This window comes from Rhinichthys klamathensis, unplaced genomic scaffold (genome assembly GCF_029890125.1).
Source record: "Rhinichthys klamathensis goyatoka isolate OS25496 unplaced genomic scaffold, OSU_Roscu_1.1 h1tg000440l_1, whole genome shotgun sequence".
Lineage (NCBI taxonomy): Eukaryota > Metazoa > Chordata > Actinopteri > Cypriniformes > Leuciscidae > Rhinichthys > Rhinichthys klamathensis.
Genome location: NW_026606936.1, coordinates 252,078 through 540,435, shown reverse-complemented (window position 1 = coordinate 540,435; position 288,358 = coordinate 252,078). Strand labels below are relative to the sequence as shown.

General features: G+C 37.7%; 11 protein-coding genes across 42 annotated transcripts in view; 5 read left to right on the top strand and 6 right to left on the bottom strand.

The window, feature by feature from the left end:
• crmp1 (collapsin response mediator protein 1) overlaps nt 1–12,207 on the bottom strand; it is a 15,401-nt gene extending 3,194 nt beyond the window's left edge. The window contains exons 1-9 of one of the 2 annotated variants that reach the window (XM_056236188.1): nt 11,634–12,207; nt 9,434–9,522; nt 7,253–7,437; nt 6,580–6,744; nt 3,135–3,196; nt 2,959–3,039; nt 2,794–2,862; nt 2,559–2,679; nt 1,973–2,129 (exon numbers count right to left, since the gene is read on the bottom strand). In XM_056236188.1, coding sequence (XP_056092163.1) covers nt 1,973–2,129; nt 2,559–2,679; nt 2,794–2,862; nt 2,959–3,039; nt 3,135–3,196; nt 6,580–6,744; nt 7,253–7,437; nt 9,434–9,522; nt 11,634–11,987 — 1,283 coding nt within the window. In that variant the 5' untranslated portion in view covers nt 11,988–12,207. Of the gene's footprint in view, nt 1–1,972; nt 2,130–2,558; nt 2,680–2,793; nt 2,863–2,958; nt 3,040–3,134; nt 3,197–6,579; nt 6,745–7,252; nt 7,438–9,433; nt 9,523–10,366; nt 10,549–11,633 lie in introns of those variants that run through there. The other variant, XM_056236189.1, reaches the window with a different exon arrangement.
• A 5,911-nt stretch (nt 12,208–18,118) lies between these two features.
• Nucleotides 18,119–27,199, top strand: wfs1a (Wolfram syndrome 1a (wolframin)). Its single transcript, XM_056236197.1, has 10 exons — nt 18,119–18,217; nt 18,523–19,092; nt 19,957–20,033; nt 21,206–21,350; nt 21,490–21,663; nt 22,517–22,594; nt 22,759–22,910; nt 24,140–24,277; nt 24,408–25,096; nt 25,994–27,199. The coding sequence occupies exons 1-10, from the start codon at nt 18,214–18,216 to the stop codon at nt 27,171–27,173; spliced, it is 3,207 nt and encodes a 1,068-aa protein (XP_056092172.1). The 5' UTR covers nt 18,119–18,213; the 3' UTR covers nt 27,174–27,199.
• Nucleotides 27,200–33,028: 5,829 nt separating this feature from the next.
• ppp2r2ca (protein phosphatase 2, regulatory subunit B, gamma a) lies at nt 33,029–41,536 on the bottom strand. Its single transcript, XM_056236167.1, has 9 exons — nt 40,845–41,536; nt 39,635–39,732; nt 38,754–38,928; nt 38,273–38,385; nt 37,398–37,575; nt 35,655–35,819; nt 34,410–34,579; nt 33,714–33,805; nt 33,029–33,484 (listed from the first exon to the last, which is right to left on the bottom strand). The coding sequence occupies exons 1-9, from the start codon at nt 40,906–40,908 to the stop codon at nt 33,193–33,195; spliced, it is 1,347 nt and encodes a 448-aa protein (XP_056092142.1). The 5' UTR covers nt 40,909–41,536; the 3' UTR covers nt 33,029–33,192.
• Nucleotides 41,537–45,532: 3,996 nt separating this feature from the next.
• pde5aa (phosphodiesterase 5A, cGMP-specific, a) lies at nt 45,533–60,721 on the top strand. Its single transcript, XM_056236170.1, has 21 exons — nt 45,533–46,146; nt 47,009–47,558; nt 51,721–51,810; nt 51,981–52,061; nt 53,808–53,897; nt 54,205–54,342; nt 54,560–54,621; nt 54,862–54,946; nt 55,197–55,263; nt 55,772–55,947; nt 56,186–56,236; nt 56,513–56,659; nt 56,777–56,902; nt 57,712–57,806; nt 58,060–58,147; nt 59,233–59,333; nt 59,447–59,524; nt 59,842–59,905; nt 60,040–60,114; nt 60,288–60,371; nt 60,528–60,721. The coding sequence occupies exons 1-21, from the start codon at nt 45,818–45,820 to the stop codon at nt 60,633–60,635; spliced, it is 2,685 nt and encodes an 894-aa protein (XP_056092145.1). The 5' UTR covers nt 45,533–45,817; the 3' UTR covers nt 60,636–60,721.
• Nucleotides 60,722–65,294: 4,573 nt separating this feature from the next.
• cxcl8a (chemokine (C-X-C motif) ligand 8a) lies at nt 65,295–66,245 on the bottom strand. 2 transcript variants are annotated; one of them, XM_056236168.1, is made up of 4 exons: nt 66,049–66,245; nt 65,767–65,899; nt 65,575–65,661; nt 65,295–65,422 (listed from the first exon to the last, which is right to left on the bottom strand). In XM_056236168.1, exons 1-4 carry the CDS (start codon nt 66,110–66,112, stop codon nt 65,410–65,412), a joined length of 297 nt encoding a protein of 98 aa, XP_056092143.1. In that variant the 5' UTR covers nt 66,113–66,245; the 3' UTR covers nt 65,295–65,409. The 2 variants fall into 2 exon arrangements, with proteins under 2 accessions (XP_056092143.1, XP_056092144.1); XM_056236169.1 differs by having other exon boundaries at nt 65,325–65,419; nt 65,571–65,661; nt 66,049–66,244.
• A 31,862-nt stretch (nt 66,246–98,107) lies between these two features.
• On the top strand, nt 98,108–136,488 carry camk2d2 (calcium/calmodulin-dependent protein kinase (CaM kinase) II delta 2). 13 transcript variants are annotated; one of them, XM_056236157.1, is made up of 22 exons: nt 98,108–98,455; nt 100,547–100,641; nt 112,595–112,654; nt 112,754–112,808; nt 116,168–116,233; nt 116,739–116,811; nt 117,236–117,338; nt 118,842–118,925; nt 119,528–119,622; nt 119,848–119,970; nt 120,085–120,168; nt 120,681–120,723; nt 122,364–122,404; nt 125,916–125,975; nt 128,461–128,505; nt 128,602–128,650; nt 128,955–129,053; nt 130,880–130,900; nt 131,744–131,819; nt 132,127–132,221; nt 132,318–132,534; nt 134,958–136,488. In XM_056236157.1, exons 1-22 carry the CDS (start codon nt 98,394–98,396, stop codon nt 134,965–134,967), a joined length of 1,656 nt encoding a protein of 551 aa, XP_056092132.1. In that variant the 5' UTR covers nt 98,108–98,393; the 3' UTR covers nt 134,968–136,488. The 13 variants fall into 13 exon arrangements, with proteins under 13 accessions (XP_056092132.1, XP_056092129.1, XP_056092130.1 ...); XM_056236154.1 differs by having other exon boundaries at nt 98,109–98,455; nt 122,367–122,404; nt 132,306–132,534; XM_056236155.1 differs by having other exon boundaries at nt 98,109–98,455; nt 132,306–132,534; nt 134,997–136,488.
• Nucleotides 136,489–136,973: 485 nt separating this feature from the next.
• Nucleotides 136,974–217,824, bottom strand: ank2a (ankyrin 2a, neuronal). 10 transcript variants are annotated; one of them, XM_056236152.1, is made up of 51 exons: nt 195,672–195,870; nt 186,602–186,703; nt 183,615–183,713; nt 182,835–182,933; nt 182,609–182,707; nt 181,343–181,528; nt 179,835–179,858; nt 178,814–178,912; nt 178,215–178,313; nt 177,696–177,794; nt 177,099–177,296; nt 176,014–176,112; nt 175,516–175,614; nt 174,076–174,174; nt 173,754–173,951; nt 173,055–173,153; nt 172,245–172,343; nt 171,941–172,138; nt 169,200–169,298; nt 168,969–169,067; nt 166,397–166,495; nt 166,213–166,311; nt 166,044–166,116; nt 164,638–164,761; nt 164,326–164,410; nt 163,587–163,690; nt 163,290–163,325; nt 162,034–162,258; nt 161,064–161,162; nt 160,472–160,626; nt 159,513–159,724; nt 158,876–159,068; nt 158,239–158,335; nt 157,932–158,160; nt 157,720–157,845; nt 157,378–157,500; nt 157,203–157,235; nt 157,052–157,073; nt 149,350–155,256; nt 147,617–147,694; nt 147,393–147,524; nt 147,132–147,272; nt 146,791–146,992; nt 146,596–146,668; nt 141,963–146,189; nt 141,119–141,208; nt 140,553–140,636; nt 140,088–140,252; nt 139,747–139,917; nt 139,088–139,179; nt 136,974–138,400 (listed from the first exon to the last, which is right to left on the bottom strand). In XM_056236152.1, the coding sequence occupies exons 1-51, from the start codon at nt 195,795–195,797 to the stop codon at nt 138,235–138,237; spliced, it is 15,981 nt and encodes a 5,326-aa protein (XP_056092127.1). In that variant the 5' UTR covers nt 195,798–195,870; the 3' UTR covers nt 136,974–138,234. The 10 variants fall into 10 exon arrangements, with proteins under 10 accessions (XP_056092127.1, XP_056092119.1, XP_056092117.1 ...); XM_056236144.1 differs by lacking the exons at nt 141,119–141,208; nt 141,963–146,189; nt 195,672–195,870 and adding an exon at nt 217,314–217,824; XM_056236142.1 differs by lacking the exons at nt 141,119–141,208; nt 141,963–146,189 and having other exon boundaries at nt 195,672–195,862.
• A 1,463-nt stretch (nt 217,825–219,287) lies between these two features.
• On the bottom strand, nt 219,288–227,736 carry LOC130071400 (histone PARylation factor 1). Its single transcript, XM_056236195.1, has 8 exons — nt 227,625–227,736; nt 226,892–227,066; nt 226,400–226,586; nt 222,607–222,705; nt 222,192–222,342; nt 221,394–221,481; nt 220,969–221,141; nt 219,288–219,881 (listed from the first exon to the last, which is right to left on the bottom strand). The coding sequence occupies exons 1-8, from the start codon at nt 227,664–227,666 to the stop codon at nt 219,747–219,749; spliced, it is 1,050 nt and encodes a 349-aa protein (XP_056092170.1). The 5' UTR covers nt 227,667–227,736; the 3' UTR covers nt 219,288–219,746.
• A 789-nt stretch (nt 227,737–228,525) lies between these two features.
• mgarpb (mitochondria localized glutamic acid rich protein b) lies at nt 228,526–238,601 on the top strand. Of its 2 annotated transcripts, none has more exons than XM_056236207.1 (6): nt 228,526–228,681; nt 231,479–231,582; nt 231,710–231,782; nt 233,952–234,248; nt 237,664–238,353; nt 238,505–238,601. In XM_056236207.1, the coding sequence occupies exons 1-6, from the start codon at nt 228,540–228,542 to the stop codon at nt 238,546–238,548; spliced, it is 1,350 nt and encodes a 449-aa protein (XP_056092182.1). In that variant the 5' UTR covers nt 228,526–228,539; the 3' UTR covers nt 238,549–238,601. The 2 variants fall into 2 exon arrangements, with proteins under 2 accessions (XP_056092182.1, XP_056092181.1); XM_056236206.1 differs by having other exon boundaries at nt 228,527–228,681; nt 233,949–234,248.
• A 3,261-nt stretch (nt 238,602–241,862) lies between these two features.
• Nucleotides 241,863–271,022, top strand: elf2b (E74-like factor 2b (ets domain transcription factor)). Of its 6 annotated transcripts, XM_056236138.1 has the most exons (10): nt 254,577–254,660; nt 254,844–254,983; nt 255,146–255,266; nt 257,836–258,040; nt 265,397–265,510; nt 265,621–265,797; nt 265,933–266,013; nt 267,986–268,175; nt 268,310–268,663; nt 269,291–271,022. In XM_056236138.1, exons 3-10 carry the CDS (start codon nt 255,192–255,194, stop codon nt 269,961–269,963), a joined length of 1,869 nt encoding a protein of 622 aa, XP_056092113.1. In that variant the 5' UTR covers nt 254,577–254,660; nt 254,844–254,983; nt 255,146–255,191; the 3' UTR covers nt 269,964–271,022. The 6 variants fall into 6 exon arrangements, with proteins under 6 accessions (XP_056092111.1, XP_056092115.1, XP_056092114.1 ...); XM_056236136.1 differs by lacking the exons at nt 254,577–254,660; nt 254,844–254,983 and adding an exon at nt 241,863–242,065; XM_056236140.1 differs by lacking the exons at nt 254,577–254,660; nt 254,844–254,983 and adding an exon at nt 252,715–253,198.
• A 3,889-nt stretch (nt 271,023–274,911) lies between these two features.
• noctb (nocturnin b) lies at nt 274,912–288,105 on the bottom strand. 3 transcript variants are annotated; one of them, XM_056236193.1, is made up of 3 exons: nt 287,936–288,105; nt 277,655–277,915; nt 274,912–275,930 (listed from the first exon to the last, which is right to left on the bottom strand). In XM_056236193.1, exons 2-3 carry the CDS (start codon nt 277,905–277,907, stop codon nt 275,071–275,073), a joined length of 1,113 nt encoding a protein of 370 aa, XP_056092168.1. In that variant the 5' UTR covers nt 277,908–277,915; nt 287,936–288,105; the 3' UTR covers nt 274,912–275,070. The 3 variants fall into 3 exon arrangements, with proteins under 3 accessions (XP_056092168.1, XP_056092167.1, XP_056092169.1); XM_056236192.1 differs by lacking the exon at nt 287,936–288,105 and adding an exon at nt 279,329–279,610; XM_056236194.1 differs by lacking the exon at nt 287,936–288,105 and adding an exon at nt 278,048–278,542.
• Between the last annotated feature and the right edge of the window lie 253 nt (nt 288,106–288,358).

Below are 288,358 nucleotides of genomic sequence, written 5' to 3'. Positions count from 1 at the left end.
CTGATTTTTTTCAGCATCATTACGCCAATAATAATAAATAATATGTATTATGCCTGTAATAAAAATGGATGTTGCTGCAATCTGGGAAGCCACTGGGGCTCTTTGCGTACATCATAAATGACTTGCCATAAACGAAACGCAATAAACGCAAGACACTTCTGAGAGGTCATAATACAAAATCATTCTGTTGACAGACTCAGGCATTTCAGAATGTAGTAGTACAGCTTTTTATTGCCATGTCCATTTCAGAATGATCCAAACGACATTTGAGATGCCAATGAAATTGGTCCGCTGGTTAGTCCAGTTATTCAATCACATTCACTGTAAGGGTAAAGTCACGTGAGGTTTTTGTTGCACATCGACGAATTTATTCAGTATTTGTTTCCATCATAGTTTATACACGTCGTCTTATCGAATAAAAAGGATTCAATTGAGCACATAGGTTTTTAGACACATTTTTTAAAAGTATGTGCATCTTGTTGTTTCCATAAGGTTTTTTTTTATGCGATATCCCAAAATGCACATAAAAATAGACGGACGGAAACATAGCTAGTGTCACATGATCCTTCAGGAATAATTTTAATAAGATTTGGTGCTCTAGAAACATTTCTTATTATCATCAATGTTTAAAACAGTTGTGCTGCTTAATATTTTTGTGGAAAATGACACATTTTTCTTTAAGATTCTTTGATGAATACAAAATAGAAATCTTTTGTAACATTATAAAGGTATTTCACTTTTGAGTAATTTAATGCATCCTTGCTGAATAGAAGTATTAATTTCTTTTAAAAATGAAAAGAAGTCAGTAGACCAAATTCATTGACAGCTTCATAGATATTACACTCCAAAGACCTGAGGGATCAAATATCAACTCTTTGCCATTTTAATAGATCAAGTCCTCAAATATATTATATCCTTTGACTTACCAGCTTAGCTACTATCATGGAGACTGAGCATTAAGTTAAAAATACATTTACACAAAATGGACACTAGATTTTTTAATTGAGCAATCAGCATCAGGTGAATTACATTTCTGTGAAGCTAAAAGGGTTGCTCTATGTGGACTAACCATAAAACTAGGCCCAACTGCATTTGTTAAATATTTGCAATCCAACTAGTATAGTATAAGTAACTAGTATAAGCTAGAATATGCAATAGAATTAGGCTTCTACTTGTAATTTATACATCCATTATGCGTAAGAATATATGTGGCCAAAAAATGCACACAATGAAATTATGAGAAAAGTATCTAGACGGAGGCAATATGCTTTGAAATTCACAAAATGCAACACCACACATCTACACAAAGGATGTCTTCACAGCATACATATAATGTTGAATACTTTAAAATAATCTTTGATCTTTTTCTAGAACATTCTCTCATCCTTTGGACTCTAGTCTATCAATGCTAAAAATAAATGTCCTCTCTCCAGCTGTGTTTTCTGCCTCTTTGTGGCAGTGTGTGTGTGTGTGTGTGTGTGTATCTGTGTGCCTATGAGGGTGTGTGCGGATGTCAAAGTATGTGTGGCTGTGGATGTCAACATAATGACATCTCTCCCATAGTCTAGCAGCCTGAAAAGTCTACAAGGTGTAAGTGTGTGTGTGTGTGTGTGTGTGTGTGTGTGTGTGTGTGTGTGTGTGTGTGTGTGTGTGTGTGTGTGTGTGTGTGTGTGTGTGTGTGTGTGTGTGTGTGTGTGTGTGAGAGAGTGAGAGTGTGGTTGGGAGGGAGGAGGAGGGTGCTCTGTAACCATGGCAACAGGAGATGAAAGCCTGATCTATTTTTAGAAATGGGGCCAGGAAAAGGTGTGCCTGCGGTTTGGGCGTAGCACAGAGCCAAAAGTAACTGGGAGTAGATAAAAAATTGATAGATGGTGCCAGGTACAGCACTTGCCCAAAGAATCCAGTGCATCTACACTAATGATGCAAATGTCACAGATGTCTAAAAATGTACAAATAACTCAACATTTCTTACCAGGACAGCAGAGAGTTAAGGTGGTCAGGTGTAGTCTGGTCAGGGCTGAGGGGAGGAGAGGTCACATAGGCTGCCGCTTTTGCCCAGTTTTTGCTCCAATAGTGTGATCCGTCAGTTGCCAAGCTGGCTGTGATTGGCTCACCAAAAACAACAGAGCCTAAAGCAAGTGCAATGAAGAGAATACGTCCAAACATTTTAGGACTGACATATTCAAATTAGTTTAAAATAGCCAGTTGTGCTAGACATCAGAATAAGTAACTTTCTAATATATATATATATAATGTTTTCAACATTGATAAAATTAAGAAATGTTTCTTGAGCAGCAAATCAGCATATTAGAATCATTTCTGAAGGATCATGTGACACTGAAGACTGGCGTAATGATGCTGAAAATGCAGTTGTGCCATCACAGGAAAAAATTACATTTTAAAATATATTAAAATAGAAGACAGTTGTTTTTAATTGTAATACATCAAATTAAATTAAATCAAATAAATGCAACCTTGGGCGAGAGCAATAAGAGGCTTCATTCAAAAATATAAAAAAAGAACTCAGCATGCAACAATATTTCACAATATGCTGTCACCTTTCTTCCGTGCATTGGCCACAGTCTCAGCTGCACTCTTACTCATCACTTTGGTGATGTAGACAGGGCAGTTCACTCGGTTGCCAAGGGTGATGGCGCGGAAAACAGCCTCCGCCTCCAGCTGTGAAACAGAGAACCAATTAAATCAGGACACTTCACTCCGCTGAAACTGACTGGATAAACGGATAGTAAGTTAAACTTCTAATTAGCTCATCAATTTGTTTATTGATCCCACCTCCTCTGGACGGCTCAGTGGGTGGCCCTCTGGACCAGTGATGCCCATTCCCAAGATTTTGCTTTGTTCCTTGAATACAAATGTTGTCAACATGAAAAAACAGTAAAGGGCACCAAATTGTGTCGGCATGTGTGCATGACGGCTCTTTCATTAGTAAACAGATACCTGTGCTATCAGGTCTCCATTCTCTGCGTGCACCAGCACCACTGCCCCCAGCTCCTTAAGGAATGAGAAGGATTCATACAACTAGAGGAGAGAAAGAGAGATCCTATTCATTATTTTACTGTATTAGACTACAGAACGTTCTATGGTTGGAGGCATAGATGGCAACATAAACTAACCTGGGAGTCAGACATTTGGAAAAACCCTTTGTAAGCCATGTACACTTGGAAAGAGTTGATTCCTGCCAGAAGAGAACATTAACATTTATATTTCCAAAGACATACACTTCTGCTCAAAAGTTTAGGGTCGGTGAGATTTTGAAAGAAGTCTCTCATGCTCACCAAGGCTGCATTTAAGCATTTATTGGAATTGTTTGCAAAGTACATTGAAACTGAGGAATCTGGTCTCGTTGGACACTTTTAAAATAGTTTTAAATGATTTGGAGAATGAAACATCGGGCTGTAGATGTTTTAGCTAGTTATGTATTTGATATTGAAATTTTATTGTTGCTTGCCTTGTGTGTGTATATGTGTATGTATTGTTGGACGTTATTTGTTACACTCAAACGTGCTGTGTCTGTCAGTTTTGGCCAGGACGCTCTTGTAAAAGAGATTCTTAATCTCAATGTGCTTCTTTCCTGGTAAAATAAAGGTTATAATTTAATTTATTTAATCAAAAATACAGTAAAACTGTTATGATGCGGCTGAAGCAGAGGCAAAAAGCAGGATCCAAGTGCAGCAGGGGGTTTTAATTAAATAATCTAGAAACTAACAAATACAGACAAGATAACCAGATTCTGGACAGCCAACATACAACACTACAACATTAAGAACTCACAAAGACTGAACAAGACACAGGGCTTAAATACATACTGGACTAACAACGAGACAAGGGACACCTGTGAACATTTAAACAATCAACCAATGACACAACAGACAGGGGAACACAAGGCAAGATCACATGACTAGAACAGGGGATCACATGACAGACAAGAACCAGGAACAAGAAACAAGAAACAAAACCCAAACCGTGACATAGCCCCCCCTCTATGGGCGGCTCCCGACGCCCAAAAAACATAAATTCAGGAGGGTGGTGAGTGGAGGCGGTCTTGGGGGAGGGACGGAGGGCCAGGCTCGCACTGGGACCAGGAACCAGGACACAGGAATGGCGAGCCTGGGCCACGGAGCATGGGTGGACCTGGCTCGTGAGCGACCAGGGCGGAGCAGGATGCGCAGGCGGCGGCCACGGTGGTGAAGACCCCTCGGGCGGCCACGGCGGAGAAGACCCCTCGGGCGGCCACGGCGGAGAAGACCTTTCGGGCGGCCACGGCGGTGAAGACCCTTCGGGCGGCCACGGCGGTGAAGACCCTTCGGGCGGCCACGGCGGTGAAGACCCTTCGGGCGGCCACGGCGGTGAAGACCCCTCGGGCGGCCACGGCGGTGAAGACCCCTCGGGCGGCCACGGCGGTGAAGACCCCTCGGGCGGCCACGGCGGTGAAGACCCCTCGGGCGGCCACGGCGGTGAAGACCCCTCGGGCGGCCACGGCGGAGAAGACCCCTCGGGCGGCCACGGCGGAGAAGACCCCTCGGGCGGCCACGGCGGAGAAGACCCCTCGGGCGGCCACGGCGGTGAAGACCCCTCGGGCGGCCACGGCGGTGAAGACCCCTCGGGCGGCCATGTGGGTGAAGACCCCTCGGGCGGCCATGGCGGTGAAGACCCCTCGGGCGGCCATGGCGGTGCGGCCTTCATAGTCCCATCCAGGGTCCTACTGCCCCCCCCCAAAATTTTCTTAGGGGCAGCCATGGGGTCATCAGCAGGAACAGACACCGGCTCAGGATCAGCGGGCTCTGGCGCAGGATCAGCGGGCTCTGGCGCAGGATCGGACGGGACCAGCACATCATGGGACTCGGAATTGGGCTCATGGGCCATCATTGATGTGTGTATAGCCCACGCACACAGAATCGCCACAGACATCACAATCAGCGCTGTATCTTGAGTGGACTCACGTGCGGTGTGCTCAGGCTCTGGCGGGCAGGCGACGGGCTCGGGCTCTGGCGGGCAGGCGACGGGCTCGGGCTCTGGCGGGCAGGCGACGGGCTCGGGCTCTGGCGGGCAGGCGACGGGCTCGGGCTCTGGCTGGACGTGGCTGACGTGAAGCTCTGGCTGGACGTGGCTGACGTGAAGCTCTGGCTGGACGTGGCTGACGTGAAGCTCTGGCTGGACGTGGCTGACGTGAAGCTCTGGCTGGACGTGGCTGACGTGAACTCTGGCTGGACGGTCTCTGGCTGGACGGTCTCTGGCTGGAGGGGCATGGGAGCGATGGTTCTCTTGGTAGGCACGAGCTGACATCAGCGGGGGGTCAGCCACGCTGGAAACAAGTCCTGGATGGCCATAGACCGATCCGATGGCTGGGTTGATGGTAGGCGCGACGTGGGGAAACTCAGGCTCTGCAAGTGCCGAACTGCCCAAGGAAAGGGCCAGATCAACAAACCCTTTCAGGGTCCAGCCAGTATGATCCTCCGGCATCACTTGAGCGATGTGCCAATCCAGCCCGCTACAAAACAGGTCCACGAGCTGAGCGTCATTTAGCGCTCCCAGATGACAACACGCCAAAAAGTCCCTCACATACCTCTCCAAGGGCTGGGCATCTTGAGACAGAGATGATAGGAATCTCCCTAAGGCCTGGTTGCTAACAACTGCTGGATCCATTGGCGGTGAGTTCTTCTGTTATGATGCGGCTGAAGCAGAGGCAAAAAGCAGGATCCAAGTGCAGCAGGGGGTTTTAATTAAATAATCTAGAAACTAACAAATACAGACAAGATAACCAGATTCTGGACAGCCAACATACAACACTACAACATTAAGAACTCACAAAGACTGAACAAGACACAGGGCTTAAATACATACTGGACTAACAACGAGACAAGGGACACCTGTGAACATTTAAACAATCAACCAATGACACAACAGACAGGGGAACACAAGGCAAGATCACATGACTAGAACAGGGGATCACATGACAGACAAGAACCAGGAACAAGAAACAAGAAACAAAACCCAAACCGTGACAAAAACAGTAATATTGTGAAATATTATAACAATTTAAAATAACAGTTTCCTATTTTAATGTTTTTGCGAGGACAAAGCTGAATTTTCAGCACCATTACTCCAGTCTTCAGTGTCACATGATCCTTCAGAAATCATTCGTATGTGCTGATTCGCTGCTCAAGAAACATTTCATATTATTTGAAAACAGTTGTACGGTTTAATATTTTTGTGCAAACCATGATTCATTTTTTTTTCAGGATTCTCTGATGAGAAGTTTAAAAAGCAGAATTTTTCTCAAATAGAATCCTTTGTAACATTATAAATGTATTTATTACTGTCACTTTTTTAATTTGATGTGTCTTTTCTAAATAAAGGTATTAATTTCTTTTTTTTTTAAATCGTACTGACCCCAAACTTTTGAACGATAGTGAATTAACAATCATTAGCATTTGGCGAATTTGGCAAAGTGCCTCTGAAACATCAGTATGATCAAGTTATAGAACTTAAAAACACAAAATACTTTCAGCTTTGCAAATGTGATACGCTTAGATATTAGATCTTTGAATACGGTTTCACCTTTGTCCTGTACCAGCTGTTCCAGCTCCTCCTTCACACCTTCATGCCAATGTGGGATATCCACATGAAGTGAATAATCACAGCAGGACTTCTTATCAGCCGCTTCCTGCCACTTCTCAAAGGCCTCCAGTAGACTGTCGCCGGGCTGTGGAGTCACATGGTCAACTGAAACAGAAGATGATGGCTTCTGCTCAAAATGTTTTTTCTATATCCTATTATTATTATAAAGGATTTGAGTGATTTTTGAAAATTCTATTGAATATTTCTAAAGATTCCTTTCTATTGAAAATGCTATTAAATTGCAGCTTTAGTCTGTGATTACTCTATTAAACTCTGTATGTTCCTCTAAGACACAAAGGTATTTTCACTCATTGTGAATCCCAACAGCTAATAGTTCTAATTCATTGTTTAAAGAAAATTAGCTATTGTAACAGCAACAAACTTTTGGCTCATACTCCTGGATGAAACAAAATCTGATTGGACGTGCAGGACAGATATTTGGGACACTGCAGTGCTTTGCTCTCGCAGGGTCCTAGTCCAGCCAATTTGTACTCATTGCTAGGGAAGTTGCTCCAAATTAGAACATTTGGAACTGCATCCTAAGTATTCAACATACTTGTTCCTTTTGCCAAATGATACAGTTTTCATTGTTTAACAATTCATCCAGACTTACTGATCATGGTGGTGCCACCTGCCAGAGCTGCTTTGGTGCCCTGATAGAAGTCATCCACAGGTGGAGAGCCCAGGTAAGGCTTATGCAGGCAGGTGTTCACATCAATACCTCCAGGGATCACCAAACACCCATTAGCCTCGATCACCTTCACACCCCCCGGCACAATCAGGTTCTCCCCAACCTGTCTGAAGGAGAGTTTGAGGGTTTGATAAAGAGCAGAGAGGGCCAGAGAGTCATGGGACCAAGTACATTGCATATTATATAGGTATATCATTTAAAATTATTACACAGCTCTTTGAAAAGCTTGATTCTGATTGATCAGTCGCGACATTCTGAGGTCAGTTATTCCACGACAATGACCGTCATTAGTAGCAATGCTGTATTGTGGCTAGTCACTTTGGCTTTCATGTCTCTCGTATCACACCATGGATGTGCTTTCTCTTGTTTCATTGGAATGCAACTGGTGCCATCTTGTGCCTCATCTATTGACTGCATTTACTATCAAATGAACCCGGAGGATTTCAGTATTAAAAGTATGCCTAAGTAGCCTGGGAAAACCCAGACAACTTCCGGCAAATTTAGATTTGCTCTGAAAGTTAGTCTGGCAAAGAGCTCATTCAAACCCATTTCCAATCCGCCGAAATGGCGGCACCAATCAGAAACGTTGGGGCGGGCTTTACACGATGACGACAGCGCTGGGATTTTGAAGCAGATTTTGTAGCCTACATTACAAAGATGGATGCCGCCGTCGAACATTACTCGTTCGAATCAGCTATCGCGTCTTAAGCGATTTGAACGTTTCCTTTTTGTTAAAAACCGAGCAAAGAACAACACTCGGAGATTCTCCGCCGCTCTGCATGTCATCTCCTTCATCGCTCTGATTGGGTTTAGGTCTATCCGCGACGTCCGTTGGTGACGCCCCTCTGGAAATGATTTGTCTATGACGCTTTGCCAGACCATAACTCAGTTACAACTGAGAATGGTCTGGTTTTAACCTGGCTAATGCCTAAGGTAATATTGTTGGAAGTGTTCGTTTTTTTTGCTAAAATTATTGTTTTGTACATTATTAGAAGATAATAAACAGGTAAGATTTTAAAATGGTTTCTTCTCAAATCAATATTTCATGTCCCCTTCATTATTAATGTGGTGAAAAGCCATGTAAGAAGTGATAGAAACTGGATAGGAACTGTTCTTCTATGCAGAAGCTTTGCATTTAATGAACTAATAAAATGTTTAATCTCAAATTAATATTTCGTTTCCAATTATTTACTTATGTGGCAAGCAGCCATGTAATAAACCCCTTCAGGGTGATACAAGAAAATAGATGTACATTATCCCTTACATGAAGGTTCTAAAAAGAGTGGCATACTTCATATGAAGCCATAGGACATGGCTGTCAAATTTAATGTTAGCTTATTAAATATGTTAATATCTAGTTCAGTCATGAAGCTCTAGATGGCAGAGGCTGAGTCCTTTACATGAAATCTGCAAGCATTCACATCATTAACACATGGCACAAGCTGATTGCTCTGCTGATCCTGCAGCCAATGAGATTGCTTGCTCAACATTTATATAGTAAGGTTGATTGTTTACTGTAAGCTAGTCCTGCAGCGCACTATCAGAGTTCCTGTGAAATCCTCCACCTCCCCAGCTCCACCTGCCTAGATCTGCCACAGGATTTATGTATGTCTATTTATGCAGCAACAGCAGTGTGTCTGTGTATCTACAGTATTAGCTAGGTATGCCCGATATATCGACCACCAAATCGGTATTGTCCGATGTTCATTTTTATTGTTATCGTTATCAGCACGATAAGAAAATTTGGCCGATATATTAAAGCAGTTAAATTATGATTTATTTCCCTCAGCTGAGACACTTCAGATTCACCATGATGGTTTTAATTTGCTTAAAATATGATTAGAATCACTTCAAAAAAGGAAAATAAATGTGCAGCACACGTCTGTCAGTCTACATAAAATGATACTGAGAACATTATAATTGTGTGCTTAACATGGCTTTTAATGGTAAGACTTTTGTTTCGGTCTATCTATGCTAAGATGCTCTAAGGCATAATTGATGACTGATTGATGAGGTTTAATTCATAATTCATATTAATGGTATACAACTGCCATTGAAAATTTGCATTATGCTTTGGAAAAACGAGTGTGCATGGTGTCTTACTTAATAAGTCCATCTTCAACATAAATGTCAGCATATAGGGACTGATCATCATTAACCACTCTTCCACCTTTAACCAGCAGCCGCTCGCTCTGAAGAAGAGAGGAAGAGAGAGAAAGAGATAGCAAGAGAGTGAGTGATTCCAACACCATGTTTAAACCTTATATGTTTACCTGCTATATTTGCAATTCAGTGAAGTGCTCTTACAACCACTGATAAAAGAGCCTTCTGCACAGTTTCAGCCTCACACTCTGTGAATGGGTGGGGTTCTACGAACAGAGAAGAGCAAATGTGGTAATGTGGAAAGATGTTAGGTTGCCAAGGTAACCTCACATCATCCAGTTGTCAGGAAGGCACAGCTTTCCATAGCTGATTTAGGCTTCATGTTCAGAGAAAACTGGTATTAATCTAACCTAAATATATGCACTGTTCCTATATGTAAACCAGGCACAGATCGCAAAGATTGCGTTAGTCAAGGATTAGGATCGCTGTAATCCATTACTCATCATCATAACTATAGACAAAAATACAGCACAGATCCCTCTTGTTCTTTGTCGTGATGTGTGCAATGGCATTTAAAAAAAGTGTCCCCTCTATTCCAGATTTCTGCTCTTGGCGACAGACCCTGTTGCGTCTCGTCCGCTGCTATTGCACTCGCCATGATTTATCCAATGAAATGCGCTCAACACTGTATTCACTATTTATTCCTGCATCTAGCCTACTGTAAACGCAATCGCAGCGTTCCTCGCTTCGTGCACGGCAGCGATGTGGACACATTGTAGCAGTAATGGTCACCTTCCCGTCGGCTGATTTCAGTGCTCTATAAGCGGCCTCTGCTTTGTTGGCTCGCTAAGAATTTAATCCCTTCTCGTTTCCCCCATGCGCAGGATTCGCCGGGTGACAGCAGGCAGGGTCGCCTCGCAGCCGGTGTCTTACCGTCAAATGCGGGATGTTCTTCTTTCCCTGGTAGCCCGTTCCAGACATCTCTCCTTTATTATTTGAGGAGATCAACAATAAGTAGTCACCCGCTTCTTTGTGCCACCAACCCACTTAACCCAGCGCTCCGCACAAGCGAGCGCCTCTCCTGAGGGGTGTGTGTGTGTGTGTGTGTGTGTGTGTGTGTGTATCTGTTCGCCTGTTCGAAGACGTGTTTTCTATTGGAGTATATGTTGGAGCGCCCCCCTCACATGAAACAAAGAGAGAGAGAGAGAGAGAGAACTGGGCATTGTGGACAAGGATCGTTAAATAATACCGGTCCAGTGTTTCAGGTCGACGGTCTACCAATAATTTTATCAAATTTGTTTTTGATGTAGGCTATAGTAGCCTAGACTACACAAAGGATTAACAGGTTAACGCATAAATTGTCAAATAGCATACATTTTGAATGTCTAAATTCTAATTAATTATTTTTTAAATAACGTTCTTAACAAACCAACGTTCCTAGAATGTTAGGGATACTACAAATTTAAGTTCAAAGAACGTTGCAGAAACATTATGCTAACCTTAAAATAATGTTTCACTAGCATTAATAAAGCCTAATAGCCTACATTATTGCGTTTTTAGAACATTTCAAATAACCTTTTCTGCAATAAATAAATGAACCAATAATAATAGACTGATATAAGGTCGCATGATAAGCTAACTTACAATAAATTAAATGTAAAACAAAAAAAAAATCAAAATACACGTGACAATAAACATCAAAATGCGACTTATCACAAAACCAAGAAACTTCTCAATACAAAAATAAAAATAAATTGTCCGATAAATTAAAATAAAACTTTTTATTTATAATATAAATGTGACAATATAACAATATCATTTATTTTCTCCATAGCCTACTTTATAAACTAATTCACATTTGTTATATTGCTCTAAAACTTCAAGTTGGCTATAGCCTAGCCCTAGGCCTATTTTAATTTTTTTTCATTCAGTAAAATTACAGTATAGGCCTATTTAAAATGTTATAGACTTTTGTTTTTTAAACATTATTATGGTAAGATAACTTAATGTTAACCAACTATAGCCTAAGGTTTTTAGCCTCGCATTTTATTTAAAATTAACATTTGCAGTGTTTTCATATGCTTAACATTAAGAGATGCTGTCAATCTTTTACGAGCAAATTTGAATCTGCCTATGGTTTATGGTTCAAAATACTCCGCAAAATGATTGGTGCATTGTCACGCATACAATTTCTGCCCACCTTCCCGTTGTTTTGCTCATCATTATGACATTCCTTTCCAGCCTGATCCGTGATTTCGGCACCCGGACGCCCGTCGTCCCTCTCGCCCCGGGAACCGAGGATAGACCCCCCGCTGATCTCATAGGCTTCAAAATCCCCATCCACGATGCGTTCCCTGCTACTGCTCCGCGAGCTCCTGTTCCCCTTCCTCCCGACGGCGTACTGGTCGAAATCGATAGTCTTGCTATCATACGCGCCCTCGACGGAGCTGAACATCCCGTGAGACTTGCGATGCTTGTTGTGTCCAGTCGAGGGTTTAGCCAGGTACACAGGGAGCTCATCCTCCCGGTTCCACTGTCGCCTACAGTCCGACATCACTCGCGGAAGGGAGATGATGCTCTGATACGTTGATGAAGCGAGACGCCAGAGCAGAAAACCAGGTCAGCCTTTAGTTTGCCGGGGGATGCGGAGCGGAGGTCGCAGCTTGCAGACTGATAATGCGAATGATGCTGCGATGCACTTTCCAGACAGACAGGCAGTGCTATAATGACACGCTTTATTATGAGCTAGTCCGGACAATATTGGATCCTCGAAACAAGTCCCCTCTGAACAAAATACGATCAAAGCTATTTCCTACTTGTTTTATTTGAGATGTTTTTCTTTTCTTTTTCTTTGTCGGGTTGAATTTGGACTGCAGTTACTGCCATCCGAAAGAGCGTGTAAGATGCGCAAAAAGACTGCAGTGTTTGAACAAAACTTTTGAAGGCAGGAATCGGTAGGCCTATACACTGACTTGGCTCCGGTTTTAACTCACTCTCTCTGGTTGAGCACGTGACTGCTTTGGAATAAAAGTTTATTATAATTGGTTGGACCGGACGAATATAGCTAATGAATCATCTCGTTCGTAGTGAATGGACCGCACCACCAGACAGACATAAGGACGTTATTCAAAGTCGTAAGCTGTATGCCTGTTATTGTCTTTTTCTAGCCTACCAAATAGACCTGGATATTGTCTTACAGTTTTCTTAATAAATAAATGTCCTATTTGGTGTAATGTTTGGGAATCGGGATGGTTGTTAAACACTTTCTGAAACCTCTTACAAAGACTTGCTTCGATCATGAACTCGAACAATGAATCAATGACTCGTCAATTGTCGCCACCTACTGGTGAAAAGGCCAATTCACACTAAGGTTATACCAACATCCCACGGCGTCATAAACTGACGTTTCTGACATTTCGTCTAATCCAAAGCACATGGCACCCTTTAGCGGCAATATAGTTATGGGTAGGTTTAGGTCTGGGGTAGGGTAGGGTTAGGGTTAGACCACTAGGAGGCGCCTTCTGGCCCATATCTGCGTCTCATATTGACGCTAAAGGGTGCCGTGTGCGTTGGATTTAGACGAAATGTCAAAAGCGTCCGTTTATGACGCCTTGGGATGAGAACGGGCTGGTGGTTATACAGGTTTAAACTTTTTTCTTTTTTTTTTACAATTGCTAGGACACATTTCTCAATACTTTTCAAAACTCTTCACAGTTCTCCTAACCCACTTTCAGCTTGACAGCAGTTATCACATTCAAAATGCACTAAAACTATAGGCTACCTAAACCCTTCATATAGCCTACATGTCTCAAATCAACGCATTCTTCCATAACACTGGCATAGGTTGTCAACTCACTTTGTCAACCATAAAACACAGACCTAAAAAGCACTAACATTATTTGATACAATGTTTTTTTGTAAAACTTCTTTACAAAACAAGAATGACACTCTCTGCTAATGTTACATGGTCAATATTGGCATTACAGGCTACAAGTTTCCTAAATGAAATTGAAAAACTTGTGTAGGTGTTAAGTTACATCTAATTGCTTTATATTATTTTAATAGTTTGATTTTTTAGATTCAGAATATATTAGTGTAGAAATGGTGCAAATTTCTGCTTTTTCATTTTGGCATATCAAAATGGTGCTTATTCATTTTTGTGTTGTGCTAGGCAGGGGGGCGCTAAGGGGGTGCAAGTTAGTACGATTCTATGGAGCCACGCACTTTTGGGGGCCCCAGAGATCGATTTTAATCGATGGAATGGGTGCGGTAGGGGGCCCAACCTCATATTCTTTCATAGGGGACAAAATTGAAACTTAAGTTTATCAGTTTTCAAAAGAGTATGAAAACATGCAAATTGGCCCATATATAATTTTTCGTGGTGTTTGTGTCTGTGACAAAATAATGAATGTAAATTGAAAGATGTCATTATTGAACACATTTTGTGCCAAAGCAATGATATATGATCCACAGTTTAGCCACATAGACTGATGTTGTGATCAGTGTGTGAACCGAAGATCGAGTTAATGAATCATCTCGTTCGTAGCGAATGGACCGAACCAGATAGACATAAGGACGTTATTCAAAGTCGTAAGCTATAGGCTATTATATGCCTGTTATTGTCTTTTTCTAGCCTACCAAATAGACCTGGATATTGTCTTACAGTTTTCTTAATAAATAAATGTCTTATTTGTTGTAATGTGTGGGAATCGGGATGGTTGTTAAACACTTTCTGAAACCTCTTACAAAGACTTGCTTCGATCATGAACTGAACAATGAATCAATGACTCGTCAATTGTCGCCACCTACTGGTGAAAAGGCCAATTCACACTAAGGCCTTTTCACCAATATGAGGCCCAACCTCATATTCTTTCATAGGGGACAAAATTGAAACTTAAGTTTATCAGTTTTCAAAAGAGTATGAAAACATGCAAATTGGCCCGTATATAATTTTTCGTGGTGTTTGTGTCTGTGACAAAATAATGAATGTAAATTGAAAGATGTCATTGTTGAACACATTTTGTGCCAAAGCAATGATATATGATCCACAGTTTAGCCACATAGACTGATTTTGTGATCAGTGTGTGAACCGAAGATCGAGTTTTGAAAAAGTGACCTATTGAGAAATGTGTCCAAGCGATTGTAAAAAATAAAAATAAATAAAATAATAATAATACCACATTACAGCGTGATATAACTGCAGAAACTGCCAAGCAGTGAACAAATCTTCTGTAAACAGACCAGATTCAAAAGATTCGAGTCACTGAGATTAATCAAAATCCCTGTTCAGTCTAGCTTTGGTGCCTATGGTGTCTCCTCTTTTCAGTTTTGTTTCTCAAACAGCATGGACTGATATCACTTCGTTGACATCTAGTGGCTGCCCATCATGTCTTACCAAGTTTACTTCACTGGACCGCTTTCATTGATTAAGAAAGTAGCCTACCGAAATAATTATTTGACTGTATTCTAATCTTACCCTATAGTCTTGTAAATCCGTCTAATTCGATCCAATGGCGGCGGCATTCAAATTAGCGGTGAAGCCTTAGGTCTCTCGCGTGTTCCGTCTTTTCTCAAGGCAAAGTATTTTGGGTTAAATGCAATACATTTTATCTTATGTATTAACTCGTTATTTCATCTGACTCCATAAATGAAAAGGTTTTTCAATTATATCTGTGCATCATTAAATCTATGTTTGACTTCCTTTTAAGTCGAGACACGGCAGGAAAAACATCGTTTTTTTTTTTTTTTCACTGGTCAATTTTGAGATTTTGGGCTATTTGTCTTCAATAACATGTCTTCTTTCAGACTTGTGGTGAAAAAATTTCCAAAATACACATTTAGGTCTTTATTTTACTACACTTTGTCTGTTTGTGTCTGTAGATTTCTCCTAAATTCAACAAAAAGTTGTCGTTCTAAATCAACATGCTGCTCTGCGATGATCGCGATCTGCACCCTGTCATCATACACCGTTGGAAAGCTCTCTCTCTCTTGCACATTGTTGTCGGATCCAAATATGGTCATTTCCTTTTTATCAAAAAAAGGATAAAGATTTATCGTGAAAGTACAATGGGCAGGCTCTGACAATGGGCATTTAACTCTAAAACCGAAATCTCATTGGCTGATGTCAATTTCTGACAACGTGATTCGTTCACGTGACATTTAGATGTGTGTTTTTGACACTTTTTCTGTTCAGTTGAAGGCCATAAATGCTGTGTTATAAGTTGTAATGTGATTTAGGTGGTTTGTATTGTTGTTGCTAATGATTTGATAAGATATTGTGTCTGTAAATAGTTGTTTCCACAAAAAAAGTATGAATTTTTACATTACAAATCTTTAAATGCTGTTTTCTCAAAATGAGTTTTTTGTCATTCTCCAGTAGAAACATCTCAGCCTGTGTAGCACCTATGTACACCAAACTTTCTGTTATACTCTTAGCAGTATTCTGAAGATATTTTCAGAGGGATTTGTTTATAAATCATTCCTGGCCTGATTTATGTGACATTTTAATAAAAAAATATGGCGAGAATTGATTTTTTAAAGGCACACTGTGGAATTTTTGGCCACTAGGGTGCGCTCGACCTGCAATTTTCACGTCTAGTGCCCCGAGAGGCCACAAGCGCCACAGCATTGTCGCAAAAGTCAACAGTCACCGGTCAACCTCCCGTGTCTTTATGTGTGTGCAGACGGCATTTGATTTGTATGTTGGAGAAAGTTAATCAATTCACTACTGACCAAAATAATAATATAAATATAAGATTAATACTATAAATCCTATAAAGAAAACAAATTGAATAAAAGTAGCATACGCAGAAAACAATGTCTGATCAGGTAAGTCGCATTGACAAGGGTTGCCCAATCCTGCTCCTGCCGATCGTCTGTCCTGCACAGTTCATCTCCAACCCTAATCAAACACACCTGAAGCAAACAATTAACGTCTTCAGGATCTCTTTGCAATTGGTTGGAGATGAAATCGAGTAGTCGGGAAATCGTGTAACAAAACTGATATAACTCACTACATATTTCCGTTATTTGTAGTCTTCAGTTTGTTTTTCCTTTTACACAAATACAAACATATATGAGCTGAAAGGAAAAAAAACATTTACATTTACATTTGTATACGGCAGTATGTTGTGACTTATATCAGTTTTGTTACACAAATTCGCAGTAAATATTACATTATATATACACTTTTATGCCGATGTTTATTTTAAACTCTCCCTTTTTCTTTTTTTTGTCTCCTCTGACAAAATCTTTGCTTTCTTTGCTTTCTTCCGAGTAGCTGTTGATTCAGCCATGACGACAACATACAGACGCCGGCAATCAAACGCGAGTTGAGCTCTCACGTTAGAAGTTGAGGAAGTTGGGGTGGTGGGGGAAGTGACGTATGCCGTAAAGCGGTCGAATTTTGTAGTTCTTTTTGTGCTCGGGTTCCTACCCGAAACCCGAAGTTACATAGTGCTAGTAAAAGCGATACAGACACCTTCAGGCTTCGGCAGACGTGTCATTCAACCTATTGTAAGTCGATGTACCATCTCAATGGGTTTTGGTAATATATTATAAAGGTTGAAAAGTTCCACAGTGTGCCTTTAAGGCTATGGACAGTATATTTTGATTTCCTAGGTAATGAAAGCATATATCCTGAAATCTCTCTGAAATTATTTTTTCATCTTGTGTGTAAACAAAATGAAAAAATAATTTTGCACCTGGCTCTATCATATGTTCAGATCTATCTACCGAAAATATATGCAAAATTATGCATATTTAATGAGATAATGCCTAATTTGCATAATTAAACATACAAATTTCAAAAACTTGTAATACATTTTTTTTATATACTTGTGTAAATAATCAACTGAGAAAGTTTCATGGTGATATCTATTATTTAAAAATTGTACCCTATTCACCTGTAGTGTCTCGCCTTAACTCTATGAAAATAAAGTCAAAGTCTGTTAGAATAATCAAATATAACAATTTATTATGTCAGGTAAATGTATTATTACAATTTCATAATCAATTGAAAGATAATCAATCATCAAATGTTCTAGAACAAAGAGGAAAATCTTTTACCCGACATTATGAAATAGCCTACATGAATGCAGAGTCTCGGCGACTCAGCATTCACGGGCTGATCTGAGATACAGAAAAGGCCCTGATCCTTCCGCTACATTTCATTATATAGCCAGACCTCATTTCATATGTAAACATGAGTTCACAGTGGAAATTTACTGTGATCACCCACAGTAAATTGTGATTTACTGTGATTACTGTATTATTTCAAATAATACTAAGCACATGTATAGAACTGTATGATAGTTGTTAAAACCATATAGATCCTTATGTGAGTTTAGGTGATCTCTGCAGGGGGATGCGGGGAAGAAGTGTTTGTGTGAGATGTTCAAATGTTAATTTGCAGCAAGGTCCTTCCTCTCATAGACCAGTGGTGAGGTCTTACAGTCTTTCTCCACAGCAAGAAAGACCGATGTGTTTTGTCATCCGAATCCAAATGAGACCAATTTAATCCTTTGGGCAATGCAATGCGCTGCTCGATTTGCATCCAATCAGAGAGCAGAACTTTTTGATTGGCACTTGAATTATCCAATTGAAGCTTCGCTCTCTTGAGGTATGATGGATCTCAACAACTGTGATTCCTTAGTGGGGCTCTGGTGGTTTCACAGAGTGGTTATGTGTGTACAGGAACGGACACTTTAAAAAATTATTTATTTTTTACTGTGCTATGCCATACAATGTTTGTCTGAAGATCATCCGTTCAAGCAGCTTAAATGAGTAAGTTGTTTTAATTCTACTTTCTTTTATTTTGAGTTATAAAACTACTTTTAATTTTAGCCCAGTAATTATCAGGTTTATCAAAACGAATTGAATTATATATGTATATATATATATTTATGTAATATGTATAACTCTAGAGAGAGAGAGAGAGAGAGAGAGAGAGAGAGAGAGAGAGAGAGATTAAATATACAGTTTAAGTTGTGCATACACACATTTGTTTTGTAGAAATGAGTGTAAGTGAGTAAAACCCGGTGTTCTCTGTAAACGGTACATTTATTCACAGTATGTTTGTTGTTCTTTAGGTGAGATGGACATTAATGCCTGTCCACCACCATCTCCTGAGACTCTCGTGGAGAATAGTGCAACCCACAAACGTCTCAACCCTCCATCCACCAAATCCATTCCTGGCACTGAGACGGCTGGCCCCCCGTTCTCCATATCTGGGAGCCCAGACCGACACTCTGAATCCCCTTCTTTAACTCAAGATACTACATTAAAACACCCTAATGTTAAAACCTGTAACGTTCCAGCCAAACCAACACCTGAGAAACCAACAACAGTAAAACCAACCCCTGCATCATCATCCCATATCTCTAAAACTACTCCAACAATGCCAGCTTCATCATCATCATCATCATCATCATCAAAATCAACACCATTAATATTATCTTCTCCTAATGACCCATCTACACCCAGCATGACCATTTCTGCTGATCCTACTCCTCCTGAGGGTTCATCGTCCACCAGCAAAACACCTGCAGCGGGCTCCGGTAAAATCCCCCGTCAACGGAGCTTTTTGGCTGCAGCCCAAAAGGTGATTATGCAGGAGAAATTAAGAAAGGATGAGGAGCAGGACAAAGCTGAGGAATTTGGTAAGTGAAGCTTTGCATTATAACTAATACCTTTAAAAAGCCAAAAGACAATGTGATGACTTGCTTATTTCTTTGTATGATACATTTTCAGTGTATGATTTCCAGATTTCTTTGTTGCATTTGACTTTTTGAAACTATTTCTTCTTAACATGTTGAAACTCAAAAAGACTTATCTTGCATGATATTTTTAATGGTGCCACTTTAATTGTCGTTTCTTGATATACATTCAGTATGCATTACACTAAAGGAATGCATCTGACCTAGGGTCACCAGTGGGTCATGCTTGTGTGTGTGTGCTAACTTTATCTTCACCAAGAACATAAATCCTATTTTTATCACGAACCAATGTTCTTCTGAGGAGACTAAAATCAGAGGAATATACATTTATTTACTCAAAGTCTGGTTTTGCTTTTCTGGTTTGTTTTTTGCCAGTAATGTCAAAAAGTAATGGATATGTCAACATTGAAGCACGATGAGTTATGTAACTTGCGATTTTAATTCACATGCAATTAATATCTTTGGGATTATACTGGGGCAATAAATTAAATAGTGACAAAGAATCAAGTAATACAATTGGCAGGAAACTATTGATAAACTATATGTACAGTAAAATGTCGTTATCTTTTCAGAAATACTTAAGTCCTTGTTTCCACTCATTCCATTTGGATTGCTCGGTAACTTTAATCAACGTTAAAGCATGATCAGACTATTACGGTAGGACCACATTATTCTACATGGATCTGTAGCACAGATGAGCATAGTTCATTGATTTAGAGCGAAATAGGAGGATTGTTGATTCATTAAGACTTAAATCAGTTTAAAATTGATGTTAACCTAATTTTAAGTCACTCTCATCTCTCCCAGATGATATGGATGAAGAGCTAACTTTTGAGGAGCTCTTGGAGAAAGCTGAAGCTGGAGACCCTCGAGCACAGAGTAGAGTGAGTACTTGAAAACTCATACGTAATAATTGAAATGATATTAAAATAGTCATGAAATATCATGACTATGTGAAATTGAATTTATTATAACTTCTAAAATGTAAAAGCGGACTGAATCCTGTTCGGCAACTGGATTTCTTTCTTTGAAGAGCTCGAAATTGGGTTAAGCACAAACACAACTATCATACTAATAAAGTGACTGTGATCAGTGATTCAGTGAACATTGTGTCATGGTTTTGGAACTGATTGTGATGGTATTGTTGGCTTTGTGCGAAGCTGTTCTTCACTGGCCTATACAATGCGATGTGTTTGTAATATTATAACTATACGACTTTAAACAATCTACAGTGTATTTTGAGGTACAGATTAAATTCTGTAGTGATTTTGTCTCCCCCCGTAGTTGACAGCATGTCCTTTCTGGCGTTGTCATTAGTGTGTCTATTTTCAGCTTTCTGGAAGATGAGCCCAGTCTCAATATAACTCAAATGCTCCTGCATGCATGTAGGCTACACATTCTCACACAGTCAGAGCAAATGTGTCTGCAAATACAGACTCTGCTGACATACATACTGTATACATTGACAGATGAGCCCTGACTTTTCTTTGAGTAGCCTACTCTACTTCCCCTTTCCTCTAAAATGAATTCCACACATATACATTTTCTCATTCATATTTGATTCAGATTAGTATCAAGATATCAGGGCATAGAGCATTATAGGAGATGGAGATAAGTCTAATAGATGGGCCAAACATTTGACAGCATAGTTCAGTTTCTGTTAATGATTTTGCACTAATCTGTCATGGTGTTGGTAAAGGCACACTGTAAAGCTCTTACTATGGTTTAATCATACCGTGGTTTAGCATTTAGGCTAAGATTAGATATGGTTATGTGATACTCTGTCTAGCTTTGAGCCTCTGGGAAATTAGCCCACTTATATTATTGTTCATCAAAAAATGGTACAGGGACTGATGGGTAATGCAGTCAGTTCTGCATAATGTTGTAATCTAAGCAAACTGCACTCCAAACAAAAGATATTATAATGCTCAAAAGCTCTTGAGGTGTTTCTAGAGGTAAGCAGTGACATTTCACTCTCACAAAAAGGATTGAATTAATAAAAAATGAAATTTTATATTGCGTTTATAATGTGTATTATTTAATGTGTTTGCTGTAGCTTGGTAAACACTACCTTAAACTGGCAGAAGAAAAAGACACAGAGACAAATAACCATAAAGCTGTTGAATGGTTGGTGAAGGCAACAAAACAAGGTCGGAGAGATTCTGCCAAACTCCTTCAGAAATGCTGGATCAAAAATAAAGGTGAGGGGAAGGACCTCTGAGAACTTCCTTTCAATTGCTTCAATTATATCAATGCAATCTGAAGATTTGTTGAAACGTTCAGCGATACATTTTTTTATAATAATCACATATGGATTCTTTTTAAATGTTCTACTGGCAGGCATCACACCAGAGAACACACAAGAGGTGAGAAAGCTGTCCTCAGAGAGTAAGTTTGAACAGGCAGTAAGGAGAGCAGCCATGACCATGTATTGGAAACTCAATCCTGACAGAAAGAAGAAAGTAGCCATGTCTGAGATGCTGGAGAATGTCAGCCAGGTCAATACTGTACCAGGTAATTCATTTCTTTCTTTTATTAATTTTATGCAACAGCAGTATTTTTCATTCTCGTTTACCTTAAAAACTGAAACAAGTGGCATTTTGACCAAATGTCGATTTCTAGGAGGCTTATATTTTTATATAAACATAAACGGTAACACTTCCATTAGTTAGTTATTTTAATAATAGTAAATGTTGAAGTTAACATTAACCAAGTATTTTTTTATTGTTAGTTCGTGTTAAAGGTATAGTTCACCCAAAAATCAAAACCGATTTAATTTAGGCTTTTATAATATTGATCAGCGAACATAAACAGAAGCTCAACCGAACCTGCTTGACGAGCAAGAACAAACCTCATTGGTTCTTGAGGAAGCTCAAACGTGCTGCGTAACACGAGAATGAACCTCATTGGTTCTCGCACGTCAGGCGAGCATGCTTGAGCTTCTGTTTACCACAACTGATGTGTGAGTTGATGAATGTTTGTGAATAAAAGCCTAAATTCAATCTGTTCATCATTTTAAGCGATAGTGTCTCTTCAGAAAATTTTGGTCTAAACCGCTCAATTCATATGGGTTAGTTTTACGATCTCTTTATGAACTTTTTGAAGCGTCAAAGTTTCAGTTGCGTAGCTGTCAATGGAGAGACAGAAAGCTCTCAGATTTCATCAAAAATATCTTCATTTGTGTTCTGAAGACAAATGAAAGTCTTACGAATTTGGAATGACATGAGGGTGAGTAATTAATGACAGAATTGTCATTTTTGGGTGAACTATCCCTTTAACTAATGTTAACAACTGAAACCTTATTATGTTACTGAAATAAATGTAACATGTCTACTTGTAGTAACTCTCAATGACTTCTATGTTACAGGTGAAGCATCTGTATGTGGTGTAACACCCAGCATTTTTTCTCAGAGGAAAATTCTTGAGACAATGGTGTCTAATGAATGTAAGTGTACATACTGTATATGTGTATATGCAAATACAATACATTGGATATTGTTCTGAAGGATGGTGAAAACAGAAAAAAGGTATATTTTTGTTTAACCTGAGGTCTAATTTTTCTGCTTAAAATTTTAGACAGATCAACTTTGCATTTTCTTCCTTCTACAGCTGGCTCTAAGTATGTGGATGCGGAAGATTTTGTGGAGATGACAAAAAAGTTCACAGAAGGCATTGCGTGCACTCCCACACAGAGCACCTCAAGCGTAGATGCAAAGGGAGAGGAGACTTTAAGGAAAAGTAATGCAGCCTCATTTGATACGGTGAGTTTTTTTTCTTTTCTTCAAAGTTGTAAATTAAACAAAAATTATTGGAGATTGTTTTACAACAGTGGTTCCCAACTCTGCGTACCCTTAATACTGCACATTTGATGTCTCTCTTACACACATCTAACACACATATTTGAGATCTTGGGCTGCATCCGAAATCACATGCTTTCTTGAGTAGGTACTTATTTAGAAAAAGTCCTTACTTTGTGAGAGCTAAAAAAAAGTATGTTCTATATATTATGAATCTGTGTAGTATGAATGTAACCCGGACGTATACTACATTCGCCATGTTGGCACTGTCATGTGACCTGCTACCACCAGCTTCAGTTGTGTCGCTTCACTGCCATTCACAAATCCTCTCCCGTGGCATCATGGGATAGTAAAGTGTCCATCGTATGCACACTTCAGAATCTCGCCAGAAGAAGTATGGTCATACCGGTACTTTTTGCCCACTCTCTTATGAGTACTGTGAATTCAGACATACTTTTGTCGCACAACTAAATAGTAGGGAAGTTACTAATGAGCCAATGAGTTGAATCAGGTGTTTGATTAGGGAGACATCTAAAATGTGCACTGCAGACAGTACTCCAGGACCGGGATTGAATTTTTTTATCATACATCTAATGTTTAATTATGTGTTACTTTGCTGTTTCTTTGTATTGTATTTATATACTTGCAAATTCCTTCACCAAATCTTTTTCAATGTATGGAAGAAGATAAGTATAAGTGCAGACTAATTCTAGGCTTTTCATATAACAGCAATTTTTTAAAGCATTGATTAAAATAGGTGTCTTATAAATAAATAAATAAGCTATAACCATTTATATGTCCTCGAGAAAGGCATTTAAAAGATATCATTTCTTCACCTTGATGTTGTTCCAAACCGGTATGACTTTCTGTCTTCTGTGGAAAACAGTTTTTGACCATATAATGAAACTCAATGGGGTTCAAAACGACACTGGATCCCATTGATTTGTATGGATGAAAAACAGATATTTTTTTCGAAATATATATTCTTTTGAGTTTTTCCATGAGCGTGAGTAAATGATGACAGAATTTTTAATTTTGTGTGAGCTTAAAGTTCCACCAACAGGAGTTTAATGCACATTGCTAAAATCAGCTGCTAAATGACAGCTTGCTACTTGTTTATACATCAAAATAAAATCTTTGCAATGGTTCCAAAAGAGCTTGAAGAGTAAAAAAGTGCTACTATTTTCATGCAGAAAAAAACTGAATTGGCCTCCGTTGCTCATAAGCGTCATCGAAAGTCAAGTTGGGGAATGACGAGCAGTGGGATGATGCTGGCTTCCAGACGCACCGGTGCAATGAAGAGAGCCCTGGACATAAAAGCCCACTTCTTGGTGAAAAACAAATAAACACAATTTATATACAAATGTTTGCTTGACAGCCACCATTGATGTAGCTATTTATCAAACTTCAGTTTGACACAAATACAATTTTACTCTTGTATTGTCCTTCCTTTCCCTGCAGGGTCTGCAGTACCCCCTCCATGCCATTATTGAGATGAAGGAACATTTTATTGACTGGGCATCTCGTGCTGGCGTCCAGTGGCTGAGCACCATCATCCCAACACAACACGTCAATGCTCTCATCTTCTTCTTCATCATCTCCAATCTCACCATTGATCTGTTTGCCTTCATCATCCCGCTCCTCATCTTCTACCTCTCCTTTATCTCCATGGCCATCTGCACACTGAGAGTCTTCCAGAGCAGCAAAGGCTGGGAGAACTTCCGTGCCTTCACCGCCCTCCTCACACGCTTCGAGCCTAGCTTAGACGTGGAGCAAGCGGAGACCAACTTTGGCTGGAACAACCTGGAGCAGTACCTCTACTTCATGATATCCGTGTTCTTTTTGATCTTCACTTTTCCAGTTGCAGATAAAGGCTGGATCCCATGTTCAGAGCTTTCCACAGTAGCCATCTTCTTCACAGTACTGAGCTACAGGAGCCTGGGCCCGTCTACAGCAGCGTACGCTCGAAGGGCGCTCATCATCGAGGTGGCTTCATCTTTGTGTGCCTTGACCAACAGGTTGCCTAAGGAAATGGTGATGGCCAGGATGCTGGGACATATTTTCACAACCATCCCTCTAGGAGAATCAGTGGTGGTGGAGCTCAGTGTACCCTGTGTGCTCTACATCTATCTTTTCTACTTGTTCTTCAGGTGAGGGGACTGGTTTCACATAAACCTAGTTAAGGCAATGTATATACTGTACATTCCATTGGATTGGACCGGGGTTATTATCATTAACTACATCTAAAACCAAACAAAATTATTATAAACATTTTTTAATTAAAAATAAATGGTGGGAAAAAATTTATATATATAAATATTGGATGAAAAACTTAAACTAAACAGAAAATTTGAAATGTTGCTTTGGCAACTGGATTTGAAATGTTTACTAACTGGAAATAAACTGAAATAAAAATAAATTATAACGTAATAGTAATAAAGTATTAAAAACAAAAGCACATAGCAAAATGCCTAAACAACAAACAAAAATTTAAATGAACATTGAAAATAAAATATAAAAATGTTATACTAATTGAAAATATGAATAAACACTATAATAGTAGATAAATAATAATAAAGAACACTGGATTGGATGCAGGGGAACCATTTGCACTGTCTATAACAAAGAAAGTTATTTAGACATTTACTTTTTTTATCAATTTAAATGTATAGATTTATACTTAAAATTTGTAATGTCTAATTATTCAATATTTATATGAAAAATCAAACATGCATTTATTTTTCATCGAATGTTACTGTTTTAAAAGAAAACAAAAAAAAATATCTATGAATATGCATTTTTTTCAGCAAATATTACGTTTTCTGTACAAAGAAAGAAATTACAATAATTACTGGAATTACTATAATTATACAAGAAATTAATAGAAAGTTTTGCCGGAAAAGGAAGGAAACAAAATGTATGTACATTATTTAAAAAAAATGTAGTATAGCACTGACCCAAACATGATTTTAATATTATATATTATTATATTGGTGCTTGAATATGATGACCATACCTAACTGTATCTCTTTTTTTGGCCTTTATAGTATGGCACGCATGAGGGGATTCAGAGGGACGTACTGCTTCCTGGTGCCGTATCTAGTCTGCTTCGTGTGGTGCGAGTTCTCTGTGGTTCTGCTGCGGAATTCCACCATCATCGGCCTTATCCGCACCTGTGTTGCCTACTTCCTCTTCCTGTTCGCATTACCTGTCTTGGCTATGGGTCTGATGGCGATGCTGCTGATTCAGGTGGTCAAGTGGTTCCTGGAGCTGGAGTTGACTAAAATGCTGGTGACGCTGGCAGTGTGCGCCGTCCCAGTGATGCTGCGGCTTTGGACTCGATTCAGCCTCTCCATTCTAAACGTCTTCCGTTCCATCACCGACAGAGGCCCTGTGAAACTGATCCTCCTGTGCATCACCACTGTGATTTTTCTCTGCGGCGTCTATGTCTATAACGCTGAAGGTCTGAAGGTTTATAACTCCACACTCACCTGGCAGAAATATGGTACACTGTGTGGCCCACATGCCTGGCAGGATCATGGGATGGCTCAAACACAGCTCCTCTGCAGCCATCTGGAAGGCCATCGGGTCACATGGACAGGAGTGTTCCGTCGTGTTCGCGTAGCTGAGAAGGAAAACGGAGCACAGTCTGTTATAAACATTCTCCCGGTGTTCATGGGCGACTGGTTGCAGTGTCTCTACGGTGAGGTGTATCCTAAGTGTGAACCACAGAATAATACGTCTCCGGTTGTGAATGTCACGGACGTCGTCCCAGAGCCTGTCAACACCACAATGCTGTTCCTCCAGCAGGAAGAGGACGAGCTCTGTCGAATAAAGGCCTTTGCTAAACACAAATGCCACGTTAAACGCTTCGACAGTTACCGCTTTGAGGTGACGGTCGGCATGCCGGTGGATGGGGTCACAAAACTCGACGATCCGGCAGCTGACATTCTCCTAATGGCAAGCCACGAGTTTAGACAGGTGTTGCTGAACCTCGACCCAGGCAGCATGGTAGAGTTCAGCACAAAGCTGGAAGGGAAGTTGGGTAATAAACTACCTGTATTTGAACTGAAAGCCATACACTGTCTGGACTGCAGCTCCTCATTGGTGCCTGAGGGACGACAGGTCAAGATTGAGCGAAACTGGAGGAAAACCATGCTAAAAGCCATTAAATTTGCATTTGACTTTTTCTTTGCTCCGATTCTTTGTGCTAGGATCAATGTGTAAAAGAACAAGTGGAAGGAAAGATGAGAGATATGTAAATCTGAATCGCAGTCAAAGTGTTTGGTGATTTTTCCTATTCAAAGTGGGTTGAATTGGACGATTAGAACTCCAAACAGTTTGCACATTTTATTGGTAACATTTTTTTTTTTAAATATATAAATTATACATTCTTATATTGAATTAGAGATCTTGTATTATTGTTGTGGCATTGAGAAAATGCTTTTTTTTATATTAGGCCGATACCCCTTTTCTGTTGCTGTTATAAAATTGTGCATGCTTTGATATTCAATCGGTTAACACCTCAACTTTCATTAATAAGTCACAAACATTTTATGATGCATCCATAATATCCATGTAAAATACACTAAAATATGAATATTATTAAGTTTCATGACAGTTCTATTTTTAAGTACATTATAAAATGCTTTGCATATCAGTAGTTATAGCAAACGTTCACGCAAAATTAAAATTCTGTCATTTACAAATGTTACAAATTAATGTTTAATCCAATGAGTTTAAAGGTTTTCATTCCATTATTTTATTCACCATTTTTTTTAGTAAGCTTTGCTCAAATTAAAATCCAACATGTGCAAGATGCTGAAAAACTGAGAAGTTTATATAGAAAAACAATTAGAAATCAGTGCAGCAGAAAAACAAGCCTGTGTGAAGGGCGTTGTTTGATATTTCAAGGCATTTAGCTTTTTTTAATACCTTAAACCACCAGATTTAATCTAAGAACCACCATTTCTGACCTTTAATTTTTTTTTCAAAGCTTCAGAAATTCAGTCTGACCTTTTTGCAACCCAAATGATTAAAGCATATTTATGATTACGATCCATGTGCAATGGATCTTTATTCACATTTTTTTTATGTTTTTGTTTCAAATTTATTTTTGTCATGAATAAGAATGCATGGAATACGTATTTAGAATATTTATCAAATGAAAACAAAGTGTGTTTCTGTAAACATGAGCCTTTTAAATGTTTTTTAAAACAAATTGTCTACATTATTCATAAAAATCTACATACACTCACACAGCATGTTCAAACTTCTTTGTTGTTACTTTGTTGAATGGAAAAGCCATCTTCACAGAGATTTTTTCCTTAAAGGTCCTATGACAAGTAGATGTAAAACCTGTTTACAGTATCTCTGGGATTATGCTTTTATTTTTGTGAAAATGTAAAAATGAATAAAAGAATATCAATATCACTATAAGCATGTCATGTTTTTCTATCCCGGTGGCGACTTCAACCTGAATGCACACAGGTCCCCATGGGTACACAAGCTTATAAATCATACAGAATGAAATGTAAAAATGCAGAAAGTTTTCTGTGATGGGTAGGTTTAGGGGTCGGGTTAGTGTAAGGAGATAGAATATACAGTTTGTACAGTATAAAAACCATTAAGTCTATGGAGAGTCCCCACAAAGATAGTGAACCAGACCAGCGCAGTCTCATCCCAAGACGTCATATAACTGACGTCTTGGGACGTCTTTTGACCATACGTCAATATCCGCCTTTTTAGGGTACCCTTAAACGTCGGTTAGATGACGTTATCGGATCCTAACTCTACCCCAGACCTAAACCTACCCCTAAACCTACCCCGTCACCTAACTGACGTTAAAGGTAAAGCGTCAGTTGTATGACGTCCCAGGATCGTCATAAACCGACGTTTAAGGGTACCCTAAAAAGGCGGATATTGACGTATGGTCAAAAGACGTCCCAAGACGTCAGTTATATGACTTCTTGGGATGAGACTGTGTTAACCAGACGTGTGTGTGTGTGTTAAATACACAGAAGCAGACAAGAGAGACAAAAACAGTGTAATCTAAGTGGGTATACTGAGATCATATTAATTTAATCACATTCTTCCATTTGCCTCTTTTATTTTTCCATTAAGTGTAAATAGAATATGTTTAGGCATCATAGATATACACATTAGTAACACTGGATAATGATAAACATGCGTTTTTGTGTATGCTTGCATGTATAGGCCTATTTCTGTAAGTGTCTGTGTGTGTGAGAGAGAGAGCGTGTGTGTGTGTGCCCTGAAAAACTCAAGCCATTATTCCCTGGTTGCATTGTGAATGTGAGTGTGTGTTTCACTGCATGTCTGAGGAAAGCATGAGAGAATTCATAATGGCGGAAGGCCTATCGCCATAGTAACAGGATGTAAGAGAATGAAAGAGTGAGAGAGAGAGAGGAACAGAGTGAAAAAGCAGAGAAGCATTGTCTCAGGGTACAAAAATGATGTGAATGAACTACAAATGTAAAAAAAAAAAGAGTAAAGAGACTGATTGTAAGAGGCACAGCCTCTTGACACATAGAGCAAAGAGTACTAGAAAAATGGGACAAGGAAACGCGTGAACACCGGAAAAGACAGAAAAGGGGTGAAGTTAAGGAAAATGAGAAAGCAAGCAAGCAAGCTCGCTCGTCCGTTTGAGAGCACCCCGTTAACATTGTAACACTTTAAAAAGGGATTCATTAAAAGCACGTGTTTGACAGTTACATTCATTCAGCCTTTTTCATATAGCAAAAACAATCACTGACCTCCGTGTCATAGTCTACAAAGACAACCCCAACAATTCATTACCACATCTACACCAAACAAACCTTAAATGGCACCTTAAATGAAAGAGAACTCGTGTTCTTCCTACAGTGGATAGAGACTTACATCTACACCTGTGTGGTCACTGAAAACAGTGCTGAGATTAAAATTTATAAATGGTTTACTAGCTGGTATACATATTGGAATGGTCCAGATTCAAAAAAAGTTAAGCTATTTGGCATGTTGTTAATGACCAAAAAAAAAAAGAAAAGAATTTTGACGCATCCTCAACTATTTTGATGCACTGACAATGGAAGTCTAGGGAATGTGAAGGCATTGAAATTTGAAAATTGAAATTCAAAGTTTTGAAAGTATAGCCATAAAACAGCTCTCTAAAAAGTATTGCATTACTTATTACTGATTACTTTCTAAATCCCATATCATCCTCAACCAGTTGAACAATACAAGGATAGACAGGAAACTGCACTATTAATTGTATCAAGTAAATAATACACAATTGCATAAATTCTTCTTGAACTGACCAAAGTGTGTAAAAGGAGGTTACATTAAAAACATATATATTAACATTAGATGTTGAATTTTGATGTGAAATCCACTATTGTTTTATATAGAATTGAATCTAGAATCTATACAGTATGTAATGCAATTACATCTGAAGTAACTGTAATTAAATTACAGAAAAATTAAGAGTAATCAGTTATTAGATTGCTTAGTAATTAATTACACCCAACACTGTACGTTGGTAGCGCATAACCAAAAGTTCATTCTTAAAAATAAAGGTTTCATAAGGTTTTCACAGCAATGCCATTGAAGATTTGGGTTCCCCAAAGAAAATTTCTGTGAACAGTTCTTAAAAGATTTTTTTTTTTTCTCTAAATGTGAAAAACATTTTAATAAAGAACCATTTTCCACAAGTGTAGGTATACCTGTAGGTCAGAGTCTTTACAATTGGTTGTCCATTACGACCTGCAGCTATACCTTTCTCTTTTCCTATTATAAAGAACCTTTTGTGCAATGTAAAGGTTCCATGAATGTTAAAGGTTCCTCATGGAACCATCAATGCAAACAAAGAACCTTTATTTTTAAGAGTGTTCATTCATTTAGAAGAGTGTCCCACATCTAAAAGGAGGATTTAGACTTTATAGCTGAAATAAGCACACTTTGTTGTACACAAGAATTAATGTAAGCTAGTGGTTCTCAACCAGGAGGCCTCATGATGACTATTAATAAAAATCTAAATAATTCTTATTTTAATTAAATTCTTTTTTATATTTTAGTTTTTTTCTTTAAAGAGCCAGTATTATCACAATCTTGGGAAATCTGGATATATGAGGACAACTAATTTTAAAAGTGTGACATCTTGACCTGAAAAAGTCATGTAAATGTAAAAAATCTTAAAATTCATTATAATGCACATACAGACTCAAATATCTTTTTCGGGTATATATTGTAAGTAACAATATTTTTTTAAATTCTTATCCTGTTAATTTACTGGAAAAATTCATGGGTTCTTCGAATATTGTGGACAATGAGTTAACTTGCAGTCACAAAGGTTGAGAACCACCTATATAAGCACTTTAACAATATAGATTTAACTGCAGACTTCCATTGCAAGTACATTACTTTAGTTTTTATTAAACAAACTGAGGAATATCAGAATTATTGTTTGTTGTAAAGCTTTAGTTTACATTTTGATGCCGGAATATTCCATTAAATTAACCAACTGATTTCCCATGCAGTCAGTACTGTTCAAAAGTTTTTCAGATCGGTAAGATTCCTTTAATGTTTTTAAAAGAAGTCTCTTCTGCTCACCAAGGCTACATTTATTTGATAAAAAATACAGCAAAAGCAGTAATATTGTGAAATATGTTTAGAATTTAAAATAATGGTTTTCTATTTAAATATATTTAAAAATGCAATTTATTCCTGTGATGGCGAAGCTGAATTTTTAGAATTATTATAGAATATAAAGTTCAAAAGAACAGCATTTATCTGAAATGGAAAGCTTTTGTAACATTACCGTTCAAAGGTTTGGGGTCAGAGAGATTTTTGTTGATGTTGAAAGAAGTTAAATAAATGAATACAAGGATGCATTAAACTGATCAAATGTGACAATTAAGACATTTAAAAGCTTTGAACTTCCTATTCATCAAAGAATCCAGATTTCTTTTTTTTTACACAACCGTTTTCAGCATTGATAATAATAAGAAATGCTTCTTGAGCAGCAAATCAGCATATTAGAATGATTTCTGAAGGATTGTGTGACACTGAAGACTGGAGTAATAATGCTGAAAATTCAGCTTTGAATTGCATTTAAAATTGCATTTTAAAATATATTCAAATAGAAAACAGTTTTTTAAATTGTAAAAATATTTCACAATAATACTGTTATAGCAGTATTTTGTATCAAATAAGAGACTTCTTTTCAAAACATTACAAAAATCTCACCGACCTGAAACACGTTTGATTGGTAGTATATGTCTGCATTGTTTTATGGCCTGTGGCACTAAATTTGTCATTTATTTTTCCTACATGATAGTTTAATTTCCTTTTTGAGGGATCCATAGCTACAATCATAAATAAAAAGGCAGTGCTTTACTGTGAGAGACCAGAGCTGACTAGATCGGAGTTAACTGACCCTAACACATGTCAGTTACCATGCACAGCGCTGCAGGAGGCCTTTTTGAAAGCGTGCAAACAGTGTTATGAGATTGACCAATACCTTTCACTTTCTTGCCATACAGGTGTAAATGTAACCCATCATGAGGTGTAAACCGGTTAAAGACAGTGAAGTAATGGAGCAATCCTTTTGTTCGGGTACATTTGAGACAAGTATTAGAATTCAAATCTCCTCCAGGTGTGAGATATAGTGATTCGGTCATAGGCATCCATGTTTCCACAAATGGTCAATTCGATTGCGAAGTAAAATGAGGGCTCTTAAAGCAGATGCATTGTGGGATAGGTTTTTTTTTGGGAAGCACGTGATAGGAAGACTGCTCAGAGCACTCTTGTTACCATGACAACTGGTGTCCATGGCAACCTGGCACAGAGGAGTGGAGCAGTCTCATTCCTAGTCTTCAGCTCAAAGGCACAACCCCTTATCCAAAATCAGCCGTCAATCACAGATCAGCGAAGTCCGGGATTGGCCATCAACAAGATCCATCACATATCAAAGGAGTTCGGGATTGGCTGACCATAATGTCAATCGTGAAATTCCACGTACCGCGGCTCATTGGCAACATTCCTGGCGGTGTAATTAACCAAATAGTTATCAGATAAAGTCATCGGCTTAGCTGCAAAGTCCATCTGTGTAATTTCAGAGTCTGGCAACTACGTCCACCTCCACAGGACCAATGATGTGTGTGTTTTAAAGGATAAATTTGATACGTGTGCATGGTTTAAATGTGTGTGGCCCTGTGAAGAGCATTACTGCAACCCCTCTACACATCTCTTGTCACTGGTTTTCTGCGTTGACCCTGTCTTGAAAGATATAGAGGTTGTTAGTGGCAGCTATGGCGATGATGTTTTCGGCCGGGTGCCAAGCCATGTGCAGAATCTTTTTAGAGAAGTCCAGACTGTCCACGCCCACATCACCCCTTCGACGGCGGCCCCCGGTGTAAACGCGGCGAGTCCGCAGCACAGCACGCGGTTTACTGCTCTCACGCCATGCCTCGAGGGTTACACCGCGACCGGTCTCGCGATCAAACATCCGGAAAAAACTGTTATACGCTCCTGTCATGATTACACTTGGAGGGGGTACGGTGAGAGACAGCAAAGCATGATGGGTTAAAAACAGAATGGGTATGTGGAGTTAAGAAGAAAAAAAGAGAAACAAATGAGCAAATCAATAGGATAAGACAGTAATGGAAATGCGAGAGAGAAAGTGGAAGGAAGAGAAAGAGGATATGAGTACAAAACAGGAAATATACCTATATTGCGTAGAATATGATCTTTCAAAGCCTGAGAAATGTTTACCTGTCGTTGCTGTTCCAGACGCACTCAAACTTGTCAAAGATGCAGTCATTTTCATACAAAGAGCAGAGTTTACTTCTTAGGTACTCATGAACCTGACACAGAAGGAAAAGTTTAAATATATAATATTTATAATTATTTTAAAATTATAAAATGTATTCTAAATTTTGAACACATACATTTATACAAAATGCAACTCTAACAGAGATAAAAACATACTGATGAACAGCAGAATTTGACTAGATATTTCACTATAAATAAAGGGACTCAAATCTGTGGATTGTTTATTGAATCTGTTCATTTACATGAACTGTCTGAGGGAATATATTTAATCAGTGTTATTAAAACTAAAACTTTAAAATAAAATAAAAATATTACATTAAAAACCTAAACAACAATTACTAAAACTTAAACTGAAATAAAAATATAGCTAGAAACATAACAATAGCAAAAAAAAATTACAATCAAACAAATTATACTTATAAATACTGAAATAGTATATAAATAAAACTAACATAACACCTCATAGGAACGGACCCTTAAGGATTTACTTGGACGAATTTAAGTATCCAAGTGTAAAAAGTTCTTATTTTCACATGAAAAAAAAAATCCTCATCAGCTAGAAATAGTTTAGCCTAGCATATGTATTGGAAATATCACGTGTTCATGCTGTTGTGTAAAGACCTGTATGATACCCACTTGGTAGGTCTCCACTGGGCCCTTCTCCATGTTAAGGTCCCATACTTTGACAGTCAAGTAGTCTCTGGTGAGCAGATAACGTCCACTATGGCTGAACTTAACATCAGAAACTGAAGAGATGATCTCAGAGAAGAAAGATCGATTGCCTGGATCTTCTGGTTCCTCAAAGACTGAGGTAGATAAAAGATACAGATTCAAACTGAGTTCAGATTCACTTTATATAATTAGGGTGGAGCAGTTTTTATCAGCATGATGAGCCTCCGTAATGTTTAACTTCACCTTTTACACTCTAGCTGTCAATCATCAGATATTTTCAGTTAATCAAAGTCTGCTGGGGAACGGTTTCAATGGTTTCAGTTAATGATGGTAATGATGAAACATTTTCTGCTTGTGTTTTAAAGCAGCTATAAGTGTAATTCTCACTACATCTGCTAGTGCTAATTCCCCCACCAGCAAGCACAGCTTCTCTTCTTAATTGTTTTCACTGTGTCCCGTTGTCTCTCCCACTGCAGCGTTACTTCTAGCTAAGTAAAGAATTCCTCAAATTGAAGATTTAATATAGGCATAAAGAATATCAATAGATTAAATGCAAGATTCGGGGATAGTTATAAGACATTTATCTTTCACAATAAGAGGCATTGTATATATCATTATAATTTCTATTTTAATATATTTTAAAATGCAATTTAATCCTGCTATGGCAAAGCTGAATTTTTAGCATCATTACTCCAGTCTTCAGTGTCACATGATCCTTCAGAAATCCTTTGAATATGCTGATTTGCTGCTACAGAAACCTTTCTTATTATTATTATTATCAAATTTGAAAACGGCTGCTTAATATTTTTGTGGAAAAAATGATAAATCTTTTTATTCAAGATTCTAGAATAAAAAGTAAAAAAAGAGCATTTATTTTTGTATCTTATATGTCTTCATTGTAACTGTTTTATGATATTTTTATGGTGCTTTAATTCCTCTTTGGCTCGAAAGCTCTTGTCTCCATTCATTGTATTCATTTAGTGAAAAACTTGATACATTTTTTATTCAAGATTCTAGAATAAAAGGTTAAAAAGAACAGCATTTATCTTTTGTATCTTATACATGTCTTTATTATAACTTTTCATAAATTTACCGTGTCCTTGCTGAATAAAATAATTTCTTTAAAATCATTTTTCTATTACTATCCCCTAAACTTTTGAACGGTACTGTAAGTAATGCAGTCATTGTGCTTATGAAGTGTATACTTACTTTTGGAGTGCTTGTCACAGAGGGCCGACTCTCTCATGTCACAGAGGCGCAGTGTGCCTTTACTGCTGCTGTATACAAACAGGTGGCAGTGATGTGGGTGGAACTCTGCAGCTGTTATCACCTCCGTCAGGTCCTCCATATTGGCAGGCTTAATGTCCACAATGTCTGAGAAGGGGGAAGAGGTCAAGGAGAGTATCTGATATACAGTTCTAAAAGCTATGTTTGAGACTCCTAATTCTCTCATGAACACAGATGTAAGAATGTCCAGTGAATAATGATTTAAAGAGGACATATTGTTCCCTTTTACAGTCTTGATTTTGTTTTTGGGGTTTACTAAAATATTTTTCAAATATTTTACTTTGTTGCAGCACTTCTCTTCCCAATCTGTCAGTAACGCTCTGTTTAGTTCCAGTTTCTATGAAGCCCCTCCTTCTGATAAGCGCAATGTGCTCTGATTGGTCGGCTGGACCAGTGTGTTGTGATTGGTGCCATGGCCCTTGAAATAACCGTAAAATTCAACACAAGATTAACATACTAAGTCAACCAGGCCTCACCTATTTTTTTGCATATGCCTTGGGTGGGAATTATTCAAATGAGGGATATAGTGTCATACATTAACAGAAGAAAATTCAAAACTACAATCGAGGCATTTCAGGTAGTTCAGAAACAGTGCTTCCTTACACTGAGAATATCTCCCTTTGGAGTGGATTTTGTACTTTGTAGCTTTGCAGACCTTTTTTCAAGCTCAAACAGTCACATTACACACAAAAGAAAGTTGAAAATGTAAAAAAGCATAATAGGTCCTCTTAAAATATTTTGCTTTGTTTCTCACACAAAGCTATTGCATGACTTCAGAAGATTTGGAATATAGTGTTTGAGTCAAATTCACAATTTTTATGGTGCTTTAACTCCAGTCTCCATTCATTGTAACTACACAAATAAACAAATACATACATACATACATACAAAATAACTCCCTTTGGGTTCCATGGAAAAAGAAAGACTTTTGGGTTTGGAATAAATGTTGATTGAATATTCACTTTTAGGGATCACACCTTGCAAGGTTTGAACCTACATCTTCTTTCACACTAGGCTTCACAAGGCGAAATTAACTGTCAATGTATTGTCAATATATTCCAGTTTTACATTGCTAAACGCTCAATGAGTGGTTCACACAGCTTCATGCGGAAATAGAGATCACATAAGGTCTACAACTGAAAGCACACTGACAGGGGTAGCTTATAAACTATGCATCATCAGCTCCCTTGATGGTGTAAAGCTCTACGGTTGTATGATTATTATTCTGAGCACTCACACGCACACATACATGTTCATCCGCACATCTACTCAGTAAGCACTACGCATCACATGCAAGCACAAACACACAACCTACAATTTTCCTGAAGGCAGCTATTATGTGTTTTAGAAGAGAGTGTTTCCTTGGTGAATTATTTAAATGTTTCCATAGATATTTTATTTCTAGGTCAGAGCCCTGCTCAAAAGAAGAACAGCTACGCAATCTGGAACACAAAACCCCTGGATTCAGTCCAGTCACAAGAACACAGAAACAAAAGCAATCCAGTTCAGAAATAATTTTAGCACCATATTCACCCAACTGATGCAACCTTTATGCCTCTGTCCCAATTATTTGGTTTAGTTAGTATAGCCAGTGTAAAGTGTAACAAAGACTGCATTTGATCTTTTTTCTGTGAATATAGATAGGAGGATAGACATGAAGGATACTGAAGCTTCGGTCGGTGATGTCCAGGTGCCACATGTTGATCCTGAGATCATCAGCAGACAGGTATGTCTCGCCATCGCTATTGACTGAGATGGAGTTGACGTGGTAGGTGTGGCCGTTAGCAAAGATTCTCCGTGGCCGCACTTCAACCATCAGGTCAGTGGGCTTCAGGACCGGCACCTGAAGGAAATTGATTTTAGCATCAGAGGGCATCACTATGTAACTTAAATAACAACAAAAACCGGTAATTACAAGTCATTAACAAACATTATTTACTTAGGATCCAAATTTCATGTACTTTCAAATATGATTATCATTTTACATATTCATTTGTTTCAATTAAAATGAATATGCAAAATTTGATCTATCTGTTTGAATGTATTATATTAACTAGTGATCTATAGTGATATAGTGAATGCTATACGGTTGTTATTTGGCTAATATACAGTATACAGTCAGTCCGTCTGTCATTATCGCAGGGTGATTTGCGATAATAACCGCTGGCTGAAACTTATCTGGCTTATTACACCAATACTTACCAAAAAAAAACAAAAAAACTGGACACTATTGATTTGAGTTATCATTATCATCATGCGAGAAGAAAAAGAAAACAGAGTAATATGAGAAACTAGCACAGTTACTGTTTGGAGGAAAATTGTTGATAATGACAACGGTCAATTATACAATTTAGGAGTCAATAAACAGAAGAATTTCATCACAGAATAGCTCGATCGACCAATCAGAAACATATTCCAGAGAGCTGTGTATAATAAGTTGTTATAGAGAATGACAAAAATCAGTGACTAAAACTAATGCTAAATCAAACCAGTTATATTCTCTGCAGTGGATTGATCTAATATGCCAGCTGTGAAAATACCCGTAATGAGGTCACTGTGGAGACGTCCTTTATTCGCCCTTCTTCGTCCTTCAGATTGTAGCCCTCTGGCCGCTTGTCTCTCTCGCTCACCTTCCATAGCTTTATCGTTTTATCTGTTGGAACATACAGTACCTGAGAAATTACCAGCCATTCATTTTTATAACAGAGACTTTCTATACCAAAACATCAATATATATTCCAGTGGTTTTGCCAGGCATTTTCATGCAAAAGGCCTTGAGAGTGCTTGAGAGTTCATGCTTATGATACTATAAATAATGGCTTTGTCTTACTTTCATAGAAATGTGTAATGCAACCCAGCTATTTCAGTCTAATATCTGGTATTGATTTCTTGCACAGAATAATCACAATGCCTTTTAATATTAGGCCTAAAATTATTTCCCTCTTATAATGAATGGTTCATTTTCTAATTAGGTGGATTAGACAAGTTTAAACCATGATAGACAAGAAGAGGTGTGATTACCGTTGGTAGAGAGGAGAAAGTGGGCAGCGTTTTGATGTGGCAGCCAGCGGATCTTATTGATCTTCTCCTCAATTTCCAAACTCTTCAGATAGTCAAAGTCCGGTTCGTGACTCTGGAACGTACTGTAGACATTATACTCACCCGATTCTCCCAGCTCCTCACATTCACCTTTAGACTGCATTAAGAAAAAAGACCCAAATATATAAACAAGATATATGCTTATGTACATAAATAAATACAGTCAAAATGTTTGAATTCTCAAATGTATAATTCACGAATGCACATTACTTAAACAGTTTGTGCGATGTATATGATATATAAACATGCAATCTCCCAGTTTAAAGATGTATTAGATAAAAAATTAGACCTAGAAATGTGGGAAATTCTTCTTACAGTTTTGCTTTTTGTAAATGTCCTCCAAAAGAACAAATAAACAGATGTCTGATCTTTAAATGGGTGAAACTCCATATAAGATGTCTCATAATAACAATGTGTTTTGTTTAGTATCTAGTTTAAAATGAGGGTAATACATGGAAAATGCACTGATTCAATGTTTCTAACTGTGATCTGTGAACCAGACGGCTCAATATCACAGTCGATATCTGATACGTTGTCTTAAACCTGAAAAAGTATTTTAAACCTGATCTATTTTAATTATGTCATAAGGCTCTTTGGGAAATGGAAATTAAAATCACCACAAGCATATTTAGTGTCCCATGCTATAGCGCTACAAAACGTGTGTAAAAACTAACATATCTAGTATTTTTACGACCTTTGATCTTCCCCTCCCCCATCTAATTCACTCTGCTGCTTAAAAAACACTACTTTAATCCCCAATTATCAATCACCCACTGTAGTGCTTAGCTCACAGTTTGACCTACCTCTGTTTCTCTCTGGAAGATGACCACTCTCCCCCCCTTATCCCCTGTGGCCAGCAGATCCCCCGTCTGGTTAAACTCCACTGTAGAAATGACATCAGCTACAAAGAAAGAAAGTGGATTGTGTTAATTCATCAGTGAAAATAGTAATAAAAAAATAAAAATATATAAATATATATATTAGTATTATAAAATAATATTTTCATAATATTATTGTCATATATATAAATATAATATTTGTATTTAGTTTGAATTATTGTTATTATTATTAAATACTTGTAATAAAAATGCATTTATAACTATTCTTGTCATTTTCTGAAAATAAAATCAAAATATATATTAAAAAACATTTTACTTTCTGTAAAAGAATATTTGTAGATTTTAGTGATTTGAACAACTGCAGGTGGCAGCACAGTATTTCTATCTTCATAGAAAATATATACAAATTTACACAAAATTGAAATAGATGGGTAGAGAATAACTGCACACCTGGAGCTAAATGCTAATACATTTACAGTCTTGCATGAAAATCCCAGCAAACAATATTTTACGGTAAATTACCTAAAGTAATATAAGTTTCATGAGTATGTGCTAGCACAGCACAACTGTTGTTTTGTCGACGCAAACACTTTTAGTCAAGAGCCTCATCTGGGCATATGGCTTCGCATTGTACACCCTAATAGTTGATAAACGGCATGCTCTTGCTCCTGCCAGTACAATGATGATGACACTCAATAAAAACAGCCTGGCTTGCTCCTGATGAAGCATTCAGTAACATGATTAGGGTAAGGCTTGCAAAAGACACAAATGTTTCCTAAGTCCAATTTAAAGACTAATGTGCAAGTGCTTGTATGGGAAAGTTAAAATACTCACTGATTCTCTTCAAAATCAAAAGAATATGATTTAAAATGAAATGCATGAAATGCAAGGCTATCTTGGTTCTGTTTGCAAATGCATTATTCTGGATGGCTTACAGCACCCAATAAAAATAATTGAATGAAAACAGTCTCACTAATGCATGCTGTAACCAAATAACAAATGTGATATGGGACCAGGTGACCAAAGTCTGATGAGTCAGCTGAATACTTAGTAGACCTTACCGCACAGCTGCTGAGATCAAGGTTATATTCAGGACTTCAGAAAGGTGAACAGGATCAAATAACAGTTTAGGTGTGTGTGAAGATGGAGTGTTCATGCAGGTGTGTGCACATACCTTCTGTGACATAGTCTCGGAGGAAGCTGTGATTGATTTTGGGGCTCTCACTGTCCTCACCCATCGGAAGCAGCGGAGTGCGTAAGCGCGCCCGTCCGGAGCAGAGCCGTCCAATCCGTGCTGTCCCACCCCCCCGGTGCTTTGCCCATGCTGCTGCGGCCTAGCAGAGTAGCCTGCCGCACAGCATCCTGGGATACAGTCTGCCTTTGCGAGGAGGAAGATGAGCGGCAAACGATGAAGGTGTGAAGGATGCCACGTCCAGACAGGGAACAGGGTGTGAAAACGGGATGAAAAAACGTTCAGTCAGCTGGAGAAAAGCACCTTGTCATATGCACACGTGCTTGAGCGGACGTCCTGACGCTCAGTCAACACTGCCTGGCAACAAGAAATGCAGAGGGAAAAAAGAGGATGTAGGTGTGTGAGTGATCCGTAGATCCGTCGTGCTGCGGTAAGACCTTTTCCAGGCACTCCCTGGGTGCGGTAGTCCTTGAAGAAGAGCAGAGGATAGCGGAGGAGAGAGAGACAGGTTGTCTATCACAGGAAGGATGAGGAAGAAGATGAGAGGCCTGGTCCTACCTCACAGCTTCACGGTGTGTCCTCTCCTTTCTGCTGCAGTGTGACGGAGTGCGCGTGTGTGTATGCGTGCTTGTGCGTGAAGGGAAAGGAAAGATGAAAAAGAGGGGGGAGGGAGAGAAAGAGGGAGAGAGAGAGAGAGAGAGAGAGAGAGAGAGAGAGAGAGAGGATACCGCCAGCCTGTCTTTCTCGACTACCACTGCTGCTGAGCATCTGCACAGCATCACGATGTCACAGAAGCCTCCTACCTGCTTGACCAATCAGAGCTCAGCTATCCTCCGTTGCCCCTCCCACTGCAGGTGACAAGAGGAATGAGCTCAGAGAGGAGAGTAGATGAGGAATCAGGGAGAAGCAAAAGAAGAGAGGCAAGATAATCTAGGATGCGGTGGAGCCAGAGATATTCTTTGGAGTGAGACGTGTGCCACAATGAGACTGATGGGAAATGTGGCAAGATGACATCCAAAATGGGAAGGATGGAAGAGGAAATGCAGATAAAAGAAAGCAGATAATGGAAGGACAAATATACACATTTGAGGTAAGAGAAAAGGGTACATGAATGTGAAAAGAGGTTTGACAGATTGTAAGGAAATACTGTAATGTGATAAAATTGGGAAGACATGAAGATCCTCTGAAAACTTGTTGAGTTGCTCCCCCTAGTGTGTGTAGATAGTAATAAACAGATGGGAAGGTTAGGATTGAACAAATGTCAAAACTAAGAAAGTAAACATTTGGGTAATAATTGTAAGGTTATATGCATAAACATTTCTGGTAATCTAAACTACTTGTTTAATTTTTCCATTTAGGGAAACAATAAAATAAAAAAACTGAGGTAAACAAAGCAATGCCAAATAAGCATATGTTTAATGCGTAAAAGGTCTGTAGTTAAAAATTACTAGATGATACTTTCTTTTTGTACTACAACATAAATTAACAACAGCCATAATTTAAACATAAATTTTTGTAGCCAACACTGTTATTTTATAATACTTAATTTTTTTTAACGGAAGTTGCCACTACAACCACAAACTGATGTAACGTTAGTTTGGTCACATGCAAAAACGTTACCTGAGAACTTTTGACTTCAGCTTGGAGTGAGAATTCGATTAATTCGAGCGCCAAAACGGTTGTTTGAATTTCTTAAAAAACGAAGATTATAGGCTGATGAATCGATACAAAATTCATCCGTTGGAAGTTAGGCAGTCAGTTGACAGAAAGTTCGTCACGTCGCTCAGGTAAATAAGGCAAGCCTCTAGTTTCTATTTTTTCTTCTTCTTGGGAGAATGCTACCAGTAGAGGACGCTATTGGCATGGCGTGTTACTTGAAATGCAATGAAATGAAATAGTAAATACATTTTTGTACTTGGAAGTATATACTTTACATATATTATACTTTATATATTATACTTTAGAAATATTGTACTTACTTGATGTAGCCTACTTTTGTGGACTATAAATATTAACGTTACATCACAATATCACTTTAACATAAGGAATCACTTTAACATAAGGAGCTTTGTCATTCTCATTAAAAACGCGTTATTTCATAACTCGTTGCACTGTTCTACTTTTTTCTGCAGTGAAGCTTTCGTAGGGGAAGAGGAAGTGCTTTCTAGAAAAAGGAATGTGGTTAAAGATGTTCTGCTCATGACTGAACCACATACTTGGGAAGTCCTGATGATGACATTCTTCTGACATACATTCTTTTGGAATGTCATTATCTGTAATATCATAAAAACTTATTTAAATGTGTTACTTAAATGTTTTTTTATTAATTAAACTCCATGTTCACTGTCCTCGTGCTCTGTTCTAGTCTTTAATCAGTTTGCTTCTTTATCTGGGTTTGGATCATGTGGGATTTGTCTATGTATGTCCACTTGACATTTTCTAATAGCTCCTTGGCAGGTAGAGTGAGTTAAAGAAAAGAGTGCAAAGTCATTAATAGCTCTCTGGGACACTAATCCAGTTCCCTGAATGGGCAAAACAGAACCTAACTGTGTTATTTCAGGGATTTGTTTTATGTAACAGATTAGTCTCCAAATCCACTGTGAAGAGTTGAGTTGTTAGTGTAGCTGGTGACAGCAAAGCTTAATCCTCTGACCTGCCCGGGACAGCGACCGTGCAGATCTGTGCTTTTCATCTCTCTTTTGTCACTCCTTCAGTAAGGTCCAGCAACTTGCCTATCAGCATCTGCATTTGGAGAGAAGAGAAAAGAGAGAAAGCATGCCATGTCTGCACACGGAGTCCCTGTCCTCTTTGCCTGCTGAAGGCAGGTATGGAGTCACCTCAACCCGCATGGGGTCTCAAGGATCCAGGTCCAAATCTGGTAAAAAAGGGAAGAATGGAGAGAAGGGCCAGCCTGTCTTTCTCGACTACCACTGCTGCTGAGCATCTGCACAGCATCACGATGTCACAGAAGCCTCCTACCTGCTTGACCAATCAGAGCTCAGCTATCCTCCGTTGCCCCTCCCACTGCAGGTGACAAGAGGAATGAGCTCAGAGAGGAGAGTAGATGAGGAATCAGGGAGAAGCAAGAGAAGAGAGGCAAGATAATCTAGGATGCGGTGGAGCCAGAGATGTTCATTGGAGTGAAGACGTGTGCCACAATGAGACTGATGGGAAATGTGGCAAGATGACATCCAAAATGGGAAGGATGGAAGAGGAAATGCAGATAAAAGAAAGCAGATAATGGAAGGACAAATATACACATTTGAGGTAAGAGAAAAGGGTACATGAATGTGAAAAGAGGTTTGACAGATTGTAAGGAAATACTGTAATGTGATAAAATTGGGAAGACATGAAGATCCTCTGAAAACTTGTTGAGTTGCTCCCCCTAGTGTGTGTAGATAGTAATAAACAGATGGGAAGGTTAGGATTGAACAAATGTCAAAACTAAGAAAGTAAACATTTGGGTAATAATTGTAAGGTTATATGCATAAACATTTCTGGTAATCTAAACTACTTGTTTAATTTTTCCATTTAGGGAAACAATAAAATAAAAAAACTGAGGTAAACAAAGCAATGCCAAATAAGCATATGTTTAATGCGTAAAAGGTCTGTAGTTAAAAATTACTAGATGATACTTTCTTTTTGTACTACAACATAAATTAACAACAGCCATAATTTAAACATAAATTTTTGTAGCCAACACTGTTATTTTATAATACTTAATTTTTTTTAACGGAAGTTGCCACTACTACAACCACAAACTGATGTAACGTTAGTTTGGTCACATGCAAAAACGTTACCTGAGAACTTTTGACTTCAGCTTGGAGTGAGAATTCGATTAATTCGAGCGCCAAAACGGTTGTTTGAATTTCTTAAAAAACGAAGATTATAGGCTGATGAATCGATACAAAATTCATTCGTTGGAAGTTAGGCAGTCAGTTGACAGAAAGTTCGTCACGTCGCTCAGGTAAATAAGGCAAGCCTCTAGTTTCTATTTTTTCTTCTTCTTGGGAGAATGCTACCAGTAGAGGACGCTATTGGCATGGCGTGTTACTTGAAATGCAATGAAATGAAATAGTAAATACATTTTTGTACTTGGAAGTATATACTTTACATATATTATACTTTATATATTATACTTTAGAAATATTGTACTTACTTGATGTAGCCTACTTTTGTGGACTATAAATATTAACGTTACATCACAATATCACTTTAACATAAGGAATCACTTTAACATAAGGAGCTTTGTCATTCTCATTAAAAACGCGTTATTTCATAACTCGTTGCACTGTTCTACTTTTTTCTGCAGTGAAGCTTTCGTAGGGGAAGAGGAAGTGCTTTCTAGAAAAAGGAATGTGGTTAAAGATGTTCTGCTCATGACTGAACCACATACTTGGGAAGTCCTGATGATGACATTCTTCTGACATACATTCTTTTGGAATGTCATTATCGGTAATATCATAAAAACTTATTTAAATGTGTTACTTAAATGTTTTTTTATTAATTAAACTCCATGTTCACTGTCCTCGTGCTCTGTTCTAGTCTTTAATCAGTTTGCTTCTTTATCTGGGTTTGGATCATGTGGGATTTGTCTATGTATGTCCACTTGACATTTTCTAATAGCTCCTTGGCAGGTAGAGTGAGTTAAAGAAAAGAGTGCAAAGTCATTAATAGCTCTCTGGGACACTAATCCAGTTCCCTGAATGGGCAAAACAGAACCTAACTGTGTTATTTCAGGGATTTGTTTTATGTAACAGATTAGTCTCCAAATCCACTGTGAAGAGTTGAGTTGTTAGTGTAGCTGGTGACAGCAAAGCTTAATCCTCTGACCTGCCCGGGACAGCGACCGTGCAGATCTGTGCTTTTCATCTCTCTTTTGTCACTCCTTCAGTAAGGTCCAGCAACTTGCCTATCAGCATCTGCATTTGGAGAGAAGAGAAAAGAGAGAAAGCATGCCATGTCTGCACACGGAGTCCCTGTCCTCTTTGCCTGCTGAAGGCAGGTATGGAGTCACCTCAACCCGCATGGGGTCTCAAGGATCCAGGTCCAAATCTGGTAAAAAAGGGAAGAATGGAGAGAAGGGTGCTCATGTGGAGAGGAATGACAGTGAGAAAGAACAGAGTGTCATAACCAGTGCTGGATGGTTCTTCTCCCCGCTCTGGAACCCTGGTGCCAAAACCCAGAGACTGGGATTCAGGATGGGACAGGAAAGCGAGAGAGTGAAGGCATGGCTGGATGATCATTCAGATTCTGCCAGGTCTTACTTTAGCAGATCTTCAAGGTGAGCAGTGTAGTGGTATCTGTGAATCTGCGAGTGTGTGAAACAAATCTTGTTATTAAATGATGTGATGTGAAGCATTTGTAATCATGCATATTCATTGTTCAAGTCTTAAAGTTTGAAAATTGCATAGTCAGAAAAATGGTTCTAAATAGCACCAGATTAGGTTTCTACGAGGTATACCCCCAGTTTTACAGACAAGACTTACATGTTTGAGCTGGTTTAACTGAAAGCAACTTGCCCTAACATATCTTAAAATATGTCAGTGCCACTGTTTAGTCTCAAAATGCACACCAGTAATGTTTTTTTCTAAGGCACATTTATTAAAGCTAATTAAATGTCCTAATTGATTCAACTAATGCATAATCCTAGCTTAATCTATTCTAAGTACTGTCTGTAGAACCAGGCCATAATGTTTTTGCCAAACTTTTAAATGGTAGTGTATATACATTGGTTATTTATTTAATATGGCACACTCAAACTTTTACTTTTATAGTTCCATTAGGAACAGGAGCCTAAACACCAACACTAAGTAGTAAAGTAGCTATTTCAGCATATCAGAGTTTGTTCCTTATAAATGATTTTAAATTGAAAAATAATACATTAACCAGTAAGGAAATATTTTTGAGACATCATAAATGATCTCACAGACAGTGTTTGATGAAAAGAAAGACCACTATAGTTCAGTATGATTTTTAATTTGGTCTTGTGACAAACAGACCTACCGGTATGTTCTAAGCTGGGAAACATCATCCAAAACACAAGATACACTGGTGACCACCCACGATTGTCTTTGTTGACAGGGATGGCTTTGCCCAAATTGCTAGCAGTGCCATTTAATCTGCTGTGTCCCTTCTCTTCTTAGACATTGGGTGAATGGCTGTGTAGAAAGAGCCCAAGCTGCCCAAACCCTCATAACTGAGCCAAGGTCTAGGATGACCATTCTTGGCAGACGCAGGGTGTCCCACCCTATGTCTGGGCCCTCTCGAGGGATTCTGCACCCTGCCACAATGAAAAGACCACACTCCTTTTCCGTCCATCAGATTGATAATCCTGAGAGTTTGGAACAAACAACATGTTTGCCACATTCTCTGAGCTCCTCAAGACCAGCGGGACAGTGTAGAAGAGGCAAGTCCTGTAACTTCATGATGCGGCTCGTTGGTGGTCCGAATAGACCTCTACAGAACAAAAATATCTGTCTTCAGGTCCTACAACATCTTTGTGAAATCACTCAGGCTCAGAGCTGCTGTTTCTCAATGACCACCGTGGACAAAACAGGTGTAAAGTGTTTGGGTCCTGTCTTCCAATCAAATGAGGAGTCTGTCTACGACTACACACAGTCAGAGTGGGACAAGTGCATTATGGGATATGTGGTCAGCACTGGGAGGCCTCTTAACATCAGGGATGCCCGTGAGGTAATAAATTCAGGTTGTTCCATGTCAAGTCTAATCTGGATTTTACACACCCTCTCACAGTCAATTCAGGTCTGGTCCAGGATTCCCCCTATGGCCCCGTCCACACTCCTGCGTTTTCGTTTAAAAACGGAGACCTTTTGCTACGTTTGCACCTCCCGTCCACACTAAAACGGCAAAAACGGAGACCCAAAACGGAGAAGTTTAGAAACGCTGCCGATCCGTTTTTCGTTTTGAAACTCCGGAGGGCGTTTTAGTGTAGACGGGTCAAGACGGAGGACTTTAGAAACGATGACGTAGTAGAGGCTCACGCTCGGCTCTATGATTGGGTGTCATCAGTCATGGCGTATATCTTTGCTAGCAGCTGTTGTACAAGTAAATTCTGCATTTTACAACGCTATAACTGCCTACATGCGCCGGAGTCAAGCTATTATTCCAGCGATCTGTGACAATTCCCGTGTGCAGCGGCGGCGTTGACCGTACATGGAGCGTCGGTTTGGGGTTAACCCAGAGCATGGTGGGATAATTTTATCAATGAAGTTGTGTTTACACCGGCACGCGCATGCCCAGTGTTGGTGAATGGTCACGTGATCCGCGTTTTCAGTCGTTTTAATGTGGACGGAGATCAATTCTAATACGCAGCTAAAACGCTGGTGTGGACGGAGATCGTATTCGTTTTAATTCTCCGTTTCTAAACTAAAACGCAGTAGTGTGGATGGGGCCTATAACAGTAACACTAGATTACTCAGGCACTGAGTACGGACCTGAACTCATTCTTTGTACTCAAAACAGACTGGCCGTTAAAGGGGTAATCGGATGCAAAATTCACTTTTATATGGTGTTTGCATATAAATGTGTCTTTGCAGTGTGTGGACACAACCACCATACAATGAACAATGTTTAACCCCTTAAGTGTCACCCATAGCCATTACATATTTAAAACAGTAATATCCTATACTAAACCCAGGGTTCTCAAGTTTTATCAAAAGCTTGGAGTGAGATCACATGCGGTTAGGGGAGGAGCCTAAACGGAGCCCCCGCCCCCGCCTATCCCCGCCCCCAATTTTACCCATTGTTCATAATTAACCAGCAAAAATTTAAATTATAACAATTGGTAAATTTGATAAATGACAGAGCAATTCATCACATCAAATATAGGCCTACTCTTTAACGTTATATTTCAAAATTAGGCTACAAATATATAACAAATTGCTCCAAAATGTTTGGAAAAACAAATATTTTTACATTTTTCCCTGACATCTTTGAAAAATACAAATGTAATGGCAATGATTAGGCTAATGTATGTTTTGACAGGATATACAATATTACCAAGAGCACTCTGCTTTACCCTTAATGTAACTAAATACTATTAATACAGTATAATATAGAATTTAAAATAAACTTAAGAAATACATCTTCATTCCTTCCCATACCCATTAACATTTCCTTAGCCAAACTGAGACAAAGCTTTTGGCCTGGTTGCAAAGCAGTTGTAGAGTTTTTGACTGCATCAATAATGTATACAATGGGCTATATATTAACTCTAGTTTGACGCTTGACCACTTTGTGTTAATTCGCGTGTCAATGGCGAGATTGACGCGCGTAACAACAATAGTTTGAAGCGAAATTTACGCGCGTCAGAGGCGAAATCCGGAGGCGAAAGTTTCGAAACCCGTTGGCGGCCATCTTTTTAGATGTTTATCGAGCATTAGCATTAGCATTATTCGAGAGAGTCACCGCTCGTATATGCTCTGGAGAGCAGAAACAGCTGCGTAGGGGACATCGTCGCTGTACTCGGGTCCACCAGAACCTCCGGAGGGTTTCAGGAGTTTCACAATTTGCTCCAGGAGCTAGGTTGCGTGAAATGCAATACACCGATCGCGCAGCAGGGGGTAGTAGAGTCTAGAGTCGAGTCACGTAATATTCAGATCAAAATGGCAACTGAAGAGGAGTGCATATTGCTGATTTTACATCGGCGGCAACAAAGGATGTATACGAACAAGCTCGCATAACTTTTCCTCTTCGCCCGCCATTGTATTCAAATCTTCTTCTCCTGTAAACATAATAATATACCTTTTTATGTACATTACTTGCAATGTCGCCCCCACCGACAACGCATAGTATTGCGTGCATCGGCGCGTCGCGTATCAAAAACTAGGATGACACATTTGGCTACGCATCGACGCATAATGGCGGCCGAAGCGTAGCGATGTGTAGCCTTGCGCACGCGTATGCGTGCCGATGCGTTGACTATGTAAGGGCCCTAAATCATTCGCGCTTAACGCGCCAGACGCTCAATTCGCGCCATTCGCGCGTACTTGACGCGCGAATGAGGCGTATTCGCGTCTACCGCGCCGCGCTCTACGCCTCATTCGGGCCGCAGGAATTTTTTACGCGCGTAACGCGTCTTTGCATTGACTTAACATTGAAATCACTCGCGCCTGACGCGCTATTCGCGTCCGGTGTGAACGCACCATAAGGCGTGTTAAGACCCTTATTTTGAAATAGTGATGAACATGAAAATCATGAAAGAATGGTAGAAACCTCAGTTGGTTTTCTTGCCAACAGTTCAAAAGATAACATCCATTACATTTTTTAGGAAAAAAGGTCTGAAAATGTTTTATATATAAAGAAAATATTATAGATTCACCATTTGTGATGCGGCGGCGAGCTATAACAGTTTTAGATAATAAAAAAATCAAAGCGTTTTGGCTTTGATTTTCATGCAGTTTTAGAGTCCACCAGGTTTTGAAAAAATATATTTTATATAAAATATGAATAATTAAATTTTTACATTTTCATAAACTCTAAATTCTATAACTTTTTTTCTGTTTCACTTTCTTAAATGATTTAACTTCTACACAAATCTGCCAAATGTCTTCTTTAAAACAAGAACAATCATGTTTACATTTTAGATTTTACATCTATATTCCAAAACATTCTTGAATTATTTACAACCATTTAAGTTTGGATTGTGCATTTTCATGTTTATTCAAAAAAGGGGGCGTGACACTAAAAAGTATGATCACTCTCAATAATCAAGCCGTTTGGATTTTATTAGCATATTATCTGCCCTCAGCCATTTATATACTGTCCGCCAAGGCAGCACTTCAGTTGCTCATTATCATTTAAAGAGACATGCACCGAAACGGGTTGCTGTGAACAGAGCTGTTTTTTGAGGTAAAAAGGGTGTTGTTTTACACAACCATTGAGGAATTTTATCCAAAGTATGTTACGGACTTTACATAAAGACCCTAAAGAATCACACCAACTTGTGGAAAATGGAAAATTAAAATAAAACATTAAAATTGAAAACAACTCATTTTATATCTACAAGTTGCTTTAGGCATCACAACATAATTCTGTGAAATAAGCTATGAGCAGATGAACCGATATACAATGAATGTATAATTTTTTTCGCTAAATAAATTCAAATTAAAACACTAGAAACTAAAATTAAAATAAATTAAATGCTACAATTGATTTTAGGGCGCAAAACCTATTATAGTACAACATGAATAATGGTTATTCATTTTGAGGTTTAGGCTAATAAAGATTACATTTAACAGTGTTATTAAATTATAAGTGTTTTTAAAGATTAAATTTAAGTGAGCATTATATGATGGCGAAGGTAATCTCAAAGTAAAAATAGGGGAAATAAGCATGCACAATTAATTTAATATTTAATGTTGACAGATGGATACATTAAAAAATATGAACTTATATATACTTATGTTATACAAATATATCATCCTCATCTTTAGATTTATTGGAACTGAATATGCGTGGGAACGAGAGACGAGATTGCATGTACTTGTGAGCCTTTATACGCTCTGAGGCATATCTGTGGGAATGGAAATATTCCATGGAATGGAAAAAGTTTAAACCCAGTTTTTTTACTGTGACAGCTGGCAGAATGTGAGAAGAGAGAGAGACAGAATGAATAGCACAGAAACTTAAATGGTATCTCTCTCAGAAACATTTCACAACTCTCATCTTTGGCCCTCTTTAAGGGTTCAACCCCGTTATGCCTCTGAAATTTCTCATGTTTGACTGCAGACAGTTATAAAACAACATACACTGTCATCACAGAGATAACATAGTGATGCAAGGTTTTAAACTGATGTGTTGTACTGAATAACTGATTTGAACTGTCCTTTTATAGGATCCAAGATTTCAGACTGAACTGTATGAGACAGGAGAAGACAGACCCAAGAGTATTCTCAGTGTGCCCATCCTCAACCACAAAAAGGAGGTTGGACAGTTATAAATATATTGTCACTATGCTATATGTCCAGTATTGTATTACCACTAACAAGATTGGTTGTACGACATTTTTTATAATGTATTATTTGTATCTGCTGTCAGTCTTTTTAGTAATGAACATTCATTTGTTTTTAACTGACTATGGACTGATTTTGACAGGTTATAGGTGTCATCATGGCTGTGAACAAAAGCAGGCGAGGCACATGCGTAGACAGCTATTTCTCCGAGCAAGATGAGAAAGCAAGTATTGACCAATATTAAACATGGCATACATTTTGCCTTTCAAAAATCTAAATTTAATAATACAGAGTACATGTCCATTTTTGTACATGAAATTTGAATTTGAACTTTGTGACATAGACCTGGGGCCTCATTTAAAAAACTGTGCGTAGGATCCTTACTAAAAGTGTACATGCGCCCGAAAGCCAAAAATGGCGTACGCAAAAAAATATTCAGATTAATAAAACCGTGCGTACGCCAGAACCTGCGCAGAATTCACTTTATAAATCCCGATAAATCTCAGTCAGCGGAAGATTGTGCGCACACGCGTCTCCTCCCCGAAATAACCATATATGGAGCTTACAACGCCTAGTTTTACTATGCATATCCTCATCTGCATATCATTTGCATATGATTATTCATCCACGTGATAACATGTTTAACGGTATAGACATTAGGAAAATATGAAATAGCCTAATACGGATGTGCCGTCACATTAGCCTACATTAATAAAAATAATTTAGTAGCCTATCCTTGCCTTGTTTTTGAATAAATAAATCAAATAGTGTAAAATACATTTCAGAGAAAGTTTTCACAATCTTTTCCACTGATCAAATAGTATTTTTTATTGATTTATATTTTTAATGGAAACAGATAGACTGTTGTTGTGCATTATTTGCACGAAACTATTTTCTCAGACAATCTGCTATAAGCAATTATCTCTTTAGTTAAAATATTAAAACACAGCATGCCAGAGGAAAAGTGTTCAAAAGCATTGCATCCATAAGAAATATTTATATTTATTAAATATAAAAAATGTAACTTCTCAGTAATGATTTCATGTTTAAGTGTTTAACTCCATCAATGACAATGGCATATTTAATCTAAATGTTTATATCAGAAGTAAAACAGTTTAAATCATTCTTTTATTTATTTAAACTGTTATTGTGAACATGCACTGTTTTTATGATTAGGACTCTGTCGTTAGATAGGCGTTAGTTTCACTAAACGGCACAACGCGCTCGCTGGCGCGGACATTTAAGAAGGGATGAATATTTGCCTCAAGTACATGCTTGGTGAGTGAAATTATATTTGTATTATCTTTCTGTATAGCCTATGTATAATTTTCTTTAGATGTTCTGTCTAAAAGTGACCAAAAAGACATTTAACTCCAGCTCACCATCGGTGTCGCCAAACTGCTCCGTCTCCAAAACGTTCGTACGCATGGGTCAGAGTTTGCGTGCAGGTGCGCACATTTTTCCGTCAAGTTTGTTTTTATAAATCACAACTTATGCGTCGGAAGTGGCGTACGCCTCTTTCAGGGCCTGTTTTGTGCGTACGCAACGGTTATAAATGAGGCCCCAGGTATCTCTAATAAATAATTAAAGCTAACTACTGTTGTCACGAAATACTCCGAGACATGAAGGTTGAGACACAGGCAGATAACAAAAACCAGGAACATGGAAAACAGTGGAAACGCTCAGAAATACAGTGTCACACGTACAAGACTTTGCAGGGAATGAATGTGAAAACCAGGCTATTATAGGGTGAGTTAAACAAGGTAACTAATGAGACACAGGTGGATGCAATCAGGGATGATGAGTCAAGTCAGAGAGTTACGGGAAATGTAGTTTCATTAGGGAATGGCAATAGTCTGGGGTGGAGTGCCCTCTGGTGGTAATGATGGGCACTCTCACTGGTAATCATGACAACTGTCATGTGACTTGACTGGATGAGTCAAAGAATGAGACAGTGTTTTGCCACTAGATGCTGTCGTCACATATGGTGTTGTTCGGACTGATCCTGGAAAACAGCCAGCTGTGTGAGAGTTCTGAACAAGAGAGCAAACGCAACCAGGTAAATCACTCAGACTTTATTCATTTAGACACCTTTATCTAAAGTGACTTATGAGGAATGCGTCAACATAAGTGATTCCTCTGAAGGAGACATATCTGACAGAACTAACTAAAAATAAGATATATTTACAATATACAGTATAATTAGCAATTAACTTAAAAAGTACTGAAAAGTGCTATGAAGTAATACCATGGTGCTATGATGTATAAATCACAATGATTTATTAATCCTACATTGTGCAGTTACGTTACTTTAGGATTAATCTTAAATTCACTGTGGTTATAATCGTGGTGGATTTGATTGACAGGTTCTGCTGGAGTTGGCCCAGCTGGTGTCACATGACTACCCCTCTGTGGATGACATGCTCAGCAAACTGGCTGCTGTCATCCTGCCAGTGACAAAAGCACAATTCTGTACTGTTTTCATCTCAGATGACAGCTCCACGGTAGTACAAAAATGAATAAGTTCATGGAGAATGATTCATTTGTATATTAGCATCTGTTAAGTGTTGGTTTTGCTCTTGCTTAAGTCGTTCACTTTCATTTAATTTCTTGTAAAGGTTTAAAAACAACACAAAGCTCATGAAATGCTTATGATACTGAACTACTAAAAACGGCTTGATAAGTTGACTGATAGATCCGGGGGGTTTTTATGTCTTGAAGGAGCCTTTCTCAAGGATGGTCCATATAGAAGAAACCAATTGCTCCGTCCAATGTTCCACAAGGTAAATAAATGTACATTTATAATTTGTTTACGACACACAATAACATTTACTTTGGTTTGTTTAAGCACATAATGTTGAAAGCCATATAATAATAGTCTTCAGAATTTCTCCCTAAAACTTTAGCAAACAACAAATTAATAAAACATTTGTATATGTATATATGAGCATTTGTATATATATATATATGAGCAACTTAATGTCAGTTAAATATCAAATGGCAGATTTGAATGTAATCTTCAGGGATTGTGACACCAGTGACATCAGCTACATGTGTGCTGTTCATGTGCGAAACTCTGTGGAGACGCTGAACTTTGTCAACAGGCCTGTAAGTTGATCTGATTGATTTAATAATTTTCACTCTGCTATTTATATAATCTTACCAATAACATCTATTTATACCTGCTGGTATAAATACTTTTGCTACTGTAATGATTGAGATCATATTTCTACTTGGAAACCAGCAATGACCTATTTGCAAAGTCTTTCTTCCTTTTTTATATAGGGAAAAACATATCATGTGACCAAAAAGTACAGATTTTTTTTTTCTGACATACAGTTTTTGTCTGTTCTCCAAGGCCCAGATTTCCAAGGTCCCTCAGATCAGAAGTTTGATCGGCACACCTCTGAGAGGCAAACAGAGAGGTAATGTCATTCAGTAGTTAAATGTTTCACAGTCTTGTATTGTTCCATTGAACGAAAACTCTGTCTTCATGTTTTCCCAGATGATTTTTTGGTTGTTCAGATTTGTTTCATTTATAGCTCAAGAGATCATATTATATTACATGCAATAAGAGTATACAGCTCTAAATGTAACATGGAATACATCATTCAGATCATTTGGTTTGGGAAGGATTTGGGAAGACATTTTTGAGTTCATGCGGAAACCCCAGACTTAGAAAATCTGAGCACAGTCTGTGATGTTGTTAAGATCAGTTTTTAATCCTGTTTGAAGAGGAGACATGATATAACTGGGGTCTTTTAACTATAGGGTCAAAAAGTCTCCATTTGCTCCCTTTTTAATGTCATTAAAAAGATCTTATTTGTGATTGGCCTCAGTTCAAATATATTACATCCCATTCTGTTCATTGACAATGATACTGGTATGCAAATAGTCTGTTTAGTCAGTATACATATTGCTTTCTTCGTATAGGTGTGTGCCAGCTAGTCAATAAAAGAAACGTGGCCCTTGCTGAGACAGAAGTTTTTAGCCGAGCTGATGAGCTCCTCCTGGAGGACTTTGCGGTGTACTGTGCTCTAGGATTGCAGAACTTCAACATGCAGCAGAAGGCAGATAAAACCAGAGCCAGGCTGGCTGTAACTAAAGAGGTAAGACATGCCATCACATCCCTTTTGAGTCACTGGAAATCACTTCATATTGTAAGAATAATGAGTAAGTGATTTTGAATGCTGACTCAACAATCACACAAGACACTTGATTTACACAGGAAAATCTAATATTTTAAAAAAGTACTACAGAATTGAGCAATGAAAATACTGTACATTGTTTTTCTTTCTTTTTTCATGATGTGTATGTATATGGGTGTGTATGTGTTTGCACCTATAGGTCTTATCTTATCAAATCTCTGTTTCACAAGAGGAGATTCATGACTTGGAGGTAACATTCTTTTTAATACTTCCTCTTATTTTTCTTGATAAGTACCTCCAATCCAAGAACCGCACGTATGACTAAATTAACTTATTTATAACTTACTTATAATTTAAGTGTTAAAGCCTTTAATTGTTGATGTGATAAAGGAACTTGCAACTTCCTGTGGTTAGGGTAGTTTATTCTTGTGTGTGTTTGTGGTTTTGTCAGTTGCACCACTCAACCCAGGACATTGTGAAAGATTTAATCAATAATCTTCCCATTTCCCCTCGCTTTCCTCTCCAGGAGTCCGTCATCCCGTCAGCAGATGCACTCTGTCTACTGGATTTTGGCTTCAGTGATTTTAATATGTCCCAGACTGCCATGGCTCAGGCCGTTGTGCGCATGTTCCTGGATCTTAATTTGCCCCAGGATTTCAGCATTGACTACAAGGTTTCTGGTTTAATCCTGCTTGGCTCTTCTAAATAACTAAAATCACAATCAAGCTTTGAGTAATATACTTGCATGTAAGCTATGGATCTAGAGTTGGTATTTCACTTTCTTTTTCAGACCCTGTGTCAATGGGTTTTGAGCATAAGGAAGTGTTACAGGAACAATGTGGTCTATCATAACTGGAGTCATGCATTACATACTGCTCAGTGTATGTTTGCCATGCTGCAGACAAAGGAGCTAAAGGTCAGAATCATAGTCTGTCGATAAACAATTTGTCCTAATCCTTTTTTTTTTTTTTATGTAATGGATTCGAGGAGTTTTGTGATTTAAAAAAAGTAACAAATCCTTTCCTCGCGGGGCAATTTGACCTCCATAGGAATGAATGGAATGCGAGGAATGCTTCAGTACACATAGAAAAAACAAGAAATGCTCAGAATTCTAACTAAAACTGCTAAAACTTTACCCAAAAAAATATTTTATAATGTCTACATGTGTATCTGAATGCATACTGAAGAGAAATGACTTTAGGACCCAGCGGAACAGCTCATTTGCTTTAAACAGAGCTATAAGGCCATCTAATAGCAAGAGTCATGAAATATCATGTCATATTTTTTTTTTCCACAAGAGATCAGCAAAGACACCCAATGTAAGATATTTTGAGCTGAATCAAAAGGGTTACGCATGAAATTGTGAGTTATTTTGAATTTAAAAGTTGAAAGAATGTGAGGAATGTGCTTAAATTACTATTTATTATTTATTGATCAGATCTGGTCATTTAAAGGTAATAATAATAAAATAAAATAACAAAAAATAGACAGAATATTATAAAAATTAAATAAAATAAGCTTTCTGGACCAAAAAAAAATAGTATAATTTTAGGGCTTCGGGTAATTTTGACCCATGAGTGAAAGACGTGTTACAAAGTGAGAAGAATGAGGGTTAAGCAAATTATTAGTTAATTAATCCATGTCTTCCCAAATCTCTGATATTTCATTGCCCTCACATTTGGTGTTATTCCAAGTTTACTTAATCTCTCATGTTCTTTAATCCAGAGTAATTTTAGCAGTCTGGAGGTTCTTGCTCTCATGATTGCCAGTCTGAGCCATGATCTGGACCATAGAGGCGTGAATAACTCTTACATAGAGAGGTAAACTAGTACACACTACTCCAACCCCCACTTTGATAAAGAACATCTCTAACTATGGTGGTATTCTAAACATTATTCTAAACTTCAGTAATGATATGCAGCTACATTGGCCTAATAAGTATTTGGACACACATTTAAACACTGTAAATTGCCTTAATATGTTGTCCTGGCAAATAATGCATTCTTACAGTCTGTAGTGCATTTTGGTATTCTCTTTTTCTCTTTCCCCTATCTTTCTCTCTCTGTGTTTTAGGAGTAACCAGCCTCTGGCACAGCTGTATGGTCACTCATCCCTAGAGCACCATCATTATGACATGTGCCTTCTCATTCTCAACAACCCCGTAAGATCCCATAACATCTATCCATCCATCCATCCATCAATTCATACCATTGTTTATCCATCCATCCATCCATCCATCAATTCATAACATTGTTTATCCATCCATTCATCCATCCATCCATCCATTCATAACATTGTTTATCCATCTCTCCATCCATCCTTCATCCATTACATTATTTATCCATCCATCCATAACATAATTTATCCATCCGTCCATCCATTCCTAACATCTTCCATCCATACATACATTAATCCATCCATCTATTTATCCATCCATCCATCCATCCATCCATCCATCCATCCATTTATACAATAATGTATCCATCCATTCATAAAATAATCCATCCATCCATTTATAAAATAATCTATCCATCCATTCATAAAATAATCTATCCATCCATCCATCCATCCATCCATCCATTCATAACATAATTATCCATACATCTATTCATAACATCCATCCATTCCATCCATAACATAATTTATCCATCCATCTATCCATCCATTCATAAAATAATTTATCCATCCATCTATTCATAAAATAATTTGTTCATCCATCCAATCATAACACAATTATCCGTCCATCCATCCGTCCATTCATAATATCATCCATCCATAATATCATTTATCCATTCATAACATCATTTATCCATCCATCCATCCATCCACCCATCCATCACATCACATCATATATTTCATGTGAACTATTCATCCATCCAGCTATCTGTCCATCCATAACATCCATAACATAATTTATCCATCCATCCATCCAGTTGTCCATCCATTCATTCATAATATAAATTATCCATCCTTCCATCCTGTTATCATCTATCCTGTTGTCTATCCATCCGTCCATCCATCCATCCATCCGTCCAGTTGTTCAATTGTCCATCCATCCATCTAGTTGTTCATTTGTCCATCCATCCATCCATCCATCCAGTTGTTCATTTGTCCATCCATCCATCCAGTTGTTCATTTGTCCATCCACCCATCCAGTTGTTCATTTGTCCATCTATCTATTCATAAATGAATGAATTAATGTCCATGCACAACTATTTCATACTTCCCACCCCGCTTCTCTCTCAGGGCAGTCAGATTCTGAGCTCGCTCTCATTGAAGGAATACAGGGCCTGTGTGCAGATGATTGAGAAGAACATTCTGGCAACAGACCTTGCTATTTATATAGAGTAAGCTATACCGGTAATCCTTTTCCAATTCAAGCTATAAACATACATGTTCACACAAAATATGTTAAAACACAACAAGCTAAATGTGGCTGTATGGGTTTATTTAACTATAGGAAGAGAACAAAGTTCTTTAAACTTGCTCAGAATAACAGCTGTCTTTGGAAGGATGAAGGACATAGAGAACTGCTGAGGTAAAAAAATATACAAAATATATTTTGAAGAATATGAACATTAATGCACAACATTCACTCATTTATGACTAAAAAAAATAATAATAAAAATACATTTCATCTGATGCACATTCTCACTTACAGTGTAACCCACAAAAACCTACACATTTCTTGTACTTCAAACAACACATACACATATAATTATTCTGTTTCACTTTTTTCTGCTGCCATTTTATGACTGCAGAACAGTTGCACAAGAACAGGAAACACTCACCTCATTTTGTTTGCTTGTAACCACTTCCTGTCTCTATATTAACTGATGTTCCTGATCTAAATAGGTCAATGCTAATGACAGCAAGTGACATATGTGCAATAACCAAACCATGGCCAGTTCAGAAGCGGGTGAGCATCTCCCACACACACATTTGTATGCATGCATGCAGATACACCACAACCACACATGCATTCAAGTGTAGAAACACACACTTGTATACGCACATACACACATTTCTCTTTCTTTCTCGTCATCTCAACAGATTGCTGAACTCGTAGCAACAGAATTTTATGCACAAGGAGACAGAGAAAAGTGTGAATTCAACATTCAGCCAATTGTAAGTTTAAAGTTATGTGTTTACTTTCTCTACTTCATTACTTTTGTACAGGAAGATATTATATTTAAGAGGAAGAGGGGGCATATTATATTATGGTTTCCAAAATAATTCTCTTTTTTACAAATAGTTAGTTATTATGTTGTTCAATTAGAAGTTGAATCTCTTTCTCACAGGATGTGATGGACCGTGAAAACTCCTCTCGGTTACCTCACATGCAGGTTGACTATATCGACGGGATTTGCTCTCCACTTTATGAGGTGAGGGCCTGCCTGCACACATCCTGTTAGAAATGTGTGTCAGTATGTGTGTTTAGTGAATAAGAGGCATTTCTGCTGCAATGCTGTGCCTCCGTCTTGCAAAAGAAGAATATAGTCTATACCTACTCTTTCTCTCTCTTTGCTCTTCTTTTCCAGGCCCTGGCCAGCATTTGTGAGTCCTGTTCTCCTCTGAAGGAAGGTTGTAGAAGCAACAAAAAACACTGGCAACAGCTGGTGGACAGCCGAAAGGAAGAAAATTCTTAAAAATTAAAAGACAAAATGGAGAAAGGGAAGAAGCAACTTTAACTCTTTTGGGGGGCCATTCATAGAGTAGACCAGCAAGAGAGAAAAAAAGACTCAAGGTCGTATCTGATATTCAGATTATTACTATATATCGAGGGCTTGGAGCCAGAGGGGCGTAAGTGGCTTTTGACAAACTTTACAGGAGAGACAAAACAAAATTTTGACCACACTTCAATCACCTGTATCATTAACCTTAAACCACAAAAATTGCAACCACAGGCATACTTACATGAATGAGTATTTAAGTAAAAAATGTATGGCATATTAACACAATGAACATGTTCTAAAACATTTTAAAATAAAAAAATATGTCAAAAACGTCAGATACGCCTTTTTGGCACCAAACATTTCTAAGTCTTCTATGGACATATTGGGCGTATCTGCTGAACAATGCAGAAAATAATTGATCAAAAGGGGAATTGATTGAATAATTAACACTTGAATCACACTTGAACAAGTAATTATTTTTCATTTAACTCATTCATTATTATTATTATTATTATTTTTTTTTTTTCACCTTTCCATTCTTGGCATCTGCTGAACACTACAGACTGTAATTAAAGTCACTGAACTTGCTAAACACACTTCTGATTGGCAATTCATGAGTTGTTCAATTGATTTCATTACAATTCTTTTTTTTTCAATACTCTATTTAATTGACAGTTCTCTCGTGTTCTTTTTGCTTTTTAGTTCTTTTCCCTCACCATCCTTCCTGGAACATGAATGCCATGTGAATTAATGTAGCCTTGGCCAGAATTTCTTAACCTTTTACGTTGGTTTCTTTTCCAATTTTCAACATCTCTCTGTCTTTTTCTTCCTTTTTGTGGTGTGTTGGCATCCTCTTCCTGGCCACTTTCAACCCCTCCCTCCTAAACAGGCTCAATGTCTACTGTCTCAGTCCCTCGATCTTCTTCTGTCTCCATGTGTCCCTCATCAATTGCATGATCTGTGTCCCTGCCTGTCTCTCTTTCCCCATCTTCTGCTGTCTCCATGTGTCCCTCATCTCTCTCCCTCATCTCATGCTGTGTCCCTAAATTATATAATTAATATTTATTAATATCCTACATGAATGCCCTGATACTAATAATTCGGGGTAAGGATTAGATAAGGTAATGTTCTAACTTATTTTCTATGCAAGTCAGAACTCACTTCCTCCATCCATCTCCATGTGTCCCTCAAGTTGATCTCTCTTCCTCACCTCATGTGGCTGTGTCCCTTAATGATTAACACATTAATATTTATTAATATAATATCCTACATGAGTGCCCTGAATCTATTAGTTTAAGGCTAGGGTAAAGTAGATTATGAGAAAGTTCAAAAGAATATTCTCTGTCAGAACACAGGCACAGTTAGCCAGATCAGACCAAACCAATGGGATTAACGTTAGCCATGCTAGGCTAGGCTAACAAGGTAAGGCTCTCAAGGCATGATTATGTCTTACTGTCATCACTCTTGTGAGGAAATGCATTCAAACAACTCTGACTCATCTTCAACTTCTTCAATATACACTCACCTAAAGGATTATTAGGAACACCATCCTAATACTGTGTTTGACCCCCTTTCGCCTTCAGAACTGCCTTAATTCTACGTGGCATTGATTCAACATGGTGCTGAAAGCATTCTTTAGAAATGTTGGCCCATATTGATAGGATAGCATCTTGCAGTTGATGGAGATTTGTGGGATGCACATCCAGGGCACGAAGCTCCCGTTCCACCACATCCCAAAGATGCTCTATTGGGTTGAGATCTGGTGACTGTGGGGGCCATTTTAGTACAGTGAACTCATTGCCATGTTCAAGAAACCAATTTAAAATGATTCGAGCTTTGTGACATGGTGCATTATCCTGCTGGAAGTAGCCATCAGAGGATGGGTACATGGTGGCCATAAAGGGATGGACATGGTCAGAAAAAATGCTCAGGAAGGCCGTGGCATTTAAACGATGCCCAATTGGCACTAAGGGGCCTAAAGTGTGCCAAGAAAACATCCCCCACACCATTACACCACCACCACCAGCCTGCACAGTGGTAACAAGGCATGATGGATCCATGTTCTCATTCTGTTTACGCCAAATTCTGACTCTACAATCTGAATGTCTCAACAGAAATCGAGACTCATCAGACCAGGCAACATTTTTCCAGTCTTCAACTGTCCAATTTTGGTGAGATCTTGCAAATTGTAGCCTCTTTTTCCTATTTGTAGTGGAGATGAGTGGTACCCGGTGGGGTCTTCTGCTGTTGTAGCCCATCCGCCTCAAGGTTGTGCGTGTTGTGGCTTCACAAATGCTTTGCTGCATACCTCGGTTGTAACGAGTGGTTATTTCAGTCAAAGTTGCTCTTCTATCAGCTTGAATCAGTCGGCCCATTCTCCTCTGACCTCTAGCATCAACAAGGCATTTTCGCCCACAGGACTGCCGCATACTGGATGTTTTTCCCTTTTCACACCATTCTTTGTAAACCCTAGAAATGGTTGTGCGTGAAAATCCCAGTAACTGAGCAGATTGTGAACTACTCAGACCGGCCCGTCTGGCACCAACAACCATGCCACGCTCAAAATTGCTTAAATCACCTTTCTTTCCCATTCTGACATTCAGTTTGGAGTTCAGGAGATTGTCTTGACCAGGACCACACCCCTAAATGCATTGAAGCAACTGCCATGTAATTGGTTGATTAGATAATTGCATTAATGAGAAATTGAACAGGTGTTCCTAATAATCCTTTAGGTGAGTGTAGGATTCATCAGTTTGTTTCATAATATTCATCAAAATCGTTTCTGCCTCAGACAGTTCCATGTCTGCAGTTGTGTCAGCCATTTTGAATGCAGTTTTAGGGCACCAACTACACTTACGCCCTTCTGGCTCTGAACAAAAATGTGGGTCCTACATGTATTTTTCAGAGCCAGAAGGGCGTAAGTGGACTTACGCCCTTCTGGCTCCAAACATTACTCACACTTTTGTGTTAGGTCTGTATTGTTTTGTTGCTTTATTCAATACAGTTTGATCTCAGATAGGTCTTTTTGGCACAACTAGATAGAGCTCATCAAGACCTTTAATTTGATATATAGAACTCATTTTCGCCCAAAATGCCACTTACGCCCCTCTGGTTCCAAGCCCTCGATATGATGACATTAAAAACATTAACCATTTCTTATGTACTAAGATTATTAACACTCTCCATCTGGTTTATAGTCAACACTAAAACAAAGCGAAAAGGAAAAGAAAAAAAAAACTAGTGTAATAAAGTGAAAGAGATGGACTGAAAGAGATTGACGCAGGTATAAGTTGTCACAACCAGTTATGCCATCTATACCTGTCATTCTTGATCTTCAAATAAACCGCAGACTTTGTGAAATATCATGTACGCAAGACAAGTTCCTGGTTGGCTTTGTCATACTAATGAATCATTACTAAATCATTTTATATGTACATGTCATATGTGTTTAAATATGTGTTGTTGAGTTGTTTTAGACAAGAAAGCACAACTTGATTCTTGATTCTACTTAATAATGTTTCTGTTCATTCCTCAAAAAAAAAAGGATTCATTTTAATTAAATTCATATGCTTGTAAAACTGAAAAGATAAAAACATTGTTTATGAAGTGATTTCTGATAATACAATTATTTTGCATAGAAAACATGAAAAACAAGAGTCTGTTATGTTTTTTTTTTCAGAACACACTAATATTGTTGCATTTAATTGATTTATTACTCCCACATTGATTATTACAGGTTGACCTGATAATCTAACATCACAGCCATGCATATTTCCTGTCATAAAACTGAAATACTTGTCCAAAGTGCAATGAAATTAGCGGCAGAAAATGGGGGAGTGCCTGACGGTGCAACAGAATGGTGTTTTCTCTTGATGTGGTCACAAGTCTTCACGTGACCTGTGGCAACATGTGCAGTCTTGTATAGAAACAAGTTTGCCAGATGTGCCTTTCTGACCTACTCAGTATACAGGGCAATGCTCTGAGAGACTGACAGTAGAGCTAGTTGCTCAAACACAGACAAAAAACATACTTTCAGATTTTATTCAACCTTTAAATCCACTTCATTAGGGGAGTCTAACTAATTTCTAAACATCATATGCATTAGTAATAATTTTCATAATTATATTTTATTGAATTATAAAGTGATTATTTTATTTCTAAAGAACATCCAAGAGTCAGAGTAAATCCTCTGTTTACAATGATTTAAAAAAAAATTGGCGATAAAAAGTAGTGAAGCGATCTTCAAGCCTCATGTTTCATTTTCTTTTTTATAAATAACTGGGGTTTTTTTCAGCGAAAGAAACACTCAAAACAATTGGACCTTGTATAAGCAATAACCACAAAAAGCTAAAAATGAACCATGATTTTTTGATCGTTAAAAGAGCCGTTTCATTTTTCTTAAAGAGTCAGGAGAAAATGCATTGCAGCCATCTAATCATTAAAAATATATTAATTAAACTGGTTGTCATTGAGTTTAGTGCACCTTTTTAGCATGTACATAAATAAAACAGGCTAAATAATCAAATAAATATGTCTTTAAATATGTAAATGGACAAAAAACAAATGTCATGAAATTTAGTACAAAATAATTTTTATTAAAAAAAAATATATAATAAATAAATATAAATACAGCACAAAACTCCACATTGAAAAAGCTGTTTTAAACATAAACCAGCAGAATGTCAGGTTAAAATATCAGATGTGCACAGCATATCGTCAAACTCAACATTGCAGATGATCCAGATATTCATGGTTTTCTGCTGCAAAACAAAAAGACACTTATTTAGAGGCATTATTATTTCCTTGAGAAGACCTGATCATTTGTAGGCTACTTTTTCATTGGTTGTAGTTTTTTTTTTTCAGCATTTGTGTCACTATCCCAAACAAATGATGAGAATTTATAGACACTTACTTGGCAAGGATCTTCTCAATGACCTTCTTAACCCAGGGAGCAGTGGGGTCCAGACAGATCTCTTTCCTGGATCCCTTTAGGGTGGCACTAAAAAGTAAGAGGAAAAAAACAGTAAGAACCATTTTTCTGATTGTATTCATCTGGATCTATGTAATCTGTAAGTATTATGCCATTGTTAAGGTGAAAACTCACATGATCTCTGTGTCTTTACAGTGTGGGCTGGGAGGGAAGAGCTCCACACTCTCTATGTGTTTACCAATGCGTCGACTCTCTGTTTCAATGCAGTGACAGCGTAGATCTACACCCACACCTTTAAGACTCATTCCTGAAAGCAAAATCACAAGAATAAGTTAATATTGTCTTATCACATACATGCATGACTTACTAAAGTGCCTACTATGTACAAACTATGGTAACTGATTAACCTGAAAAAAAAACGTTTTATAGCAGAATTTGGTTTTGCAATTGACTTACCTTCACCAATGGTCAGGAATGCCAAGGCAACAATAACAAAGACTGAAAAGATTTTGCAGTTCATTCTGCCAAAGCGAAGCTTAGATTTACTAATGAAAACAACAAAATGAAAAGTATTCTTGATGCTAGTTGCTTTAGGTGTTCAGTTCTGTTGGTGAATGCTCCACATTGTGGAATTGCAGCTCTTTTAAAGCTTTCTCCTGGAAGTGAGTCAGAGGGAATTGCGCAACATAACCGTTTGGGAAAGTTTGTGCTGAGGTCACGAGGATATGAAGCTCATCGTGTCACCCTCAGTTATCCACGTGAAAAGAGAGGAATTTTTGAAGTGATCAATATTGACTTAGCATTGCTGTATATGACTTAGCATTTAGTGTTTTTCAGTAATAGAAAAAAAATAAAACAATCATTCAAATCACATTTATCAAATCTGATTAAAACATAGAATTTTGCAAGACATTAATGCAATACATAAATGAATGCTGATTATGCAGATACAAATTACACTCACTCTTAAGTACTACACCAAATAAATAAACAAACTGAGCCACAAGCTAGTTATAACTCAAAGTGAAACTGGTCCTTTTAGAAAATGTAATAAGCTAAATTAGGGGTTTTCAAACTGGGGACCAACAAACTACAAGCAGGTGAGATTCCGCAAAATGTCTTTTACCAGGAGACTCAATATATACACACAGATACATATTTATTTATTTACATTATTTATCTGGCAAAAACACAGGATCTCTTTTAGCCACCAATAAAAATAGTAAATATGAATATAAATAGAAGCCTATATAACTGCATAAAAATAGCAACCAACGGCAGAAAGTAATTAAATAATAGCCTATATTATTTTGTAAAATTATTGTAATAAACATACTTAAATGATGCGGACATAAATGAATCGATTAATCGTTTTATTCAAATAGTGCATTTAGAAGTGCACTAGTGCATTTAGAAGTGCACTAGTGCAATAGTGCATTCAGGAGTCGTCTGAGCGATCCGGATCACAGAGATTATTTGGACTTTCCAGAGGAAGTGAATGTATAGACCAATCTTTTTTTACAGTCTATCTATGGCCAATGCGGAGATGTGGCATTTTGTCACGATGGCCTAACACTCTTCTCTCGGAAAACAGCATATTTACTGGAAAGATACTGTTATACCTCTGAAATTGAAATCAATATTGTCGCTACTTTCAGTAACTCCACAAAACTGTCATGAACGCCAAACAAGTATAGGCCTATTCATTTATTGTTCAGCCTTAGCTGAAAATTGGTCTTTCGTCTCGCCACACATTCACAAAACAATTAACAATATTCAATACACGTCAAGATTAAAATATTCACATTTCCTACCTCTTATTCAAAAGACTTATTGCATTTGGTACAAAAGTTTGTTTATATATTGCTTTAATCGCTTTTGGTGTTCTGTAGCGACGACGTGATGGTAATAATTCAAAAACATGATTCAAGGGGTGTGTGTTGTGTCTCTTGTTACAGTCAAAGCTTTTCTCTGAAGAGCAATTTGATATAACTGTGTGACTGATTTTTGCTTAGATCTTATTATTTTTCCTACTACTCTTGTAATTCTGTCTAATTTTACTTTATTCACAGATATAACTCATCCAAACCACAGTTATATTATACCCTAAAACACTCTCAATTAAACTTATATAAACTCTTTGCAGAACAACCCGACTTAAAGAAAATTCTCTTAGCAAGAATAGCCTTTGATATGCTTTCTTATATACAAATAAGATTCATTATCAGAGAAATTCAATTTACAGTCATGGTTCCCAAATACTTAAAAGGCTTCACAATTTCAACTGTTTGATCACATAACATTATTTCTGTTAGAGGCTCTGAATAATTTAAAATCAACTCTTTTGTTTTACTTAAATTTATCAATAAAGAACTTGCTCCATACCATTTTTCTAGTTTCAAAACCTGCTCCTCGTACTCAAAATGTACACAGTCTTTCCATAAAAGTGCCACAAGTGCCATATCATCTGCATATTTGTATAATTAATAATTCTCATGCTGCACTCTTATACCACTTGTATAAACAGAAAATAAAAGAGGTGGCAGGACACATCCTTGGGGTGACCCCGTGTTTAAAGACATAATATGTGATTTAAACCCCCGAACACAAACTCTCATGGTCTATTTGTTAAAAAAACCTTTATCCAATGTACTATTCCTCCATTTACACCATAGAGCCAGGAGACGTTCCAAGAGTGAATGTATCTGCAGTATTAAAGGCCTTTGCTTGTTGTAAATGGCTAGCAATTGTATCAACCACAGTAAGCGTGGCATCCTCTGTCCCTCTTTGCGATTTGTATGCAAATTGCAGTACATCTAGTTGGTCTGATATTGTATGGTTTAAGGTGATAACTAACTACTCTTTCCATGCATTTAGCGAGTATTGATGTTAGAGCCACAGGACCAAAGTCCTCTAGATTTTTTGCTCTCACTTTTTTAGGAAGGGGTCGTATAAATGATAACTTCCATGTATTTGGTATACGATCTGTAAGTCTAATAAAAACTGAAATAATTTTGTTGAGGGGTTAGTTAGTTCCTTCTGCACATATCTTTAAAACTCTGCCCTTAAGGCCATCTGGTCCCGGTGCTTTATAGGGCCTAATACATTTAAGGGACCTTCTGATCTGGTCAACTGTTAACCAAATCGACGGCCCCGCTGGAATCCTATCACTGATTTCTTCAATCTTATTCCAATTATCAGCTGCATCATATCTTCCATAAAACAGATTAAAATCATTAAACCATTTAAAACCATCTGTCCCTATTATTTACATCTCTCGAGTCACGCTCCATCATCTTATTCAAGCCTTGCGATGCACTCATTGCATCTTGATTCGCTAACTGATCCACCTTACATTTAAAGTCAGTTTCTGCTTTTTGTATCATGGCTCTCAGTTCCTTCCTTTTCATTTTAAATTCTCAAGACTAATTTTAAACTCTAAAGACTCCAAGGTGACAACAATCCATTTACATAGCCTATAATGTTTTTACGGATTTCTATCATGCTTCCACCAATATTCTTTCTCTTTTCTCTCACCTTTTGTCATATCCTCGAATTTAAACAAATAATTAACTCACCAGTAGCCTATTTTTTATACAGCACATCCTTGTGACCAGTTGTTATCAGTTTTGCTTATATGTGAACAGTCACAGTGTGATAATTGTTGGTATCGTAACCGAGAACATTGATTATGACTGCTTGTGTGAACACTGCACAAATGATGTTGAAAATAAACATATTTGAAAATGGATGACATGGTAAAATATAAACTAAAATGTTGGATTTTCTGTAGACAGTAGAGTAGTGTGAGTGTTAGGCAATGTAAGTCGCTAGCCGCCTTATTTTTCACGCAAGAGCGGGCGCCATTTTTTAAATATAATGTGTTAGATTTCCGGTAAACCACTTCCGCTAATTCCGCTAAACCAGGGCTGCCAACTCTCACGCATTCACCGTGAGACTCACGCAATAGGCTATATGCACGCATAAGTTCCGCATTTGACACAAGGATGCTCGTCAGTTTCCGGTTGGGGAGATTAAAGCGGAGGAAAACCGAGGAAAACGGGATTATGGCAGAGTCTTCAAAATTTACTGTCCTCCCGTCTTTGAAACGAAACTTTCATACGTTTAGATGTAATTTTATATATAGTTATGTTTATTTAATATAATTTTAAAAAGAAGCATAAACACAACGGGGTGTGTCTGTTTTGTCAGTTTTTGTGACTAACGCTTCTTTAGTATAACCATGGAGTATACAATTCAATATAAATTCTCGGTATTGCATTGGACTCTATGATCGGCGGAAGTTATCGAGCATCCTTGACCTTCACCGGAAATACCGCCGTGCATAGAGCCCATTGAGCCAATTCTCACGCTCTCACGCCACACCCCCGATTTCTCACGCTGAAGTGTCAACCCAGTCGGTCAAATGCCTGAAAGATAAGTTTATCTATAGATCTACCAGTTGAGCCATTCGTGATCGACTAGTTTTACGAGATGGTCCTCACTGCAGAACATGAAATCCACGGGGAGGAGTCGGATCTAGATCCAACTCCTCCCACCTTACATATACCTAAACCTACCCATCTCCGCCCCCTGATCCCTAAACACACCCCTAATCCCTAAACCCACCCCTAATCCTACCCATCTCCACCCCTCGGATCTTGATCCGACTCCTCCCCGTGGATCTTATGTACTGCATTGAGGTGCTACTGAGTTTTACCGCAAATTAGTTAAAATATCCTGTAATCTATAGCGAGCGAGCGTTTATGCGAGACAGATGTGTTGAGCTCCTAACGGCGCGCTCCTAATCGCGCACGCGCACACGACGGCAGAGAGGTAAACGAGCTTGCGTGTCTTTCGCAACACAACCCAGTGGACAGTTCACTGTATTGAGACAGTTGAGAAATAATAATATTTTTACAGTTTTCAACAATAATTGTCATTGTTGAACCCTTGCTCTTATTATATTTCTGATTTCTCAGTTTTGTCATTATTTTAGCAAATAATTTATTTTATGTTTTGAGACAGTTTGTTTGAAGAAGTTTTAAAGAGTTAGTAAAAGAGTAAAGTAAAAGTTAAAACTTTTTTATTTAAGTAGGCATCTATTTTTTATTAAGTAGGCCTATTTATTTTGTATTAATACATAACTGTATTCATTCATAATGTATCATTATTGCGTGACATTTGTGTCAATAATCGTCAAGCACAGGGGACTTCGCGTAGTGGGAGGGGGCCCCCAAATCAAATTCTGCTTAGGGCCCCCAAAAGGCTCGGACAGGCTCTGGAGACCAGACAGACAGTGTGAGTTTTTTGTGACAATTGTGAGGGAAATACACAATTTATTCCCATAAACTGTGTAGTCAGCCGTTCTCCCTCCCATCTGCACTGTGTGAATTGTGAACGCAGGCAGGTCAGTGAGTTACCTTGAGTTACAGTGAGCTCCTTGTCTCCATCCAGTTTAGGCTGGTAATTAATAGGCCTGTTATATAGTTTATATAGAATTAAGTTAGCAATAGCAGAGTTGTTTGTTTTGCAGCACTGAGCAGTTATTTTACATAACTTTATCATAAAAACAGTACAAAAGCATTTCCAGATGACAAATATCTGGACATGCCTAGTAGTTAATGTTAATTATTGTTTTCTAAGAACAGAATGTCAATTAAAATGTTAAAATTAAATGTAATGTAAATCTCCCAAGAAATTCTGTACAGATACCTACTTTGACAATCATTGACAAGGATTTTGTGTTTGTATTTTTCCCCACACCAAGCCACGCCCCTCAATAAGCCCCGCCCCCCACAATCTCACTCTAAGCTGAACTCAAAAGTTGGCAGCCCTGGCTAAACGGAAAGGAGTTAATTCATCGTATTTACTTCCGCGTTGTAAAATAAGGTGGATATGGTGCTGTAAGGCGTGGGGTTTAGCTGCTCGTGGATGGGTTTCAATAAAGACGATGGACTGGAAATATTGACGACTAATAACTTTTTATTGAGAGCAGAGTCTAAGGAGAGCACTGAGCAACACAACACTCCTCGCTCGCACTCTCTCTAGTCTACTCCTCCCCCTTTTTGCACTCCCGCTTCTCATTACATCATCCTCTCTCTGAGGATTCAACACCAAAATAAAAGTCCTTAACAAAAATATGTACAAATAAAATACAATGATTATTACTTCACAGTGCTATAGGTACAGTGGGCTGCTATACGGTTGTTGTGGGTACAAGTTTTGTTTTCAAGTTTCACATAAATTTGCCACGCTGACCAAGAGGCTGCTTGTATTTAAAGTGACTTGTGCGTTAGTGGTGCTCTACACTACACTATTGATAATTAACCTTTTTTGACCATGTCCTTGACAGTGTGAATACCATAATTCAGTAAAAAATGTGCACTAAATACATGCGGTGTAAATCTTTATCTTCACTGCTTGCACAGTTCAATGAGCTGTCCTCAAGGGAGAGATATGTGTGGTTTGGCACCAGTTTTTTTTTCTGCATTTCTTTTCCTGCTGGAAAAGAAATGCAGAAAAAAAAACTGGTGCCAAACCACACATATCTCTCCCTTGAGGAAGAGTTTCCAGTGTTGCAAAATGTTTGCTAAAGAACCTCATTGAAGTACTTATTTAAAATACATTGGAAAAAAATACAATGCATCAAATGATTCCAGCAGTCAAAAAAATTTATTACAGCTTGGCTTTCAGGAAGCCTTTGCTGTGCTGGCTTTTACTGTTATCGGAAACAGACAATCTCAAATAATCTCCACGTTTATTGTAACATAGTGTTCTAATGATGCAATGCCAAGTCTCAATGGCACCTTGGCACAATTGAACAAAGAAGCAATTATCTACCTGTGAAACTAAGAAAACTTTTAGTCTGTGTGAACCAGTGTCAGTTAACAAATTAATTAAAACATGAACCTTTTTTTCACACTTTTGTTAGTTACCAAGGGGAGGTTGGGACAAGTTGAAGCAGTGAACATTTCTCATGCAAGTCAGTTTTTTGTAGACTCATTAAAAGAGACCATATATGGTATGGTGTTCCCAACTAAAAAAAAATAAGTTTCCACCTTAATCAGACACACCTTTCAAAACTGTTTTATGGGTTTTTTGTCCACTGAAAGTCTTTTGGAAATCTGAACAAGTTGTTTAACAACATGTAACAGCATTCATTACTGTCAAAATTTCAATATGGCTCTACTATGACTAAGCAAGAATTTGCAGTTAATTTTACATTAACTTTTTTGGGTCCATTGGGATAAGTTGTCACTTTGGAAACCTGCAGTTTTTTGACAATGATTTATGAAAGCATATATTCAAAGAAGGCATAAGAACATATGTAAGAATGAATGACATGTTTTTCAGTGTGCGGACTTCACACTTCTTTTTTTCATTTGTATTACACAGTTGTCCTGCACCTGCGCCTAACTCTGGGTGTTTGGGATGTGCACACCAGTTGTGTAATTTGATTCTAGAATGAATGACATTTCCATAGCAAGGCTATTTGAAGAGGGCTTGGTTATTGCAAAAACACAGAAATCAGATAATTTGCTAACACTAATGATTCATAATAAATGAAATAATCAGTAATAATTTAAAAACATCATTGACCTGAAAGGTCAAGTTTAGGTTAAAATCTTCCGTATTATAGTTTGATATTTCTGTAGTGTTTGACTGTGTTTTTTTTGCCTATACCCAATATCTTTTGCAAAAATAAGTGTATTACTTTTTTTTTCACTGGGCGATTGAATTCACTAAAATATGCCTAATTTAATGTCATTTTAAAAAGTGTAGAAAACAAGCATTTATGGACATTAGACAATGTTATAGCAAGCTACTACTTTAATATTCCAGTGCTGGTACATTTGTGTAGCGTCTGGACCAATCAGAGACACAAATTATTCATTATATTTAATGAATAATCCAACAAACTCACTCTCCCAACAAAGTTCTATGAATCTTCCCCCACAAATGAAGTTGTTACATGACAGACTGATACGAGTTTTACGACCCAAAAGAATGTGCAGGGAATTGTCTCCTAATTCTTGGTGAGAAGATTTGTCTCCTAATTCTCTCTGACTCTCTTGGTCCTTCTTGAGAAGTCCTAATGTGAAGATGATGCTGAACTAGAAGTCCCCCAAGGACTCCCAAGCTTGTGCCAGGCTGCAGCCTTGTCTTTCCATCCACCAAAGATCCTCTGACTCCCACTGGTTCTCTCTCATCAAGACCACATCAGCAAAGATCAACTGGAGCCACAACAAATTGCATCAGGACAGTTTAATTCAAATGGGCGAGACATGCAAGTATCAAACTTAGTCTCATTATTAAAGCTTTTTATGGAACCATAGATGTCATGTTTTCTCTGTTACAACTATTATGAACTTTTTTTAACCTTAGGTATCTCATGAATGTGATCCAGCCTGTAATCAATATATTATTGTCTGGGTAGAAAAATGTATGTGAAATCCCATACATCTTGTTCTATATCAGATAACAATTTATGACAGATTCACACTACATTCCCTCATCGGTATAGTATAACATCAAACAATGCTATAACTTCTTGCTTTCCTGTATTCTGCTTCAGCTCTCTTTCCCTTGGTAAACTATATGCATGTATAAATGTGTATGTTAGAGTAGTTTAAATGTTTAGTCTAGTTAATAAGGTATTTTTCATAACACACGTAAAGTTGTCCGTGTCTCAAGCTCATATCTGGAGTCTCTAATCATAGATCTTGACTACTTGCTCAAGAAAGACATTTCCCATGCCCCAGAAATGTACATTTCTATTAATTAATTAATAACCAATATTGAGTGTTCACGGGATGAACCGAGTAATTGGTTGTAATGTTAATGTAGCTACATCAAGTTAACCCGATTAACTGATCCAAATATTCATAATCAATTATAACAAGTTATTAATATTTCATAGAGTTTGCTACATTTGATAATGATTTTTTTTTTCTATTTACAGACTGTAACATTTCCACACATTTGAATTGCTCCCAACAAAGGAGCTTTGTTTTAAATGTTTACCTTCTTAAACAGAAAACTGTGGATTGTTTCTGTCAAGGGCTTCAAGATATCTTTCAGGAAGAGTTCCTGCTTGATGATTTGACCGTCACACCTAAATCCTGTGATTAGTGTTTTTTTATCTCTCTCTTTCAGATAAGTTTGGCATGACTGCCAGACAGGAAATAATGGGATTAACTATACCGATGAGGGAATGTAGTGTGAATCTGTCATAAATTATGTTATCTGATATAGAACAAGATGTATGGGATTTCACATACATTTTTCTACCCAATAATATATTGATTACAGGCTGGATCACATTTATGAGATACCTAAGGTTAAAAAAAGTTCATAATATAGTTGTAACAGAGAAAACATGACATCTATGGTTCCATAAAAAGCTTTAACATCCATATAGAAGAAAAAAAAAACAGTTCTTTATAGTAAAAAAAAGGTTATTTGGATTAATAAAATATTCTTTACACTTAGAAAAAAATGGTGCATTGAAAGGTTCTTTGGGGAACCCACATTTTTTTTCCTAAATAGCATTGCAGTGAAAACCCCCTTTTGGAACCTTTTCTTTTATCTACCCTAACTAAGGACAAAGACTATAGATCTATACCCATGATGCAATACTCATGTTCAGTCAGACTTATAGAGATCAATAGAACAACAGCTATGTTAGCTGGTTATTCCTGCAGGCTGAAAACTGGAAGTAAACCAAACAGAAAGACTATTCCTGTAAACTCTTATCCCAGTGTTTATTTTTAAGATTGAGAAAGTACAAGAAATGCCTGTGGTCTTGTTTTATTCCAGTGTAAAACAAACTCATTCAAAAAAGCACATTTATTGTAATGTATACATTCTAGTTGTAGGCCAATATTTCCTTTTTTTCTTTTTTAAAAAGAACTTTATTTCCATCCATATACATTCATCCTCAAGCTTGCCATACATTTCTATCACTAAAACAAACTGTTGAGTTTATAGAGTTTGGGATAGCACAAATATTTGAAAGCTGCCTTTGATATTTTATCTTTGATTTAATGTTGTTGAGATGTTAAATAATATAGGAAACAATGTCAGTTCTATTTAGGGTCATACAGGCACCGATGAGGGGTAAAGCAGTTTACTTAAAGTCGGCATGAAACTGAAGTTGAAATAGTCTTTTCTTCCCTATTGTGACATATGAGTGAAACGGCTTCTCGAACAAGAAAAATATAGGGCTTTAATTTGATCGATGTTGTTTGTGATCTCATCTGACGTGAGCGACAGGTTGTTTGTTTTACCCTTGCGCCAGTAAACACCTCATCAGAGAAGAGATGTCGCTGCAAGTGGAAGCCCAGATAGCATAATCATTGAAACAATGTTGACTCAGTGTTGATGCGTCAACGCTAATTGCATTGAATTAACGTTACAAAGTAATGTTGCTTTAGTAACACTCTTGCACCCTCAGTTAATGTTGAAATAATGTTGGGAATTCAACCAAAAATCAATGGTAATAGTATTGATTCAATATTACAAAGTGATATTTTATCAACATCACTTTTGCACCCTCAGTTAATGTTGAAACTATGTTGAACAAAAAATCAATGGTAATGCTATTGAATCAACGTTACACTATGATTGATTATACATCACTGCTGTTGAATCAATATTGAAATTAACAAAAATAATCAATGGTAATATTGTTGAATCAACGTTACACTATGATGTTGAATATACATCACTGCTGTTGAATCAGCTCTGAAATTAACAAAAATAACCAATGGTAATATTGTTGAATCAACGTTGCACTATGATTGATTCTATATCACTGATGCTGAATCAATATTGCAATTAACAAAAATAATCAATGGTAATATTGTTCAATCAACGTTACACTATGATGTTGAATCTAAATCACTGCTGTTGAATTAACATTAAAATAACAAAAAATAATCTTTGGTAATATGGTTTGATCAATGTTACAATGTGATGTTGATTCTAAATACATTTTGTTGAAAGACTGAAAAGGAATGTCAAACAATGTTGCCATCTGATGTACCAATTAATGTTGAAACAACATTAATATTTCAATCACACTTCAATGGTGCGTCAACAAATTCCTGACCATTTCAAAATTTGTCGAAAACCTTTTCAAATATAAATGACACCTTTCCAGCAGTTGAGTCAATTTATTTTATTCAATCAATCAATGACAACAAATATATTAAAATATCTTTTTTTTTTTTAAAGAAAGGGGGAGAAATAGGACAAAAGCATTTCAACCTTTAAAAATAAAATTGGCTTCAGAAGTCTGATGTCATCATAACTAAAGGTCCAGCGGTTCAGGTTTTTAAAAATCTGTCTTGCGTCATAAGATTCTGCCTCTTTTCCTTTGAGTTCTCTGGAATCTGAAAAAGAAAGCATGATGTTTCTCAAGAACGAATCAATTCAGTTGATTCCCACCTGGTCCCTCTCCAGCTCTTCCCTCCCGAGCTCGTCCCTCCCCAGCTGGTCCTTCCCCAGGCAAAAGGTGCAGATGCAAAAGGTGCTTGCCACAGGAATTGAAAACGGGCACCATTTGCTCAAGGTGTCACATTCCTATTTGCAAGAGACACTCTGTTGTTATATGTGAAAACTGTAATCTGTAATTAGTTAGTATGTAAATAATATGTAAATATAGTAAGGATACTTTTTTTTATTTCTATGTTTGACAATTATTATACTTTTGCTGTTATTTTAGTTTTTTTATTATTTATAATTGCCATTGCCAATTTTGAGCTACTGTTCATAGAATAGCCTATGTAAATAGTATGCACATAATAATATGTAAATATATAGTTCTGATATTTAAAACATTTTTTTTATTTTTCTATTTTCCATTGTTTGATAATAATTATTATACTTTTACTGTTATTTTTGTTCATTATTTGATGTTGCCAATTTTGAGTTACTGTTAATTGAATTTGTTTATTGAATTGCAAAAAATAATTTTAATGAAAATGTTTATTATGAAAGATTAATAAAAATATATGTTAGAAAGACTGAAGAATTGCATTTTTATTAAGTTAGAATTGGCAACAGAATGCGTTCCATTTGTTCTCTTTCTAATGCAATGTTCAGGTTTGACTGTATTATAAAGTAAAACTGGCACTTCAAATTACCATTTAAACCAACCAACCAACCAAAAAAAAAAAAAAAACTTGACAAAAATAGTCTTTGAGAATCTGTTATTATATATTAAAATCAACAGCCTGAAAAAAAATTAAACAATATGTGCAAAAATCACTAGAATTCACAAGTGTTTCTACCATAGGTTTCTACAGAGAGCTGTAAATCCACTAGTGGTAAAAATGTGCTATTGCGTGATAAAAATGCTCAGTGTGTCCACCAGATGGCTCCGATCTCATTTCAAAAATTGCTTTCATGAGGCCTAGACTTGACTCTAAAATGAAATACAGCTTTAATAAATTTTTTTTTAATTATATATATATATATATCCTGTGATTAGTGTTTAATTATAGTGTTTAATTATATATATATATATATATATATATATCCTGTGATTAGTGTTTTTTATCTCTCTCTTTCAGATAAGTTTGGCATGACTGCCAGAGAGGAAATAATGGGATTAACTATACCGATGAGGGAATGTAGTGTGAATCTGTCATAAATTATGTTATCTGATATAGAACAAGATGTATGGGATTTCACATACATTTTTCTACCCAGAAAATAATATATTGATTACAGGCTGGATCACATTTATGAGATACCTAAGGTTAAAAAAAGTTCATAATATAGTTGTAACAGAGAAAACATGACATCTATGGTTCCATAAAAAGCTTTAACATCCATATAGAAGAAAAAAAAACAGTTCTTTATAGTAAAAAAAAGGTTATTTGGATTAATAAAATATTCTTTACACTTAGAAAAAAATGGTGCATTGAAAGATTCTTTGGGGAACCCACATTTTTTTTTCTAAATAGCATTGCAGTGAAAACCCCCTTTTGGAACCTTTTCTTTTATCTATACCCTAACTAAGGACAAAGACTATAGATATATATATACCCATGATGCAATACTCATGTTCAGTCAGACTTATAGAGATCAATAGAACAACAGCTATGTTAGCTGGTTATTCCTGCAGGCTGAAAACTGGAAGTAAACCAAACAGAAAGACTATTCCTGTAAACTCTTATACCAGTGTTTATTTTATCTAAGATTGAGAAAGTACATGAAATGCCTGTGGTCTTGTTTTATTCCAGTGTAAAACAAACTCATTCAAAAAAGCACATTTATTGTAATGTATACATTCTAGTTGTAGGCCAATATTTCCTTTTTTTCTTTTTTAAAAAGAACTTTCTTTCCATTCATATACATTCATCCTCAAGCTTGCCATACATTTCTATCACTAAAACAAACTGTTGAGTTTATAGAGTTTGGGATAGAGATTGTAAACACAAATATTTGAAAGCTGCCTTTGATATTTTATCTTTGATTTAATGTTGTTGAGATGTTAAATAATATAGGAAACAATGTCAGTTCTATTTAGGGTCATACAGGCACCGATGAGGGGTAAAGCAGTTTACTTAAAGTCGGCATGAAACTGAAGTTGAAATAGTCTTTTCTTCCCTATTGTGACATATGAGTGAAACGGCTTCTCGAACAAGAAAAATATAGGGCTTTAATTTGATCGATGTTGTTTGTGATCTCATCTGACGTGAGCGACAGGTTGTTTGTTTTACCCTTGCGCCAGTAAACACCTCATCAGAGAAGAGATGTCGCTGCAAGTGGAAGCCCAGATAGCATAATCATTGAAACAATGTTGACTCAGTGTTGATGCGTCAACGCTAATTGCATTGAATTAACGTTACAAAGTAATGTTGCTTTAGTAACACTCTTGCACCCTCAGTTAATGTTGAAATAATGTTGGGAATTCAACCAAAAATCAAAGGTAATAGTATTGATTCAATATTACAAAGTGATATTTTATCAACATCACTTTTGCACCCTCAGTTAATGTTGAAAGTATGTTGAACAAAAAATCAATGGTAATGCTATTGAATCAACGTTACACTATGATTGATTATACATCACTGCTGTTGAATCAATATTGAAATTAACAAAAATAACCAATGGTAATATTGTTGAATCAACGTTGCACTATGATGTTGAATATACATCACTGCTGTTGAATCAGCTCTGAAATTAACAAAAATAACCAATGGTAATATTGTTGAATCAACGTTGCACTATGATTGATTCTATATCACTGATGCTGAATCAATATTGCAATTAACAAAAATAATCAATGGTAATATTGTTCAATCAACGTTACACTATGATGTTGAATCTAAATCACTGCTGTTGAATTAACATTAAAATAACAAAAAATAATCTTTGGTAATATGGTTTGATCAATGTTACAATGTGATGTTGATTCTAAATACATTTTGTTGAAAGACTGAAAAGGAATGTCAAACAATGTTGCCATCTGATGTACCAATTAATGTTGAAACAACATTAATATTTCAATCACACTTCAATGGTGCGTCAACAAATTCCTGACCATTTCAAAATTTGTCGAAAACCTTTTCAAATATAAATGACACCTTTCCAGCAGTTGAGTCAATTTATTTTATTCAATCAATCAATGACAACAAATATATTAAAATATCTTTTTTTTTTAAGAAAGGGGGAGAAATAGGACAAAAGGATTTCAACCTTTAAAAATGAAATTGGCTTCAGAAGTCTGATGTCATCATAACTAAAGGTCCAGCGGTTCAGGTTTTTAAAAATCTGTCTTGCGTCATAAGATTCTGCCTCTTTTCCTTTGAGTTCTCTGGAATCTGAAAAAGAAAGCATGATGTTTCTCAAGAACGAATCAATTCAGTTGATTCCCACCTGGTCCCTCTCCAGCTCTTCCCTCCCCAGCTCTTCCCTCCCGAGCTCGTCCCTCCCCAGCTGGTCCTTCCCCAGCCAAAAGGTGCAGATGCAAAAGGTGCTTGCCACAGGAATTGAAAACGGGCACCATTTGCTCAAGGTGTCACATTTCTATTTGCAAGAGACACTCTGTTGTTATATGTGAAAACTGTAATCTGTAATTAGTTAGTATGTAAATAATATGTAAATATAGTTAGGATACTTTTTTTTATTTCTATGTTTGACAATTATTATACTTTTGCTGTTATTTTAGTTTTTTTTTATTTACAATTGCCGTTGCCAATTTTGAGCTACTGTTCATAGAATAGCCTATGTAAATAGTATGCACATAATAATATGTAAATATATAGTTCTGATATTTAAAACATTTTTTTTATTTTTCTATTTTCCATTGTTTGATAATAATTATTATACTTTTACTGTTATTTTTGTTCATTATTTGATGTTGCCAATTTTGAGTTACTGTTAATTGAATTTGTTTATTGAATTGCAAAAAATAATTTTAATGAAAATGTTTATTATTAAAGATTAATAAAAATATATGTTAGAAAGACTGAAGAATTGCATTTTTATTAAGTTAGAATTAAAACAATGGGCAACAGAATGCGTTCCATTTGTTCTCTTTCTAATGCAATGTTCAGGTTTGACTGTATTATAAAGTAAAACTGGCACTTCAAATTACCATTTAAACCAACCAACCAACCAAAAAAAAAAAAAAAACTTGACAAAAATAGTCTTTGAGAATCTGTTATTATATATTAAAATCAACAACCTGAAAAAAAATTAAACAATATGTGCAAAAATCACTAGAATTCACAAGTGTTTCTACCATAGGTTTCTACAGAGAGCTGTAAATCCACTAGTGGTAAAAATGTGCTATTGCGTGATAAAAATGCTCAGTGTGTCCACCAGATGGCTCCGATCTCATTTCAAAAATTGCTTTCATGAGGCCTAGACTTGACTCTAAAATGAAATACAGCTTTAATAAAATTTTTTTTAAATTATATATATATATATATATATAATATATATATACATTTTCTATTATATTCAATGGGAAAAAATGGGTTTTAATTATTGCATAAATATTAATTATAAACCAAAAAAGAAAAGAAAAAATATTATTGAACAAAAATATATTTCATTGATTTTACTCAAATAAAATGTCTCTTAATGCCGCCCTCCGGGTCATTTTTGACCCGAAAGTCCTGTGTGTGAGCCATAAATGAAGTACCCCAGAGTAAACACTAGATGTTTTTTTTTGTTATTGTGTTTCAGTGGAAACAAGCTAAACAGAATGGAAATCAGTTATTTCTCAAATTTAATACAGATTCAGGAATATGAATGATTACCTGATTAAGCAGTGATAAGATACAGGATCAAGTCCCAGGTCAGGTGATTATGCTGTCGACAACAACTCAATGTATGATCAATGTCAGCATTATCAGGAGGGTGCTTTTTTAATTGTCCATCTTCATCTGCTTTCACTCCTACTAAAGGAGCAATGTGTTCTGCATGCAAGCACTGACCGATACAAGACATGGGCTATGTTAACATTCTTGCTCATGTTCATGTCTCTTGCACCTTAAGAAATCTGTTAAATGACATAACTTTATTCAGGAAATTCCTAATAAACTTTACTTTTATTTGGCAAGATGCATTTTTTAAGAATGTAGAAAAATAGATGCTTTATTCAAACACTTTAATAACTTTGTAATCTAATTACAGTGAGTAACAACACAAATCAAACGCAAATAAGCATGCAAAACAAAGGAACAGAGAAATAAGGTAGATGCACCATTGTTTGAAACTGTGCTAGAGAAGTCATGGAAGTCTGTCAGGTGATTCAACAAACAAGACTTCTGTATAGGATGCACCTGTTTTCTCTCTAATGAGGAAGCATTAGGCCATGTCCACACGGACACGGGTATTTTTTGATCAGAGTTTTTCCTACAGCGTTTTAAAAAAAAATCCCGTCCACACATGCTCGGTCTCCGTCTACATGAAAACGCAAAAACACACAATCAAGCGTGGTCAAGAGCATGCCACGCCAGCAGGCGGCGATATAAACCTTAACCCTAAAGCCACGTTGGCCAATCAGAAGCGCAAATCTGATGTGAAACACAGCTGATAACGGCGCACACTCTGACGTCGCAAGGCAAAAACCCCGGTTTCACTGTCTACACGACAACACTGTAACGTCTCTGGTTACTCACGTAACCGTAGTTCCCTGAGAGGAGGGAACGAGACATTACGTATGGGGAAATCCATTTTCCTCGAATCATGAAGTCTGATAGAATAACTCTTTTGCTTGCAAATAGCCAATGGCGGTCCCGCCATCACCTGATTGGCTGACACTGCTCAATATAGGTGACGGCGGGCGCCAAAAACCTCAGAATCTTAGCTGAACGAGAGTAAGGAGACTGAGAGTCCCTCCCACACGGCAGGTTACGTAATGTCTCGTTCCCTCCTCTCAGGGAACTACGGTTACGTGAGTAACCAGAGATGTTGTAGCCAATTTTGATGTGTGTTTTATGTGTTTTGTCAGTAGTAAGTTGAATAGGGTGATGTTTTTCCGCTTGCACACCAGGGGGCATAGGTGGGGGAATCACAGTACTTATGGAGACTATATAAGGAAGTCACAGGTGAATGGCGTCAGGGAATTAGGATCTGAGGAAGCTCACAGTTTTTCAACCGTGCTTGTGTGCATGTGTGTTGATGGCTGGATGGATTCTGGTGTGTCCTGCAGTTAGTATGGTGTTTACTGTCCTTTGCTGATGTACGAACTCAACTTGCTTCAGAAGTGCAAGCAGCAGTGTTTTTTCAAGTAGTTTTATGTACAAAATAAAGTGTTAACCGCATGCCATGGCAGACCTGATTATTTTGCACCATCACGCGTTGGAGATGACCTCATATTCCCTCTAGTGGCTTTATTTTTGAGGTACGATCGCCACTACAAAAGTTGAAAAACTACGCTTTAATGGACGGATCACGCGGATGTTGGAGCGCGCTCCAGCTGATTCCAATCAGTGAACGCCGACAGGACAAATGGGACGCTGATAAGTAAAAGTGGGCTAAACAACAACACGGAGAGCTACGGTAGGACTGTTTTTTGAATTGTTATAAGCTGTGTGGAAGAGATTGGACTTCTCACAATCAGGATATAGGTAAATCCTGCTTCAATTCTAAAAATAAAGCCTTTTGGCAGCTTGTCTAAATCATTATCAAAATGAGTAACGTGGATTTGAATGCATCTTCTGTCAATCAAAGTGAAACGGAGAATGAACTTGGTAAAAGACCAGTTAAACTCACGGTTAAAGCTTTAGAAGAAAAAATATTATCACATCAAAAGGAAAGGAACCTTAGGATAAAGAAACTTTACAAACTAAGAAAGGAAGTTGAGCAATTGATGCTTTCAAAAGAAAAGGTGCCTGAGGTACAGAACATATATGATACGTTTCCAAAAATGGTTGCGGAAACAACAGAGTTGCATGAATCATTGAAACCATTGCTACCACAGGAGGAAATGTCAAAACAAAATAAATGGTTTGAAACTCAAATGAACAGCAATACAGAAATAATTAGAAGGATTGAAGAGTGGTTGCTTGACAATAAGGAACAATGCAATGATGATGAAGTTGACAATATTGCGCAACACATGACTGTCATCACTGATGATATTGGTCCAAATGATAGTGTTTCCAATGTTGGTGGTAAAAGGTGTACGTCTGCTTCATGCTCCAGCCACAGGTCTTTAAAGTCATCAACCTCCTCTGCATACCTCAAAGCAGAGGCTGAAAGGGTCGCTCTTCTTGCTATGGCAGCTACATTAAAAGAAAAACATGAACTGGAGGTACAGGAGGAACAAATTAGACAAAAGAAGGAGGCGCTTGAAATAAAGAGTCAAATTGCTGCTCATACAGCAAAGGTTAAGGTGCTTAAGTACAGAGGTTCTGATGTGCAAAGCTCGAGTGCACATTCTGATGGAATGAATTCATATCTGAAAAGGTCAAAACACAAATCCTCTCTCAGATCCTCTGCTATGGAATTTGTTCCACAAAGTTCAAGCCATCAGTTCAATCATCCACCAAAAGGAGGCAGCAAAACCACAGTGTCAATGGAGACATGTCCACAAAGTTCAAGCCATCAGTTCAATCATCTACCAAAAGGAGGCAGCAAAGCCACGGTGTCAATGGGGGCACGACGTAAGGAAACCAGTTTACAACAAGATGGAACAAATGAGCATGCTCTGGATTACAAAACAAGTATGCCTCAAAATTCTCAGCAAACCAATCACGCCACATATCACACTCAGAAACCGGCTATGCTTTCCACGCAGGAGTCCATACAGCGTGATGATTTAGTGCAAGCCAACGTGGGACAAGAAACTCAAAATCTTCTCACTATTATGCAAAGGCAAAATGACATAACTGCCTTACTAGTGCAGCAGCAGTCTTCACTATCATTACCTCCAAGGGATATACCAACCTTTGATGGCGACCCTCTCAAGTACAGCACATTTATAAGAGCATTTGAAAATGGAGTGGAGGGAAAGACTGCTAGCAGTATGGATTGTTTGTACTTTTTAGAGCAGTACACCAAAGGACAACCTAAGGAGCTGGTCAAGAGCTGTCAACACATGCCACCTGAAAGAGGGTATCAAAGAGCTAAGGCACTTCTTCAGAAACATTTTGGAAATGAACAAAGTATAGCCACAGCTTATATGGAGAAAGCTCTGGGATGGTCACCAGTGAAAGCAGAAGATGTTAAAGGCTTGCAAGCCTTTGTTTTGTTTCTACGGGTTTGCTGTAATGCAATGGAGGACATCAGTTACATGACAGAGATGAACATGCTATCCAACATGCGTGCTATAGTCTTGAAGCTCCCGTACAAACTAAGGGAAAGGTGGAGAAACACTGCGTATGAGTTGCAGGAGAGGCACTGTCGTCAGGCAGGTTTCAGTGACATTGTCAGTTTTATTGAGAGGCAAGTATCCATTGCCTCTGATCCACTCTTTGGAAACATTCAGGACACATCCATCTTGCCACCAAAATATAACATTGGACATAAAATCTCACAGGTTCGCTTCAAAGGAAGGGGAAGCAGTTTTGCTACTTCTGTTGAAGCTGTTAAAACTGGAAACATATATCAAGTGCAAAAGGAGAACAATGTGACTGATAAAACAACTAAAGTATCGTGTCTGCTGTGTGAGGAGGGTCACATATTGGAGTTGTGCCCCAGAATGGAGAAGAAGCTGCACAGAGAGAAAATTGACTTTCTAAAAGCCAAAGGTGTTTGTTTTGGGTGTTTGACTGTTGGACATATGAGCAAAGATTGCCATAGACGTCTGTCTTGCAAGTTGTGTAACCTGAAACATCCTACCTGCCTCCACATCCATTCAAGAGAAAAGGAAATCAAATCAGAGGACACATATCAAGAAACAAGTCATGCAGTTTCTCCGAAGACTTGTGGCCATATAGGGGCCGGGGCGCAAGACCATGTTTTGCCAATTGTGCCTGTACAAATCAAGGCTGTAAAAGGCAGTAAGATGTTAAAAACGTATGCATTTTTAGATCCCGGCAGTACAGCAACTTTCTGTTCTGAACGACTCATGAGGGAACTAAAGGTGAGAGGAAAGAACGCCAAGATCCTGTTGAGAACCATGAGCCAAGAAAAGATTGTCGACAGTCATGTTATCTCAGGACTGGAGGTATCTGCACTTAATAGTAACACTTTCTTTGAATTACCTGATGTATTCACACAATATGAGATGCCTGTGACTCATGATAACATTCCACGACAAGAAGAATTAAGTGTCTGGCCACATTTACACTCAGTGGAAATTCCTGTCATCAACGCTGACGTGGAACTGTTGATTGGAAGTAACGTTGCAAGAGTAATGGAACCATGGGAAGTGGTAAACAGCAAGGATGGAGGACCCTATGCTGTCAAAACCCTATTGGGATGGGTTATCAATGGACCACTGAGAGGAGGCAACGAAACTGGGAGCAGCGATTCTATCATTTCAGTCAACCGAATATCTATTGCTAACATAGAGGAATTGTTGGTGAAGCAATACAATCACGACTTTAATGAGAAGTCAGCAGAGGACAAGCCAGAAATGTCCAGAGAAGATCTCAAGTTTATGGAAATCATGAACAGTTCAGCTGAACTCAGCAACGGTCATTACTGCATGAGATTACCTTTCAGAGAGGAAAATGTCACCATGCTTAACAACCGTCAGGTTGCTGAACAAAGAGCTCTCTGTTTAAAAAGGAAATTTATGAAAAATGCTACCTTTAAAGAGGAATACACTCACTTTCTCAGTGATGTCATAAATAAAGGATATGCAGAAAAGGTGCCAGAACATCAACTGAAAGGAAAAGAAGGAAAGGTCTGGTACATTCCGCATCATGGCGTATACCATCCAAAAAAGGGAACATTGAGGGTGGTGTTTGACTGCGGTGCAAGCTTCAAGGGGATGTCACTCAATGGTCATCTACTTCAGGGACCTGATTTGACGAATTCATTACTTGGAGTTCTGACAAGGTTTCGTCAAGAAGTTGTAGCAGTGATGGCTGATATTCAGGCGATGTATCATCAAGTTAAAGTGACAACACAGGATGTAGACTTTCTTCGCTTCCTGTGGTGGCCAAGTGGTGAACTAACACAGCATCTCACTGAATACAGAATGACTGTTCATCTATTTGGTGCAATATCATCACCCAGCTGTGCTAGTTTCGCCCTAAGAAAAACTGCTGAGGACAACAGGGCAAAGTTTCCAGTACACGTGACAGACACAATCAAGCACAATTTCTACGTGGATGACTGCTTGAAGTCCCTGCCTTCAGAAGCAGAGGCCATAGCCCTGGTGAGACACCTGACAACTGTATGCCAGCTGGGTGGTTTTCAGCTGGTGAAATGGATTAGCAACAGTAGGTCAGTGTTGGAATCTATTGATGTAGAAAAAAGAGCTAAGGAAGTGAAACAATTGGATCTCGACAGAGACAATCTCCCTGTCGAGAGAACACTTGGACTGCAATGGTGTGCAGAAACTGACACTTTCAGGTTCAAAATGGCAGTTCAGGAAAGACCACTGACAAGACGAGGTATCTTGTCTGTAATAAGCTCAGTATACGATCCCATAGGATTTTTAGCTCCCTTTACCTTACCTGCCAAGTTGTTGTTGCAACATCTTTGTAGGTTGAGCTGTGGTTGGGATGATCACATTTCCCCAAACTACCAACTACAATGGGTGAGGTGGCTAGAAGATCTAAGAAAGCTCAGCACATTTAGCGTACCAAGATGCATCAAGCCCAAAGATTTTGGACAGCTCACAAATGCCCAACTACATCACTTCTCGGATGCCAGCGAGGATGGTTATGGTACAGTATCGTACCTGAGGCTGCAGAATGACAAGAAGAAAATTCATCTTGCATTCATTCTAGGAAAAGCAAGAGTTGCGCCATTAAAGAAAGTGACAATCCCAAGGATGGAACTAACCGCTGCTGTGCTTGCAGTTCGAATTGATAGGTTGTTGAAAGCAGAACTACAGCTAGAGTTGGAAAATTCAACCTTTTGGAGTGACAGCACAACTGTGTTAAAGTACATTGGGAATGAAACAAAGCGTTTTCACACCTTTGTGGCCAATAGGATCTCCACAATAAGAGAAGCTACTGCTGTCTCACAATGGAGGTACGTCGATACAAAGCAGAATCCTGCAGATGAGGCTTCACGTGGGGTGAAAATTGAGTACCTTCTCACAAGCAGCAGATGGATCCACGGCCCAGATTTTCTTCTTAAGAGTGAAGGGGAATGGCCTGTTAACATTGTAGATTCTGTTTCTATTAGCAGTACTGACCCAGAGATCAAAGGAGTGGCTACAGTAAATGCTGTAGTCACTAAAGATGTCCTAAATGTAACAAACACTGTCAACACAGATACACAGAATGCAACAAACCAGTTGATAACTTACTTCTCTTCATGGAAAAGGTTAAAAACCTCAGTTGCTTGCTTTCTACAGGTGAGAAAGATGTTGCTGCTGTTGAGTCAGAAGAGAAAAGAAATACAAGCTTCTGTGTCTAGCAGTGGACTTGACATAAGTCAACTAAAGGGCAAAGTGGAAAAGGAGATGCAAAGATTCAGAACCAAACTGACTGGTCAAACCATGTCCCCAGAAGATCTTGAAACCGCTGAAATGGCTATCATCCAATACTGTCAACTAGACAAGTTCAATGATGAAATAACTGTTTTGAAAGGGGGAACATCTGGAGTGAAGAAAAGCAGCCATATTTATAAACTTGATCCAGTGTTTGAAAAAGGGCTCTTGAGAGTGGGTGGAAGGCTCAGTAAAGCAGCAATGCCTGAGGGCATGAAACATCCAGTCATTTTGGCTAAAGACCAACATATCTCCACTCTCATCCTTCGCCACATTCATGAGCAGTTAGGACATTGTGGAAGAAATCACCTTCTTTCTAGACTTCGTCAGCGGTATTGGATCACCAGCGCAAATGCTGCTGCTAGAAAGATTCTTTCATCCTGCGTCATTTGCAGACGTTTTAGAGGAAAGCTGGGTGAACAAAAGATGGCAGATCTACCAACAGACAGACTTCAACCTGACCTCCCACCATTCACAAATGTGGGTGTTGACTACTTCGGGCCTTTCGAAGTGAAGAGAGGCCGCAGCTTCATAAAACGCTATGGTGTTATCTTCACCTGCATGGCCAGCAGGGCAGTGCATTTGGAAATGGCATATTCTTTAGATACCAGTTCTTGTATTAATGCACTGCGCAGATTTATATCCAGAAGAGGTCAGGTATCTCACATCAGATCAGACAACGGTACTAACTTCGTAGGAACAGAACGTGAGCTGAGAGAGGCTCTGTCTGCTCTTAATCATCAAAAAATTCAAAATGCATTACTTCAGTCAGAAGTGAAATGGAGCTTCAATACTCCTGCTGCATCACATCATGGCGGAACATGGGAAAGACTCATTCGCATGGTCAGACAGGTGCTGAACTCAGTCCTTCATCAGCAAAGTGTGGATGATGAGGGGTTACAAACTCTTCTGTGTGAGGTGGAAGCCATATTAAATGACCGTCCCATCACCAAACTATCAGATGATCCTAACGACCTGGAACCCTTGACCCCAAATCATATCCTTCTGTTGAAAGGCAAACCTGCACTTCCACCTGGGCTTTTCGAAAAGAGTGATTTGTACACGAAACGACGGTGGAAGCAAGTTCAGTTCTTATCGGATCTCTTCTGGCACAGATGGGTTCGGGAGTACTTACCTCTGTTACAGGAACGACAACGGTGGTCCAAGGACAGGAGAAGCTTTGTCATTGGAGACATAGTCATTGTGGCAGACTCTACTGCCCCTCGCGGATCCTGGTTGTTAGGGAAAGTACTACAGACATTTCCTGACTCACAAGGACTTGTGCGGTCTGTTAAAGTCCAGACCAAATGTAACATTCTGGAGAGACCAGTTACAAAGATTTGTCTTCTGCGGGAAGCTGGATAGAGACTGATGTATTGGACATATGCATGTATACATGGACATTATGAACTGAAACCACACATGTGCATAATGGATGTTTTATTGGCTTCAATTGTTTGTATGATGTTCAATTGTTATGTTATTATAGAGTAACAATTAGGGGCCGGTGTGTTGTAGCCAATTTTGATGTGTGTTTTATGTGTTTTGTCAGTAGTAAGTTGAATAGGGTGATGTTTTTCCGCTTGCACACCAGGGGGCATAGGTGGGGGAATCACAGTACTTATGGAGACTATATAAGGAAGTCACAGGTGAATGGCGTCAGGGAATTAGGATCTGAGGAAGCTCACAGTTTTTCAACCGTGCTTGTGTGCATGTGTGTTGATGGCTGGATGGATTCTGGTGTGTCCTGCAGTTAGTATGGTGTTTACTGTCCTTTGCTGATGTACGAACTCAACTTGCTTCAGAAGTGCAAGCAGCAGTGTTTTTTCAAGTAGTTTTATGTACAAAATAAAGTGTTAACCGCATGCCATGGCAGACCTGATTATTTTGCACCATCACGCGTTGGAGATGACCTCATATTCCCTCTAGTGGCTTTATTTTTGAGGTACGATCGCCACTACAAGAGACGTTCCCTTATCGAGTCGGTCTCTCGACATTACGTATGGGGAACAATAAAAACCCCGCCGCGTGGGAGAAACCCCGCCCAGCTCTCAGGAACAGACACCGGACCTGGTTGAAACATCTATTGGCACAGAGCCAACTCGGCATCTGCACCAACGAAGGCCCCTCCCATCAAGCTAAGCACGCTGAACTGAATGGAGGGAGATTGAAGCAAGTTATTGGTGCTTAGGAAAATACTGCCGGCTATGAATGCGGACATAACAAAGGGCACAATATAGTGAACATGATAGCTATGCTAATAATAACTCGCACTGTCTGACGACTAGTCGAACCGTGGCTAGAGCGCGCGCCATCGGGGCAGTCTAGCCTAGTCCAACGACAGCTCAGCTTTCTCTCCCTGCACTGACAGACATGTGGTGCGAATGAAGGGATATTCAAGTTATAGAATCTCGCGAAGGTATTACGAGACGACCAACCTGCCGCGAAACAAATGTCTTGAATAGACATGCCTTTCGCCCACGCCCATGATGACGCCAAACTCCTAGTGGAGTGGGCGTGCACCCCTATAGGGAAACGGCTTCCCGTGAAGCATAAGCCAGCCAGTGCACAGCCTCCACTATCCAGTGAGATAGCCTCCGTTTCGACAGCGCGCCGCCTCTTAGCACCCGCCTAGCAGACGAAGAGCTGCTCTGAAGTTCGAAACTGGCTAGTTCTGTTCACATAAGCACGCAGGGCACGCATGGGGCACAAGCGTACTTCTGAGACTCTGAAACACTGACCTCATCCGGGCAAAATGCTGGAATTGTAACCACCTGGGCTCTGATGAATATACGCAGTAGATAATAGCCCCATAATAGCATAGCACCTCAGTAAACAACAAACACATAGCCGTAGCTACAACTGTGAGTAGACGAGTTAGCACAGAATAGCCAGTTGTACTGAAGGAAACGGGGCAACATAACAGCATAGCACATGTACGTAACAGCATCGGTCGCTGTAGCGCATCCATGCATGTACATAACGCAGCATAAGTCGCCGTAGCGACAGAACTGCGTAGAGACAGAAACTGAGATGTACAGTTTGATCAGGATGGCTAGCTGCACGGAAACGGGGCAGCATTACAGCATAACACATGGTAAATTGCACATCCGTGTACGTACATACATTCAGAAACTGTGAGTATGCACAGTAGATTAAGATAGCTAGTTTTGCACTGAAAGAAACAGAGCAACAAAATAGCAACACGCGTCCTTATACATACATAAGTGCAGTGTAGTCGCTGTAGCGACAAACTGAATATGCAGTTAGATAGGATAGCTGGTTGTTGCACTGAATGATAGAGGGCAACATAACAGCATAACACATCAGTGTGCACATTTTAAACATCTGTGTGTATAATGCAGCTCAAGTTGCTGAAGCGACCGAAACTGCATGCATATGCGTACACAATGGTCCATTACATTGAAGGGCAGCATAACGCTTCAATATCTACACAGATGCAATGCAAGTCGCCGTAGCGACGACTGAGACTATGCACAAGCATAGTTACATTTTTGTGTACAAAAAACACAGCGTCAGAGGCATAGCGACATCGACTGTAAATACGTAGTTAATCGGAATAGCCGGCTGCACAGGATACAGGGCAACATATAACGGCATAAATCATAGACACATATCAATGTACATAACACAGCGTCTGTGGCATGGCGCAACAACTGTGACTACACAGTAAAAGAGTAGCCAGTTGCACTGAAGGATACAGGGCAATATATAGCGGCGTAATAGTTACACATATCAGTGCGTTGTGTGTACACAGCGTCAGTTGCATCGCACGACAACTATGAATACGTAGTAATCAGAATAGCCATTTGCACTGAATGACACAGGGCAATATATAATGCATAAATCATAACACATATCAGTTTGTAGTGTGCACAAACACAGCGTTAGTTGCATCGCACGACAACTATGAATACGCACTGCGTAGTAATCAGGATAGCCATTTGCACTGAATGACACAGGGCAATATACAACGGCAAATTCATATAGTGTGCAGTGTGTACATAAACACAGTGTCAGTTGCATCGCGCAACAACTGTGAATACGTACTGCGTAGTAATCAGAATAGCCATTGCACTGAAGGACACAGGGCAATATATAATGGCATAAATCCTTACACATAACAGTGTGGTGTGTACGTAACACAGCATCAGTTGCATCGCACAACAACTGTGAACACGTACTTGTAGTAATCAGCATAGCCATTGCACTGAAGGACACAGGGCAATATATAATGGCATAAATCCTTACACATAACAGTGTGGTGTGTACGTAACACAGCGTCAGTTGCATCGCGCACCAACTGTGAACACGTACTTGCAGTAATCAGAATAGCCATTGCACTGAAGGACACAGGGCAATATATTGTGATGAATAAGGAAATGATTGGAATTTAGGTGGGATTAATGTACACGCCCCTCTTAATCTAAACGAATAAGTGTTGCGTAATTGACTTAAAGGGTACAGCTGATGTGGGAGGAGTTGATGATTATTTAAGGATGTTGTGAGTACTGCTCGAGAGAGATTCGGGGGAGCTCTCACTTGTGGGGGAACGCCAGACGGCCGCTCGGGATGATTAGTGTCTCCGGCGGTGAAGATAGACAGTCAGTGGGGGGTGAATGTGACAGATAGTTAGGGACGCGACTTCGGGCTAGGAGAGCTCCTACTCTGTGTGATAATTGCAAACAATAGAGAGTTTGGAGAACCTGATACGGTCAGCCGAGTGACGCGACCGAAAGGCTCCTGGGTATCCTCTTTGCTGAACCTCTTGGATCCTCTTGAGTCTGCCTGCTGACCAATGGACTGAACAGAGATTTCCTGTGTATCCTTCTCGCCAGGACGTGAGCTCGTCTGCTTGTGGATCAATACTGAGCGAGGGGGGTAATGTGTTTTATGAGCTGACATTGTTTTAACCATTAATAAAGAGTTGTGTGTTAACTGCCATCCTAGTGTGCTGGTCTCTGCCTCTCCCGAATACTGTGCGGTTGTTACAATAATGTCATAAATCCTTACACATAACAGTGTGGTGAGTACGTAACACAGCGTCAGTTGCATCGCGCAACAACTGTGAATACACACTGTGTAGTAATCAGAATCGCCATCGCTCAATGAATGCTGCGGCGGGGGCTGGGCGCCAGCCACCGGGAAAGCATTGACTGCTATATGAAATGGTATAGCTCGTCCGCGGCATCATGCACGGGGACATAGATAGCCATCTCCTCGGGTTTCCCCGAGCTTCCGCTCTGCGATGCGTCTCCCGTCTATGAGGCGGGTAATAATGTTGGGGAGAGAAGCTCTTTTGCTGAGACATGTAATGTACCTTGTTATTGAAACAGAACACAGCGGTTTCAGAAACAACACATTCTCGTCGAACTCTGGGCGGGAACACGCCCTCTTCGCACCGGTCCGACGAACACGTCCCGCGCTCTTTCCTCCCTGACACGCACATCAGGAGCGCTGTTTTTTTTTTTTTTTTTTTTTTTTTTTTGCGACTTCTTGAACTGCCTCTCGCTTCAGCTTTACGGCCCGCGCCGAGGCCACCTTTCCGACGGCAGCTCCTTGGGCGCTGTCCACTCCAGCACCATATCTGCCACCGCCTCAGTGAGAATGGCCATAAGCTCCGCATCCAAAGAGGCGAGGGCGCCTTCAGACGGAGACTCGGACCATTGGCGTCGTCATCGTCGTAACCGAACGAGATAATTCCCGTGCTTCCTCAAGAGGGCGGTAAATGGCCTCAAGAGTAACTCACGGGCTCTGCCACGTGAGGATGGCGTGGACCTTGGGCCGACGTCAGCGCCTCAACAGAACCCGCGAATGGAGATCTCTGCCGTCTCCCGGTCCGCGGCTCGACGGCGGCAGACTGGGGAGAGGCAGGAGACACAAGGTCGTCGCTACGTGTAACGGCCAGCCTTGCACGAAGGATCTGATGGGAAGCTCCTCACAGGCGGGACATCCCGATCCCTCGAGTGCCGTCTCTGCGTGGTCCCGACCCAGGCACAGCACACAAGTTGTGTGCGTCCGGGGACTCAATGGGTCCACAACACGGGCGACAAAGAGACATAATATAATCCACCGGAACGCGAGAGGGGAATTAAAACTCCTTAATATACTCCGCTCTGAATGCGTACATCAACGGTGAAAACAGACTCGAGTGAAGAAAAAAGATTCTGAGGTTTTTGGCGCCCGCCGTCACCTATATTGAGCAGTGTCAGCCAATCAGGTGATGGCGGGACCGCCATTGGCTACTTGCAAGCAAAAGAGTTATTCTATCAGACTTCATGATTCGAGGAAAATGGATTTCCCCATACGTAATGTCGAGAGACCGACTCGATAAGGGAACCGGCGTTTCTGAAAATCCTCACCCTGGCAGGGGTTTTCAAAAATGTTCGGTTTCAGTGCGTTTTCGTGTGGACGAACGGCCGAACCGCGTAAAAAAAGTCACGGTTATAAAAATACCCGTGTCCGTGCAGTGGACTGGGCCTTAGGGCCCGTCCACACGAAGACGCGTTTCGCTGTATACGTATACATTTTTTATCGTATTGGCGTTTCGTCCACACGGATCCGGCGTTTTGGGAGAGTAAAACCGCTATTTTTTGAAACCGGGTCCCAAAGTGGATAAATCTGAAAACGACACCCTTGCGGTTTCGTGTGTACAGCCAATCCGTATATTTTGTGAAACGATGATGTCATCACATCACGTGTCGGCTGCGTGCGTGACGCATCACACGTAACAGCAACAACAATAATGGCGGACTACATGATTGTGTTCGTGCTGCAGAAGCTACTAAGCCTACTAGCTTTATTACAGCAAATTCTTTACAGCAAATTATTACATCTTCGTCTTCTTCTTCTTGGTTCGTATTCAGCGCGCAAGGTTATGCGCATGCTCAAAGTCTTCTTCTCCGTGTATAGTGTATCTCTGTGGCAGAATTACAGCGCCCCATGCTGGTCTGGCATATATACTACACCGTTTTCAGTCGGTTTCAGTGGTTTCGTGTGTACGCAGATATTTCTTGAGATGACGCCGTGTTTACGGAATTTTTTTTTAGAACGAGGAAAACAAAATATCGGATTGGGAACGCACCGGCTTCGTGTGGACGTGGCCTTAGACTATTGAAAAGTGCACATGCAAAGACAAAATGGGCGTTTACCAATCAGTGGCCAATTTCAAACTACAATACTGGTAAATGTTTTTCAACCATTTTTCAACAGACTTGCTAAAATCATGAAGGCCCACCCCTAAACCAAGCCCACAGTGGATTACAGCAAATCGGGTAATGTGGTTGAAAATGCCCATTGTGGTTTGAAAACGCCCCACTGATCGAGAAACACCCACTAGTGTTCTGCAGATATACGCCTGAATGATCTTGTGCTCATCAACTACAAATCACTGTTAGTTCAATGTCACTGTCTCCTCTCCACCCATGTGTATTGTTGGCTTTCATCAAAATTTCAATGTTGATCCAGCACACTTTAAACATTGAAATGTCAATCTCAACCAAAATGATGGTTTAGATCAAACCTCAACATTGTATCAATGTCACCATGCTATCTGGGGAAGTTATTTTGATTAAACATTATTTTGAAGACACATGAATGAATTTGATAAAAAAAAAAAAAAAAAAAAATAGTGATGTGCATGGACAAATCATTTATAATGAATACTGTGATTATATATATATATATATATATATATATATATATATATATATATATATATATATATATATATATATATATATAAAGATTTTAAAATCAATTTTGATTTCATGATCTACTTATGTCTCATCCTCCTCGCCTAAGCTTCCTGGAGATTTGTAATGTATTATTGTTTACACATTGCTCAACAGATGGCAATAATGTCTAAATTTCACAAGACGAAACTGACCTGCATTGTTACAGAGTATTAGTGTAGAATATCGTAATGGTATCCTGTTGTGAATCATAACCTATTTGAGCATCATGGTCCGATTTACCATATCTAACATAAATCTTAAATGGCTAAGATTCAGCCTGCATGCCTGGCCTCACATTCAACTTGAAGTGAATGGCAAGACAGAAGATTCCAGCAGATTAAAAAGAAAATAATGATGGTTGTTAAATCAGAATTCAGAATATCCCCCAATTGAACTCTTGCAATGGTACAAACATATATAAGGTATGCAAACACACACACACACACACACACACACACACACACACACACACACACACACACACACACACACACACACACACACACACACACACACACATATAAATTCTTCCAAAAATGTGTTTCTTACTGATTAAATGTGATGCAATGTTTGAATCCACAGTAATAGTTTGTGAAACTATGGCCAGTACAACAGCGCACCCGTGTGCTCAAAAGATAGAAGTGCACAAGAGATTACACTGCACGTGGGCATACGTAGAAATACCAGCTGTGAATGTGCGTCATAAACAGTTCCGAGCTCTGCCAGCATATCTGGGCTTTAATGTTATGGATTGTGTTTTCATTTCTTGTGTTTCTATAGCTTACTTCACTGACATATATGTATACACTATGTAGGCTACACATTTAGATGTTATTATTTAGATGATTTCGTTGTGAATTTATTAGGCCTATTTCACAGTAGGCTAACAGTCTGTCCTTTTACTATAATATTTTTGGTCTAGTCTAAATTGTTGGATTTCTTTTCCTGCATTTTTTACAATGCTACCTCCTTATTTTCCTGTTTTATTGTTGTTGTCTTTGCCATCTAAAACATTATTATTACTGTACTGTAGGCTACTGTAGGCCTACTGGTTTTTTTTGCTACAATTGTTGTACTATGGTATTCTTGGAAGTACATTTGAATGTCAGTAGGTATTACCATGGGATACTATAAACATGCACGGGACTGCTAAATTTAGCAACAAAATGATATCTTGAGAATTATCTTGAAATGCACAACCATATTACAGCATGCAGCAGTAATTTCTGGCAATGTTTTTTCTGTAAAGTTAAAGAAAATTATCACTATTATTATAGTAGGCCTATTAAAAAACAGAATAATTCAAATTTCTCAATGAGATAACCTTGAAATAACCCTTTGCCTCTTTGTGCAGTTCATTTAAATAGTTTGACAAATGGTGTTTTTTCAAGCACAAATGGGCGGTAGGCCTAATTTATTAGCCTAGATCATAAACACTTCATATGCATTAAATAAAATGAAACTTGTTTATAGTTTTAGACGGCGCATGGGATGGCACACACTGCAGCTTTGTGAAATGTCACTTATGGGTTATACTAGATCAATTATTCATTTGACCTTATTGCTATTATTGCCATGACGAATTAAGTATGATGAATATGAAGTGCATGATGTTTGAGAGGGCGGGGCATGGCTTTAAAAGGGAGGGGAGAAGGGGGCGAGGTGCTCTATATGCAAACACGTCCAAGAGAGATGGCAACGTCAACGCGCGTAATGATGAGCCCATGGAACCGTCGGATGTGAACGCGCTTCTTCCTCCCCTTAGTGATCGACCCCTAAGTTTACATATCTGATCATCTGACATTGATCGGCGCAGCTCACTTCAAGAGACGAGGAACCGAAGCAGAAGCTAAGAAAAAAATAATTCAAGTGCTCTCCTTTTGGTGTACAGGAGGGACTGACCGCGCTTCCCCGCATCATCCTCTTCCTCGCGCTGCCGATTCCCCATCACAATGGCTCTGACCATCTGCACCAGATTCACGGATGAATATCAGCTTTTTGAGGAGCTCGGAAAGTAAGTGCTGGATTTTCTACTGCAGAATCATTGCATTCCTGTGGATTTCACATGCACAATTAAATGATGCGGTTGCGACGCGTCTTCTATTTGACAGCTCCGCTATAATTGCAGCGAACGCTTATAATAACCTTGCCGTGAGCGCTTGATTATACATAGTCTCTGTCTCACAGCCTTGCAAGCTGCCAACCCAGACGGCATTCTTTGACAATCAAGGGTGCGTTTGGAACGTGCCTGTGAGATGCCCAAAAATTGCAGTGTATGAAGCCACCGCTCTAGGTTTTGGGACGCGGCCATTGTGATCATCACGTCAGATAGGCTACCCGAACAGCTGGTATAATGTACGTTTTAGTGGGCTCGGGCTTTTCCCCCCCGGAGACAGGGATACTCATGGCAATGCGACAACAGTGCAGACACACATTCCCGTGCGCCGTTAATTATCGCGTTGGGGATTCCTCGCGTTGCGTTTGACTGGGGAGGGGGAGGGCGCGCAGCAGTGGCCACTCGGTGGTCCCGATCGATCTCTACGGCTTTCAGGAGATGCCTTAGTTCATTTCAGCGTGTGATATATTTATTCCGACGTGCTGGTGCGTTCAGATAAAAAAAAAATGATCCGGATTGAGTCCATTTTAAGCCCATTGTGACCTTAGATTGCAATGTCTTGAATAAGTCCGTTCAAAATATGATGTTTTCGAAACGTCTCTGCGCCATCTGCGCGGTGGCATCATAGCCTATAAACATTGGGTACCAGAGCAAGGCTCCCCTTTGTTATATAGAGGTGCCTATTTGTACCATTTTTGATTTCATAAAATGCACATGATCATTTTACACTGAATTGAAGTCGAAACAAAAGGTTTGTGGTGTATGAATAATTTTTCCATGTACTAAGTATATGCAAAAATAAATAAGAATACGTTGTAACAGTGTTTCTAAGCAACGTTCCACTAGCAATTAAAGTAAGATTACAAGACAGTGCGCTAAATAGACGCTCGCGAAGCTGAGGAGGTTACTATGGCAACAATACACTGCTCGAGCACATTCCATTATACCCTCACATCGACTAAACATAAATAGCCTAATGCCATTAATTATCACTTTATTATTATAGATGTGCACGTCTCAAATAATCACAATGTTTAAATGTTTGTTATAAGATAAAGGATTTTACACGATTTAGTTGATTGAAATCAGCCTCTCCAGCATTACACTTGCTAATGCATAAACACTTGCAAATAAGGCAACATGCAACACAGAACAATTGAAGTGCACAAAAATAAGATGAAACTAACATTTTAAATATAATACAAGCAGATGTGATTGGTATTGATTGATATTTTATTTATTGTTAAATTGTTGTTGTTGTTATTATTAAAACACAATTTCAACAATATATTATTGGAAAAGTAGCCTATATTGTTACATTTTATCCATCAATTATAAGGTCATTTATATTTTTTTATTCTAAAAAGGATTTTCTTTACAGTAAATATTGCATAGTAAAATGACATGGATTGCCTTTTAAAATATATTTTAACTATACTATAGGTGACTTAATTGTACTGTAATTTTTACATTCTTTTTTTCTTCAAAATTATTAAAAATTTCAGTAACACTTTATTTTAAGGTGACGTAGTTACATACATGTACTTACTATAGTAATAACAGTAAATTATGCATATTACAAGTAACTAACCCTAAACCAAACCCTAACCGTAACTCTATAGTAAGTACATGTACAAAAATACATCATTCTCTCATTCTGTTTGAGAGAAGAACAAACGCACCAGAGGGGATATTTAAGGTGATGTGTAATTGACCCCCTCATTTCCAATAAGCGCATTGACAGGTTTGGTGTGTGCATGTGGCCAGCAAATATGCCAAGCAATTTCAAAACACCCACACACGCTCATCAAACACACACGGACAAACAACCATGGAAAATCATAGTTGTGTAACCTTGGAAGCGCTCAGGCTGTGCCTCCATCATGGCACAGATTCTGCTCTCCATGCCATATGCTCTATCTGTTCGGCATCAGGGCCTCGTGCCCATTTTTTTCCTCACAGTCTTCTCTTTTTTTCCCTCTTCTTCAGGGGCGCGTTCTCTGTCGTGAGGCGATGCGTGAAGATATCATCCGGCCAAGAGTATGCGGCCAAAATCATCAACACAAAGAAGCTGTCGGCCAGGGGTAGGTGATTTTTATTTGGTGTGCTCCTGTCAGGTGTGAGTCAGGATTTGAGTGCAGTTAATGGAGCGTCTAGTGTAACCGAACATGGCAACATCCGGATAAACCGGGAGAATGGAAATATGCATCTGGGTCTCATCTGGAGCTCTGTGCGTGTGTTCTGACGTAACAGCTTGCGTCTAGCTGTGAAGAAATTGAAGGGATTATGCATAAGAATCACATACATCCACTTATCAATCTGAATACTGTATTAATAAGTCTGGATGTAGTAAGTTGAGTGTTTTGTGTTCTTGTGTGCATAAGCACAGTAACAGGTGATATGGGAGCAGATATATGTATATGTGTGCGCTTTCAAAGGCTTTGGCTGGTCTTATCCCCTGTTGGAAAGTGTGGGCATAGAGCGACCCAGTTCTTTCAGATCCGTCAGTGTAATTGTTGCTGTTGGCCTGTTTGCCTGCAGGCTCTGCTGCTATAGGGCAAAACAACCAATCAGCCTCCTTCCCACCCTCAGAACAACCAATCATTTTGCTTCTCCCACAGCATCTCTCCTCCTAAGAGCCAATGATATGACTCATGTTGCCCTTTTCTATGAAACAATTCCTCCAAATCTGTTAGCTTTAAAGTTTCCCTTTACGAAAGGCAGGTTTTGGAAGGGAAAACGAGAATATTTTCTGGATCATTAGGATTGAATTACACCCCCCCCCCCCCCCCCCCCCCCCTCCCCTCCCCTTTTTGCACAGTGGAATTGAAATGGACACCTAGATTCCGGGATCAGTATCACAGCACTGGTGCATGCTGGGATATCGTTTCCAAAAATACAGCATCGGGTGGTATGGCAGTTTATTCTGTATTCATCTCTCTCTCTCTCTCGCTCTCTCTCTCTCTCTCTCATACTCGCCGAGCACTGCAGTGCTCCGCTGCACTGGATGCTGGTCCGTGTCAGAGATGGTCTTAAGCTCTTTCTGCGATAAGCTCAGGAATTGCGATTCTATGAGCACCCATAAATGCCACTGCACACAGACACACATATAAGCACATTGACACTAGACCCTTCCTCGCTAGTGGGATCATGACCTCCAGTTCTAGAGTAATGCAGGGTAAAGGGTCAGGTGATTACTGATAGGTCAAAATCTTGCTGTTTTTCATTAAGACACTGCAAAAAATCTTTTTCTGGTTTTCATTGAAAACATCTAAATATCCTTACATTCCACTGCACTGTAATCTTAAAGACCCCTGTGATGTGGTGTTTTTAATATGCTTTTAAGACAAACCAACCATGTGCAAATTCAAAACCATTGCTGAGTATTTTCTCCTTAAAACTAAAAAAAGGCGGTTTGAAATCGCTGGTGTTCCTTACGCCACAAACTACCTTGTAGTTGGCTTTAGCATATCATGAACTATTCTCTGAAGCAGGGGAGTCTCAAGAGAAGCCAGGTTATCACTGTATATTTTTCTGTTGATATTAAAAATCAGGTACATTTAGCAATATAGCAGGTGGATTATGTATATGATGTATATTACAATGTTATGATGCTTTTCTCCACTGACGTTCTAAGTTGTTCAAAGCGTTTCTAAGGATACTGTTTTTTTTTTAGAAGACTCTGAGACGGCGAACGGGAACATGATTTGTGTAACATTAGCAGCACATTATTAGCGGTTTGATAACTTGATAGCAAAAGGCTAATCATATTAATTACCGTTATGTGTCCGACATTGTAAAGAGTGATTCATAAAACGCATCACAATTCTGATACATCGACATGTTGATGAGCCTGTATAATTCCACTACTTCTTCTGAATCAGTTTCTGGTTAAAAACACATGTCTGAATTAAACCAGTATTTCCACTTGCCTCTATGTGGCGTTTACTACAGTAAAGTTTTTTGAGTGGATCAGGTATTCTGAGCTTGGTTGATTGAATGGAAGCGGGGTTAATTTGCATATTCATGGGTCCGCTTATACTAAATGAAGCAAGGGTGTAGTTACGTTCAAGCTATTTCAAGGCATGAAGAATTTTTCTTTACAGGATTTTTTTTTTAAATATGTCATTTTGGTGATCAAAAATTGTTTTTAAGGGATAAAATGATTGACTACAAGGGGACTTTAAGACAAGACACCCCAGGTGAATATGGTAAAAAAAAAAAAAAAGATATCACCATACTTCCCCAGTTGATTGATTACATTAAGTAAATGTGAACGTATTTAAATGTTATGTTTAAATATGCAAATGAGGTATTATCTAATTAAATATGCACTAAGTTGCATACGTTTTCAGAGCTGAAATCTGAACATTGGATAATGCCAGGTTCAAATATATGATATATGAACAAACCCCTCTGTTAAAAACCTTCAGCATATAGATGGGAATAAAACTGTAAATTTTAAAGTATGCAAGTACTACTGAGATTTCTGCTCAGTGCAAAAAACTCTTTTTGAGAAAACAACGTTTAAAGATATATTGTATTTGAAATCTACAGACTCAAATAAGTGCAATTAATAAACAACACTGAAGTGTATTTTGGATGTTTTCTTTCTACTAGTCTGAAACAACATGTTATGTAAAGCCAATTAGCACAACATACAAACAAAATTGACCCATGTATGCAAAACAATGTTTTTGCGTGTACTGTCTTGCCTTAAAAATAAAGGTTCTAAAAGGGGGTTTCAGGGTTTCGCACTGAAGCCATAGAAGAACTATTTTGGGTTTCCTTGAGTTTCCTTTATTCGATGATGGACAGATGAGCAACCCTAACGTAATCATCCACGTCACCAAAGAGCGCTTGGGTTGAATTCGTTTACAACAAAGAATGGCTGCCGCTGGAGAATTTAGATGTGTAGATTCAGCCTATTTTGGGTTTCCTAAAGAACCTTTCAGTGAACAGTTCTCAAAAGTACCAAGTACTGTCTGTCATATGACAGTGACAACGTTAACATGGTTGATATAATATGTCCCTATTTCATACCCATATCCATACTAGAACATATTTTTTTAATGGGTGTTTCAAACGAAATGTACCTACTACACTACAGTATGTGGTTTTAAAAATGCTTTTTTTCACTTTTTCAACTTTAGTTAGTGTGTAATGTTGCTGTTTGAGCATAAAAAAATATCTGCAAGGTTACAAAGCTCAAGTCCACTCCACAGGGAGATATTTTATTTAACAGAATTCACTTTCCAAGAACTACAACGAACGACTTGAATTGGCTTGAACTGGTCTGAATTTTTTTTTCTTAATATTTATAAGTTCGGTCTGGACTTGATCCGTTGAGAAGCAAGTATGCCCGAACCAAAGCTGTTCGAACCAATCAAATTATCAGGGCGGGCTTTATTGGATGATGGACAGATGAGCAACCCTAACGTAATCATCCACGTCACCAAAGAGCGCTTGGGTTGAATTCGTTTACAACAAAGAATGGCTGCCGCTGGAGAATTTAGATGTGTAGATTCAGCCATCGCGTCTGTTATAGAAGATGTAGACAGCGCATTCATTTTAAAAGAGGAACAGAGAACCGCGATCAAGGCATTTGTCAATCCAATTGAGTGCAGAGGCATATTCTTTCCTCGTTCGGTTGAAACACGCCCCATAATCACAGCCCAATGGACCAAATAGAGGTCTCTGCAGACGGTAATAGGAGTTACCAGATCAGGGGGCGAGGCCATAAACATAGGGGCGTTTTCAACCGTGTTATCTGATTTGCCCACGTCACAGTGTGGGTAGGTCTTAGGGGTGGGGTCGGGAGAAGGGCATAATTTTCATTCCATGATTTATAAACACCCACCAGTGTGAAAACACCCACAAATTTAGAAACACCCACTTTTGTTCCGCAGAGACCTCCTACTCCAATGGAGCAGTATCAGACTCACATTCTGACTAGAATCTGAGTATGACGACGTCAGGCTAAATATTTACACCTGAGCAGATGAAACTCGCGGATATGGTAATGGGCGGGACATTTCCTGAACATGCACTAAGCGGTGCCAATCACAGCACACTGGGCCAGCTAACCAATCACAGCACATTTTGTATATCAGAAGGAGTGGCTTCATCGAAACAAACTGTTCAACACGCGTTCAAGACAGACTGAGGAGAGAGGAGCTGTAATAATGTAAAATAGGTGAAAAATAATGTGTTTTTTTGAATAATCAAGCATAAAAAGCATATTCTAGTACACCCCAAAAACAAAATCAAGACTTCATAAAAGGGCACAATAGGACCCCTGTGCTTTTTGGGTTTAACATTTAAATCAACTGACAAAATTGTGAATAAATGTAATATTGAAAATTTTGAAAAGAACTGAATCAACCTTATTTTTATGAAGTTGTCAGATTGCGTAAAAATAGTGTACTGCTTTTTATTGAATATATTTTTAAGTTAATATATAAATTTATGTATATCACCAACCTCGTCATCTTCAAAAACCTAGATGTGTGAGGTAGCTTTATTTTCTAGTCATGAAACTAGAAACTAGAAGTCATGAAAATGAATAAAATCTTAAATACCCCCACAGCCCATCAATAAAGCTCAAGTAGGCATAACCCATCATCAAAACCAAACCAGAAATGTGCAAAAACATTTCTGTTCACTGCTCTAAATTTACTGGGGATAATGCTTAAAAGTAGTGATAGAAATCTGCCATTGGAACTAAAATAAAATAAACTTACAGTACACTCTCAGCAAAAAAAAAAAAAAGAAAAGAAAAAAAAAGTGTAACAATTGTACCTTTAGGGGTACAACAGCTTGTCACTTGGGAAGTACCCTTAATAGGCCTTTTTACCCCTAAATATTAAAGTAGCAATACGTACCTTATGGTACTTATATTAAGGGCTTTTTTACCCATAAATATTATATGTACCTTAAGATACTACTATGAACCTTTTAGGGGTAAATAAGGTTTAAAAAAAAGTTTTTTTTAAGGGTACTGGCCAAGTGACAAGCTGTTAAAGGTACCCCTAAAGGTACAAATGTTAAACATTTTTTCTGAGAGTGTATGTTCAAAATACACAATAATCTTTGAAAATAAGTGATTTAATATCATATGGATTTTGCTTCTCATGCAGGTAATTTTGTCTTGGTTTTAGGATGTTTAGGGATGTGTGTGTGTGCGTTTCAAGACAAAGTTACTGATTAATACTGAGAAATATTTGTTGTGTAAAAATAGAAAAACACAGAGGAGGATAAAGACTGTAATCGAGAGAACTGGAATAAGAAAAAAGGCAAAGACAGGTCAATAGACAAGCTGTGTACAGATTGTGAATTACGTAAGGCAAATGCCATGCAGAGGGAACAAAATACAGAAAAGAACAACGAGAAAAAGGATAGCGTTGGAGATAGATGAAGAGGAAGGAGAGAATGAGAAAGCAGACATGTAGACTGGTGTCTTACAAAACAACCAGATGGTCATAGTCCATGTTGATGGCGCTTCTGTATGTGTTTATGTAATACCAGATGAATGTTAAAAGAAACAATCTGCTAGTTGATTATGATTTAGTATCTTGTGGTGTAGATAACTCAGGAAAAAAAACAGCACTCTCTAACCTCATCTGTCCTCATTTAGTACTCCTGAGCATTGCAGCGCTGTGCTCAGCTGTACCTCGTTTTATAATCACTGCTTTGATATACTATGAACCTTAGTGATAGTTAACACTGTATTTTATGTGATGGGAATGAAAACAAGGCTATGAAGGATATAAGTATATCTGTTCAAGTGTTGGTCAATTGTTAATTTGGTGTTGATGTTGATGAGAAAAATTAGAATTGATTATACAAAATAATCACATTTACTATTGTTAGGCTATATAACCCTCTCTGCAACAAACATTTTTAGATTTTACAAATGTTTTACATTTTAGAGGTGTTTTATTTCATTCAACATTCATAGAGCTTATTTGACAGAGCAGTCTGTTCCATCGCATTTGCCGTATTTGTTGTGGCTATTCTTTCATACATATTGAATTCACAATCAGTGAATTCATAATGAATGTTTCACATTAAGATGCTAAGACAGACATTTCTGCATACATATAGACAATAATTCAGAGATGGTGTTAATGAAGAATTCACATGAGGCCTTGTCAGAAATGCTGTTCAAGACAGAATGTCCACTACCTCTGAATCTCCTTGACCCACGTTGAGTCATTCACTCATGGTGTGCGGAAGAGAGACTATACAATCACGTGAGAGGTTATGGTCCTGCAAAGCTAAAAATAAACTCATTGGTTTCTCAGACAGCACCTCCTTCTCACACACATACTCTCTCTCTGTCTCTCTCTCTCTCTCTCTCTCTCTCTCTCTTAAAAATAGCTTGATTAAATAAATGCTTTGTTTATAATGAGGACGTTTTAGGTAATGAGACTTGCAGGATGTTTTAATGGTTCGAAGACCTCTTATATGTTAAAAGATGAATGCAAATTTGATTTCTCATGTCATGGCCCTTTAAAGTGTAGCCTACTGCCTACTGTAACCAAAATATACATTTATTTTGAAACTTGGATGTAATTTATTTAAGTATATTTCTAATGTCATGTTTGCAATGATGCAATTTAGTACATTTAAAAAAAAACTTGTAATATCAAATAACGCACTTAGAGTTAAAATTATAATCAAGTACTTTGCATGTGCTTTAATATGTTAGTCAGCACAACAAAATAAGAGTAGTTCTTAAAAACATGACAAAAGATTATTTATTAACAATTTACTTTGAAACAATTTCCACTCATAAATTGCTAGTAAGTTCCACAAATAATTTCATTAAAGAAATGGCAAATAACACATTAATTGAATGTGAAATTTTGAAGCAGAAAGACTGAAAGAATGTTTTCTTGTAAAACGCATTCGTTTTTTACTTTTTTTTTTTACAGTGCTACTTTAAAGATTTGAAGTACATTAAAAAGTGCACATTTAATACAATAAAGTGCACTTCTTTTTCACAGGGGCTTTTAATACACTATTGCTTATTATATATATAAGAATAACCAATTCGATTACGTTGAAGAAGATACTGCTGTATTCATAAAACACTGGTTGGAAAAAACTAACTCTGCCTAGATTCTGCAGTGAAAATCCAATGGACACTTTACTATCCCATGAAGCCATGAGAGAGAATCTGTCATATTGGCAAATGGAGTGACCCAGCTGATGATGTAGGTCACATGATGGCACATGTATGACTTTACTGTATTTGTACACATATGCACATTTATAGAACATTCTTTATTAATAGTCAGAAAGTAAGTTCTTTTGAATAAAATGCAGTACCTATAGGCAGTATGATGCAGTGAGAATGTACATATTGGTTTATTTGGCTGATATCTGTCTCTCTTTCTTTCTGGCTGCATCTAAAACCCAAGGAAGCTGCTTTGTTGCCCATATTATACCTGCAAAGACAGCATTTTTCAAATGCGACCTCTTTCTCTGTTCAGGCTGTGTGCAAAACTAGTAGGTCAGACTGTGTAGTGTAGCATATAGAACCAAATGCCTACTTTAATAAACTAGGCCACAGAATTCTGAGGAGAGATAGCTAGGGCACTTTTAATTAGAGACACATTCTCTCAGTTCCCCGTGACGTCTCTCTTTTTTTGCTCTCTGACCAGTAGCTCAGATTCTCTCATGTCTGAGGACTTTAACTCATTGGAGAGTCTGTGGTCTCATTGGAGCTAAAGGGTCATTTCCCTGAGGGACATGGAGGAGCTAAACATCTTGAAAGTTTGCAGAAGAGTCTGTGAAATGTTTCATGCTATGTTTCCATTGAGAGCTGAAAGTTCTGTTTTAAGCTCTTGTCTCGGTGCTTAAAGTTGTAGCCTACAGTGTGTCCTTGATTTTGCATGTGTGTGTGGGCAATCTTTTGTAATATTTTTCATATTCTGACTGGATAATTTGGATAGAAGTCATCTTACCAAAATTGATAGAATGATACATCGGCCTGGGCAATAAATCAGCTATTTTGAGATTATTGGCCCTGCTTGGCCAATTAATAGAAGCATTAGCTCTCCCTGATGTCTCCTTAACGCCTCAGTTTCAAAATCGACCTTCAGACTAATCAATGAATAATGGAAGATTTCTATTTGAAATATTTTTAGAGGTAATGATTTTTAACAATAATGTATAAAACTCTTAAAACCATGAGCTCTGAAGGAAGCCGCAAATCCATGTGATTTTGTAGTTTTAGTTTAGTTTTTTAGTATTGCCTGTGAATGGTGAACACCTTGGATCCACCAATCATGGGTGCGTGTTTCCCGTACAACGCCATAACTCGCTGCTTAACTTCCATAGTACGATACATCGTTGAAAAAGTCAACTAGTCATGACTGTTTCCCGTATTGTTGCAAATTTGTTGTTCAACCACGTTGGTTAATGAGGTGAATGAGGCTCGTTCTTTATACGTACTAGAGCAAGTACGCATGTGCACACTCCTCAACGGTGCGTTAAATCTCTCAACAGACTAAGAGACGTAAATGTGTATATTCGAAATGAAAGATATAGATTGTACTGAATGTCAGCTGCTTTATTTTTTTCAAGATAAGGATTTATTGAGTTCACATGTCATACAAACAAGAAACTATGCTTTTAACCACAGCTCGAGACCTGTCGTTCCAATCACACAACTTTGCGATGTTGTTTGCGAATGTTCGTTGGAACGATGGTTTTCGGGAAACACAGACTCGTTGAACTATGCTGATAATGACGGAACTTGCAACCATAGTCAGCTAACAATGTTTTCGTTGTATCAGACGCTGTATCAGACTTCCATTTCCACAAAGCATTGCGAATAGTGTAATTGAATCAGTTTCACTTAGTGCAACTTATAGCCTATACCCATTTGACTAATTTACAACAGACTTCAAATATATTGCATGTTATACTTTTAATAAATATCTATTAATCAAGAGTTTTATATTTTACCATCTGTTTTTTTATTTGATTACGCCATTTTCAGTGTTTCGTGGACAGTGGTTAAATCCTTAGAAGACATACTGTATCTTGTACTTTTTTTGCTTTAAAACCAAATTTTTTATGTTGTAACCACTCTGATGAATTTGGTTCATGGCTTAGAACCCTTTATTTAAGATTTTCTCGAAATCCCTATGGAGAAAACGAATGGGAATATTGAAATTGGCAAGTGATGATGGAATACGTTTGCGAATAATCGTGATCAAGTTGACCTCCCTGGTGCTAAGAGAGGTAAATGCAGTGGATTGTATTTGAATGGTCAGTTTATGCATTCCCCCCAAAATACAAATATGCAAATTTGCTATACAATTTTCTTATATTTCTTTTTTCTTTTTTCATGACTATACTTGCATATACTTACAACTATTTCCATTGTTCTATTCGACTGGTGCTGCATGTAAATCGAGCTGTTTCTGGATGATGAAGTCAATGCATGCATGAAGTTGTTCTCCTCTGGTCTGAATATAGCCAGCTGGATAAAGGTCATGCGATTTTGAAGCTTGTTATTTATTTATTTATTTATCAAGCATGATTGCTATAGCCAAGTCAAAGGACTTTTGGTCATTCATTTCAGAGGTTTGTTGCTTCTCTCTCTCTGATGATCTCAAATCTCTCATTAATCTCCTGGAAAAGCAGCACAAAACATGAAGGAATACACACTCTCTCTCTATCTCTCTCTCTCTCTCTCTCTCTCTCACACACACACACACACACACACACACACACACACACACACACACACACACACACACAAACACACGCGCACACACACACACACACACACACTCTCTCTCTCTCTCTCCTCTCTCTCTCTCTCTCTCTCTCTCTCTCTCTCTCTCTCTCTCTCTCTCTCTCTCTCTCTATCTCACACACACACACACACACACACACACACACACACACACACACACACACACACACACACACACACACACACACACACACGCTGCTGCAGTGCGGAAGGCTTCAGATAGCAAATAAAAAAGAGAACAGCAGAAAAAAGAGGGGAGGAGGCAGGACTGTCAAATGTAGGCCTTTCCCTGCTAAGTGACCGGAAAGCATTTTACACATACTGTACTGCATAGTGCACAAACTGCTCTACTACTGACAAGCCTGATTCATACCTGTAAATAGTCCAGTACAATAGGCTACTTTATAAACAGCATGTATAAATGCCAGGATCCACAAATCTGCTGTCATGTCACACACATCCAGGCCCTGGTTTATGATTGAGATGGATTTGTTTTGCTCCAAACTGATGCTACGATTGATAACCTAGGTGTTTGTCCTTATGAACAGTGTGTGCCAGTGGCTAGATGATCCATAATTCTGATCTGCTGTATAAATTGTTTCATTGCTGTTTTCCAATAATGAAAGTGTTATTTATGATAGTGGTTGTTCTTGGTCCAGATTAATGCCACTGATATTGTTCAGATGTATGAATAAGCCATCTGCTTCAGTGTAGATCTGAGCATGTCTTGGGAATGCACAAAAAAAAAGAAAAAATATGATGTGAGAATTATGTAACCAACTGTGAAGTCATGAGAAGCTATAATTATACACCGTTAAGAACCTATTAATTTACTTGTTGTCTCACTTGTTTGAGGTAACAGGAGAACAGGAGATTGTTTGAGAGTTCTGCTGTAATTGCTTGGGTTCTATGGGATCCAGAGGGTTCTGATATTTGCATGCAGGGCTGGTTCCACTGCAGAGAGGAAGAGAGGCCTTTGCGTTCTGATTGGTGGAGGAGTTGCTAGACAACAGATGTCTGGCCGGTTGGTAGGTGGACTACCTGTGGAGGTAGGGGGGGGGGGGGGGGGGGGGGGGGGGGTTGATTAGTGATAGAAAGAGAGAGTGGTGTGGGGCTGAAAGAAAGAACCACAGATGAACCTTGTGAAATTGAGAATAAATCGCCAAACCTGAGATGACAACTGATTAACCGAAATATACTGATTCTCATCTTTAAAATGGGAAGTTCAGTGATTTGAGCTAATGTGCATGCTATTTTATCCCCCTCGCCCCCTTTACAACTTAATTTATTCTCTCCATCTGAACAAAATTGAGAGAAGGAACTGAATGTGGCCAAAGGCTGCGCAGACGTGAGCAATTCATTTATGATCTCAATTCAAATTCAAATGAATCACATTTTCATATGATTCACCAGGCCTCATTTCACTAATCAACTGTGATTATGGATGTGTGCAGTATGCATTTCATGCTACTTTTGCAGTATTTTATACAGTGCACATTATGCAAAAAATACCAGAATGACACGAAAATGTGCAGTATTTGTGTATTTTTAACCTTCCGTTTCCTATGTAACAAATCTCACTTTATTTTTTAATTCTTCTTAAGTCGTTTTTTAATCAGACTGCCAAACGTTAAGACATTATTACACAAAAATGGATAAAAATGCAAATAATAATAATAAAAAATCCATTCTGAGATAACTCTGCACCACTTGCTGAATTTAACATGCAACATAATGAGGTCAAGTGACAATGTTGAAGCGTTTATAATTGTTATAATTAGTAGGCTATATATACACTGCACACTTTGCAGTAAGGAGCATTTCTGAAACAAAATGTGCTTTCTTAATTTGTCTTTTCCTTTGTGTGTTAATGGCTTGTTAATTGATTGTGACTGACTCCAGTCGCCAGATGCTTAAAGGTATGTTGAATCATGAATCGTGTCACAAGATCTTTTAGAGAATTGTGTTTATTCTGCTTGCGAGTTAAGTTTAGTATGTTTTTTTTTATATCGGATTAGTACAGAAGAGAGAAGAGCGCATGTGGTTATTTATAGTTTTCTGCAGGTCAGGGTGCCATCTGCCCCTCATACACACTCGCAGGCATTAAAACACTGTCCTCTGATGGTGATTCAAAGATCTGCAGGGCTCTCACAGAAACATTAGACACGAAAAAGCACGGTTTTATGAACAGATCTGTACCTTGTCAGTTAAAACATCTCCAATATATCAGCTACATTTGTTTTTGTAATCTGTTTCAGATCACCAGAAGCTGGAGAGAGAGGCCAGGATTTGCCGTCTCTTGAAACACCCGAATATTGGTAATGGACTCAGTTTTTCCAGAGACATTCTACCAGAGATCTGTATTACCTAATGGTAGCTAAAGATGAGGAAATGACGGAGCAAAATTCTCTTTGTAGTTCGACTCCATGACAGCATATCGGAGGAGGGCTTCCATTACCTAGTCTTTGATCTGTAAGTATATTAACTTAATTTCATCTTTTTCCTCCACATTTCTAAATAGGCTCAATAGGCAGAGTTAGTATTAGACTGCCCCATTTACAAAGTGCTACTGATATTTATGTGATAGCAGGACGGTGCCCAGAGGGCAGCCTTCGGCAAACCAGTGAGCCTACTTTCAGCATTACTTTATAGAACTGATTTATAGAATAAAAGACATTTTTGGCTACGTTCACACAGGCACAGCAGCTGAATACAGATGTTACTCCTGTTTTAGAGTGTTAATTAGTTACGTTCACAAACAGTTTGATTATGAACAAGCATGACAACCCCATTCTTACAACAAAATGATATAATATATTATTGTGTGAACAGGACTATTCAAGAGTCATACCTGTTTGTGGGAATGTTCGCTTAACTTTGGCTAGCATTCGGTCAAGGTTCTCTCATGAACAAGCGTTCTTCCAGTAACAATAGACTGTTTGTTCAAAAATTATCTGGTCTTTAATAATGTTCTCAAACCGTTAGCCCAAAAACATAATTTATATATTGTTCATGTTTAATGCTTATTTCAGAATTTTCAGAGAAAATTCAAAAGTAACGTTCCATTAATGTTAGCAGAATGATAAAATGGAATGTTCCCTTAACGTTGGTTTAATCCGATTTTTCTAAACATTTAAAAAAAAAATTAGAGAACATTCAGAAATAACGTTTTCATAACTTAATGGAAACGTTAGCAAAACTGTTTTAGAGCATATTTTTGTTAGCTGGGTGGTTGTGTGGCACTAATGTAAATTAAAGTCATTAAAACGGAAGACCCCAGAAACGAGGCCTGCTTCTTTCTACATGTGTAACAGTTGTCAATCCTAAACACTGACTGTGCGAGTGAGCGTAGCCTTAGAAATGGACCAGACCAGTGGATTGTGCTGACTTTTGTCTGTATGAAATAAAAAAAACTGGCTTATGATGTAGTTCTGCTAGCAGCTGATCGGAGAAAGATAGACAAACAGAGAGGAGAACACAAGGCATGCAGGCGGAGAAAAACAAGTAGAGAGACGCAAGCTGTCATATTCAGTGATATTCAACTGTTTGTGACCCAGATTCACACAGTCTGACAAATGCTTGCACTGCTATTTTTGAATACTTTCAGCTTTTGTACGAATAAACATACAATGTTGATTTTTAGTGTAGTTATTTGAATAGAGCTCAACAATACAGCCCACTTTGTCATTGGACTAGCCTCCAGAAGGACCAAACAGCTATGACATGAATAGCAAAAACTACACAATATTACACGATATTCGCAACATTTTGAGGAATACTAGTATGAACTGCTCATAAAATAAAACATTGTGAAAGATGTAATAGAAGCTAGGTCTGCTAGGTCTATTTAAATGCTGTCCTCAGTAGCAAATCAGTTCACTCAGCTGCCACAGCTGAAGTGAACTGCACCACAAAGAAAAAGAAAGAAAGAAAGAAATCTGGTAAAACCTGCTAAAAAATGGTATTCAATTATACATTTTTATTCTCTAGCTCAAATCATGTCCAGTTAATGTAAATGCATGTTGTATACAAGGCAATTTCTTGTAAAAGGAAGTATGCTTAATTGTTTTGTCAAATTAAAAGTTTTATGTAAAAGTACATTTTAAAGCATTGTTTTAAATATTATTTTGCCAGGATTTAAAAAAGCACACTTATTTTGATGTGTTGACTAACATACTAAAGCACATGTAAAGAACTTGATTATAATTTGAACTGTAGTGTGTTATTCAGTATTAAGTAAATATATTTTAAATGTACTAAATTGCAACACCCCCACTGCAAATATATTTCAATACATCATCGATCAAACTTAATAATTACATTTCAATTATATTTTAGTTTACCATAAATGCTTGTCATTACATTTGGAAGTTTACTTTAACCACATTTATAACAACAAATATAAGCAATTACATAATTACATAAAATTATATATTTGGCTATGTTCAGACTGCAGGTAAATGTGGTCCAAATCCTCCTTTTTTTTTGTTTGTTTGTTGCTCGCATGCAACTCAGATCTGTTTTTCTCATGACCGTGTGAACACCACAAACCACACCTGATCTTTTCAATTCCGATTTGGACCACTTCCATATGTGTCAACAGTCATATCGGAATTCGTGCGACTTTTACGTCACTCTAGATCAACATTCATCACAATTCTGTGCTCATGGGAGTCACTTCAAAGATTTTACATACCCAAAGTTATCAAGAGAGTTTTGAAAGGTAGTCAGTGAAGGACAGTGATGTGACGAACTTATAAGTATTACAGTGATAGCTCTAAATACAAGCAAAACATCAGGGCTTGTATCATACGTTTTTAAAAACTCTGCTCTCTTTTTTCACATCCTTGTCTTAGTTTTCTTTTATATTGCCTGCGCATAAATTCGCTGGCTTCTGCGGCAGATCACGCTATAAATAAACATTTAATCGCTTACTTTAATGTCCTCTGTGTTTACTTCCGTATGACAGTGTGCTGCGTGTCATCTTTTTATCATTCTTTTGTGCATGCGAGTCAGTCCAGGACGATGATCTGTTCACACTGGAATCTCATATTGGCCACATTTAAAACAACAATGTGAACAAAAATCGGAATTGAGCACTAAGGCACTAAGTGTGACCTGTATAAACTTCTTTGTATTGTCGAACACAAAGGAAGATATTTTGAAAAATGTGAGAAACTGAACAGTTCTGGGGCACCACTGACTTTGACGTCTATAGTTTTTTTCCCCCCTACTATGGAAGTCAATGTTTCCCAAAGCGGCCTGGTTACAAACTTTCTTCAAAATATCTTCCTTTGTGTGCAGCAGAATAAAGAAATGTATTCAGGTTTGGAACAACTTGAGGGTGAGTAAATGATGACAGAATTTTCATTTTTGGGTGGAGTATCCCTTTGAGTGTATCAAAAGCTCTCTGAAGTTCAGCTAATTACATTTATTACACATTTAAACTATAACAAATTTTAATATGTTCTTTTATGTTTATGTTGTTTCTGTGATAAGTGCTTTTGTTTAAAAAAACAGTGCCTTTGCTTCAATCAGTTTGTTCTTTTGATTGAAAGGTCCTTTCTACAACCGCCATATTGAGTGTTGCTATAATGGTTTGTCCCTCCCCCTCGAAATGTCCCCCACTTTACAGTCTAACTGTACCACTATCTTGCAAAAACACTCGACTGTGGAAATTATGGCATTTCCCTGTTTCTCTGGTTATTCCTAAGGAATGAACCATTTTAAAAATAGCATGTAGCATTGTTTAAAAACCTCAGAAAAAGATTTGTTTCTCTGTGGAGATTTTGAATAGCTTTTGATATGCAATAATTTACCTTTGACCTCAGGGTTACTGGAGGTGAGCTGTTTGAAGACATTGTAGCAAGAGAGTATTACAGCGAGGCTGATGCCAGGTAAGAACATGCAGACCGACACATTACAACAGTTGCACATTAGTACATTCATTAACGTCAAGTTTGTTCTACATAAAATATGCTTACAGACAGTTCTTTTAGGTCACATGACTCTTTTGTGAGCCTGTTTCTCTTTTGTGCAAGTTATTTATACTGATGATAAATTATACACTGCTTCCCAGTTTACAGCCTCACCTCCTCGAGTGTAATTTTGCATGTGTAAAGGAAAATGTGCATGTGTCTTCGGGGCTGGACAAGAAAGTGTGAAGCATGTTATTTATAGATGATTAATGACTGCATTCATTCTAATGTATGTACAATCCTCCATAACTGAATTTTTACTTCATAAAAGGTTGATAAAGTCCCTATTATCTCTATTTTCCTCTAAGTTCCCTCTTTTTACTGATTGTTTCTTGATTTTTCTTTTTACTTTTGTTCCTCCTGCCCGCCATTGTCACACTTCCCCTCTGTCTTACCTTTCTCTTTCACCGTCTCTCTCTCTCAGTCACTGCATTCAGCAGATCTTGGAGAGTGTTCATCACTGCCATGTTAATGGGATTGTCCACCGGGATCTGAAGGTCAGGACACACACACACACACACTTCTCCAGACAGCGGCGCTCAATGTAGCAGAGTCCAGTGCTAAATTTAGCACAGTCTGACGTAGCCGGATCTCATATTGTCTAACAGAAAATAGCCGTGCTGTGTCTGAGAATCTAATATTTTATCCTTTCATCTACTGAAATCTTCACAAAGCCTTTTAGCTAGTGATAATCAATCCACATTTGCGCAGGTACAATTCAGACATTTGACAGAATTAGCTTTTTTTGTTCTTCCTCCAAAATGTCTTTCAACCTGCTGAGGAGGAATGAGTCATCATAGCATGGCTGCTGTTAAAAACAAATTTGATTCAATAAATAGCTGCTTTTAGAAAAGCCATTACCTAAGGGAGAATTAAGACCATTTAGTCATATGCTTGTGTGTTTGCATGCTTTTCTTGAAGCCTGAGAATTTGCTGTTGGCCAGTAAGATGAAGGGGGCGGCAGTTAAGCTTGCCGACTTTGGTTTGGCCATAGAGGTCCAGGGTGATCAGCAGGCATGGTTTGGTAAGTAGGCTACAACAAAATAGTGTATACTGTGTTGCTATAAAAGAAACGACATTTTAACTGAGTTGCATGTTTGAATTTGATGTTATAATATTAAAATAATTAATACAAGATGATAATTGATGCATGCAAAAACAATCATGTAGGACGATCAGTGTAGTTCAGTTTACGAATTAATCACTTTAAAGAGCCAGATCTTTCAACGAATAGGAAGCTTTGATTGACAGTTATTAGTTTGAATCAGTCTACTCCCTCAGTGCATCAGAGTGGTTACTGAATTGGCTTTATGCACAGCTGCACTACTTCCTGAACTTCAGCCAGCTCTTTTGTTTCCTGTCTGCCATTATTGGACAAACTGATTAATCCAGGTGTGCCTGGTTTTAGTAACAATAATCAGGCACACCTGGATTAATCAGTTTGTCCAATAATGGCAGACAGGAAACAAAGGAGCTGGGCTGGCTGAAGTTCAGGAAGTAGTGAAGCTGTGCATAAAGCCTATTAACATCTGACAAACGTTGTTTATACACAAGTGACTTTTAAATTGTTACAAAAAAATCTGTTTCGATTTAAATGCTGTTCTTTTGAACTAAAATAATCCTGAAAAACAAATTGGTTCCTACAAAATTATTAAGCAGCAAAACAGTTTTCAACATTGATAACAGTAAGAAATGTTTCTTGAGCAGCAAATCAACATATTAGAATGATTTCTAAAGGATCACGTGACAATGACAGCTTTGGCATCACAGAAATAAATTACATTTTAAAATATAGTACAATTGAAAACAATTATTTTAAATTGTACTATGATTTTGTCACGGTGATGCAGGCAGAAGAAGACGAGGAGTCCAAAGTTCCAAAGCAAAGCGTTTACTTACAATAATATAACTTAAACTGGTACAGACAGGCAGAAGGTACACACACACACTGAATACAACGGAGAACGGACAAAAACTGACTGAACAGAAGGGAACTACATACAAACACAGATGAACATTGAATGACAGAACACAGGTGAAACAGAAGATGATGATGATTAACTAAACACAGGTGATACAGATGAACTGATAATGAGGACACGTGGCATGAAGATAGGCAGACAAGTCCAATGAAAACAAATGACAGATTTCACAATATTACTGTTGTTACTGTATTTTTGATCAAATAAATGCAGCCTTGGTGAGCATAAGAGACGTCTTTCAAAATCATTAAAAAAATCTTTACCTTAAACTTTTGAACAGTTGTGTATTGTAAAGAGCATATTTAATTAAAACAAATATGCTACACACATAATTCAGTTTTTTTAGTACGTAATTAGTACCAGCAAAGGCTGCAAAAACAGAAGTCTATAGGGAACACGGCTTTATTAGTAACCTTGCTGTAAACAATTTTGCATGACTAAGCTTTTACAAGCCAACTTGGCAAAAAACACTTTTTCATGTTCTAAACAATAATTAAATGCTATAGAAACTGTTCATTTATTCCCCTTAACCGCTCTTTGTTCAGGTTTTGCTGGTACTCCAGGGTACTTGTCCCCGGAGGTCTTGAGGAAAGATCCTTATGGCAAACCTGTGGACATGTGGGCCTGCGGTAAGGAATCAATGAGCCACAAAAATGTTCACCTCATAAGCGAGTTGGTGTGATGGATGTCACTGTTGAAGCTCATTAACTGATTATTAAATTATTGCAGCCTGAGTTTTTAAGCAGCATTGAATCTAATCTGCCAAATGGAGTGTCCCTGGTAAATCGTCTTTCTGTTTTTAGGCTTAAAACTAGTTAGTCCAATTCAAGCAGTTGAATGAATGTTTCAATTTAGCCTTGATGTAAAAATGATTGCACAATTATTCAAATTCACCATCAGGATGTTCTTCCCACTTACGAAAAGATGGACAGATGGTAATACCATTGTACTTTGAGATATAGATTCCCAAATGGTACTGAATGATTGCCATATTCATGCACCATAGTATTTAAATTTTCTTCAAAGAATATCCTGGGACTGTCACCCAAAATTAAACATGACATTACTATGTTAGATGTCCAAAAATATACTTCTACCCTACTCGGTGTGCTGTTTGAATAAGATTGCTTGAATACAGACATTATAGCCCAGTCTTTAGGTTGTTATTTGAGAATTTGTTTGAAGAATATTTCTCTCAGAATGTAGTTATAATAAGATATATATTTCATAGGTGTGATTCTCTACATTCTGCTGGTTGGATATCCTCCATTTTGGGATGAAGACCAGCATCGCCTCTATCAGCAGATTAAGGCTGGTGCTTATGACGTGAGTCTGAATTTCTAATGATTTGCCTGGAAAGGGTTTAAAAAGATGGGCCGGACTGTCACTAAGAACACACTATTAGAGCTACAAATGTATCTGATGCCAATAACCACTTGGTAACCGATGATAAATTGATGTCACCTTCAGTTCCTTAGGCTTCCAAGGCTTCCAAATTCATACAAACTTATTAAATGACACATTATTGTGTTGTCTTATCTCTGTATGTAGTTTCCTTCTCCTGAGTGGGACACAGTGACCCCTGAAGCTAAAGATCTGATTAATAAGATGTTGACTATCAATCCTTCGAAACGCATTACAGCTTCTGAAGCCCTCAAACACCCCTGGATCTGCGTATGTGTTTCAACACACAAACACACACACTAACATGCATTCTTCTTTATTATACAACAAAGTAATTTCCTAATCCTCAATAAGCTCTTGCCATCATTCTTTGTCTTTCTGTAGCAACGCTCCACTGTAGCGTCTATGATGCACAGACAGGAAACCGTGGAGTGCTTGAAGAAATTCAATGCCCGAAGGAAACTCAAGGTTAGTTTTGGCCTGGTTTATTTTTAGACTTTCCTCAAACATCTTCTACATGTCTTTTGACCAATCTTTAGCTTTCTTCACATGAATTTCCTGCACATGCATTTACCTACTCACTACATGCAACATCTAGATTTACAATGTTCCTTTTAAATGTAATGCGTTACATTATTGCATTACTCCCTATCTAATTATACTAACTAAATATATTACATTTGTCCTTTTTAATGGATAGTAAGGTAGTTATTTCTGGATAATGGTAGTTATGGGTTAAATACTAGCTGGGAATAACTGGACCAAAGTGATAATGTTATGTATAAGAGAGAGTTTTGTAATACAACGCTGATTTGATATTTTAAGTTATTCTAGCAAACTAGGCATCCTCCAAATACATTTTAAAAATGAGGGTATACATTGCTCCTGCTGTTGCTTCTGTACTATTCTTTCTTTAATTTCTCTCTTGCTTGTTGTTTTTTCCTTTTCTTTCATTTCTAAAAAAATTTGTTTGCAACTAGGGTGCAATTTTGACCACTCTCCTGGTCACAAGAAACTTCTCAGGTATGTCTGGCTCTGCTGACCTGTCTGTGTGAATGTGTTTGTTTGAGTGTGTTTATCCTACAGCTGTATTACACTCTGGTTACACTTTATTTCGATAGTCCACTTTAGACACTAACTATAAGTAACTTTGCAACTACATGTCAACTAACTCTCATTATTAGTAGACTGTTAGGTTTGGGTTCAGGTTAGTAGAATAAGTTGACGTACTTGCAAAGATACTTATAGTCAGTGCAGTGTCTGTTGGTGGACCAAGTGTAAGCAGATATTAATCAAATATCTGAAATAAAATAAAATAATATCTCTGGAATATCAACGTGATACCTAGACTCCCTTCTTTTTTATCTTCTTATATTATGAACTTCATATCGTTATTAGTTAATATGTGGTCAATTATTATTATTTATTTTTTTGGAACAAAGGCTGTTTTAAAGTGAGGTGGTACAGTACTCCTTTTTAGAAATTTTTATTTAACATTCCTTTCCTGTTCATCATTGCTTTATCTCTTTTTTGGGGGGGTCCTGTGTGTCCTGTGAGGTAAGAGTCTAATCTGACATAAGAAGGGGATGTGTTTTACTCTAACCAGTCAGCTGGTTTGCTTGTGTCACACTTCCCTGTTAATCTGAGCTACTAATTACCCTTGTTTGCATGTAATGTAATGTAAACAGATTACATTCATAACGTTAACTTGCATTTAGTCTACATGTAATTTTTCAAATAAAACTGCAGGTTGAAACTGCAAACACGCATATTAAATAATATAATAACAAACAGTACTTTATGAATGTAATCATGATAATAATTTTAAGTAAGTTACTGGGAAAGTAAATGTGTCCTGTCTTGCTCATAGAATCTAAAGTATCTGGAATGCTTGCTGGTTACATTTGCATCTGGATGTGTTCATGTACATTCTGGAATGTTACATTTATAAATAAGGTGTAATGAAAAGGTTTAGCATTTTCTCATACATGTTGGCTGTTAGCAAAATGTAGCTGAAAACATGTTATAATAGAATGATAGAAAAGCTTTAATTGAATGCATTAGATGAATGGTCGTCTGCACTTAATTTGTGATAAACTATTCTAAAGCAACTCTTTCTTCGAGGAAAAATGTATGCACTGCTTTTTACTTTTGGTTCAAGAAGTTTGCAGACTGTAAACTATGTTTGCAATGCTAAAGGTTATTATTATACATTATATTGCGCACATAACACATAAACAGTTCAATCATCAAGACATTATGAAGGAAAAGTAATTATGTAAAGGGATGATTTCTGTTGTTTTAAGGAAAAAATTTCACTTTTTTCTTGAAATTGTCCAGTTTACAGTCATAGGCAGTAAGAAAATTGTACAGCATATCATTTTTTTAACACAAACACACATCCTCTAAGAATAGAATTGCTTACTCTGGGTTTGATTGTGACATGGGTTTAATCTTTTTGATCCCATAGCCTTGCATTTATGTTTCAAGAGTTCCTGTCCTAAAAATGAATGATTTGTATGACTGTGAGTTGTTTCTCTTACCCGAGGTCTTGTGACACAATAAGGAGAACAATAATCCCAGAATGCCTGCTGCATGTGCCTTCATGGATTTGTAATGTAATACATAATTATTCATGTTGTCTTTTATTTTTCACCCAACAGCAGCCAAGAGCTTATTGAACAAAAAGACAGATGGTGTGAAGGTGGGTTAAGTCTGTTTCCTATTAATCTTTTGGCAAAACTAAGATATAAAGAACATGAGTACTTGGCACTGGCTGAGAGTAATATTGCAGCAGAACATTGTGCATCCTTCAGGTTGCATTTGTTTGTTGGTTGTTTTTCCAGAAATTCTGAGGTCTTTAAATAGGATCAGTTTCCAATTTAATGACTATAGTTAATATATAATATTATATATGCTGTGGCATTTTGATAAATTCCATTTCAATTCCAATTTTCAGGTTTTATGGGAAATATATACAATTTTGGCAATAAAAATCTTTTTGGACCTTTCAGTCATTTGTGAAATGTCTAGTTTAGTTAATTCCCTGAATTTGCTGGAAATTGAATGGAATTGCCCATTATTCTAACTTTTATTTGTGTTTGAGTATTTTGGAGTATTATATTGAGTATTTAACTCAATATATATATATATATATATATACACTCACCTAAAGGATTATTAGGAACACCTGTTCAGTTTCTCATTAATGCAATTATCTAATCAACCAATCACATGGCAGTTGCTTCAATGCATTTAGGGGTGTGGTCCTGGTCAAGACAATCTCCTGAACTCCAAACTGAATGTCAGAATGGGAAAGAAAGGTGATTTAAGCAATTTTGAGCGTGGCATGGTTGTTGGTGCCAGACGGGCCAGTCTGAGTATTTCACAATCTGCTCAGTTACTGGGATTTTCACACACAACCATTTCTAGGGTTTACAAAGAATGGTGTGAAAAGGGAAAAACATCCAGTATGCGGCAGTCCTGTGGGCGAAAATGCCTTGTTGATGCTAGAGGTCAGAGGAGAATGGGCCGACTGATTCAAGCTGATAGAAGAGCAACTTTGACTGAAATAGCCCCTCGTTACAACCGAGGTATGCAGCAAAGCATTTGTGAAGCCACAACACGCACAACCTTGAGGCGGATGGGCTACAACAGCATAAGACCCCACTCATCTCCACTACAAATAGGAAAAAGAGACTACAATTTGCAAGAGCTCACCAAAATTGGACAGCTGAAGACTGGAAAAATGTTGCCTGGTCTGATGAGTCTCGATTTCTGTTGAGACATTCAGATGGTAGAGTCAGAATTTGCCGTAAACAGAATGAAAACATGGATCCATCATGCCTTGTTACCACTGTGCAGGCTGGTGGTGGTGGTGTAATGGTGTGGGGGATATTTTCTTGGCACACTTTAGGCCCCTTAATGCCAATTGGGCATCGTTTAAATGCCACGGCCTACCTGAGCATTGTTTCTGACCATGTCCATCCCTTTATGGCCACCATCTACCCATCCTCTGATGGCTACTTCCAGGAGGATAATGTACCATGTCACAAAGCTCGAATCATTTTAAATTGGTTTCTTGAACATGACAATGAGTTCACTGTACTAAAATGGCCCCCACAGTCACCAGATCTTAACCCAATAGAGCATCTTTGGGATGTGGTGGAACGGGAGCTTCGTGCCCTGGATGTGCATCCCACAAATCTCCATCAACTGCAAGATGCTATCCTATCAATATGGGCCAACATTTCTAAAGAATGCTTTCAGCACCTAGAATTAAGGCAGTTCTGAAGGCGAAAGGGGGTCAAACACAGTATTAGTATGGTGTTCCTAATAATCCTTTAGGTGAGTGTATATATAGTATATTATATTAAAAGTTATTTTACTTAAAGCACTATGGGTGAATTTACTAATAATAAATTGTGCTAACTAATTATTTATCATGGATGTTTCACGATTCACTAAGGAAAATGCAAATTATGCAAATCAACCAAACCTCCAATCATACCTCCAAAATCTTTTGATGAATGCAGATCACTAAAAATAAAGTGCAATCTATAATAAGCCTAATCTAGAAAGCAGGGCTTTTTTCCAAAAGTGCCCCATTATGCTTTTTCGAATATTACCTTTGTGTGTAATATAACTGTTTGGGAATGTAATATGTCTGCACATTTTTAAAGACCAAAGTGAATGGCAATGTGCATGGCAAATCAAGTTATTGTCTCCTAAGAGAAAGAATCGATTCTGAACTGCCAAAATGAGTCTCACTTCCTGTTACATAGCTACGTATTCGTAATAATGTAACACATTTGCATAATGCCAGCCTACCTTCTTCATTAGCTGCCCACGAACAACGTCTACTTTGACCCGCCCTCAAACACTGTAGTTGTAGCTGAGGCCTGGTAGAGTTTAGTTCGTGTTGTCAACATGTCGAGAAGATGCGGTTTTCTGCGCTGCGAATCCACTTTGCATGCACTTCAAAAAGAAGAGGTCTCGCGCTGGAATTTATATGGAAAAACCGACGCCGTTGTTACAGTTCGTATCAGAAGCCTCCGGAGCTGAAATTCAGATATGTTAATTGATGTTTCGTTTCCGACATGTGCTGCAAGCGGTAAACCAATCACAACAGACTAGGTTGTCTGACCAATCAGAGCAGGGTTGGCTGGTGGTAAGGAGGGGTTTAGAGAGACTGAATCTTCGCACAAACCATTTTCAGACTTTTCATTTTCAGAAAAATTAGGTGATGTGCAATGTATATTATGAGAAAATTAAAGTGTTTTTTTGACCTTGGATGCATGTTAACTTATTGTTGGAGACCTCCACAACTAAATAAAAACAGCACAATAGGGGCACTTTAATTTAAATATGCATGGTGCAGCACTATGCCAGATACCCCAAAAGATGCAGGTTTTTGTGATTGTGTTCAGTGAATTCGCCCCATCTACTTTTTCCTGGTATAATTTCTTGTCTGAATTTATTTTCTAATAAAAAAAAAAAATGAATCTAAAACAATAGCTAAGAGTTTTCTTACATCTGTTTTTGACATGAGTAACACAATGTGATGATGGTTTGTTGCACAATCCTTTCACTCATATGTCTTTTATGTCTTTATCAGATTTTGTTTAAGAGAAAATGAAATAAAAAGTTAAGAATGCATATGTTAATAATGTGAATTGCAATTCACAACCCATTTTACTTCCACAATCTGACATAGGCCTACTGTATGTACGGTTTAAACAGGAAATTGCACAATTAAACATATAGTGGTGCACAAGAAATTGATTGGATCATGGAAAGTGCACTGATGATATATTCACAATATTACCAGGAACAACTATTAGGAAAGTAAACGGGTGCAATTTTGATTGATGTATGGTCACTGTAAAATGTAAATTTTATAAAATAAAAAAGAAGAATATAATAAACAAATAAAAACTCAGGACTTTTAATTTTATGATTTTATGATTTTATTATTTGTGCCACAGTATATGTTCAGGCTTGTGTCCACCGTTGTTTGTGAGTTGTATTCATTAGATCCCTCCCATGTGAATCTATGCTTGTCAGTGTATCTGTGTATTCATAGTTGTGGATTCCCTGTCACAGAACTCATTTTCCCCCCAGTCTTGTGTAATTTTGTATCCCTAGTGTGATGTTGTAGATCCCGTCAGTTTGATATTTTGTAATTTGTGATCTGCTCCTCATCCCACTTACAGGTTAACAACAAAACCAACATAGCCAGCAGCCCTAAAGACACAGGCCCCGCCCCAGCACTGGTACCCATGACAACAACCCCACCCCCTGCACAATGTCACCCCAGTAGACCCTCCCTCTTTTACCAACGAGCCAGATTTGCTTACCATTTCACCAAAATGCTCTGGCCCAAAACCTAAAGAGCTACCTTGCTGTGTACTACCTACACAGGCAGCTAGTTTTAAGGCAACATCCTAACAGTCAAGCAATCTGATCATGCAGCGACACAAAATAACATTCATCACGTAAAGCACATGACAGACAGAATTCACATTTGATTTCAAAAGTTTAATGTTAGCATGTTGCTAAGCTAACAATGCAATAACAAGCAGAAATGTTTCAGTAAATATAATCTATTTTTAGTCAACATTTCTTATATTGCATTGCATTCTGGGATTGGTTTATCAAAAAAGGATATGTATGATGCTGCCTTAGGATTCTGCCTTAGGATTCTGCCTAATTTTGGAACGCTTTCACATAGTTTGCCTAGATTGTCAATGAATTGTCTATCAATTTTATGCTTTAAACTATTTACAGTATGTGACTGTTAATATACAAAGAAAACCAAGGGTTGGTAAATCTGGCGCTGTTGGTGTGTCTACCCAAGTTCTGCGAACCTTGCATGACTTTATTTACCTCTTATGTCACTTTTGTCACACGTGTTTTTCTTCCATTTGAACTCTTAATTTCAGGAAATTTAGGGTTGTATTTAATCAAATTGTCTTTGAAACATCAAAAGCAACTTTTGCTGCTTGATGTTTTGTAGTGATATAGTTTCATGCCTTCTCAAGCACAAAAATCCATATAACGCTTCTGGTTTTTGCTTGCACAGTCATGGTGTATTGCCATTAGTCTACTACTTTTGCCCATTGTATTTCCCATTTGTTTAAATCTAAATCTTGTTGAGTCCGAGTGTCTTTCTCTGACAGATGCATAATTTAAGTACTTGGAGTGAATGCTTTGCAGTGCATGGCTGGTGTTAGCATTGCTTTGATAGGCTTATATGCTTTGAGCTCTTCGCTGTGTGTAGCTTGACATCGTTTGCCATCCTTAATGATGCAGACATGCACATATACAAATCTATGTCAGACTGACGACACAGTGACACACTCATACTGACACACACAGACTTTTTTCTCTCTGTCACGCACATGCACACTCGGAGGGTTTCTTAGACAAGTGACAAGCACGCATATGTAATCTTCTCTAATCTGGTGGTGATTAGACAAGACATGATCAATTCTGCTCAGTCCCGCTCAAAGACCACAAGACTGATTAATTACATTGTATCTGTCAGTGTGTGTGTGTGTGTGTGTGTGTGTGTGTGTGTGTGTGTGTGTGACCATAGGGATCACCTGTTTCTGGTAATACACTGCCTGTTTGTTAAAAAAGAAAAAAGATCTAACCAATATTGCAAGAGAAAACTGATCCAAAATCTGTAGAATTTCTTGTGATTTATTTAGTAATTCCCATAAATCACATATATGGCAAGCAATACATGTAAAAACACATATACAGTAATACATATGTCCATGTATACAGTTGACACTGAAATGAAAATATGCATTCAGTATTTGTAATGGATGTATTTTAACCATACACTACCAGTCAAGAGTTTGGAAAAATTAAAATAGTTTTTAATGCTTTTGAAATACGTCTCTTATGCTGACCAAGGCTGCATTTATTTGAACAGTAAAAAAGATAAACCGTTCAGAAGATAAGCATTTATTTGTAATGGGAATCTTGTAACATTATATATGTATTTACTGTCACATTTGGTCAATTTTATTGTGTCCTTGTTGAATAAAAATAATAATTTCTTTAAAAAAAAACAGCTTTTGAATGGTAGTGTAGTGTATATCTTTCATGTAATGTTTGCCACATATCAGATTTCTAGAGACAGAGCTATTTGTTGTGTTTTTGGTAACTGCTATAGAAGTGTGCACTTGATTGTACTTTATTTTAAGTTGCTTAGATAAGAAAAGTCTATGGCAGTTCCAATTATACTGCAAACCAATAGGATATTTTTGTTCCATCTCTTTTCATTAGCTGAGCTGGAAAAGGAGTCATTTCAGAGAATCGGAATTTGAGTACTGAGTCAACTTCTAAAATATTAGAGAGGACCAATCCACATGCATTGAGATTTCAAATACTCCAGGTTTATTTCTGGAGTGTATTGTTTGGAGGATATTTTTCACAGTAAACTTTCAGCTGTAATCTTCAACCTGAGCAGGATTGGGAGAAGGAAGTGTGTTTTAGACTCCATTATCACGCAGGACACATGCACTACACATGAATAATTACCAATGAGAAAAATCAGATGATGTTCTGAAAGTCTTGTCATGCTGGTTAGATTTAGTAGTTTGTATATACAGTATATTATTTTCCTTAATCCCTGGAAACAAAATCATTTGCAATTCCATGCATGTTGTGTCTTGTACACAGCCATTATTCTGCTATCAAGCTTACTTTTTATATACAAATATTAATAATGTTTATTCCTTTCAGGAGCCACAAACTACCGTGATCCACAACCCAGTGGACAGAAACAAGGTAACAGGACGTATTTCTGTTAGCAGTGGTATGATGCCATGAATGCAACTGTCCAGTCTGAAAGTGATTCACAAGGATCCTTTCACATTTCTCCAGGAATCTACAGAGAGTGTCAACACAACTATCGAGGATGAGGACCTTAAAGGTAAAGCGTGACGTCTCTCTGCCCGTGTGTCTCCCCGTAGACGTGCTTGTTGCTGTTTTCCCTCCTCGATATGTCTTCCATCCGTGCTTCTCAGTCATGTGTACATTCTTTCTTGTTTACGTTCCTCACTGAATTTGTAAGTTCTGCCTGTTGCTCCCATTCTCTCCCTTGTTCCTCCTTCGTTCGTTTCCCCGCTTAAGTGTGTCTTGTTTCAGTATTTCTTGTCGAGTGTGCTATTTGAAATGTCTTCTTTTTCGTTTGTCCTGCTCCTGTTGTTTCTTCCTCTCATTGGTTCAATGTACAGCCAGACGCTTTGGAAGCCTCAGCATTAATTCAATCTGGCAACCCGCGGGCCGCCCGCAAAACTCCGAGCCCAAGCAGGCGCCCAACTCCTCGGTGCAGAGTAAGTCTGTAACGGGCAGGAGACAAAATCACCCCGTCCTCCCGTAACGTCGTTCAAATGCTTCGAACCCCCCTGTATGAACGAGAGGCGCCTCAACAACTCCGATCTGCCCTTTTAAGGATATTCTTTCAATTTACAACGCCAAACTTCATTCTTCATCAATGCTCCGAATGTTTTAATCCATCCAGCCGCTTCTATTAGACACACGTTTGTGTCTGCCTTTTCCTCATGGACTGCATTTTACAGTAAGACTTTGAAAAGCCAAGGAAATCATAAATCACAATAGTTTTAGAAGAAACACCAGATTCTAATTTAGGTTAGCATTAAAAACACACGAATTCCAGTCTGTGAAGGAGAGGGAGACATAGATGCGTGTAGCATGTGTTAGAAAGGCCTGATGGATTAAAACCAAATCTCTGAATCAATAGAGATGCTCAAGTAAATGGGAAATCAGGTTTTAATGTGTAAGTACCAGAACATTCTTTCAATATGCTCTTCATGAAAAGACACCCTCTCACCGTCTCAAATTTCCTCGATGTGGGAAAAAGACCCTTCTTTTGACTTAAGTGCTCTTCATTCATGACAGAAAACCACCTGGCTGCCTTTAAGGTGCTTGAGGCCTTCCGGTGACACCACTAACAAACCTCTTCTTACTCAAAGGATTGTTCATTTGACATTTTACCCCTGTGTCCTAGGACTAGATTCTGCATTGTCCTCTAATATGGAGAGATCCACTGCACTTGCTCCGGTATCCCATCCTGCCTCATGCCTGAGAGCCTGATGTTTGCTCCTTCTTTTTAGTATCTCTTCCCCTCCCACCAATCCAACCAGAAAAAAACCCTAACCCTGTATTCAAACAAATAGAATCACTTTGGATTTGTTCAAGCTCAGTAATATGGAATGGACCTAAACCAGTATTGAAAGGACAATACGCTATTTTTCAACGTCAGATACTGTTTGCTCTTTATGTTGACATCACCATATGACAAAATGCATTTTGTCTAGACTCTAGAGTCTGTGTTTCACATGATGAAAAAAAATGTGTTTGTATTATTTTGAGGGCTGTGAATAGATTTAAAATATTACATGTTACGCTGATTAATGCAGTTAATCACAATCATTCATTTTTCTGAAAAACCGGCAAATAAAGAGAAATTATTTTGAAAGCATTGAATAGATAGTTCAGAAAGTGGATTAATTGATTTTTAATACTCTAATTAATCACACTAAATTAACCCAATTTACAATTGACAGCCCTTATTCTTTTATTGTTATTTATTTTTCGACAAAAACCATTTTGATATCTTATGAAACACAGAGGAGAATGGTGTTTCCACATATGCTAACAGTGGCATTATGCTGAATAATGAAAATGGTGTTGAAAAAAGGTTGAAGGCCCCATGTTACAAAGCATGTCCATTATTAGAGAGAACAAGCATTAGATGGAATGCTTTTCTGAAGAAAAGTAAAGTCCTCTTTTTCTCATTTGAAAGCCGCAAACCCTTTTCCATCTCATTTGTCATTTAGTGCCTTCCGGGCGAAAGACATCAGCTAGAAGACGTATCCATTCCTTTTTTTTTCTTTTCATCTATTAATTTGCAGAAACCATAAAATCAGTGCTGGAGAATGATATAATTAATATTTCACATTAAATGAACTGTTAAATATTAAAAGTACAAAGTACATTTAACGTCTTTTTGCCCGGTGGGCTGGAGTTATTATGTCATCATCAGTAGACGTAGATGCATTGCACTAGTTTTATTTGGTGCTTTCATAAGAAATTGCCTTTTTGACCAATTATGAGCCATCTTTTTGCTGTCCCTTAGCTTGCCAAGTTATCAATAAAGGTAATTTTAAACTTTAATACTTTGAATGAAAGTGTTGCCTGTGATTTTTCTATCAGTAAACACTGCTCATTCTGAAACTCATCGTAGAACACTAGGAGTTCTGGAATACGCTTTCCTTTGGGTGCCCTTTGTTTATCGAGTGTCAAAATTGTCTCTTTTTAATAATACAGTAAACAGAACAGATTGTGCATAGACATAAAATTCACACAACAACTTCTCTGTAAGCCACTTAGGGCTTGGCGATATAAATAACTAAAACAATAAAAAAAAACTCAGATATATATATATATATACTCGATACTCAGCATATACTGTATCTTGATATTTATGTACAGTATTTGCTCTGATATGGCTTTTTTTAATTGATCAAAGCAGGTGTTTCACTAAATGAACACAAGAAAAAGTGTTTATTTTTTATTTAAATGCATTAAAATCATTAAAATCAACATTTTGTTACTTAAGTTTAAATTAGAGACACCGTTAAAACACTCTCATATTCACGAATTGTTCGACAAAAAAGAATTGTGAAACGTCTCTAATCACATCATCTTTTTAATGGCCAAATAAAAAGCATATTAAAGTCATTACGATATATACAGTATAATTCATTGCAAATATTCAATATATCGCCCAGCCCCGAAGCCAACTAATAACTGAAAAGACAGAAGCTATAAAGGTTCACTGTAAATTTGTTTCTGGTGCTTTCTAAACAAAGGTTTGCATTTTGTGGATTGCATAAATTCAGTCAAGTTTTGAAATGAGTTGAGATGTTGATTTAATCATGTAGATTTTTGTGCCGTGAGCATGTCCGACTCACACGCTAGACATTTCTGTGTGTTTCAGCTCGAAAGCAGGAGATCATAAAGGTGACCGAACAGCTGATTGAATCCATCAACAACGGCGACTTTGAGGCTTACGCGTGAGTGAACACACAAACCCTTAAGAACACCAATGCATTGCTTTATTTTCTCTTGATAACTGAGATTATATTTAATGGTCACCTTTTCAAAACAGGTGCTCCGTCAATAATTAGCACCAAGCCTCACTTAATTACAGCTTTTGATTGGCAGATTGGAGATCAAAAGGAAATTCAGATGATATCAGCGACTACATACGTTCACATTTATTCTTCACAGACTAAAATTGGAACGTTCCAGGTACTTTTGTACCAATGTGTGCCCACAAAACGAGACTTTTAGCTTTACTTTCTGCTCTTTTTCTCACAGAAAGATTTGCGATCCTGGTCTTACTTCCTTTGAGCCAGAAGCTTTGGGAAACCTGGTGGAGGGACATGACTTCCACAGGTTCTACTTTGAGAACGGTATTTAGACTAATATCTTTACACACTTGCAAACGCTATCTTGAATTTTTACATCAGTATTTTGATCACCGTAATATCTTCTAGCTCTGTCCAAAGGTAATAAGCCTGTACACACTATCCTGCTGAACCCCCATGTGCACCTGATCGGGGAGGATGCGGCATGTATCGCGTACATCCGTCTGACCCAGTACATGGATGTCAGTGGGATGCCCCGCACCATGCAGTCAGAGGAGACCCGCGTCTGGCACCGTCGAGATGGCAAGTGGCTGAACATACACTTCCATCGCTCTGGAGCCCCAAGTGTGCCCATCAAGTAAGACTCTTAGAGCGTTTCTACTGTTTAGTTTAGATGATAATGCTATTGATCGCCAAAGGGTCATTCTAATTTAGTTAATCATACCGTTTGTAAGTGACAGTAAAGACATTCACAATGTTAAAAAGACTTCTATTTTAAATAGTGCTGTCAAATCGATTAATTGCGATTAATCGCATCTAACATAAAAGTTTGTTTATATACTGTATATATTAGGGGTGGAACGGTACATGTATTCGTATCGAACCGAAACGGTACGGGCGTCACGGTTCGGTGCACGAATTTGCACGGAGAATACACGGTACAAAAAAAACCCCTCTTAAATAGCGATAAATTTCGCTTTATTCGCTTTTGGTGTGACTGTGAATGCAGGCTGCGATCAAGACTGTGATCAAGATTGCAATGCTAGAGAGAGAGAGAGAGAGAGAGAGAGAGAGAGAGAGAGAGAGAGAGAGAGAGAGAGAGAGAGAGGCGATTAACAGTATGTGTGTGTGTGTGCGCGCGTGTGCGAGAGAGAGAGGCGCGGGCGCGAATCGCTCGATCGAACAGTGTGTGTGTGTGTGTGCGCGCGCGTGTGTGTGTGCGCGCACGTGCGAGAGAGAGAATGATCTCTCCTGCGCGATCGAACAGTGGAAACATAAAAACAGACTCAGTCATTTTTTTTATACTGGACATCATTAAAACTGCAAATTGTTACTTATATTTGTGTACACTCGCAATAAAACACTACATTGTGCTTTTGTCACACTCTAAACTCTTGTCGAACTGTAACCTACAACTGTTAACAAAAGTTTTGAATGGTAGTATTATTTTATACGGAAATCAACTATTTATAATTCAGATGAGAATAAAGTTAGGGTTAACTAAAATGAAGGAAAACAAAAATATATTGATCTGAAATAGCAAATTAATTTTAAATTCATTCAGGTACAATTACCAAACATATCTCAAGGTCTTTTCATCTTTTTAATAATTTAATTAATAAACTAATTATATAAAACTATTGTCAGTGCACTACAAATAAACTGGTTCTATGCCTTTATTAATAAAACTTATTTAAAAAATACAAGGCTTAAGACATTTATAAAAATGCCTTCTGCATTTTTGTTTTGCTTTTCACTCCATTGTACCGAAATCATACCGAACCGTGACGTCTGAACCGAGGTATGAACCGAACCGTAACTTCTGTGTACCGTTCCACCCCTAGTATATATATATATATAGCCTATATTTTAGGGCTGGGAATCTTTAGGCACCTCACGATCCGATCCAATTCCGATTCTGGGAGTCACGATCTGATTCCAAAACGTTACTTAATCTACTTTTTTCTTAATTTAATCAGTTTACCGACTTGAAAAACATTAATTTGTGATTACAAATTAAACAATTTAATTAAAACAATTGTATGTTAAGTATGTTAACTAAGATGGCTTCAAAACATAAAAGCAAATAGTAAATAATAAAGAGGAACAAATAAACGTATTACAAGCAATAAACAGAGAGTGCTTTCAGTATTTAAGAGTATCTGAATGTTTTCCGTTCAAGAAGTGATTTTTCTCTTTCTCATCCTTGTTGTTGGAGTATTACTGATGACATCATAGGCAGCGGGAGATCTAATAAGCTGCATTCATACTGATGCACAGATCTCTTTTGAAATGTAAGACGTGGTTTGTCCTTTCTAATCCCTTAAGACATAACTGACTGTGTTTACATTAATTTCGCATCATAAACGCATTAAATGCGAGTACATTTAACCACTTACTCGGAGTTGCACACAGCAAGCGCTGAGTGAGCGCTCTTCACAAAGCACACGTGAGCATTTGAAATAGAAAGACTTCTGTCAGTGAGTTTCATATTTTTTATATATAATATTTACAAACTTATTTTAGATGTGATTAATCGAGATTAATCGATTTGACAGCAGTCGTTTTAAATAAATGCTTTTCTTTTGAACGATTTCCACAAAATTATTAAGCAGCACAACTGTTTTCAACATTGATAATATTAAGAGTTTTTTCTTGAGCACCAAATCACTATATTAGAATGATTTCTGAAGGATCATGTGATGCTGGTTTAATGACTTCTGAACATTCAGCTTTCCCATCACAGGAATAAATGACATTTTAAAATATATTAACATATAAAACAGTTATTTTAAATGAATATTTCACAATATTTCTGTTTTCACTGTATTTTTGATCAAATATGCAGCCTGGGTGAGCAGAAGAGACTTTCTTTAAAAACATAAAATCTTACCGACCTCATACTTTTGAATGCTAGTATAATCGGGACACAAATGCAGAACTAATGACCTAAGAATGACCTGTTATTATTAAGCTACATGAAAATATATCAGTCAGAAACATGAATTCATAATTTAGTGGAATTTGATCATACTAATTTAATGTTATGCTTATTTCTAGGTTTTGCTGATGTGTGTTTGTCTGTGTGTATTTTTGTAGTTAATGGCATATTAAGCTTCAATATTTCCCAACTGAGGAGAAACCATCAGCAAAAACCCAACCATCTGTCAGTCAAACTGGAGGTGTGTCTCCTAAGCCACACCTCCTTCCCAACAACCACGCCCCTCCCCTTCCCCTTCCCCCTTGAGGGTCGTTTACATGTTATCACACATGGACCAGAGAGTTCAAGCATTTTGCTAAAGGTCGTCACCTACACCAAAACCCATGGGCCATTCGCGTATATGGACATTATTAAAAGGAGTGTATTTTTAAATTTTTATTTTCTGTTTCTTTTTTTAAGCTGTTTTGGTATGCATTTTAAATGTATAGATATGTAAAGAGAATCACCTTTCCCCAAGTCTGTACTGTATTTTTACGTCTATTTATGTGTGTGCAATATATCAAATTTTGAAAGATAAGAATGTTAATATTGAGCTTGCTATTGTTCTGGTGATGTACATATGTCGTGATCGTTCAGATAAAAAATGATAAAATAAAAAATCTTTAAAAAAGAACTTTTAAAAATACGTACATTAAATTCTGGCTTACAGCAAAATGAAAAGATTTTAGTAACCGCTGTCAAAAAGCTTTGTTTATATTCGCTAGCTTACAATGTTTGGCTCCTTAAAGATTCTGATTTACTTTACTTGATTTAAGAGAACTGCAGAATACTAATATGGACTGTATGTTTATCTTTATGTCATAGAATATGAGAACAAAAAAATGATATCAATGAGAATGTAGCATATATGATACATCAAACTGACAAGCTTTGGACAAATGCATGGAGGACTATTTTTTTTTTTAATGACCATGCTGTCTTTTTTCTTAGTTTATGTTGTGTAATTCATGGTTTCCTTATCAAATTGTGTTTTATTTCTATCAATATCATCAGGATTTGATACAGTAATAATGATAGTGAATATCATCATCATCATGAACCAACATATCTAGAAGTATCACCCTTCCTTCAGATCTATGTAGCTTAATTTTTCCTATACTGAGTGGCTGTGAAAATATCCTTGGACTTTATATCATGGCTGTATGAGAAAAAAAAAAATATATAAGTAGCTTATGAGAAATCATGCATCATTTTCACACATTTGTGATTTTTATTTATCCCGACATTATTTTCGCCCATAGCAAGAGCAGCGAAAGTGAGCTGAGCCTGATTTACAAGCATGCACACTGCCCTTAGTGGCGACTTTGTGTCTTTGAGCCACTCAATCAGAAGATGATGTCATAGAGGGTGATGTCGGAATGGAACGGTCTTCCTTGAGGAAAAACCTCACCACTAACTGGACTATGCCAACACCATCATTTCCATTTTCTCCATGTTCCTTTTTCTCTTCTTAAAGACATTTCCTCTGCTGATACTTACAGAACCTCGACGCCAATATGAGGATGTGAACTACATAATTTGTTGCCATGGTGGCGCTAGCAAATCAACATATTTAATGAAAACTACAATAAAGATGTGATATGTACTGTATGTTTGATGTCACGTGTCAGCTTTCTCTCCACACACAACCAGAAAATAACCATGACATGTAGGTTATGACACTTGTACACTTTTATTCTCTTTCAGCCATATACACACACTGCAGCCATGGTATAGTGTTTAAATGTCTTTTTTAAAAGTCATATAGTAAACTAATACATGCCTTTTAGGATAGATATTTATGTACCATATATATATATGCATATTTTTATCTCCACAGACATAGAATGCGGATTCAGTAAATTAAAAGTGGGCCAGTCACAGTGAAAGTAGTAGCAGTGTTCAACTTTGATTAGAGAATGACTTTTAATGCTGTTTCAGGGCCAGTTTCCAAAACCCAAATCATTATAAGGGGAACAAAGCACAGCTGGCCTCAGATCAGCATTAAAAAACAACCTCTGCTAACACAGCTGTATTAATCTGCAGTTAAAAAGGAAAAGTAATTAGAACATCTCATGGTACACTCTTCTTCGTTTGGACCGGTTTCATGACAGACGCACAAATTATATAAATGTAATACATCAAAATAAAACGTTCTTTTTGAAAACATACATCCATTATGCTCACTTCTGAAACCAATAGGATATTTTCCCAATCATAAATACCTCAGAGCAAGATGTCCTAACACATACTGATATTGAGCATTATGTACAGAAAAAAATGAATATACTTTGAAAATAAAATACCACATTTCCGTTTTCACACACACTCAACCACACACGCTCAAAGATAAGAATAAATTCAGATGGAAAGTTTAAAAATAGAATCATATGTGTAACATTTAACTGATCATTTAAAATTGATTCCACCTTTGCTTTCTGAGTCCCTCTTGAAACGCTTGTCAAAGTAAGTTTAAAACCATAAAACGTGTGATCTATTATAACAAAAAGCTGTACTGAAATGTTTAAACTCCAGTGATGATGAAGAAGACTAGAATTGCTACAGATCACAGACACAAAGAGAGGGGTGAGGCCGAAAAATGACAGTCATCTAACCATAGAAAGAGTGTTATTAATACAGTAAGTGTCTGCTGCTAGCTAAGCATGCCTGCGCTAATATCCTTACAGGTGGCTAATGTGATCTACTGTCATATTAAAAATGCATATTATATATACTCTCCATGGACAGAATACACAGACACACAATACCCCAACAGCTGATAAAGAAGGCAAGAAGTTTTCAGACATTTCAACCGTTGAGATTAAAACAGCATGTCATGATGTGGCGATAGAATGCAATGATATTCAATAGTCGTGGTAGGCAGTGCAGCACAGGCTCAGTTAGTTCGAGCTTAAAATGTTCCGAGAATGAACGACCAGGACTTTTTTTTTCTGTTTTGATAAAAACATTTTGGTTATTGTGATTTTTTTTTTGTCTGTGAGTGTATTTGTATTCATTATTTCATAACTGAGGGGTTTAAAAAGCAAAGGAAAGGAAAGAACACCCTTTGGTCACAATGAAAGACAAACAGATAAACACTCGTGGTGAACTGGGGAAAATAAGGAGCGAGAAAATATTGTCCGTTGACTTAAACTGGGCAAACATCCAGTTTGACTGGACAGGAAGACTGGAAGCGGCAGGAGCGAAGTGCACTCTGGGATTGCATGAGCGTGGTGCATAGGAGTGGTTAGGAGGGCGGACAGGCTCAAAGAGAGGAGCGATGGAGATTGGGAGAGGAAAATAAAGGTAGGGAAAGCATCACTCTGACTTCTCTTCAGCTTCCTCCCTCTCTTCCTCTCAGTCATTTTGGGCACAGTAGTGGTGAATGAGGTGATGGAGGTGATGCTGTAGGTTGTCATGTGGCTCAGATCGATCGTCTATCTGGTCCACACACACACGCTTCTGTCCCCAAGCATCCCTCACTACTGACCTCCTTTGGGTCCTAGACTTCTGCATCCTCGTCCTGTAGATAAGAAAGAAAGATCGATCAGCGTCTTACAGTGCAGAAACTGGTGTTTTAGGTCCTTATTAAAGTATCCAAGTGGAAAAACATGGAAATCCCATAGTACTTTTGTGTAAAGTCAGGGTAAAATTTTTTATTAGAGAACTAAAGACATGCTTTGTTAACAAATATACACACACTGGCGGCAAATAAGAATTTCTTAACTCTGTCTCTATAGAACATTTGCATGAACATTACAATACACTACCGTTAAAAAGTTTGAGGTCAGTAAAATTGTTACTTTTATTAAGCAAGAATGGATTTAATTTAATTGAAGACTTTCATATTGTTACAAATTAAATTTCACATTGTTACAACTAAATGTTGTTCTTTTTAACTTTCTCTATTCATCAATGAATCATGAAAACATTTATCAAAGTAATAAAATAATTAAGTAAAATAAAATAAAAAATTAAAATAGAAAACATATATAGATATATAATTCACAATATTTGTTTTACTGCATTTTTGATCAAATAAATGCATTGATAAGAGACTTATTTCAAAAACAATTCAAAGATCTTGCTGACACCAAACTTTAGTGTAGATAGTGTAGATAAAGGTTACACTATTTAACCTTAGCCCCCCCGGTTACCCCCCACACTTTCACATTAATATATACACAAACGCCATGCCCGTCTCTCAAACCTCCTGATCACAGATCCATCAGGCTGCAGTATTTCCTGCTCTACCACTCGAGGGATCTGCACCTTCCTAAAACCTCCAAAGTAGCTTAGAGCCTGAGGGAATGAGGCACACACTACATTAACACTAAATGAACCCTGATTAGAAAGAAACATGATGGACAAACTATTTGGGTATGTTGGACTGCTAGAGCGGAGGATGCCTTAAATGTTTATGGCATAGTCCAAAATGACATATTAACAGAATTATTTCTGCAGTATTTACAACAGTACAGTGTGTGAATTTTCTGTATACCTGGATGACCTACTATTGTAAGGAATAATGTATTTGCAGTAAAATATATTTTTATATCATGACTCATTATTATTATTTGTCAAAAGCCAACACATTTTTATACAAAATTTGATTGATTTATTTGTAAAAAAAAAAAAAGATTTTTTTTTTAATTTATGTCAGTCAGATTAAAAAAAAAAAAGTATACATACATAAGCTGGCAAAAAATAAAAAAAAATAAAAAATGGTTAAAAAAAATAAATAAAAAAATATTATAGGCAAAATATTGAGACAGTGTAAGTTTGGAATCCTTCCCTTAAAATAATGCTAAGCATAAAAATCTGATGTTGTAAAGATGTCAGGAATGACAGCTGTCTTTAGCAGCTCACCTGGGTGAAGTCATCCCGGGCAGAGGGCAGGTCTGTGGTGAGGAAAGGATCCCCCTCATGCTTTTCCAGCTGTTCTCCATGTACCACTGTTGTTTGGACCACCTGTCTGACCTCTTGACCTACAACAGACTCCCCCGCAGCTGACATGTTGTCTTGCTCATGGAAAGTTACCTGAAATTAAACAAAAGACACCTCTTTAATACAGCAGATCTCTTTAAATGCCAATAATTGATTGAATGAACTAAATCAACTTAATTGTAATCAGATTTACTTTAAATTAGGTTAAGTAAGCCTTTTATTTTTTCATCTTGTATCTCATCATTAGTGGCAGCGTCACCCACCTCTGTCTGATGTCCTTCGCTCTTCAGTACTGTCCTCTTCATTACTTTTGAATATCCGTCCCCCAGCGCCACATTGACAGGCTTTTGGGCGGAGCCCTCCACCCTTACCTGCTCTGTCTCGACCCCATCAGATGACACACACCGTCGAATGACCTTCCTGGTCACCTGAGCAGGTAAGAGAGTGAGATAAACACATTTGAATGGAAATGATGCATTTAACATAAATCCTTCTGGATCATTTGCTCTTCTCTTGAATTCTACCTGCCCTCAGAGTATCACATATACAATGAAAGCAAAGAAAACAAAACAATTTAAGTAAATAAAAGTTAAATAAAAATGTAAGAGGACATATCTAGAGGACATTAACAAGAGAGCTCAGATTTCCATGGATGGATGGATGAAAAGGTAGATGGACTGATGGATGGACTGATGAACGGATGGATACTGCAAATCTTGGATGTTTACCTTCTTCACAACCAAGTTTCCCTGTGCATCTGTGTATTGCTCTTCTGTTACCGACTGTGGAGGAATATCTGGAACATCATCGCCCTGTAGAAGAAACCAGACACACAATCAATACATGTCACCTGCTAAAGCAGTGTTCGCCATAAAAGGAAACAGCTGCCCTGGCTTGGGTAAAGGTTAGGGTTAGCAAAAGAGGAATAATAAAGAAATAATGCTGACAATATTCATCCAATATAGAAAGAAGAACACATCCTGTAGAAGTTGTCCATTTTATGATGATCAAGAGTCAACTAATAGCCTTGTATGCTTTCCCAAATACTATATTGCTGGAGTAGTTTTAAATGGACAACTTCTACCAGTAATTGAGGAGCAGGGAGGTTAAGTCACAGCTGAAAATGCAGGATTTTAAAATCGTGTCAGTTTCCGAAAATAAATCTTAGAGCAGTATGAAAAACTATCACACAACAGTTTGGCACCCAAAGTTGCACACCTAGTGTGTGTTAAGAAACTCTGCTTTCACACTGAACCTCAAAAATAGACCAGGCAATTCTCAGTCACAGATGTACCTGAATAATTACTCTTCTTCGCACCACTCTGGTGGTCAGCACATCCTCATCAGAGCTATCCGACAGCACACCTAATGCATCATCAATATCCTAACCAAACAGCGTGTATGAAAAATCATGCAATAATATAAGATTAAAATGTACATGATATATATATAAAACATAAAAACGTTTATATAAACACAATTAACAAATTAATGTAATGCTGCCCCCTCTGCTAAAATAGCATAAGACTAAACATTATTAGAACCTGCCAATAAATATCAAATTACAAAAACATGGTCATTATGCAAAATCTTTATTTTTTTTTATTTTTTTTATCAAAAACAGAAAACCAGACAAGGGACAACAAAACATTCTTAACTTGACACAACATGCACCATTTTTAAATAGACTTATATGAAACAATTAGCTGGTAAGCAAGTCACTTCAAATCCAGCAATCCGTTGCTTAGTTGTTCTAGTTCTACATATTTATGGAAAATACTCTTAATTGTTATGTATATTAAGATATAGTTATTACTTGCTTGCAAAATCCTGCATATTTAGTATATGACATTACAATGTCATAAATGTAGTACATGCATTAGCACTATCTGAACAAGCAGACAGTGATTATGATGGTGTTAAGGTATGAATGTGACATGATCATGTTATATTATTTGTTTGAGTAAAATCAAGTTTTTAAGGTTTTAAAATCCTCCTAATTAGTGAAATTGTTAATTCAAAGAAACCAAACACCATCCCTTCAGCAAACTCATTCAGCGGGAAATGGATTAGGGTAGATCGGAGAAGGATGGGGTGGGGGGTTGGGGGTTGAGGGAGGTCATGCTGAGGATGCTTACCCTCCTCAGATCATCATCATCATCATTATACTCAGCCCCTGCTCGATGAGGAAGCTCCTGAGGAAATTGTTCAGAAGATTCAAGACTTTTGTGGCTTAAAAAGTATTTCTCCTCTGCATCATCATTGGGTTCTTGGATGATGAGAGAATCCTCAAAATCGTCACTGTCTGATGACCTGATTGACCAACGAGGGCTCTCATGGGATGGTAGTGTTGAGGCACTTCTGACATTTGGTTGTTGTTGTAGTTCATGAATAGTTGACCTCAAGACTTTATTACTAAGTGCCATTGCGCCTTTTAAGGGTTCGTCGTCTTCTGCTTCAGAATAATCTGAAATGGTCTGTATGCAGTCGAAAAAAGCCTCAAGATCAGAGTCATCATGTTGTTGATAAATGCTTAGTAAGTCTTTGGGTTTTGGTTTTTCAGTGTTCGCAGGTTTTGACACATCAGTATCTTCTAATTCCTTATGTTCACTCAGATCAGTTTGAGATGTAGGTGACTCCATTAATGTTTTTTCAACCATTGATTGTAGTTCCCCTGTAAATGTGTCCTGGGAAACACCAAGAACTAACGAAACACTCACCTCGGAGTTGACCGGTTGATCAGATTCTGGTTGAACCGTTTTTTCAAGTTCCTCGAGCACCAAATTCATGTTAAACACCAAGGGTTCAGAAGAGTCAGAGAGATACCAGCCAGAATGTTTTTCCTCTGATTGTTGGGATATTGGACCAGACAAAACAGAGTCTGACAGTTGCCGTTTGGAATCTTTGGAAGGTAAGGCCTTGTCACTGCCATCCTGAGAGAGCGGTAAAGCTAGTACTGCCTCCTGGGAAACAGGTTTCTCAACTGCTGGATTCATGTTCAGAGTGAGTACCAAGGGTTCAGAGGACTCAGAAAGACAGCGGTCAACACGCTTTTCTTCTGACTGTTGGGTTGCACCAGAGATTAATGATTCAGACTGCGGACGTTTTATACCTTTGGACACCACTGCCTTCTGCGAAACAGGTTTCTTAGTAGTTGCTGATCCAAGTTCAGAAGACTTCTCCCTGAAGTCAAAATGTTGAGAAGTTATGACTGTTTCTGACAGTAGTCGTTTGGAATCTTTGGAAGGTAAGGCCTTGTCACTGCCATCCTGAGAGAGCGGTAAAGCTAGTACTGCCTCCTGGGAAACAGGTTTCTCAACTGCTGGATTCATGTTCAGAGTGAGTACCAAGGGTTCAGAGGACTCAGAAAGACAGCGGTCAACACGCTTTTCTTCTGACTGTTGGGTTGCACCAGAGATTAATGATTCAGACTGCAGACGTTTTAAACCTCTGGACACCACTGTCTCCTGTGAAACAGGTTTCTTAGTAGTTGTTGATCCAAGTTCAGAAGACTTATCCCTGAAGTCAAAATGCTGACAAGCTATGACTGTTTCTGACAGTAGTCGTTTGGAAACTTTGGAAGGTAAGGCGTTTTCACTGCCATCCTGGGTTGGAAGTAAAGCTAGTACTGCCTCCTGGGAAACAGGTATCTCAACTGCTGGATTCATGTTCAGAGTGAGTACCAAGGGTTCAGAGGACTCGGAAAGACTGAAGTCAATATGCTTTTCTTCTGACTGTTGGGTTACATCAGAGAATAATGATTCAGACTGCGGCCGTTTTAAATCTTTGGACACTACTGCCTCCTGTGAAACAGATTTCTTAATAGTTGCTGATGCAAGTTCAGAAGACTTCTCCCTGAAGTCAAAATGTTGAGAAGTTATGACTGTTTCTGACAGTAGCCGTTTGGAATCTTTGGAAGGTAAGGCCTTGTCACTGCCATCCTGAGAGAGCGGTAAAGTTAGTACTGCCTCCTGGGAAACAGGTTTCTCAACTGCTTGATTCATGTTCAGAGTGAGTACCAAGGGTTCAGAGGACTCAGAAAGACAGCGATCAATGGGCTTTTCTTCTGACTGTTGGGTTGCACCAGAGATTGATGATTCAGACTGCGGCCGTTTTAAACCTTTGGACACCACTGCCTCCTGTGAAACAGATTTCTTAGTAGTTGCTGATCCAAATTCAGAAGACTTCTCCCTGAAGTCAAAATGTTGATAAGTTATGACTGTTTCTGACAGTAGCCGTTTGGAATCTTTGGAAGGTAAGGCCTTGTCACTGCCATCCTGTGAGAGAGGTAAAGCTAGTAATGCCTCCTGGGAAACAGGTTTCTCAACTGCTTGATTCATGTTCAGAGTGAGTACCAAGGGTTCAGAGGACTCAGAAAGACAGCGATCAATGCGCTTTTCTTCTAACTGTTGGGTTGCACCAGAGATGAATGATTCAGACTGTGGCCGTTTTAAACTTTTGGACACCACTGCCTCCTGTGAAACAGGTTTCTTAGTAGTTTCTGATCCAAGTTGAGAAGACTTCTCCTTGAAGTCAAACTGTTGAGAAGTTATGACTGTTTCGGACAGTAGTCGTTTGGAATCTTTGGAAGGTAAGGCCTTGTCACTGCCATCCTGGGATGGAAGTAAAGCTAGTTCTGCCTCCTGGGAAACAGGTTTCTCAACTGCTTGATTCATGTTCAGAGTGAGTACCAAGGGTTCAGAGGACTCAGAAAGACAGCGATCAATGCGCTTTTCTTCAAACTGTTGGGTTGTACCAGAGATAAATGATTCAGACTGCGGCTGTTTTAAACCTTTGGACACCACTGCCTCCTGTGAAACAGGTTTCTTAGTACTTGCTGATCCAAGTTGAGAAGACTTCTCCTTGAAGTCAAAATGTTGAGAAGTTATGACTGTTTCGGACAGTAGTCGTTTGGAATCTTTGGAAGGTAAGGCCTTGTCACTGCCATCCTGGGATGGAAGTAAAGCTAGTCCTGCCTCCTGGGAAACAGGTTTCTCAACTGCTTGATTCATGTTCAGAGTGAGTACCAAGGGTTCAGAGGACTCAGAAAGACAGCGGTCAATATGCTTTTCTTCTGACTGTTGAGTTGCACCAGAGATTAATGGTTCAGACTGTGGCCGTTTTAAACTTTTGGACACCACTGCCTCCTGTGAAACAGGTTTCTTAGTAGTTGCTGATCCAAGTTCAGAAGACTTTTCCCTGAAGTCAAAATGTTGACAAGCTATGACTGTTTCTGGTGTTTGTGGACTGAGGTCAGAGCCACAAAAAGGAGAAATTTCACTCAGCTGTGCAGTTTCCCTTGGAATCCACATGTCTGGGTCAGTCTCAGTCTCATAACTGTCATTTATGAGAGGTTCAATTGTTAAATCCAATTGTGTATTTAATTTTAACGCATCAGGACAATAAATATATTCTTGATCACCACAATGGTCTCCTAAGGTTTCTGGCTTTTGCTTTGGAGATTGTAAAAGTTGTAGATATGGTTCCTGTTCACAGGAATCAGTTTGTGGTTCTACTCTAGGATCAACTTCGGGCTCCAAAGGTTGCTGTGGGGAGCTGTTTGTATCAGATTGTTCTTGATTTAAAATTGTGATGTCGTGATGAGTAGGTGACTGCAGTGATGTAGAGTCAATTGTAGGAGAGGATTCGACTAAAGTTTGATCTACTACTCTAAGGCTTTGCAATGAAGCAACTGGATCCAAATCACTAAGCTTTTCTGGGGTAAAAAAGACCTGATCTGATTCTGGAGAGCCCTTAATGAGATCTGGAGTCACTCTTGAAAGCCCTGGATTCACTTCAACACTGTGTGAGAGAGTTTCATCAGCCTCCCTCACAGAAGCATGAGGGGAAAGTGCAGGACTAATATTTTGGCCTAGTATTTGGTTGCTGTCAGGAACCAATCTATCAACTTCACATGGTTTGCTTTCATGGTATGAAGAAGACTGTATGGTGTTTGAAGTTTTATTAGGTTCAAATAGTTGTGCCACTAATGATTTTTCATTGCTTTCTAAATCACTTTTTTCATATACAGGCGACACTTTATCAAGACACACAGAATCTTCATCTTGATATTTTGGTTCTTTGAGTTGATTTTCTTCCTCTTGACTCACTGGTGAAGTGTGTTGCAGTAGGTCGGGTACTGTGTGTCCAGGTTCAACTGCTGACAAAACAACGGAATTTTCACCAGACGAAAATCTCACAATAGACACCTGACTGAAATTAAAGACATTTTGAGATGCCTTTGTTGATTGTTGGTGGAATTCTGACTGACTCTTCAAACTGACTGGTGATGAAGAGAGACAAGGATTTTCACTGTCTGAAAGGTCACCCTGAGCTTGATTTTCCTCCTCAGATGCTGCTGAAACCTACAGGATAAATTATATGAGGTATGGAAAAGTATGACAAGGGAAAATAGATGATATTGAAGGGATATATACAACCAGTGACAAACAAAACATCCAATGATCATCAGTTCATTTTAGAAACACATCCATGTAACCATTCTGTAATCATTTCTATTAAGGCAGGTCAAGAGAGAGCAGTCTAGAATCATCAGTTGAGTAGATTGTGTTTCTTCCTGGAACAACATTCCTGTATAACTGTCCTTAAGCCTTTCGCAACACTATGACTAGTAAGAGTTCTGTGCAATTTTTTTTGTAAAAAAAATAGAAAACTAAGACCCTGTGGAAGGTTTCTTGTCAGTACGTGGGTTGACACATTTGGGACATGACCCACAGGTTATGCATCAAATGCACAATGCCATGGACTTACTTCTTCATCTTCAGCTTCCTTTGTAGATTCTTTATTGACCTCTTGAAACAGCCATGGATTGGTGAAGCTGTCCCTAGGAGACATTGAGAGAGGAAAGTGAATGACCAGGTTGTGTACTACCAGAAGACTGATTAACTGAGTGCAATCATCACTGTACATGTCTTTTTTTTTAAAGTAGCTCTGTGTATCGCTCACTGGTTGATCTCCAGTTCCTCCATCAGATCCCCATGAATGCTCTCTGAATGGATGTTTCCCATTGTTTCAGCCCATGAGGGAATGTCAAGGAGAGAGGCCACAGATAAGTCTTCTTCTGACACAGCTGGAGGATGCCTTTGTGAAGTCTCCACTCTCCGCACCACCCGGAGACTGTCAACATCCTCTTGGACTGAGGAGAGAGCTACAAAAGACAAAAACATCCACTTTGACAATCTAAGACTTTAGCCTAAGACTTTTAATTCAAGACTTATTTTTAGGGTTTACATCTTGCAGTTCTCATTTATATGCAAAACAAGAATGTGTTTATTGCATTGTCCTACCTTCACTGTGATCCAAAGTCCTTTCAATCTCTGCATATGTTCTTGAGGTTTGCTCCTGGATTGACTTGTGCATTTGAATCTCAATAAGATGAACAATGTCCATGCGATTTATTTTAGTGATTCTTTTAATCAATGTATCTTCTGTGGAATTTGAGACATAATCAGAATCTATTATTTAAAATGCATTTTAAGCATTTGCATTTTAATAACATTGTATGAATTCAATTCTGACTGATAAGACTGAATAAGAACAGGACTCACCAGTTGCATGCTTTCCTTCTCTTTCTACCCAGCGCTGCAAAAGGGCATGACTTTGCTCTTGTAATGAATTTGGGTTTTCAGCACGCACTTTCTGAATCTCATCTTCATTGAATTCCAACTCCTTGGCCAGTTCTAAAAGAAACATCCACTTATGTATTTGCATCTTGTTGTTTTTAAAAAAGTGTTTTGATTTTCTGACAACTTCATACTGACATACTACTCACCTGTCCAACTAAAACCTAGAAGGTCAGCAATTATGGCCAACGTCTCTTCTTTCCTATCTGCATCATCATGCCAGTCCACTGTAAAATCAAATTATTTTTCATTTATATTTTATGTTAGAAATGCATTCAAAACTGAAAAAAACCTTCAAACATCAAAACCCCATTCATTTGCTATTTGAACTACTTTGACAGCTAATGGACTGTTTATGACTATATTATGGGATATGCATTAACGATATTTGAGATATCACAAAAAATATGTGACTAGAGTTGTTGTAAAGTCTCTATCTCTTTGTAAATTATTTCCAAAAATTGTAGTTTTTGTAGCACAAAAAAGTTGTAGTTTTACATATTTCTTAACTCTTTCCCCATCATTGACGGAAATTGGAGACAATGCTTCCCCGCCAATGACAGAAATTTCCGGCTTTCTGTGTTTTTACTGTTATACATTAGGGAGCACTATGACATCTTCTGAAAGAGTACTGAATCTCCTGATCAAAAGACTTTTGCATATGTAAGCAGATGCATATGTAAAATAACGCAATCATCAACATTAAACAGCACGGCATCGTTGCCAAATTTGCCCCCTGGCCTCTGTCCATCATGGCCTCCTAATCATCCCCATATACTGATTGGCTTCATCACTGTCTCCTCTCCACCAATAAGCTGGTGTGTGGTGGGCGTTCTGGCGCAATATGGCTGCCGTCGCATCATCCAGGTGGATGCTGCACATTGGTGGTGGTTGAGGAGATTCCCCCTTCCATGTAAAGCGCTTTGAGTACACAGAAAAGCGCTATATAAATGTAACGAATTATTATTATTATTATAAATCAAAACTGCCTAATGTTACAGAATGAAAGGTCGAGGTCGCCCCAGGACGAGGTACAGGACTGTGCAAGCTTTGGGGGTGTTGATGGACTCGATCTGCTCCATTTATATTTTGATCATCGTTCTGAATCCGATCCAGGTGTAATCTTTGACAAAAATGTGTTTTTCTCAGCTTTTTGCTCAAAATGTTGCTTTTTCTAATTAAACTTTTTGTTTGTTCATTTAAAAGTAGAGGCTCTGCTCTTTCTTTTGATATATTGCATGTTCATTTATTCATACAACGAAATATTCTGGGGGCCATGAAAATCTTGTGAAAATGATCAAAAATGCTGGCGGTGGCTGGCAACTTAAAAAAAAAATGCTGGTGGGGAAAGAGTTAATAGCATGACAGCACAGCGACTTAATATCTATATAATTACTGTATATATTGCATAGATCTATAAAGTTATACAATATTATATGCCATAATTTATTCTTTTTACACAATAAAAATGTATAAGTCTTTTTACACAAAAATGTGCCATTGCCATGGTTGTTTTAATATTCCTCAGATGAAACATGCAGTAGTGGGCATGCATTGCACAGGAAACTGTAATATTATCACAAAAAAAGTAGAGCCAGTCAATCTTGAGATTTCAGTTTTCATGTACACACTGATATGCAAATGAATAAAACATGACATAAAAAGTCACAAAAATGACACACAAACACACACACAAGAAAACATTGAGATGAGACAAAGTACAGTACAAAACACCACAATATATAAAACAAAAAGCACAGGACAACACAGAACAACAAATTAAAACACAAAATAAAAAAAAACTAAAGAAAAGAGACTTTTCATGGAGTTAAGTTAAATTTTGGAGAAAGTAATACGGGGGGCAAGTGCCAAGTAGAGGTACCTTTACTTTGGTCTGGGGTAGTGCTGTCTGAGATTCTCTGCATCTGTGTCTCCACACAATCCTCCCAGTAGGCCCTTGACTCAAAGACATCATCGCCTACGGACGGGGGTCGAATTGCTTTCAAACTACTTTCTATCCCTAACTCAACAGAGGCTCTGTCTCCTTTGGTTTCATCATGCTCAGTGTTCCTTGAAGGGTCTAATTCCTGAAAGACTTTGGCAGGTGTTTTAGGTTGACTGGATGCAGAATACTGTGGAGGAGCCTGTGTTGGTGAAACAGGCATCTGGGAGGATGAAGTCTTTGGTTTGGTGTAGTTGCTTTCTATATTAGTGTGATCATCCACAACAGACATGGACCATTCTGAGACACCAATATCTGCCTCAGATTTAGGCCTTTGATTCTGCTCAATAGAGTCTCCTTGTCCTAAAATTTGGTCAAAGCTGGCTGCTTTCACAGCTATTTTTGGCTTAAATGTTGTGTCTTCAATTTCAGCAGCAATGTCCTTGAATGGAGTGGACATTGAAGGTGATGTCTGGAATTGCTGTTGACTAACAGTATGAGCTGAGGCACTAGAAGAAATCATTGATACTTGGTTGGATATGGGCATTTCAACAACAGAATGCTGTTCATCTTCTACTGAGGAGTCGGAGGATTCCAGGTCTTGCTCAGAATAAACTGTTCGTGTTACTGTATAAGTGGCAGTGTCAACATTCGGTATCAGTGTGTCTTCATGGATTCCATTATCCTCTGTGGGGCTCTTTAATTCACTCTGTAGAGGGAATTTAATCGGTTCTGGATGTTCTGGTTTAATCTTGGCTCCGGTTTGACTAAAGCCATCAGACTTTGCATCAGGTTCCTCAGTAAACCTGTCTTGATGCACTAAACCATCTGCAGTCAACTCAAATGAAGCTACTGCAACAGACTCACTAGTGTTGAAATTGACTTGTTCAAATTCTTCACTTGGATTTTCATTTATTGGAAAAAAGACTAATCTTTCTTCCTCTTCCTCCATTGTCCTCTTGGTCATGTCAATGGCTCCACCTCTGGTCATCTCAAATAGTTTTCCTTCTTGGAAGAGGAAAGGATTTGGTGTCCCCTCTTCAGTAGGGGTACGTCCTGGAGTTGTGTCAGGTGTGGTTCCATGGGATTGTCTGTCTGTACACAAAGCAAGTATTTTCTGCTCCTCAGCTTCAATTTGTGCATCAAATGCCTCATCATCTTCCACTTCAGCACTCCAGGGAACCAAGTCTCTTAGAGTAGATGCTGGAATTTCGTCTGACTTTCCTTCATTGTCCTCTTCATAAATACTTAAATCTGTCTGGGATTCATTCTGCACTTCCTTGGCTGCAGTAATAGTACCTATAATTTCATTAGGAGAAACTAGTTCTAGCACTTTTTCGGAAGTTGGTCTCTCACCAGGAGACTTAGAATCAACATCAGCATCCATCTCAATGCCTGTTTTGCTTTCTGCTGATGTAATAACCAGATCCTCCTCAGGTGTAGTCCCACTGATCACTGTAGTATGGTACTCTGTAGAAAACTGTTCATAGTCTTTCTCCTTGTTTACATGGGTTTGCAAAGATGGTATGTTTGTGCATGTCTGTAAATCCACAGTCTTCAAATGGGTATGGTCTTGCTCACCTTTGTCCATGGTCTTTAAAACTTCACTGGTTACATATGATACTTTGTGAGATGACTCATCCAACTCAGGGTTTTCATAATCCTCATCAGACAATGAAGGTTGTAAAGGTAATACTGGGCTAGATTCAGTCAGATTCTCCAAGCACTGCTCTTCTGAATCTTTTGTTAACATTGTGTTAAAGTCTAGTGGACTTTTATGTGGTGACAGGTTTTCTTCTTTCAATTGTTTAAAATCACAATCAAAATCAAATTTTACCTTTTTAACTCTTGCATCCTTTTCCATTTCATCAAATGTTTTGATCTTTGCAGCCATCTTAAACATCTCTTCTTCTGGAGTGAATTGCCTTTGTAAAGCATCAAAATCATGAAGATCCTCACTGTCAAGTACCTCTTCTTTTTGCTCCAGGGTCATGGGAAGGCACTGCATTTCTGGGGTCTCATGGGACCCTTGGGAGGACTCACTTTCTAAATAAATGTCTTGTTCAGAATTTTTTTCTTTGTCTAAATTTTTCCTAGAATCAGAAACGAAAGACTGACTTGTTGAAAAGACCCTTTCAATATAACTTAATTGTCCATACTCCTCCCCAGTGGGACTTCCCTCTAATGAGTCCTGCCATGGGGACTCCTTGTTTGGGCTTGGCTCGATAGAGTCTGGCGTTTTTGGAGATGATCCATCTTCTCTGATGGGAGTAGTCTCAAGTGAGTCTGTTCTCCAGAGAGTTTTAGAGTCACTTATGTTTTCAGGCTGCAGAGAATCCAAACTAGAAGGTCTATCTAGTGCATCTTGACTGTGATGGCAATGTTGAAGTATCTTCTCAGACTCAGCGATTACACTGAATTCTGTTGGCTTCATATCATCTCTATAGGATGAATCACTTCTCATGTCATGTGCAGATGTTTCACTGTCCCATTTCATAACTTCAATTGTATCTTGAATTATTGTCTTCGAATTAGTAGAGGATGGTGACTCCGTTTTGGAGGATGGAGAAAGTGAATACATTTTAGAGTCATCATTGGATGGTGAATCAATTCTGGTCAATAGGGATGGTGATTTAATCTTAGAATCATAAGGTGATGTCTTGCTTTTTATGGCGGTTACTGAACATAATTGGACACTCTTGTCACTCTCTTCTCTTTCATGTGATGTCACCAAAATTGATTGGTAAGTTGTCTCCTTAGCCCCTTGATGTCTGACTTCTGTTTCTTCAGTAGTTGTACAGGAAGACAAAACAAGTATTTCAGGGCTATTTTGAGGGGTTTCAGCAAGTCCCTCATGTGTATCATTGTCACATGTGCTGGTGTAAGGAGTCCTAGTTCCTAAACTATTGCCAGGAGAGTCTACCAAGGCCTTGTGTTTCTCACTATCAGGACTTTCTTCCGAAGCTTCATGTATTTCACTTTTAAGTAAGGGCTCACCTTGCACCATTGCAGTAGCAAATGCAGTGATTATATTTGATTTACTTGGGTCCACAGCTACCTGGTGTATCTGTTCCTCATCGTCTAAAGAAGGGCCATCTCTACACATTAAATAGCGTTTACTTGCTTCACCTGATGTCCGCCTAAAGAGTAGATATCCAGGACTGTCCTCAAGTTCTGCCTTAATATCTGCGCTGAAGTCTTCTGATGGTTTCCTGTCTGGGCTGATCTGAGGTTCCACAGACAATCTCCTATTCTGGCAGATGTTATCTTCATAATACATTCTCTCAGGTATCAGCCCTGGCTCTTCATTTTCTAATAGCTCAGAAGTTATTTGTTGTTCCTCAGTCTCAAATCTGCCTTGTTCCTGAGATGGTTTTCCATTTTGGTCAATTGATGTAAGCCTAGAGAGAAGGTCTTCCTGAGAGCTTTCCTCTTTAAAGTTAAAGATAACGTTGGAAGTTATAGCTGGATCACCTTCTGTATTTTGGATGGACAAAGTACTGTTTAAGGTCGTCAATGGTTTTTCATGTAGTGTTTCACCATCATCGATCATTGGTTTATATTGAATTGTGTTTGGGTCAAAACATGATTCTTGAATGATCTTGTTTTCTACAACATTTTTTTCTTGTAAATGTTGGGTTGATACTGTCATTTGTTTATCATATGTTGGAGGGACCTGCATCATATCAGAACTTGACGCTTCAGAGGTTACAGTCGTAATTGCCCTATCTTGTAAATGTTGGGTTGTTACTGTCAGTTGGCTGTCATATGTGGGAGGAATCTGTGTTACATTAGGACTTGCCGTTTCAGAGGTCTCAGTCGTAATTGCTCTTTCTTGTAAATGTTGGGTTGTTACTGTCAGTTGGCTGTAATATGTCGGAGGAATCTGTGTTACAATAGGACTTGCTGTTTCAGAGGTCTCAGTCGTAATTGCTCTTTCTTGTAAATGTTGGGTTGTTACTGTCAATTGGCTGTCATATGTTGGAGGAATCTGTGTTACATTATGACTTGCCGTTTCAGAGGTCGCAGTCGTAATTGCTCTTTCTTGTAAATGTTGGGTTGTTACTGTCAGTTGGCTGTCATATGTCGGAGAAATCTGTGTTACAATAGGACTTGCCTTTTCAGAGGTCTCGGTCGTATTTTCTCTTTCTTGTAAATGTTGGGTTGTTACTGACAGTTGGCTGTTATATGTCGGAGGAATCGGTGTTATAATAGGACTTGCCATTTCAGAGGTCTCAGTCGTAATTTCTCTTTCTTGTAAATGTTGGGTCGTTACTGTAAGTTGACTGTCATTTGTCGGAGGAATCTGTGTTACATTAGGACTTGCCGTTTCAGAGGTCTCAGTCGTAATTGCTCTTTCTTGTAAATGTTGGGTCGTTACTGTCAGTTGGCTGTCATATGTCGGAGGAATCTGTGTTACAATAGGACTTGCCGTTTCAGAGGTCTCAGTCGTAATTGCTCTTTCTTGTAAATGTTGGGTTGTTACTGTCAATTGGCTGTCATATGTTGGAGGAATCTGTGTTACATTAGGACTTGCCATTTCAGAGGACTCAGTCGTAATTGCTCTTTCTTGTAAATGTTTGGTTGTTACTGTCAGTTGGCTGTCATTTGTCAGAGGAATCTGTGTTACATTAGGACTTGCCTTTTCAGAGGTCTCAGTGGTAATTGCTCTTTCTTGTAAATGTTGAGTTGTTGTCATTTGGTAATCATATGTTGGGGGAACCTGCATCACATCAGAAGTTGCCATCTCAGAGGTTACAGGCGTAATTGCTTTATGTTCAAAAAGTCCAGACTTGCTTTTTGATGGATCTTGGCCAGTCTGAAATGCCTTCATCAGCTCTCTTACAGACATGGTTTCTTCCAGCCTTTCTGTCTGTGACTTTGGAGATCTGGGGGATTTTGGAGGAAGCTTGGTTGATTTATCTGTCTCTGTGATATATGACTTACCCTGGCAAGTATTCACTTTCCAGTTTTGATTGTCCACCTCCTTTTCTTCTTCAACCTTCTTCTGCAGTGCCTTAACCCTGTCTTTAATGGATCCAATTGGAGTTTCTACAACTCTAGGAGACACAGGAACCGATCCAAAGACAGGTCCAGATCCACCAATAACTGCATCTTCATCAAGAGACTCATCAGACTGACTCCTACTCATCCTTTCCAGGTCATCTTCAGAACTGCCACTTGCAAACTCCCTCTCTTTACGCTTTTTCCTTACTGGCTTTTTGATTTCTACTGGACGGTGTTTAAAACGGGCAACGAATACCTCTTTAAAGCTTTCTTGAACAATATCTACATCTTGTGAATGACTAAATGGTATAGGTTCCTGCAGACATTGTTCTAAGTCACCACTGAGATATGAAACCATACCTGACATATCCCTCTTAGAAGAAGAACTTGATATAGTGTCTCTTGTGATTCGAACTTCCTGAATGAGTGTCTCTTGGTCTTCAGTGATGTTTTTGCATTTGGATTCCTCAACATCTGTCTCACCGAGAAGTACCCACTCATCACCATCAATGGTTACAGATATCCCAATAGCACCTTCCATCTTTGTTTCATCCATTGTTCCCTCACGGAGGATCTCTTCTACCTTTTCCAAGTCCTCTTTCACTTTTTCAACAATTTCAAACGGCTCATCCACTTCGTCATCCCCAGCCTTGTCTGATCTCTCTCTGGCATCCGAGGAGCACGATATTTCGGATTTTTCAGAGGTCAGAAGGACTGACACTTTAATCAGGTCCTGCTTCATATCGGACACCTCTGAAAGCAGATCTGGACTTGCGAGTGTGGCAGGGTCATGCATGATTTGCATCATGGAAAACTCTGTTGTCTCAGATCCATCATAATCTTCCATTTTAACAGCACAAAGAGTTGTTTAAAAGAACAAAGGGGAAATGAAGAGGACAAAAGACATTGGAAAACTAGTCAGGGCAGGAGCAATACAAACTGTCTTCAGTTCAGATGATAAGGAAACTACTTGACAGAATGACGAAAAATCGCAAATTTATCTAGATTTGGATCCAAAGGATTTGGGAAGGCATGGGAGCAGTTAAGCAAAGCAAAGAAGAATTACAGAGTGAGGGGAGGAAATGGGTAGGAAATAACTTGCTTAAACACGTTATATTGTTTCAAGTATCCACTCATACACTTGCACAAGAGGGAAAGTATAAAGAAAAACAAAGGGAAAGAATAAGTAATACAGAAACCTGTGCACAAAGAACAAATGGGGAAAGTAATCATAACACAGAGTGGAGCTGTACCAATGAGGCATCTCAAGATTGTTCTCGACATGAAGAGCTCATGTCAACAAAAACACAGAAAGCATGTTCGAAACATGTTCAAAGCCCTTAAAAACAGCACTGAGATACAATCAGAGGTTTTTCCCATAAAACACTTTCGAATTATCAAATGCTATGGCTTTGAGTCAATAATGGAGGAACATATGGGAATTTGTTAAAAGACTGAGGTAAATGATAAGGAAAATTTAGGAAAGCAATCATAAACACGAGTGAATCAAATCAAATAAAGAATGTGAGTGACAGGGATAAAAATGTTACACAAATTATGCATATTTTCAAAAAAGGTATCCACGCATACAGGCTGAGCAGACACACTCACACACATACATATACAATAATATAATATGTGTAAGTCAAGTTATTTCCATGCAAGGGAAATGATCCATGCAAAGGTGACTTGTGGCAAGCAAATTATGTGATTTCATTACAGGCAAAATAATATGTGCCTGGTCAGTGTGATTTTCTTTTCGGGGAGAATGGTTTGTTTTCCAGTATCTCTTTTGGCATGTAACACATTTGATTTTAAACTCATTAAACATTTTAGAAATCATCATGCCAGAAGTAAGATACCATTGTAAGAGAATATAATTGAACGTAATGTTTTATGAGAACAGCAGACGAAAAAAATAAAAATGGAAGAAGGGATGTTTATCAGCCATAGCACAGCAGTCAGGGATCCACAAATACAATTTCTGTTAAAATCACTGATAAATATGTTTTCTATAATATTTCAAACAATGTATTATGGAGGTTACAAAACAATGTGAGAAAACGCAGTATATACACTCCTAGGCATAAAAAAATGTCAAAATATTTAGGGGTCTTTTAATGGTCTTAACCATTTTAATCACAAATTACTTGTCAGGAGATGAGCAAGAATTGCACAAATACTGTAGATAAAGTAACTTAGCATGGATTAGTCTCCCCTTTGTCCCCCTTAGTGTTAATGTTAATGGCTTCGAACTGTTCATGAGTAGTTTAAAATGTCTCCTAGTTTGTTTAATGTGAGACCAAATATTCGGTATAGGGTTTAAATCTGGACTCTGACCAGGCCAAAACATGAGCTCCACACAAATCAGCTGAACCACTCTGAATTAAACCTCCCATATTCTGCCAAAAATATGGGATCATCTTTGATGTTTTTCTGAGACAGAAATGGCTTTTAAGTAGTGCATTTGCTTAAATGTAGCTAATTTCCTGACCAATAATTTGTGGTTAAGACAGTTAAAAGCTTAGTGTTTAACCATTTTGGGCTTGGGACTGGGCCTTTTTTCTTCTTTTTTTTTTGCCCAGGTGTACATAATTTTCATTTTAATTAAACTATTGACTTAAATATTGCTTACATTTCTCATGTGTCTTCTCACTCTATAAAGAAATTAGATTGAAACAGAGAAAGTTAATAGGATTGAAAACATGAAAAATGTCTTATCTTTTCTTTTTGCAAAGAAAACATTAAAAATAAATGATTTTCAAATTGTTAAAATAGGCATTTACCTCCACATCTGCATCTTCGTCAGAATCGGATTCCTAAAGAGTAAAAATCAACTGTCAGATTAAATATGGTGAAACTAAATATCATTTGAATAAAAGGTATTGGCTTTTTGTGTCTATGTATGCAAATGTATAGGCTATGCCAGTTAATATGATAGTTGAGAGTGTTTGCACTTACCTTTGAGTAGATAGGTAGGCAGATGTTCAGGTTGCATATTGCATTGTGGTTTAGACTGCGATATGTTCTTGGCTCTTTTGTAAAAGACAGTCTGCCACATGGTTCTTGAGTGCTGTCACGAATCTGTTGAAACAACCAGTCTGTGACTTTTCTGACCACCAAGAGACATTTGCACAATACTGTGGCATTATATTTAAACTAGTAGGGGGCAATGTGGAGTGTTGTAACACATTTGATTAAAGATTTGTAACTCAGTGCCTTTTTGTGCTGTCTCTCAAATGTTGAAAAAATATCCCCATAGTTATCTACAATAAATAGTCCTTCAAATAACAAAGTGCTTACTTTGATAAATAGAGAAAGACGGTTTTCTTTAAAGGCATAGAAACTGAACACATGGTGCTGTCCACTTTTGGTTAGTGGGACCAGATTTCCAAAGCAGTCGGCAAAGATTGGCTTTCCCTCTAGTACCTGTAGAGATAAATATACCACCATTTAGAAAATGTTCTTGTCAATGGCACTTTTTGTTGTGACAAGACTAGCTAAACCACACTTACCTCGACATCTCGACTACGAGCCACCTCGGTGAAGTTCTCCTGCTGCTCCAGAGTTTTGTCCATCTTATCATCCGTCATACAGAAGCAGCGGAGTCGTGCTTCGATGGGGTCTAAAGTCTTGGCGAAGATGACAAACTTGGCCATATAGGGCACACAGATGATCTCACGATACAGCTGACTGGAGAAGTTCACAGACTCCTGGATCTGACGGCAATCTATGAGCCAGAACCTGGGAGAAAAAAGATTTATTTAACCATTTGTCAAAGGAAACCAGTCAACAAGCAGATGTCACTGCAGCAGAACTCACCTTGCTGATACATTGGTGGTAAATGAAACACACTGGTTGATGAATGTCAGAGGTGTGGATCCAGTTATGTCCTCCCACTGTGCTGGAGTTGTCCCTCCTGGAAAATAAATTGAACTGTTCACACCTTCCCAAATGATTTTTTTTTTCTCTTGGATAATTCAGATTCAGAATCAGGAAGAGCTTTATTGCCATGTGTGTTTACATACACAAGGAATTTATCTTGGTGCCAGGAGCTTCCAGTGCAGAAAAGGTACAGACATATATAGAAATTAAGGTAATACAATGAAATATAACATCAATAATAAAGAGATAAGACAATGAAATTAAAATATATACAATATGAAAACATTACAACAGAGAAAAAAATATACCAATGGACAGAAATATGAATATACAGATATGCTATTTACATACAGGTATGGACAGTTTTGAGATGTTATTTAAAGATGTACAATCCTGGGATGTGTTATGTATTGTTAAGGTGGAACATAGCCTGAGGGAAAAAGCTGTTCTTATGCCTGGCTGTTCTGGTGCTCAGTGCTCAGTTCAAAGAGAAAGTGGGCTGGATGTGAGGGCCCAAATTGATGGACAAAACTGGATAAACTGGGATAAACTCGTACTCTTTATTCTCACATACCAGTAATGCTACATAGCAGTCGTAGAGTGGGTGTACTGCTGGTCCCGTCACTGGATGGGCTTTTAGGGACAGGAATAGTCATGGTGATGGGCTTGTGAAACTTGCGTCTTCTGGGTTCCAACGTAACAATTGGGCTGAATGTAGCCTTACTACCCAGGATCTTCCTCACCAGATCCTCACCGATGGGCTGGGCCTAATGAAGGATGAGATTGAGAGGGCATTTTTCAATTCTATCTATCATTCTCCCTGCCTCTAAACAATGTAGGAGTAATACTGTATATTAAATAAATATTTTGAGAAGAGCGTAACTATAATTGTTTTAATAGAAACCATGACTTTTTCCATAAAATAAAACATTTTTATATTTCTTGATATTTTTAATATCTTTTTTAATATAATGCATTTGTATTAATTTTGTAGTTTTTAACCTTTTCTTAAAGAAATAAAATGCAATATCAATTGAATCAGTTTTATTGACACAGACAGAGTAATAAATAATCATAAAAATTGTACAGTGTTGCCCTCAACATAATGTGTGTATAAAACTGATTTAACACATGTCAAAAGCTAAATAAAAAACTCTTCTGTATACACTATAAGGTCAATGATCAAGCTTGCAAGGCACAGTGGGGATCACCTGTAGTCCCACACGTATCCGTTTAGTCAGGGCTCCCTCGGGGAACACAGCCTGGACCTGTGGAACAAGTGTGCTGCTTAGCACCCCACCCTCTGGACCAATCAGGTGACTGTCCTGTTTAATTCGGGACACCACAGCAAAGTATTGTGGGAAATCCCGGGTGATTAGGCGACATATTCGCTTTTTCTCCAGCTCCTCAGGACTGTCCAGTTCTGGTGTGAAAATTACAAATAATATCTCTTAATAAATCTTTTTTTTTGTGTGCAATTTATCTAATATAAAATTAGTTGAAAAAGAAGATTATGAGCATGATTTAAGGTATGCATTAAATTAAACTATTTAGGGTTTATACAATTAAGTATACTTAAATGGTGAATAATTATATTTGTGTGATAATCTCACACAGAATACACTTCCAATCCAATCCAAACCAGTAGTTGTCACACTTCTGTACTAAATCACCTTTGCAACTAATAAATAAATTATTCAGCAAATATGCATTAAATTGATCAAACGGGGCATTAAAGACATTTATAATGTTACAAACATTTCTGTAAAAATAAATGTAGCTCTTTCTGAATTTTGTATTCATCAAAGAATCCTGAAATAAATGTATGATGCTTTCCACAAAAATAATAGGCAGCACAACTGTTTTCAACATTGATAATAAGTAAATGTTTCAAAGCACTAAATGAGCAAATATCTGATAGATCATGTGACACTGAAGACTGGAGTAATGATGCTGCAAATTTAGCTTTGCATCACAGTAATAAATTACATTTTAAAATATATTCAAATAGAAAACAGGTCCATCTGTTTTTACAGTATTTTTGATCAAATAAATGCACCCAATTTTTCTGTGGCACACCACTGGCCGAGTTTGATATAAGTGTAAGAGGAAATTTAAGGTGTGTTATTTTAATTAAACAAGTGTCTCTGTGCATTCAGGACACACTCACCTTCGTCCATGCCATTGAGTATCTGATTCAGCTCCTCTTCTGTATGGTCACAGTGATGTTCTCTCCAGCTCTCTCCAGTCTCACTGCGCAGAATCACTAACTCTCTCTCTGTCCCACGCAATGCAGCAAAGTGAGGGATCTCTACTATTACAGGCCTGCAAATATAAGGGGTGTTATTTCAGACAAATTAATGTATGGCTTTAGACAGCTTAAATTGAGGGTTGTTGTTCAGAAACAGATATTGCATCTGTGGAGGACATACAAACAGGAAAATGCAGCATGCAGCAGTGCCCAAAGAGAGTAAACAAAACAATGTATAATGCGATATACAGCAGACACACAGCACATGACAAATACATTAAAAGAATAACAATAAATAACAAATGATATCAAAATACAACAAGGGAGGAAAAGGTAAATTCATGGAACACCTCTATTTCGGAATGATAAAAACTAACTCACAAAACTATATAAAAAAAAAAGGGACAAAATAAAAAGAATATGACATCTTGGAGATGGAGGTGTATTTAAAAGAATCAGGGGGAAATGTGACCGGTATCCAGTGGATATTTGGCATTAGGATCTCTCCTACCCGAGGAATTTGGTGCCGGGTGGCCCCAGCTGCAGAATTCTGCTGACAAGACTTTCACCCTCATTAAGAGGAGGAGGGGCTGTTGGGAGGTGGAGTTTACTGTTCCGATCGCAGCCATTAAAAAAGATGTGGGAAAAAACAAGGCACACTGTGAACCTGATTTCCTGAACTCAGATTTAGTGAGAGGAACATTGTTGTCATTCCTCCAAACTAGCGATGACAAGTGTCCTAACCAGATGAGACGAACACTAAAAGCTCTTACAAGAGTTTTTGTCTTAACCAGCTGCGTGTTGTTATTGTTTAATTTAAAAGAAAACTATTAAAAACTATTTAAAAAAGTTAAAATATAATAAAATATAAATATTAGATGAAAACTTAAACAAAAACTAGAAATGTTAAATTATATACACTGTATATATATAGCTTTAATATATTTTTATACTTTCAGTAAATATATACTTCAACTTATTTTATTTTTATCTTCATATATATATATATATATATATATATATATATATATATATATATATATATATAATGTATATAATTTAAACAAAATTACTAAAACTTAACCTAAAGTAAAAACTGAAAATATAAAATAAAAGCTCATTCAAAATATGAATAATTATTATAATAATATTTAAATATTACTGAAATAATACTGATGCCCAGTAGCCCCATCCACTGAATCTCATTGGTCCAAAATTCACAAAATAAACAGTCTTATTGGATAAAATTACATCACATTGCACAGCTGATTCAGTGTAGACAAACAAATTGATTGTCTGGAAACTTGTAACATCACTTCTGGTTAGGACACGTCAAACATGTTGACATATAGTTCTGCTTTGTCAGTCAAGACGAGACAAAATAGAGAACATATAACTGCGCCATACATACACAAAAGTAGACAAAAATGTTCATGGTGATACAGCATAAATGTTCAATTTCAACCTTTGCACCCGCTTACCCAAGAAACTGGGCTCCGGTGGGTCCAACTTCAATGATCTTGCCAGCGAGGCCCTCTCCCTCCACCATAGGGGGCATAGAGGCCAGTCTGTGCCTCTTCACCAGACGACATGTGACCCGTGTCGGGGCTGAGCACTTTCTAGGTGGCACAATAATGCGTAGCCCATTGTGCCGACAGCCACGCATGGCTCCGCCGCGAGCATCCACCATGAAACTGACCAGGAAGCTGTTTATATAGAACAACAGCAAGTGACAGTGAAACACACAATGCAATGCTACTTAACCCAGAAATGAAATGCAGGAATAAATACATTTAGTGTGCAAATTCTTGTTTTTAAACTTATGGATGCCTCCTTGCATTATTACTTGTCTGTCTCATTTCCCAAACTTATTTTACAGGCTCTGTGGGCTTCCATATGTTTGTAAACAATCATTAATTTTGCAATTCTCCTTGGTGCTATTAGAAATTACACACTTCACCAGAAATGTTCCCGGTTCCCGTTGTTTTCTGTTTCAGGATTAACTTCTGTTAAACCCAGAACACTCATTTTATTATCTGATTGCGTTGCCATTATGTGTTGTAAAATTACAGACTCACCGGCGTACACTACCGTTCCAAAGTTTGGGTTCTGTAAGATTTTTTTTTCATGTTTGAAAGTCTCTTATGCTCACCAATACTGCATGTATTTGATAAAAAAAATTTATTATATTTTTGACCGTATCATTATTATAAAAAAACGTAATATTATAAAATATTATTATATTTTTTTTAAAATAACTGTTTTCTATTTGAATATTTCTGAATGTAATTTATTCCTGTGATGCAAAGCTGAATATTCAGCATCATTACTCCAGTCTTCAGTGTCACATGATCCTTCAGAAATCATTCTAATATGCTGATTTAGTGCTCAAGAAACATTTCTTATTATGTTGAAAACAGTTGTGCAACTTGACATTTTTCTTTTGTAACATTATACATATCATTGCTGTCAAATGACATACTGGTCAATTTAATGCGTTATTGCTGAATACAACTTTTTGAAAAATCTTCCTGACCCCAAACTTTTGAGGAGTGTTTAATGTCAACTGAGACATGAGTAACTGTATTCATTAAAACATGCTTATTAAAATGTAATAGGCACAAATAGGCTCATTTAAAAAAGCTCAAAGCGGTCAGTTGTTAAAAAATACATGCAATAATGTAATACAAGTAGATGAAGAGAGGAAGAAAAGGGGCACAAGGAAGAGAAGTGTCACCTGCTGTTGTCATGGTCAAGGCATGGGGTTGATCGGCTAAAAGCAGAACAGAAACACAATCACGAACAGCAGAGAGAGAGGCCGAGAGTGATTTAGGGAGATGATGTGAGTGTAATAAATGAAAAAACAAAGAGCATGAAACAACAATATGAGAGGAACTTGAGCAGCTATCATTCATGGTCCATAAAAGTGGCATCTAATGCAATGACTGCTTTGAATAAGGATACACACCTTGTGTAGGACAGGGGAGGCAAGTGTGTGTGTTTGTCTTTTTGAATGTGTATGAAACCTACTAACCCTGACTGCAGAAGAGTGCTGGTTAGCACCACATTATCCAGATGTTCAGCACCCCAGCTCAGTCGATATGAGTCCTTCTCGTGCTCTCGAGAGAACGCTGACACCTGACAAACAACAAAATCAGACTATAACATATCATGAGACAAAAACCTAAAACCCATTTACTATTATTAATATTCTATTATAGTATTTATTAACATTTTTAATCAGCCTTTATTTTTATATTTTCAGTTTTAATTTTAATTTAAATGGTTAGTAAACCTGTAAGACTTTCGTTCATCTTCGGAATAAAAATTAAGATTTTTTTTTTATGAAACCTGAGAGATTTCTGTCCCTCCATTGACAGAAAGCCTAAATTAAATCTGTTCATCATATAAAGCGATCTAGTCTCTTTTTGGACAAAAAAATTGGACTAAACCGCTCAATTCATGCGGGTTAGTTTTACCATCACTTTTTGAAGCGTCAATTATAGTATTTTTTTTTGTTGTCATTTTGAATGAGCTTAAAAAAAAAAAAAAAAAAATTCAGTTTAAATTTTAGTTAGTAATTTTAGTACTTAAATGTATTAATTTAAGTTAGTTGCAAAGGCACTAATTCTAATTCTAAGTTTTTAATGTACTGTAATATTTATATTTATTTTATTTCATCTTTATTTCAATTACTAATAGTTTTTCAGTTAATGATAACAACACTGGCCCAAATGTTAAATGAGAAGTACATACGAAGTGCGATAGCTCACCTTATGAAACTGGTGGCTGGAGATCATGTCCTCAATCAAGATTCCTTCACCCCTGTAAGCAAGATGGCTGGGGGTCTCATGGGACCTGTGGTAGGACAATGCAAGCATGTGGGTATGACAGCATTATGTGTGTATTTGTGAGAGCCAAATCCCCAGAAACATCAACAAATGTTTAAATTAAATCGGTCTCAACCAATGTTGTGTTTTGGGGGCGGGGCTAACTGTAAAAAGCTTTTAGAAGGAATTAGCTTGTTTGTTGAATAGTTAAATATTGTTTTGTGTGTGTAAATGTGCCTGTGGGATTTTCTTTACCGGTCTAGGTTGTGGGTGTAGCTCATGCCGTCCAGGTAGTGTCCAGGTAGAGAGTCATCACCAAGTTCTCTCAGGTCCTCTGCTCTCAGGTACTCCCCTCCATCACCTGTCATTGTGTCCTCACCTGCTCATACACACATTTACAGTATGGATTGATTGATATGGTCAATTTGACAGACTAATGAACTGAGTATGGGCTGATCAAATGACTGGCTTGATTAAACGATGGACTGACTGATATGTAGTTTAATAAACAGCCCAACTCGTGACTTTATTTCTATTTCTTTGGACATGCTATTCTCTCTCATTTTCTGATTCAATATAAATGCAAATGAAACAGAATCCTTTTGAAATTCAGATAATTTATTATGAACCTTCAGATTTGTGATGGTAAAGATTTAAAAATAAGAGACAGAAAGGACAAAATAAAACCCATTAAAAAGTCAAATAAATAAAGATAAATGTATCTATTATTGTAATTTATATTTAACATATGAATTTGCTTATTTATTCTGTCATCTAAAATGAGCAAAAGTAATAGTGATGACAGCCATAACAAGCAATGCTAACTCATTATGTAGGTATTATTAATTAAAAATGCTCAGTGCTCCAGAGATATCATGTATTCTCATTTTATGATTTTAAAAATCAGAGATGCAAACTCATCAGGAGTGAAACAAGTGACAAATATGGAGTTATGATGAGAGGATTTGCGAGAATGTAGAATGCAGTCAGTGAAGTTGCGTTAAACAAAAACTCGTTCAGAGTGGATTCATTAAACACCTCAGATTGGCCATTGCTTTTAACAGAGATGCCTGTGATTGGCTACAATCCTCAATGCTGAAAAAAAAAAAACATGTTGGAAATAGAAACCCTTGTCTTTGTGCCACACACACAAATATGCACAGAAGTGTTTTAAAAGCAGTCGCACACACATGGAAACCTACCCCACCACCATTTTAAAAACTCGCCGGATCTACACAAATCACACACATTACCTATTTTGGATTAAAATGGCGAATTTCGTCAAAAGGTGACAAGTTTGCATCCCTGAAAAATGACCCCCAGATTAGCACAAATAACTAAGAACAAAGTTAGTTTTCCACGGTTTAGTTTTCTACACACAATAATCATGCTGGTTGCAGTTAGCACACAAACTGCAAACCATACGTTGGAATAGATACAGAACGAACTGAACAGATTTTTGGCAAATGCAGTATTGTTAGTATAGGGGTGAGTTTGGTTCACTCTATATCTATACCCTTTATACCTTCGATCTCCATAGAGACTTCAGTAAAAAGCTCCTCCTCCATCTGATGCTGGGCTATAGAGGCACATCAGCTTTTACATAGACATATGAAATCCTGACTATGTATAATACAAGTTAATAAAACACAGTATCTTACCCTCCTCATCAGACACATCCAGAACTTCTGTCATTGTCTCTGGAACGTTCATTTTGTGTTTCTCTGTCACCGTCTACAGTAGTTGAAATTAACAAGGCATTCAACGTACACACTCTACTGTTTATGCACACATCAAAAGTTCTTAATCTGTAAAGTCAAGGATACGTACGGTTGTTGTTGTGATTATTTCCTCAGTAACAACTTTCAGAGTGTCCACCACTGAGATGTACCCCAGACGTTTAGCGATAGAGAGTGCTGTGTTACCATTCTGAGAGAAATTGAGTGTGAGGTTAGAGGACAGAGATACTGTACAGTATTAATATAATTTCTGCAAGTACCAGTGTGTCCCTCACCATGGTGACGGCATTAGGCTTGGCCCCATGCTGCAACAGGACATTGATAATGTGTGTATTTCCCTGCTGAGCAGCTTGGTGAAGTGGCGTGTAGCCGTTCTTAAAAAAAAAAAAAACAGCTCCATCAATACAGTAAACTATAAAAGCTTGTTTCTGACACGGAATAAAACTATTTAAAATATAATAGTGACTTTTTATCTCACAATTCTGACTTTTCTCTCACAATTGCAAGTTTACATCTCACAATTCTGACTTTATTTCTCGCAATTCAAAATTGCGTGATAAAACACGCAATTGCAAGAATTAAAGTCAGAATTGCGAGATATAAACTCGCAATTGCGAGGAATAAAGTCAAATTCGAACTATTTTTCACAGAATTGCGAGTTTATATCTCACAATTCTGACTTTATAACTCGCAATTACGAGTTAATATCATACGGAGCCCCTAAAGGGACGTGGTGGTGGAATTTTTTTTAGGATGGGAGATTTTTTTTTTTTTCAATCTTTTGCGTTCCCTCGCAAAACTTTTGCGTTCCCCCGAGAAACTTTGCGTTCCCTCGCAAAACTTTTGCGTTCCCTCGCAAAGATATTTGCGTTCCCACGCAAAATGTTTGCGTTCCCTCGCAAAGTTATTTGCGTTCCCACGCAAAAGTTTTGCGTTCCCTCGCAAAGATATTTGCGTTCCCACGCAAAACCTGTTGGCAGCTCGGACAGACACTTCCTGTTTAATGTCCCGCTGGCAGTGTTTCAGAGCTCCGACGTTAATGGAGCGTTTCATAGTGTTTGAACTTGGACTCAAATATAAAGAAATGCGGTCAGTGCTTAACTCAATGTGTTCAGTGAAGTTGGCAATATATTCACATGCTATTCGAACTTCCCGGATCAATATTCTTGAGCTAAACGTTGTTAAAACACAAACGACACCTATTTACAATCACAGTAACCTAGACAACGAGATACAACCCAATTCTCCTCAAAACGAGCTTTATAATATATAAATGGATCTCTATGAGCACGCAGGCGGCTGAGTCCGAAGGGACCATCTGCAAAGTGCAATATAACCCCAAAAACGACTACAGCATCAACTCATAGTCAAAAATATAAAAATAGTCATTAACTTCAATGTTACAAACCACCCAATTCAGTTTACACATCAATGGTAAACTCACTGGTCATACTGCACTGCTTCTGCACATTTTATATTATATATAAAAAAATATTTAATAACTTCACTGTAACACAACAAATTTAGTTCACACATCAGTGCTCTAATGTTGGTTATACAACACTTAGTTTGGGAAGTAATTGCACATAAAAAAATAAGTAGGCCTATTCTTTACACAAATTATATTGGTAGGCTACTGTACGCAGCTAACATAATAGTTACAACCATAGCATTTGCATTATATTTGCTTACTGAATTTGATGGCATTACACTGTAGCCTATAACAGTGTGAAGTTACTGAATATTTTTTCTAAAAAGGGTAAAGTTATTGGAACTGAATTTGGTGACAGTAGCCTACATTGTATCACAGTGAAGCTATTGAATATGTTAAATCATATAAAATGTGCAGAAGGGTTTTGGGATTTGCACTTTGCAGACGGTCCCTTATTCGGACTTGTCTCGCCGGTTAAAGACATTTATATTATAAAGCTCGTTTTGAGGAGAATTGGGTTGTATCTCGTTGTCTAGGTTACTGTGATTGTAAATAGGTGTCGTTTGTGTTTTAACAACGTTTAGCTCAAGAATATTGATCCGGGAAGTTCGAATAGCATGTGAATATATTGCCAACTTCACTGAACACATTGAGTTAAGCACTGACCGCATTTCTTTATATTAGAGTCCAAGTTCAAACACTATGAAACGCTCCATTAACGTCGGAGCTCTGAAACACTGCCAGCGGGACATGCAGGAAGTGTCTGTCCGAGCTGCCAACAGGTTTTGCGTGGGAACGCAAATATCTTTGCGAGGGAACGCAAAACTTTTGCGTGGGAACGCAAATAACTTTGCGAGGGAACGCAAACATTTTGCGTGGGAACGCAAATATCTTTGCGAGGGAACGCAAAAGTTTTGCGAGGGAACGCAAAGTTTCTCGGGGGAACGCAAAAGTTTTGCGAGGGAACGCAAAAGATTGAAAAAAAAAAAATCTCCCATCCTAAAAAGATTTCCACCACCACGTCCCTTTAGGGGCTCCGTAATATCACGCAATTCTGAGAAAAAAAGAATTGCGAGAGATAAAATCTTACAACAGAATAGTTTGATAAAAAGTCGCAATAAAATATTAAGCTTATAAAATTAAAAACTTTATATACAAATAATAATACAATAATAAGTAGATAAATACCAGCATGCTTGTTGTGTATAATTCATAAAATAAAACAATTGCAGTACTTTAAAAACCAATCACAGATATCAGCAACATCCATCCATTAATTCAATCATAGTTCAAATAGTTCATAACTGAAAAAGATGAAATGAATAGTTTATTACATAATTATTAATTGGGTTATCAAGTCACATAATGAAAAAAAAAAAAAAAAAAAAAAAAAAATATGTATATTAAACTCTTACCTTAGTTTTTGCATTGACATTAGCTCCATTTTGCAAAAGGAAATTAACCGTTTTTACATTTCCATAGTGACAAGCAACAATAAGAGGAGTGTAGCCCAACTAGAAGAAACAACCAAATTTCACATTAGCTGAAATGTAACATATCTTGACACTTTCTTTCCAAATTATTATTTTTAAAAATAAAAATACAGTAAAGAATCACAGTAATATAAAACTACGAGTCATGCTTACTTTGGTCTGCTGGTCTATGTTGGCATCGTGCTTGACGAGTATTTCAGCCGCCCGCACTCTGTCCTCCTGAGCAGAGAGGTGAAGAGGAGTAAGTCCACTCTGAAAAAAAAGAGAAAAAATAAATTATGAACCAACTCGTGTTTATTGCATGGCTCTCTGGAATACTTCTTTCTGATTGGTCAGTCTACAGGACAATATTTTTTTCCCCTGGCCCAGGTTAGCAAAGTAATGAACCAACAGTATGGTTTCTTTCTACTAATTTGCTAATGCACAAGTGGACTTGAGAACAGTCTATGGGGACGCTCTGTTTACATGGACCCTAATCCGTTTGTAATCGGACTAGTAGCACAGTCGTAATAAAAAAAAGCCGGAATGAATTGGCCAAATCCAATTAATATGTCATTTGGATTATAAGGGGTGGTTTAAACCTTTTGTAATCCATTCTATAGGACGTATAAACACTTGATCGGACTGAAAACCGAAACTGTAAAGTTCTGGGCATGTGCGATGATGTAGAAATGGCGTAATGATGTTGAGACATTGATGATGTCGTAAAAAAATGATGTTGTTGAATCGAACACAGTGTGATAAATGACTGTCGTGTCATTCTAAAATGATCATTTCACTTATCGTCTGTGAAGTGCTGCAGGACAATGTTGTCCCAGTAGTCCTTGCTTAGGACTCTCATCCACAGATGTGTTGTTTTGGGCACGGGAAATGGCGTTTTTACAGCTTGATAAAAACAAGCAGCACAGCTCAAAGCTTCATGTGCTCGTCGTCTCCCAATCAGGACCCGAAATAGATAAATATTAAGTCTGCTTTTTAAAACAAAGAAAAGAAGCGATGGCAAGATGATGATTTGTATGCGCCAACAGCGGAATACTCTGTATATTCGTGCAGTGTGCTCATGTCAAAAGATCAAATCCCATTTGAAGATTGTGTGTTATAAACGTGCACATCAACCCGATCACTTAATTTAGCGTTCATGTGTGATTTAATTCTGATTAAAACAAAAACTGTCCATGTAAACATAGCTAGTGTCAACTCAACATTTATAATAGTCAGTTTGGATGAAAAACATATGGTAAATAAGTTCAGGGTATCACTGAAGGATTTTTAAAATTAAATATATATATATACACTCACCGGCCACTTTATTAGGTACACCTGTCCAACTGCTCGTTAACACTTAATTTCTAAGCAGCCAATCACATGGCGGCAACTCAGTGCATTTAGGCATGTAGACATGGTCAAGACAATCTCCTGCAGTTCAAACCGAGCATCAGTATGGGGAAGAAAGGTGATTTGAGTGACTTTGAACGTGGCATGATTGTTGGTGCCAGAAGGGCTGGTCTGAGTATTTCAGAAACTGCTAATCTACTGGGATTTTCACGCACAACCATCTCTAGGGTTTACAGAGAATGGTCCGAAAAAGAAAAAACATCCAGTGAGCGGCAGTTCTGTGGGCGGAAATGCCTTGTTGATGCCAGAGGTCAGAGGAGAATGGCCAGACTGGTTCGAGCTGATAGAAGGGCAACAGTGACTGAAATAACCACTCGTTACAACCGAGGTATGCAGCAAAGCATTTGTGAAGCCACAACACGCACAACCTTGAGGCGGATGGGCTACAACAGCAGAAGACTCCACCGGGTACCACTCATCTCCACTACAAATAGGAAAAAGAGGCTACAATTTACAAGAGCTCACCAAAATTGAACAGTTGAAGACTGGAAAAATGTTGCCTGGTCTGATGAGTCTCGATTTCTGTTGAGACATTCAGATGTTAGAGTCAGAATTTGGCGTAAACAGAATGAGAACATGGAACCATCATGCCTTGTTACCACTGTGCAGGCTGGTGGTGGTGGTGTAATGGTGTGGGGGATGTTTTCCTGGCACACTTTAGGCCCCTTAGTGCCAATTGGGCATCGTTTAAATGCCACGGCCTACCTGAGCATTGTTTCTGACCATGTCCATCCCTTTATGGCCACCATGTACCCATCCTCTGATGGCTACTTCCACCATGTCACAAAGCTCTAATCATTTCAAATTGGTTTCTTGAACATGACAATGAGTTCACTGTACTAAAATGGCCTCCACAGTCACCAGATCTCAACCCAATAGAGCATCTTTGGGATGTGGTGGAACGGGAGATTCGCATCATGGATGTGCAGCCGACAAATCTGCGGCAACTGTGTGATGCCATCATGTCAATATGGACCAAACTCCCTGAGGAATGCTTCCAGCACCTTGTTGAATCTATGCCACAAAGAATTGAGGCAGTTCTGAAGGCAAAAGGGGGTCCAACCCGTTACTAGCATGGGGTACCTAATAAAGTGGCCGGTGAGTGTATATATATATATATATATATATATATATATATATATAAGCCAAGAAACACATATATTGTATATATATATATATATGTGGCTTATATATATATATAAGATTTTATTTATTTCAGATTTAATTAATCCATAGCCTTTTGAAGTTTAATAATCACATTAGCCTTGCCATATCGTGAATCCAGAACATGTCCCATTTCATCTCAAATGTATAGCTCGGTGGTTTTTACAGCCATAGGCTGCACAATGCTGTGACATTTTCAATGAAAATTCATTGATTGGTTAGTGTGAGTGATGAACACTGTCATGTTAACCGTTCCAAGATGGCAGACGCTTTGACGTGTCTGGAGTGGTCGAATGTGGCATCTACATATACATATCTATGGCTCTAGATCTCACCCTAGTGCCAGCATTGACGTGTGCACCCCTCTCCAGCAGTAGGGAAGCCATCTCTGTGTGCCCCTCCTGAGATGCCAGGTGTAACGGACTCACACCCTGCTTGGTCAATGCATTTGTCTCTGCTCCATACTGAAGCAGCGCAGAGGCAATCTGAGTCTGGTTCTTCTTCGACGCAATGTGGAGAGGTGTATAGCCATTCTGCACAGAAAGAGATTAACACAAACCATCAGGTATACATGTTTGTGGTATTGCTGGATTCAGCGACATATATTTAGTCATTTTTCAATCAATTTAAGATTAGCACCTTAGCAGTAGCATGAGGTGAGGCCCCTTTATCCAAGAGCATCATCGCCACCTGCTGGTTATCATAGTGAGCAGCTACATGCAGAGGTGTCAGACCGTACTGTTTCAGAAAGCCAAATATAGAAAGAAAAATGGCAATAATTAACTTTTTTTTTTTTTTTTTATAAAAATTGGTAGCACTTTATTTTGATAGTCCACCTTTGGCATTCTACTAAATATAAGTAATTTTGCAACTACATGTCAACTACCAGTCATAAGAGAATTAGACTGTCTGCTTAAAGTCCCCCTGTAGTAAAAAAATAAATAATCAAGCTTTTAATGTTGTTTATATGTCTGTGTGGTGTTTAAGACAAACCATGTGCAAATTCATAAGCTCAGTATTTTCACCTTAAAACAGTAAACCAACCAAAAACAGCCTCAAAATCGCGGTTTGAAATCGCTGGTGTTTCTGATGTCACAAACTACCTTGTATCCAATCAACACAGCTGGTGTGAGTGAGTGGAGGCAGGGCTAATTTGCATATTCATAGAACCACATATTCTAAATGAGGCTAGGGTGTTGAGTTACATTCAAGCTATTTTAAGGCATGAAGAATTTTTTTTCAAGGAAAAAACATTTAAATATTTCATTTTGGTGATCAAAGATGAGTTTTAAGGGATAAAATTACTACAGGGGGACTTTAATATCTGCTAACACTTTATTTTGGTTCCCCAATAGACTTTGCAAGACTTAACAGTCAACTAATACTCTAATGAAAGTTAGCAGAATGCGAGTAGTGAAGTGCGTAGGTGATTAAAGTTTTGACTTTCACCTTTCCAGAATCATCAAGAAGTGCTCTTTTCTGTAGGAGGAGTTTTGCCACATCCAGGCTTCCATACTTAGCAGCAACATGTAGAGGAGTAAAACCTTTCTATTAAGGGGAAGGATATTTATCTTTAGTCAAATACATACAAATACATACACTATTGTACAAAAATGCGTGGTCTGACTGTAAGATTTTATATATATTTTTAAAGACATTAATACTTTTACTCAGCAAGGACACAGTAAACTGATCAAAAGATTTCGATTTCAAATAAATGCTGTTCTTTTTTACTTTATCAAACAATCCTGAAAAAAAAAAGGTTTAAAGGCAAAATAGGCAGCACAACCGTTTTCAAGTGTGGTAATAATAATTATAATAATAATAAGAAGAAATGTTTCTTGAGTATCAAATCAGCATATTTTAATGATTCATGATGGATCATGTGACACTGAAGAAACTGAAGAGTAATTATGCTGAAGTTATTTGAATATGTATTTCACAATATTACGGTTTTTACTATATATTTTAATTAAATAAATGCAGCCTTGGTGAGCATAAGAGACTTCTTTCAAAGACATGAAAAAATCGACCAAAAACTTTTGAATGGTAGTGTATATACAAAATAATAGGGTTAGTGAAATAACATTTGATAATATATTTGAATGAGGGTCTGTATTTGTTTCACAGATATGCCTGCAGTCGCACCTTCGTGGAGAGCGAGTGAGACGCTCCGGCCTCCAGCAGCACCTCAGCCGTTTCCACCTGCCCTTCACGAGCGGAGATGTGCAGAGGTGTGTATCCATTAGTGGTGGAAGCATCAGGGTGAGCCATGTGCTGCAGTAACAGCTGCACGATCTCTGTCTGACCCAGGCGAGACGCAATGTGAAGGGGTGTCTGATCCTCCTGGAGGGAGAAATCAGATAGAAAGAGTGAGAGAAATACAGATATAGGATGTGTTTAAATCTCTATTTGTAGTCATTAATATCTGTATTTTCGCTTTCTTCGGTAAGTGTTTTTATTGACTCACTCTGGCCATGGCATCCACCAGAGCGCCGTTCCTTAGCAAACATCGCACCACCTCCATCTGTCCTGCCCTTGCAGCCATGTGCAATGCAGTCTCACCACGCTGAGGACAAACACAGTCAGTAATACAGGAGATGCAATGCTGTGTAGGCCTTTTACTTCATTTAGAGGAGAGAACAAAGGAAATGATTTCGAGAACTTCAAAATGTTGCAAGCTGATACCGCAAGCATAAGCACCACAATGTGCCAAAGCATCAGCTAATCCACGGCTCTGACACTAGGGTGTGCGATACGTATCGTCTATGATAATATTGTGATTGTTGTATTAATGATGTGCGAGCTGGCATTATCGAGTATGTCACTCACTTCACAAAAAAAATTTTCAGAGTCCACGCATTCACTGTGTGATGAAGCCTTTTAGAACGCAGCAGCGGAAATAGTTACAAAACAGAGCAGAACCACTGGGCATCTCTGAGCTTTAATAATTCTCTAAAAATGTTAACACAAAAACATTGTTTATACATTTTTTCTGAAAAGTTTTAGTTGGATGTTCATATAATGTTTTTTAAATGTTACTACTTATTCTAGAACGTTCAGAGAACTTTCAGAAGTAACATACCCATAATGTTTGAAGCATTGTAAAATTGAATGTTCAATGCTTAACGTTTGTATAACCAAGAGCTTTTTTTTATAAATATTAAAAAAACTGAATGTTCAAGGAACATTTTCATAACTTAATGTGAACGTTAGCAAAATGTTCTTATAATAAATAGAATAGACAGACAGACAAAGCAGTGTTTCATTACTGAATTAATCTTTTGGTTCAAGTTTCATTTTTTAAAATATAATTTCATTTTTTTATTATTTCATATTTTAATTTTCACATTTAATTTTTTTTAAACAATCTCACAATATTATTATGCAATAGTATTTGCAGTGTAAATACATTAATGTGTGATGTCTGATGTAAATACATCTATCTGCTACTTGAGAGTGATGCAGGTTCTGTTTCATTTATGCAGTGCAAAAAAAATAGATTTTGTTGATTTTGATTTAATTTGACTGGTAACAGCCCTATAGTGTCTTATTATTCTAATTGAATTTATTGATTAAATCTAGGAATTTGTCATAAAAGATTACGCATTTAATAAGGCAAATTTTTTTTTAAAAAGTTAAAAATGTCCCTGGAAGGAATGTCCCCTTGATGGAAAAGTCAATTTGTGTCACAGCTGTCAACTAACCACCATACAGAATATGAAGAAAATAAAAAGATTTGGGAGTAAGCTCCACAAAGGCCTAAACTAGCCAAGGTACCACAGCACAAAAACACATTTCGACAAAATTCCAGAAAATCACCCTTTTCAATATCAATATCGCTCACCCCTACAAGAAATATTAAGAAATATATGCTACAAAATGTCCATCATGATGATTATGTACTCACAATATTACAGACATCAGGTGATGCTCCATTCTGTAGCAGCAGGAGGACGATATTGAGGTGCCCCATAAATGCTGAAACATGGATTGGTGTCAGGCCGGACTAGGGAGAAAGAGAGGAGAGTGAGATACAGGAGCTAAAATACTGAGCAATGAATGAGCAAGCAGCGCTCGAGTCAGCAGGACAACAAGAGGAACTAATCTCCAATAAATGTAAGCATATGAAATCCACTCTTATTTATTTGCATTCATATTACTTTGGCGGACACTTTAATTGTAAGTGATTTACATTGAATTCAATGTATATATTTTTTGCAGTTCATGCATTCTCTGGGAATCAAACCCATGACTTTGGCATTGTTAGTGCCACGTTCTACTGATTGAGCTACGGTAATAATTAGACTCTACAAAATTTAATTATTAAACTCTAAATAATTAAAGTTACATGGTAAATTAGATATTATCCAAGTAGGGCACAGTCACATACTACCAAGACTCTCACCTCAGTGATGGCTTGGATTGAGGCGCCGTATTTAACCAGCAGTTCCATGACTTTCACTCTGTTCTTCTTGCAGGCAATATGCAGAGGAGTAAAGCCATTCTGAAAATAACATAAACATATTTAAATACATCACTAGCTATGTTTCAATCCAAAGTTGCTCATTTAACCTATGCACTAATTTGGAATATCGCATAAAACATTTGGGAAATGTTGTAGTGGAGACCACCTAAACCGAGACCAAGTCCAGAGTGTGTTGAGATCAAGACAAGAACAAGATTTTGAGGGGTTGGGACCAAGACAAGACCAAGGCAGGGCGAGACCGAATCAAGACCAAGACCAAGACCAGCACTCCTGAAATTTATCTAAAAGATCCACATTTACTGTCTGAGAAATGTCTTACATTTAATCAATAAATACAATTAAAATAATGAGACATTATATAGAGCTGTTACCAATCAAATTAAATCACTAAAAACAAAACTAATCTTTGCACTGCAGAGGTGGCACAGAAGTTGCACCTGAATTGGTCCAAATACACCTACATAAATATTGTTGAGAAAATAAAATTTTGAATATAGAAATATGATGGAAATTATACTTAAACCACCAGTAGGTGGTGTCAAATCACTTAATGAGTGTGTCACGGAATCATTTATTCAACTGTCATGACATTTATAAAATCAATATCATGTTTGAAATCATGCTCATATTCGTGAAAACAGCTCTCTTGCTCTTGCTCTTCATATCTTTAATTTTTTTGTGCATTAATTTGGGCATAACTAATTTTGGTAATTAAATCAAATTAAATAAAACTAACTTCTGACAATTCCCCAGTAATTACTGACCCAGCACAACAGTAACAAGTTATTTATTGTATTTGAAGCAGGAGATTTTAAAAATTAAACAAAAAAATTATGAGCGCATATTTATTTTATGGAGTTTTTTTTCATTTTATGGCATTTCCATCCAGTTTTTTTAAAATGTGATAAACCAAAATTTGCATAAAAATAAGTGGATGGAAACATACTAATGCTGATTGACACGATCCACATTCATTTTACCATCTTTTAAAGACAAAGAATTACCAGTGCTCTAGCATTAGGATTTGCTTTCTTATCCAGCAGTAATTTTGTGACTCTGTAGTGACCACAGTGGGCAGCAACATGAAGGGCGGTCAGGTAGTCCAGTGTTACATCATCAACCGGTGCCTTGTGTTGCAGCAGGTGTTTCACACACTCGACGTGATCGCCCTGAGCAGACATGTGCAGCGGAGACAGTCCGTTCTGTGTGTGGTGAAATACAGAGAGAGAAAAAAACAGATCAGCTTCAGATCAAAAAGTGCTGTGGTGGCACCATGGAGCAGTAATACTATGAGATGATGAGACAAGTATATTATATGATTACCATATTCATATACCATAGTGATAGCACACTACTTTTAGTTTTTTAAAGGACATTATTACCTTTATCAAGCAAGGATGCATTAAATTGATTACAGTAAAGACGATGTGTGTGTGTGTGTGTGTGTGTGTGTGTGTGTGTGTGTGTGTGTGTGTGTGTGTGTGACTTGAACCTGAATGCACACTGACTCATGGGGACTAGTGCCACAGTGGGGACCTAAATTGAGCAGTTAGACATTAGCAGTTTTTAGGAAGCACTTAGAAACGTATGGTTCCATGTACCTTGGTCCGTGCCAGTATGGGAGCTCCTTTTTCAAGCAGTATTTCCACTGCAGTGTCGTGTCCACTTCTGGCTGCACAGTGCAGAGGTGTTAGACCATCCTGTTCAACAGAGAGAAGATAAAAACAGTCAAACAGCATATACAAAAACTCACACAAACCAGGGGTCACCAAACTCGGTCCTGGAGGGCCGCTGTCCTGCAGAGTTTAGCTCCAACCACAAATAAACACACCTGAACCAGCTCAAAGTCTCACTAGGCATACTAGAAACTTTCAAGCAGGTGCATTAGAGCCTTTTTGGACCTAAACTCTGCAGGAACAGCGGCCCTCCGGGACCGAGTTTGGTGACCCTAGCCCAAAACAGTATGAATCGGCAATCGTAATGCATTGCTCACAAAAAATGCTATTAATTTCATATATTGAAGTAGATTTAATAATTGTTTCTCTAAACTGCTGTTAACAGTAGAGGTAGAGGGCGCTTGTTTTACAGCATTTTGATGGAACTACAGTATTGATACTCACCCTGGTCTTGGCATCAATCTGAGACCCCCTATCTAGCAGCAGATCAATCATGTTGGTATTTCCTCGTTTGGAGGCCACATGGAGAGGGGTTATACCATTCTAAACAAAACAGTACATCTTTTAGGATAGATAAATCCTACTGCTAAAAATTTCCCTGTAGAAGGATAGTTTACCAAAAAATTATAACTGTGGGATTTCTGTGAATAACATCTTAAACATCAGTCCGTTTCTTACAGCAAGAGGACTTTCCAACTTTTTCACAGACGAGGCTTAAGTAGTTCCAGACTAAAATGCATTTTTGAGCTGTTTTAATGTCTTTAAATATGTCATTGCCATTGTTTTGATGCACACCTAAGGCATATTTATAAAAGCTACTTAAATGTCCTAATTGAACCAAGGCCTAATCCTGGCGTAATCTAAGCCCTGTCTGTGAAACTGTTTAATATAATAATTTGCCTAATTGTAAGTAATGCATCCAAAATCCTAGTACATTGAGTAAGGCAAAAGGACTTGGACCATGTATGTTATTTGTATGAGGTGTAGAATCACAAAAAGTATGCTAATAGACAATATAACTTTTTTTAGGTTTTAGATCGTACCCTGGCTGTGAAGTCTACAGCCGCCCCTCTGTTGAGCAGCAGCGTGGCCACATTAACATTACCGTAGTGAGCAGCAATATGCAGAGGAGTGAAGCCACTCTGTTAGACAATGGAATAGTATTGGGGTAAAAGAAGGGAAAGAGGAAAACAGAATGAAGTTAAGTTTGCTAGTGCAAATCCATCATCCATCAACATCCATCATCCATGATCTTCCATGCAGCATTCCAATGAATCATCACATTTGTGCAAAAACTTAACAGAAAGAAAAGAATGGCAAAGTAAAAGAAGTGTCTGGATTCTCATCTGCTACCAATGGATCCCACTACACCATGCACTAGAGTGAATGAAAAGTAAAAACTTAAAATGAAATAAGAAACGGAAAGATTCGATTTGTACATGTTATAATATACAAGCACATTCCCAGTGTCATGCGAGAGAGAGATGAGAAGTTTCTCAGTGACAATGAAAGAAAAAAAAAGATGATGAACAAAATATCTGAACAAATGTTAGTCAGCAACTACTCACTACATATTACTAAAGATGAATGTATTGATAGGAAATTGGCATTGTCTGTCTTACTGAGTTTGTTTGATGGTGCCATTGTTTTCTTACCTTTCCATTCTGACAGACATGGTGCAATTTAAAAAACAGAATTAACAAAAAGGTGCAGCAAAATGTGACCGAGAGACTTCTACACAGACAGTGAGAGTGACAGCATGAGTTCACATGCACAATTAAGAGTTAAACGTCTGTTTAGCCTGTTAGTAAAATCATAAGTGGTATTAAATAACATAATGAACCCCTATTTCCTGCTCAAAACGTCACGATGAGCAAGAAACACCCAAACATTGAGAAAACAGTGTTGCACTAAAATAAAAACAACAATGTGTCATGCACTACATTTAAAGGGACAAGACTTTACTCTTCCCATGCACTGTAAAAAAAAGATTCAATGTCAAGTAGCACATTAGGCTTTACAAGTGTCAAGACGAATGCAGGATTCTGTTGAGAATCTTAATACCTCTGTAGTCCTGTTGACCATCATCTGAGGAAAAAACATGGTATTTTTATTAATATGGCTTTTTAAAGATTTTTATCTTAAAAGGAGCAATCCAAAAGCATGACTATAATTCAGTGAAGGAAAAAAAAATTAAGCTATTGAGATTCTAATATCAATCTCAATAGCTTAAAAAACCTCAATGAAAATATCTGTGACAATACTAATTAATTAATAAATAAATCCTTTTCAAATAATTGAGCACAGTGACATTAAAAATATGATTACCATATTGATATACAAGTCCTGGTTTCACAGACAGGGTTTAGATTAAGCAAGAATTAGGCCTTAGTTTAATTAGGTTACATTTACCATTACTGGTGTGCATGTTGAGATGAATAAATGGCTCTGTCATATTTTAAGATATACCAATGCAAGTTGCTTTCAGTTAAAACAGCTCAGACATGCATTTTAGTCTGGGACTAGGCTTAAGCTTTGTCTGTGAAACCAGGGGTAAAGTTCAAAGAACACCATGGTACAACAATACTGTACATGTACTAAATGAAAAAAAACACCATTACTATGCTAAATTTTCAAAGAATACTTATGACACCATGTAGAGGTCTGCAATCCGCGGGACAAGTTTTGAATTGCTGAGTGTGGATGCGGGAGGGAAGATAGCAATATGTGCGCGAGATGCGGGAGGAAGAAATGACACGTGGGCTACCGCAAAATATAATTATCTGATAATAACAGCAAGCAAAAATCTGTCACTGGAGATCTGAAGCTTTGTGTGTGTGGAAATTGTAAAAATAGCCACGAAACGAGACAGATCTAACCGGACCAGCACTGAAAAATCTGTGTAGACCTCTTCCGACGGGCTTTTGCGAGCGGGAATTGGACAAAACGTGATAGTTTCGGGCGTGTGTGTGTGTGTGGCCCAGATGTGGCGACCTTTTCCACTACCAGAACTGAGCCATATGTGCCATAGTTGGCCCAGATGAAGCCCGTAAATGTATGCTAGAACCAGGGCGACAGTGGCTCAGTGGTTCATGTAGGTTGTCTACAACCCGGAAGGTTGGTGGTTCAATCTCCGGTTCTACCCCGGTTTTATCAAGTGTCGAGGTGTCCATGAGCAAGACACCTAACCCAAGCTGCTCCCGACGAGCTGGATGGCTGACACCGCCGTCGGTGTATGAATGAGTGAGTGAATGGGTGAATGTGAGGCAAAATGTAAAGCGCTTTGGTGGCCATTGAGTCTGTTAAAGTGCTATATAAATGCAGTCCATTAATGCTATCGCCAGCCACACTTAGGTTGAGTCATCAAAGGGGCCAGAAGAATGTGGGAGATGTGGGCCACAACTGTGCCAGATATCATTTTCTATATGGGGCGGAATTGAAAAATCCATCTTGCGCAGACCTCTAACACCGTGTCTAAAAATTGTATTACCATCCGTAAAACCATGGTATTACAAACATGTCTAAAAACCATATAGTATGAACATGAATTCTCCACTCCTTTACTTTCTTACCTTGGACTGGACATCAGCATTATGGTCGTTCTGGAGCAGCAAAGCAGCAGATTTGGTGTCATCTTTGCGGGCCGCGATGTGGAGAGCAGGCAGGCGGACTTTACCTTTCGTGTCATGTTCCAGGAGCAGAGAGACCACCTGATTATGACCCTGCTGCAGAGCAATGGCCAGAGGAGTGAAGCCATCCTAGAAATGGAGAGAACAGATAGACAGAGATTAACAAACAGAACCATCTCTTTGTTCAGACACAACAACCATAACCAGCTTTACCAATATGCATGTTAAAACAAGTCCAGTGGCTAGTAGTCCAGCTGATCAACCACCTAGACCAGCTTGAACCAGCAAACAAACAGGTAAGAAACCATAAACCATCTGATGCTATTAGTTGGATTTTCTAGCAGTGATGAATATGATTTCAAATCATTCAAGATTGAGATTTCACTTCCGTCCAGTTTTAGACAGTCTTTACCTTGCATGTTTGATAAACAATATCATATATGTAGTCAAAGAAAAGAAGCAAGTCATGAAAATCACAGTCTATGTGTAATATGTAAATGCTCTCCTCTTTTAAAGAAGACCTATTATGCCCTTTTACAAAGTCTTGATTTTGTTTTTGGGGTCTACTTTAATAGTTTTTCATGCTTGAATGTAAAAATATAAATAAAATAATAATAAATCACGTTTTATATTGTTGCAGCACCTCTTTCCCACTCTGTCAGTAACGCTCTGTTTAGCTTCTGTCTCCATGAAGCCCCTCCTTCCGAAAAGCACAATGGGCTCTGATTGGTCGGCTGGACCAGTGGGTTGGGATTGCTCAACTGCTTTGAGCGTGTTTCGGAAATGTTACGACCCCTTACTATAACCACGAGTTTCAACACACTACTAACTCAATCAGACCTCCTTTTTTTGCATATGCCTAAGGTGGAAATTATTCAAATGAGCGATATTATGAGTTCGTATACGCGGAAGAAAACTCAAGACTACAATCAAGGCGTTTCAGGGAGTTTAGTAAAAGTGCTTACTGATATCGAGAATAACTCACTTTGGAGTGGACTTTGTAACTTTGCAGACCTTTTTCATGCTCAAACAGCCACATTACACACTAAAGAAAGTTGAAAATGTAAAAAAAGAAAAGCATAATAGGTTCTCTTTAAGAGACACAGATATACTTGTATGGACATGTTGCAAAGATTAGAAACACACACACACACACACACACACACACACACACACACACACACACACACAACACTCGCAATCACAAACCTCTGTGGCTGTGCTCTGGTTTCCACCATTTTCCAGAAGATATCGCACAACATCCAGGTGATTCTCTTGAGCAGCCATATACAGTGGACTGAAGCCATTCTGTAGTAACATACAGGTACTGTAAAGCTTAATATTATAACAATTTATAAAATAATACTTAAATTAAATGAATTATTATTTGATTGTATATTATTATTATAATTTATATAATTTATGCTTTTCTCGCCTGCGATTGGGAGTTTACATCTGCTCCTCTTTTCACCAACAGCTTCGCAACCTCTTTCTGCCCAGCCAGACAAGCAATGTGTAACGCAGTGTTCCCTTTCTGAAGAGGAAAGGGAGATACATATTAATTGTGCACTTGTTTGCGTGCGTGTATGTTCATACTTGTGTGAATCACAAAGGGTCGACACTGAAAAAAGCTGGAAAAAATTATTAATTAGTCTTGTGGGTTTGATTTACAGTCAAAATATCCCAACAAATTATTTAAAAAAAAAAAATCTATAATAAGATATCGAAACTTTTACTTCAGAAGCAGAATTGCATTAGATATCACGAGATTTTCAAAGAAAATATCAAATTTTCTTGCACAAATCTAAAACAATTCAGAGAAGTTTGTGCTTGAAACAAGAAAAGCTATTTGCCAATGGGGACCTTTAGGGGACATTTGACCTGATTCACTCACTGCTTGCATGAAATAACAGAAATCTTATCAGGCAAAAAGGACTTTTATGAATCTAGTCCATAATAAAAAAAAAAGTCCTTGCAGTATAGAGCTCTCCGCTGTCAGTGTGATTGCTGGTCATTTGTTTATAGTTCCTGGCTTGTGTGGGTGTGTCTGTTTGGCCCTGTGGCTGTGTGTCAGATGACAGGAGTCAACAGAGTCCAACTGTACTCATCATATCACAGTGCTGGATGACTAACATTCCATCAGATTTACTCTCTCTAGCCATTTGGGAATCACATACCCCTCACTCCAATTTGTGAGTGTATATGTGTGCTTAACCTTGGTTGAAGAGTCCACGGTCGCACCCCTCTCCAGAAGTTCCTCCACCAGCCCCACGTGACCCTCTTTGGCTGCTAGATGGAGCGCATTGAGTCCATTCTAAGTGCAAAGGGGGACATGATTAATACATTTTCTATTAGTGCAAATGATAGATAGCAGGAAAATTTGACAAGGGTAATACTAGAATCAAAATGGTTCCTATACTCTACACTAATAGATCACTCATATGCTTTTTCTAGATTGATTACTAAATATAGGAAATTGTTATGTATAGCTCTAGAAAAAAAAATTAAGACGATTAATTAAAAGATTAAAGATTATGGTTAATATGTTAAATATATTAGAAAGTTTGAAATATATATATAGTCTTGGTTTATTTTGTTTTATGTTTTATTTTGTTTTATGTTGTGTGTTTTGTGTCTATTCTCATCACATTTGGCAACAGCCTTTTTTCTATTTCAGTGCAATGATCAGAAAAAGATTGTTGCGAATTTTAACCATTGTAAAATGTGTCATTTTCATTATATCATGTCAAAGTCACTTATGCTATTAATAAATCATGCTTGCATATTAAACGTGGAATTTCAGTGTTTAATCTCTTTTTCTCGAGCTGTAAATAAGCATTCCCCTAATTCAGACATCGCCACCTGTCTTAATTTACTAATGCACCTCATTCCGTGTTTGATGGGTAAATCATGACAGCTCTTGTGTAACGCAGTGTGGCTAACATTCAGACACATCAGTAAGAGCAGAGAGAATTAACTAGACTCTAATCTCATTTATTTAGATAATGAAAGCTGGATGAGTTTTTGCATCCGGAGAGAGGGATTCCGGTGAAAGAGTGGAAAGAGAAAAAACCCAGATAAAACATGGGCAGATTATGTTGCAATATCACTCAGTGAGGATTAGAAGAGTGGACTCTAGAGAAAAGAACATGGAATGCTTGTCCATTGTTGTGCTGACATGCTCATTACTGGCGACTCCATATGACATCATGATGGATAAATGTCATGGAAAAAACTATTATACTTTGTAGCAATGGCAAATTCAGCCCACTACATAATAAAGGGGTCCCAGCAACCCTATGACATTTGTCTCTGATGTCATTTCAGTCCATTTTAATTGAACATTAGCCTGGTTAAAACCAGACCATTCTCAGTTGTAACTGAGTTATGGTCTGGCAAAGCGTCATAGACAAATCCTTTCCAGAGGGGCGTCACCAACGGACGTCGCGGATAGACCAATCAGAGCGATGAAGGAGGTGACGTATGCAGAGTGTTGTTCTTTGCTCGGTTTTTAACAAAAACGAAACGTTCAAATCGCTTAAAACAGACGTGATAGCTGATTCGAACGAGTGATGTTCGATGGCGGCATCCATCTTTGTAATGTAGGCTACAAAATCTGCTTCAAAATCCCAGCGCTGTCGTCATCGTGTAAAGCCCGCCCCAACGTTTCTGATTGGTGCCGCGATTTCGGCGGATTGGAAATGGGTTTGAATGAGCTCTTTGCCAGACTAACTTTCAGAGCAAATCTAAATTTGCCAGAAGTTGTCTGGGTTTTCCCAGGCTAATTGAACATTGGAATAAAATTAAATTATGTTAGATTAATTAGACCCGTCACCATCACTTCCATTAATACATTTTGCTATTTTAAATTCCAAAACATATTTTGATAGTCAAGCCACAATGTATTTTATTATTTTTAATGCCATTGATAACAAAATATCACACCCCGTTGCATTTAATCAAAAAAAAAAAAGAAAAAAAAAGACAATCAAACTTTTCATCATAAATCAGCAGATATGCTATTCAATTTGGACAAACTGTCAAACTTAGTGAATCATGCCTTCTACATTTATTCTACAGTCTTGTTAAACCAGTGTTAGTGTAATATTAAGGTACTTTCTCTTTTTTCCCCTGGGTTGGTCATGGTTTCTGGGTATTTGTTTGCTAGTATAATGACTCAGTACTACATTTGCATCATATTTATTTGGCACACCCTGCTAAAAACCAGTGCCATGAAGATTATTGTTTGGCAATTTTGTAGTTCACGCCTGTGCCAAACCTCGTTGAATGGTAATTGCATGTGGTATCTTCTGTTCGTTGATAAAAGTTAGCTTTATCATATATCTGACTGGATAAAGTTTTATTTTACGTGCATTTTTGCATTTTAGGACTGTTTGATTTTCAGTTCCGTATTGACTTCACACGTTTTAAGATTAAAGATCCATTTGCCTTCAATATATTTGGTGATATCCGTGCATTGTTATTATGCCAGGGGTAGTTTGCATGGAATGGTTGAACACAGTGTTGCTGTGACAGTGGTTATGCAGAAGGTACAGAAGGTCGGGAGTGTGAACAGCTGCCAGAGACACGCATGAGTAAAAAGCCTTTGATATACTAGAAAGAACTGCCTGGCAGAGAACTAGCTGATGATGTCCTGATGGCAATGCAGCATTTGTCAGGAATCAGTATGGCTCTCTAACATCATAAAGCAATGTGTGCTAAAAAAGCAGGCGCATTTCTAATAATCAGGATTATCCTTCCCTCACAAAGAACAATCTACTAGGACTTTCTAAAGAGTGCATAGCTAACACAGAGTTGTCAGAATATGTCTCTTAAGCTAGAAAAAAGACCTGTTTCTTGGAAAACATAGGCCTTAAAATTCAGCATTACCCAACATATTTTATCTCCATAGATTATATTATATTAATATAAATACATAATGTAAAAATTGAGTGAACTGTAACAATGTGCAAAACTTCCAAATGTTGCATTTATTTGAATTAAAGGTAGTGTCTGCAATTTCGGAGAGGCTAGCAATAGCAAGCTAGCTTTGAAAGCATAAGATCCCACCCTCCCTTCAGATCGTCTCCAAAGCCAGCCTTTAAATAAGTGTAAATTAAGGCTGAGGAAACCGATGAGAAAACATTGCATTCATTTCTTGTTTTTTGTAACACTGAAATCCTGGTTCATGGAACAAGTTACCTGGTTGCATGTAGAAATGTCCTGTCCGCTCTTGAGGAACTCCAGCACCTTTTCAACATTTCCTGCTCTGGCTGCTCTCAGGAAGCTGGTGTTACTGTCCGACTGTAGAAACAACACACCATAAAAAAATATATATATATATTAAGAAACATCAGCCCAGCTCTGGTAAAACATTGAGATATTACAATGCAATATTCAAGTGATCAAAATCAATGCAACGCATTTTACTTGCATAATATGACATAGGGTGAGATCTGAATTTTTCTAATAAGGATGGTCCTTCTGATAATGTACATTACCATTTAAAAATGTGGGGTCAGTAAGATTCTTTTAAAAGAAATGAATAAGCATTAAACTGATCAAAAGTGACAGTAAAGACTTTTACATTGTTACATTCTATTCATCAATGAATCCAACTAATTTGAGCAGCAAATCAGAATGGTTTCTGAAGGATCATGTGACTCTGAAGACTGGAGTAATGATGCTGAAAATTCAGAATTGCATCACAGGAATATATTACATTTTAAAATATTATAATAGAAAAACTATTATTTTAAATTGTAATAATATTACAGTTTTCCTGTCATTTTGAAGTGAGCATAAGAGACTTTTTTTTTTTAAAACATAAAAAAAGTTCATACAACCCCAAACTTTTGAACAAGTATTTGTCAGGATTCATAAAGTTTATACTATGCGTTTATGTCTCAGCATGTATGTGAAATTTATCATTTTAGTGGGTGTAGGTATCTCCTTTTATCAGAATTGTGTTTGACTGTGACTGCTAAATATAGACAGCAAAACAGAACGAAGGCAGCTGACATGACACACACACACACACACAGAGGAGAGAGAGAGAGAGAGAGAGAGAGAGAGAGAGAGAGAGAGAGAGAGAGAGAGAGAGAGAGAGAGAGAGAGAGAGAGAGAGAGAGAGAGAGAGAGAGAGAGAGAGAGAGAGAGAGAGAGAGAGAGAGAGAGAGAGAGAGAGAGAGATCTGAATGTGTGTATGGTTATGCACTGAAAGTCTTGCCATGCGAAGAAGAAAATTAATGCTAAGATCAAATTTCAGATTTGGCATCAATCAGCGAACAAGTGTTGGTTTGTACTACTATAGAGCAGTTCCTTTTAAAGCCCTTGACATAAGAGTCCCAACTGTGACAAATAAAACCTGCATGTGCAATGCAAACACAAAATCCTCAATGTACAAGAGCAGGTAGACAGGGACAGTACAACATTACCTTTCAACAGCTGCACAAAATGTATTTAAACATGCAGACAGTATTGTTATGAAAATATTAAAACCTTTAAAATTCCAGAACCCTCTTTTATATGCCTAAGTCAAGCTTTTTTTATCAGTTCAAGCCAGCATTCAGGCATTTATTTATTTTAAAATAGAAAAGAAAAGAGAATTGGCGCCAAGCTCCGGAAATAAATCAGTACCTCTCAGGTCATGTAGAACATGAAGCATTAATGTGTCAGGCCATCACAGGCTCTTGACCGAAATGTTCGAGGCATGACCTCTGCGTCTTTTGAGGTCGAGAGGTCACATTTTAACATGTGTGGGATAAGACTTAACCATTGGTAACAGAAACTATACATTTGTTCATGACGTTCATGAACTGCACACATGCTCCACTGTTTGAGCTCATGTGGGCAAGAAAAATCTGTTGATAACTGTTAAACATACATACCTAAAAACCATTTTTGAACAATAATAAAGAAAAGAATAACACTAATTAAGCCTTTTACATTAGTGATGATCATGTTACCTGAGGTACTTAAATGAAGAAGCTGATAAAAATCAAGCATAAAAATGAATTAAACAGCTAAAAAGTCTAAAAATACTGATACAAAAATAATTGGAAAAAAATATATATATTTCCAGCAGTTTTTGTTGGTTATTGCTGCTTTGGTGCTGGTCAGACCAGCCAGACCAAATCTTGGTGAAGCTAGTCAATTAACATGGTCTTTCTGGTGACGCTAGTTGACCAAATAGTCTTGCTGGTTAAGCTAAGAAGCCTATTGAAACATTTCCAAGTTAAATAAATAGTTCACTCAAATATATATATATATATAGATAGATATTATCATTTACTCACCATCATATTGTTCCAAACCTGTCACACAAAAGAACATATTTTGAAGAATGTTGGTAACCAAATAGTTTAGTACCTATTGATTTCCATTGCACACACAACAAAAACCCCTTCCATTTCTCAAAATATCTTCTTTTATGTTCCAGCGAAGAAATAAAGTCATACAAGTTGAATGTTCTAATTGAGATCTTAACTGCTCTTGCCATGTTTACTAAAAGAATAATAGAAGATTCTTAATGTTCTGTTTTTGACTCCATCATCCCAAACAACATATGCTGGTCTTGTTTTTTTAGCAGGAAAATCCCCTCAACAAATGTCTACTGAACCATTAAGGTTGCCTTACCATGGTATCTGCCACAGAGTTGTAGCAATGGTCCAGATATGGATCACTTCCAATGGTCCGCAGGCTTTTATCTGAACCACACGCCCTACACATTGCCGCATTGCCCATGGTAAAGAGTGACCCAAAGCTTTGCAAAAAACAACACTACACTTTACATCAATGTCTGGACCTTTCGTATAGATTCCGCACTTGCTGTGTCTTTTCCAGTGATAACAAACCACTGAACATCAAATCGCTCTTCGGAAGATTGATTCCAACTCCCTCACATGCACTTAGCTTTATGGGTTTGCATTATCCTCAGTCTTCAGGTAGTACCCAGGAGCCCATTCAATTATCAGCATCAGAGCATCTATCCAGCTAATGCAAAAATCCCCCAAACTTTCATGTCTATCTTTCTCCTCAGGTCCCGAACATAATCTCTTATGTGCTCTCTCTGATCCCTGCCCTGCGTCACAGAGAATCTGTGTCCCGTAGGCGTAGACCTCTTGGCTCTTGTCTCCTCTTCTTTTCCAGTCTTGTCTCACTTCCCGCCTGGCTTTGTGACTGACAACTGCGGCCGTTAACGTGTCTCCCATTGCTATATCAGGCCAAATATCCGCCCTGTCCGGGATCCAGGGCTTGGGCTATTTTTAACCCCTCCAGGCTCAGGCAGACAGAGCAAGGCCCAGCAAAGGGCAATCCTGCTGGGGAAGAGCCAGCTGGGAAACCTGTCCTTTTCCTCCTGAGGTCCAGGAATGTGCATCCACCGGGACAACTGAAGTCAAAAAGTCTTGACTGAAGCAAGAGGATGTTAACTTGGTTTTCCTATCATCTAGTGTTTAAAATGCAACATATTTGCAAGACTATGTAAATCATGGATCGTCATCTAAAAGAGGTTCTTATCCTTAAAGAATATCAGCTATTCAATTCAGCGAAGGCTCTTGCAAAGCAGTTTATAACCACTATCCATGAGGAGTAAAACCAAGATTACACAGCTATAGTGATGCCTACAGTGAATCAGACCGAATGGCATGATGGCATCTCTGTCTGTGGGTCATCTCTGGCCCCGAGGTGGTCAGCATTGATCAGACTATGATTCAGCACTAGGTAGACTTCCACTACAGACATATTGACTTGCCATTGACTGCCCTGATCAATGCTATGCCCCCTGTTAAAGGTAGGGTAGGCAATTTCATAGACATAATAAATACATAGACACCCTATTGGCCGCTTTGGAACGTTGCTGCGATACGTCAACGGGTCCGCCATTTTGCGGAGGGCAAGACTGCACTGTAATCAAATGTAAGTAAACGGGTGAGCTGCGTTTTTTCTGGATAAAAACAAACTGTTTTTACATTTATCAACCGATTTCAGTGGTTTGTATGTGGTGTACAAAAAGTTCCATCTCTAGTTATTTAAAATCTCGATAGTTAGACTTGTAAAATATTTTTTTTTTTATAAAGAATGGTCAAAGCTCAGGCTTGTCATGTATTTGGCTTTTTATTCTTGGATAAGAATGGTGAAGACCCCCATACTGAGATATAAGTTTTCTTATTGTGGAAAAAGTGTGATTTTCTGTGATTGACCAGATTTTAGCAATAACAAAGATAACTGATGGATCCTTTATGATAATACATATGATAATACATACATGATAATGTTATGGTACAACTATAGTGCAATGCAAATAGTAAACATAAAGTGAGAAGTAATAGTAAATAGTCAATAAAATAAACAAATAGTATACAGCAAATAAAATAGTAATGAATAGTATAATTATATAATATCATAAGTACAATAATACAATCATAAAAATATTGATAATAGCATATAGTTTATTAATAGTACTATAGCAATAGAATAAGAAATATCAATTACAGAATACACAATAAAAAAATAAGTTAAATAGTGACTTTAATATTTAACTCTTTTTTGTTAAATTTCAGTTTTATTGATCAGTAATAGCCATTATAACAGAAGTAGCTTCAGTCAAACATACAGCTGCAGGATACAACGTTAAAATAGCCTAAATATAAAGTTATGAAACTTCACTTTGCCCTCAGCCAAAACGATTTACCAGGGAACCATTTATAGATTAATGAGACCAAAGATCGCCCGTTACACAAGACGAATTATATCTTATGTTTAACCACTAGACTACAGACATCCGAGCCAGCGGCAAAACTTCAGAAGCACTGGCCGAGGTACGGCTGTTCCAGGCGGGGTAGACGAGCGCTGAGCCCCGGTGATAGCATCTTACAACTCCGAAAGCGTCAGATCAAATTTTTAAATAGGCACTATCTTTATAAACAAACCACATATTTGAGCTTTAAACAACTACATTGTCGACTGAAAAACTATTAAAACTACATTTCGTGACACAATAACAGTAGTATTTTTAAATGTATCCTCTGAACGTTACTATTACTAATTAAATCATGACCAAATACAACCAAAAACAAACGCTCAGTCTTGCTTGTGAAAGGTAATTCCTCGAAAGCTGTTTTAAATTGTGCGGCGATTTGAACAGTCCCAAGCAGCGCACAAAACAGGCATTTTTCTCAATTCCCGGTATGAGAGGTATGGGAAAGTTGCCATCCCCAATATGGCGGCGCCGTTGACGTACGCTCCAGCGGCCAATAGGGCGTCTATGTATTTATTATGTCTATGGGCAATTTCAGACAGGCTAGTAATAGCAAGCTAGATTTTAATGCATGAGATCCCACCCTTCCTTCAGAGTGCTTCAGGGAGTTTCAACCAGTATAACAAAAAGTGTTTTAAAAAAATTGCCTATACTACCTGTAACCAATGATTATGTAATAATAATAATAATAAATGTATACAGTATATATATATATATATATATATATATATATATATATTAACTATTGTTCAAAAGTTTGGGTCTGTTAGATTTTTTTTCCTTTTTACATGATTAAGTCTCTCATGCTCACCAAGGCGGTATTTATTTATTATTAGAATATATAACTGTTTTCTATTTTAATACATTTAAAAATGTAATTTATTCCTGCGATGGCAAAGCTGAATTTTCAGCATTCATTACTCCAGTCTTCAGTCTCACATAATCCTTCAGAAATCATTAGAATATGCTGATTTGCTGCTCAAGAAACAATTCTTATTATCAATGTTGAAACCAGTTGTGCTACTTAACATTTTTGTGGGGAAAAAAAGTTTTGAATAGACAGTTGATGAACAGATGAAAAAATGTACAGTGTTTTTTTTATAAATATATATAGGCTATATATATATTTAATATTATAAATGTATTTGCTTTTTAAATTCAACGCATCCTTGCTAAATAACAGTATTTTTAAAAACTGTTCCAAAAAGGTTTTTTTTTTCTCAAAAAGGATTTTTTTACCCCAAACATTTTAACAGTATATCATTATGTTGTCATTTAAAAAAATAGCAGTATTTTTGAGGAAATAACATTGTACAAAACATAAAAATTAAATAAAAAAATACATATACATGTTAATTACAATATGTAAATGAAAGTTTGCAACATGCAAATTGTAATTCTGGTCCTTATGCATCTTAGTTATGATAACCTGCTTCAAAGATTTCTAGTTTCATAGGCATCTGAAAACATTGTAATGATATGCTGCTACAGGTCATCCAGGTCAAATAGCTTAACAAATTACGTGAGGGACATGTTTTATTACACATCTGTTCTGACAAACACTTTCACTTCCTAGTTGCCCTTTTTCAGGTCTCTTTAGTAGTAATTGTTCTTCTTTCATGAATGATTAGTTCATAGCGTCTGTAACGTCATGAATGAAATACTCTTGAGGCGAACTAATCATTTGCGTTTCCTCATAATGTATCTTTTGGCTGTATTATAATGATTTACTTATTTGGAATATGATCAAAGATTATGTGTGACCAGGGGATGGGGAATTTGGCAATTTAAATTGCAACCTGTAATCCCATTCATTGAACAAAATGATTTTAATAAAGAGTTCATTTTGCTGAAAGAGATTTAAAGGAGAACTCCGGTCAATTTTAACATTGAGCTCATTTTTTTGTACATTTGGAGTGCTGTCAGTACAGACAAAAACGACAAAAATCGGTGTTGCCTACACCGTGTTATCCTCTTTTTAAAATTGGCCCCCTGTTGACTTCAATGGGGCAAGTTCTAAACCTGCTTTTAGCCTCTTAACAACCTTAATATGTCATTACAAGTGCACAGCCATGTGAGTGGTGTTATTAAGAGTGACCACGGTCAATCTGACTGCAGTAGATGTGCAAGATATTAATAAAAATGATGTTAATTCAGCCAGCTCACATACCTGTATTTACTTCCTGTTTTCGTTCGAAGTCCACAGTAGTCAAAATTGTCGAGTTCGCGCGCGCGATCATTGGTAACTAATAATTCGCGCGCGAACTCAACAATTGACTACTGTGGACTTCGAACGAAAACAGGAAGTAAATACAGGTATGTGAGCTGGCTGAATTTTTATTAATATCTTGCACATCTACCGTTCTCCTAGATGAGTTCTCCTTTAACAAGAGAGTTGGTCCAATCTTTCCATCACTACTTCTCAGTTATACTTCCCCCAATTAAACTTGTATTTTTAAATAAAATAAAATGAATAAATTAGCAATTAAAAAAAATCCAATCTTTGATATAGTAAAACACTATCAAAACAGGTAAGTGCTTTGGCACATTGCAAGCTTAAAACTAAAACATTATATCAAAAAGTCATGTCATTACATATGTATAATGATATTTTGTGCTTGAGACAAATTTGCATAAAAGATGATCCTATTTCCTAAGCCTCTTCCAGTATCTGTGCTCTGAAACACAGGGTTCTCAAGTCTCACGCATTGGCCGTGAGACACACGCAATTCAACCAGTTCACACGCTCACACCGTGTATTTCTCACGCTGAAAAGGCAATGCCAACCAAGTTGTCCTGCAAGCTTTATATATAACGTTGTATACGAGGCGCATGCACACAAAGATAAGTTTCCTGCCGCCAGCGCGTCCGCATCTCGGCCAGATTGCGTTTGTTACTAGGCAACTTATAGACGCGCGAAGTCCGCGAACACACACGGAAGTTCGGCCACCGCGACATCGCGCGAACACACGTCGTGATGGTGAAAGTAAGTTGGAAGAAAGCTCGCCTAACATTTTTAGACTAGAAGTTCTAGAACATTTAATATATAGCCCATCGTATACATTATTGATGCAGTCAAAAACTCTACAACTGCTTTGCAACCAGGACAAAAGCTTTGGCTCAGTTTGGCTAAGGAAATGTTATTGGGTAGCCTATGGGAAGGAATGAAGATGTATTTCTTCAGTTTATTTTAAATTCTATATTATACTGTATTAATAGTATTTCTAGTTAGGCTACATTAAGGCTAAAGCAGAGTGCTCTTGGTAATATTGTATATCCTGTCAAAACATACATTAGCCTAATCATTGCCATTGCATTTGTATTTTTCAAAGATGTCAGGGAAAAATGCAAAAATATTTGTTTTTCCAAACATTTTGGAGCAATTTGTTATATATTTGTAGCCTAATTTTGAAATATAACATTAAAGAGTAGGCCTATATTTGATGTGATGAATTGCTCTGTCATTTATCAGATTTACCAATTGTTATAATTTCAATTTTTGCTGGTTAATTATGAACAATGGGTAAAATTGGGGGCGGGGCTCCATTTAGGCTCCTCCCCTAACCGCATGTGATCTCACTCTAAGCTTTTGATAAAACTTGAGAACCCTGGAAACAGGTGCGGAACAGCTGACTACAGGATTTATTCCCACAGCTCATCTGCAGCATAAAAAAAAAAAAAAAAAAGGCAACCATAAAAAGTTTTATTATTTTTTTACTGCAGGTAATATCTGGGTTAAATTCTTATACACAGATGACAATTATTTAAAAATCAATAATATACTGTATATATATATATATATATATATATATATATATATGTATGTATATATATATATATATATATATAATATTATTTAATAAAAATAATAAAAGTAAAAAAAATCTTTAGATGTAGCACAAAAAGTCATGCATATTTTGTCTGACTGGGACTGCTGAATTGTAACATTTGCATGCATTAGAAAGAGATCAAACAAATTATTAATAATTCTTAAATTATTTATATGCATGACAATTGAGGCAGAGCAGGTCAAAGTTTTACAAAGCACCCATAATTTCACTGATATTACTGGAATGCACCATATGTAACATTCCATATATGACATCATCATACCCTTTGACCTCCATAAACCCTCTGTGCATGTGAATCCTATAGCGAGATTAACTCTCATCACAGTTACTTTACATCCGCTAACACTAAAAGCACAAAAATGAACAATTCGCAAAGAATAAATAATTAAAATATGGAGAACAACACAACTAGATTACTAGATAATATATGTACACATTACAAATACACTGACTATACTATTAGGGCTGTTTGTGTTCATTCTTATTTGCCTTCCAAAACGATTTTGACATTCCCACTTTCAAATGAAATAACGGCAGATTTATTTAAACAGCAGCATGCACTCCTAAATGTGACCAAGGGTCAATAGGTCAGCTGTATCTGAGCTTGCATGGATGAAGTTGAGGTTAAGTACTGTTGTTAACGGTTCGTAAGCATTAATACCTTGCGTTTGCGCTCTGCTCTCTCTCTGTGTCTCCTGCGCTTCTCTCTGGCTTTGGCGAGAGCCTTTATCTCAGGAGGTTGTTCCAGTTCCCGTGCCTTTTTCAGGTGTGCTGCTGCGTGTGCCATGGTGCCAAAAACCACAGAAAACCCAACACAGGTACTCCTCTATCACTTCAGATGTGGAATAGTCCCATAAAGTGGATCATATTAATGTAAAGTAACAGATGGAGTCCTTGTTCTGCTTTTCCCAATGGCTCTTTAATGTGCCTCCTTCTGAATAAGGTGATAACAGACGCTCTTTGCCACGGTCCTCCCACAATTCACTCGGAATAACTTAACAACTCTGATCCACTGTGAATTATCTCTGCAGTGCAAACAGTTTGTCTCTTTTCCCCACCCACTGAGAGATAGTCTGGTCCATTGAAGAAAGAAAAGCCTCAATCGCTGAATCGGAATTTATATCGCCATGTGTGAACTAGGAATAGAGAGAGAGAGAGGAAGAGGGCTGACCTGCCTGTCCAGATGTAGAGGCATCCAGCTTTAGTGTCGAGTAAAGCTTTAGGATTGAGTCTATGTGAGTGTGCTTCGCAAATGACAAAGAGCATGACAAACAGCTGGTCTACAGGGACACCTGTGGCACATTGCGTGCTCCTCGAAGCTGGGGAGGAGTTTGGGGAAGACCACAGCGGAGGCTGTCAGGGGAGAGCAAGAAGCACTGGGAATGAATACACTGGGGGAAAAGCAATGCAAGCCACATATTCAAATCCACCTGGAGGGGAATGGTACGCTCCGACACTGAAGTCACAGACCCAACCTGGTGAGGTGGTGTGGCATTGTGGTAAATGTCCAGGGCTGATGATCAGATGGTCAATGACAGCAAGAAGCAAGGCATTTGGCATCCCCATTGTGCCATTAAGAAATGCACTTAATCTGTAGGATGCTGCAGGGGGATTGTACTATAAATCCCCTTGGATCTCAAGGGGTCTGTGAAATGACTACAGCAGATGCTATGAGGAAAGAAATCTATAATGGTCACTATAAGGTCACTATTCCTTAGTAAGGATCTCCCTTAAGCCGCCTCTGACTCTCGTGGACCGGATAGTCTAAACATAACTACACTATGGGTCGCTGTTGTTTTTGTAGTTTTATTTTTGTTAGCAAGGATGCATTAAATTGCTGTAAAGTGACAGTATATATATTAAATGTTACAAAAGATTCTTTTCAACATTGTTAATAATACGAAATGTTTCTTGAGCACCAAATCAGTATATTAGAATGATTTCTGAAGGGTCAGGTGACACTGAAGGCTAGATTAATGGCTGCTGAAAATTCAGCTTTGCCATAGCATTTAAAAATATATTAAAATAGAAAAAAGTTGGTTTTTAAACTATAATATTTCTTAGCAGTAGTTTTTTTAAAAGGGTAACTAAACCCTAAAACAACTTTTTTTTAGTTAACGATGTGTAAGCCTGGGGCTTTATTAATGCTGTTCATTGATTCAAGTAAATTTTTTGACATTTGGGTATAAAGTAGCCTCAGCCTGACTTCGTCATACTCATATTCTAGTCAGAATGTGAGTCTGATACTGCTCCATAGGGCTTTGATTATGAGGCGTGTCTTTACCGAACCAGGAAAAAAAAAAAGACTCTGCACTCAATTGGATAGACCTACAACCAATGAGAGCAACGCAGTAAGTCAACTACTTTGCATAGCACAGTTGTCAACCACAGAACTCAAATGCACGCACGCTGGAAGAAGTAAAATAACGAGTGTTGCTTCTTTTACTTGGTCCTCTATGAGTGCGCCCAAAGGAGAAACCACAACGACCACAGGGTTTTCATTGCGTCCCATCTTCTTAGTGACCATCGGAGCCAGCTGATAAATTAAACTTTTGCCGAATTCCGTAGAAAGGACGGCAAACACATCTTTCCGATCGACAAATGCCTTGATTGCAGTTCTCTGTTCGTCTATTAAAATGAATGCGCTGTCGATTTCTTTTACAACAGACGCGATAGCGGAATCTATACATCTCAGTTCTCCAGCGGCAGTCATCTCTGAGGGAAACCAGTTAAGCGCTCTTTGATAACGTGATGATTACGTCCCTGCAGATCATCTGTCCATCATCATATAAAGCCCGCCCTGGCAATTTGATTGGCCCGAACATTTTTTGACTGATCATAATTACTCCTCAATGGAGCGAGTCCAGACCGAACTTCCCAACCAAAAAATGTTGTGGGCGGGGTTCGGGCTGGCATCCAGGCTAGGTATAAAGTGTTTTAATTCTACAATATATGGTGTAAAATGCTTCTGAGTGCTGCCCTCTTCAGGTTGAATGTAAGCAGGCACCAGCTCAACCCGCCCTTGCCTACAGAGAGATGTGGGTCTCAGGAGCACGCCCCTCCGCTGGGCTCTGCCCACTTTTCCAGCATTTTTCAAATATTGCCAGTGGGCGGAGTCAGGCTCTGACCAGGGGTTGAGTTACCCTTTAAAGGGGTGGTTGATTATGATTTCACCTTTCTAACTTTAGTTAGTGTGTAATGTTGCAGTTTGAGTATAAACAACATCTGCAAAGTTACAGCGTTCAAAATTCAAGGCAAAGGAAGATATTTGCTTTTAAAGAAATTAAGGACTACAACAAACGGGTTAGTGACATCACTAACACTAAAATTTACATAAACCCCACCCTCGGGAACACGCAGTCCATGTTGAGAAGAGGAAGAGTTGTAGTAGTAAAGCACATTTGGGACTCTGCTCAAGCTGTCGCATCTGTCTTTTCACATGCAATACAGTACGTAACACAAATGCAATAGCATGTCACTCTGTAGGCATCTTACAACAGTTCCCACACCAGCGATTTTATAGATTATCATGACAGAATATGCTAATCAAAGACTTGAAGATAGTTAACTCCACATCAGCAACATAAATTCATCAACTAGCCATTCAGAAACGTCCTGCTGCATTCTACATGTTGTCACTTCTTATTGAGTCCATCACTGTCCAAGTTTAAACATAAAACATAAAAGGCAGAACCATTTCTGACATTTTAGTGCTTGTCTGCGTGAAGTAATCGGAGCTGCTAACACACACACACACACACACACACACACACACACACACACACACACACACACACACACACACACACACACACACACACACACACACACACACACACACACACACACACACAAGCTATTGAAGCTCCGCCCTCTGTGCCGGGAGCAGCAGCTCATTTGCATTTAAAGGGACACACACAAAACGACGTGTTTTTTACTGACCCTCAAAAAGGGACAATTTTAAAATGCTGTAAAAATGATCTGTTTGGTATTTTGAGCAAAAATTTCACATAAACACTCTGGGGACAACAGAGACTTATTTTACATATTGTAAAAAGGGGCATTATACCACCCCTTTAAGGAAAATCTGCAATTTTTCTATTTGCAAATTAAAACAGCATATTTTGGATCAATAAAGATCCAGACCTTCAGCCTTCAGACACCTTTATTGTTCGAAACATAGCTGATTTATTTCACAAATAAAGGGTATAAACAGTTTGTGGATTTTCCTTTCATTTTGATCCTGCACCTGCTGATCATACACAGGGGACATATTTCCCCCCTCTTTTCCTGTATTTTTGATCTATAAATGCAGCTTTGGTGATCATAAAAGACTTCTTTTTTTAAAACAATAAACTTTTAATCGGCAGTGTTAATCCTATTCACAAAGCATAACCTAATTAACATTCATGTTGTAGTGTGCATTTTAATCATGTTTGAATGTGTGAAGTGTATATTGTGAATTGAGTATACAGGTCCTTCTCAAAAAATTAGCATATTGTGATAAAGTTCATTATTTTCCATAATGTAATGATAAAAATGTAACTTTCATATATTTTAGATTCATTGCACACCAACTGAAATATTTCAGGTCTTTTATTGTTTTAATACTGATGATTTTGGCATACAGCTCATGAAAACCCAAAATTCCTGTCTCAAAAAATTAGCATATAATGAAAAGGGTCTCTAAACAAGCTATTAACCTAATCATCTGAATCAACTAATTAACTCTAAACACCTGCAAAAGATTCCTGAGGCTTTTAAAAACTCCCAGCCTGTTTCATTACTCAAAACCGCAATCATGGGTAAGACTGCCGACCTGACTGCTGTCCAGAAGGCCATCATTGACACGCTCAAGCAAGAGGGTAAGACAGAAAGAAATTTCTGAACAAATAGGCTGTTCCCAGAGTGCTGTATCAAGGCACCTCAGTGGGAAGTCTGTGGGAAGGAAAAAGTGTGGCAAAAAACGCTGCACAACGAGAAGAGGTGACCGGACCCTGAGGAAGATTGTGGAGAAGGACCGATTCCAGACCTTGGGGGACCTGCGGAAGCAGTGGACTGAGTCTGGAGTAGAAACATCCAGAGCCACCGTGCACAGGCGTGTGCAGGAAATGGGCTACAGGTGCCGCATTCCCCAGGTCAAGCCACTTTTGAACCAGAAACAGCGGCAGAAGCGCCTGACCTGGGCTACAGAGAAGCAGCACTGGACTGTTGCTCAGTTTTGCATGTCATTCGGAAATCAAGGTGCCAGAGTCTGGAGGAAGACTGGGGAGAAGGAAATGCCAAAATGCCTGAAGTCCAGTGTCAAGTACCCACAGTCAGTGATGGTCTGGGGTGCCATGTCAGCTGCTGGTGTTGGTCCACTGTGTTTTATCAAGGGCAGGGTCAATGCAGCTAGCTATCAGGAGATTTTGGAGCACTTTATGCTTCCATCTGCTGAAAAGCTTTATGGAGATGAAGATTTCATTTTTCAGCACGACCTGGCACCTGCTCACAGTGCCAAAACCACTGGTAAATGGTTTACTGACCATGGTATTACAGTGCTCAATTGGCCTGCCAGCTCTCCTGACCTGAACCCCATAGAGAATCTGTGGGATATTGTGAAGAGAAAGTTGAGAGACGCAAGACCCAACACTCTGGATGAGCTTAAGGCCGCTATCGAAGCATCCTGGGCCTCCATAACACCTCAGCAGTGCCACAGGCTGATTGCCTCCATGCCACGCCGCATTGAAGCAGTCATTTCTGCAAAAAGATTCCCGAGTGCATAACTGAACATAATTATTTGAAGGTTGACTTTTTTTTTTGTATTAAAAACACTTCTTTTATTGGTCGGATGAAATATGCAAATTTTTTGAGACAGGAATTTGGGGTTTTCATGAGCTGTATGCCAAAATCATCAGTATTAAAACAATAAAAGACCTGAAATATTTCAGTTGGTGTGCAATGAATCTAAAATATATAAAAGTTTAATTTTTATCATTACATTATGGAAAATAATTAACTTTATCACAATATGCTAATTTTTTGAGAAGGACCTGTATATATATATATATATATATATATATAAGCCTGTATTATTAAATAATGGAATATTGCAATAATATTTTAAAATATATTAATTAATTAAAGCTTTTATTAATACATTTATTTATTGTCGAATTTGCATTTGCTTTTTTTGTGAACTGACTTGGATATGCAAATGTTTTGAGACCTTCTGCCAAGTTCACAAAAATATTTTAATAGTATATCTATCCAATCGAATGTGACATTTTCAACTCTATGGGCTGCATTTGAATGCACCCTGTTTCACTTTATCTCACAAGGATTTTACTAATGGTTTTCACTATATTACTGAGGATCACTTCCATTGACCTTACATGTAAGTTTTCAATAGTTAGTGTTAGTGAGTAATAATAAGTTTGAGGACATTTTCAGAAATTTGGTCCCTGCATGCGTTTGTTTAATACATGGAATTGACAGAGCTCAGTCTCAGTAAAAATACTTCTACACCACCTTTTGGCCTCCAAAAGTAACTACACCTTAGTGAATTACACATCAGCATACTGACATCTGGTGGTTAAACTGCACACTATATGGTCATCTAGATTCTAGAAGATACATACAGTAATACAAACTATACAATACTGAACCTAAGATCTCTGAAAATGTACCACAGTATGTGAATAGTAACCATAGTTACGGTGGTATTTGTTGACCAAGAACAGGTGTAACGCGTTGGTGACACTACCGTAGTTAGATCAATAAAACTATGGTTTCTATAGGACAAACTATAACATTTGTTATAGAAGAGTATTTTGCAAATGTATGAACTATAAGTACAACTGTCTTGTTTTTAACAATCTGTAGAAATATCTAACAAAAACAAAAAAAAAACTTTAGATTAGGGCCCAATTCTCACTATTAACTAACTATTAATGACATTTGCCTCAAACTCCTAATTACTCATTAATATATAGCAAGGTTGTTAAGTTTAGGAATTGGGTAGGAAGTGGATAATGGGATGTAGAATAAGGTCATGTAGAATAAGGCATTAATATGTGCTTTATAAATAATAAACAGCCAATATCCTAGTAATATGGATGCTGATAAGCTAAGTTAATAGTGAGAATTGGACCCTAAACTAAAGTGTTACCTAAAAAAACTCACAAATAAAAAATAAAATGTATCAAATTACCTTAGACCACTTTGACATTACTTGTGTGTGTGTGTGTGTGTGTGTGTTTCACCAGATACACAAGCCCGATTTCCTACCCTATTCATGGAAAGTGCCATCCATCCCACCACCTTTACAGATTATTTAATATGATTAAAAAAAAAAACATTTCCTTTACTACAGATGGTGTTACAATCCAGTAAGGGATTCTCTTCTTTAACGAGATGAATCGTGCTGCATCTCATGTTATTTATTCATGTGTAAAAGCAACAGACTGAACAGAAGCAGAACCTGTTCAGATGCAGAAAAAAAAAAAATCTATAAAGCATTGATCCTTTATGACAACCGATAGTCTCCAGAGCAGAGGAAGAGCTGTGTAACTTGAACATAGACACAAAAACAGCAAAAAGCAGGGCAAAAAGGGAAGATCAATCAAGTTTCTTTAACTTTTTGGTTTTCGTCTATGGTTAGACAAAGTAAATCAGATCAAAATAAGCTATTTCAGAGTTAAATAATCAACATACTAAGTCTGAAACAAACATTTATGCCACAATGCTAGAGAATTGTGAGTGGTTGCCAGGATGTGGCTGTTGCAGTTTTGACTTCCTAAGTTGGACTTTGTGATGAATCAGATAAGGATCAGGCTGTAAAGGTGGTGTAAAACACCACACAGCAAGCAAGATGTTTGACATATGGTTATTTGAGCTTGAACAGGTCTTGTAGTGCTGATAAACGGACAAGACGAGGACAGAATCAATACAGTGATAAACATGAGCAGTGTGTGCTGAGGCGCCAGGTCTCAAATATCCATGCGGAGAGAGCAATGCTCCCAGGGGACAACAGGTTATCATCATCTCCACACTTATTGAACATCATTACCCAGGATGCTTATGTTTCACCCATCACAGCTGCCGAGGATGGCAAATAGTGCTGTGTCAGTAAAACAATGAGAGCTTTTTGCATGTGTGTAATGGTAATTTCACAGATGCTTTTTTTTTATCTAAAGTGACTTAGAGTAACTTTATACATGGACATGGATATCAACAATGTATTTGTAGTGGTAACTATTGTAATGATCAACCTGGGAGGTCTGGATGTAACTGTGCGGTAAACATCTCCACTAAAAGTGAATGATAACCAGTCAAATCTTAAATATAAGAGAAGTTTATGGGTGTATAGTGTGTTATGATGCAGCCAATGAATATGGTCTCATAGCGGAGTCTGCACTTTTCAACTTACATCATCTGTAACCTAATCGGTCTTGAAACTCTTATAGTGTTTGTTATTAAGCCATTAGTCAACACATCGATCTTTCATAAAAGCTCACTCACAGTCAACCCTCAATCCAGTTTCTTTACACAAATCCATCATTCTAATGCACTAGATGTACAGAAGCAGGAGAAATGCAGCAATATAGAATTTTTGGCTGATAAATAACCAATATATATGATATTTTAAATTGTAATAATATTTCGCTATATATTGACAATGAAAACTAGCATAAAGAAAAGATATACTATTTATAAGCCTTAATATTATCAGCTTTCAACAAAATCAACACAACGGGGGGGAAAAAAACCAGCAGTCACAAATCCCATTGTTGTAAACAAATACTAATTTTAAAGACTCAACATCCGCTGCACACAAAGCATCTTGCAATTTCTGAAAAAGCCTCAAAACTTACTGAGCCATCATAAGCAGCACACTTCCAATGTTGGAAACTGTAGCCAACCAATTATGCTGACAAAATCAGAGACAGCTAATTTATGGACAAATATACTTTTATAATGCAATCCACAGTGCTTTGAAACTAGCTCAACCCTTCAAAAAATATCCAATTTGGTTTGTCATTTTAATTCAGTAGACTCCTATTTCCCAGTATTTATCTCATCAGTTCCATTTCTATTCCTTTATCTTTTCAGTTGTGTTGTAAGTTTGTTTATTGATTAATTTCTTTATTTCTGCTTTTCAGTGTTATCACCTTTTTAAATAATACATTTTTGTAGATCCCCTCTGCTCCCACTTTTCTGCCCATTAACTACAGCCCATATTAGACATGAAGGCAACCACCCTGTTCTTTCTTTCCTTATACACAGGCCTGTACAAATTCCCATTTCTAGAGAATTTGCTTTACATTTCTTCATTACAAGACCAAGACACTGCTCAGAAACCTCTCTGTAGCACAAACAGTAGAGCGTTTGGTGCTTGCAACGCCAAGGTCATGGGTTTGATTCCCAGGGAAAGCAAGAACTGATGAGAATGTAAATGTGAACCTTGAAATGCAATGTTAGTTGCTTTGGATAAAAGTGTCTGCCAAATGCGTAAATGTAAATGTCAAGCTTTCAAATGTCACTAGAAATAAATGGATCAATTATCACAGACTGTTTATATCAGTAGAGACCACACCCAAACACACACTGAGAGAGAGAGAGAGAGAGAGAGAGAGAGAGAGAGAGAGAGATCCATAAAAATGAGAGAAACAAGAAAGTGAGAAAACAGACAAATGCAGATGCACTCTGGAGAATACCCTTGCAAAATTCACATTGCTCAAAACAGGACTATGCTCTTCCAGTAGATGTAATTTGAAAATACAATATCCGCCCTACCACTAACAAATTTGTCTTTTTTTGTGGCAATACCGTCTTTTTGTGCAAGCCAAAATATGTAAGTTTATATGCACTCATTTACATCAAACTGAATGAATCCAATCTGATTTCAGATTCTGAAAGTTCTATGAACCCTGAACTTTGCGATCCGATTCACATTTACATGTGCATTACTCTAAAGACAACCTCAGTGCATGTGCAGTGTGTCCAGTTGATGCGTTCGAACTGGAGAAAGCAAACACAATCACATCACTGGAGCTATCGTGAGTGTAATTGTCGTATAAAGGATGAAAATAAGCATTGTTCATAGGATGTAAAACATGTCTAAATACACATCATGGTGCTGTGCAAGGTATTTTTGAATCCAATAGAGAAGATAGTTGGATTCAAGCATTTACATGGTTAATATGTTTCCCTATTGATCGGATTATTTCTGGACTATACCACCCCTTCCAATACAATTGAAATTTAATTCGGTTGAGCTCAATTGAATTGATTTGAGCCATCACTCTGATTGCTAATGTTAATATTATACATGCCTGTGCCCCAAACATATATATGAGAATATATATATATATGAATTGTTTTCCAACAATTTTTCTCTTTGATAGCTTGCACCCACATACCAAAATAAAGGAGCTATGATAATCCATGACTTTGTTATCTACACAAACAAACAGAATACAGTGCATGATGATCCATTCACTCACTGCTTTAATGTACACATCATCTTACATTAAATCAGAGTGCCTGCAAGAGAAGAAACACATTTACAGAAATCAAATAGCACTAAGCCTGGTGACTCTGATTCCAGAAGCTTCTTATTCCTGGCCCAGCTCATTTGCTTCTGCATGTTCTCTGGTGAAAAGGACACGTGCGATGAAAATGAGTGGGGCTAGAAGATGAAACGGAATGCACTCTAATTCGTTTTGAAGTCTGGTGGCTATAGTTTCTGGTTAGGGCCTCTATTTAGCTCTATTTATCAGGTGCTTCTTAGCCAGAATAAGTGGACCAGAATTTATGCAGAGAGCCAAAAGTCTGGTAAATGTCTCTAATGTCTTAATGACAACATCAGATCAGTTCAGTAAGAATCTGTTAACACTAGGTATCTCTTTAGCTCTGAAATAAGATGAGATGCAAATAGGCTGTCCGCAAGAAGGCCGTATCAGTTTATCACTTGTTTTGCATGACTATTTCTTACAACAGTACTGCATTTTAGGGATGTATTTCACAAAATCATTGTAAGGATTGTCGTTTAAAATTTTGGGGTCAGATTTGCTGTAAGATTATTATTATTATTTTATATGAAACAAAAAATGAAACTTATGCTCACCAAGTTTTTAGTCACATGAAATCATTCTAATATGCTGGTTTGGTGCCCAATAAAAACAATTTTCAGGGTTCTTTGATGAATTGAAAGTCCACAAGAACAGCATTTATTTGAAATATTTTTTTGTAACAAATGTAAAAATCTTACTGACCCCAAACCTTTGCACAAAACTTTATCATGGAGACTACTGGTGCCAACTGTTTTTATGATCTGCTTACAATGCTTTTAGGAAAAGTATAGTAAAATTCAATAAAGTCTGAAAAAAAATTCTGCCCTCTTAAGCTTGAAGTCCTCCATGGGTATCAACATAATGTTTTTACATTTATTTTGGATGCAAATATTGTCTCAATCAAGTTTTTATACAGCACAAAATTACAGCTTTATCGTGACTGGTATTTGGATACAATCAAAAATTACACTAATGTATCAAGATTTTAAATGACTGAATCTTTTCCCTCACACTGTCATAATATGATTTGGATGCAGAGGAAATGTTCTGCAGTCCTGTGAGGCGGTTACTAAAAAATCAGATCTACTCGGTAGAAAGAGCCGCTCCCTAAAAGAACTGATAAATAATGAATCGTGTGACTTCAAATTACATGCTTTGCCAACTTAATTCTGCCAGATAATGACTAATAATAACTTCAGCATCAATGAAGGATGCGCCTGAGAGTTTTGAGAGGAAAATGGAAAAAGTGAGGGTGGATATTGAAGGATTAAGAAAAAGAAACTGAGAGGGAGAGGGATATAAAGAGAGGACGGATCAATAGAAGTATGCAGACAGCAGACGGGACAGCAATCACATCAGAGGATCAGCAAGCCTCCGTAAACACACTCTACTCAATTAGCTCTCTGGGAAGGGCAGGGTATAGTGTATGTATGTGTGTGTGATTAGCCATTCTGTCCCTCTCCTTACAGATGCTTTCAAGTACCACGTAGCACAAGACCTTGGCAGACATGCAAGTTTCGTGATGCTTTCCATCTGTTAAAGTGTATGAGGAGTGCTGGACCTGTATTTGGCTTTATATGTGCACAAGTATTTTCATCAATCTCTACTTTTTCAGGAGAACTGATCTAAAGACTGAAGCACTGTGTCTACCCACTAAGCATCCTTCCAAGGGCATGGTAATCATTTGAAATTTCAAATTTAGGAGACAATCATTACTTCTAAGGATCAGTGCCTTAATGTATCCACCACATCTTTCAAATTGTTCCTAATACATCCACCCATCTGTTTTGACCTGTCCTCGGGCCATCATTGATCCACTTTCCATTCTTACGGGAAGTCCTGATTGGTTTTTCATTAATATTTTAAAGTATGAGATGCATTTCCCATACTCTCACTCTCACCCCTTAAAAAATAACCAATCAAGTGGATTAAGGCAAGACATTACAGGCATTTTGTTTTGTTTTGTTTTTTCAGGCACTGGTCAATTTTGAGATCTTGTGCTAATTTACTTCCATAAGCACAGACTAGTGGAAAGAAAACACCAAAAATATACATTTAAAAACCTGTAAAAAAAACTTTATTTATAATATGTCAACAAAATAAAATGGCTTTATCCAATGTTCAGAGTTCTGTTATGGAAATATATGCACATTAGTGCATATTTAATTACATAATACACAGTTTGCATATTTAAACATTTCAGAAAACTTGTAACACTAAACAATTGCGTAATGTGACGAAATGGTGATATCTATTAGTTTAATTGCTATTAGTATTTTTTACCCTGTTTACAACCTGTACCGTCATGCCAAAAAATAAACCAGCCAGACCTGCTGATTTAATAAAACATTTTTTTACTCAAATTGGCTTCTCATTTTTCAGTACATTAGCATCACACCAAATTCAGATAAACAAAATCTAAATCCTCTATCTTGGCTATTATTTGTCAGGCATTAATATCTATATAAATATGTAAAAATGCCTTCATATCCTGCATACCTGACATTAACTTTTTTCTACATAATTTTTAGTTAAATTGATTGGTAACACTTTACAAAATGTTAAGCTTGTTAACATTTGGTCTCATGAACTAACAATAAACAACCATCCCTTGTGAATTGTTTAAAGGAGGTTAAAGCCTGGATGTCGGTGAACTTTTAAAATTTTAATGAGAGTAAAACAGAGCTCGTCTGGTTTGGGGGTCCTGCTCTGCCTGAACTATCAAATTTAGGTGAACTGAACACTTTTTGTAAACCTGTGGTCAAAAATGTAGGGGTACTGTTTGACAGTACCTTAAAATTCAATAAACAGATCAATTAATTAGTTAAATCGTGTTTTTTCCCCATTTACGACTATTGGGTAAGGTTAAACCTTTTCTTTCTTTCAATGATTGTGAGAAGGTGATCCATGCTTTTGTGTTTGCGAGGCTAGACTATTGCAACTCCTTGTATGTGTGTGTCTGCCAAACAGCATTAAACCGATTGTAATTAGTCCAGAATGGGGACTCGCAAGTGGGATCATATCTCTCCTATTCTGTCTTCTCTGGGCTGGTTACCAGTCCAGTACAGGATTGATTTTAACCTCCTGGTATTTGTTTACAAGTCATTGAAGAGGTTAGCTCCCTTCTACCTGTCAGAACTCTTGCAGGTGTATAATCTGACCAGTCTGTTTTAATTGTTCAGAGGACTAGGTATGAATGAAGGTGTGATCGGGCCTTTGCAGTGGCAGCACTGAAGAGATGGAATAGTCTAACTTCTCACATTAGAGTCGCTCCAACAATAAACATTTTTAAAAGACGTCTGAAAGAACATCTTCTTTGTCTAACTTTTGAGTCTGCAGTGTGTTAAAGCATTGGTTTTATTTGCACTGTTTTTAGGTGTCCTGTCTGTGTTATAATGTTGCTGCTTTTCTTGGTAACACTTTACAATAAGGTTCGTTAGTTAACATAAGTTAACTACATTAGTTAGCATGAACTAATAATGAACTACACTTATACAGCATTTATTAATCTTTGTTAATGTTAATTTCAACTTTTACTAATACTTTATTAAAATCTTGTTAACATTAGTTAATGCACTGTGAACTAACATGAACAAACAATGAACAGCTGTATTGTTATTAACTCGTTATCAATGATTAACAAATACAGCAACAAATGTATTGCTCAATGTTAGTTCATGTTAGTTAATAACAATGAACAGCTGTATTGTTATTAACTAACGTTATCAACGATTAACAAATACAGCAACAAATGTATTGCTCAATGTTAGTTCATGTTAGTTAATACATTAACTAATGTTAACTAATGAACCTTATTGTAAAGTGTTACCCTTTTCTTTTATTAGCAATAATTTTACTATACAGCACTTTGGTCAACACTCTGTTGTTTTAATAGTGCTTTATAAATATGTTATGACAACATTTGTTTTTACATTGCTTTAACTCGTCAAAACAAGTCAAGCAATTTTCCAAAAAAAATTGTAAGTTAAACAAGATTCAACTAATTTTTAAAGTCAGTTTAATGTAATTTAAGTTGCAATGACTTAAACATCCAAGTTAATTGTACTTTATTTAAGGCAGCAACTTTTTTTTTTTACAGTGCATAAAGGAGGCTGAGCATGTTGCACTATAATCTTGTAATAGCTATGATTATGTTAAAATTCAGTGGTACCAAGAAATGGCAAACTACCATATGGCCTTTATCAACATTTTTTTATAGCTTCTGTGCAAACTTTCGTATGGCATCAAAATCATAATGTGGGCAGTGAGGATAATGGATGATCATGGTCAATAATGATGATCATTAAAGTTTTAAGTTGTGTGTAGACAGTGCTGGACAGCGAGGTTGCTATGGAAACAGTCCTTAGAGGGCAGACCTGGCACCCACTACCCACAATGCACCAGCGTGCAGCTGTATAATGCAATATTCCTTCTGCTCCATTACAGTCTCCTTCCTGTACATCACATCATACTTCCCCCACAGGGAGGAGAAAGAGAGAGAGACTCAGTGAGTTATGGACAATCAGAGGACAAGAGAGAAAAGACTAACTGAAACAGCGAGCCACTGAAGGACCTACACATTTGTACAGTACCTGTCCAGATAGTTTGGGCTGTAAAATGAGCCACAGCTGAAAGCAGTGCCATAAATTATTGAGTATAATACATGACCTCACACAGGGAACAGTAGGATGTTGGCAAGGCAGTGATATATTAATGAGAAAACTTCAAAGGCATTTAGCCAGATTGATAATTCTGCTCTATTCAAAAGACAGTTTGAGAACCTCAAGCTAATGCAGTATTTGTGAACGAATGTCGAATGATAGAAAAGACGAGTCGTCTGAACACAGGATAGGCATATTCTCCATTTACATTGGCCTATACATGAATTTCAAACAGAATTATTCCTCTTGGATATAAATATTTGAACAGTTTTCTAATAAATTTGATATAAATACAATGGCAACTGCTAAAAAACTGTTATTATTTGTAGCCTCTGACAGCATGTCCATGGACCACCCACAGTCTGTTTACTGAACACCTAATGCATATTACACACACAAATAGCAAGACCATGGACGAAATCAAAAGTTCCAGTCCATTGGTATGGATTGGTATTAGTCTCAATAATATTTTACACAAAAGACATGAAGCACTCGTGCATTGCCAATTTCACATGCATGAAACCTAATTCACTGATTCATTGATCCGCAAAATAATGCCTCGCTAAAAATAAAGCGAAGAACGCTGTCGCAAACGACAAGAAAGAACAAAAAATTAACATGCAGTACACAGGACTACAAGCAAAAGTTTGTTGTTAGTTGCCAGCAGCACATCAGCTCCAGACAAACAATGACACTCAAAACTGTCCTGTTACTATAGCTAACATTACAACAACAGCATATCTTGGTTCTGTAAAACATACCATCATGAATGTATACGCCCCCTATTGTTGGTTAGCTACAAGTTTGTTATGGTGCTCGGTCCGATGCACTTCCATCCCCGTTTCTCAGAAATCGCTTACTGCACCTTTAAAGTTGCAGTAAAGTATAGTCTTAGTAGTACCTTTGTATTTTTGTCCAATTTTCAAACACTTTATTTTGCTCCAAATTAAAGTTTGTGATTCACCTAGTAGCTGGTTGGTTTGGTTCAAAGCTTTTAACCCTGTAATGAATACTTTTTTTTAAATAGCTATGATAAAAATGAATGGGAAGAAAAATACTTCTGAAAACAAGGTTCTTAGTCAGAATAAGCTGTGAAGTGGACCAGACTTTTTATTGACAATCAAAGACGATAATGTTATTACCTTAGAAAAGGTCCGTTCTTCGAGTATATTTATGCAATATACTTAAAAATAAAATTTGTCCGGTCACGCTTAAACATCCTAAAATACCAAACACTTTGCCCACTACATTGTTCTGTACAGGAATGTTTATGCCACCCTTCCATCCGCTGACAACTAGTTCCAAGTGCAGTAGAATACCGCCTGCCAAACCAGCCTTGCAGGTAGAAATACACTACCCACTCCTGAGGGGAACTAGAGTGTAGCAGTAGGAATGACTAGACGGATGGTAGCCTATTTTTAGACCTGCATCACAAGCACCACAACATAGGCCTGTTGTTCTCGGACCACTTCATACCTCCATTCATCCTGCTTGGTTTAAGAAGTTGGAGCACAGAATTTAAGAATAGTTACAGCTTAAAGGGATAGTTCACCCAAAAATGAAAATTCAGTCATTAATTACTCACCCTCATGACGTTCCAAACCCGTAAACCTTTCCTTCATCTTCGTAACACAAATGAAGATCTTTTTGATGAAATCTGAGAGCTGTCCCTCTATTGGCAGCTACTCAGCTTCCACTTTGATGCTTCAAAAAGTTCATAACGAGATCAGTTGTGGTAAACTGAAGCTGAAGCAAGTTTTCTTGACGTGCAAGAACCAATGAGGTTCATTCCCGTGTCACGCAGCACGTTTGAGCTTCCGCAAGAACCAATGAGGTTCATTCTCGTGTTAGGCAGCACGTTTGAGTTTCCTCAAGAACCAATAAGGTTCATTCTCGTGTTAGGCAGCACGTTTGAGCTTCCTCAAGAACCAATGAGGTTCATTCTCGTGTTACGCAGCACGTTTGAGCTTCCGCAAGAACCAATGAGGTTCATTCTCGTGTTAGGCAGCACGTTTGAGTTTCCTCAAGAACCAATAAGGTTCATTCCCGTGTTACGCAGCACATTTGAGCTTCAGCAAGAACCAATGAGGTTAATTCTCGTGTTACGCAGCACGTTTGAGCTTCCGCAAGAACCAATGAGGTTCATTCTCGTGTTACGCAGCACATTTGAGCTTCCTCAAGAACCAATGAGGTTCATTCTCGTGTTACACAGCCCATTTGAGCTTCCTCAAGAACCAATGAGGTTCATACTCGTGTTACACAGCCCATTTGAGCTTCCTCAAGAACCAATGAGGTTCATACTCGTGTTACGCAGCACGTTTGAGCTTCCGCAAGAACCAATGAGGTTCATTCTCGTGTTACACAGCCCATTTGAGCTTCCTCAAGAACCAATGAGGTTCATACTCGTGTTACACAGCCCATTTGAGCTTCCTCAAGAACCAATGAGGTTCATACTCGTGTTACACAGCCCATTTGAGCTTCCTCAAGAACCAATAAGGTTCATTCCCGTGTTACGCAGCACATTTGAGCTTCCGCAAGAACCAATGAGGTTCATACTCGTGTTACACAGCCCATTTGAGCTTCCTCAAGAACCAATGAGGTTCATACTCGTGTTACACAGCCCATTTGAGCTTCCTCAAGAACCAATGAGGTTCATACTCGTGTTACACAGCCCATTTGAGCTTCCTCAAGAACCAATGAGGTTCATTCTCGTGTTAGGCAGCACGTTTGAGTTTCCTCAAGAACCAATAAGGTTCATTCCCGTGTTACGCAGCACATTTGAGCTTCAGCAAGAACCAATGAGGTTAATTCTCGTGTTACGCATCACGTTTGAGCTTCCGCAAGAACCAATGAGGTTCATTCTCGTGTTACGCAGCACATTTGAGCTTCCGCAAGAACCAATGAGGTTCATACTCGTGTTACACAGCCCATTTGAGCTTCCTCAAGAACCAATGAGGTTCATACTCGTGTTACACAGCCCATTTGAGCTTCCTCAAGAACCAATGAGATTCATACTCGTGTTACACAGCCCATTTGAGCTTCCGCAAGAACCAATGAGGTTCATTCTCGTGTTACGCAGCACATTTGAGCTTCCGCAAGAACCAATGAGGTTCATTCTCGTGTTACGCAGCCCATTTGAGCTTCCTCAAGAACCAATGAGGTTCATACTCGTGTTACACAGCCCATTTGAGCTTCCTCAAGAACCAATGTGGTTCATACTCGTGTTACACAGCCCATTTGAGCTTCCTCAAGAACCAATGAGGTTCATACTCGTGTTACGCAGCACGTTTGAGTTTCCTCAAGAACCAATGAGGTTCATTCTCGTGTTACGCAGCCCATTTGAGCTTCCTTAAGAACCAATGAGGTTCATACTCGTGTTACACAGCCCATTTGAGCTTCCTCAAGAACCAATGTGGTTCATACTCGTGTTACACAGCCCATTTGAGCTTCCTCAAGAACCAATGAGGTTCATACTCGTGTTACACAGCCCATTTGAGCTTCCTCAAGAACCAATGTGGTTCATACTCGTGTTACACAGCCCATTTGAGCTTCCTCAAGAACCAATGAGGTTCATACTCGTGTTACACAGCCCATTTGAGCTTCCTCAAGAACCAATGTGGTTCATACTCGTGTTACACAGCCCATTTGAGCTTCCTCAAGAACCAATGAGGTTCATTCTCGTGTTACGCAGAGCGTTTGAGCTTCAGCAAGAACCAATGAGGTTCATTCTCGTGTTACGCAGCACGTTTGAGCTTCCGCAAGAACCAATGAGGTTCATTCTCGTGTTACGCAGAGCGTTTGAGCTTCAGCAAGAACCAATGAGGTTCATTCTCGTGTTACGCAGCACATTTGAGCTTCCGCAAGAACCAATGAGGTTCATTCTCGTGTTACGCAGCACATTTGAGCTTCCGCAAGAACCAATGAGGTTCATTCTCGTGTTACGCAGCACATTTGAGCTTCCTCAAGAACCAATGAGGTTCATTCTCGTGTTACACAGCCCATTTGAGCTTCCTCAAGAACCAATGAGGTTCATACTCGTGTTACACAGCCCATTTGAGCTTCCTCAAGAACCAATGAGGTTCATACTCGTGTTACACAGCCCATTTGAGCTTCCTCAAGAACCAATGAGGTTAACTCTCGTGTTACGCAGCACATTTGAGCTTCCTCAAGAACCAATGAGGTTCATACTCGTGTTACGCAGCCCATTTGAGCTTCCTCAAGAACCAATGAGGTTCATTCTCGTGTTACGCAGCACGTTTGAGCTTCCTCAAGAACCAATGAGGTTCATACTCGTGTTACGCAGCACGTTTGAGCTTCCGCAAGAACCAATGAGGTTTATTCTCGTGTTACGCAGCACGTTTGAGCTTCAGCAAGAACCAATGAGGTTCATTCTCGTGTTACGCAGCACGTTTGAGCTTCCTCAAGAACCAATGAGGTTCATTCTCGTGTTACACAGCCCATTTGAGCTTCCTCAAGAACCAATGAGGTTCATTCTCGTGTTACGCAGCACATTTGAGCTTCCTCAAGAACCAATGAGGTTCATACTCGTGTTACGCAGCACATTTGAGCTTCCTCAAGAACCAATGAGGTTCATACTCATGTTACGCAGCACATTTGAGCTTCCTCAAGAACCAATGAGGTTCATACTCGTGTTACGCAGCACGTTTGAGCTTCCGCAAGAACCAATGAGGTTCATTCTCGTGTTACGCAGCACGTTTGAGCTTCTGCAAGAGGTTTGTTGTCTCGCGTCAAGCAGAGCTTCTTTTTATGTTCGCTGAAAATGTTTATATCTAAATGTTTATATCTAAATTAAATCTGTTCATAATATAAAGCAATCGAGTCTCTTAAGAACATTTGGTCTAAACCCCTCAATTCATATGGATTAGTTTTACGATCTCTTTATGAACTTTTGGAAGCATCAAAGTGGTAGTTGCGTAGCTGTCAATGGAGGGACAGAAAGCTCTCAGTTTTTATCAAAAAATCTTCATTTCTGTTCCGAAGATGAACGAAAATCTTACGGGTTATGAACAGCATGAGGGAGGGGAATTAATGACTGAATTTTCATTTTTGGGTGAACTAACTCTTTAATCGAATTAGACTACGCAATATTACTTACTAAATTGACTGCTGTAGGTACATACAAACAAAGATCGTACACTGCATTTATTATATTGGCACAATTGCTAGACTTCCACATATTCAAACAAATGTTGTTTTAGCCAGTGTACAAAGACTAGGAGTGCCAGTGGATGGTATTCATGCAATAAGATGACGACTGTGTGTGTATGTGCCTGCAGTGCTCGGTCCATTACTGGAATCTAATTACCCAGAGAGACCCTGACAGCACTCTCTCATATCATAACTCAGGATTCAACAGGAAACTGCATTAGTGTGTTTGACAGGAAATAGCTTTAGAAAAAGACTTCTGCCCCGTCCTTCAGCATATGGACAACAGGTAACAGGATATTTTATTTAAAATATTCCATATTGTCCATATTCCATATCATCTGTAATCTATATTCAATACAATGTGCAAAGCATTGTCGAGGCTGAACAGTTTCATTTATACCAGCTAAATCTTACAATAGCACAGGGTGTGACCATGATGTCAGAGCAGAACACCGATTTAGGATACATCACAATGGAGAGATGAAAGGCGAATTTAGACCCAGAGTTTAAATGTAGTTCAACAGACCATGAAGAAAAACCGACCACAGGCACTAAGCCTTGACAGCTCTAAAAGTGAAATAATAAAGAAAATAGGGTGGAAAATATCTCTGGGAAAGCTTCGGGCAACAAATCACACAGGCTACACCTTTGAGTGACATGGAAGGGCATCTATGCATCCATGCAGACAAGCTAATGCCGTACATGACTCAGCCAGGCCATCACTTATTTATGGCTGGTTTTTATTGATGAATTGGCTTATGAGGTTGCAATAAGCAGACAGGCAGGGTGAGGCTAAGATTGTTATTGTAGGGCTCTTAGGAGGGCGTGACAGAAAAAACACTGGTTGGATATTCTCTTTTTTTAGTTATTTAACAAGCTCTGCAGTGTCATCAGCTGTAATTTTATACATAAAAACACCATGGTAAATAAATTTAATCTCACCTTGGCAGCATGCCAGAATGGTAGGCTACCATCGACCCCCTAAGGATCTAAACAATGCTGCTCTAACTGAGCATTTTGTCAGGTGTGAACCTCACTGGCAGTCAACACACACGGTCACTACAGCATCACGTACAGGCTGGACCGAAATAAAAAGCGACTTCATTACATACATGGCAAACATCTACCTCAAAATACTGTTAATGGGTAAAAAAAAAATCTACCTCAAAATACTGTTAATGGGTTAAACCCATAAACAGTATTTTGAGGTAGATTTTTTATAAAAAAACAAACTTATGGATTTGCTAAGTATGAAAAGTATGAATTGTAAATGTATGGTTAAAATTATATTATTATTATATTCAAGACATTTTATAAGTCAAAATATAAATGAATATAAATAATATTATAAAAAGAATACCCTACATAACATTAAAAATAAACAAAAATAAAATAGGAATTAAAAAATATGAATATTGGCTATGGTTTATGAATAGGCTTGTTATGATAAACTTGCGTTGTTAGTTTATTTTTACATCAATTTTATGGCCACTTATTTACTGTATATTTAGCAGATTTTTAATATAGATAGATAGATACCGTAGATAGATAGATACCGTAGATAGATAGATACCGTAGATAGATAGATAGATAGATAGATAGATAGATAGATAGATAGATAGATAGATAGATAGATAGATAGATAGATAGATAGATAGATAGATAGATAGATATGCCTCAATATGTCCATGTATTTACAAAACAACGCTGCCATGATGAAATGAAACAGGCTACATTGCTATAGTGCAGGCCACTGATGGTTTAGGAGGATTCGGTAACCAGGACAACGCCTCATCCTCCGCATAGTGGACCACAATACTGCGAAGCACGGGTGTCACTCACGCTCGCCCACACATACTTAACACCAGAAAGCGGAATGTTTCATTCATTTTACAGACGCACACACACACTGACCTGTCGGATGCGGTTCTGGTGGGGTGGAGAGCCTCCTTCGGGTGAGGAATTGTTGGAGGCCATCCTCACGTCTCGGACGGAGCCGCCCCTGCTCTGACTTTCTGCCGAGCTTTTCGACATTCAGGCTCAGCGCGTGATGATGTCCAGGAAACGGTATCTGGCAGTCCTGATACTGCGGTTGTCGAGACCTGTCAGTGCTCCGGCCTCAGATGAGAGGGCTGAAGCTCCGACACATGTTGTGGTTGAATACGAGAGTGGGAGACAGACGAACGTCCTGTGGCGTGACGGTGCGGTGCGGGTCTCACGCGCTGTCCTGCGACACTCTTGCTGCTCACATGGACATGCACCGATGTTGCAGTGCTGAAACACTGACCGAGATAGAGGGTGAATGTGGGTAATTAACGAGAAGCCTTAGATAAATATACGACGGTGTAAGAGAGCCGCATTACGAGCGATGTTCTCATCACTGTGTTGAATAGCCCCCTCCCGTGCTGCCCCCTCTCTCTCTCTTTCACTCCCCTCCTCCATAAGCCAAACCTCCACTTACACATGACGAGGCAAAACCAAAATGGATTTAATAGCTTCTATATGGAATATACAGTGGACCCCAAAAAGTATTTGGACATTTAATGTAGGCTACATCTAAAACGTGTGCATTTCATAAGTGCATTTGATAGCAACATATCAAAACAAGTGATATATGCAAACAAGTTACTTCATCCGAGAGCTAACTATTTTTTTTTTTTTTTACCTGTTTAATGGCAAGTTTCATTGTGACAAATTACCCCAAATAGCAGGGCATTTAATCACAAAACATCAATGTGTTAAATTAACTGTATCAGCGGAAATAATCAATAGTTTCCTAGCCAAATAGACAAAATACATTTTCACTTAAAAAGTGACAATTGGTTTCAGTCTCTCCAATCTGTATTGTTTTATTTAAAAATATATAGATACTTCAAAATCATTTTAACTGGTTAACTTGCCATAAAACAAATGTTTGGATTTGAGAAGTATGAAAAGATTGAATTGTAAATTTATGGTTAGAATGTACAATACATAAGACAAAACATTTTGTAAGTAAAAAAAAAAAAAAGTCCCTTTGGCTACATAACAGTGAGAATAAAACACACAAAGGAAATATGAATTAATACATATGAATATTGGCTATGGTGTATTGCTTTGGTTGTTAATGTATTTCTAAATTATGGTAAATGATTACTGTAAATTTAACAGAATTTTAGAGGATAGATGGATGATGGGTGAGTAGATGGATAGAAAGTTAGATAAAGATTTTAAGAGGGGGGCGGTTTGTCTTGACATTTCATTAAATAAAATGATCTGCTCAGCATTACAAAAAAATATCCATCTCTACATTTTGTCTAAACTGAATATGCTGCTTTACTCTGATTTAGTAGCAAAATATGGGTAGCAAATGTTGTTAAATGTACACTAAGCATTCTGAAACTATACTTCCTATACTAACAACACAACTTTAAATTTACAGTCCAAGCACAAGTATAGCGATTGAATATATTACAGATTCAATATCTTTTCTCACACAGCACAGTCAATAAAAAAAAAAGATACGACATAAAAAATATACACACTTTATTAAACATCTACTTTGAATCAGTACTGGACGTGAACAGTAATAACTTGACACCGAAAACTCATTTTCTCAGTACAGATTACATAAAAGTACCATTTTAACAATCAGAAACAAGAATCAGCTGCTTATTCTATGTATAGTACGTTCCGCTTTCACAAAAATAAGCTTAAACTGATCTGAAACCACAGTGAAGTTCTAAGACTTACTGCACAGATAAACTGGTAAACTTAAGGACCTTTTGCTTTTAAGCAACTGGGTTATGCAAAATATGTTAACGGAAATGCAGAAAGCAGAATCGTAAATAATACATATAACATACTGAACTCTCAGCAGCTGTAACTCATTTCTATGGTTTACTGGACCCGACAGTGAATGAAAGAGAATCAGGTTTGGAAAGGCACAGTATTACTCACAAAATGTTGATTCTCAGGATGTAGAACCTGAAGAAGAAAACTCAATTTGATTTCACTTTTAATAGGACTAACCTTAAGCACAGCCAAAAAAGCTTAAGGGAAGACAGAGTTACCTTTAAAAAACAAACAAACAAACAAACAAACATACATATGTGCCAATTCCTTTTAATTAAGTTAAACCAATTAAATGTATGCAAAGCGAAATGCTTATATTTAATGATCCGATACATCTTTTATAAAAGTATGAGTAATTCAGGTTTAAGAAACTAACCTTTCTTGGGCTTTGTAGCATATTCAATGAAGCAGCACTACCTAACAGCGTAATTTAGTGCAGTGTAATGTCTCTGACCCCACCCCGAACACCATATACAGGAAGCCATTCTGAATAGCTTATCCACTCAATATACGTCAGACAGCAGAGAGCTGGTCAAGGTTGTCTTGGGAACGACTGGCGAGGTGCGCTTCCAGTATCTCTCCAAACAGACCTCTCTTCAGCAGATTGTATGCCAATGGCAGCAGCTGACGTACCACTTTATTGAAATACTACCAAAAGAAAAACAAAACAAGGCAATTGGTCAGTTGTTCAGCAGAACTCATAAGAAACGGCTATTAATGTGTCTGCAAAGTGCAAGGACACACCACCTGGAAGAAGGCCTTGGATGGAAAGCAAAAAGCTATTAAAGGTAACGGCTATATGCAGGTATTAAAAAAATTCTGTGGACACAAACACTGCATTTGTCTGCTAGGCTTAAAGGGTTAGCTCACACAAAAATAAAAAAATCATGTCATCATTTACTCTCCCTCATGTCACTCCGAAGCCATAAGACTTCCGTTCATCTTTAAAAAGCAAATGAAGATATTTGAATGTAATTGAGGTATTTCTGTGCCTCCATTGAGAGCTACGCAACTACCACTTTGACACTTCAAAAAGTTCGATTGTAAAATGAATCCATATGAAGAGACACAAAGGCATGTTTATAAAAGCTACTTAAATGCCCTACTTGAACTAAAGCCTAATCCTGGCTTAATCTTAGCATGTGTAAGTTGATGAATGTTTATATGTGAATAAAATCCTAAATTCAATCTGTTCATCATATAAAGCGATCGTCTCTCTTCAGAAAATTTGGACTATACTGCTCAATTCACATGGATTAGTTTTACAATCTCTTTATGAACTTTTTGAAGTGTCAGTTGTGTAGCTGTCAATGGAGGGACAGAAAGCTCTCAGATTTCATTAAAAATATCTTAATTTGTGTTCTGAAGATGAACGAAAGTCTTACAGGTTTGGAACGACATGCGGATGAGTAATTAATGACAGAATTTTTTGTTCTATTGCTTGTGATTTGTTTCTTTGTGCTTTATATTATTATTTTAATTAAAACAATTTTTTATTTAACTGAAAAATACTTAAAGCAACATGTTTTTTTTATGTTTGATTATTAATTTGCATTAATATTTACCATTTTGAATAGATAAAACTGTGGTAGAACTAAAAAAAATACAAATGCAAAGACAACTGCAAAAAACACATGAAATACTTCAATGTAAATGTGAATAAATATAAATGTGTGCAGATTTAGGGTTGAACTTTTGATTGAATATTATTTGTGTGTGTGCGTGTTTATCTTACATGTGAGCCATGACAGAACAGATCTATCCCAAGCTCATAGCCCATGCCGTAATCACATTCATCATTGGCAAATTGAACAAAGGTGATCATTTCCTGAATGGGCGCGAAAGCTTTCATCCTCTCCTCATCATCCTTGGCCTCCGCAATCACTTTGCAAATCTTCTTCAGACTTGCTACAAGTAAACAAAACAAAGGAGGTAAACTAAAGTCTTCTAATTGTTTTGTCTCCCATTACAAATTTTAATATTGATGTTGCATGATGCAATGCAACTGCAGCATTATTTCACAACATGGCCATTGCAAAGACCCCGATATACTTCACTTACCCCCAAACGAAGAACGAAAAAGAACTTCGCCGTGAGTATATCGGGTCAACACTAAAATGCAAAATATCATTAAAATGGGTGAGAAATTTTGAGGTTTACCATCAGTTTCTGGCAATTCTCTATATCCAACATCATTTTTATCCACTGGAACCACAATTCCTGCTCCATGAAAAGTCTTTGTGACTACCTGCAGGAAAATAAAAGATGTTGGAAATTAAGGATTTAGTTTACCTAAAAATTTCTGTCATAAATTACTCACCATCATATCGTTCCAAACATGACATTCGCTCATCTTCAAAACGAAAATGAAGATATTTTGGATGAAATCTGAGAGATTTCTGTCCCTCCACTGAAAGACTATTTAACCAAAACTCAAGACTCTTCAAAACATTCATAAAAAGATGGTAAATGAAATCCATATGAATCGAGCGGCTTAATCCAAATCTTCTGAAGAGACAATCGTTTGATGTACAGATTTAATTTAAGATTTTATTCATATATAAACACTGATTAGTGGACATACATAGAGCACTCAAAATGGAAGCTCAAGCTTGATTTGATTGCTTGAAGCGTCTCTTCAGAATACTTCAATTAAACCACTCGATTCATTTAGATTTATTTTACAATCTCTTTATGAACGTTTTGAACCGTCAGAATTGTGGGAGAATAGACTTTTAATGGATGGGCAGAAAGTGTCAGATAATTAAAGTATATTAATTTAGCTTATGAAGACGAACAAAAGTCTTATGGGTTTGGAAAGACATGAGAGTGAGTAATTGATGACAACTTTCATTTTTGGGCAAAGTCTCCCTTTAAAGGTCAAAACATGCCAGTTACCTCCACAAAAGTTTTACAGAGACAAATATGTGGTTCTGTCAAATAATTTTCAGCACATACCTTTCTCTCTCTTTGTTTCATTGCTTTAGTTTTCTGCTCCAGGGGCAAATCCAACCTCTCTGCCTCTCGCTTCAAATCTTCTTCCAACCTGTCCAAAGCAGCTTCGTTCTTCTGTTGTCCCCTCTCCTTTCTTTTCTTCTTCAAAAACAGCCTAGGTTGGTGTACCAAAAGAGAGATTGTGCAAATAGAAATATGAAAAAAAATAAAAATACCCCATTTAAAATAAATAATTATTTTCTCATTTTACTTTTACTCTGATTAATTCATTTGTCACTCCAAAGGACCATTTAAAATAAACTTATGAAAGAAACAAAGTTCAATAAAAATGGGGAAGAAAAAATAAAACTTAAAAGTTAAACCTAAAATGAGCATCCATTTTAATTTTATAGTTTTATTATCTATTAAAGACACTTACAGAACTGCTGCAAAGATGTTGTCCCCCATCTGTGTGATGGTACAGCATTTCTTGGCTTCGTTCTCCCCAATAAACACAGGTAAAGCATCAGGTATATCTCTGAACAGGGAGACAAGTACAGTTAGAGAATCACACAAACCTCATTATTATAAAAACAAAAATTATGTTTTAAAGTTAAAGAACCATGAATTTGTTGTTGCAGTTTGATGTGCCAAAATTAGCTTTTGCAATAATCCTTGCAACTATTGTTTTACCCAATTACGAAAATACATGTCATTCACAGGCAGTGCTGGTTAATAACTGATTATATGTAATATGGATTATGTAATCATATTCCAAAAATGTAATACTTGTATTTGGATTATATTACATGTTAAAATCAGAATCTAGTTACTTATTTTTTATTGATTACATGATTATCAAATATTCACAAAATGTCAGTAAATTATTCAGAATTCATTGATTCTCCCTAATTCTATTTTTATTTTTATATTTTCCTTTCTCAAAAGATTTGTGCGACTATTAACTACATGGAAAATTGTGAGACTGCTCAGCATAAACAAATAAAATATTTAATGGTTTTTTTTGTTCATGTTTAAACCCTAATTTGGGAAACCATGACATAATGTAATGTTTAATTCAACAATGGAATAATTTTTCTTTCTCTTTGTATTTATCGATATGGTACAAGATTATCCTAAATCAATAATAATCAATGATAATAATCAATAGCCGCGTTTCCACTGTCAGGCCAGGGCCGAGCCGTGCTAGTGCGTGCCAGGGCCAGTCGCGTTTCCACTGTCACTTCCGGGGCTTGATCGGGGCTTACTCGGGGCCAACGGCCAGGATTTCTGGCCCGTCGAATACCTTGGGCCAAAGCGGGCCAGCTCGGGCTAGAGGCGTGGTTACGAACAGAGGCGGGGTTTACCTGAGTCTGGAGACGACAGCGCCGGATGATTCTGTCAGCATTAAATACTTTTAAAATAATTTAACTCACTTTCATGTTTGAATGCCTTCTGTTTGTGATCCGATGTGGATTATGATCACCGTTTAAGATAGAAATATGTATAGGCCTACGCGATGCAAAAGACTATGCGCGTTGCATTACCATAGTAACCATAGTAGCTAAGATCCGCATGGTAAAAAAAACATGGTGAACGCTTGAAGAAATCAGACCAATCTTAAAGGCTATCACAATCATGTTTTTATTTTATCTGTCAGTAGCATACGTCTCGTCTCTTTATACCGGACTATCATAAAATAAAGCAACTTTTTTTTCGGGAGCTTTCTGTTTATCTGACTGAAAATATCTGTAGCCTACTGGGAGTTGAGAAAGTGCTAAAGCTCATCAGGTCGTATTTTTGGTAGTGATCGACCGATATATCGGCCGGCCGATATATCGGGCCGATATTTGCGGTTTTTACGTGTATCGGAATCGGCCGATACGCGGCTGCTGCGTTCGCCGATAGTTTTTTCCCGGCATTATTTATAGACAGGCGTCCACAGGCAGCTCTGTGCTGCTGGAGACGCTGCAGTTCACGTGCAGACCCTGCACTGTCCCTCCCCCACTAGCAGAGTGCAACCTGCGCTTCAAGATAACGGTAACTTTTAAACTTTCAAAGCATCTTTTAACTGTTTGACTGCTGAAATATTGTCAAACACTTTGAAAATGGAAACACATTGCTCTATAACTGTTATGTGGTTGCAACTATATAGCTAAGCAAGTTTGTGGGTCCAAATGGAAAACGCGAATGACTCGTCTATAAAACTGCTTGCTTGCCATTGTATTTAGGGAGCTGCAAATAGCTGTAGGCTATCCGTTCAGTATGCATTAGGGCTGTCAATGAATATTCTAAATACAAATATATATTCGAATAGTTTAAAAAAAAATTAATTTTGAAGGTGAAAATGAATATTCGAATGTGGAAAAACACGCCCGCGGTAGCAGACTAATGTTACCACAGCACAGCTCGCTCGGAGCGCTCAGTTTTGGTTCTATGTACTGTGAAACTTCAATTAATGTATTTGTTTCAATCACTGAATGAAGCCTGCTATATACCTTAAATTGCTTGCACAAAACTCTTGATCAGCACTCAACATTTGGTTTTTGTTGTTCATTTAAACCGGTATGCGCGGAGAGCGTGAGGGTGAGTGCGAGAGAGAGAGAGAGTGCGCCTGCGAGTCCGGGCTAGCCAGAGTGAGCGCTGCGGTCTTGGCCATTAGTTGATTTACTCGTTTTTTTTTGTAGTAATACGTTGTCAAATATGTTTCAAATAAGCTAATTAATACTAGTAGTTATGTCTCTTTGTATTAATTTGTCCTGTTATTGACGTAATGCGCGTCAATGACCAAATGCACGACGATATGCTCAAATATGTTTTTTTAGAGGGAATATACAAACGCCATTTGAGCAATTTTGACAGCCCTAGTATGCGTACGGTAGCTGTTACGAACACTGGTCATAGGATTAAGTAATACCAACGTTGTTCCGTGCTTTTTGTGGGAGATTTATTCAGCGACCACCTGGCTGAGGTTTGGACGCGTGTGGTGTGTGTCTCCCTCGCCATCGCAGTGATATTAGAGACTAGACATGCTCATTTTATTTTATGTAGAAAAATTTAAACCATGGCAGTAAATAGTTCGTTACTTTTAAAATGAAGTACAGTGTGCACTGTGCACTTTATTATGCTGGTTGCTACTGTGTGCAATAGTGTAATTATTTTATTTATGTTTAAATATTTATTTTCAGCAGTGAACTTTTTTTTTGTTCTACCTCATGTTTTTAATATTTGTTAAATATTGTTTATCTACTTGTTCTTGTTCTACCTCACATGTTTTTACTATTTGTTAAATATTGATTTTTTTACGTTAAATAAATGTTACTTTTATTAAATTGAGACCTGTAACATTTGTTAACATCATGTCATTTTTATGATGTAAATTGAGGGGCAAAATGTATCGGCTCCAAATATCGGCTCAAGAAAATCGGCAGCCCGTATCGGTCATCGGCTAAGGCTGATGGGGAAAAAATCGGTATCGGCACAAAAAAATCCATATCTGTCGATCCCTAATTTTTGGTAGCATATATTTGTAGAAATTATCTTTCTTTCTAAATGTGATGTAAATATGTCCTGTAACTAGCCTACCAAATAAACAGAAACAGACGCAACTGAAGAAGTAAGCGTGTCCTCTTTCTTTTGTGAAACCTAATGGTAATTTATTTCTGTGTGACTAATGTGCAATTTTAACACATTAATTCATGATCAATATATCACTTTTTATTGTAAACCTGTGGTAAAACATCGATCCTTGGGTTTTAAATATTCAAGTAAACAACACAAATTTCAGCAAACGGTCGCTTTTATCATGTTTGTTTTGCAATGCACGCTGTTTCCAGTGATTTATTTCTGATTAGTTTTCTGATAAAACTTCCATTTGTTGGTGAAATGATGGGTTAGTGTGACGTTGTTCCCGAGAGGCGTGTTTTAGTGAAGCGCTGTGGAGCTTCTGGCCTGACAGTGGAAACGCAGGCCCGGTGCTACTGGCCCGAGGCTATTAGCCCGGCACGGCCCGTTTAAAGCCCTGGCCCGCACTGGCCCGACAGTGGAAATGCGGCTAATGATAATAACAAACAAGTTAGGTCAAAAGTAATCTAAAAGTAATCACAAAGTAGTCCGATTATATTACCTTAAATGTGTAATGTAATAGATTACATTACTAACAACAATTCTTACCATGTAATTTGTATTCAGTAAGGGACTACAATTTGCACTGTTCACAGGTAAATAGTCACCTGAAGTAGCCCATGTGGTGTTGGGTGTCTACGTTGCCCAATATGATTGTCTGAAACTCTGGGGGATCATAAAAATGGCGCCAATGAAGATGAAAGTTGGGTTGAGAGGAAGTTGAGCATTTGTATTTTTTGGACAGGATATCAAAAGGCCCAACTAGCTGAAGCCCAAGTGTTTCCTTTAGGGCATCTGTAAAGCACACAAAAACACATGCAACGATTAAACATCACTACCACAAGACATGTAAATCACATAACTGTAATTAAGTTCTTTATTAGCATTGATGGTTCCATGCAGAACCTTTAAATTCCATAGAACCTGTCTATTGTACAAAATGTTCTTTTAGTGGAAAAAGATTCTTTAGAAAAATATTCATCACACTCAAATGGTTCTTTTATTGCATTGCTACAAAAACCCTTTTGGAACCTTTATTTTTAAGGGTGTATGATAATAGCGATGGTATGGATATAGAACCATCAATATAACACAGATACCTTGTGGACAGTCAGCACGAAGACTCTTGCAAAATTCCCAAAACTGGAAAAAATCGTCAGGCATGCTTAGCTTGTACAATCTTTCCACTTCTTCTCTCATTTCTCCTGCAACAACAGTCTTTTCATCCCTTTGCCCTTCTTTTGGCTTTTTCACCTCCCCGTTTGGTGTTTCTGTCTGGAACAGGCAACATTTTAATAACCTTGTATTGGCATAAATTATAATTTCAGTAATATAAATAATAAAAACTATAGGACGTCGGACGATAACTTTTCTACGAAGAAACGCTCAGTCCAGTACAGAATAGTTAAGCTAAGAAAACAGATGTGCAAGGTGCAGATTAAGGTCATTAAAATCGAAGGGACACATTTAAATTGTCGCAATAAACTTAAGTTATGCCAGATGATGATGCATACATAAATTGTTTAGCAACTGATGTGCTGATACGAACACGTTATTTGGGGTCTTTGCAACAGACTGCAGCTAATGAACACTGAAGACACAAACAGATTCACATAGTGATTAACTTACATAATATTCACTAGCACTGATCATATGGATTGTATAATGTACAAACAAAATAACTGAAGTGTAACGTTAGTGGATGTTCAATCTATATGAGTCACAATCTTTCACAAACGAGCACCCCACTACCTCTCAGTAAATACTCAGCGTAAAAGGATACATGAACACTGTACTCGAACTACTCGAAATTATGAAAATTATATGAAGTACCTGTGGCGAAGACCTGGGTTTTCTTTTCCCGCGCCGCGCCATGCCTGCTGTTTTTTTCCCGCAATCTCTCTCCTCAAAGCGCCGCTGCAGCCAGTACTTCTGAACTTCTGAACATCCGGTAGAGATTTCAAAATAAAAGTAGTGACTTATGATTTGTTGTTATCATATGCATTTACAGTCTATGGTGCATGTATGTTCTTTTAATTCCCTAATGAATAAGAAAAACTACTGAAAATGCACAAACGGAAATTATGTTTTTGTCTATTTTTTTCATACAAGTGATTGTATTTTCACACAACACGAACAGTGTAGCCTATTATTTATTCATTTGCAGCAAAACGCTAATTGTTTATTTGAATAATTTGTATTATGAATATAAATAAATACAATTTATGACTATAATGACATCCATGGCAGAAGTGAAACTGAAATTGAAGTTTCAAGACAATATTTTAAAATAGCATCATGTCTACTAGGTATGAATTAGAGTTGTCAGTTGTATAACATGACCTCAGCTCAGTTTATGAGCTTTTTAAGAATATCGTTTTTGGATTTATATTAAAGTCTGACAAATATTTCTTGCTTAATATTTAGACAAGAATTTAAATTTAGATTATATTATATTCACACATAATCATAACATGAACGTTCTGGGAACCAAAAATTGTTAACTGGAAACATGTAAAATAACAATAATATTGTACAATGTCAACAGAGAAGAAGTAGGCCAATATAAATTAAACATTCATTTTATTTTATATTTAAAAATTATATAATGCAATAGAATCAGCAGTTTATTAAGATTTTTGTTAATTCTATATTAATCCAGTTTTGTATAGCGGTAAATATTCCTGGACCACGTGCACATTATGCATGACGTGACACAGAAGGAGGTGACAGTGGGAGTTTAAAAGGATGAGAGACAGGCTTGTGGAGAGTAAATCTGTTAGTAACTCAGATTCTAGGTTCACAGCAGGAATAACGATGTTCTGCAGAGCGGCTTGGCAAAGACTTGCACCTCTGGCATGCAAATCCCTCACTCCTTTATTCAGCAATGGTAAGAAAACATCCTTTTACAATGGGTACATCATTCAATCCATATCGAATGAATTTCACCAGCCTACACTTCACAATCTAAAAGAGAGTTGTTACAAAATATGCATAAACCATAAAATATGAAGTTGAACATTTAAAAAAAAGTCATCGTATCTTTTAAGGATGTGCGTGTGTGTGTGTGTATGTGTGTCAGTGGTACGACTTTAACCCCAATCCAGAACATTGAGTTCTGATGTTTGTGTTATGTAACAAATGAGATATGCTCATCAAATTCAAGTATGCCTAAAACATAGAAAATACAACTTTATATATGTTTATAGGGATTTCACAAATCATATCAAAATATGACTTCCTTCATGTAAGCTGAACAATTCATCACATTTTCAGTAAACTAGAAAGACTTCTTTTGTCATGAGTGTTTTATGTAGGTTAATGAAATATTACGAGGTTTTATCTGTTTATTGTAGCCTATAGTGTTTTTTCTTCTTCTTTGATTAATCGGTTTGTATTAGCCTACAATGTTTAGAATATCATTTATGTTGTGCTTATTTTTTTAATGATTTTTAATGTAATGCAAGGTTTTATATGGTATTATTAATATTTAGGCTATTGCACATAATTTACATAATGATTTGTAACCTTGGAATGAATATATTATTTGTGCAGGACCCTGCATTCCAAAGGAAATCAACCCGGTAAAACTGGAAACTCCCATTTTAATTTCTGCTTTTCTTTATTAAACAATTTCAATGAAATTACAGATGAAGAAATACGAGTTAAGATAAGGATAGAGATTGTTGTGATAAGTTAAATGTTATGAAATTGTTGTTCAAGACTTTTTTTTTTAATGGACAATGTTTTATTTCAAAATGTTTGAGTTTTTTTTTTTAATGCAGAGTTTTCCATAACAGATAACAGCGACATAAACCCTTTCCTGCTCCAGTGCATCTGTGGGAAATAGCTGGATTTGATCTGTTTAAATTTAATTTCCTGTCAAAGGATTCACTCAGTTTGAACTGCATGCGCCTTTATTATTGCTTTAAAATATGAAGATCTTCTGGCCACTTTAACTTTGAGGGCGAATCAGTTTTTCTACCGACTCCGCATTTTGTGCATGATTTAACTTTTGTATTCTCAAAATCTGTTCAGGCATTTCCTAAAACCACCCAAATATTTGAAGAGGGCCCTATGCAGAGCTCTCTGCCAACATGAATTTGCCTATAGGGTTCTGCACACTGACATGCCGTCTCCACCCCAATGGGGTTAAATTTATGCCAGTGTTTATGTATACAGCTTTCAGTGTTTTCAGAGAGCATGACTCCGCACACATTGTCCTGGACACCTGCTGCTGGTCTACCTTCACCTTAACAGTGTGTTGACGGCGACGCAGCCGTAAATGAGATTAAATGTATAAATGAGGTGAGGCACAGGCCACCTTGGTGCAGACAGTTACCTTATTATTGCAGTCGTTCCTGAAATTCATGCTTTGTTCTATTGGATATTACTTAATGGAACTATTTAAAGTCCAGATTTTGGATCTGGATTTTGTGACACTGCAGTTTTGCACAGACACTGCATGTCCGGTGCATGTGCTCCTGTGGGATTAAATGTTGCTCTAGAGAGAGGCTAGGAGGGGTGGTTTTACAGTGGGACATTGTGTTCCCTTCTGCTGCTTCACTGCAGCTACACAGAGGATGTGTGTTTGCCTAAATGAACGCACAGACACAAAAGCCTGAAACGCATGATTGCTGTATCAGGCTTGCCTGGTCCCCTGTAACTTTGCAAGCTACTTAAAATTTCCACTCATCAGACTCCTCCACTGAAGTTGATTAGTGACGCAAACGGTGCATTAGTGCCCGCCGCCTTGCTCAGCAGCACCGGTTCCAGAAGTATTTTTTTCCGTTCAATTTTCCCATAGGGATAGTCTTCTTAAAGATATGAACCAGGACAATCAGCTACAGGGTGAATCACAACACTTCAAACTTTGATTTGAAGCAAACAAAGTTTTTGTAATCGGACAAAAAGACAAAGGTACAAGACTGTGTACAAGACTTAACTTCATTAGGGCAACATGGCAAATGTAGTATACATCCAGATTACATTCATACTACACAGATTCATACTATATAGAATGCATTTTTCTTAGCAGTTGTAAAGTAATTACTTATTCAAAATAAGTATTATCAAGAGAGTATGTGATTTCGGATGCAGCCATCATTGACCCAAATACGTAATTCACAGTGCTTCAAAGGTCGGTCCCAACTTCTGGTTCACGTTGAGTCGTTGACTTTAAATTTGAAAAAATAAGCTGCAATATTGCGGGCTGAGACAAATATCATGGATCTAGCTCAACCTCATTGCTTACAGTTGGTCTGTCTTTAAAGTTATCATTCAAAATCAATTTTCCTATGAAGAAAATGAAAGTTAGTTTTTACTTTCAGAACCCTGTTGCACTCTTTTGTTCCACAAATGATTGGAATGACATCGCAACTGAGGGACAATACACATTTATATAATTAAATTTGCACATAATAAATATTGAAATGGTTTGATACTCAGTCCCCAGTTGTTGTTGTTTTCAGGAAAAAATACTGCAAAGTTTTGATCATGTTGATAATTTAGAGGCCGTAGAAATATAATACAGGAGGCTTTCTAGGGGTAATAATAAAACACTGTAATGGATTTTCATATTTTAAAATTCGATTGATGGATGGTGAAGGAAAACAGACTCAGCTAGCCTCAAAAATGCTTCATACGTTTGTATGTACTGATACGTTTCTCTCTTTATCTTTCAATAGCTGTATTCCCTATACGACAGATGTCCTTTGGGCTACCTGCGTCCGGGACAAACATGGCTTACATGGTGATTGGTGGAAGCTCACTTACTGCTGCTCTTGTTTATGTATGTATTTTTACTTCTTTCATCCTGTTTTAGAAAACTTTGGTTTTGTGTTAATTATAAGTGTTAATAATAATAATAATAATAATAGCATCCATTTATGCTTTTTCACCCCATTTTCCTCCTACAGGCTTATAAGACAATAAACTCTGACAGTGCAAGATATAATGAAAGAATCGCACAACTCGAGGCCAGACCAAAAAGTAAGATTTTTTTAAATTTATTTATTTATTTGCTGTAGTGGTTTTGTTTTTGCTGATGAAAACCTGTTTTCAGTTTGCCTGTTAGTTAATCTTTCATCATCAGTAAAGCGGAATAATTTACAAAGACAGCTGGGATTAGATTCCCATTCAGAGGTCTTTATTCCTGGCTTCATTGAATTGATGGGTGCTGCGAGTCAGGCCTGTTCTGGTATGTGTGTGTTTCTGCAGTTCCTCGGGCGTGATCCTCTTTCTGCAGTTACCCAGCAGCCACTAAGCTAGCTACATTTAGAGCAGCTTTCACTTGTTTACTTCTCTTGCTTGCGTGCTGTTAACCACCTTACTTTTTGTTCTCCCATTAGGTGAGGAAGGTGAGTATAAATTTAGCCTGTCTTAACAGCATGTCTGGGTTTTTTTTTTTTAAATGCAGCATGTCTGTTTTTTTTTTTAAATGCACTCAGTCAGTAGTCAATAACAACTTTTCTATAAATTTTGGTCTGTCTTTTCCTTTTTTTTACCTGCAGCAACATGTATCACATATCTCACAAGCACTTTTCCAAAATTAGTTGCAAAACTTGTTTTGGCATTTGCAAACAGTTTAAACTAAGGCACTTTAAAGTTAGCATGATGGATGACACTTAGTAAAGTAAACTTAGAGCTTTGTAAAATGCTTTTATATTATCATATTAACTAATACTACTGTTCAAAACTTTTGGGTCAATACATTTTTACTTTTATTCAGCAAAGATGCAATACATTGATCAAAAGTGACAATGAAGACGTAACAAATAGCGATTAAAAAATAATTTCTATTTCAAATAAATTATGTTCTTTTGAATTTTCTATTCATCAAAGAATCCTGGAAAAATTCTGAAGGATTGTGTGACACTGAAGACTAATAAATGCTGAAAATTCAGCTTTGTCATCACAGGAATAAATTGTATTTGAAAATATATTAAAATAGAAAACCATCATTTTAAATTGTAATAATATTTCGCAATAGTACTATGTTTAATATACAATACTGTTTTTTGTTTAAATAAATGCAGCCTTGGTGAGAGTTTTTTCAGAAACATTAAAAATCATATTGACCCCAAACTTTCGAACGGTAATATGTTCAACATATAAAATTGGTTTCATGATATCACTTATAATAACTGTTTATTAAAGGAATAGTTCACCCAAAATGTTATTCCAAGCCCATATAATTGTATATAATTTTATATTCTTACTTGACTGAATATAATATAATCATATAACTTTATTTTACTTTTTTTTGTATTTTGTCACATTGTATGTCTTCTGAAACACCACCATCTTCATAATTTCTTCCCTTTTTTTTGGTCCATGGAAGAAAGAAAATAAATAATGCAAAATTAAAAATTGTGTGAACCAATCCTTTAACTATCTTGCTCATTTATTTGTTTGATGTTTGCTTGGTGATGGGTCTCCATTATCTTGAGCCAATCAAGCATCCATTCAGGTTCTTTATAATCAAATCTGTCCTGTTCTGAGGTATTTGGCAAGTGTGGTTCACTTTAAGCTCCAAAAAAAGTTTCTAATGCTAACTCTAAGAGCTTAGACTCAAAGTCGGTTGAGCCTGCTGCTAATCTGAATGAATGGTTTCCGCTATCTATCTGTGCATCGTCCTGTTCTCATAATCTCTAAAGTTGTTCTATTAAGGATAGTTCACCAAAACTGAAAATTCTGTCATTATTTACTCTCCTTCAAGTTGTTCCAAACCTGTTTTCTTCTTCTTCTGCTGAACACAAAAGAAGATATTTTGAAGAATATTGGTAACCAAACAGTTGATGGAACCAATTGCATAGTATGGGAAAAAAAAAATACTATTGAAGTCAATGGGCCCATCAACTGTTTGGTTACCAATATTCTTCTAAATATCTTCTTTTGGGTTTCAGCAGAAGAAAGAAATTCATACAGGTTTGTAACAACTTGAGGGTGAGTAAATGATGACAGAATTTTCATTTTTGGGTGAACTATCGCTTTAATGACAGATGGAATTAATGAAAAATCTTTTGATGCTAACCCTCTTCATTTAGTGTAAGAATACTTTTGCTAAGTCTGCTTTATCTTTTTAATCACACTTGATCTTGGATTTTCTTTGGATCATTCTGCCTTTTCTTAAAGTCCTGCTTAATGTATTCCAAGTAGGAGCAGTGGCCACCTTGGCCTCCGTAGCAGAAGCAGCTGCGATTGTGGAAACCGCATTAGCTGAAAACACCACTATTGTTGAAGCCACAGCAGCAGAACTCGTCGTAGAAGTGGTTGATGCGGAGGCTGAAGAGATCCCAGAACATGTGGATGCAGCAATGGTGGTGGATGCAGCAATGGTGGTTGAGGCAGAACCTGCCATTGTACAGGCAGTAGCAGCTGATGCCGAGGAACCTACTGCACCTGTTGTTGAGGATGTTGCTGCTGAGACTGCGGCTCCTATTGCCGAGACAACTGGTGAGGCGTCTTCTGTTGAGGAAGCGGCCTGAATACTGAGCAGTCTAGATGTAAACCCCAATGTGAATCTTCCCAACCCCACTTGGAACGCTCCAATAAGTTGTAGAGACTCCCTCTGTTGTGCTCCTTTTATCCGATTGACTGTGTCCTCTGAGCAAAAAGAAGTGTCCTTTTTCACCTTGTGAACTCTAGCGGGTTCTAATCCCACATTGACGGTGAGGAGGAGAGGTTGAGGCTGTACAAAAACAAGTGTTGAAGATAAGAAAATAAATACATGGCAATTTACTTAAATTGCAAGTGGTCTTTTTATTATTCCAGTCTGTGTTTTGACACTTGAAAAAATTAAATATTATATCACATCTGTGTTTTTTTTAACCTCGAGTCTCCTCCTTCACGACCAGTGGTTGTGCCTGCTATAATACTTGTTGCCATGCATGACATGCCCTCACTCATGCGTGTGCAGGGAAACATTTGTCTTAAATAACTCATATTGACAATGTTTTTTTGTTTTTGTTTTCGACGACGAGAACATGCAAACATTTTATGGACACTTGCCAGGGTTGTGATTCATTCAGAACTGAATTCCAGTCCAGTTGCTAGTTTTGAATTGAGTAAAATATACACACGCACACACTTACCGTGTATACTGTGTGTGTGTGTGATTTATACTGTATATATATCACACACACTTCATTTCCCAGAATAACTTTACTGACTTTCTGTGGAGCGTGGCCAATTTTTAAACGTGTCTGACCTACTTTGAAGACATGCATTCCAAACCACCATGGTCTTATAAGCAATTCTGTCTTCAAGGGAGATCTTTTTTTTTTGTTTTATCATTGTTTTTCCACATGTGAATATTGACTTCTCTCAGCTTTTGGGATGGAGGCAAACCCCCGTGCCTATTACCGAACAGTTTATCATCTCTGTGAATATCTCTTAACCCTCTGGTGCTTCTCACGTGGCGGTCAAAAATGAAATGAATGTACTATATTTCAGTTCAGTCATTTTTTTTTTATCCACTAATTTGTATCTTTAGCTGATTTTATGGTACTTAATTATGTTTATGCAGTAGTGATAAATAATCCATGTATTCACTTTTTGAGAATACACCTGAAAATGAAATTTCCAATTTAAACCGTCACACATCTTGAATGCTTTGACGCGCAGACTTAAGTTTGGTCTCTTTTTTTAAAGACACCTGGCAGATTATTGCTGAAGTGAAAAAGTAAAAAAAATAAAACTTAAAAAAAGTACCGGTAAACTTAAAGTTATAAAAGTTTAAGCTTATTGTTATGAAAAAATGAATTTAATTTTTTTTATATGAAATATATATTTTCCAAAAACATGTTTTACTCTAAAACTGTGAGAAAATCAAGGTCGTAAATCTAAACAAATTATGTTCCAAATTTGAGATAGGATAATTTTCCATTCATTTCCAATCTGGTCATTTTTTGTATTCTGCAAGGAATACAAGTGTGACTTTTTTCTTCTTCTCAGTACCATTAAACCTTTTTGAATCATGATTTGTGTGTGTGTGTGTGTACAGCAAGTGCCAAAACATTACCACATTTCATACCATTCCGATGCAGTAAAAAAAAAAAAAAACGTAACATTTGTCGGTCAATAATGACTGAACAGCACCAGAGGGTTAAAATGTGAAATATCATAAGGAAACATTGTTCCAGTGTCACTTACCCGTCATAATACTTGACACTAGACATTTGCTCTTATTCTCAATGCCTTTTTTGGAATTTAGGCTCGACCAATTTATGTTGATAGTTTTTAAAACTGACACACTATTTGTATTCCCTAAATAAAGTGCTTAAAAAATATGATTATTTTTGGAGTCTGAATTCAGTGCCATTATTACATGCATTTTTTGTATCCCTTTACATCATGAACTGTAATTTAAAAGAAAAATAATGAACAAATCATAATACTCTTTTCTATGCTGCAAGTGCATTTACATTATATTTTGTATTTCTGTATATTGTTGTAGAATAGCTCCTATTGTGTTTTCAATCAGGATGCTTTGCTTATAGTTTAGATAATCTGCTTTAAATTTTTTCACAGTCCCAAATACAGATTAAACCCCACTCCCTCATGTTTGCAAATGCATCCCAATTGTTCCTCCTAAAGTCTATAGTTTTTATACTTATGTTTTCAAACTGGCTTGATTATAATAACTTTATGCGGAGACGCTTTAGGCATCTCTTACATTTAATCTAAATCCCTCTTATGTGTGTTGATTATTTAATCATCTTAGAGATTTATGCCACTTATGGTGTTTTAAGAAGATTTCCTACCACCTTTAAATCCAGCTTTGAAGATTGCAGAATCTTTCCGATTCATGTCCTACAGTATGTGTGCTCTTCAGCAAAGAGTAAGCTGCCCCCTGCTGCTCTGGGTCAAACTATATACTGTACAAATATTGTATAGACATCCATATATCGCAAGCAAATTTCAAGGACTTGAACATGAGGACATATTAGATATAAATCTTAAAATAAATCGTTAAATACATGTTTCCATCTAAATGCAAGATTCTGAGAAACTGTCAAACGGAAGATCTAATGAGCTTAGCATGTGTGGGAAGAATTTGACCTCACTTGTAACATATTCCATGTTATTTTACTGTAATATAATCTAAAAATACCCCCATTAACTTATGTTATTGCGGGATTTTTTTTTTTCATTTGGAACAAAGTTGCAGAAAGAACATACAAGGCTTCAGAAGCCATTCAAATAATTCCTAACTTGAATCAACCAACAAATTGGAAAAAAGCATCAAAAATATTGTTTAAAATTTAAACAATTTAAAAAATATTTAATTTTTTTTGGCTCTATGACAAATTGCTTATGTTCCTCTTTTGTAAGTCACTCTGGATAAAAGTGTCCGCTGAATGCATAAATGTAAATCAGTGCTTAGAATCATTGATACATGGATTTTGTACTTGAATTTGATTTCATTTATATTCTGTTTTCATTTTAATTTTAGTTAAAGCTTTAGTAATTTTGTTCTGTGTTGTTATTATTCTTGTTATAATATGTCTAGTTTTTATTAGGTTTTAGTTTATTTAGTTTTATTGGTGCTTCAACTTAAACTAAATGAAAATGAGAAATGTTCTTTTGGCAATATCTGAAGTAAATAAGTTTATTATATATATATATATATATATATATATATATATATATATATATATATATATATATATATATATATAAAAAGTAATGACAATGTTTTATGGGTTTTTATGGTTTTAGCTTTAGTTAACGATGATAAGCCTGACGTAATTTCCCTCAAATTCAGAGAAAAATAAAATAGATAGAAAAAGCTAAAATAGATTCAACTTAATGCCTACTTATTGCATATTTACCTATATATTTCTGTAATAAACTAATCTTGTTGCAGTTATCCCAATGTCTGATCTACTGAGCACTGTGAAAATCCTGGCTGGATCTACAGGGGAGATCGCAGCAGCTTCAGTTGGAGATCAGCACCTGGTGGCCACATTGAGGTTGGCTGAGGACAACAATTCTGTGGAGATCCTCAATGGGCTGGAGGTTGTTGAGGTCTCAGCAGAAGTGCCTGAGGAAGCTGAGGTTGAGGAGCCCGGTAGATCCAATCTGAAAACAGAAGGAGGAGAACTGGAGGAACTGCCTTCAGCGCTTCAAACAGTAGAAGAAACTATTGAAGTGGGAGATGACCATGTCAAGTCTGAGGCAGACAGCCCTGTTGTGGCTGAAATTAATGCTGAAAGCCCTGCTTCATCAGAGGAGGCCTCTGTTACAAAGATGGAGAGTATTTTGGAATGGGAAGAGTCATTGAGTCCCGAGGTGATGTTGTCAGAAGATGATACCATTTATGGATCTGCAGAGGTGACGTCAGAGACGGTCAAGGCAGTAGGTCAACAAATAGAGGAAGATAAAGCATTATGTCATGAGCCAGCTGCCACAGAAACAGAACATTCAGAGCTCACAGCGCCACCAACAGACCTGGAGGAAGCACTACATGCCACAACAGAGTCTGCAGAAGAAGTTGCTGCGGAAATGATGCTGGATTCTGTGGAGGAAGCTAAACCAGTTAAGGCATCAGAGGAAGGTAATCAAATTATATACCTTAATGACTCTCTTTAGACCAGGTTGTTACCCAAACAAGTATTCTGATGTAGCAATCCAGATTCCACACATATACCTTGTTAATTGGACATCAGTTTTGGACATTCAGTCATCATGCACTTCTTTTTCCACAGCTGTTGAAAGTGGAAATGTTACGATGACCATGGCTCAAGCCTGAATGTTGCACAGAACCTGCGACACAGAAAGCAAGTGAAACCCACAGAATCTGTAACATGGGATGCATATGTTGAAGTTAAAGGAATAGTTCACTTAAAAATGAAAATTCTGTCATCATTTTGCTCACCCTCAAGTTGTTCCAAACCTGAATGAATTTTTTTCTTCTGCTGAACACAAAGGGAGATATTTGGAAGAATGTCGGTAACCAAACAGTTGATGGACCCCATTAACTTTCATAGTATTTTTGACCCATACTATTGAAGTCAATGGGGTCCATCAACTGCATGGTTACTGACATTCCAGCCCGTTCTCATCCCAAGGCGTCATACATGTGACGCTTTGGACAGTTCGTCGAAATCTTACGCACATGGCATCCATCCTTTAGCGTCAATATGAGACGCAGAACCCAAGGCGCCATACAGGTGACACTCGTCTAAATCCGACGCACATGGCATCCTTTAGCGTCAATATGAGACGCAGAACCCAAGGCGTCATACAGGTGACGCTCGTCTAAATCCGACGCACATGGCATCCTTTAGCGTCAATATGAGACGCAGATCCCAAGGCGTCATAACCGTAACCCTACACCAGACCAAAACCTACCCATAACAGTGCGTGTTATATTGATGCTAAAGGATGCCATGTGCGTAAGATTTCGACGAAATGTCATATGGCGTCACCTATATGACGCCAAATGATGAGAATGTGTTGGACATTCTTCCAAATATCTCCCTTTGTGTTCAACAGAAGAAATATATTCATTCACGTTTGGAACAACTTGAGGGTGAGTAAATGTGAACTGTTCCATTAACATGCAGTGCTGTAAAAATCATGAAAAAAACTATTATAATGATTTACTTGTTGTATAAGTGTAGATTGATATGGGGAAGATCGATGACCCCTCCAGATAAATTTTTTCTCTTGACTGTAGATGGCTCGAATTTTCATCTTAACACATTTAGGAAATGGCTATGCTCTTCTTAATTTTGCCATTTTATCTGAATATCAATATTTGTGAGATTTAGTCAGTCAAAACAGTTTTGAAGTTATCTAATTTTGTGTCTCTGGAACTCTGTGTTTCTGTGTGATTGTATAATATGAATATCAAAAGTTTTTATGTTTTTTGTTAATGAGAGATTTGGGAACACACTAATGTTTTTAGATTTTTGGAGTAATCAAATATTGTTTTAAAAAGAAAAGATCATATTGGACCCTCAGAATTAAGGTCCCAAGTGGCATGTTATTAAATTTATCATTAGTTTGAATTTAATTTAATACTTGCTGTAATTAATTGGGTTATTATTCAATAATTGCACAAGTTAGATGTATATTTCAGTCATCTTCGCTATTCATTAAAGCCTGTAGGCTAATTGAGTTAATTCATTGAATTCAATTTAAATTCATAGTGTTGCTATTATCTTCATTATCTTCTATTAAAATATGGTCAATTAAATAATATTAGTCATATAATTTACCTTTCAAATTAATCTCTTTTATGGGATTCTTATTTGGTTATTCAATTATTCAACTAAATTGTCAAAACTATTTTAAATAGAATAGTCGATTTAGTATTTTATAGTAATGAATAAATATGAATATAAAAAAAATGAAATATAATAAAAATGTTATTATAAAATAAATATGCACAGTTCCTCTGGCTTACCTATAAGCAAATATATATTTTTAAAATACAATATATACAGATTTGCTTGTTCAATGAGTCTGAAGTCTGAAGTTTTCTTTTTCTTTTTTTCAGATAATCAGTGCTGTATTTGTCACATCCACACCCATATTTCACCGCTAGAGGTTCTCATAAGCTTGTGTTGTTCCTCCTTTTGTTTCTTAAAATCAATGTATTTTGGAAAACTGATTAAAACTTTTCAAATATTGACAGCTGTGAAACAGTGTATACTTCATCATTGTATACTTATTATATATGCAGTTTTATAAATATTAGACTTGTCTCTTTGAAATAAAGAATAGGCCTATAGCTAGTCAATCTCTCTTTCAATCATTCACTGTGAAAGAATGAAAAGAAAAACAAATATAGACATTCAATGATCAGATAATCATTAAACTGTCAAAACATCACTGCTGGAAACATAATTTAAAACCATATATTTTAAATGATTTTTTTTTTAAATAGACTATTTTGTGTCTGTTCTGTATAGCTACACCTAATGTTATAAATTACCTTTCCCCACATAAAATATCTTCATATGAATTATAGCCTATTTAGAATAGATTTAAATTTTGGTTTTGTCAGTATTAGTTCCATCAGAAGCCAAACAGCAGAGGGCGCTACATATATGTAGGTTATATGTAGTTTTAGTTGTAGACCAATATGCAGGCGAGATATGAATGAAGTTGACAATTTGGTTCTCTAAATTAACTCAAACAAGATCAAGTTCATCTATATATTTTCTACATGTTGCTTTCAACTGACGGCATATTGTCCCAGACCCACAATGAGCCCAACAAATTTAAGTTTTTCCCCTATGATGATTATAGGCTATTTCTACTTAGTAACATCTGCATTTTACCAGTTTCTGACAATCTGGGAAAATGTGGAATGATGTTTGAAGTATTTCTGTTCCTTTTTTAAATTCCCATTTACAGTGACTTTTACTTTCGTTTTCTGGTCCAAATATAGGCCTTCATTTATTCTATGGGTTGAATTTTTGTTTGAGGGTTTTATTACCATAAAAACGTTCCTGTTTTATAAGTATTATTTTTTCTATTATTTTACCAAATCGTGACAGGAATGTCTACTTTTCTTTTTGAAGCTTAACTCTAATAAAATAGTTTATTGGCATGGTTATGTTTACATACACTATTTCCAAAGCATTATACACGAAAAAAAGTAATGACAAGAAAATGAACAATAACATATAACAATAAAAATTAAAAACATTTTAAAATAAGGTGCTAATTAATAAATAAAAATAAGATAAAAAGACATTTGTCAAGACATTATGAAAAACTGCTGTAATATACATTGATATAGTCTCTGACTATATTGATCAAGGCAGTAGTCGTTTTCTGAGGGTGCATATTTCTCCCTTTCTCTCCCCCTCCCTCTCTCTCTCTCTCTCTCTCTCTCTCTCTCTCTCTCTCTCTCTCTCTCTCTCTCTCTCTCTCTCTCTCTCTCTCTCTCTCTCTCTCTCTCTCTCTCTCTCTCTCTCTCTCTCTCTCTCTCTCATTCTACTACATCATGACTGTGACCTGGATCTTCTGTCTGCAAACACAAACCCTCCATGTCCTCTGTGCTCGATCAGTGTAAGCGACTGATTTGACTTAGACTTGTAGGTCTTGAGTTAGAGGCCCGTCATAGTCAGTGTAGTTCAGTGTCTGTTTGGACCCGTGTATGTGATGATCAGGTGTGTTAGAGCTTAGCCGCTAACGACCACAGTGTGACGGGCTCTAACCCACCACAGCCACCAAACTCAGTTTCGTGTACCTGTGTAAACCAAACAGGTACAGAGTGTGGGTTTCATTTGTAAAATCAGCTTTTCAAGGTAAGAAATCTACTTTTACGCTGTCCATACGCCGAAGAAGCATTAGCAGGGACTATGCGGTTATATTAGCTTAGCTCTATGTAACGAATATATTGAGGCACTTTACGGTGCTATTTAGTGTCGCTTTACAGTATAAAAAGTAACTCCGACATGTATACAAATGTTTTATCGATTATTTGTTTGAAAGCGCCTATATTTCTTCTGTTGTGAGCTCCTCTGTGTCGTATTTGGTGGCTGGCTAAGCTAAATGCTAGCTGAGAGTTGACAACTAACCATTTAACGTTAACGTTTCGCTTCGGTGTTCATATCTCTGGTTTCCTACTAAGATTAAGCTTTTTATTGAAGTTAAGTGTTTCAAAAATAACATTTTCAGCATTGAAATGTATCGCTGGTTTGGTACTATTGCAATAATGTCAGATGATCAACTGTTCACAAGGTTTATGCTCGATGGCTGTTTTTATTTCTTAAAGAGCACACGAATATATAAATTATGGTTTCCCTTGTAAGGAAACTGAGATAACATTGGTGTGTGGTATTTCCTTCAATGTTTATATTGTAACGCCCACTTATTTGGAGAGAGTACAGCAGGATCAGGGCTTTGTGTTATTCACTGTTGTAAACACTGATTTAACACTCACTCTCATGGTAAATGTCAGGATTGTATTTGCTGGCATGTAACTGTGTTGAAATTATGCCACAGACTTTTCTTCTAAGGTTTGATTATCTTAGCAAGGTCACTGACCTTTACATTTGGACCAGGAACCCTATGGGGTCCAAAAGGGAGTATTAGGGGGTCCGTCTGTAGAAATGTTTTCAGAAAAAGTGTCCAAAAAAGAAAGTAAGTTAGATTTAAACAAATAAACATTAAATTAAAATAAATATATAGTTTGACTTAAAGGAAATGAATGAATGAATGAATAAATAACTAGGCTTTAACAGTATTATGGCGAGAAGGGAAAATGCAATAATGTAGTTAAATAGAATATAGACATTTTTTACAGAATAAATTGGGTCTTTATACAACAAACTATATAGATATCTTTTAAATTATTTAAGTTGGGGTGCCTTTGCACGAGGATGATCATATTTGTGGCATTTCAAAGATTGAAAACCCTTAATTTAGACTGCTGAGAGTGGAGGGAAGTGCTGAAGTCAACAGCAGCGGACTTTGATCTAACTCAGCAGTTGCTGAATTCAAGCGATAAGGTCTTTGAAAGGTGCAGATTTCTTTGCTCCATTAGGAATTACATCTCCATATCACAGTATGATGATACATTTTCTTAAAGCCAATGAAAGATTGGTTATTGAGAGAACTGAGCATGCAAGGACAGACCAAAGATTGGGGAGATTAATTCATATTAGGGTGGAGCTTAAACGCATGTGTGTGTGTGTGCGATGGATTATGTCCTGTGTGCGGTCATTGCAGGGTTGCAGATTGAATCCCCTTGAGTAGGGTGAGTTTCTATTCGTGCTTTCATTGAATTTAACTCTTTTGTTTTTTCCTGCTATACCCACATCTCTGTTCCAGTAAACTGTTTTGGACTTTATCATAGGGGTATGTTTAAATGCAAATAGGCATAGCAGATGACATATTATGTTGTCATGGAAGCAACGTGAATAATAAACTCATGAATGTTAACTGAATTTGACTTCCTTGCATGCTCTGAAAAGACCAGGATCATGCAAAGAAATGTAATAGGGTAAAAATCATGTGGATTTCATGTTGACTTAAAAATTAAGATGGCATAACTGGGTTTCCCTGCTTTTCCAGATGCTAGGAGATCAATAAGCGGGGTGTGGTTCAGTGCTCTTTGGAACCAGAATTATTTCATGTGAAGTCTTTGCTCCCTCGGAGTTTCCATTGCATGGCATTGTTTGTCAGATAGTTTTAAAGCTGTACCATCGTTCCATTTCTTAATTATTGATTTAACTGGGATAGTGACTGATCTTCTTGTATCTAGGCCTTGTATCTAGTTTTTTGATGATTGGACTTTGTAATTTTAAATCCCTTGACTAGTGATCTCCATTTAACTATATAATTTATATATTGTTAAATGCCTGCACCAGTGATAATTTAAATTAAGGATGCTAATGATGATTAATTGTGATTAATTGTCGATAAGAATTTAATTGATAAAAAATGTCAATGGTCGATTAAACAAGGTCATCGTTAGAGTAAGTAGTTTTGAGGTGTGCTTAGCAACGAGGAAAAATTTTGTGAGCGTGCCATTATGTATTCTTGATTTTTCGTCATATATTGAGTACTTTAAAGGGACATTGTGTAGGAATTACTCCCATCTAGCGGTGAAATTGTATTTTGCATTCAAACGAATTGTGCTCTCCAGCGCCTCGCTTTTTCAAATGTGTATTGCATCTACGGTAGCCGTTATGTACCAAAAAGCTATTGACAGGACGTCTTCTAATAGCACTTCGTCGAGTTTTCCTTTGGGTGAACAGGTTTGTTATTTCAAACAAACTGCAACTTTACAGTATGAATTACTGACTGTGAAAAACATGAACCATTGTAATTAGTATTTATGCTTATTTATTCGTTATATTTTCTTAAGTACGTGCATTGTTAGATTAGATATCATCATCATCATCATCATCATCAGATGATTCAACAGTAGAGGGAGAGGACAGAGAGGCAGTGGATCAGAAGTACGTTTCCACTGTCAGGCCAGAAGCTCCGCGGTGCTTCAATAAAACACGCCCGTGTTATCAGAAAACTAATCAGAAAGAAATGGAAACAGCATTGCAAAACAAATATGATAAAAGCGACCGTTTGCTGGCATTTTTGTTGTTTACTTGACTATTTAAAACCCAAGCATCGATGTTTTACCAGGTCTACAATAAAAGGCGATACATTGATCATGAATTAATGTATGTCAAAATTGCACATTAGTCACACAGAAATAAATTACCGTTAGGTTTCACAAAAGAAATAGGACACACTTACTTCAATCGCGTCTGTTTCTGTTTATTTGGTAGTAACAGGACATATATCACATTTAAAAAGAATGATAATTTCTACAAATATATGCCACCAATAATACGACCTGAGGAGCTTTAGCACTCTCTCGACTCCCAGTAGGCTAACGTTACAGATATTTTCAGTCAGAGAAACAGAGGAAGCTCCCGGGAAAAAAAATGTGCTTTATTTTATGATAGTCCGGTATAAAGAGACGAGACGTAGGCTATCTGACAGATAAAATAAAAACATTATTGTGATAACCTTTATGATTGGTCTGATTTCTTCAAACGTTCACTATGTTTTTTTTACTATGCGTATCTTCAAGCGTTTATTTTGTTTACTATGGTAACGTTAATGGTTAGCGTGCAATATAGTCTTTTACTCGCGTATAAATATTTCTACCTTATATGGTGATCAGAATCCACATCGGATCACAAACAAAAGGCATTCAAACGTGAGTTACATTATTTTAAAAGTAGCCTATTTACTGCTGACAGAATCACCCGGCGCTGTCGTCTAGTAGAGGTGGACGACGAGGAAGAGGAGGAGAGCGAGAGTCAATACCACGACGACAAAGATGCCCGCGGCAGCTACAAGAGACGATCTTGATAGAATTGAAAGTTTCCAAGGCAGAGAAGAGAAGCAATGCAGCCTTTTAAACTTGCCGGGGCAGTGACCAGCGCCTCTCAGCTCTGCTCCTCCGGTTCTGCTGCTTTCAGTTACATGACGCTGGCTCTGAACGAAAACGCGTTGTGGAAACGCGTTTGGTTGGTACTTTTTGACCCTCTCTGCTATTATAGTTTTTCAAGATGGCGGAACGACATGGAAGCCTCCGTGAACCTACCCGTCCCATGTACATAAAGATAATAAATTCTTAATTTACGAGGATAAGTCAGATAATTTGCAGAGGTATTTGTACACCATTGAGGACATATTTAAGAATAAAAATATTGATTTCAGATAATAAAATACCTAAAAACCTACACAGTGTCCCTTTAAAAAAAAAAAATCATTATTTTAATTTATTAATTTAAAATATTTTAGATCAGTTGAAACTGACACATTTTTTCATATTACTCAAAAAAAAAAGTAATTAAGCACATTGTGGTGTAAAAAAAACAATAAAGCATGGCAAAGTCCTAGAGACTTTTATTGGATTTTTGAATTTTTATTTTTATTATTTTCAATGTATTATTTTAAATTACTTTAGATTGTCACTTTGACATTATAATTTTTCTGATTAATCAGATAAAAAAAAAACAACTAAAACAAATTAAGGCCACTGTGTAACATGAATGGATCCAAGGAGTGAATAATTTTTGTATTCGCTATAGTTTAACTTGCTCACACAACCCTTATTAGATGACTGCAATGCATTCTGTGCACTGCTGTGGTGGACTGTGGGAGGCAATGCGACCATTCCCTGAACATAACCTACCATTATCATTTTTAGTCATCAAATAGCTGCTTTTGAATCCAGGAAATTTGTCTGCTTTGTGAACCAATTTTGCACAAGGTCAGTCAACATTTGCTCTGTGTTTGGCTCAAATATTTGACCCCTACTGATTCATGCACAGTTTCCCCTGTTTGCCATCTGCACTTTTGTGTGCGATTCTGTTCTGAGTCGTTATATAAAAATGGAACTGAAACAAAATCTGAGATGAACTGTCACATGAATGTTTTCTATGACGTTCAAATTGTGTTAAAAAGCTTATTTCAGGTTGCTCCAGCTAACGTGCATGTGCAGTCTCAAACGCGCACACTTTCCTTCTCCCATTTTTATTTAATATTGTGAATTAACCGTCTTATTGTATAAATGTTTTGGTCAGACTCGGCTCAGAGAGCAAAGAGATGATCGCAAATAAGTAATGCTAACATCAGCGGACATGGTATAATGAGTAATCGTTATTATAGTTCGAAAGGGCAAAGAGTCGAAGTTATCTTATGTGAGTTGACTCGAGATACAAAAAAATGCAAAACTGCAAAGTCGCATTTGTCATATAACCGTGACAGCGGTGGACTTTTGAAGCTGGAATTATGAGTGGATTAAGTATGCTCTTTCAATCGTCAAGAGAGGAATAACATGGATGGAACTTTCTTGGCAAGTAGGATTATGGATCACAGTCTGGGAGAAGGCTACTAACATTAGCCTTGTTTATTGACTTGTTAATAGCAATTTGCGGTGGAATATGTGCCGCTAGGGTCCAGTCGGGTGACGGGTCGGGTCAAACTTTCAAATAATTGACGGCTCCGCATCGGTTCCGGGTAGTACATTTCTCGGTTCTGCACCGGTCCGGGTCAAACTTTCAAATAATTGATGGGTCGTTCAGGTCGGTTCCGTGTAGCACGTTTACGGGTCTCTTCGGGTTCGGGTGTGAATTTTTGGACCAGTGAAGACCTCAAAGGGGTAGGCGATATACCGCTAGACATACTGGTAGAAATTTGTCAACCGGTAGAGATTTTGGACTGTCATCCCTATCGCGGTTACGCTTATGTGATGTTGCTGTGCTACGCAGTCACGAAAGCTTATCATTTGCATGCGTTTTTTAAACACTGCGGTTTAAAAACTTCGCTCACGCAATCAGCACATGAACAGCACAGCCAACCCGATCTGACGGCAATTCCTACAATTATTACGAGGTGGCTAATTCGTACCGATTCATACGACCTCACTCGTACGAATTTGTGTACGATTTTTGCTAAATCGTACATATTTTACGAGTTGCCAAATTCGTATAAATCCGTACGAATGACCTACCAGGGCTTGACGCTTACTTTTTTCCCCAAGGCCCAAGTTGAAAAATGTAGGTGCGCATTTAGAAAGTTGCGCCCCTAAAGTTTCTAAATGTGCTCCTAATAGTAACTAATAGTTGCGCCTCTAAAGTTTCTAAATGCGCTCTGAAATTTAGGAGCATGTGCTCCTTGGGAAAAAAGAAGCCCTGGTAGGTCATTCGTACGAATTCAAACGAATTTGGCAACTCGTAAAATATGTACTATTTAGCAAAAACCGTACGAATTCGTACGAGTGAGGTCGTATGAATTGGTACGAATTAGCCACCTAGTAAAATATATATATATATATATATATATATATATATATATATATATATATATATATATATATATATATATATACACTCACCTAAAGGATTATTAGGAACACCATACTATTACTAAACTGTGTTTGACCCCCTTTCGCCTTCAGAACTGCCTTAATTCTACGTGGCATTGATTCAACAAGGTGCTGCTGAAAGCATTCTTTAGAAATGTTGGCCCATATTGATAGGATAGCATCTTGCAGTTGATGGAGATTTGTGGGATGCACATCCAGGGCACGAAGCTCCCGTTCCACCACATCCCAAAGATGCTCTATTGGGTTGAGATCTGGTGTGTGGGGGCCTTTTTAGTACAGTGAACTCTGTCATGTTCAAGAAAACAATTTGAAATGATTCGAGCTTTGTGACATGGTGCATTATCCTGCTGGAAGTAGCCATCAGAGAATGGGTACATGGTGGCCATAAAGGGATGGACATGGTCAGAAACAATGCTCAGGTAGGCCGTGTTATTTAAACGATGCCCAATTGGCACTAAGGGGCCTAAAGTGTGCCAAGAAAATATCCCCCACACCATTACACCACCACCAGCCTGCACAGTGGTAACAAGTAGTGCTGCCACTAACGACTAATTTTCTAACGACTAATCTTTCGACTAATTTTTCGATTAGTCGACTAATCTAAACGACTAATTAAAAAAAAAATCAAGTGTTTATTTCGTTGTGTCCATTTTATTTTGAACTCAACTGAAGGGCCAAAACATAAAATGTCACCTGTTCAAAAACATTTGCTGCGTCCCAATTCGCATACTATCCGTCCTAAATAGTATTCGAAAATAGAATTAGTACGTCCCAAATCGTAGTATGTTGAAATGAGTGTCCCAAAGAGACCCGGATGGTCTACTATATCCGGTCAGAATCCGAAGTGCAGATCGATGCGCACTCTAACGGCTGATATTGCCCACAACCCATCGCGCGTTGGACGAGGATTCGGCTGGAACTACAAACACGAATGAAAAGTGTTCAAAAACTACAGACATGGAGGACGCGTGAGTCCGACGGTTATGTAGAGAGGTTTAGATAAAGGGGTTTGAGTGATTAATTATCAGTATCTAACCTGATGAAAATGTATTTATTCAATGTTGTCCACATTATATTGCATCTGCAGCAGCATTGTGAACTTTTGCAAAGATACGTTTAGCCATTAACTTTTAAATGCATTATTATATTCAAATTCCAAACACATGAGGAGAGTCTCCGCATGAAAGACCCATGACTGGCAGATGAACGTGCGACAACAATTCTCTCCGAAATGGTAAGAAGTTATATTAGATTGAATGGAGGATTTTAACTGTGACGAGATGATTGACAGGGCAGTTTACGGTGATAGGATGCACGCGACAGATCTGTCCGTTAAAGATGACGAAGTAGTATGTCCCAAAGCTTGCCTACTCTTTTGCTACACACTCAAAAGTATGTACTTTTTCTTCACAAAAAGAGTACATACTTTTAGGGCGTAGTATAAGTAGGCGAATTGGGACGCAGCAATAATGTATTAACAATCTAAGCATTAAGTATCTGCATTTCCATTAGGCTATACCATATTAGTCAGAGTCCAATCTAATCCTCTAATAACAAACATGTATGTATTACTTAAATTAGCTCTTTGTTCTGCCTTAAAAAATGTACAGTAAGCTAATAATGATTAATTTATGTACATTTCTGAAAAGCATAACTGATAACAGCACTCTGAATAGTAAAGTAGATGCAATGCATTTTCTGTGAAAAGCGCTATACAAATAAATTGGAATTGAATTGAAAGAGTCTGGACTAGCCCACTATGAGTCGCGCTGAAAGCAGGCAGGCACGCAGTTGTGTAGCTCGCGTTTACACTTGCGTGCATGGCGGGCCCGTGCCGCGGTTCGCGTGAATGTGAAAGCAACACGGACTCGGGAGCGCTTGTTCAGGAAGTTAAGTAACCTGCCCATGCGTTTTAGCTGATTATGATGCATTTAGTTAAATAAAACACATGTAAGGGATGATAGTGTTGATGATTTACCTTGGATACGCGAGAGTTGAGTCTGCAGTGTGTTCGCGCATTGCGCGTGCATTGCAATCAGGGCAACACATTTGGAAATCCACTGTCTCCTCAAAAGAGTCCGTTTGAAAAACACAATATATTGACCCGCGTTCTGTTTTTTATCATGCGCCGTGCACGTTTGCGATGGCATAAGATGCACGCAAACTCAACAGGGTTCGATGGAATTAAGTGTGAAACCAGACCAACGCTGCGGGGGGCGCCGGGAACAATCGCGCTCGGACTCGGACCGCAGCAAACGAGCCCACCGTGAAAGCTCCGTCACCTGCCTCCGCAATTTTTCATATCAAAGCAGTGAAGGCGGGCGGGAACGTGAAGGAAAATGATAGCAGATAAACCAGTAGGGTGCGCACGGCGCACAGACTGGTGTGTGGAGGTGAATTACAGTGAGCCGTTTGTGACGGGAGACCAAAAATAAATAGCGGTCAATAGTAAAACGACACGTCGACTAAAAAAATTGCCGTCGACTAATTTGCATGGTCGATTACGTCGACTAAGTCGACTAATCGCGGCAGCACTAGTAACAAGGCATGATGGTTCCATGTTCTCATTCTGTTTACGCCAAATTCTGACTCTAACATCTGAATGTCTCAACAGAAATCGAGACTCATCAGACCAGGCAACATTTTTCCAGTCTTCAACTGTCCAATTTTGGTGAGCTCTTGGAAATTGCAGCCTCTTTTTCCTATTTGTAGTGGAGATGAGTGGTACCCGGTGGGGTCTTCTGCTGTTGTAGCCCATCCGCCTCAAGGTTGTGCGTGTTGTGGCTTCACAAATGCTTTGCTGCATACCTCAGTTGTAACGAGTGTTTTTTTCAGTCAAAGTTGCTCTTCTATCAGCTTGAATCAGTCGCAGTATGTAAAATGCACTGTAACAAATATCGCCATTCTAGTGTTATTTTAGTATCACTGAGATACTTTGTTAATATTTTGAATTCAATTTAATTCTGCTTTCATTGTAATTTTTAGTTAATTTTTAGTAATTCTGTTGTTTAGTCAATTTTTATTTAGTTTTTGTTTTTAGGTTTAGTTTTAGTTTAGTTTGTTTATTTTTATTTTTATTTTTTATGTCTGTATAGGGTTAGGGTTAGTTTTTTATAAATTTATATCTCAGTTTTAGTTTGGTACATCAGGTTAGGCCTAATAAAACTAAACTTGTTTATATTTTATTTTATGTGAGTTCAAATTTATTTATTTCAAGTAAAGATATTTTTTTTATATAGTTTGTTAACCTATATTAACACTGATACTAGTAAAATCTATACTAATATGCCTCAAATAATGTTCTTAGTCTTTCCTTCCTGTGACAGGGCATTACAGACAGAAGCTAAAATAGTTTACTTTAAATTAAATGAAAATTTAATTAAATTACATACAGTTTGTGTAACCAAATAATAACTGGGTGGAAATTGGACACACTGCGTGACTTTTATGTATAAACGAGCCCGAAATGGACGAGTCTCTTACAATACATATTTGAACTGCTGTGTAAAGGGAATATTGCTGTTAAAAAGCACCTTATTTGATTAAAGTGTTTGCAAACCAAATTTTATAGCACTTTTTTATATAGCAGTACTTTTAAAATAAAAGTACGCAATACACTACTTTCAAATTCATTATTGAATTTTGCGCACTATGCGATTAATCGTAGAAAATCATGCGATTTAAAAATGTAATCGTTCCCCAGCACTAGAATAAATGTAAATGTAATTTATATTAAATCTGCGAAAAGTACTAAAATTGCTGTGTTATGCATGCCAGGGCAGTAGTTGGCGATGTCACTTTGTAAAGAAACAAAGTTTGTAGACTAAACTCATAATGTGCATGATGTCACCGTTATTATATAATGTGCTGGAGACATTTGAAATGCTTTTAGCATAGTTCATTATGCTTATTTTTAGATAATGAAGTTTATTATTTTGTGGCTTAAATAAATTACTTGTTACTCAGATACTGACATGTTTGGTTTGTCAAAAATGTTACATTCAGCGGTCACAAATTCGTTGACTTTTGAAAATCAAATTTATTTTTTGGTTTATTTATGGTTTTGAGGCACAGTTGTTTTTATTGTCTCTTATAACAACAATCTTTTAATTCAACCCATAAAAATGCAGATCCTGTGTAGTATATAATAGTGAAAAATCACCTTTTAAAACTGTTGTTCCATTATTACCCTTCAGCAGATTTTGACTTAAGACTCTGAATATAATGCAGTCATACTTGTACAGGGCTTGAAGGCTCTTTGTCATTGTAGGCTTTTATTTTATGGTTAGAGCAGCATAACCATTGTTTAAAATATCTCTTCTTGTGTTCCATGGAAGAAGGTTATGTGGCTACAGAGTTGAACTGAATCTAGTAAAAACAGAAGTGGGTTTTTGTCAGTTAGGTGATGTGTTTTGACAGAGGCGAGATTCTCATTGAGAAATAATTGGTTGCATCTGGAGGACTTTTGGGTGGAGGCTGGATTTTGGCATCCACTGCGTGTGTGTGTTTCTAAAGGTGGGACGTTGCATCACTGGAGAGTCTGTTGAGGACACAAAAGCAGCGTTGTGCCCTGGTCATGTGATGCCTGTTCGGAAAGCTCAGACCATGTGATCCTGCCTCACAGAATGCTGAGTCGAACTTACAAATGCTGCCTCACCCTTGAGATGTGAGCATGATAGAGTGAACGACTGAGAAGAGAAAGATACAGCGCCATTAAAGAATGAAGACATAGAGGAACAGGTGTGAACAAGACGGGAAACGAAAGCAACAGTGTGCCAAATGCTACGGTGCAGACTACGTGCACTTCTCTGATTCGGTCCTAACTCACTCTTTCCCTGATGGTGCTGTGGGAAATGTGGCTGTCTTCTGTCGAGTCAGTTTGTTGGAATGTGGAGATTTTGCAACGACAAGAAGCGATGGCTAAAGTGGACCAAGAACGTCTTAGAATGTGTCCTAGGAAATTGAGATACGTCTTGGAATGGAAAAGAAACGCTGTGGAATTCCATGGCTGCACCATGAACAATAGGTTGGAAACAGATGAATTACTGCTTGAACTTCCTTGATGCTATCTAATAACACAGCTTGAGTTGAATTGAAACACCCTTCAAGTAATAGTACTCATCAAGCTCTTCAGCCAAAGGTGATGAGTGATTGTATGTGAAGTCATTTCTTTATATTTAATGAGCTTAAAGCACAAGTTTTTCTTTAACAGCAGTTATGGGGAAAGCTCTAATGGGGAAGCTGAAAGAAACTTGTCATTTGCGGATAACATGATCCAGATGCATCTGTGAGGAAGTGTGTGTGCGTGTGTCACGTTTAGTTGGCACACCTCTTCGCCCCTGCGCAGACCTTGTGACTGCGTTGCTGTGGCAATTGAACTGGGAATTTATCAGATGACTTTAACAATCTTCAGGTTCTGTCATCACCATGGTGTTCTTTATTTACTCTATGCGATTAATGAGAGGGAAAGCAAACATCGTGGTGCCATGAATACATGTTATGCAGTGTAAGTTCAATTCTTTCATTTACTCTGTCTGGCTCATTTGAGTTTAGCAGAATTTTCATACGGTTCTTCATACAATGCAACTGAATGCAGACTAATTTGTTGGATCTCCAAAGGTAAAAAGCACCATAAAAATAGTCGGTTACCACAACAGACAACACGCATGCAATTATTATTTGAGTTTTAAGAGCTGTGGGAAGGGTACAGACGTACAGTTGTAAATAACTTACATTTTTTGTCTCACACAATGCTATCGGATGACTCCAGAAGACTTATGTTGTGATGAAATGAAACATCTTGGCTAAAAATGTATATTTGGGACAATTCAATTTTAATATTAGCCTTTGATTTGAAGCATTTGCTTAACATTTTCTAAGTGATTTGATTGTTTTTTGTTTAGTTATTTCTATGACAGCTACGCTCTGAGAATCTTTAATGTAATATTTTAAAAACTATGCAGTGTATTATGCACATATTGACTTTAAAAACTATTCCAGATAGAGATTTTTTTTTTTTACTGAATACTACTAGCGAATAGTAAACAGAATACTAACATTAATATTAATAAAAGTGGCAATTGGCTAATATAAGCCTTTGTGTACCCTGAAACGACAAGCTGTTCTTTGCCTTTTCACAAGAGAAATGTTTCCTTTTGTATTGCATGAGATTTCAAATGGATTCTGCTATTTCTTGATGTCAGTGTTTTTGTTATCTTATGATTAAGTAATAGTTTAACTTTCTATTCACATTTTCTCTTTCCGAAAGCCGAAAATGGCATTTTAGGTTGATCATTTTCAGTAACTGGAATTTAAATGCATCGCTAGTCATATGGAATACTTTCATGGGGCTTTTTCTGTCCTTTTTGGAGCTTTACAGCATTTCACTTTTATTGTATTGAAAAGAATGGCGAGAACATTCATGCCTAACCTCAGCTTTTGTGTTTTTCGGATAAAATTAAGTCATACAGGCTTGGAAAAACATGAGGGTGAGTGAATAATGACAGAAGTTTCCCTTTTATTTTCAATGGTCTGAACATGTGCGTGCTGCCGTTTTATTGTGTCGCCCAGTCACTTTAGCTGTCTGGAGCGTGGTAGCGAAGTCACTCAATAATTCAGCTGCTAGACTGTCCCGCTGACGTTTCTTGTTTCTCTCCCTTTCTTTTACGAAGGTGTATTGAGAAGGACTGGGAAAATTTTGCAGCTGTAATAGTTCATTTCAGCTCCACAAACAAAAGCATGTTGGCTGTTGCCATGGCGTCAGTGTTTCACAGACAGGCTTCCTGTTTTGGTGTTCGGTTTCTTAGCATGAGTGAGTTTCCTGTTGAACCAGACTGACAGAACAGGAGAGCGGGTTGCTTTAGCTCTGCACATGAGGTTCATGAATGTTTGAGAAATATTGTTTCTTTGGAGTGCCAATGATAATTTTTTTCACTTCATGTCTTTTGTCTCTTGTCGTGCTGTCCGACTGCAGTCCTGGAGTTTGCCACTGGGGGTCAGCAGAGTGTGGGGCATGAGTCATGACGTCTGTGGTGCTTGTAGACAGTGGAGGAGCAGTGGTGGAGTACGTCACTGCAGTGGACGACCATTTACCGGTAAGGATTTCACAACTACAAAACTTTCTTTAAGCCTATTTGCCGCTTTAAAAAAAATTTAAATCAAGTTTTTAATGTTGTTTATATTGTGGTGTTTGTAAGATGCTTTAAGGCAAACCATGTGCAAATTCATCAATCAACACCATTGCTGACATGCTGAGTATTTTCTCCTTAAAAACGCAGTTTACCAAAACGCAGTTTGAAACCGCCCTTGTTTTTTTACATCACACACATGTTGTAACCAATCACGTCAACGTGTGGGTGGGATTTAGCATATCATTAACTATGCTCTTAAGCAGGGGAGTCTCAAGTTAAGCCAGGTTATCACACTATATTTTTCTGTTGATATGAAAAACTGGGTACATTTAGCAATATAGCAGGTGGATTATGTATTAATGTTAATGTATTAAGCTGTCACTTTTGTGAAAAAATCCTGTTCGATTTGAGACATAAGTGTTCATTGAATCAATTGGAAAATCTATTTTCCTTGTCTAAAGACGTTTCAATTTTCAACACCAAATATAGGCAAATCTACGGACAACTAACAGGCATTAGGACGAACGTAAAGAGGGCGCTTGAGACGCGCACAAGTCAGGAATATTTCTGATGATTTATTGGCGTGAAGTTTCGTGCACAATGACAAACAGGAGTGCAACATTCAGAGATTGATATTAACACCCTCCAACCCGCCAAATGCGGGTAAAAATGAACTTTGGCGGGTAACGCTGTCAAATCACTAGCCAATTTGGCTTGTTTCTATGTTTACTGACTTTGCTGGTGAAGTTCGTGTAAGCCAAATCTGCGCAGATTTAGTGCAAATACACAATTCGTGAGTCCTCATGATATATTAAATACAGTGTATTGCGCAGAATCTGTGCATTTCTGGCTTACTTGTACACACGTCACTAAGGAACAAATAACGGTGCGCTTGTTCACTTGCATTGAAGTAATAGCTAATATTAAAAAACATTTGGTTAACAGAAAAGACAGTTATTTTCCAACATCCTACATGTTCTGTGTACTGTATTGATCTGTCCACCTATCCACCCAAAACACATTTTTGGTATAAAAAAGAAGAAAAAGGCAGTTAAAATCGATTTTCGTTTTCGAAACTTGTGTTGGTTGGTCCGATCGATTGTGCAATCGATTTTCGAACATAAAGTGACAGCCCTATTATGTATATGATGTATATTACAATGTTATGATGCTTTTCTCCACTGATGTTCTAAGTTGTTCAAAGCGTTTCTAAGGATACTATTTTTAGAAGACTCTGAGACGGCGAACAGGAACGTGGTTTGTGTAACATTATCAGCACATTATTAGCGGTTTGATAACGTAGTCAAGCAAAAGGCTAATCATATTAATTACCGTTATGTGTCTGATGTAGAGAGCGATACCTAAAACGCATTACCATTCTGATACATCTTGAGATGAGTTTAAAGGCATACATTTGCTCCCAGGGGGACTTTAAGTTGCTGCTAGTCTCATATCTACAGCCCACTTGTCTGATGTATATTGCACTCAAATATTGCAATATGATTGGCTGGCATTACACAATTTGCAGGAACCAGGCTTGCCATAGTCTTGCATATTTTTGTCTACTGGCAAGACGTTTGTCAACTTTGTAGTTTATTCTGTCAAGAACTGACCAAAGATCAGCCAATCAGATTAGAGTTTGCCAGCCCATATACATCAGATGATCCATGAGATGGAACAGTAATAATAAATTGTAACAACACTCACTGATGTGCACTAATAAAGTAAATAGTCACGTCTATTTTGATTTCATGTGGACTTTCAGTGTTTTTAAAAAAAGCTAATTGTTTGTCAGGCCAACTTTTCATGTAAAAGTGAGTTTTTAGTCAGAATTTAAGCTGCAAAGTGGATCAAGTGTGATGCCAATTGTAAAAATTCTGTCTATGCAAGACTATGTTTGTGACATCCTCTGAATACCAGCTTATGATATTTATTTTCTAATATATGTTAAGGAATTTTTTACACCAGTCATGATAACTATAATTATATCGTTTTAATAATCGTTCTAAATTGGGAAGTCCACACCACAGCTATAACAACACAGGAACAATATCATTGGAATCTCTTCCAGAAAGATTTTTTCCAGCTAATAAAATATCTATCAGAATCCACCTGACTTTAAAGAGATTGAGCATTTAAAGTAGTAGACAACTTAATCGTCCGTTTGTGTGAACGACGCTCATGTTAATACAGTATATTGCCCTGACTGATATATCAGACGTTATTTGGCATAATTTTAATTATCATCATCATCATCGGCTGATAATTTTTTTTGTGTGTATATATATATATATATATAGCCCATTGACCACCCTATCGATCCGATCGACCACTACTAATAGTATTTATCTTTATAGTTATCTTTCTTAGTGTGAACGACCCTTTAAAGTTTTGTAGAACTCAAAAATCTTGTTCATTATAATGCAGTAAAACTTTACACAGCAACTCTTGAAATCTATATCTGTTAGAATGAATGTTTGGAAAGTTTAGTTTTCTGGTTTCTTGTTGATCATGACACCTCTGTTCTGTCTAGGAGGAGGGTGTATATGAGGTTGAGGGAGAGATGGAGGGAGAGGTGGAAGGAGAGGAGGAGTACCCCGCGGTGATCGTGGAGCCAGTGCCCGGTGCGCGGTTGGAGCAGGGCTTCGCTGCTCAGGTGCTGGTGTACGATGATGAGACTTACCTGATGCAGGGAGTGGCTGAGGAGCAGGAGGTGGAGACTGAGGTGCTGGAGACAGGTGAGAACACTGTTCCAAACATAACGATTCCCAGTCAACCTAAGGGCACACCTGACCAGATACACTCTTTCATGCTTCAGTAACACTTCATGGACACGCATACACAATCTTTAAAGTGTAAATTGCAGGTTACATTTTTCACGAAGATAATGCAATGTGCTTACTACATTACTACACAACATAAAGATAAGAACCGCCCAGAATTGTTTTTTATGTTGGTTTTTTTTATACCAAAATGCTCCATATAATATGAAAAGTTGGTACGTTTTACAGTGGTTTTAAGCACGCCCCCTCCCTTCCACTAGGCTGGGCGTGACGTCATAAAAGGGACTCCAAGCTTTTACTGTCTATGCCTGGTCTATGCTCCAAGCCTAGAGTTACCGTTAGTCTAAACGGCAAGTAGGTTAGCAGTTATATTGGAGACCTAGCTAGCAAAATTGGGTAACTATTGTGTTTGTGCGGGATGTACGAATACATCAAAAACGGGGGAGAGGCTCTCCACAAGTTCCCCAAGGACAAACGACTGATTCGTGCCTGTAAGTGTTAGCATACCCGAGGTAGATCTCAGGTATGCAAGCCCGACCCTACCCGAGCACGTTGTGTCCGAGCCCAGCCCGGCCCGACACATTAACTGTAATTATGAGCCCGAGCCCGATTTAAACCCAACCATTTTTTAATACGTGGGTCATTATTATAACCAGAGACAATTTATATAGAGACATGCCACTTCCTCAATCCTCAATACAACTATATAGCCTATAGGGAAAACCCGTAACGCCAAAGATGGCGGTTGTATGCACATGCCCAATCGTCTGCTTTTAACAGTCAAGCCGGGAAACATGTAAGCCTATCGTCTGGTTCCACTGACGCATGCGCACAGTTGAGGTTTGCGACAGCGGAGACGAGAACCCTTGCGCATGCGTAGTAAACGTATAACCTGTGGGGAAAAAGGCGTTTTAAACCTTATTTTGGGGCAAAGTCATCAAACTTTTTCAGCGATTTTTATCATATTTTACTGCTGTTTCTATACAAGCAGTTTTTATGTCCTGGTGAGGGAAGTCTATCGTAAATGCTTCTGATTGGGCATTGCGTTCCTAGAAATCAACACATATGTCTGTGATTGGCTACATCGCTCAACGCTGCAAACATGTTATAAATAGAAACTCTGGCCTGTAAATTGTTTCTATTTTGTTTTAGTTGTTCTTGTTGCTTTTCTGCAACAGATGAATAAAAATGTATTCGTTTTTATGTTTTATTCATAGATATTTCTAGTTTGCGGGAGTCCCGCGAATCGTTTTATTCTCCCTCAACCCGAACACACAGAGTGAGTGCATTACCGCCCGCGCTCCCTCTTATGACGTCATCACCCAGCTACTGTAAAAAACATGCTACCTTTGAAGAAACCCCAATAAATGTTATTTTAACGCATTTTAAGACAGAAATTTTTAAATATATACATATTGAGCTCTTTAATTTACACATTAATTGGTTGTGGTGGTTAACCTGCAATTTACACTTTAATGAATGCACTCTAAACATATAAACATAAATGTTAATAGATAGGGCTGCACTGTTGCTCTGTAAAATTATTATTATAATGAATAAATACTTTTTTATTTTGCAGGATTGCAATTTAAAACAGTATTAATTTGTTTATTGATTGAATTTTTGTCATGATACTAGAATACAAATAATAATTTATAATTATAATAAAATATGTTGTTATATATAATAATATATTAATAATGTATCATTATTCATGTATAATAATAATTATAATAATTTATTAATAACATATATTATTGTTGTTATGTAGTATATTAAATGGGTGGGGGGGGGGGGGTATCCTCTTTTTTTGTCCTTGGCTGATCGCATGCCTGTAAAAAATCAATGTATTCTAGTTATTGAAATGCATTTCAATACAAAAGCACTGTCGTGTCTGTTCATGATTTGTCATAAGTTGTTCAAAACATGAATGAATCCCCATTAAAATGGCAGATAAGGAACTTTTTACCCACACACTTATCACAGCCAGTGCTTTCGTTCACATTAGCAAAATGCTCTCTGTTCTAGTGATTGCATGGTCAAATATTTTGAATCCTGTGATATCCAGCAGTTGGTGTTGGCAGTGAGACTTTGTGAAGCCAACGTTTGTAAAACATCTGACTGTGTATCCAGCATTATGCATTTGTAAACCTTAATCACTCAAACAAAATACTTCATGGTGGACATTGATGCACATTAAATCCTGCAGTCTCAGGCATGGGGAGAGAGTTGACTTTTACAGTTGAACATTGCTCTCTTATGTCGGTTATGTCAGTGATTAGGTATCCTGTTTTTTTGTGCATGCAGACTCTTGTTTGTTAGTATATGGAATGCCATCCCTATAGGCTGGGATTTATGGGCTATTTAGTGATGCATCATTTCAAAGGTTAAAACCACATATGCATGATTCTGCTATAAAATCAACCTTGTGGCACAAAGAGAGCTTTCTTGTATTGGTTACAGTTACTAGCAGTCAAACACAGGGCTACGCTTCTATTTTTACAACAATTTCTGTGTTTAGAACTATATTTTACTGATCTAGCAGAGATTGGCTCTTTAAAGAGAGAGTTCACCCAAAAGGGAAAGTCAACATTTGTTCACCCTCATGTTGTCCAACCCATAGTAGATTAATTTGTTCATGGATCACAAAAGGAAACGCTAAGCTGAATGTTCAGAACCGACAGCCTCATTCATCATTCACTTTTATTGTATGGAAAAAAAAGCAATGGAAGTGAATGATGTCTGGGTCTTCCTAGCATCTAATTTTGTGTTGCTTTTGAGAAAGTAAGCAACACTTGTTTGGAGCAACATGAGGTTGAGTAAAACGTATAAAATCGTGTTTTAAATAGATTTGGTGCCAAGGCCCTGTCAGTGATGGGTCTCTACTGCCCTCTAGTGGACATTCTGTGAAGTTAGGTGCAGAAAATGGTCATTTCTCACATTATAATACTTATTGCAAGTATTAAACTAAACCTGATTGTAATACTTAATGACTTGTAATACTCATGTCAATACTTAAGTCACTTAACGATTTATACTTCTTATAATGTCACGTGACATCATAAAAGTCCCAATTATATTCGTTCAGAGATATTTCGGAGACATTGAGATCACAGTTGAAAGTGCTTAACATTTTTATAAAAATAACCCTCGTCTAGACAATGAAATACAAAATGCCATGCAAAAAATTATATAGAAAAAGAAACGCATACTTATGTCATATTCGTGTCTGTTCAGAACATTTTTTCAGTGATTTATAGATGTCTCTGATACTTAAACATCGTCCTATTGTATTTTAAGCACTTTAAACTTTGATCTTTAAGAACATTTTATAAAGAATGTCTCTCTAGATAAGAATAAAATACAAAGTACGACGGTAAAGGGTTATGGAAATGGAAACGCCTACTGTCATAGAAGAACTGTTATTTTCACGGATTTAATTCACTGTGGAGAATGTTATATTTATTGCATTGTTAAATACGTATGTACACGTATTTTTTGTAAACGAAGTTAGTCGTTTTTTTGTAAACGAATACTTGCTAATTCTTTCTCTCCGCTGTTGACGTAAGTCGAACGTAACGCAGAGCGCGCGGAGGATTTCCTGTGTTTGGCGCGGAAGGATCTGTGCGCTCTGTTGAGTTTGTAGAGATTTCCTGTGGAGGCGGAGTGATCTACGAGTCGTGCGTCTCTAAACGCTTTCAATGCGAGTCAATGTGAATCTGCACCTCTGGACGAAACATGGCGACGTCGCTGCATGAGGGACCCGCTAACCAGCTCGATCTACTTATTCGAGCAGGTAAAAAGACCAAAGCGCGTGTTCTTTCTCGCCAGCGTGGGTATGTTTGGGGTGCAGCAGAGCAGTGCTCGCGCCACAGCGCTGAGATCCGCGAAGTTGTGCTCTAAAGTAATGGAGGGCATTTCAGGAAGTGATCACCTTGGTTGGCAACCTGCATGGCGTTGCCTGATTTTCTTGTCTGTTTTCTTGGAGTGTGGAAAAGTAGCGTGAAGGTGTGCATGCTGTGTTATGCGTGATCAGCGTGCACAGTGTTCAGTTTGCACGGCGCTGAGGGCTTTTTTGATGTGGAGTGTGTTAAAATAACGGGTTTCTCTGGAGGTGGTGCGCTGCTCTGAAACCAGGAAGTGGGAGAGATGTTGTCTTTCCTACGTCTTTGCCACGCTGTCTGGAGTCGGAAGGGCACTGAGTTTTATTTTTAACTCTTAAATACAGCTTACTAAAATGTGAATTCTAGTGAAATCTGTTGATTTAATTGTATTCTTTCTAAAATAGTGCCTGGGAGCTTTACGTTTGACTATTGGTTTATTTTAATGCCTCATCTTCAAAGGAAATGTGGCATGTTAGAGCGAAACATACACGCGGAGCAACTACATTACAACTACGTTTTAATTTCTTTATAATGTTAATTTGTATGCAAAAACAAAGAGTTTGTGTAATAAGATACATGTTTGCTTCACATCGCAGATGTCCCGTTATCTAAACGTGGTCGCTCAATGTAGCGCTGAATGTTAATCTCCGTGAGCAACATTTAGGCTATAGCTTAATTATTTCTTTAAACACCACTTTGTTTTTTCTGACCTGTAATGTGTTGCTGTAAAAGTGTCGAGTGTATATTTTGACTTATTTTAATGTGGACGTTTAGATTTTAGAGCTAATTTGATGGCGGAAGCATTGTTATTCCACTGGGCTGTCTAAATGTTGAGTGACAGCACTCGTCGTCCAATAGTATTCGCGCCGCTTTCGAAATCCTACACCTGACCAATCGTCTTGTCTGTTTCTTGGGGCGTTAAATAGAAAGTCGCCCAATCAGATTCGGGGCGGGGATTGAGTGGCAGGAAGCTCGGAGAGCGTCTTCAGAAAGAACTGGAGGGAAAGCTCTGACGACTGTAAACACGGAAGTGAGGAGGGACAGCACTACTTTCTTGTGGACCGCTATTTTAGTGACAGATGAAATAGTACCACTATGTTCAGTCGTTCAGCTGAATCATTACTACTATTAATGATTTAATGTTTATAATTATATGAATGGTAACAATGACCTGACTGCTATTTAACGGCTGTTGTAGTATTTTAGATTTAAGTGAATCTACATTCCTTGCTCATATTGACAAAGCATGTGTTGTATTTTCTGCTTATTTTTAAGAGATTTTAGTGTTGCTTTGACTGCAGTATTTTTCTTCTTCCAGATTTGGGTTTTACAGATCAAATATCCCCTTTGTCTTAATAGGGTAGTTAACTCAAAAATAAAAATGGTCAACAATTCTTAACTCATGTTCTTCCACAAGTAAATAATATAGGTTTGAAAATAACATAATTTTTTGCAAGTTCATTAATTTTGTTCAAGCATTTTAAGAATAAAAATATATGAATATCTATTGTAGTCAAAAACACAACAAAAACAGCCTTTTTACAGGTATAACTTTATTTTTAATTTGTAATAATTGTTTGAAAGCAGTCTTATTCTCTTAGGGTTGAAGTGTTGGCAGCCACATGGATTTTCAGTATTTTCTGTTAATAACTACACATTTGTGTCCTGTCTCCAAGGACAGATCTGTCTGAATACAGGAAGTAAATGCATGCCGGGTCACCCATTCTAGAGGACACCGTGTGTATGTGTTTATGACTGGGACTGCCTAAAGATAGCCCCCGTGAGCAGCAACAGACCAACATAGCCAAACATGGGCAGGGTCAGGTTTTAATGGGACTTGAGTGACGGCTTGGATAGACTGGCACAGGTGCTAGTTGCTCTGGATGTTAACGTCAAAGAGAAATGAGGCTTGAGGTTCAGTCCTATATATCCATTAACTGCTTGTCTGAGATCAGTCTCTGCACTTGTTTCTTAATTAGAGCCAGGGCGACTTGTCAGTTAGCAGATTCTTTTATCTAAACTGTCTTAGAGCACACTAATTGGGCTTTGAGTAGACTGGTCGCAGATACGACTCCTGTGGATCTATTTAGGTTCAAAGGCAGGATCTCAAGAAGTCTACAGTTGCACTTTTGCATTAATAGGTCCTACGGGACTTACACTATGTCCTCTCACACCCATTTGTGTTGGTTATATTAAGTGATTCTAAATACTCATTCTCAGAGTGCTTAACTTGCATTGTCTTATGTCAGCTCTCTTTGAAAGTGAATGACTTTCAATGATTATTGGTATTATCTGTCAGGTAGTTTATTTGTCAGTCAGTAGTTTAAAGCTCATAAGTACCATATTAAAGTGTCAATCACACATTTAAGTTTGTCATTCAATTAACTTACACAACCATATATTTTCTGTTTTTGATTTATAATTGTTGCTAGATATGATTTTGAGTAACCATGAACACACAGGTTTTACACCCAATAGCACCCTCTATTGAGAGTTCGGTGTACAAATATTAAATTTGAATCATGAAGATTTTGTACCTGCAGTCCTCATTGTATGTGGCCTTTATTAATTACGCTACTGTCCAAAAGTTTGGGGTCTGTAAGATTTTCTTTTGAGAGAGAGAGAGAAATGATTACTTTTATTGAATTTACTTTTAGTTAATTTGGACACATTTAATTGATTGATATTGACAGTAAATACATTTTTAATGTTACAAAAGATTTCTGTTTTAAATAAATGCTGTTCGTGTAAACTTTCTATTCATCAAAGAATCCTGAAAAAACATCAGTTTCCACAAAAAATATTAAGCAGCACAACCGTTTTCAACATTAATATTAATAATAAGAAATGTTTCTTGAGGAGTAAATCAGCATGTTAGAATGATTTCTAAAGGATCATGTGACACTGAAGACTGGAGTAATGATGCTGAAAATTCAGCTTTGGATCACAGGAATAAAGGACATTTTAAAATCCATTCAAATAGTAAAACGGGTATTTTAAGTTGTATTAATATTTCTACAATATATCTGTATTTTTGCCTAAATAATTGCTGAGCAAAAGAGATTTTTTTCAAAAACATTTAAAAAATCTTATCGTCCTGATCTTTTGAACTGTAGTGTATATATCAAAATAACTGACAGATCAAAATCAAATGATTAACCATAAGAAACTGTACAACTGAAGAATGTAATAAAGTAAGGCTGTTTGTCACAATATTAACCAGTAAGTTGTATTAAACAGATTGTTCAAGGTGTTTTTCTTTATATATAAAGGTATACTATTAAATGCTGGTGTAGACACTTTGGTATTAAATAATGCTGTATAAATGTTATGATACTTTTTAAAATTGTAATATGCACCCAAGAATTTTACAAACCAAGTTCACAGGAATATGAAGTTTTGTTTGTGTGTGTTTTATCTGTTGCAGTGGAAGCATCAGTTCATGGCTCTAGTGTGCATTGCTCTGATAAAACCATTGAGGCTGCTGAAGCTCTTCTACACATGGACTCTCCCTCCAGCCTGCGTGGAGACCGGAGCCCAGGTGAACAGTGCTTTCTCATCCCCCTTCAAAAATAGCTTTCACATGGCTGTAGACAGCCACTCAGTGAGAAAAACATAATTTCTATAATGATTTGTTTTTCTGTTGTGTAGAGGTGTTTGTGCCTCCATGTATCAACACTTCGGAGTTCCTGCATGCGGCTATGCGACCTGACGTGCTGACAGAGACGGTGGTGGAGGTCAGCACAGAGGACTCCGAGCCCATGGAGGTGGTTACAGTTTTTCAGGAACCTGAGATGCTGGAGACAGAGCCCAGCAAGAGAAGAAAATGTGAGAACACAAGAATATTACCAAATGTGCTATTTAGAGGATTTTGTGTGTAAAGGTTACATAGGATGTCTGAAGTTTTTTTTATATTTTTTTATAAGCTTTTTAACTTTTTTTTTGTGCGTTTCATCCTTTTAGCTGGGCGGAAACCCAAACCCCATCACATTTCAAACGGATCTCCAGATCTAGGCATCAAGAAAAAGTCTAGGGAAGGGAAAGGTACATCCTATACATTCAGTGTTATTTGCATATGATATGGGTGAAGAAACATCTGGGCCCTATTTCACTCAAATAATATATCAAAAGTACAAATCAAAAAGGAATAAAGTACATTTGCATAAAATTATGTGACTGTAATGTGGTGATATTCTCACATGTGACCCTGGACAAAACCAGTCACATAGGTCAATTTTTGGAAATTGAGATTCGTACATCATCTGAAAGCTGAATAAATAAGCTTTCCATTGATGTATGGTTTGTTAGGATAGGACAACATTTGAGATACAATTATTTGTAAATCTGGAATCTGAGGGTGCAAAACAATTGAAACATTGATCAAATCACCTTTAAAGTTGTCCATTTATGTTTGCGCTTGTGCTGCATTCTCTCACAAAAATAAATGTTTTATATATTTACGGTAGGAGATTTACAAAATATCTTTATGGAACATGATCTTTTCTTATTATCCTAATGATTTTTGTAGGGGTGTAAATCGGAGCCTTAATGACGATTCTATACGATACCGATTTCTTAAGCCAACGATTAGATTATTTTCGATACTTCAGAATTTCCCGCGATAAGATTCGATTCGATACGATTCAATACTAGATATTTTTTACATGATATCTATTAAGTTGCAAATAAATAATATAAAAAAAAAAAAAACTTTTATTGAGAATACAGAAACCGCATTTGTGGCGAGGAGGACGAGGGACGTGAGAGAACGGTGCGAGGCCGGTGGCGTGAGGGTTAATGAACGTCACCTGTGAGACGCACCGGTCTCTCGGTCTTCAGCTCGTCCCTCCTCTTTTTATGCTTCCGCTCCTCCGTGAGAGATGCGAGACCGGTGCGTCTCACAGGTGACGTTCATTAACACCGGCCTCGTGCCGTTCTCTCACGTCAGCCGCGTCCTGCTCGCCACAGTATTCTATTCACATAATGTGTATGTTACACTATAGCAGTCTTTGGAAACGGCAGCATCTCTTACCACTGCTCCATCTGTTTTCCTGAAGCCAAAATACTTCCACACCCATGACTTGACGCCGACAGGAGTGTGTAACATTTCACTTTTATTGCCAGCTCGCTCTGACGGTTCCATCGATCTTGAAAGTCACTCAACAATGTGTGTGAACATGGATAGACTGTGAAACATAAGTAACGCGTGTGAAGCAGAAGACTATAATGAGGTTAGCGCAGCTTAGGAATAGGTTGTACGCATATGTCGGAGCTGATGCTGAAATCGATACTCTTTATCGATACACATTAATCGATACTCTTGCGGACGCATCAAATTGTCGGCTGTATAATCGATGGATCGATACGAATCGATTAATATTTACACCCCTAGATTTTTGTCATAAAAAAAAAATCAATAATTTTGACCCATACAATGTATTGTTGGCTATTGCCACAAATATACCCGTGCTACTTGTGACTGGCTTTGTGATCCAGGGTCACACATGAGTTTGTTATTGTTGCACATTGTGTACATCATGATAGTATTCAGTATGTTACTGAATTAAATGGTTTTGGTTGATTTTTCATTACTTTAGAAACCCTTCACAATTTGTACAATATATAATTTGTTGTTATCATATACAAGTAAGATTAATGAAGTAATGATGCTGAAAATTCAGCTTTGCCAACACAGAAATTAAGTACATTTTAAAATGCATTAAAATAGAAAACATTTACTTTAAATTGTAAAAATATTTCACACTATTACTCTTTTGACTTTTTTTTTTAAAAATCAAATTAATACTGACCCTGGTAACATTACATGTGTATAATGAGCATTATTGAATATGTAGTGTGTATATAGTAAATTACTATATGATTGTGAAATGTTTGACATGTTCTTGACATGAATTTATTAGGTTATCAGTTGTGTTTTGCTAGTGTCAGTGGCTGTTAATTAGCTAATATTGTTTAGATTATGTGGATCTTATGCTGCATTTGTGTTTTCTTACAGGAAGTACATACCTGTGGGAGTTCCTGTTGGACCTTCTGCAGGATAAGAACACCTGTCCCAGGTACATTAAGTGGACACAGAGGGAGAAAGGCATCTTCAAGCTGGTGGACTCTAAAGCTGTGTCAAAGCTCTGGGGCAAACACAAGAACAAACCAGACATGAACTATGAAACCATGGGCAGAGCGCTCAGGTGAGAGAGAACCTTGTCAAACATCGTAAGATATTGAAGACAATTCTCATGGCTGGGATGACATATTGACCAATTGGCATCCATAACTGGAATTATATTATTGTATATTTAATTGATGTCTCTGTTTCTCTCAGGTATTACTATCAGAGAGGTATCTTGGCTAAAGTAGAGGGTCAGAGGTTGGTCTACCAGTTTAAGGAAATGCCTAAAGACATTGTCATCATCGATGACGATAAGTGCGACCCTGGCGATGACGTAATCGGAGAGAAGGTCTATGAACGCGTTCCTCCCTCATCTGACACTCTATTGACGTCTGACCTCTCCAAAACGCCTGCCATCTTGAGAGGGGGCGGTAGGACTATAGTCCACCCAGGCTCCCCGAAAGCTAAAGCTGCACTCACTGCAACTCCCCTTCAGCGCATCGTAACCGTCTCCACGACAACAGATCCGTCCCATGCCACCATTATTTCCAATGCCAACGCACCCAGGTAACCAGACTTAAAGGGCACCTGTTAAGCTTTTTTTTTTTAAATGTTAATTTACCTATCCTTTAGTGTATAATGTGCATCTAAACAATCTGTAAAATTACAAAGCTCAATGTCTACAGCAAAGGGAGTTAATTTCAGAAATTTGCCTGTAATGCTTTGTTTGTAGTCCTGCCATTATTAGCCACATCACTTTTACACATTTGCATAATGCCCGCCCACTGGCTGCTTTTACCAATCCTCAAAGAACAATTGGTTAAGTGATTTCACTATGTTAAGGAGATGCTGTCTTTTCACTGTGAGGGCAAAAATTGGACTTCCAATAGTTACGGCTCAGTTACAGAAATAATACCGTTTAGCTGACCAATCAAATCAGACTGGGCTTTTTTTCCATAAAGGTGGGCTTTAAAGAGATGGTAACTAAAACAGAGCGTTTCAGGCAGAGGGTTAAAAGAGTTGCTACAGCAAAGTACATTATGAGAAAAATGTTTTTTAAATCATGTAAATTAATTCTAGCTTACCCCAAAAATAAAATAACGAACTTGTTAATGAGTATAGTGTATAGAGTATGAGTATACTTAAATTTTCTGTGACAAAAATTGTTGTTTTAAAACATCATCTTGTGTCCAGGACTGTGCGGGTTGCTATGCAAGTGCCGGTTGTTATGACAAACTCCTTGGGACAGAAGATCTCCACAGTGGCCGTGCAGTCAGCAAACCCTTCGCTCTTCACCACAGCGCCCACCAATACTGGCTCAGCGACTGGCATGAACGCACCCAAAGTCCTAATCCAGACCATGCCAACGATGGTGCCCGCCACAGCAGAGAATGGTGACAGGATCACAGTTCAGCTCGCCAAGATAATCACCATCCCCGCATCCCAGCTCACGCAGTGCCAGCTTCAGTCCAAACCGGGCAGCCCCACAGGCATCAATCTGATGGGCGTCCGAGCCCTTACGCCCGTGTCTGTGGCGCAGGGGACGCAGGTGGTCAGACTGGCAGTTCCTGCCCAGCAGAGTCCGGCTCATGCGAAGACGCAGGTTCCCGTTTCAATCCAGACGCAAACTCGAGTCCCAATCTCCGTTCAGACGGCGTGTACTCCGGCACAGAGTCCGGTGTCCGTCCCAGTTCAGATCCAGATTCAGCAGAGCCAGCTCTCTCCAAAAGCAAAGAGCGCAGCCCAGACCTCAGAGTCCAAACCCGACAGCACTTCCGCAGAACAGCCTGAGCAGGACAGTCCCACACAGGCAGCAGCAGAGGTGGTAGAGGAAGGTTCAAAACCACAGTTCGCAGCAGAGAGCTGAACAGTGACGCGTTTTGTCAGTCATGATGAACTCTATAATAAATGAATTTATAATCCCCAGATACCATTCAATCACATTCTGGGAAATCAAACTGGATTTGTACAGTTTCAAGTTCAAGTGTGGTTTCATTTTATATATTCTAAGCAGGCAAAGACTCCAGCCTGTATCAGCGCCCCATTTCTGACATCATGTGAATTAAACCTGGATGTCCGTCATTTCAATTATGATTTGTTAAAGGGACCAATGTAAAGAACACTACAGTTCTCCACTTAAAACAAAACAAAAAACAACAACTATTTTGACACTAATAACAGCTAAGCAGAACACTAAGGAGTGAGTAGTTGTAGTCAAGTATGTGAACTTTTGAGGGAGGATAAATTCAGCTTTTTATAACTTGTATAAAGATTTTTTTCTTTAACATTAAAATCGCAAGGCAAAACCAGCAGTTTCTTTTGACGATCACTGTGAGTCCACGCTTCTGCCCGTGCTTCACAGGAACGTGTCGATTCTCCCTCCACCTCTACTAAGGGAAGAAATGAATTTTGTATATAGGAATTATACAGTTTACTGAATTTATAAACAATGCAGCCTTAGAACAGTTATTTTCTTCTTTTTTCTTTTTTTAAATCAAGCTTATTCTTTTGTGTTACGTTCATGTTTTGTTGTTGTTGTTTTTTTTCCCTCACACATTGTACCAAGCACAGTATTATTGGCAAACAAACTGCAAAGCATTTTTGCTTTCCCATTTCAATCTGGATTAAAAAAGGCCATACTATTTGGGTGTAATCAAATCTGGGTCCAAATCCTGGAACGATGGCAGTTTGTCAACACAAAAGAAAGGTCAATCGGCAGCATGCATCTTCACTGCAAATACATTTCTTTCACATTTGTTTTCTTTTGCTTTTTATTAGTCCTTCAAGAGGGAGAACAAGATGTTTGTGTTCAGAATAATCTAGTTTGTATATTCAACATTTGAAGTATATTCTATTTTGTTGTACTCTTGTTTCAAAGTGTACTCAAGTAGGTTTTACTTAAATATAAAAATATTCCTGAATTTGAGTGTTGTTGTTTTTGTTAGCTTCAGAACTTTTTTTTTTTTTTTTTTTTCATGGTCTTGGGTCACCTTTTCACTTTCTCAGAAAAATGTCAGTTTTGACTGAATTTGAGCTTCTGTTGCATTGAAATGTTTGAACTTTTGCAGCCAGACCATATGCAACCCCAGACCGGATATGATGTAATCTAATCAAAGCTAGTGAAAAAAAAAGTGGGAATTACCCACTAAAGTCCAGTAAAATTATTTTCTTTGAACTGTACTTCTGTAAAATGGGCGGTAATGAATAATTTAAGAACAACGAAATTCTTAAATTTGTTGATTAGCCCTAAAAAAAAATCCTTTTTTCATTCAGACGTATTGGCAGTCATTTGTTTTATGTGCATATATTCATACTTTCATTTTACATAAGTGAATAAGTGGAGGGTAACAACCAATTTAAAGTTCCGTGTGACACTGACTACCGCTAGGGGCTAAAATGTGGCTTTAGGAGACTAACATCTGACTTTAATTAGAAACATCCAATATAAACTGCAGAATATTTACAACTAGAAAAAACAACATATAATATCTAACAGAATTTAGGTGTGTGTTACCCACTGATAATAAAAAGGCAGACACAAAATTCTTGAAATGCCAAGCTGAGCCAAAGTAACAAAACAAACTGAAACAAGAAAATGACATAAAACACTGGACCGAAGACTTAGACTAAACATGTCAAGACCCACTGAAAGCTGCCCTAGCCCGATAGTCCTGGTTAAAAGAAGACAAGGTAGGCCCCAACTGCACTGAATACGAGGTACAGATAGATTTTCTATTCACTTCATACACTAACATTAGTAGTACAATCTTTTTTTGCATACCAGCAAACTGGATTTCAATAGAAATATACACTCATTAAGTCCTTGTGCTACAGTACACAGCAAGAAGTTGTATTTCTTGGCTCTGTGCATGCAGTTATAAATTCTGTCACTAGGGGGTAGTGTGCTTTCTAGATATCTTCTACACATTTGCTGGGTGAACTGGTGCCACACACAGAGGCTCTAGAATCTCGCAATACGTGTCAAGCTATCCTGGTCATGTTTCAGGGTTATAGGCTATAACCCTGAAACATGACCAGGGTAGCTTGACACGTATTGAGGTATTGAGTATTAGGTAACAATAATAATACAAAATAGTCTATATTGAGCCCCTGTCCATTTAATCGCTAATGTGGTGCCCCCTGGAACGAGAAGGGGGAATCTCCTCAACCACCACCAATGTGCTGCACATCCAACCTGGATAATCAATGCGACGGCCGCCATTGTATATGGGCTTAATTTGGAGGCCATGATTATGGACAGAGTGAGCAACCAGTTTAGAGAAATTAAAGATACATGTCTGTGACATTGTTTACCGAGCATGATGACTGAGGATCCAAAAATAAGTTGACTTTTAAAAAGAACAGCTGAATATCAGTTCACAAATAAAATATATGGTTAAAATTGTTACTGCCATTTAGTTATTTTTTTGTTGAATAAATGTAAAAATGCTCAAAAACACAACTTGATGAGATTTATACTTGGATAATAGGCCTAGAACATTAATTACAATTGATTTATCATTAAATACAATGTAAACGTACAAAATAGAATTTTAGTTGGTTTCTATTTTTTTATGTAATGTAATGGTTTAATCAGGAAAATGTGACAACATTAAGTGTAACTGGGACATGAATTTACATTTGATTAATAAAAGACTTTGCCTCCTCATTTCAGAACACCACTGCATCACTATAACTTTGATAAGATTTATATATATATATATATTATATACACTTTTAAAGTATATATATATATATATATATATATATAAATCTTATACAAGCTATATTTTATTTCAGCTAGTTGCCAAGGCAACATTTCTCATTTAGTTTAACTTGTTCTAAAATAACTAAAACAAAAATTAAAAACTATATAACTATAGGCCTACTTAAAGGTGCATTGCGCAACATTTCATGTTAAAAATACCCGTTTTTCTAACCCATACATGCTTAAACAATTGCCTGATGGGCTGAATGAGCCCTTCTCTGATCACTGCGATTGCCTCTATAATCCTGTACAGTAAAATAAATAAGAGGGATTGGGGCCGGAACGTGAGACTGGGCGTGACGTCATGCGCGTTCACGCTCCCCTATGTCTGGCAGGTTTGTGTATTCGCCGCCATTCTCCGTATTAAAGAAGACAACTCGAGCGACAAAACTTCAGTCAACTTTCGATAAAAGTAGAAGATGGATTCAAAGAGACCGGCTTGTAGTTCATAAACCCCAACGCAAACTCCACGCAAGACAAAGACAGTAAGGCAGTTTCGCTTGTCGCCAGAGGGGGGCATAGTTCTGCAAAAACTCAAATAATTTAAACTTTAAAATGTAAAATAGAAAAAAAAGGCATTCAAAATATTAATAAAAACTAAAATAGTATCTCAATAATACTAAAGTAACATTTGGTTTTATCAAAAATGTAAAATATCTACATAACAATAAGGGTTAAGGAGCACCAAAATATCTTTTTAGACTGTAATGATCATTATGTAAATATTGGGCTAGTGGTTTTGCACACTTCACTAACAACCCTTGAGGAAGGGATTGAGTTGCATCCTCTTCCTGCAGTGACCTTTAAAGGTGTAATAATGCTTGACTCGAGGAGCTATAAAACGAGGAGCTCATGTGATGGGTCCAAATAGTTTAACTGTCTGCAATTGATCATGTAGAGTAGACTGGCGAAGCTGAGAAATAATTTTGAGGCTGTTGCATAAAGGAAATAATTTATTAATAAGGCTTCCCTCGCTTATACATGAGTGTGAATGATACACAATGTTCATGCAGAATTTGACATCTTCCCAAACATACTTTATTAACCGTAAAAAAAACAATAAAAAACCCTCCCCACCACAATGCAATAGTTTTATTTCTGCGAGCTGTCATGTTATTACCAATAAGACCCAAAACATGTTGCAGAATGATTTGAGTCACATATTAAGAAAACATATTTGCTTTTAAACCAACACCCTGAAGCATACAAGTCTAAAAGAATAAGGGTATGTTTACACGACAACAATGTAATAAAACGGAAAAGTTATTCCTTTGCTTTTTTCGTGTACAGATGACAACATTATCAAAATGATCCCCGTTCACACGGATCCGTAAAAAAAAAAAAAAAAAAAAAAAAAAAAAGCTGTATTCTGCTGCCAGGCCAGTAGTTGGCGATGCCAATTTGTAAAGAAAAACTACACGCATATACACTGAAAAGACACGGTTTTCACAAATTCACCTTTTTGTAGTTTACTCGGCATCGTTTTTCTTTGAAACCTGTTTTCAAAAGTTTGCGTTCCAGTCCCCAAAATGCCGTTGTTGTGTAAAAGAAGGGCCGAAAAGCATAAAAAGTTTTCCGTTTTAAGTTGAAAACGCCGTCGTGTAAACTAAACAGCCTCTAAATCGTACAAAAATGAAAATTCCCTCATAATTTACTTAACCTCTCCAAACCTGTATTTCTTTCTTTGTTTCTGTGGTATACAAAAGGAGATAATATACTTAATGTCCTACCTGCTCTTGTCCATACAATAAAAACGGACACCAATTTACAGCACCATAAAAATAGTAATATTCAAGCCTTCTGAAGCCATACTATAGCTTTGTGTGAGGAACAATGATATTTAAAGTTCATTCTTGAACCCCTTTCCCCATTATAGCTCTTAAATCTCAAACATTGCATTTCACCAATAACATTTGCAGTCACTAATGTTACTTTTACGATGAAGTTTTTTGCTTTAAGAAGATTTTATTGTGCTGTATTGTCTTAGCAAATGAAAACAAATCTCCTTTAATGTTCCACAGTACAAGAAAATCATATACGTCGTTGAACGAAATTATGTTTTTTTTTTTTTTTTTTGTATGAACTATCCCTTTAAGAATGTACTGGCTGAAGTGCTAATTATTCATGAACAGGAATCAAAATATGTAGAAATACTGTGCCAGCACAAGTCTCGACTTGTGTAATATCTTGCGAAATAAGTCTGTAATTACTGGGAAACAAGCGCCGGATCCTTGAAGCTGAAGTCACAGACGAGGGACAGGTGATCTGAAGGGTAGTTATAGGAAGGAAGCCTATTGGGTCCTATTTGTTCGGCTGTAGGAAAGTCCAGAACCGCATTAACATCAAACGCTCTGTGCGAATACCACACGTAATCCAGCGTGTGGCAGCTCTCGCCACTGGGCCGGATCTTCCACGTTGTGTAAGGTGGCTCGGTTTTCCCGTCCGTACTCAAATGCTTATACGCACTGTCCAGTCCCAGACTAGATGTCGCGAAATTCCTATAGACGTCTTCTGACGGCTCGGCATTAAAATCGCCACATACTATCAGAGGAACGTCTGCGTCTGCTTTTTCTTCGGTCTCTATTCTCTGTGCAACGTTCCGCAGGTTGCGCAGCAGATCCGAACCCTGTGTGCTGCGTAGGACCTCCCAACCGCTCCGTGCCTTCAGATGGGTCACCGCCACGCAGAACGCCCGACCTGTGTCTCGGCAGCGTAGAGCGGTGATGATGGCCACCTGATTGGTCTTCAACATCATGGCGGACAGTCGCAGGTGTGTTGTGTTTAGTGACTGGAAGCGTTTGTGATTGAAGAACAGAGCACAGCCATCAGGGCCGTTGTTGTTCTCCACATCCAGACATGGAGACCATGGTTTGGGGCAGAAACTGCTCTGGTAGCCCAAACTTGCCAGGACGGGCTGAAACATGTCAAAGTAGTGATCAACTTCCTGTAGGCATAGGATGTCAGGTCTGTAGGTTAGGATCTCCTCCAGGATCAAATACTTCCTTTCAGCCCAGTTCAGAGCATCCACGGGGCACTGCACAAAACTGTCCATGCCTTCACCTAACGCTGCAACGGGACAGAGAGAAGTTGGATTGTGTTTAAAAAAAATAATCTCTGTAAATCATCCTAGCTACAACTTTCTAAAGTAAAAGATTTGTATGAAAATGTCACCTTGCGGCAGTGTATTTTCAGCATCATTGAGATTCTTTTAATTAATATTTTGAATTGGTTTTTATTTTTATATGTTCATTTTAAGCTGAAGTTTTAGTAACTTTGTCATTATTATTCATTTTAAATATGTCTGTTTTTTATTAACCTTTAAACGCATACCTCGGGTCTTTATCGACACAGAACATCATTCACTATCCTCCCCCTCATTCATTTTTTAAAGTTAGACATCAACTTTTTTAGTATTACTCAATTCATTCATTATAAACAATATAACAAGAATTTTTTTAATAAAAAGTAAATAGCGTATATTTTTTTCTTCACAAAAATAACTGAATCTCTGATGACTCAATAAGTGCAATTCACATTTATTCCTCAAAGTGGCAATGTCTAATACACAATGATGATGTGATGTTTCACTCATAAATACCGCAGGCATAAAACAAAAGAATATTATGGAAGCTCGTTTCCGCCACTAAATAAAAAATAAAAAAGCATTACATTTTTTTATTTAAACTCACAATTGCGAGTTATAAAGTCAGAATTGCAAGATATTAACTCGTATTTGCAAGTTATAAAGCCAGAATTGCGTGATATAAACTCATAATTGAAAGTTATAAAGTCACAATTGTGAGATATAAACTTTAGTTTTATACTAATGTGGCAGTTAGAGAGCCATCCGTGTTAAGATATAAATCTCGGTCACTAAAGACCTGAATATGTAATAATGATTAGCGAAACAATCATTATTATTACAATTATAAAATTGAACTATTTTAGTACATCAAGTTAAACTAAACAAGAAGAAATCTTGCCTTGGCATAGTTAAATAAAATAAAAAGTTAAATAAAATTAATGTTTTATTTTATTTCAGTCAATATTTATTATACTTTCAATGGTTATAAAATAAAACTATAATAACCACCATAAAACTCACCACCATGACACTAGACTGTTGTTATGCATTGGTAAGATTTCCTGAGGGGTTTGGTTGTGGTTGCTAGTGTGTTCTTGGTGGTTAGTATTATAATTGTTTATTAATAACTATATTTCATTATTACTATATTTGCCTATTTTATTCCTGATCCTTAAACTTTTGTCAGTAAGATTTTTTTTATTTTTTTACGAAATTACATTTATTCAGCAAGGATACATTAAATTAATCGAATGACAGTAAAGACTTTTATATTATAAAAAAAAAAAAAAATTTGATTAATCAAATAATCCTGAAAAAAGTATCACAATTTTTCACAAAACTATTCAGCAGTACAACAGTTGGCAACATTGATATTAATAAAAAAAATGTATCTTAGCAGTAAATCAGATATGAGAACGATTTCTGAAGTATCATGTGGCACTGAAGAATGCTGAAAATTCAGCTTTGTCATCACAGGAATAAATTAGGGCTACATTTTATATTCAAATAGAACACTTTTTTTTATTGCAATAATTCACGAAACATGATTCATGTTTTATTTTTGATCAAATAAATGCAGTCTTGGTGGCCATAAGAGGCTCTCACACATCCCCAAAATGTTTTAGTGTGTATATCATGTTAAACACAAGTGATATGTCATTCAGTGTCCCCTCTTAATGATGATGAATAGGGTTTAGGTTTGTACCTTGTGCTAGTACATTCCACTGCATAACTCTGATCGTCTGCCTGGAGTCTCCATGTCCCGTCTGAATGAGAGTTCTCTGCAGTTGGGCAGGCCGGTTTCTCAAAACCTCTCTACATTCCTGCAACAGCTCCAAAGGGTCCGCCAGGTCTTGATCCAGATCGTTCCCCGGATTGTATGTGTCCCGAGTGTGAGGGAGAGGAGGTCTGCTGACAGTCTTAGCCAGGGCACTGTAGAGACTAGAGCTGCTGCCCATGGAACATGCTAAGAGAAACAAAACAGACATCACATAATGATCTTTCCTGGAATTTCATCACCTGCTCCCTTTTTAAAGGAATAAAAAAGAACTACACCTGGTCGCGTTGTTGCTGCAAATAGCTGTCAGCGTGAACACACCTTTACACTGAGCAGTTGTGCTGAACTAAACCAGGCTTTGCCATCTATTTCCACTTTAATTCATTCTATCCTGTATCTTCGTCAAATAGGACAAGCAAACACATGGTTAATCCATTTATACGGAGAGCAGCAAGTAGCACCAGTTGTTAAGACATGTCGCGCACACACCCAGAGCTAAGAGGCGTTCATGCATGTAATGGCTCCATTGATATCGAAGTCTCAGCAACATGCAAGTTCACAGGTGTAGACTTCTTCCATTTAAAGGAACGTCCTGGTTGGCTACACTAGAGCTTTTTGTTGGTCTATAGGTCCCTGGTAATCCATCGTGGCCTTAATCAACTAAACATGCCTTGATTAACGCCTGGTTAGCTTTTAACTCAATTACCTCTGAGCTCTATAGATCACTGTAGCTTTACGATGCTCACTGTTGCGAGTTGAGTTAAAGCAAAGTTAATTTAACAATATCATATATAAATCTTCAGCAATACAAATGGCAAATTCAATAACTACTACAATTTCAATGCATGACTAAATAAAATTATTCAAATAAATTAAAATAATTGTTTTAAAATTAAATAAATTGAAACAAAAATAATACATCTTAATTATAAAATATTACAATGATTAATAGTTTTTTCCCCATTAAAATCAATCAGTAAATCGTTTGTGCTGACACGTAGTAGCGCAATTGTGCCATCTGTCACTGATGTCATTGCATAAATGAGCTATCATGTGATATCAACATGACAGCCCCATAATGCAACCTGCTCCAAGTAAAATTAAACTGCTTTTATTAGGCTAATAATATGACTGATCTTCATCTCATGCTGTACATTAGTTTACTTTGCACAACATACACTTCCAGTCAAAAGCTTGGAGTCTGTAAGATAAAAAAGGAAAAAGTGACCAGATGAGATTTTGAGTGAGATATATATACACATGACATATACAAGTACCATGGTATTGTTATCTGATACCATCACTGTACCATTGCATTTTTTGCTACACACAGAACACCACATAAATAGACTCTGTTGTGTTAATTCTCTAATCAACTAAATGTTACCTGAGTTTAAAAACAAACAATATTCACTTTTTGTCTCAAAACTGTCCACTTATGACCTGACTTATAAAAAGTCCCCCAAACACAAATTTAAATACATATACAAACACAAAAACATATTCATTAGTGTTAAATCCAAGTGGCATAGAAATCAACCAACCATTAAAATTACATTTTTCATTAGAATTAAAGGAGTTAACTGAATTTGTTTACCTTACCAACAACCTCCATGATGTTAGGACTGGATTTTGAGTTTGTCCTATAGCGGAGCGTGTGTGTGTGTGTGTTGTGATGTTGTGTGAGCGATGTTCAGCAGAAATGCACCACTGGCTGTGTGTGTTAAACTGCTTCTGACAGAATGAGATTACAGATTTGAGACGTCAGGAGACCATATGGACGCACACACACGCAATCTGAGCACACGGGCCAAAAGGCTGTTCCAGGGAACATAATGCAACCATGAAACCACATGATTTTATGCATGTTACATTATATCCGTTTCGTCACAAGGACAAATACTAATTTTAACTAAATACACTCTTGTACGGTGGCCGAAAGAGCTCAACACGCTGCAACTGAAGAAAACGCATGCAAAAAGAAAAAACACCAGCATATTAAAAAGAACATCATCAGTTTGACAACACATGTGCTGCAAATAAATATTCACAACACAACCAAATACAGAAACTCTCTGCAAATACTCACAACACAACCATATACAGAAACTCTCTGCAAATACTCACAATGCAACCAAATACAGAAACTCTCTGCAAATACTCACAACACAACCATATACAGAAACTCTCTGCAAATACTCACAATGCAACCATATACAGAAACTCTCTGCAAATACTCACAATGCAACCAAATACAGAAACTCGCTGCAAATATTCACAATGCAACCAAATACAGAAACTCCCTGCAAATACTCACAATGCAACCAAATACAGAAACTCTCTGCAAATACTCACAACACAACCAAATACAGAAACTCTCTGCACTCTCTTTCACTCAAATATACGTCAATAGGAAAGAAAAGACTATTGCAACTTCCGTTTCGTGCGACTTTAATCGTAAATGTCTCTAACCGTCTGACTTGTCATTCAGGAAGCTAGGCAAGGTTACAACATAAGTGGTTTGTACATTCATAGTACAGTACTAACAGTCACTTACTTTTTGGCACACATGATATAAAAAAAAAACCATGCATATACGTGATCATGATATGCTTCAAAACAACCTCTATTCAACCATGCTAACATATATTTTTTAACTATGTCTTACATTATGGATTACTAAAAAGCAACCATACAGAAACTCGCTGCAAAAACTTGCAACGCACATACGAATAGGATGTTAAAATAAACAAAAAAAACCTCACCTTTCAGGTCATCGACAACACTGACGAGTAGACATTGAACAATAGTCCCAGCCAGGTTTGTCACTTGTTGGGGTCCCCTTGAAACATTTCCGTGTTATTTGCAGCGTGTTTCTGTATTTGGTTGCATTGTGAGTATTTGCAGCACATTTCTGTATTTAGTTGCGTTGTGAGTATTTGCAGCGAGTTTCTGTATTTGGTTGTGTTGTGAATATTTTGGAGCTTGTTTCTGTATTTGGTTGTGTTGTGAATATTTTGGAGCTTGTTTCTGTATTTGGTTGTGTTGTGAGTATTTCAAGCGAGTTTCGGTATTTGGTTGTGTTGTGAGTATTTACAGCACGTGTTGTCAAACTGATGAAGATGTTTTCTTAATTTGCAGGTGTTTTGCATATGTTTTCTTCAGTTGCAGCGCGTTGCGCTTTTGTGATATTTGCAGTGTGTTTCTGCATTTGGTTGCGTTGTGAGTATTTGTAGTGTGTTTCTGTATTTGGTTGCATTGAGTATTTGCAGCACATTTCTGTATTTGGTTGCGTTGTGTGTATTTGTAGTGTGTTTCTGTATTTGGTTGCATTGTGAGTATTTGCAGCGCGTTTCTGTATTTAGTTGCGTTGTGCGTATTTGCAGTGAGTTTCTGTATTTGGTTGCGTTGTAAATATTTTGCAGCTTGTTTCTGTATTTGGTTGCATTGGCCCTCATTTATCATTCTTGCGTAGAAACGGGCGTATATGTTGGCGTAAGATTATGCTTACACTCCTCTCACCGCCTGATTTATGAAGCTGTGCGTACCTTTGAAATCCAGGTGTACGCAATACCTGCCCTTGATAAATCCCGCGGCTGAAAACGATCGTCATTAGAATAACACGCCCCTATATATTCAAGTCTCCGCTTCCCCCACGCCCTCATTTTACGCCATGTACACACGGAAGACGGCAAAGAAGAGAAACTTCTCTGACGTGGAGCCGAAATGACCTATCACAATGCAATATTTTACAGCACGTCTTTTGAATTAGCATTCAATTTCGAATCACGTTACATGTATTGGGGTGTACAATAGTGATGATGATGATGATGTGATGTGGAGTACCATTCATTCACATTTATAATTGTATGACAATTTGTAATATTCTTATTATTATTATTATGATTTGCATTATTAATGACGCTTATTGTTATTTAGAAGAAGAATGTCATTATTATTATTTGTATTATTATTATTATTTAAAAGAAGAAGAATGTATTTTTTATTATTTTGTCAGTCTGAATTATGTTTTGGTCATTGAAAGCCTTTCGTTACCGAACCCAGTCCGTGCGCACCTGCCGGGCCAAACCCTGAAACGTCAGGGTAAAGCGCACAGGCTCGCAACTGAAGGAATACATATGGCTACAAATCAAATGCTTTGGTAAAGTCACACAAATTAAACATTGAAGTCCATGTTGCACAAAAATTAACACTGAAGTTTATAATTACTATGTTGTTGTTTTTTTGTTTTACAGTGGGTCATGATATATAATATCTTTTAGTTTGTCAGTGCATTTTGTGGTGTTAGGAATTGTTTTTCTGCGCATTTCCGCACTAACTCAAAACGTACGTACACCACCTCCTGAGCTGGCGTAGGATTTGAGCGTGCCGTACGCCAACGTCCATATTGATAAATCTCAAAGTCATCGTGGTTTTGGGTGTACGCCAGGTGTACGCTGGAAATTTGGTGTACGCACTTTTGATAAATGAGGGCCATTGTGAGTATTTGTAGTGTGTTTCTGTATTTGGTTGCATTGTGAGTATTTGCAGCACATTTCTGTATTTGGTTGCGTTGTGAGTATTTATAGTGTGTTTCTGTATTTGGTTGCATTGTGAGGATTTGCAGCGCGTTTCTGTATTTAGTTGCGTTGTGAGTATTTGCAGCACGTGTTGTCAAATTGATGAAGATGTTTTCTTAATTTGCAGGTGTTTTGCATATGTTTTCTTCAGTTGCAGCGCATTGCGCTTTGATATTTGCAGCATGTTTCTGTATTTAGTTGTGTTGTGAGTATTTGCAGTGCGTTTCTGTATTTGGTTGCATTGTGAGTATGTGCAGCACATTTCTGTGTTTGGTTGCGTTGTGAGTATTTGTAGTGTGTTTCTGTATTTGGTTGCGTTATGAGTATTTGCAGCGCGTTTCTGTATTTAGTTGCGTTATGAGTATATGCAGAGCGTTTCTGTATTTGGTTCTGTTGTGAATATTTTGGAGCTTGTTTCTGTATTTGGTTGCATTGGGTCTCATTCATGAAACACGAGCAGAACGAATTTTTGTGTAAATCGTGTGTAAAGTGGTTCTGGCGTAAATTTTCGGATTCATTAAAATGTTCGTATTTTCCAAATGTTAGTTGGTACACAAGAAATCTACATCCCAGCCACGCGTAAATAGTGCGCTTAACACCCGAACGTTTTGCTCATTAATAAGGCTGCATTTTAATTCACCTTAATCGGGTACATATTTGCACAGCATTTTGAAAAAATATTATATATAGTAATTACATACGGTTTTTCTTATTATGAGAGCCAGTAATAGCATCTGCGATGGTCCTTCTCCAGTTTGAATACTATTTTTCCGAAGTTAACTAATTCGTTTTTTGCTCTCAAGCTTAATGTCGAACCATTTTCTTCTCACTTCTGGGAATGTTCGATTAACAGATGAAACTCCATTAACTGCATCTGTAATATGCTGCCAAGCTTCCTTTTTTTAGGACCCGATACACCACTATGTACGCTTGAAAATAAAATGTGGTGTTTTGAATGAACTTCTGATAATAAAACTTCAATTTCTGCATCTGAGAATTTTATTTTCATTCGCATTCATGTCATAATATGATGCACATATATAGTTGTCAGTCGGATCGGATTTAATAGGCGGGATTTATGGTAATTGAGAATGAGCGTGCACGCACGTCCCATTTACGACTGATTGGAATTCATTAACACACACACACATTTCACTATCACATCTGACGTTTACGAAGTATTTGTGAATCAGGAGATGAGTTTTCGGGAATGTCTCTTTACGCGCATATCACTCTCATATTTACTCGTATATTTACGAATGTTTCATGAATGAGACCCATTGTGAGTATTTCAAGCGAATTTCTGTATTTGGTTGTGTTGTGAGTATTTGCAGCACGTGTTGTCAAACTGATGAAGATGTTTTCTTAATTTGCAGGTGTTTTGCATGTGTTTTCTTCAGTTGCAGCGCATTGCGCTTTGTGATATTTGCAGCAAGTTTCTGTATTTAGTTGTGTTGTGAGTATTTGCGGTGCGTTTCTGTATTTGGCTGGATTGTGAGTATTTTCAGCGAGTTTCTGTATTTGACTGCATTGTGAGTATTTGCAGAGCATTTCTGTATTTGGTTGCGTTGTGCGTTTTGCAGTGCGTTTCTGTATTTGGTTGCGTTGTGCATTTAGCAGTGTGTTTCTCTATTTGGTTGCGTTGTGCGTTTTGCAGTACGTTCTGTATTTGGTTGCGTTGTGCGTTTTGCAGTGCGTTTCTGTATTTGGTTGCATTGTGCGTTTTGCAGTGCGTGCGTTTCTGTATTTGGCTGCATTGTGAGTATTTGCATCCGTCAAACGGATGATGTTTTCTTAATTTGCTGTGGATTTTTTATTTGCATGCGTTTTCTTCAGTTGTAGCGCATTGCGCTTTGATATTTGCAGTGCGTTTTTGTAGTTGGTTGCGTTGTGAGTATTTACAGCACATGTGTAGTCAAATAGATGATGTTTTATTAATTTGCTGGTGTTTTTTCTATGTGCATGTGTTTTCTTTAGTTGCAGCGTGTTGAGAGCTCTCGGCCACAATAACATATGGTGCAATTTATTTATGGAATATTGCAGTAGATAATTTAAATGATTTATCCATGCACATCATTATTTTTTTTTAATTCACATGCCCTCGTAATAACTTTCCCTCCCTCTTGGAACGACATCTCTTCTCTTCTCTGATGACTTACAAGACAGATTACCGATTACAGGACAACCTGTCTCTCACATGATATCACAGCAATAGAAAAAGATAATTCAATAATCCAATCAATTCAGAATGTACAAAATCAAGTCCCACCCTACATTTCTTGTTCGAGAACCTGTTTCACTCAAATATACGTCAATAGGAAAGAAAGAAATAGAAGGAAGACTATTGCGACTTCCGTTTCGTGCGACTTTAATCGTAAATGTCTCTAACCGTCTGACTTGTCATTCAGGAAGCTAGGCAAGGTTACAACATAAGTGGTTTGTACATTCACAGTACAGTAGTAACAGTCACTTACTTTTTGGCACACATGATATAAAAAAAACATGCACATACGTGATCATGATATGCTTCAAAACAACCTCTATTCAACCATCCTAACATATATTTTTTTAACTATGTCTTACATTATGGATTACTAAAAAGGATATTAAAATCTCTAACAAACCATGTACCATGGTTTTGGGGTCAATAAGATTGAAAAGAAATACATTTTTAAAGAGATTGATATTTGTATTCAGAAAGGGCACATTGAATTGATCAAAAGTGACAGTATAGACTTTTACAATCTACGATGGTACTGGAAAGGTAAGGGAGTATCATTTATTTCAGGATAATATTGTGCTAATATATCTCAGTCTCGCTTAACTTTTAAGGTCATGATTAAAAGTCACAGATCAAAATAGCATCATCAACACAAACTGAATGAGGGGAAGTACAGCAACACCATTATTAGAGGTGCAGGCCAGGGGCAGATCAAAATTACTCTACAATAAGGTCAACATGGTACTGTATAAATGGGATCCTTCATATAGGCTGTTAGGCGTGTTGTAACAAATGAAGATATTTGGCTCTTATCTCGTTCTAGCTTCATTCATGAGATAATCAGATCTCCTGGAGATTGACTCTAGTTAGCCTATCTGTGCCATAAAAGGAAGCTGTTACTCGTGAGTGACAAATGAAACTGGCACACAAAACTCATTATATCTTACATAAATTTCCATGACAGAGTACACAAAAGGCCTGTTTACACTTGGCCACATAATGCATTTTCACTAATTTGATAGCAATTCAATCATATCAACACCATGCCTGCATCCAAATAGGCTATGCATATTAGTATATATATTGTCTATATATAGTAGTCAAAAAAAAATTTTGTGAAAAGAGTTGTATGTCCGAATTTATAGTATTCATAAAACAGTAGGGAAAAAGTACTTGGATGATACTTCAAAGACAATATTCTTTAGAAGTGCGCTTTACTATCCCATGAGGCCATGGGAGAGGAGTTTTGAATGACAGTGAAGCAACACAACTAGGCCACATGACAATGACAACACAACAAATCTATTATGTCTGGATTACATTTATACTACACACATTCACTATAATAGAACATACGGTCAATGGAATGTGTCAACTCAATTGGCAAGCAATCCGATTACTCAAGACGAGTAAGGTAACCAATTGTAAATACTTTCAAAAGTTGTTATGATCTAAATCAGTGTCCTTTATTTAATTTAAGCAATAACACATTTGCAAGTGTATTACTACTTTCATACAGCAGTTAAATAATTGTTATCAAGTAGGCCGAACTTATGTTTCAGATACAAATTGGACTTCTTGTATATTTCATTTCTATGAAAGGAACTAGCTCTAAAAGAATAAAAGCATCAAGCTTTGTGTGTCACCATGCCATGTGCAGAGCGCGGAAAGTGTTTTGTTACACACTCCGCTCCACCAACTCTATACACGATGTGATTGGCCTGACCAGAGTTTGGTTTTTCCAGCTCGAAAAGCCAACGGAGAGTTGCTAGACCACACTTTGCTGCAAAATAATTTTTGCTGCCGCTAGGGTGCGTCTAGATTTCTAGGCTAGTGTCACCATGCTTTGTGTGTCACCATGCCATGTGCAGAGCGCAGAAAGTGTTTTGTTACACACTCCGCTCCAGCGCCGTTCCTGGTTTTCCATTTCACACTCCAGCTCACTACTAGTGAAAGAAACCTACTCCAAGAGATCTAAATATCAGCAATCTTGGAACAAACAACACTTTCCAATCAAATTTGAAGACCCACACTATTTAATAATAAAATGTACAGATATCAGATAGTTAAGGCCCATTCACAGTCACACCAAGGAGGACTATAACTATAACGAAAACGATAACGTTGGAATCACTTTCAGAACAATTTTTTTTCCAGCTGATGAACGAACATTAAAAACTGTGACAATCAAAATTCACCCGATTTTAAAGTGCTTAAGAATTTAAAGTGCCAGACAACATTATCATTATAGGCAAATTTACACCAAGAATGATAACTATACCGACATTAGCGGCCGTCCACACTAGAAGAACATTATCGTTCTGTTTATTCTAAACTATATCTTTATTGTTACAGCCTAGTTATTGTTCTTGGTGTGAACTGGCCTTTAGTCCCAGCCCGCCATTCTTCAAAATATATTGTATGTTCCATAGAAGTAAGTAAATCATGTAGGGATGGAAACAACGTTCATCACGTGTGAACTATATCCCCTTTATAGGGGTCATATAATGCCATTTTTGTACAAGCTAATATGATTCTTTAGGGTCTAAATTAAAAGTTTGTAATATACTTTAATTAAAAATTCTCATTAGTATTGTAAGAAAACACTTATTTTACCTGGTCAAAAACAGCTCTGTTTTCAGCACGCCGTTTCAGTGCATATGACTTTAATGGTACAAGTTTTTGAGCGGGGTTACATCGTTTCACCAGTAGGTGGCGAAATCTGTAACAAGACAGAGCGAGACATTGAATCATTATTGCGGTTCGTAAAAAAAAAAAAAAAAAAAAAACATTAATTTGAGAACGAAATGCCACTGCGTTGCTCGGACACGCTTAACTGTATCCTGCTTTGACATTGTATCGAACTGGTAGTATTGTGACTAAAAATGTAACTCAATATTATATTCATTATGTTCTATAATCACTCTCACGGTCGTGATGTAACCTGCAGCCTCGTGCTGATCATATCCATTCACGTCATTATTGTGTAATTGTCCACGAATCTATAATGACGCATAGTTAAATAATAATAATATCGAGGCAAAACTAATTGTAATAATCCTTTGATCTTGATCTAGTAGGCTTGAATTTAAATTGATTGTTTGAATTCCCTTATGGTTTTGTGCTTTGTGAATTATCAACAAGTGGACTGAGTTGAACGCCGAGTAACGTTATCTTCTTAAACAGAGACCATCACCACATGAGCGAGCTAGTGGAGGGCACGCAACACTTATTTGTGATTTCTGAACTTCTTCTAGGTTACGATTCATTACACGGAGTAGTTGGAGAACAGTCTGATTCTATAATATGCGCCGCGCCGATGAAACTGAAACACAAAAGCAGAGAAGACATAAAGGACGACAGCGCATACATTAAAGGTAAAGTGGTTAAGTCGATTTTGTTACTCACCAGATTGGCTTCAAATACTGAATATTCCTCTTGCAGGCCGTTTATTGCGTGTGTCGATGCGATCTGCGTCCGTTTAGAAACATAAGTGACCTCCTCAAGCATACACACGCCACAAAAACAGCTGTAAACCAAAGCAAGGTCATAGGACTGGTGGTGATTGCTGATCCACGGAGTTGCACTGCCATCTGCGGGGTTGAGGCGGTATTGCATATCAAAATAAAGGATCCCCTCCTCAAGGGCGCGCCTAACTGGAGTGTGTGTGTGTGTGTGTGTGTGTGTCTTATAGCACTATATGTTCAGCCATGGCCCAAAGTATTGGCAGTGCCATACATTTTGTGTTTTGTAAAGCTTGCTGCTTTAGTATTTTGTTTGTCTCTTTTTTTAATGTTTCTATGGTATACTAGAAAACAATGATAAGCATTT

What these genes read in the sequence shown, in the direction of transcription:
- wfs1a (XM_056236197.1), top strand. An exon ending in GACAATGGTGTCTAATGAAT is followed by an intron (nt 22,595 to 22,758) that starts GTAAGTGTACAT and finishes TTCCTTCTACAG; the next exon opens with CTGGCTCTAAGTATGTGGAT. An exon ending in CTTTTCTACTTGTTCTTCAG is followed by an intron (nt 25,097 to 25,993) that starts GTGAGGGGACTG and finishes TGGCCTTTATAG; the next exon opens with TATGGCACGCATGAGGGGAT.
- ppp2r2ca (XM_056236167.1), bottom strand. Translation starts at nt 40,908, where the DNA reads ATGGGTGAGGACAGTGAGAGCCCCAAAATCAATCACAGCTTCCTCCGA. An exon ending in TCTTCCAGAGAGAAACAGAG is followed by an intron (nt 38,929 to 39,634) that starts GTAGGTCAAACT and finishes TTCTTAATGCAG; the next exon opens with TCTAAAGGTGAATGTGAGGA. An exon ending in CTGTGACAAGCACTCCAAAA is followed by an intron (nt 34,580 to 35,654) that starts GTAAGTATACAC and finishes TATCTACCTCAG; the next exon opens with TCTTTGAGGAACCAGAAGAT.
- pde5aa (XM_056236170.1), top strand. Translation starts at nt 45,818, where the DNA reads ATGCCATGTCTGCACACGGAGTCCCTGTCCTCTTTGCCTGCTGAAGGC. An exon ending in AAGAGAGCAAACGCAACCAG is followed by an intron (nt 53,898 to 54,204) that starts GTAAATCACTCA and finishes TTTGATTGACAG; the next exon opens with GTTCTGCTGGAGTTGGCCCA. An exon ending in AGGAGATTCATGACTTGGAG is followed by an intron (nt 56,237 to 56,512) that starts GTAACATTCTTT and finishes TTTCCTCTCCAG; the next exon opens with GAGTCCGTCATCCCGTCAGC.
- cxcl8a (XM_056236168.1), bottom strand. Translation starts at nt 66,112, where the DNA reads ATGAACTGCAAAATCTTTTCAGTCTTTGTTATTGTTGCCTTGGCATTC. An exon ending in ATTCCTGACCATTGGTGAAG is followed by an intron (nt 65,900 to 66,048) that starts GTAAGTCAATTG and finishes TTTTGCTTTCAG; the next exon opens with GAATGAGTCTTAAAGGTGTG. An exon ending in TGTAAAGACACAGAGATCAT is followed by an intron (nt 65,662 to 65,766) that starts GTGAGTTTTCAC and finishes CTTACTTTTTAG; the next exon opens with TGCCACCCTAAAGGGATCCA.
- camk2d2 (XM_056236153.1), top strand. Translation starts at nt 98,394, where the DNA reads ATGGCTCTGACCATCTGCACCAGATTCACGGATGAATATCAGCTTTTT. An exon ending in CTTTTTGAGGAGCTCGGAAA is followed by an intron (nt 98,456 to 100,546) that starts GTAAGTGCTGGA and finishes CCTCTTCTTCAG; the next exon opens with GGGCGCGTTCTCTGTCGTGA. An exon ending in TGATCAGCAGGCATGGTTTG is followed by an intron (nt 117,339 to 118,841) that starts GTAAGTAGGCTA and finishes CTCTTTGTTCAG; the next exon opens with GTTTTGCTGGTACTCCAGGG.
- ank2a (XM_056236152.1), bottom strand. Translation starts at nt 195,797, where the DNA reads ATGGCACACGCAGCAGCACACCTGAAAAAGGCACGGGAACTGGAACAA. An exon ending in ATGTAAACTCCCAATCGCAG is followed by an intron (nt 182,708 to 182,834) that starts GCGAGAAAAGCA and finishes ATGTTACTACAG; the next exon opens with AATGGCTTCAGTCCACTGTA. An exon ending in ACATAGACCAGCAGACCAAA is followed by an intron (nt 169,068 to 169,199) that starts GTAAGCATGACT and finishes TGTTTCTTCTAG; the next exon opens with TTGGGCTACACTCCTCTTAT.
- LOC130071400 (XM_056236195.1), bottom strand. Translation starts at nt 227,666, where the DNA reads ATGGCGCGGCGCGGGAAAAGAAAACCCAGGTCTTCGCCACAG. An exon ending in TCGTGCTGACTGTCCACAAG is followed by an intron (nt 226,587 to 226,891) that starts GTATCTGTGTTA and finishes TGTGCTTTACAG; the next exon opens with ATGCCCTAAAGGAAACACTT. An exon ending in AACATCTTTGCAGCAGTTCT is followed by an intron (nt 222,343 to 222,606) that starts GTAAGTGTCTTT and finishes ACACCAACCTAG; the next exon opens with GCTGTTTTTGAAGAAGAAAA.
- mgarpb (XM_056236206.1), top strand. Translation starts at nt 228,540, where the DNA reads ATGAGAGACAGGCTTGTGGAGAGTAAATCTGTTAGTAACTCAGATTCT. An exon ending in TTACTGCTGCTCTTGTTTAT is followed by an intron (nt 231,583 to 231,709) that starts GTATGTATTTTT and finishes TTCCTCCTACAG; the next exon opens with GCTTATAAGACAATAAACTC. An exon ending in ACTCGAGGCCAGACCAAAAA is followed by an intron (nt 231,783 to 233,948) that starts GTAAGATTTTTT and finishes ATGTATTCCAAG; the next exon opens with TAGGAGCAGTGGCCACCTTG.
- elf2b (XM_056236136.1), top strand. Translation starts at nt 255,192, where the DNA reads ATGACGTCTGTGGTGCTTGTAGACAGTGGAGGAGCAGTGGTGGAGTAC. An exon ending in GCGTGGAGACCGGAGCCCAG is followed by an intron (nt 265,511 to 265,620) that starts GTGAACAGTGCT and finishes TCTGTTGTGTAG; the next exon opens with AGGTGTTTGTGCCTCCATGT. An exon ending in AAAGTCTAGGGAAGGGAAAG is followed by an intron (nt 266,014 to 267,985) that starts GTACATCCTATA and finishes GTTTTCTTACAG; the next exon opens with GAAGTACATACCTGTGGGAG.
- noctb (XM_056236192.1), bottom strand. An exon ending in GTGGAATGTACTAGCACAAG is followed by an intron (nt 275,931 to 277,654) that starts GTACAAACCTAA and finishes GTCCCGTTGCAG; the next exon opens with CGTTAGGTGAAGGCATGGAC.